The 258,782-nt window shown below is 45.4% G+C and overlaps 13 protein-coding genes across 30 annotated transcripts; 5 read left to right on the top strand and 8 right to left on the bottom strand.

Moving 5' to 3' along the window:
* Positions 1–17,976: 17,976 nt before the first annotated feature.
* Positions 17,977–57,915, bottom strand: CYP3A4 (cytochrome P450 family 3 subfamily A member 4). The gene is made up of 13 exons (XM_084881428.1): positions 57,684–57,915; positions 51,260–51,353; positions 49,652–49,704; positions 44,481–44,580; positions 37,766–37,879; positions 37,449–37,537; positions 36,006–36,154; positions 33,786–33,913; positions 31,429–31,495; positions 25,748–25,908; positions 22,569–22,795; positions 20,309–20,471; positions 17,977–18,177 (listed from the first exon to the last, which is right to left on the bottom strand). The coding sequence occupies exons 1-13, from the start codon at positions 57,752–57,754 to the stop codon at positions 18,082–18,084; spliced, it is 1,512 nt and encodes a 503-aa protein (XP_084737554.1). The 5' UTR covers positions 57,755–57,915; the 3' UTR covers positions 17,977–18,081.
* Positions 57,916–78,452: 20,537 nt separating this feature from the next.
* Positions 78,453–79,526, top strand: LOC311621415 (olfactory receptor 1f45-like). The gene has a single exon (XM_084881437.1). The coding sequence runs from the start codon at positions 78,498–78,500 to the stop codon at positions 79,488–79,490; it is 993 nt and encodes a 330-aa protein (XP_084737563.1). The 5' UTR covers positions 78,453–78,497; the 3' UTR covers positions 79,491–79,526.
* A 5,336-nt stretch (positions 79,527–84,862) lies between these two features.
* On the bottom strand, positions 84,863–99,414 carry ZSCAN25 (zinc finger and SCAN domain containing 25). Its single transcript, XM_084881419.1, has 7 exons — positions 99,312–99,414; positions 97,702–97,824; positions 95,845–96,261; positions 94,192–94,393; positions 93,539–93,630; positions 92,114–92,228; positions 84,863–87,420 (listed from the first exon to the last, which is right to left on the bottom strand). The coding sequence occupies exons 3-7, from the start codon at positions 96,229–96,231 to the stop codon at positions 86,588–86,590; spliced, it is 1,629 nt and encodes a 542-aa protein (XP_084737545.1). The 5' UTR covers positions 96,232–96,261; positions 97,702–97,824; positions 99,312–99,414; the 3' UTR covers positions 84,863–86,587.
* A 1,085-nt stretch (positions 99,415–100,499) lies between these two features.
* Positions 100,500–107,255, bottom strand: TMEM225B (transmembrane protein 225B). Its single transcript, XM_084881450.1, is given in 5 exon segments — positions 100,500–100,870; positions 100,873–100,902; positions 104,095–104,232; positions 105,046–105,192; positions 106,984–107,255. Coding segments are annotated over 5 exon segments (714 nt in total). The 5' UTR covers positions 107,249–107,255; the 3' UTR covers positions 100,500–100,736.
* A 7,265-nt stretch (positions 107,256–114,520) lies between these two features.
* ZNF655 (zinc finger protein 655) lies at positions 114,521–130,686 on the bottom strand. Of its 5 annotated transcripts, XM_084881426.1 has the most exons (7): positions 130,558–130,686; positions 129,460–129,622; positions 128,276–128,361; positions 127,764–127,890; positions 126,189–126,259; positions 121,152–121,256; positions 114,521–120,444 (listed from the first exon to the last, which is right to left on the bottom strand). In XM_084881426.1, the coding sequence occupies exons 2-6, from the start codon at positions 129,593–129,595 to the stop codon at positions 121,167–121,169; spliced, it is 510 nt and encodes a 169-aa protein (XP_084737552.1). In that variant the 5' UTR covers positions 129,596–129,622; positions 130,558–130,686; the 3' UTR covers positions 114,521–120,444; positions 121,152–121,166. The 5 variants fall into 5 exon arrangements, with proteins under 5 accessions (XP_084737552.1, XP_084737549.1, XP_084737550.1 ...); XM_084881425.1 differs by lacking the exons at positions 114,521–120,444; positions 121,152–121,256 and having other exon boundaries at positions 124,171–126,259; XM_084881423.1 differs by lacking the exons at positions 126,189–126,259; positions 127,764–127,890; positions 128,276–128,361.
* A 7,670-nt stretch (positions 130,687–138,356) lies between these two features.
* Positions 138,357–162,249, bottom strand: ZKSCAN5 (zinc finger with KRAB and SCAN domains 5). Of its 4 annotated transcripts, none has more exons than XM_084881404.1 (7): positions 161,739–162,249; positions 160,996–161,516; positions 154,253–154,388; positions 146,820–146,902; positions 146,406–146,541; positions 144,431–145,036; positions 138,357–140,960 (listed from the first exon to the last, which is right to left on the bottom strand). In XM_084881404.1, the coding sequence occupies exons 2-7, from the start codon at positions 161,407–161,409 to the stop codon at positions 139,849–139,851; spliced, it is 2,487 nt and encodes an 828-aa protein (XP_084737530.1). In that variant the 5' UTR covers positions 161,410–161,516; positions 161,739–162,249; the 3' UTR covers positions 138,357–139,848. The 4 variants fall into 4 exon arrangements, with proteins under 4 accessions (XP_084737530.1, XP_084737532.1, XP_084737531.1 ...); XM_084881406.1 differs by having other exon boundaries at positions 146,406–146,538; XM_084881405.1 differs by having other exon boundaries at positions 160,996–161,513; positions 161,739–162,218.
* A 4,918-nt stretch (positions 162,250–167,167) lies between these two features.
* On the top strand, positions 167,168–176,893 carry ZNF394 (zinc finger protein 394). The gene is made up of 3 exons (XM_084881422.1): positions 167,168–168,048; positions 170,611–170,731; positions 175,825–176,893. Exons 1-3 carry the CDS (start codon positions 167,596–167,598, stop codon positions 176,886–176,888), a joined length of 1,638 nt encoding a protein of 545 aa, XP_084737548.1. The 5' UTR covers positions 167,168–167,595; the 3' UTR covers positions 176,889–176,893.
* Positions 176,894–182,335: 5,442 nt separating this feature from the next.
* On the top strand, positions 182,336–189,578 carry ATP5MF (ATP synthase membrane subunit f). Of its 2 annotated transcripts, XM_084881455.1 has the most exons (5): positions 182,336–183,178; positions 184,399–184,649; positions 187,376–187,483; positions 188,643–188,759; positions 189,453–189,578. In XM_084881455.1, exons 2-5 carry the CDS (start codon positions 184,637–184,639, stop codon positions 189,479–189,481), a joined length of 267 nt encoding a protein of 88 aa, XP_084737581.1. In that variant the 5' UTR covers positions 182,336–183,178; positions 184,399–184,636; the 3' UTR covers positions 189,482–189,578. The 2 variants fall into 2 exon arrangements, with proteins under 2 accessions (XP_084737581.1, XP_084737580.1); XM_084881454.1 differs by having other exon boundaries at positions 182,336–184,649.
* Positions 189,579–190,734: 1,156 nt separating this feature from the next.
* Positions 190,735–204,320, bottom strand: CPSF4 (cleavage and polyadenylation specific factor 4). Of its 7 annotated transcripts, none has more exons than XR_014794828.1 (9): positions 204,055–204,320; positions 202,404–202,454; positions 200,440–200,592; positions 197,822–197,917; positions 197,369–197,462; positions 196,180–196,252; positions 194,489–194,584; positions 192,605–192,879; positions 190,735–191,687 (listed from the first exon to the last, which is right to left on the bottom strand). XR_014794828.1 is itself a non-coding variant. In XM_084881444.1 (8 exons), exons 1-8 carry the CDS (start codon positions 204,155–204,157, stop codon positions 192,856–192,858), a joined length of 765 nt encoding a protein of 254 aa, XP_084737570.1. In that variant the 5' UTR covers positions 204,158–204,320; the 3' UTR covers positions 190,735–192,855. The 7 variants fall into 7 exon arrangements, 5 of the variants coding, with proteins under 5 accessions (XP_084737570.1, XP_084737569.1, XP_084737571.1 ...); XR_014794829.1 differs by having other exon boundaries at positions 194,489–194,581; XM_084881444.1 differs by having other exon boundaries at positions 190,735–192,879; positions 194,489–194,659.
* A 71-nt stretch (positions 204,321–204,391) lies between these two features.
* LOC311621400 (pentatricopeptide repeat-containing protein 1, mitochondrial-like) lies at positions 204,392–217,596 on the top strand. Of its 4 annotated transcripts, none has more exons than XM_084881413.1 (9): positions 204,392–204,505; positions 206,123–206,621; positions 208,323–208,463; positions 209,482–209,700; positions 210,397–210,498; positions 212,463–213,170; positions 214,135–214,251; positions 214,996–215,178; positions 217,190–217,596. In XM_084881413.1, the coding sequence occupies exons 2-9, from the start codon at positions 206,145–206,147 to the stop codon at positions 217,370–217,372; spliced, it is 2,130 nt and encodes a 709-aa protein (XP_084737539.1). In that variant the 5' UTR covers positions 204,392–204,505; positions 206,123–206,144; the 3' UTR covers positions 217,373–217,596. The 4 variants fall into 4 exon arrangements, with proteins under 4 accessions (XP_084737539.1, XP_084737541.1, XP_084737538.1 ...); XM_084881415.1 differs by lacking the exon at positions 217,190–217,596 and adding an exon at positions 217,078–217,179 and having other exon boundaries at positions 204,451–204,717; XM_084881412.1 differs by having other exon boundaries at positions 204,452–204,717.
* Positions 217,597–217,751: 155 nt separating this feature from the next.
* BUD31 (BUD31 homolog) lies at positions 217,752–227,709 on the bottom strand. The gene is made up of 5 exons (XM_084881453.1): positions 227,450–227,709; positions 225,321–225,442; positions 219,803–219,925; positions 219,407–219,573; positions 217,752–217,999 (listed from the first exon to the last, which is right to left on the bottom strand). The coding sequence occupies exons 2-5, from the start codon at positions 225,412–225,414 to the stop codon at positions 217,949–217,951; spliced, it is 435 nt and encodes a 144-aa protein (XP_084737579.1). The 5' UTR covers positions 225,415–225,442; positions 227,450–227,709; the 3' UTR covers positions 217,752–217,948.
* A 147-nt stretch (positions 227,710–227,856) lies between these two features.
* Positions 227,857–241,143, top strand: PDAP1 (PDGFA associated protein 1). Its single transcript, XM_084881451.1, has 6 exons — positions 227,857–227,993; positions 234,575–234,666; positions 235,754–235,864; positions 237,984–238,105; positions 239,193–239,344; positions 240,440–241,143. Exons 1-6 carry the CDS (start codon positions 227,981–227,983, stop codon positions 240,496–240,498), a joined length of 549 nt encoding a protein of 182 aa, XP_084737577.1. The 5' UTR covers positions 227,857–227,980; the 3' UTR covers positions 240,499–241,143.
* A 762-nt stretch (positions 241,144–241,905) lies between these two features.
* On the bottom strand, positions 241,906–254,976 carry ARPC1B (actin related protein 2/3 complex subunit 1B). Its single transcript, XM_084881436.1, has 10 exons — positions 254,840–254,976; positions 249,555–249,631; positions 248,622–248,726; positions 248,001–248,223; positions 246,912–247,019; positions 245,715–245,921; positions 245,558–245,633; positions 244,088–244,293; positions 243,191–243,281; positions 241,906–242,851 (listed from the first exon to the last, which is right to left on the bottom strand). Exons 2-10 carry the CDS (start codon positions 249,616–249,618, stop codon positions 242,813–242,815), a joined length of 1,119 nt encoding a protein of 372 aa, XP_084737562.1. The 5' UTR covers positions 249,619–249,631; positions 254,840–254,976; the 3' UTR covers positions 241,906–242,812.
* Positions 254,977–258,782: the final 3,806 nt, after the last annotated feature.

The following is a 258,782-nucleotide window of genomic DNA, read 5'->3' as shown; positions in this document are numbered from 1 at the left end:
GTTCTTAAAACTCAATGAAGCAGGAGATATTTAAGCTGTGTTTGTGCACTTCCTTCTCTCTTTATCCTTTCTCACTTTCAGCCCTTTTGTAGAAAGCGATACTCATCTATCCCCAATTCTTTAGGTCCCTCTGGCCAGAAATTCTCCAGGGTTGCATAAGAAATTCTCCAGGGTTGGATTGAGTGGGTGTATGTCTCATTGGTAAAATGCAGAGAGTCCCAACTATCTCACCCACATCCCTTTATTTATGTGTTGGGTGCACAGAAGCTTGTTATGAAGTCTGAAATTTCTACCATCAGTTTGTCATCTCTGGGTTAAGGTTTTCTCCCAGAGGTACCTTTTAAATTCCATAGCTCCCACTGGAAAGTGCAATGCAGGAATACATTTACTCATCTATGCATTGATTTAAGGCTAAGTGCATGAATGTTATGTGGAGTTATCATGCCAGGTTATGGGCTACAAATCACACAGCCACCATCCTCAAGGGAAATGATCCTGAGTCTTATATTCAGTCTTGTTACATGGACTGAACACAACAGACATAGATCCTAATCATAATCGACTGAACCCAATCAACATGCCCACCTCCTCCACATTGTTTTTGCCACATCTCCACCAGCCACAGGCCCAGCCACCAAAACTTAGATTCCAACGTGTTGCTGGAAATGGGCAAGATCAGGTTTCACCTTACTGCGTATTGAGTTATAGACACATAATCTTGTTTTCATTTTTGGCACTCTCAAGATTGTATTCTGTGAGATTTGAATCTAATGCACAAATCATTTCAGAATAACTCTGCCTCCGCACGCTCTCAGCAATTCTCTCGGCCCCGCGGATGTCAGGACGGGCTTCCGAAGAGGTGCCACTTGAGCTTTAACGTTACAAAAGGACAGGAGTGTCAGGCTAATGGTGCTCCTCACATCCCTGAGTCCTTGACAACCTGTCTTCTTATACTGATACCTGAGCCCAGCGCTTCCTTGAATGCTATTTGAGATTCAACTTTGACCATTTGCCAAGGAGATCAAGAAAGCAGATAGGCCATTCTCTGCTGATGAGGACATTATGCTTCTCAGACTTGCATAATTACTTTAACTTTGTTGTACTAAAATTATCTGTTAATTTGTCTCTGTATCAACTTAAGTAATATCTGGGTCTTAGTCATATTTGTACTGTAAGCATTTAGAGCAAAGTTCTGATAGAAGGTGATGGAGCTCATAAGTACACGGATGAGTAGATGAGAGGCATGGGTTGTGTGGGGTGTGCTTCCAACACATAATGCATTTTTTCACCCTTTTACACAACTCTTAGTATGTGAGTCTTTTCTTGTGGGATGTTTCCCCTTGAGGAGCAAGACCATTCGCATTGTTTAGGGCACGGTGCTGGCTACATTTTAGTCCTAAGGAATGACTAGCCTACGAGTTTTGGGATTTATTCCAACCTGCTGGACCAGTCCCTACGGCCAATAGGGCCAGGGAGTGGTCGTGTTAGGCTTAGTTATGAAATCAAGGCAGTTAAGTTTGATTGTAGAGAAAGAATAAAGCATATTAGTTTCCACAGAAGTTTTGTTTCCAAAAAGAATAAGAAAGGCTTTGTGTTTGGGGGAGTGAATTAAGTAGTCAGTACTTATCAGTGAACCCTACCTTTTCCTTGTTTGGGCTCTTCCTGCAGGAGTGGCTGAAACCAAACAAATAGCCAAAGGCCAGGGTGGGCACATTAGTTACTAATGCGATCTAACATATTGTCCCAGAATGCGACTGCTTAAAACAGCAAAGAGCCGGACGGGTACGGCTCAGTTGAACGTCGGTCCATGAACCAGGAAGTCATGATTTGATTCCCCATCAGAGTACATGCCTAGGTTGCAGGCTCGATCCCCAGTAGGGAGCATGTGTGAGCACTGATGATTCCAACTCTCTTTCCCACACCCTTATGAGTTTATTTGAGCCAAACTGACAACATATGCTGGGGAGCAAGATCTCAAGTGCTTCAATGAATAATCATTTTGCAGTTTCTTTGTTGTGCATTTGAAATTAAGGAGGGAAATGTAAGGAAGATTACATGAAGGTGAGAGAAAGCAAGGCAGGGATTGGATTATAGGATAGTTAAAATTATTTGCTCTCTTGAAGGTGGGTAAATCTTAGAAGGGGGGGTCTGAAAGGATCGTCCATCCATTAAAAAGAGGGGTCTAAATAGAAGCATTTTAAACAATGGACATGGCTTGCCTAGGAAAAAGATAAACCTCTTACTAAAAAGTTACATGACATGAGTACTGAGCGTGACCTGCCTGGTTAGGAATTTATGGTCAGATCATCCTGTGAGGTTACTTCCCATCAGACCTCTTTTTAAATTCACAATTCCCCTTTTGGTCATACGTCAAACCAAAGGATGCGTTAAAGACCAACTTTTTTAGCCAAAGCCAAAGATTAGACTTTTTATAGCCTAATCTCAGAAGAGGCATACCATAGCTTTTGCCATATTCTGTCTTTTAGGACCAAGTCCTGTGATCCAGCCCATGCCAAGGAGATGGGATAACACAGGTGTGTAACTAACAGAGGCCATCTTAGAGGATACTCCCACAGATGTGAAACCAAGAGAATATGGTGTTACATAAAAGCAATCCAGAGAATTATAAAAGAATGTCTAGCTCATTCCAAATCTTAGTGTTGTAAATAATGCTGCTATGAACTAGGGGTGCATATATTTTTTCTGGTTAGTGGTGTGTTTTTTGTTTGTTTGTTTGTGGGTTTGTTTTTTGTGGGGTTTGTGTTTGTGTGTGTGTGTGTGTGTGTGATATATTCCCAGAAGTGGGATCACAGGGTCAAATAGAAATTCCGTTTTTAATTGTTTGAGGAAACTCCATACTATTTTCCATAGTAGCTGCACCAGTCTGCATTCCCACCAGCAGTGAACTAGGGTTCCCTTTTCTCCACACCCTCACCAGCACTTGTTTGTTGATTTTTTAATGACAGCTATTCTGACAGGCGTGAGGTGATATCCCATTGTAGTTTTTTAATTTGCATTTCTCTGATGGTTAGTGACTGAGCTTTTTTTTTTTTTTTTTTTTTTTTCCATATATCTCTTGGTCATTTGTATGTCCTCTTTGAAGAAATGTCTATTCAGGTCTTCTGCCCATTAAAATTTTATTTAATTTAATTTTTTCATCTTTATTGTTGAGAGTATTACAGATGTCCTCTTTTGCCCTCCACCCGGTTCCGCCCCATCCCAGGCCTTCATCACCCTATGACTCCATAGGTGAGATCTTTGATTAACCTCTTCCCACACACCCCCTTCCCCTCTGAGATTTATCTCTGTTCCATGCTGGTGCCACGTCTTGGGCCTTTTATTGATAGGTTTGGGCTCCCTGACCCAGCTGCAGTTCGACAGATTTTTAGCCTGAGAAAGTACAGACCATTCATATGCAAAAGTTGCTGTGCACAGCTTGGGTGGGGTTGTAAATTGCATGGGACAGGGTCTCAGGAAATCCGCAGGGTGGAGCAAACTGTGGGCTGCCACGATGGGAACTCAGATCTGGCTGCCAGTCAGTCCTGCAATAGGGGAGGTCCCAGTACAAGAACCATGACCCCTGGGAAAACCTCCATCTTTCATTTGGGGCATCTTTTTTTTCCTCTTCAGTTTAGCTGCCTCTCTCTGTTTCTTTGTATTAGGTAGACCTACTATGACTTGACATAGTGGCCTTACTTAGTAGGTGTCTTGGGCTCAGTGGTGCAACCTCCCTGATTGCTTGACTTAGGTGCTCCAGGAATTTCCCTCGTGTGGGTTACATGCGCCTTCCTGTCATAGTTGAGTCTTTACTGCTGTTGGCCCATCAATGGGTGGGGTTGCCCCTCTGACTGGCTATAAGGATTGACCCCAAGTGCAATGTATGATCCGCTATACAAGGGCTGACTCCACAAAGCTTAATTTGCCCCAACAAGGTCTTTTGTATGCCAAGCTCTCCCTTTTTGTGTGCTTCTTGTGGAGCTAATTGGGTTGTACTTTAATGTGGTCTGAACTGCTGGGTGTGTTAATTCTTGGGCCACATTGGAGGAGATCCAGTGCTTGTCAATGGCAGATGCTCCCTGTCACCACCTTGGGCTACCTGTTTGGAGCTACAAAGTGATCCACAGTTTGTGGTTGCCTCTCCTGGGCCTGGGTGTGTGTGGGAGGAGCACAGCTGCATACCAAGGCTGGTTTCTACCAGCTCTGAGCCTGGGGCAGGTCAGTAAAAGACGTAAGGATCCCCAAGGTCCACCGTCACCTGTTAGCTGCCTGGTAGGCTCATTCACTGAAAGAGCCTCTAGTCAGTGGTACTCAAGTTGCATGAGGGAGGATCTTGGTGAGTCACCAGGTAGATGTGAGTGGTGTTCTCCAGATTAACACAGATTCAAACCTGGTTTCAGTGCTGGATTTGAGGCCAATCAGCAATAGTTTTCAGGTATCGCAAGGTCAGCTGCTACCCCTCAGGTGCCTGTGAACCTTTGCAGTGGAGCGGGGTCTCAGGTTTTTCTGAGTGCTCATCAGGCCACACACAGAAATATTTGGCCGTGTGAAAGGAGAGCCCTGTACAGAAATGGGAGCACCAGTCTGGCATGTAAGAGAAAATGGCCCCACCCAAGAGTCCCACAAGTCAGTTTTTTCCTGAGTCTGCCCTAACCTCCTGGAGAGTCTTCTGCACCAGGGACCAGACTAGTCACAGCCCACTGACAACATTGCCATGTGCAATCTCAGCAAAATGAAGCTATCAGGATTTGGGAGGGTGGAGCTGACGGTTCTCCCCTGGTGGGGCTAGTGGATCTCCGGGAGGGTGCAGAGGTGCCCCTGCTTCAGTGCATGTGCAGCAGGTCTGGGCTGTGGTGTATGGCGTGCAGCTTCCCTGGCACTCTGGGTGCTTGTGGTGCAGCTACTCTGGCCCAGGAAGGGGGTGCTAAACTTGGTGTCACTGTTCTAGCATGGTATGGAGAAGAAGGAAAGAACTGTCCTCCACCCCAGGGCCACACAACTCCGTCTGATTCTCCCTGAGATCATCCTCAAGTCCCTTCAGGAACGTCTGTACCACAGCCTCCGGCAGCAGACTCATCTGTGGGGCATGAGGTCAGCTGGGCAAGGAGATGGGGGTGGGAAGGTTGGGCTTGTACAATCCCCCCCTGGTGAATGCAGTTTGGAGGGGAGTACTTGACTCAGGAAAGATGGCATTTGTGGGCAGCACAAGAGAAAGACTCAGCATAGGGACCCTCGTGGCTACCTCTTCAGCTCTCTCCTCAGAGCCATGCAACCCAGTCTCATCTACTTCTTTTGCTGGAGCGTAGGGTGGGTGTCTGCAAATGAGATTTTGTGCACTGGCCACTTAATAGGGCACCTGAGTTTCCAGCAGACCTCTCTCTCTCTCTCCCTGGCACACAAAATCCCTGCTGATTTTCACAGCCAGATTTTTTGTAGGCTTCTTTTTCTGGCTGTTGTTCTGGGCTGGGGCCCTGGTAAGGAGTTGAGTTCCCATATCCCTCAGTGTTCTCGCCCACGGCCATGGGGCCAGCTCTTTTCACATCTTGGCTCTTTCTACCAGCCTGGATGGGATTGCTTCTGAAAATTCTTGGCTATAAGGCTTCTGTTCATCTAGTCTTTAGATAGTTATTTGGGTTGATTGCTCTAGAATTTAGTTTCAATTCTAGTTTGGGCCTGCTGCCATCTTTTCCCTCAAAAATAGTAATTTCTTAAATAAAATCCCATCAATTAAAATCATTTTGCTTTTAGTGAGAACTTTACTTATGTTTTGTTGTTGTTGTTGTTGTTGTTGTTGTTGTTGTGTGTTTTGGGTTGTTTTGTGTGTTTTTTGTCAGAAATCCCGCTTGTGGAATCTAGGGTGAACAGTATGAAAATTGCTCAAAAATAAATAAATAAATAAATAAATAAATAAATAAATAAATTTCTCCTTATGAAGCTGTGTGAACTGACCAGATTTAGGGGCAGCAAGGGAAAGAAGCCAGGAGGTGGAAAGCCAGCAATTCACTCAGTGGACATCATCTAAGTTCACAAGTTGGAGTTTTGACCTTTAGTCAGAACACGGGCTCCTTTGATAATCAGATTAAAGTATTGACCAGTCTCCCTAGAAAGTAAACAACCACTCATCATTTCCACGAAGTTCCAAGCGGTTCCCAAGGAGACATGTCACCATGGTGCCTGCCAAGCTCTGTGACTGTCTCCAGGAGCCCTGCTCAGCCAAGTTCAGCCCGCTCCTGAACGCCAGCACAAGGGGCCCTGTTCCCATCAGTCACAGGGTTATCCACAGGGCCATGGGGCCCTGCCTATCAGCCTGAATTAGGTCTTTGTGTGTCTGGTGCTAGGATGTACATGGGGACATGGTGTGAACAAGAACATCACCCCTGCTTCCGGGGTGCTCCCTTGCAGGCAGACACCTCCAAAGGCAGGAGGAGCTTGGGAAAGGCAGAGGTAGGTGGGATATGGAGCTACCTGGGTGGGGGTTTCCCAGAGGAGGTGACACTTCGCTTGCACTACCACGGACAGAGGAGTGTTCAAACATAAGAAGAAGAGAGAGGGCATCCAAGGCTGTAAGAAGGGCTTAGCCTACGGTTATTTTCATTGTTGAGTGTATTTATTATTTCTTTTTTTTTTTTTTTTTTTTTTTTTTTTTTTACATTTTATTGATTTCAGAGAGAAAGGGAGAGGGAGAGAGAGAGATGGAAACATCAATGATGAGAGAAAATCATTAATTGGCGGCCTCCTGCACACTCCCAGCTGGAAACCGAGCTTTCAACCTGGGCATGTGCCCTTATTGGGAATTCAACCATAACCTCCTGATTTATAGGTCAACACTCAGCCACTGAACCATACCTGTTGGGCAGGTGTTTATCATTTTTTGGTTGCAAAGTAAATAGTATCTGAATTATGCCAACCTTTCTTACTGTTAATAAGGAAGAAATCAGTTTGCAGGCAAAACTGGGAATCTTTTGCTTCCATGGTCAAGGCTCAGCCATGGCCCAATCAGCAGGGGCTGAAGGCTGGGCAGGTCCTCTAGAAATAGCCACTGGGCTTGGCAGGCCCATGGTGATCTGTAGTGTACGTAGTAGAGTACATATTTGGTTGTGTGTGTTTTTTTTTAAATCGAGTGAGGTAAAATCCATATGACATAAAATTAGTCATTTTAGAATAAACGACTTAGGGTCTTTTAGTACATTCACAATGTTGCACAACCAGTACCTCTATCTAGTTTCAAATCATTTCCATTGCACCAAAAATAAAACTCTGTGTCCACTGAGCAATGCCCTCCTGCTTTTGGCTCTCCCAAACTTCTGGCTACGACCAGTATACATACCGGCTTTATGGATTTACCCCTTCTAGATATCCTACCTAATAAAATAGAAACATGCAAATTAACCGCACCTTCGCTACGCCCACAAGCCCCGCCCACAAAGCCAATAAAGGCGAGCATGCAAATTAACTCAACTAAGATGGCAGTTAAATTGCGTATCTAGTCCAGAGCGATGACTGAAGACAGTGTAGAAAGAAGACAAGCGCCGCAGAAGGGAGCGAAGCTGCGGAAAAGCTGGGCTCATGGCTGGTGAGCGCAGAGGCAGTGGCAGAGCCTCTCCCGCCTCCATGGCAGCAGTAAGGAGCAGTGAGCAGGTGGGCAATAAGGAGCGAGGGATTCCAGACTGCGAGGGAGTGCTGGCCAGGCTGAGGGGGAACCCCCTTCCAAGTGCACAAATTTTGTGCACTGGGCCTTTAGTATATTGATAAATATTATGTCTTTTTGATGAATTGTACCGTTAATCACTATAAAATGTCCATCTTTGTCTCATTACCATTTTGTCTTAAAATATATTTTGTCTGATAAAAGTACTAATACACCTACTTTTCTCTGGATCCCATTATCTTGGAGTATAATCTTTCACTCCTTCTTTTTTAAGCCTATTTTTATCTTTGTATCTCAGTTGAGTCTTCTGAAAGCAATATACTGTTGGGTCTTGTTTTTTAAAACCCATTAGTCTATGCCAATAAGAGCCATTTTAATACAATTAATGAAATGAAAAAAGGTAAACAGTTCACACTCAGCAAACTCCCAACATTTTAATTATTTTTTCAACAAAAGCTTGAACTTTTATATCCTCTTCTTGGCCAGAAAAGACCCTGACTTGTAAACTGCAGCAGCTGGAGGCCTAGATCTTTACGTCTAACCCAGGGTAGCTATGACCATGCAGAATATATGACAGTGTTCAGCCAGATATCTGACCCTCTGCAGGTTCATCCAGAAATGTTCACCCATGTGAACTCATAAACAGTTCAACTAGTCACTAGTTATTAGTGTCTGAGAAAGGATAAGAGTTATAGAGTAACCCTAAATTGAGTAATGTATTTTCTTTTAGCAAATGATTATCTTGTGCACCTGAATGTCATGCAGTGTTATTAATCAAGTTTGCCCCAATAAATTTAATTTAAAGAATAAATAGAGCAAATGGCTCTTCTTAATAATTGCTGTGTGAGGAGCCACTGGACTCATAAATGTTTAGAGCCTTAACTTCCTGGATTTCTCATTAAGGCTGGTAGAGTCTGCCCAGCTGTGACAGCATAGGAGCCGGAGCAGGCTCCCCACCCCCCACCACCACCTTTCCCAGCCCAGGCCGGATCTTAAAGCCCCCATCGGTTGAAATCCCTTTCACCCTGCTCCTCAGGTGCGGCAGAATTTGTTTCTAAACGGTTCCCCAAACCCATGTGAACCATAAAAAGGAGTAGGGAGAGCTCATTCTCTTCTCACCAACACTAGGAATTTATAAAGTTCAGTGGGACTTCCGGGCAGGCTCAGAAGGAGAGCGAGGAGAGGGAGATTCTACTTCAGTACAAATTTGTCAAATATCACAGTAATACTTAAATGCAATAGGTAAAAAATCAATAGTAATGCCCAAAAAGTGTGAGACAGAATATCGAATTTTAACATAAAGGCTGGCTCAGGAGGTTAGTTTTGTTTACACACCGAGATTCATAGGTCATCACACACTTGCTGCAGGGAGAAGTGTTCTCATTCTGCAACGTACGCTGAAAAGCACCAAAAAAATGAAATGAGTTGATGGGTGAATAGAGGGATGGATAAATAGATGATAAATCAAAGAAAGAAATTCTAATCATATGCGTGGCCAGTGTGCTCAGTGGTAGAGCAACAACCTATGAACCAGGAGATTATGGTTTGATTCCTGGTCAGGGCACATACATGGGTTGCAGGCTCAATCTCTAATAGGGGACTTGTAGGAGGCAGCCAACCAATGATTCTTTCTCATCATTAATGTTTCTCTCTCTCTCCCTCTCTGAAATCAATAAAAATATTAAATATATATGTTTTTAAATATTTTATAATTTTGTTCAAAATTTCCATATTGTTATTTGAAAATTATTATAAAACTAGAGGCCCAGTGCACAAAATTCATGCACTGAGGGAGAGGGGTCTCTCAGTCTGGCCTGCACCTTCTTGCAGTTCAGGACCCCTCAGGGGATGTCCACCTAAGTTGGCAGCTGAACATCCCTCTCACTGTCCAGGGTCCCTCGCTCCCTACTGCCTGCCTGCTCACTGCTCCTTACCACTCAGCTCACTGTCTTCCCCCTGGAGGTCAGTGTATGTCATAGCCAACAGTTGAGAGACCTTATCATATCATTAGCATATTATGCTTTGATTGGTTGAATGGACGACTGGATGACTGAACACGGAGCATATTAGGCTTTTGTTATATAGGATTGAGAAAGATATTATTAGCAGTCTTTTTTAAGAATTTAAAAATCATGCCCTAACCAGTTTGGCTCAATGGATAGAGAGTTGGCCTATAGACTGTAGGGTCCCAGGTTTGATTCTGGTCAAGGGCATATGCCTAGGTTGCAGGCTCGATCCCCAGTAGGGGGCGTGCAGGATGTAGCCAATCAACAATTCTCTCTCATCATTGATGTTTCTCTCTCCCTCTTCCTTCCTCTCTGAAATCAATAAAAATATATTTTTAAAAAGTTTAAACATCTTTCAAACTTCCCCTGTCTCACGTCTGATACCCTTACCCTAATTAATTGTCATAATCTCTGACCAAGATTTAAACCATCCTGGCTGATGTTCTTTCAGAGGGCAACCTTTGCACATCTAATCAGGCTGGGCCCAGGATTGACTCTCTCAAATCAGGCACTGGCAGTGCCTCATCCAGGTGAGAGGCCAGTTGTGTTCCCAGTGCCCCTCCCCAGACCTCACACTGCCTCACCCTGGAGTCTTTGCAAGTCCATGTGCAACCCCTACTACCTTACACCTTCCCCCTGGTTTTTTGTGCATGCCATTTTTCCTGTTTTATTCTCTCCCAATTGCCTCATCTTTAAGATTCCTCTCAGAAACTTGAACACATGCATTTACTTCTGAAGCCTCCAGAAGCCCCATAATATGCAAGAACGGGTCTTCTTAAAAGCCATAAATCCATGGAGACAAAGGAAACCAGAAGTCAATGTTTGAACCTAGAAGTAGAGGAGGAAAGAATCATCACAAGCTCCTCATGATAGACACCATTCTGAGCACTCCCCTTACTCCTCAAAATAGCTGCCTGCAGAAGCTACTCTTATTTACATCAACTCACGTTACAACGAGCAAAGGCACAGAAAGTTTAAATCACTTGTGCAAGATGCCATTGTTCCTGGAAAGGGACTGGCCCTGAGTGGGCTTGCCTCAGCCTGTAGTATGTGGGTTCTTTTTTATAGTTTCTTTGTGAGATTTTATGCTTAACTCTCTCATTTTTAAGTTCTCAGTGAGTTCATCTGCTCTTCCCCTAAGTTCCTTCAACATTCTTATAACGGTTGCTTTGGACTCTATTTGGTGGATTGCTTGCCTCAGTTTCATTTCGTTATTTTTCCTGGCAATTTCTCTTGTTCTTTCATTTGGGTCACGTGTCGTTTTTCTTCCCATTTTGGCTGCTTCTCTGTGTTTGTTTCTGTGTGTTAGATAGACCTGCTATGTTCCCCGTCTTGGCAGAGTGGCCTTATGCTGTAGGTGTGCAATGATGCTCAGTGGCACAGTCTCCACTATCCCCTGAGCTGGGTGCTCCAGGATTATTCCTTGTGTGGGTTATGTAAGCCCTTTTATTACAGTTAAGTTTTGATTGCTGTTGGCACACCTGTGGGTGGAGTTGACCCTCAGACTGGCTGACTGGGAGGATTGGCCCTGGTCACAAGCTGCTGTGTGGAGGCTGATCCCAGGAGGCAGAATTTGCCCCAGCTGGGTCTGATCCTCGAGGAGACCTCCCTTTGGGTTTAGTACTTTTGGAGCTAATCAGGCCATGCTCTGTTGTGGTCTGAAATCAGCCACCAAGTGTATTGCTTCTGACATTTTTTTAAATGGACTCTGGTGCTGCTTCATGTCAGACGGCCTGTGATCAGTCCTGGCTTCCTGTTAGGAGCTACCAAGCAATCCATGGTTGGTAGCTGCCTGTGCTGCACCTACTAGGTGAATGTGGGAGGGGCCATGCCACACTCCACAGCTGGCTGCCATAAACGCCAGGCCAGGGACAAGTCAGTAAAAGGCCCAAGTCTACCGGAGACCCACCACAACCTGCTGGCTGCCCATTAGGCTCAGCCACTGAAAGCGCCTCTGGTGGTATGAGAGTTGTATGAGGCAGTGAGTCCCTCGATAGGGGTGAGTGGAGTTCCACAGGTTAATATGGATTGAACTCAGCACCAGTCCTGGGCTTGAGGCTACATAGTAGAAGTCTCAGGGTACACCAAGGAGAGTCACCACCTTCATGGGGCCTGTGGGCTTCCGCAGTGGGGGCGGGATCTCAGGGAGTCATCAGGTGGAGCCAGTAGAATCGGCTAAAGCAGATTGAGATGTGACTGTGAGTAAAGAAGGCTCTGCCCAAGAACGCTGGCTCCTGTTGGGCGCATGGGAAAACGTCCCTCCCCTAAAGCCACACAACTCAGCCTCTTCCTGTATGACCCCAGCACTCTCCGGAGCTGCCACCGCTCTGCCGGAGCCCAAGGTGAGTGCCTTCGAGCGAGATTTTGTGTGTAGCCCTTTAAGAAGATGCCTGAGTTTTCTGCGACCTACTGTCTCACCCAGTTGGACCGAATCCTCGCTGATTTTCACAGTTAGATGTTTGGGGGGCTCCCTTTTCTAGCACTGGTACTGGAGGTTGGGAGCCTGGCATCTAGCTGGGGCCTCTTGCTCCTCATGAGGGACCTCTGCAGCTGAGATATCCCTCCAGATTCTCAACTGCTGCCTGTGGGTGTGAGGCCAGCCCAGTTCTGGCATCTCTGCCTTCCAACTGGTCTAGGCATGGATTCTTTGTATCTTTCAGCTAGTCCCCGGATGGTTATCCAGTTTATTGTTCTATAAGTTGGTTGTAATTTTGATGTGGTCATGGGAAGACATGAGTGTAACTTTCACCTCAGCTGCCATCTTGAATCTTCTACCCTTATTTCATCTTTGTTCATCAGTTGTTATGGTACCAACTGTAGAAATAAGAGGCATAGCACTTTTGAATGCACACAGATGCTCAAAGAAAATGTAGCTTTTGAGCTTTTCATAAATGTGATCGTCATCCCCATGGACCTGGGGTGGAAGAAATTTTTTGTTTCCATAAAACAATTTATTGGTTTCATTTGGGTAACAAACCTATCTAAGTTTGGCCTTGCTAACTCCCTCTTTCCCTGCTCCTCTCAGAATGAAATTGGGATATTTGGGGATATGAACTCTGGGAATGGGAAAGTGGGCCTCAGACCATCACCCCATGCACCCAACAGGGGCCAGGTTCTCGTGCCAGAGCCTCCTTAATCTTAATCTGCTTCAACCTGATGAACTCTACTGGCTCCACCTGATGGCTCCCTGAGACCCTCCCCCGCTGCAAAAGTCTTGCATGCAATGTATTTTCCTTGCCTGGCTGTGCAGAGGGTCTTCAAGGGTTTGCTGTTGCATTCATGGTTCTATCAGGCCTGAGAGTTTCCCTTGCTAACCTGGGGCCTTCTAACTGGCATCGTGGGCTCATCCCCACCCTCCACCCAACCTTGATGAAAGTGCATGTTCACCGCTCTGTGTATGAGGGTTCCCCTTACCCTCCTGTGCCATCCATGTGCAGGCCCAGAGGCTCCCCTCAGATCTGTTATAGGCTGCATTGTGTCCCACACCCCCAAAATTTATATGTGGAAATCCTAACCTCCAGCACTTCAAAACGTGCCTGTAGTTGGAGACCAGGCTTTTAACGTGCTAATTAACTTTAAATGAGAGCATATGGGTGAGTCCCAATTTAATATGACTGGTATCCTTATGAGAAGAGATTGAGTCGAAACCGTTTGGCTCAGTGGATAGAGCGTCAGCCTGCAGACTGAAGGGTCCTGGGTTCAATTCCGATCAAGGACATGTACCTTGGTTGCGGGCACATCCCCAGTAGGGGACATGCAAGAGGCAGCTGACCGATGACTCTCTCTCATCGATGTTTCTAACTCTCTATCTCTCCCGCTTCCTCTCTGTAAAAAAAAAAAAAAAAAATCAATAAAATATATTAAAAAGAAAGAAAAGGAGATTGACACAGACAGGTACAGAGGGAAGACCATGTGAAGACACAGGAAGAACATGGCCATCTGGAAGCCAAGGAGAGAGGCCTCGGTAGGAACCAACCCTGCTAACATTTTGATCTTGGACTTCCAGCCTCCATATCTGTGAGAAAATTAATTTCTGCTGTTTAAGCCAGCAGTCTACTGTACTTTGCTACAGCAGCCCTAGAAGACTAATACAGATCTAGTCTCCTCCTCCCGTAGACCAGAAAAGGGTGTCTGGAGGCTCAATGATTGCACAATAATTATGTTTCTGTCTCTACAACTATGAAATCATCTTGGGTAGAAACCATGGTTTATTCACTTCTATACTCCTGGGCCTACGAGTTTTATACCTAGCATAGAGGTTTTGAATGAGTATCTGAACCAAGAAATCCTCTCCGCTTTGTACAACCCCCTCAAATTTAATAAGATGAAGAGCACTGAGGTAATATCACTCTGTAAATAGTCCAGTATTAATTAATCAGTACCAGTTTATTATGGCATAACAGGAAGGTCATGTGCCCAATGATGTAAACCATCTGCAAGTCACTGAAATAGGAAAGGTCAAGCTTCCAGCAAATGTGGCCAGGGCCATGGGAACACTGAAACCCCGCACAGCTGGCTGTAAGCCCGGTGCCTGCTTTTGGCACTTTACCCAAAGTCAGTTCAACAAAACCAGAATAGATTAAGACCTAGAATGTTCTGTTACTGCCATAAGTCCATGAAAATAGAGAAAACAGTAAGATATGTCTAAGGGGTAGTCCACCAATACACCAATGTGTCCATAGAATGGGGACCACAGGGTGGGCCAAAGAAAGGGACAATGCAGGTCATAGGACAGATGTCAGAAAGGTCGTAAGTCCAGAAAAAAACAAACAGTAAAGTGTAGCTTACAGAAAATCCACCTCTTCACACCATAGTGCAGCATCCATGACCAAGGTGCAGAAGAAACGAAACTTCAGAAAGTATATCCTGGAATCCAGTGACTGAGTCATTCAACAAATCGGCTCTTCTGCAATTGATCTGTGGCAAATCAGGCTGCTTCCATGACCTCTGCAGCTCAGAGAGCGCTATTCTCAAAGTATGACTCTTAACAACATTGGCCAGAACAGTTGTTGGTTCATCATGTGCTTGGAATTATTCTCAGTTTCATCTGTATTAATTTCTATAATCCTCACAATTACCCCATGAAGTAGGTCAGGGGTGGGGAAGCTTTTTCCTACCAAGGGCCATTTGGATATTTATGACATCATTCATGGGCCATACCAAAGTATCAACTTAAAAATTAGCCTGCTATTGTCATAATGGCTATCATCAACAAATCAGTGAACAACAAGTGCTGGCAGGATGTGGAGGAAAAGGAACCCTCGTGCACTGCTGGTGAGAATGCAGACTGGCGCAGCCACTGTGGAAAACAGTATGGAGTTTCCTCAAAAAATTATAAATGGAGCTTCCATCTGACCCAGTAATTCCACTTCTAGGAATAAATCCCAAGAAATCAGAATACATGCTCCCCTATGTTCACAGCAGCACAATTTACAATTGCTAAGATTTGGAAACAGTCTAAGTGTCCATCAACAGATGAATGGATTTAAAAAACTGTGTGGTACATCTACACAATGGAATACTATGCTGCTGTAAAAAAAAAAAGAAAAAAAGAAGAAATCTTACCATTTGCAAAAGCATGGATGGACATGGAGAGCATTATGCTAGGAGAAATAAGCCATATGGAGAAAGACAAATATCACATGATCTCACTCATTTGTGAAATATAATGAACAATGTAAACTGATAAATAAAAAAATCGATCCAGAGACATAGAAGCATTGAATAGACTGTCAAACCTCAGAGGGAAGGCAGGGGAGGGGAAGGTGGGTAAGAGATCAACCAAAGGACTTGAATGCATGCTTATGAGCAGGACCAATGGACACAGACAGTAGTGAGGTAGGGGCATGTGCTGGGGGACAGGAGCGGGCAGGGAGAGGTCAATGGTGGGGGCAAAAGGAGACATGTGTAAAACTTTCAACAATAAAGATTTTTTTAAAAAATCAAAATGAACAGAATAGAGAACCCATAAATAAAATAGCCTGCTATATTTGGTCAGATGTTTAAGTAACTCTCCCCTAATGCTGTGGCAGGCCCAAACCAAATGATTTGCAGGCCTTATAGTGCCTGTGGGCCAGACATTCCCCATCCCGGAGGTAGGTGCTCTGATCATCCCTGCTTCACAGATGTGGATTCTGAGGTTCGTCAAGATTAAGTGACTGGGTCACCCCACTCGTAGGTGGCAGATCCGGTTAATGAATTCGGAAAGAGCCTTCCATCTCCACCATCACATACTACTGCCAGCGGTCAGCTTCACCCTCCCATCAGGACAGCTGCTGGGACCCTACCCCTCTACACGTGTGTGTACTCAGTCACGTACACACACAAACACCTGCCTACCTAGCTACCATCTATCTATATACAATAGAAAAGCATGAATTTGCCCAATACATTCCATTCCAATCTCTATGTCCACTGGTCTCTTTCTGGTTTTCTCTTTCAAAATCAGTGCCAATCCTTCGATAATGAGAAGCCCAATTTTCTCTTTTTTTTCTGTAAATATATTTTTACTAGAGGCCCGGTGCACAAAATTTGTGCATAGAGGGGGGTGTCCCTCAGCTCCGCCTCACCCTCTCCATTCTGGGACCCCTCGAGGGATGTCTGACTGCCCATTTAGGCCCGATCCAGGATTGGGCCTAAACGGGCAGTCAGACACCCCTCTCACAATCCATGGCTGCTGGTTCCCAACTGCTCACCTGCCTGCCTTCCTGATTGTCCCTAACTGCTTCTGCCTGCCAGCCTAATCACCCCCTAACCACTCCCATGTCAGCCTGATTGATGTCTAACTTCTCCCCTGCCAGCCTGTTTGCCCCCAACTTCCCTCCTCTGCCAGCCTGGTCACACCTAACTGCCCTCCCCTGCAGGGTTGATCGCCTCCACCTGCCCTCCCTTGCAAGCTTAATCCCTCTCAACTGCCCTCCCTTTGCAGGCTTAATCCCTCTCAATTGCCCTCCCTTGCAGGCCTGGTTCCTCCTAAGTGCCCTCCCTTGCTGGCCATATTGTGTCCACATGGGGGCAGGATCTTTGACCATATGGGGGCAGCCATCTTGTGTCTTGGAATGATGGTCAATCTGCATATTACTCTTTTATTAGATAGGATGGAGGCCTGGTGCACAGGTGGAAGCCAGCTGGTTTGCCCTGAATGTGTCCTGGATCAGGATGGGGTTCTCTTGAGGCATGGGACAGCCTGAGTGAGAGACCTGTAGTGGTTTGCAGGCCAGCCATGCCCCCTCCAGCAACCCTAGCAGAGGCCCTGGTATCTGGGATTTATTTACCTTCTACAGTTGAAACAGAGCCAGGTCTTCTACTGTCACCATTTCTGTTTGGATTTACCTTCTATAATTGAAACTTTGTAGCCTTGAGTGGAGGCTTAGGCCAGCAAGGGCAGGTGGGAAGCTTGGCTTCCTCTGTTGCCTGGGAAACCCAAGCCTCCCTCCTGCTCTCTGTGGCTGTAGCCATCTTGGTTGGATTTGCATACTTGCTCTGATTGGCTGGTGGGAGTGGCTTGTTGGTGTAGCGGAGTAATGGTTAATTTGCATATTACTCTTTTATTAGATAGGATTGATTCCAAAGAGGAAGGGAGAGGGAGAAATAGAAACATCAGTGATGAGAGAGAATCATTGATTGGCTGCCTCCTGCATGCCCCACACCACAGATCAAGCCCACAACTTGGGCATGTACCTTGACTGGCAATGGAATCATGAACCTCCTGCTTCATAGGTCAACACTCAACCACTGAACCATGCTGGCCACACAGCCTGGCTTTCATTATCCATAATACATTTACTTATTTGACCAATCTTCCTTTATGTAGCCAAACCCATGCCATCCCTCTCCACTCAATACATCAAATTGAAGTTTCATAAAAGGTCCCCTCCAACAAGTGATTATGATGGTTAAAAACATTTAGTAGCTGGCTCCCACTAATTTGGTTCTATAGATTCCTCTTACTGTGCATGAAAGTATTAATCTATTGTGAAAATGTTTATTGAGTTGCTCAATATAACATGAAATACAGACTATTCAAAATAAAGTGTGATATTAATATCTCTACTGCCATTACCAAAATAATTCTTGTTTTCATTAATGTTTGTTGAAAAAATTATAGAGAAATTTGTATTCTTGATTAGTATTAAGAAACAGCAGATAGTACCAAGTGAGAATGGATGGAGCCAGTATTATAAGAACCCAATAAACTGGGTCTACATATTTGGCCCTTTAGTCACCTCCCTCATGTTATACAATATATTATATAATACTCTGTATAGACACTGAGAAAGCTAAATGAATGTACAGAATTGCTAGTCATTTATCAAGTGCAATAGGTTAAGTTCATTTTTATTTTTGGGTTTTATTCACATAGTATATAGAGATCTCTGGGATAGGGGATACAACTTCCTTGAAGAACAATGTCTAAGTCCTTAAGGAATGTCAGGCTCCACTCATAGTCCCATCTCTCAATTCCACCATTAGAACAATGGGTTTTTCTGGTTGAGTAAGACTTTGAGACACTATTTTCAGAGGGATCTGCAAATGTTAAACAGCATATGAGAATCAGTTCATGAAACACTGTTAACAACAGAAGCAAAGTAGATGAGATACATTAAGGACAATAAAGCTTTACAAACATATAAAAATTACTTTTAGTATAATATATCTTTACTTCTTTGTACTTATTTAGTAAGTTGTCTCATCCTGGTCAGTTAAAGCATTCAATACATTCATTCAAGAAAAACAAAAAAAACAAAAACAAAACAAACAAAAATATATAGCACCTATTCTGTACCAGGCCAAAGACAAAACTATGTTTGTTTGATTTTGGTTTAAATTTTAAATAGAAAGGATGTGTTTTTAAAATTTAAACCAGATTCTTAGGCATTATGGGAAAATATTTGGAAAAGCCAGGTAGAGTTCATTTCATGCATGTTGAAACTTGCAAATTAATCCTGAGTATATATTGCATGTTTTAGTTATATGGACTATCCGCAACTTCTAAAGCCCAGCGACCTCTACCAGTGGAAACCTTCCAGTTTCATGATGGAAGAAGGTCTTTGTGAAGCATTGTGCCTGTTTTCTAATACCTCCTACGTCCCAAGTGTAGTGTAAATAGTGAACTTCTGAAGACCTATAAATTCCTTTGACTAATTTTTTAGCTCCATTTTTACCCAGGCACTTTTTCAGTATTAGGGGAGCCTCCAACACAGTAACCTTCTGATCTCAGTTCACTGAAGGGCAAGGGAATTGTCATGGAGGGTGAGAAGCACCAGCAATAGAAGACTGGAAGTTTTCGGGGAGTTTCTGCCCCACCCCAGGTGTGCCAGAGACCCATTTCCTCTCAGGGCTGAGTCCCTCATGTGTATGTACTTACAGGACTATTACACAGCTGCCTAAAGCCACAAGTAAGATGGAAACTATCTCTATCCTCCTCTTCCCTGAGAAAGCTTACTTAAGGAGCTGCATAATAAACACACGAGTCCTAGAAATAAGCCTTACTATAGGGCCTTGTTTGGTATGAATCAATGGCAACTATTCTGCATGTTCCTCAAAGAAGAGACTCCAGATCTACCTGTTAATGTAAAACCTTCCTATTTTGTAATTTCACTTCAAAGCATATGTATGTAAGGCACATTGTTAAATTTTTCAAATTAAGTTGATTAAAATTTGTATCCAAGAGCTGTAAATCACTCTTTAAGCATTTCCTGTATGACTACAAGGCACCATTGGGAATTTATGAAAAGATTAAAATAATATGCTAGAATTAAAGACATTCTTATGTACATAAAGAACCAAACTGAATAGTTTAATGAAAAAGTATTAGGTTAGATGGTACGAGTGATGATACCAGCTTGCAGTAACAATAACATGGCAGAGGAAAAATGGGCTTTGGACTAAATGGGGAAGACTTCTGGAGGGGTTTTGGGAATGAACTTAGACTTGAAAGATGAGAGGAGAATGAGAAAAACATCATAGAGTTCTTATTGTATGTAAAAGGAGCCCAGTTTGATCACAGCAGGGCTCCCAGAAAGAGGGGTGAAGTAGCCAGGATGGCCCTGGAAATCAGACAGAAATGCTTTCATCAGTGATTCTCAACCTTGACTGCACATGAGAGTCAAATGTGGAGCTTTTAGAGCCACAAAAGATTAATTATTTTAGTATCTGAGATGACTTAGGCATCAAGATTTTTCATAACTCTCCACTTATTTTGTTGTACAGTCAGTGGTTGAGAACCACAACTAACACAACAACTTCTGTAAGTTCTAGTGGAAAAGAAAAGGTGTTTGAAAGTCATGATTCAGTTATCACTATACTTCAGGACTGTGCACAGCACTTTCTCTTCCTTCCAGTGGATGTGAAACCAAATTTAAGCTTTTCTCAAAGGACTCTACATCATCATATCACGCTAACTATTGTACATTGACTCTAGATGGCCTTTATAGCTGGATATTTATAAAAACACAGGCTTAGCACTCCAGACTAATGGGATCTTAAAGGTCACAGATGACTCCAAATAGAGAATAAATTATTAAACAATAAGTGAACACATTCATACATACACATGCATATAGCATACACACACACACACACACACACATCGGTTTTTACAAATTTCCCAATAAAGCACTGTTTTGGCAGAGTGGTAACATGTTAAGTATCTTACCTGTGTTTCTTTGCAGGGTTTAAAGGAGAAGTTCTGTAAAACTCGGATGATAGCAAGTTTCATGTTTATGAGAGCGAACCTCATGCCAATGCAGTTTCGAGGTCCAGTTCCAAAGGGCATGTATGTGTAAGGATTTATACTGTCCTGGTTCTTCTTACTGAACCTGGTTCCACAACAATAGATTAAAACAATTAATAAAACATATACACCATAATAGCCACATGTTTGAGGTTCTAGTACACAGGATACTCCAGTGGGCTAGTCAGTGAGATTCTGCTCTGGTTATTTTGCTGTGAGAAATATAAGCTAGAGACCATTTCCATTCCCCTTACTCTTTAGAAGCTTTCAAGAAAAAATATGAATGCTGTTTAAAAGAAAATTTATTTTTAAACACTAAATTACATTCAGGATGTTGAAATATTCACACACTAAAGGTAAGAAGGAAATTAAGGATTCATCGAACTCATGCTTGTCACATGCTCATAAAGGAAGGAAGCAGGAATAATACTTCCTATTAGTAATTTTTTCCTTCCCTTCCCTTCTTTCTCCTCTCCTCCTCTGACCTCTCCCCTTCTGCCTCCCCCCCTCATTGAATAGCTTAAATCAGGTGGCTTACATTGGCATATGAGGCTCCTCTACTCTAGTATGATCACTGGTTTCCTTATGTATCTATTTCACTAGACTATAAATTTTCTGAAGGGTAGATCTATGATTTATTCAAATTTAACTCCTCAATATTTTATTATTTTAAGGAAAAATGTATTTGGGGAAAGTGATCATGGCATTGTGGTTATATATATTTTTAAGAGTTCTTATATTTGGGGGAACATTGAAAATATTTACAGATGCTTTGCCTTAAGATAATGTAGAAATCAGGAGGGGGTATCGATGGCATGTTTACAGAGGTTGTATTATAAAGTTGTACAACTGAAATTATTATAATATTAATCAGTGTTAATTCAATAAATAGAATTAAAAATGAAGTACAGAAAAGGTCTCCAATTTCATGTTCATGAAGCTACAAGGAGGGAAACTGCTGAACTTGGAGAGGTTTCTTTGCAAGGTTTGAATGAGAAGTTCTGTAAAACTCTGACAATAGCAAGTTGCTAGAATGAAATTGTATGCTCTGGTAGCTAGCATCCCATTGGGGCCCCGTTCCAGAAAACAGAGGACTTGGTTAACTAAATTTCTTCAAGTACTACCCATGTTTCCCCGAAAATAAGACATCCTCCGAAAATAAGACCTAGCGCAACTTTGGGAGAAAAAATTAATATAAGACACTGTCTTATTTTCGTATGTGTAGACGCATGCTAGAATAAGGACACCATGGCAAATGAGACAAGGTCCATGCCATTAGAGACCGTATAGTTGTGCTAATAAAAGTCTAGATCCCAGGTAGTGCCCTCAATAGTTCTTTCCAATTTTGCTCACCAATACAATAAATGGGAAGCGTCGGCTCTTTCCAGAGTCTAAGCTGTGTCCCAAGCCAAACTTGGCTCTGAATTTCCAGAACATGCTAACGACCCCAAAAGAGGGTCTAGAGAGCAGATAACTTCCCTTTGGAAGAGTCACCAAATACTGAGAGTAGGAGGAAGCTGGTCCAGGACTGCAGCCAAAGACAGACCAGGGAACCTTGAAAATATTTACAGATGAAAATATTCACCTCTACCCTTAAGTGCCTGCTTAAACCACCAGGGGTGAGGACCTCTCAGGCTGTCAGCTTACACTCTCCCAATAATGCTAAAGGAACAGCAGCCAATGTTTTTGAAAAATAGAATGTGGAAACATTGAAGGTAAATTCACAGATTAAAGAGAACAATACAGGAAAACTTAAAGAAAAAAAGCCTCTATTTCTAAAATCTTTAGTGATTAAATAAATTATGCCATATGTATACAATCACATATATACCTGTATAAGGTTGTGTTTTATACATAGGATGTAGTTTATGGTTTACTGTTAAATAAAGTAGTATAAAATTATTCTAATTTTTTAAAAATCTACATATGCATAGAAAATGTCAATAATGACATACATCACATTATTAATGAGGCCTATATTAAAGTTTTTGGACTATAGACAAATACAACTTTCTTTAATCTAGAGACTGTAAAATAATCACTCATGTAATAAGAAAAACTTCTAAAAATATAGGTATGCATATAAATGACTGTACAACCACATGTTCGTCATCTATACTAAAAGACGTCAGAATGTGCCCAACCAGCCTGGATGGGGTTCCCTTTCTCAGGGGCCCAGTACCTTTCAGGACGGAACTCCTCAGGCTCTGACCAGTACTTTGGGTCTCGTTGAAGAATAAAATTTGGCACCATCACCACCGTCCCTTTGGGAATGAACACCCCATTGACTTCCACATCCTTCTTACAGACCCTCTCAAGTCTACTAGCAATTGGGTATAATCTGAGGGATTCATGCACCACCATGTCAAGATACTCCATCTGTGTCAGGGCATCATAGGTGGGGGTTGCCTGGGAAGAAAGAAACAGATTTTGATAAACTGAGATTTGAGATCAACTTTCAACTCAGTCTATGTAGTTCTATAGAAATGTTAGGAGCTCCAAAGAATAAGTTATTTGGGTATAAAAACCTTAGGATTTATAGACATTTTAATATCTCTCATGTCCTTTGACCTGCTTAGTGGTCCACTGAGATGTGTGGAGTAGTTATGACTATGGGGGACGTTGGGGACAATACCCTAAAGGACCGGAAATCCCTCATCTTACCATGTAGTGATTTTTTTTAACCTCATGTGACTGATAGACTATGGCTCCTCCTCTTTGTCTTAATTTCTTAAATGAAATATGCTAAGGTCACTGTTTGTTTTCAAAAGAGAGGCCACCCTTCTGCACCAAGAAAAGAGAATGTGTAAAGGAGCAAAATCTCAACCTGACAAAGTTTTTTAGTTGAAAAATCCTATTTTTTTATATACATATTTTTTTATTGATTTCAAAAAGGAAGGAAGAGGGAGAGATAGAAATATCAATGATGAGAGAGAATTATTGATTGGCTGCCTCTTGCACACCCATACTGGGGATCAAGCCCGCAACCCAGGCATGTGCCCTTGACTGGAACTGAACTCGGGACCCTTCAGTCTGCAGGCTGATGCTCTATCCACTAAGCCAAACCAGCGTGGGCCAACCCTTTAGATTATATAATTTGGAGAGAAAAACTATATAATGTAGAATTTATAAATAACTTGATGAGAAACAGGTTTCTTTCTAAACCAAATAGGGTACATGAAGAGTATGATAGGACTCTAGCTACCAGGGCATACAATTTCATTCTAGCAAAAGTTATAAAGAGGTGGCACCCCACTCAGCCTCAGGCTGCCTTGCTGGAACAGTCAGCCTCAGGCTGCCTTGCTGGAACAGTCTCCTAGTTGTTGCTTCAGGGTTTGACTGTAGGCTGTGAAGATCGCATACAAGCCTCTCCAGCCCCAGAGGCCAGTCTCTTCACACCACAAAGAGTTCCAGTTTTGTGAGGATTCTGAAAACAGTGTGGCCATACAGTATGTGGTCACCACTTGGTGTTACAGTGAAGAGGCAATATTGTAGAGGGTTTGGCTAGTGGCTTCTTCACCACTAGCTATATGACTAGTGTATGGAAGTTATTTCACCTCTCGGTACCTTGGTTTTCTGATATGTTACCTGGAGATATTTAGAGTTAGCACTTCATAGGGTTGTATGGCAGAGACGTCACTGCTCACCCAATATCCCATATGGTCTCCACATCTCCCCGCCCACTTAAAGCTAGGGGAAACGAGCTATGAGAATGGGCTGTGAGCTGAGGTGACATATGTTAATTGGAAGCCAAAACACTTGAAAATCCAGTGAGCAACACTCTACTTCTTTATTCCCCAACTAAGATGAAGGCCTTGTATTCCAGAAAGTGCAGCTACAAAAAAGTGGAGCCTTGCCCTAGCTGGTTTGGCTCAGTGGATAGAGCATCAGCCTGCGGACTGAAAGATTTTGGGTTCGATTCCAGTCAAGGGCACATGCCTAGGTTGTGGGCTCGATCCCCAGTGGGGGGTGTGCAGGAGCCAGCCAATCAATGATTCTCTCTCATCATTGATGTTTCTCTCTCTCCCTCTCTCTTCCACCTGAGATCAATAAAAAAAATAATTTTTAAAAAGAGAAAGTGGGGCCTTTTTAGCTTATATTTCTGAGTAACTATGTGGAGCAGAGACTCCCATTCCTACCCTCCTCTAACAATCCATGTTGTATATATAAATATGAGAAGTAAACTTTTCCTATGTAAAGCCATATAGATTTCAGGACCAATCTGTTACCAAGGCATAAGCTAGCCCAGTGGTCGGCAAACTCATTAGTCAACAGAGCGGCAACATTGTGGCTGGCGAGCCGCAGTTTGCCGACCACTGAACTAGCCTATCCTGGTTAATACAGAACTTGTTAAGATTAAATTCATTTATAAATACAAGGTATTTAGAATAGACATATATAGTAAGGAGCAAATGTTTAGTTATAGTGTTGTAATTATTACAAAAAAAAAAAAAGCAAAACACAATAATTTAGCTAGTCTCTGTCTCTTAGTGACCTTTCCATATGATTGCTATCAAAAGAATGCCAATGTGAGTTTTCCCTGAGAAGAAAGATAATCTCGAATTAATAGGTTCTAAAATCTTTTCCTTATATCTGAAAGACCTATGACTCAGAAAGGTCATCTAACCTGTCCAAATCCATAGTCTACCCTCTGCTCTTTCCTGTATGTCAGGCTTCTTCTAGTCTGGCATGTTTACCCAGGGTGGTAGATTACACTGTTTGTGCCTGTTCTCCACCACTGTGTCCATGCCCTTAGTCATCTAACTTTGTGCCCTCCCTTTATGATGCTGGGCTTGGCCATGGTGCATGCTTTAAATCAATGGAATGTTGGCTAAGTGTGATGCAAGCAGAGTGCTGAAAGGCACCCATATGTTTGGGCTTATTGGTCTTTCCCTCTGACACGGCCTGATAAGAACAAGCCCAGGCTTCCTGTCTGGAGCAGGGGAGATGTGGGGATCATGTGTGAAGCTGATTCACCCAGCCGCTTAGCCAAGGCCAGCCTAGATCAGCCAAGAGTCAGACTAAAGCCATGTCCAGTCAGTATCAACACAGATAATTATCCAGACACTTGAGCAATCTTTATTTGTTTATTGCTACTGAGGGGTGTGTTTTTTCCATTGATATTATTGTGATAACAGTTAACTGCTGTGCCAACAAAAGCACTTGTCCAAGATCTTATAATCTGTGAAAAGTACACATTACCTATATTTCCTTGTTTTCATCACTTTACATCCTTCCTAAATAGCACAGATGAAGAACTGATGCTTATGCTCTTTGCAAAAATTATCCTATGAAATGGTGAGAGAGCATTCTTGCTTAGGTTTAACTTCCTCCCTCCCTCTGCAGGTATCGTCCACTCACCTTATTGGGAAATGTCGCCTCAATCTCCTCCTGCAGTTTCTGCTGCGCATCAGGGTGGATGGCCATCAGATACATAAAGAAGGTGAGAGCACTGCTAGTGGTCTCATAGCCGGCAAAAATAAAGATAACAGACTGGGCGACGAGCTCCAGATCGGACAAGGCTAAGAGGAAAAGAAAGGTCACTGTAAATCTTCAGTTTAGATTATGAGAAATCCATATGAAACTCCAAACTGCCAGGAGAAAAAAATGGGAATTCAGATCAAACTAAGGGGAGTTATACTCTGACGCGTATATTGCAGATCCAGAAAAAGGCAAAAAAAAAAAAAAAGTCTTAATCCAGCTTTTCCAAAGGTCTACACTATTCTTGGTCCTTCAGGCTGCAGGATACATCACTCTCATCACTATCTTAGCTGTGTAATTCCACAGCATGTTATTGGAGAATCTTAAAAGTAGTTTAGCTACAAGTAATATGGTATAGCATTCTCCCCCAGGAAAACTTTAAATTATTCTTTAAAATTTTGAGACAGTTTACAATACTAAAGTTTATGCAAAGAAAAATTAAAGTATCTTTCTTCTAAACATGTTTCTAATCAGGAACTTAAAAGAACAGTAATTGGCTACAGATAAACTCTTGTACTCAATGTATTTACTGTCTATGGATCCGCAGCAGCAGCAGTATCTGGGAGTTTATTAGAAATGCAGAATATTGCCGAGACCGGTTTGGCTCAGTGGATAGTGCGTCGGCCTGCGGACTGAAAGGTCCCAGGTTCAATTCTGGTCAGGGGCATGTACCTTGGTTGCGGGCACATCCCCGGTGGGAGATGTGCTGGAGGCGACTGATCGATGATCCCTCTCATCGATGTTTCTAACTCTCTATCCTTCTCTCTTCCTCTCTGTAAAAAAATCAATAAAAATATATTTTTTAAAAAATGCAGAATATCGAAGACAGCAGCAGCAGGAGCTTCCTTCAGCCAGGAGGAATGGAGAGCTGTGGCTCTTCACAGTTGGGCCGGATGGTGGTGTTTCAGAGAAAGAAATGGAACCACAGAGTCCTGCCGGTGCTCAGACTCCCAAAACTCTCATCCTGTTGCCTTGGAGTATGGCCAAGAAGCATATTATCTATAAACCAAGAGTGATTGCAGTAGAACCACGGTTTCCCTCTGTGACTGATCCCCAGCTTGGGTGCTTAGAGGGAACCCCATGGAGGTCAGGGGTCACCATTACAGTGAGGAAAAACAAACCCCACCTCCAAGCAGCAAGGCTTTACTGTCTTATAAAAACCCTGGAGGTCAAATCTGGATCACAGAGGTAAAAAAAAACAAAACTTTAGATTCAGTGCCATCTACTGGGAAACAGTAGAAAGACCTCTTCAGAAGAAGCTGTTATAGTCAGATATAAATGTGAAGGCAAAAGGAGAACAGCAAATACCATGAATAACTACAGAAATGAGGATGATTGAAAGAAAATGAAAAATCCCCAAAAGCAAGTTGGAACTCATGGGAATATGTGATATAAATGACAGATTTCATGATTGCAGTTCTGTAAATACTCAAGAAAATGCAGACAGGCAATTCAATACACTCAGAAAACAAATCAATGAACAAAATGAGTACTTTACCAAAGAGATTGAAAGTTTTAGAAAGCACCAATCAGAAATCCTGAAAATGAAACATGCAATTAAGGAGATTAAGAGTAAACTACTGAGCATAAAAAACAGAGCCAAGAAGATAGAGGAAAGAATTATGATGGGAGGAGGGGGGCAATGTTAAAATATGTACACAGATAATAATTTAATAAAAAAATAATAATTTTAAAAAATTAAAAAAATAATTTAAAAAATTATGGCATCAGAAAAAGCAATCCTATATAATAAGAGAGGAATATGCTAATTATCCATTATGCCATGAGGCGTAACAACTGACCACATAACTACCGGGTCTTGGATTTGCAGGGGGTGGGGCAGCAAACTACAAGTGGGTGGTGGAGAGCTACAGGAGAGGGCAGGGCTATGAGGGTGGGGGAGAAATACTGGGGGAGCTACAAGAGGGTGGGGCAGCAGGTAAAAAGCTATAGGAGGAGGCAGGGCAGCAAGCTACTGGCGCACAGATTCGTGCACAGGGCTACTAGTATTAGAATAATGAGCATTCCAGAAGAGGAAGAAAGGGAGAAGAGAAGGGAGAGTCTATTCAAACTAATAGTGGCCTCCTTTTTTATCTTCTCCTGAGAGAATAAACATGGTTAAGATCTAATCTATTTGTGTGAGAATGAATTAGGACCTTTTGATACTTAGAGCACTGAAGTAAACATGGTACTTCCCACAAAGTTGTAATTCACAACTAAAAACAATAAAGGTCTACCGAGTTCTGATTTTTCAAACATTATTTTTATGATGCTGTTGGGAGTAAATTCAACTATCAAAGTCCTTCCCCAGTTAGGAAATACCCCATGATATCTAAAATTTAGAGCTGTGCTGCCCAATAGGTAGCCACTAGCTATATTTAGTTAAGTATTTACATTTTAATTAATTAAAATTAAGATTCAGTTTTCAATTTCATTGTTTACATGTCAAGTGTGTAATAGCCACATGTGCCTAGTGGTAAATCTATTGATATAGAATATGTTCTCTTTCATCGCAGAAGGTTGTATTAGACTAGATACTAATAGATAGGGAGAGAGAAAGACATGTATACATAGATATGGATATATTTATAATGCTGTGCTGGAGTCATCTCATCCCTGTTCTTTAGAACCAATTATTAAATATTATGAAATTGTGTGAGACAGTTGTCAAGCCATTAGTAGTTTGAAATTAACTATGATGGAAGTATTTATATCATAGGAGTAAACAATAATACTTGGATTTTTCTCTTTTGAGAGAAAATGTTTACATCACTAATTATGGGTAGATATAGAAATATTTATGTTTATGAGACCTGTGTAAATACATTTGATGTTCTTAGCCTTGTCTACTGAGATAATCTAGAAGTAAGGAAACCCTAGGAGCAATGAGCACTCCTAGATATGATTTTGGTTTCTAAATACCATTTCTCACTAAAATAAACCAGAATTCCTTGGTGAAATGGCTGGTTCTAGGGTTGATCAGGGGAAATAGAGAGAAATTTGGAATGCCTTGCATCAGGAAGCAAGAAAGTACTCAGAAAATGATAGGTGAAAAGGACACAGAATACTCTCTATACTCTAATGGTGGACATATCTATATATGTAAAAGCCTTAGCAACTGAACAATCAAACGACCAATTGCTATGATGCGCACTGACCACCAAGCGCTCAATGCGGAACTGCCCCCTGGTGGTCAGTGCGCTTCCACAGCGAGAGTGCTGCTCAGCTGACCAAATCATCCCAGAGGCCAAAGAGCCCAGAGCAGCCACTCACTCCCTCAGTAGCCCTGCAGCTCCAATCTTTGGAGAACAGGCCAGGCACTGATGGTCTGGTGCCACCAACATGATCCCGACAGCACCACCAGCTTCCTGGAAGTCAGCCTTGGGCATGTCAGCAGGATGGATCCGGATTCCAGGCCATGGGCTGCCTACCACCCCCCTAGAGGGCTGATCGTGTCCTGCTCCCTTCATCCCCCTTGGGTCGGGCGCCAGACACAGGGCTCACAGCGCAAGCCTCTCCTAATTGGCACTGACTGGGCACAAGCCCTCAGTAGGCACAGTGGGGCCGGGATGAGCAGGAGCGGCAGGTGGTGTTAGACTGCGGGTGTCAGCCCGATCCCCACAGGCCACCCGAGGGACCCCACCCACACACAAATTCATGCACCGGGCCTCTAGTGTCATTATAAATTTACCAGGGGTCCAGTGCACAAATTCATGCACCTTGAAAGGAACTGTGGACCACGAGGCTGCAGTGGGCACAGGGACAGGTCTTGGCCCATCCGCTGTGGCCCTGGGTCCCCTGACTGCCAGCAGCCCCACTCCCACAACCGCCGTTCCCCCACACTGACTGCACCAGCCCCACATGTACCCGCATATAGCGTGGAGCAATTGGGGCCAGTGCCAGCAGCGGGTGCAAAGAGGGCCAGAGCTGTCAGCTGGTGCGAGTGGTGACTGCTGCCCCAATAGCCCCTCAGGAGCAGAGGGAGGTGGAGAAACTCTCAGGGGCAATCAGGGTCCACAGCTGCTGCTCACACCCGCCGACAATGTCGAGTGATTGGGACTGGAGCTGGGCACCGGCAGTGGGTACAAGCAGCGGCTCCAGTGCCGGCTGTGGGTGCAAGCAGGGCCGGCACTGGCAATGGGTGCAAGGGGCAGCTGCCAGCCCCTCAGGAGCAGGGGAAGGTGGAGAAGCCCTGAAGGGTGATTGGGCCAGCAGCCGCCCCTCGCACCCACTGACAGCACCGGCCCCACTCACACCTGCTGCTGGTGCTGGCCCTGGGCCCCAATTGCTCCATGCCAACAGCAGGTACGAGCGGGGCCAGCACCAGCAGCAGGTGTGAGCGCCCGGCAGGACTGCGGCACGTGGAGCAAAGTATTTCCACTAACCACCAGAGCCTTGCCCCAATGACAGCGACCAGCGCCCCATCTTGGTCTGGTGCCCCCACTCACCTCCACCATCCCACCACAGCCGACGCCCGCCATGTTCTGTGCATGCCCTCTGGTGGTCAGCGCACATCATAACAGTCTATTGCATATTAGGGTTTTATATATATATTTTTTTTCCGGCATATAAGACGACCCCCTAATTTTACAGTTAAAACATAGGTTTAGGCCTATATTCGCTGAATAAGACTACCCCCCACTTCAAAGAAAAGACTTACTTTGCCGTCAAGATCTGCAGGTAATTTTTGTGCAATTTTGGTCTTTTGCCCCCGATTTTCGGTTGACTTTTTTTCCGTTTCAAAAATCGTCTTATACGCCGGAAAATACGGTGTGTTTGTGTGTGTGTGTGTGTGTGTGTGTGTGTGTGTGTGTGTGTGTATCTATATATAGATAGATTAATACCCATAGAACATACAACACCAAGTGTGACTCCTAATTTAAACTATGCACTTTGGGTGATAATCGTATGATAATTCACCGACTGTAACAAATGGTACACTGATGTTAAGGATTCTGATAGTCAGGGAGGCTGAATATAGGTGAGGGGAGAAGGTTATGGGAAATCTCTATCCCTTTCACACAATTTTGCTGTGAACATAAAACTGCTCTAAAAAATAAAGTATATTGAAAAAATAAAAAGAAAGAAAATAGGACCCCAGAGCCTTCTGAAAGGGCTCCAGTGGACAAACCTGAGAGAATCTGACCATCAAACAAGAAACTAAAACACAAAACTTTACAATAGATTAAACTAGTGAACACAATTTAACAAAGGGTTCCAAATTAAGGTCACCAATACTGTGGCAATGTGCTTCCTAAAGTGATGAATTCTCGATGCAAATTTCCATGCAGCTGGATGAGGCCAGAGAATAGATATTGGAAACAAGCCCCCAGAGATTCTGATGTAGGTGATCCACAGAACACTGACTTCAGGGCATAAAATTCTTGTTTATGGTGCCCTTCGAGCTTTGAATAAAGCTGTGCCCACATGCGTGTAGAAAGTGCCTCTGAGCATGTGTCTTTTTCAATTTGATAGAAATTCACAGCTACATGAACATCTTCCTATACATTTTCAGAACCACCACTACCTCTGAGCCTCCCCATCAGTGACCCTCTGCTTACCTTTATGGGAGTCTGTTTCTTTGGAATTCTGAGAGTTAATCATCAGCTGAAGCAAATCCACTCGGTGCTGGAAGCAGAAGGAGAAATTTCAATGACAAAGAGTCAACTTGTAAAACCAGAAATAAATCAGGAATGCTGTACTAGATTTCTTTCCTATTAATATAACCACTTCATATCTTTTTTTAAAATTTTACTTTTCTATTACAGTTTACATTCAATATAATTTCATATTACTTTCAAGCATACACCATAGTGGTTAGACAATCATATACTTTGCAAGGTGTTCCGCCCAATATTTCCAGTACCCATCTGTCACCACAGAGAATTATTACAATACTAGAGGCCCAGTGCATGGGTGGGGTCCCTTGAGGTGGCCTGTGGAGATCTGGCTGAAACCCACAATCCAATGCCACCTGCCATTCCTGCTCATCCCAGCCCCACTTCACCTGCCCTGGGCTTGCACCCAGTCAGGCCCAAATGGGATAAGCTCGCACCACCGCAGCGGCACTCACCAGCCATAAGCACATGGCAGCCATCCTGAGGGGGGTGGAGGGCCCAGGACACAATAGGCCCTCCGGGCAGGTGGTGAAACACCCTTGCCAGGCCAGAATCTGGAGCCATCCCACTGACATTCACACCGGTTGTCGGGAGCCACCTGGTAGTCACTGCCCAAGGCTGACTTCCAGGAGGCCAGTAGCACTGTCAGAATCGTGCTGGCAGTGCCAGTCCGTCAGCACCTGGCCCATTCTCTGGAGATTGAACTTGTAGGACTACTGAGGGTGTGAGTGGCTGCCGCCGGGCTGGTGGGCCACTGGGGCAGGTAGGTCAGCTGAGCAGTGCTCCCACTGTGAGAGCACAATGACCATCTCGGGGCAGCTTCTGTGTTGAGCGTCTACCTCCTGGTGGTCAGTATATGTATATGTGTGTGTGTGTGTGTGTGTGTGTGTGTGTGTGTGTGTATATATATATATATATATATATATATATATATCCCAGTGCATGAAATTTGTGCATGGAGAGGAGGTGTCCCTCAGCCCAGCCTGCACCCTCTCCAACCTGGGACCCCTTGGGGGATGTCCGACTGTGTGATCAGGCCTAAACCAGCAGTCGGACATCCCTCTCACAATACAGTACCTCTAGCTCCTAACCACTCCTGCCTGCCTGCCTGATTGCCCCTAACCACTCTGCATACCAGCCTGATTGCCCCTAACTTCCTCCCCCTGCTGGCCCGATCACCCCCAACTGCATCCCCCTACTGCCGGCCTGATCGCCCCTAACTGCCTCTGCCTTGGCCCTGCTACCATGGCTTTGTCCAGAAGGTCTCCCAATCTAATTAGTATAGATTTTATTAGTATAGATTATTGGCTACATTCACTATGCTGTATAATATGGCCCCAGAAGTCTCACTAGTGTTACCTGAGTTTTCAGTGAACTCATCCAGCTACAAATCCTGGAGAGCAGGATGCTTCCCTGAGAAAGATCCAGCCATCATGTCCAACAGCTTTTTGGCCCTCATGTTCTCTGCTCTTTGGCTTCTCTCACTTTGAACACAGCTTCCTGGCCAAAGAGTTGCCTGCTCTCCTCTTGTCATAGTTTGCTAAGAAAAAAGTCCCTGACTTCAATACTTTTTTTCCCCAGCCTTAATCCTTAATGAAAGGCCACATAACTGAATCATCTGACATTTGCAGAGTTCATCAGATGCTTTCCTGGGAGCAGTTTCAAATACTCCACCATCCCAGGACTCTCCGCAATGTTCAGTGTAATTCTGGGGTGCCCAGCCCGATCCCCATGGCTGCAGATGTGCTTGTGCTGGCCTCCAGGCCCATGGCGGCAAAGCTGGGTTAGCCAGCTTGCAACCTCAATGCCCAGAGAAGACTACTGCCCTCTCCAGTCTCTGAGCAGGCTCCAGTTTAACACAGAGCACTCCCCCAGGGGCCTGATGGCAACTCCCCCTGCAGGGTGTGTACAATAAGAGGCTTGGAATTGATGAGTGTTTGCCAATTTAAAACCTGGGAAAATATGATACCCGGAAAAAACTTTTAAACAGTAATTTTTTATACTTAGATAATTTTTTGAAAGGAAGTGGAAACTTTTCATCTCAACAATATTCATGCAGTGATATACTGACCTTTGTGCCCATTACTATATTACATGTTAGACAGTGTCTCTCTGACTCATCTTTTCTTTCCTTTCCTAACCTCCACCTTCTTCATTCCCCATAAAATGTTAGAACTTTCCTCCTGTAAACCTACAGTCCTTTATCTATCTTAAAAAAAAAAAGTGCACAAATCATATGTATCCAGCTCAATAAATTATCAAAGTGTGAACACGCTCATGTAACCACCACCAGATCTTACCTTTTGTTTATCTTGGAGGCGGCTTTCTTTCATTCTTTTTACAGATTTTTTGAAATACTCAGTGACACTTCTTGGAAACAGAGTAATATTAAATGCTTCAAAAACTGGGCCAAGGAATGGAAAGAGTGCTGTAAGAAAAAAAGAAAGCACAATGAAAATACGAAATGTGCCGAAGCCGGTTTGGCTCAGTGGTAGAGCGTCAGTCTGCGGACTGAAAGGTCCCAGGTTCGATTCCGGTCAGGGGCAAGTACATTGGTTGCGGGCACATGCCCGGTAGAGGGTGTGCAGGAGGCAGCTGGTCGATGTTTCTCTCTCATCGATGTTTCTGGATCTCTATCTCTCTCCCTTCTTCTCTGTAAAAAAATCAATAAAATATATATATTTTTAAAAATATGAAATGTGCCGGGAGCAATTACAATTTTCTCTACCAATGAGACGAGTAAAAGACACCAGGCTTCTCGAACAGGAGCCAGTCCCTCTCTGCCCTTTGCTCAGACTTCCAAGCCCAAGTCTGAGCAAGGGCAAGTCCACACATAGGGGCCATCACTATAGCAGTGAGATCAGTGGCCCCTGCCCATCTTTTGGGTGACTAAAGAAACAGGATTACATCCCTCAACAGCTTTGCCTTTATCTAGTAACTAGACTGTCTTTAAGTACACCAGAGAAGAGCCTGACACTTTAGTTAATCACACTGTTCAAGAAATAGTAGTCAGATGCACGTGCATGGACAAAGTGGAACACTAGACATTAAAATGTAAACAATGATTGCATGTGAGAGTTTAATTATAGGTGAGTCTTAATTTTTCTTTGTCTTCTAAAAAAATTCTGAAAATTTTAGAAGAACTGTGCATTGTTGGAGAAAAAGGAACCCTCATGCACTGCTGGTGGGAATGTAGACTGGTGCAGCCACTGTGGAAAACAGTATGGAGTTTCCTCAAAAAATTAAAAATGGAACTCCCATTTGACCCAGTGATCCCACTTCTAGGAATATGTCCCAAGAAACCAGAAACACCAATCAGAAAGAATATATGCACCCCTATGTTCATAGCAGCACAATTTACAATAGGTAAGATTTGCAAACAGCCTAAGTGCCCACCAGCAGATAAATGGATTAAGAAAACCATGGTACATCTACACAATGAAATACTATGCCACCATAAAAAGATGAAATTTTCACCATTTGCAACAGCATGGATAGAACTGAACAGCATTATGCTAAGCGAAATAAGCCAGTCGGAGAAAGATAAAATATCACATGATCTCATTCATATGTGAGATATAATGATCAATATAAACTGATGAACAAAAATAGATCCAGAGACAAATGGCAGGGGAGGGGGTGGTTACAGACCAACCAAAGGCCTTGTATGCATGCATGTTAGCAAAACCAATGGACACAGACACTGGGGCGACAGGGGCTTGCCCTCGGGGGTGGGAGTGGCAGGGACAGGTCAATCGGGAAAAAGGAGACATGTAATACTTTAAACAATTTTAAAAAAGAACTGTGCATTGTATAATAATATTAATATATACCAAAATATATATTGTAAAAGAATTTGTAGACCAGATAAAAATAATACAGAATATGTCTTTCAACCATAGTGGAATGAAATTAGAAATCAATAACAAAGAAAATTGGGGAACTCACTACTATATGGAAATTAAAAAATAATCTCCTAAATAATCCATGGGTCCTACAAGAAATCAAAAGGGCAATTAGGAAATACTTGGAGATAAATGAAAATGAAGAGAGAGCATACCAAAATTTATGGATGTAGCAAAAGCTGCACTCAGAAAGAAATTATGACTGTAAATGTCTACATTTAAAAAGAACAAATATCTCAAATCAATAACCAAACTTTTCCCCTTAACACACCAAGAAGAGCAAACAAAATCAAAAGCAAAAAGGAGGAAGCATATACCACAGGATGGAGAGAGAGAGAGAGAGAGAGAGAGAGAGAGAGAGAGAGAGAGAGAGAGAGAGAAGAAGAAGAAGAAGAAGAAGAAGAAGAAGAAGAAGAAGAAGAAGAAGAAGAAGAAGAAGAAGCAGGAGGAGGAGGAGGAGGAGGAGGAGGAGGAGGAGGGGGAGAAGGAGGGGGAGAAGGAGAAGGAGAGAACAGAAGAGAACAGAAGAGAACAGAAGAGAACAGAAGAGAACAGAAGAGATGGGGAAAGGAGGGAGGAAATGAAAGATAAAATAAAAAATAGTAGTCCACTTACTTATGCAGAGAATGAATGGATCAAGGAAATTAAATTTTAAGAGCTTCTTGATATTTTCCACAAAGGGATCCTGTGGGTTGTTGAGGGAATCGATGTTCACTCCAAATGATGTGCCAGTGATCACATCCATGCTGTAGGCCCCAAAGATGCTGAGTAGTGAAAGAAATAGAAAATTAAAATCAGCACCTTTACTATCCTTATCCAACGCAGACAATAGGCAGGACATGTAAATTCATATACCCAGACAAAGACAGGGAAAGAGCCACACAACTGTCAAACCATCTGTTAGATCATCTAAAGAATCTATGTTCCTGTCACAGTCAATCATGAGGTGTTTATCAGATGCCAGTCATGGCACTGGCCCTGAGCTGGGTTATGGGGACACCAAGGCAAGTTAGACCCACCTGTGAGCAATAGGAGATCAGTCAGAGGGATGGGGACTTAAAGTCAGACAAATTACAGTAGTGTGTTTTGAGTCTGGACAATAGTAGATACTGTGCTTGAGCAGGACAAAGGGTAGGTAATGACTCCTCCTAGTGGAGTCAAGAAGGGTGACACTGATCTGGGTCTTGCCTCACCACAGTGTCTATACTCAGAGCTGATTCTGCTTCAGCACGTTACAGAACAGCAGCACCTGGTCTGAGTTGCCAGGAATGCCATCGCTCCTTCTCTGCACTCCTGCTGTAGCTCCTGAAAGACCCACTCTCCTCAAGTCCAGTGATCTCAAGTTGCCTTGAAGGCAGACTCATTTCTGTAAAATGTAAGAAATAAGAATGGTCCTAACTTAAGAAATAACAATAAAAATCATTCTAGAACTGATTTGGGGGAATCCCAAAGGTGTCTCCAGTTTTCCCAGATCAGTCCCACTTTACCTCCATTGTTCCTGCATAGGAACATAGTTAAAAGTATCTTAATTTAGACAATAAATGTCACGCTCACCCTACCCATAGTCTATACAGGACCACCTTTAATTTGAGAGTAAAGAAAGGAGAAGTGGCGGTAAGGTTAATATTTCATATTTTGCTGCTATCCTCACCAAAATCATAACGTTGTTCCAAGTTCCACACTGTAACTTCCCAGCCCCACCCACTGCTCACTAATACATACCAGTGCCCCCCCCTGCCATATTTCACATCCTCTGCACTGAAAACTTTGGTACAATCATGTTTCTACTTTCTGAACTATGTATTTTTTGTCTTCAAGAATATCCAAGGTGACAGCTAAGCAGACAGATTAATCCTGGTCCATGTGCACAGGAGGAGATCTTTCTCTCCTGGCTGCCCTGCCTTTTGGGAGGAGCCACATCCTCTTGGGTAGCCCACTGGGGTTCTAACACCACACACCACTGTCTGGTCATGATAGTACTTCAGCGGGAACTCGGCTCTGGCAGGCGGCGGGGGTCTTGGAGCAGAGCTGAGTCTCAGCAGCTGGCCTCCTACTCACTCTTTCAAGGTGATGGGCTTGCCTTTCTCTGCTTCCTTTTTCAGGTTGCTCACCAACCCATCTGCATACTGGCCAATGATGGGGAACATCTAGACACAAAATACAACACCACCCAAAGTTAAATATGAAGACTCAAGACCTAGCTTTCTCAAGCATGGAACAGTAAGTGATATAATGAACCTTATAATGTCACTTCTAGGACATAAAGATAAAAAACCATTATTAGGAAACTCAAATTCAGCAGGCTACCCCTACTTTCTATCTGTCCCCAGATGTATTATTTAAGTTTCAAATTAAGTATCCTCGTATATTCTTACCTCCTTAAGCTTTCCACTGGTGAAGGTTGGAGACAGCAATGTTCGAATTCTCTTCCAAGTTTCATCCTCAGCTATAGAGATGGCACTTTTCATAAATCCCACTGGGCCAACGGACTAGAGTTAAAAGCAAAGGACAGAAATGAAATTAATGATGGCAGCATAAACACCTAAACTGCTGCCTCACACAAGAATATCAAACCTACAACTAAAAGACAAAACGAACACCATCCAGAACCACAGGAAAGCTAGCTACGTGGAAATTCTACAAGAAAAAAAGAAGAAAACACATTGAGACTCAGAGGAATTGCAAAAAGCTGAGGTACAGCTGAAACCGGTTTGGCTCAGTGGATTGAGCTTCGGTCTGCGGACTGAAAGGTCCCAGGTTCGATTCCGGTCAAGGGCATGTACCTCAGTTGCGGGCATATCCCCAGTAGGGGGTGTGCAAGAGGCAGCTGATCGATGATTCTCTCTCATCGATGTTTCTAACTCTCTATTCCCCTCTCTTCCACTCTGTAAAAAAAATCAATAAAATATATTTAAAAAAAAAAAAAAAAAGCTGAGGTACAGAGACGTGCACACATGCACGTGTGCATGCACAGAGAGAACGGGTGGGAGGGAGACGGAAGCAGGAGGGTGACGGAAGCTCCCTTTCTAAAGAAGGAGGGAGACGGAAGCTCCCGACTGCTCTGAACTCCAGTTCTGGGCAAGTTTCTGGGAAAACAGACTCATTTGGGGAGAAACTGGACTGTTTAGCAGCAAACAAAACTGAAAGGCAGTTTTCTCTCAGAGATGCTTGCAGCAATTACCAAGGGATATTGAGACCCAGGGGCCTCATAGGGCAGGGCTGATTGGTAAGCTAAGGCTGTCTGCTCTGCCCTGAAACTCCGCCCCATCCAAGCTGAGCACAGAGGCTTTTGCAAATCTTCTCCCATAAGGGTATCTTCAGCACAGAAGTTCTCCTAGCGTAGACACAGCTGATCCTCACAGCCAATTGGCTTGGAGGTCAATTCCTGCTAGTAATACCAACAACAATCAAGGCTTAACTACAACAAGGCTGTGCACAGTCCACAAAGGGGTACAACTAAAGTGTCCACCTGAGGGAGGCTGAGCCACTGGGCCCTATAGGACACCACACAAAGCTACCCTACTAACAGAGGGAAGCAGCAAAAATGCAGAGACAAAGAAATAGGTCACAAATGAAAGAAATGGAGGAAAACAAAAGACTGGATATAGAGTTCAAAACCACAATTATAAGGTTTTTCAAGAATTTCCTAGAAAAGGCTGATAAATTTAGCCAGACCCTCGAGAATATGAAAAAGGACCAACTAGAAATTAAACATACACTAACTGAAATAAAAAATATTATACAGAGACCTAACAGCAGACTAGAGGACCGTAAGAATCAAGTCAAAGATTTGAAATACAAAGACGCAAAAAACACTCAACTGGAAAAGCAAAACCAAAAATTTGAAGAAAGTGTAAGGATCCTCCAGGACAACCTCAAGTGTACTAAAATCTGAATTCCAAAATAAGAGAGAAAGTGAGATACTAAAAACCTGTTTGAAGAAATAATGACAGAAACCTTTCCCTATCTGGTGAAAGAAATAGACTTACAAGTCCAGGAAGCGCACAGAACCCCAAACAAGAGAAATACAAAGAGGACCACACCAAGACACATCATAATTAAAATGCCAAGGGCAAAAGACAAAGAGAGAATATTAAAAGCAGCAAGAGAAAAACAGTTAATTACCTATAAGGGAGCACCCATATGAATGTCAGCTGATTTCTCAACAGAAACTATGCAGGCCAGAAGATAATGGCAAGAAATATTCAAAGTGATGAATAGCAAGAACCTACAACCAAGATTATTCTACCCAGCAAAGCTATCATTCAGAATTGACAGGTAGATAAAGGGCTTCACAGATAAGAAAAAGCTAAAGGAGTTCATCACCACCAAACCAATATTATATGAAATGCTGAAAGGTATTCTTTAAGAAGAGGAAGCTGAATAAAAAGGTAAAGATAAAAATTATGAACAACAAGTACATGTCTATCAACAAGTGAATCTAAAAATCAAGTGAATAAAAAAATCTAATGAACAGAAAAACTGGTGAATATAATAGAATCAGGGGCATAGAAAGGGAGTGGACTGACAATTCTCCGGTGAAAGGGGGGTGGGGGGTGTGGGAAGATACTGAACAAAAATTGTACACCTATGGATGAGGACAATGTGGGGGAGGTAAGGGCAGAGGGTGGGGTGGGAACCAGGTAGAGGGGAGCTATGGGGGGGAAAAAAGAGGAACAATTATAATAATCTGAACAATAAAGATTTATTAAATTTAAAAATTAATTAATCAAATGGGGGGGAAGCAAAGGACATTTTGCCCTGTGTAAGTTTTGGAGTTCTCAACAGTTGTTAAAAAGTCATTAATTATTCAAAAAATATTTAGTGACTGTCTACTTAGTAGCAAGACCCATGCTAGATACTTAATTCTTATCTCAATGCCTAGCATCTCATGAAGGTACAGGAGACATCCAGCCACCTGATATGGTTTCCAGACTTTATATTCCAATCTCTTTCTCAAGGCAAATTACCCATGTGTTGAAAAAACTGCTCTTCCAGGAGAATAGATAGGAATGAGACCTAGTATATCCTCCAGAACTGTACAGGATAGAAATGAATTCTTGACAGATAGACAGATAGCTTTAGCAAACTGTTTGCTGCCTCAGACTAGCTCTATCTTTACTTATATCTATAGCATGAGAAACTTGAAAAGGGGATATTTAATATGGTAGCTTTTATTTTATTAATTTTTTACAGAGAGGAAGGGAGAGAGATAGAGAGCTAGAAACGTCGATGAGAGAGAACCATCGACCAGCTGCCTCCTGCACAACCCCCACCGGGGATGTGCCCGCAACCAATGTACATGCCCTTGCCCGGAATCGAACCTGGGACCTTTCAGTCCGCAGACCGATGCTCTACCACTGAGCCAAACCAGCTTCCGCATAATATGGTAGCTTTTAAGTAAAATAGCTATTACTTAAAGGATAAGAAATCTATTTGGTATTCTTAAACATGGGAATCCCTTTCCCTTACATTTTTCTCACCAGTGATAGAAGAAAAAAGAAAATGTAATTATATTTCTCAGGTTGGCCTATTTGTTCTAAAATGTATATCTCTAATACACATTCATATTTTTTTTAAAACCAACAATATACCAACTAGAAAAGAAAGGAAACTTCCTCAACTTTATAAAGAGTATCTACAAAACCTACAGATAAGCCTGGAATAACATCACCTATTGGAATAGGAGACTCCTGCCTCCACTATCCCTTCACCCCCTCAAAAAAACAACAATTAGACAACTATCCACAGACAAAAATAGTTCTAAAAGAGCTCAGGAGTTCACTCAAGAAAATCAACAACAGAGTGGAGCAAAAAAAGTCCCTGAGAATAACTGTAAAAAGTGGATAGGGAAAATAGTCTTATTTTGTCTGCATCATCTCATCCCCCAGGCCAGTGCTGCTCAGTGCCAGCAGGGAAGTTCCCAGCCCGGGAGACTTCCCTTGATGAGAAAAGAGAAATAGAGTGAGTGATAATTTTCCCCAGCCTTTCAGGGCATTGTACAAATTACCTGTTTTGGAATAGATGAGAAGACTAGAGATAGTTAAGAACAAAAAAGAATAAAAACTACTGCTGCAACCGGTTTGGCTCAGTGGATAGAGCTTCGGCCTACGGACTGAAAAGTCCCAGGTTCAATTCTGGTCAAGGGCATGTACCTTGGTTGCGGGCACATCCCCAGTAGGGGGTGTGCAAGAGGGAGCTGATCGATGATTCTCTCTCATCGATGTTTCTAACTATCCCTCTCTCTTCCTCTTTGTAAAAAAATCAATAATAAAAAAATATATATTAAGAACTACCAGTATCGGCCATGTGGCATGAGTGACCATGATTTTTTGCATCCAGCTCTGAAGAAGACCCCAGTAGTCTTTGAGGCTGAGGAAACCAACTGGGCACAGATGCTGTGAAACTCCTGAAAATGTTACTGCTGACAATCCACAGGTTTTCACACTCACAAATTCCAGGAGCCTGAGTCCTGCCCAACCACACTCCACCCCCAGTGGTGCTGCCCCAACTCGTGCCACCACCGAGCAGGATCTGTGCTAGTAGACAGCCCTGGCCTCTGTGGCTGGGGATGTGTATAACACTAGCCAAGTCCCCTGCAGATTCTCAGGTGCCTAGAGCCAGCCCTGACTATTAGTGAGCTACACTGCCACATATGCCCACAGCTAATCCCTACAGCCACATCACCAGCTCCCACTGCCTGCATGTCTTGGTAGGTAGCTGCTATAACCACATGAGTATACACTGACAGCCCAGGTACTCTAATCTATTTGTGTGCCTATAGCTGGCCTCAACCCCTGCCACTGGAACCAGATCTCACCATTGGACTTGTGTGCCTGCAGTTAGCCCCAAGAACTTGCATACCACTAGATTTGGCTGCCATGGCTGCCTGTGCCAGTCCCTTACCACTGGACCTCTTGATGCTGTTGAAAACCCCACCACTCTTGCAGCCACAATGGAACAAACACAGCTCTTGCTGTCAAGGATCATATAGTTGGTTATGTTGTGAACCCCTGCTACCTGGCCAGTGTTGCCCACCAGACTTGGAGCCACTACACACCTGCACTAGACCAACGGTCACTCCAGATCTTTCCTTATTAAAGTTTCCTTTATAAAGTCTGCCAGAAGTGACTGCTTCTTCAAATGCACAAACACCATTGCAAAATTACAGAAACCACAAAGAATCAGAGAAACACAATTCCACCAAAAGAACCCAATAAACTTCTAGTAGCAGACCCCAAAGATCATTAATTATGAACAACAAAGTGACAACAAATACATATCTATCAACAAATGAACCTAAAAATTAAACGAATAAAAAATCTGATGAACAGAACAAACTGGTGAATGTAATAGAATCAGGGGCATGGAAAGGGAGCAGACTGACAATTCTCGGGGGGAATGGATTGTGGGGGGTGCGGGAAGAGATTGGACAAAGAGCTTATACCTATGGATGAGGTTAGTGGGGTGGGGAAGGGCTGGAGTGGGGTGGGAACTGGGTAAAGGGGAGCTATGGGGGGAAAGAAGAGGAGCATCTGTAATAATCTCAACAATAAAGATTTAAAATATATAAATGAACAATAAAGTGACAACAAATACATATCTATCAATAATTGAATCTAAAAATCAAATGAATAAAAAAAATCTTATGAATAGAATAAACTGGTGACTGGAATAGAACCAGGGGCATAGAAATGGAACAGACTGATGATTCTCAGAGGGAAGGAGGTGTGGGGGCTGTGGGAAGAGATTAGACAAAGATCTTATATGCATGTATGCATTACCTATGGATACAGACAATAGGATGGTGAGGGCCTAAGGTGGGGTGGGAATTGGGTGGAGAGGAGCTATGGGGGGAGAGGAGAGAAGAGGTACATCTGCAATAATCTTAACAATAAATATTTTTTAAAAGAATATAAAAAAAGATAAGCTACACACTATGACTATAAAGAATAGTAAGAGGGAGCCTTATGGAGATGGAATAGTTCTGTATATTCATTTATGGCAGTAGTTACACAAATTGTAAATTTTATAAGAAACACAAATTAGTGTACATAAAGATTGTAAAATCTGAATAACCTCTATAGATATATTACTGATGTCAATTTCCCGCTTTTATATTGTACTATAGTTATATGGGATACTAGAGGCCTTATGCACGAAAATTTGTACATGCAGGGGGAGTTCCCTCAGCCTGTGCCCTCTTGCAATCTGGGAGCCCTCAGGAGATGTCTGACCAGGCAGAACAATTAGGGGACAGTGCAGCTGGCGAGTGGCCAGCCCTGCCCCCTATTGCCCCACTGTTGCCATCACTAGTGGACTCCCTCTGTGGTAGGCGACCAGGCAGGCTGATCAGGAGATGGCACCAGCTGGCAAGCAACTGCCACCCCTCCAATCTCCCCACTGCTGTTGCTGGTTGCTTCCACCACCATCCCCACCATCCCCTCCTTCTGCTCACTGGCACACACCTTGGCTGGCCTGGTGCTGTCTGCTCGCCGGCCCCGCCCCCTGCTGACCAGTCATTCTGCTGTTCAGTCGGTTTGCATATTATGCTTTTATTATATAGGACTAGAGGCCCGGTGCACGAAATTCATGCACAGGGGGGTCCTTCAGCTCAGCCTGCGCCCTCTCCAATCTGGACCCCTCAGGGGATGTCAGACTGCCTGTGGGATGGGGCCTAAACCGGCAGTTGGACATCCCTCTCACAATCCAGGACCACTGGCTCCTAACCACTTCACCTGCCTGATTGCCCCTAAACCCTCTGCCTGCCTGCCTGATCACCCCAACTGCCCTCCCCTTCTGACCTGATCACCCTAACTGTTCTCCACTGCTGGCCTAATCGCCCCTAACAGCCTCTGCCTTGGCCCCCACCACCGTGGCTTTGTCTGGAAGGAAGGCAGGATGACGAGAAGATGTCTAGTTGACCCGTTCTAATTAGCATATTACCCTTTTATTAGTATAGGTTACTATTGAGGGAAACAGAGTGAAAAGAGGATATTCCTGCATTTTTTTATAACGTCCTGTAAATTTACTATTATTTCAACATTAAACATTATAAATAATTTAGTTTTTAAAAGAATGGATGCCTACCCGTCGATTTGTGAAGACAGAATAACATTCTTTCACTAGGACTGTTTTGATCACTTCTAGATCGGTGATTGCCAACACAGGCTGCCGACCATCATAGAACCTATGTCAGGAAAATAGAGCTGATTAAATTAAACAAGCCAGTTTCTGCAGCTGGTGCCACTTCCATACTGATGCTACATAATCCACATTCCTAGAGATCATTGTTAGAAATAATATTAGAACATTTAAATCCAGGTGGTGTGTTCATGGAAATTTCTTTAAAATTTTTGTGTATTTAAAATATTTCATTATCAAAAAGGAAGTTAAGTTAGTAAATAGATGAAGGCAAATAAATTACCTGACAACAGTAAAAAAAATACATACAGCCCACCTATTCAGTTACTTAAAAATATTCTTTGAAATTTGTTTGGATATAATGGAAACCAAAAACACAACTTATAAAGGTGGAAAGATTGAGACCTGAAAAAAAGAAAAAAAAAATACTTTGGAAGTTAAAGAAAAACTAGGGGCCCAGTGCACGAATTCATGCACCTTTAAAGGAATTTTGGGGCATGAGGCTGCAGTGGGCCCAGGGGCAGGGGCAGGTCTCAACCCATCCACCATGCCCCTGCCTGGCCCCCCTTTCTGTAGCCCCTGGTCCTCTGTCTGCCAGCAGCCCTGCACCCACCTGCTGACAGCGCAGAGTGATTAGGGCCAGTGTCAGCAGCAGGTGCAAGTAGGGCTGGTGCCGTCAGCCAGTGCAAGCAGCTGCTGCTGCCCCAATCACCTTTTAGGAGCAGGGGGGAGTGGAGAAGCCCTCAGGGGAGATCAGGGCCTGTAGCCACGACTCACACCCACTGACAGTGCCAAGCAATTGGGACCAGTGCCAGGCACTGGCAGCAGGTACGAGCAATGGCTCCAGCACCGGCTGAGGGTACAAGCAGGGCCATCACTGGCAGTGGGTGCACCTCAGGAGCAGGAGGAAGTGAAGCCCTGAGGGGCAATCATGGCTGGCAACTGCCGCTCGAACCTGTTAATAGTGCCAAGTGATTGGGGCTAGCTCTGATACCGGCAGCAGGTGCAAGTGCCGGGTGGGACTGTGGCGCATGGGAGCAAAGAATTTTCGGTAACCACCAGAGGCTCGCTCTGATGACAGCAACCAGCACCCCGCCTTGATCTGGCACCCCTGCTCACCTGCTCCACTCTCCATCATGGCCGATGCCCACCATGTTCCTCACATGGCCCCTGATGGTCAGCGTACATCAAAGCAATCAGTTGTTTGATTGTTCGGCCATTTGGTCTATTTGCATATTAGGGTTTTATATATATATATACTAGTGACTGAGTGCACAAAATTTGTGCATGGAGGAGAGGGGTTCCCTCAGTCCAGCCTGCATCCTCTCCAATCAGAGACTCCTTGGGGGATTGGGCCTAAACCGGCAGTCAGACATCCTTCTCACAATCTGGGACCGAAGGCTCCTAAACATTCACCTGCCTGCCTGCCTGATCACCCCTAACTGCCCTCCCCTGCCAACCTGGTCTCGCCTCCAACTGTCCTCCCCTGCTAACCTGATCTTGCCCCCAACAGCTCTCCCCTGCCAGTCTGGTTGCCCCCAACTGCCCTCCCCTGCCAACCTGGTGTTGTCCCCAACTTCCTCTGCCTCAGCCCCACCACCATGACTGTCCAGAAGGAAATTGTATGTCCATAAGATGGCCAGTTGACCTGGTCTAATCAGCATATTACCCTTTTATTAGTATAGATAGATTATATAGAATTACTTAAATGGAGGGAAAAGTCTTTCAGCAGGAGGAGATGCTCTTGGCGGACAAAAATACATAGCCAGCCATATGTACTATACTGCCTAGCCGGTCATTAAAAAATTGAACCGCTTTCTTACAACTTACACTAAACAGTTGTGGCCCTTAAAACCCCTCCTCAGCCCCCACCTTAGGTCCTGCCTTCACAGTTCACCCAGATTAGGTTCTGATTGGTCAGTTTCTATGCCAGTCAGCATCTCTGAGCCTATCTCCAGGCCTGATCAGAGAGGCAGGGCTGATTAGCAGACCCCCTGAGGCCCAGAGAGAAAGAGAGGCTCAACTGCTGGCAAAGCCCAGAGAAAAGGAGAGAGGCAATGGCTGATCAACAGCTGCCATGGAGGCTGAAAATTAGACCCTGCCTCACTCTCCAGGCCTCTCTCTGGGCCTTATCCACAGCCCCCTCAGCAGTCAGTTCTGGGTCACCATGCCCGCAGTGGTGGCAGTCAGTGCTGGGTCGCCACAGCAACCCAGCACTGACTGCAAGACTGACTTCCAGTGTTCAGTTGAGCCTTTGGTCGGTCATTACAGACCCTGGCTTTTTATATATTAGGATAATAGAGGCCCAGTGCACAAATTTGTGCACAGGTAGGGTCCCTCTTTCTTTCCCCTTTTCTCAATTGGCCAGCAATTGAGGCCAATCAGGGCCAGTTGGCCTTTGGGAGGGACTGTGGGAGGTTGGCTGTGGGAGCACACTGACCACCAGGACTAGCTCCTGGATTAAGCATTACTCCTTGGTGGTCAGTGTGCATCATAGTGATCAGACAATCAGTCGTTCAGTCGACCAGTGATAATGGTCTCTTAGGCTTTTAGATAGATAGATAGATAGATAGATAGATAGATAGATAGATAGATAGATAGATAGACAGACAGAAAGAAAGAAAAATGCATACGACATACTATTAGATGAAAAGTGTAGACATAGCCCTAGATGGTTTGGCTCAGTGGATAGAGTTTTGGCCCAGGAAATGAGCAGTTCTGAGTTTATTTTTGCCCAGTGGCACAAACCTAGGTTGCAGGCTCAATCCCTGGCCCTAGTCAGGGTGCATGTGGAAGGCAACGAATTGATGTGTCTGTCTCACATCAATGATTCCCCCTTTCTGTCTCTCTCCCTCCCTTTCAATCTCTAAAAATCAATAGAAAAATTCCTCAGAAAAAGGAAAGTGTAAACATACTGATAAAAATATGTAAAAATGTGTCCTCGAAGAATAATTACTTGGAATGCTCAAAAAGATATAGTAGGAATATGAATGATTTCTTTGCCCTATTTTCTAAAATTTGTTTACAACTGCTTTTAAGAAACTATTTTAACTATTAAAGAGAAGTCCTTGGTAGATTCAAGTTTAGAAATATTTAAAACAAAGGACAAAGAGAATAAAAATACAAAGGAGCATGTACAATTAAGTTAAAAGTATTTTCTTTCCATTACTTATATTTATTGTATATGTGGGTCCTAAGTGGGCCTTGGGCCCCATGTAGGAGTCATCAGCCAGCAGCAGGACAAGCCACTTTTAACATACATTCTACACAAAGCTGACTCTTTCTGTGCTACATCCCAACCTGGCCATCTACTGACTGGTTTACTGTAAGTCGAATTACATGAGGTTTACTATAAGTTTAGTTAACACTATCCTCTAGCATTTTATTTTTTACTATAAATAATTTTCATTAACTAGAATATAATGGGAGATTTTCCACAAGTCTTGCCTATTCTTTCTTTGACTCCTCAGAGGGCTTTCAAACAGTTTTGTGGTCCTATATAACAATGGATGAGGACCACTGCACTTAATGCTGCCCATTTCCAAAAAATCTTCCGAATCTCAGAAGGTGTAAGTGGGTGTCAAGTACATTTAGTGTTGAAGCACATTTAGTAAGTATTTGTGGTGGCACTTAGATTGGTCAGATTGATTGACTATATTTCTTGGATAATTCCCTTCTCCCCATCGTGTTTTTCAAAAACACCTGGGTGGAGAAACACAAGGGTTTGGGTAACCCTTTACATTTATAACCTCACACCAGCCTTAGAGTTTGTTAAATACTAGGCAACGTTCAGATTCTTGGGCCTCAGCCCCGACACTATGACTTGGTGTTGCTGGGCCCTGAGGGTGAATTTTAACTCTCTCTCCGAGGTGGTTCTTACACCCACCCAAGCATGAGCGCCACTTTCTTTCTTTGGAGGACTCTATGCAGAGCTCACAAGTAGTCAATGTTGGGAGGGGAGTTGGAATGGGCCAGGGTGACGCAGTGCGTTCTTTCTGCTCCTTCCCGTAGCCTTTCTGGACCATGCCAACTCAGTAGAACCTCATGGGTTCTGAGGATTTGAAAGGGGATAAAACAGTACTGAGAAGCAAAGCCTTCTTCCCCTTGCTTCTAGGACACAAACACCACGTTCCACCTCTCCTGCTGTTCTCACCACACCTCCAGCACCTCTGAGTGGGACAGCCGCTGCAGCTGGCTGAGACCACTTTGCAAAATCTTAAGTCCGTCACCCCACCAGGAAGCAGTATGGTTTGGAAATAGTCTATCTCCTCAAAGTCAGTAGAATAGGGTAGATAAAGCAATACTTGTATAAGTTAAACTTCTATTGAGAAGTCTTGGCTTAAACATTTTTTAAAACCCAAACTCCAAACTTGTGGAAGAAGCAAAAACAAAGCCACGCAGATATGGTTTCCCATTCTGTTTACCTAGTCCCACAGCCCTTTTTCAAAAGGATATAACAAATCCAAATTTAAAATTAAAGAGTTGGGCCAAGTAATTAATAGTCAATTATGGTCCAGCTGGTGTGGCTCAGTGGTTGAGCTTCAACCCGTGCACCAAGAGCTGGTTGGTTCAATTCCTGGTCAGGGCACATGCCCAGTTGTGGCCTGATCCCCAGTAAGAGGTGTGCAGAAGGCGGCCAATTGATGATTTTCTCTCATCAATGTTTCTATCTCTATATTCCTCTTCTTTCTTTTCTCTCTCTAAAATCAATAAAAACAAATTTTTTGAAGATAACATTATAAAACTATGGTTTATAATGTTTTTAAACTCAATTATGTAGGAAATGGGTTATGATGGGAATATATTAGAAGGGTCTGAAGGGTCATCCAATTAAAGGAGACCGAATGGAGGAAAAAGAGAGAAGATGAGAATAATGAGATACTGGACAGAAAGTGATGCCAGGAGTCCCTAGGCCATCAAAGTCAGGAGAGTAAAATAACCTTCAACTCCCCATCTTGACTCAGAATGCAGACCTGGACACCTGGTGACATCTGGGGCCCTGGTAGGACAAGCCTCCAAAAGCTTTCCAGTAGACTTTGAGCTGAGATTGTCCTCCTCACCAGAGGGCCCTCATCAAAACAGCAAGTCTATCCAATAGGAATTTCCCCAATACTCACCCCCACATGTTTCCATACTTCTTAAAACAGTCCATGTCAAACTCCCATAACCCCTGCAAGGAGAAACAAAATTAGGTTATTAATCTAAATGTACTGAACTCTACCTCTAAAAATCTCATAACCCTGGAATTAATACCTCTATAGACACTCCAGAGGTGAAGCTGAGGGAGGGTAAGAGTCACTTGCACACACTTTGACCTCCTGGTCAAGCATCCTTTTCATTTATCTCATGAGTCCTCTCTAGAATCCTAGCAGTTTAAGACACCAGGGACCTCTTTTAATCTAGCAGATTTAAACACATCTAAGGCATATTTGCTGAGTGAGAAGTAAGTGGCTGAATAAATGACAAAGTGACTCAATCTCCAATTTTCCAGCTCAAATGGGAAAAGATGAGGCGATGTCACCAAAGACAGAGCAAATTAAAATACCTTTTCTGTGTTTTCACTTCTATAATTAAAAAACACATCTTCTTGTGGCTAAGTTTCAGTTGTGGTATTTTATGTTTTAACTATGCAAAGGAAGTTCCAGAAATGTGGGTCTTGGGGTGCATCTTCAAGGAGTTGATCTGGGAAAGGTGGAAATTGCCTTTTCAGAGGCAAAAAGTATGGGATTTCCTAGACTAAATGAGGCCCCGAAGAACTCAGCTTGGAAAATTAGATTCTGAGAATCTTCTCTACGGGAAACAAAATCTGATGCAGAACGCAGTTTGCATGTAAAGCTCTGCCTACTGGCTTTATGGACATGAGTTTGTAACCTTCCATGTAGGGCTCAAGCCCTGGGCAAAGCATCAGGGCTAGATCAACCACAAACACTTTGCCAAAATTCACAATCCTTGTGTCACTGAGGTCATTCTATTCAGATAAAATAAATGTTCAATAATTTTGTCCAAACATCTCTTTTCTAGTGATTTTGTGTGAGCAAATATTTGAAGTCCATGGATAAACACCATCTTACCTCAGTTATATTCGCTCCCTCTCAGACTCAGCCACAGGGTGCCTTCTTTGAGGGCAGAGAAGTAGAGCAGACAGCTCTTGTTCCATCTCTCAAATCCCCCAAAGACATCAGGGGGAGCAAATAGTGACTTAGGGCCATGGGAATAACTGCAGGGATTAATCTGCTCTTTAGAGAATTCAAGTGTTTATGTGCAAATTGCCCAATGTGACTACTTGGGCTGCCTAATACACTGAAGTTTCAAAGCTACCCAAGAGGAATCTAGAGAAGGCTACCTAGAATGAATCCGATGAACAGGAAGTCTGACTCATCCGACTTCCTGGGCACGACCAGGCATCCCTTCATGCTTTTCTCCTAATCCTAAGTATGATTATGTCTTCCTGGGGATCTGCACCTCCCAGAAAGAAAATGCTCCTCACGATGCTCACAAGTTGGGACAAGGCGTGTGCTGAATCAGCTGAGAGCTCTGCTGCCCCACTGAGCCAACCACTGAGGCTCCTGACAGCTGACCCTGAGCCCGGGGTAAACCTGGCCCTGCGCAGGGCGGGGCCTTTGATGCCCTTTCTGGACACTTCCTCCTGAGCAAGGCCCTTTTACTAGGGAACTCAACTTCGATTTTGGAACCATAATAAAAGAGGAAGCCCAAACAGCACTCACCTTACGGTAGGCCAGAACAGTTCCCACAAAAGGTAAGGGTTTCGGCCCAGGAATTCCCAGCTTCTTAAAAACTCCATGTGTATAAGTTCCATATCTATAAAGTGAAAGAAAAAGCCAGGTTACAAGGATTATGGATTAGGTCCTGGGGCTGGAACAGTCAAACTAGGGAATGAACAGTCAAACTAGGTGATAAGTAGTAACAACTCCCACAGCGATAATTACACTCACTCATCACCTCTCTTCCCACTTCCGCTGTGAGATTCAGAGAAAGTGATAGTGATTAGATAAAATCAGTTGACCTTTTCATGGACCCAATCCCAGAATGAATACTTGATAAATGTTTCTCAGTGCTCCTAAGAGGCTGAGACTGGAATGTTTTTCAGGAGATTCACTCATGGCTATTTAGTAAGTTTGTTTGTTCATAATGTTGGAGATTCTAATTCTAGGTAGAAAAGGGGAAAATAATTTCTGCTCCAATGATGATATTTTGCTTAACTTTATCCCCTCAGTAACTGAGTGTTACTGCAAGCCTACCGAGACATTGTTCTTACTGTCTGCTCAGTCACATTTATGCTTTTTCTTCCCCCATGCCCTGACCCTGTTTTCAGTTCTGATTCTTCTTAAATATATTATCATAAAGAGACCTTAGAATAGCTGCAGTGTACTTATTTCTATAGAAAGAAAACTGTGTTCAGGGATTTCACTGGCATCACAGAAATATGAGTGCCTTTCAGCTACACCCAAGTCTCTGTTGTTAGGCAATTTGGTTGACGAGTTCTAGAGAGGGGTGATTGGCCCATATGGTTCCTGAACGAAATTGTATAAAGGAACCTATGAGTAAAGACTCAATTTCCAGGCCTTCTTCCCCTCACTGCACCTGTGGTGCTCACCTGCTAAGCTCAGTGCCAGGATCACTCATTTTATCAAGATGGCCAATCAGAAAGCAGTTAGTTTACTGATTCTGTGTCAACTACCTCAAAATCGCATTGAGGCCGGTGCTTACTATGGCAGGCCTGCCTGCATTGGATCTTTCATGTGTCATGTGTGGAGTTTCACAACTGAGAATTCTGAATCCTTGCAAGCCTTCCCACTCCAGTATTACTGAGAGATGCAAGAGTGGAGGATGAAGAGAAGCTGAGGAAAAAGGCTGCTGGCAACCATTTTAAGGATGAATTCGCTAGGCCTATAAGTCTCACCTTATAAAGGCAAATTAGAAAAGTATGGCTGAAAAGTAGGCTCTGTATAATGGTTCGACATGCCTTATAAGCACTTTCAGCTAAAAGGGGGCCTTCCAAACTTCAGTACCTTCCTGTTGACAGTAAAAGATGTGCTATACAACACAAAATAAGTATCCATAAAATGTTCCAGAAAGTCAAATTAAAACCTTGCTGCCTCTTCTTTGGAGGTTAACCTTTAAGAAAGTATAGGTTTCTAACATTGTGTATAATTTTAAGAATCTACTAGAGGCCCAGTGCATGAAAATTCATGCACTGGAGGGGGCATCCTTCAGCCTGGCCTGCCCCCTCTCACAGCCCGAAACCCTCAGGGATGGTAGGCGATCAGCAGCACAAGCCTCAGCCGGCCCTGGTTACCTGAGCCTAAGGTGGCCCTGGGAGGCTGGGCAGCTGCCATCCAAGGCTTGCCTGCACCTTGGACTGGCCCTGTAAGGCTGGGCGGCTGAGGGGACTGGGGGACTCCAGAGGCAGGCATGCAGAGTGACCGGACCCTCTTGAGGGCGGGGCTGACCGTGCTACACGCCCGCCCCGGCAGGGCTGAGGGGACTGGATGCCGCCATCCTGTGGCTGTGGGCGCCACCATCTTTGTGAGGATGTGATAGTCAATTAGCATATTCCCTCCTTATTGGATAGGATAACATTGGATGAAAAAAACTAAAAAACATTGCATTAAAGGACCTGTGATGAAGAACAGCAGTGGTACTTTAGTCAAATCCAAATAGGTATTTGGATTCCTTCCTCCAGAAAGTTGGGGCAATTATGTGCACTTACTTCAAAACCTGGGGTACCCTTGGTTAGGGACAGTCATGGAAAATCAATTAAAGCCATTTCTGCTTCTGAACTTTCAGCATGTTACATGAACTCTCAGGTGAGGCCAAGCAATTGAACGAATGTGTCAGCAACATTGATCCCACTGAGTGATCTGGTCTAGAGTCTAAACTCACATGGTTCCATAACAAGGCATTGGGTGGGCTGGGTGAATTTCTTGGTTTCTTTCCAACCTCCCTCTTTTTGGTAGAGAAATGCTGCTTTGGGTGCAAAGAGGCTAACAATAAAACCAATCATTTTTATTGCATTCACATTGTGTTGCCATAGAGGGCACTATCTACTCTATAGCTACAGACTCATGGCTGTACCAGTCTTTTGAGACTAGTGTTGCTTATCCAGTGGTGCCAGTATCTAATGACTGACCCATTGCCACACCGACCACACAGTGTGATTTTGATGGTGTCCTATCTCCAGATTTCAAACAGATGAGATGCCTACACTGTTGCCCTCTTAATGACCTCTTGCAGGACCAGGACCTGGAGTATCTGGGGAAAATATTCTCCCAACCCATCCAGAATGCCTCTCATCATCACTGGCTCAAAATCTCGCTTACTCACCTGAACTGTGAGATTAAAATAACTGGTTAAGCAAGTATATTTTTAAACACGTATATATTCCATGTTATAGAAGTATATATTTGTACAATGGATTCATATTCCTGATATTATTCTAGTAGGGTGAAGTTATTTACACACTTTTGTGGACATAAATCCTGAACCAACAGCCTCTTTTGTCCTACAGAAAGAACATACTGGAAAAGTCTTCTCTCAGTAAAAAACAAACCTAATATTAAATAGAATTATAATAAATTAAACATTAGCAATTAACTTTAAAATGTTATCAGAGAGAAAATGTGCTGCCACCATAAACTGTATTTATAATATTTCTTTCATAGAATTGAAACAAAGTATATATTTTCTATGTTCATGTCATCATGATTTCCTACTCTTTATGAAAGTGAAATTGAGATAGAGGTCAAATGGGACATAGAGTGGTCAGTTCTTCCCTACCACATGTCCAAATGACTCCTCCCCCAACCTGTTTCATGATGCCAGGAATCTCATGCTTGAAAGAAATTCCTCTGCTAGATGGTTTGGTTCATCCTCCTGCACTATAACTTAATGGGGGGGAGGGGGGAATTTAAACCCAAATTTGCTTTTGGGCTCATGCCTATGCAGGCAGTTAGCAGATTTCATATTGGGAAAAATAAATCTCTATAATGATGCCAAACCTCCCCAAAGACTAGAAGAAAAAGGTGAAAGAAAAAAACACAGTTTCAAGATTTCTGCTAAATTCCTTCTGCTCTAAAGTTTCCTCAGTTAGTGGTAATAGTTCTGCCAATTACAAGGTGTGGAAACTTATTAGGAGGGGCATTTTAGGGGAGAGACAGAACAGAGGAAAGAGCTAATCTGAAGAGAAGGGGGAAAGTCTCCAGCCCCCCTGATGTCTGGGGTGCACCGTCGTACATAAGGTAAATTATCCCAACTAATAGACAAAACGTCTATCACCCAGAATCACCGGAAAGCTGGCTGAGTGGAAGTTCTACAACTAGAAGGAAAGAGAAAAGAGCACAAGTGCTGAAAAGCTGAAGTACAGAGGTGTGCGAATCGGGCTGATGGCGGGTGATTGGATGTGCTGCTTTTTTTCAACCCGAAGGAAGGCAAGCTCCCGATTACTCTGAAATCCAGTTTCTGGGGAGACTCGGGGGACCTAAACTCCAAAGGGAGAATCTGAACTGTTAGGCATCGGGTCAGAAAGTGAGAGTGACTTTCTTGCAGAGGTGCGCCCAGCAATCATAGTTGATTGCACTGGGGTAAGGGACGCGGAAAGGCAGAGAAAGCTGACTGGCAGCCATTGCTGTTTGCCACGCCCTAGGCCTAGTGACTCCCTGAGACCCTACCCCACACAATCTACAAACCCATTCAAGCTCTGTGCAGTGGCTTTTGCATATAAATGACCTGTCCTGCCGCAGCTTCACCAAATAAACTACAGCTCCAGTCAGACAGCTCCAAAACCTCCAAACCCCAAGCAAAGAGGAGAAAACTGTAGTTCTTGCTGTAGCTCCTGCTGGGCGGCCTCAGATAGTAGCTGACCTGCACCCCATTGGAGATCCTAATGTATCTAGTGGTCTGTGTGAGACGACACCAGATTTCAACTACTCTCATAAGGGACACATTCAAGAGGCAGGCTCAGTGTGCACCAAAGCCCCACTGGAACAAGCCCTGATTTTACAGCCCCTTAAGTGTGTCTTCAGTACAGCAAATCTTCCTTATAGACACAGCGAGTCCTCACAGCCAATTGGCCTGGAAGTCAATTCCTACCAGTGACACCAACAACAATCAAAGCTTAACTACAGCCGAAACCGGTTTGGCTCAGTGGTAGAGCGTCGGTCTGCGGACTGCAAGGTCCCAGGTTTGATTCCAGTCAGGGGCATGTACCTTGGCGGGCACATCCCCGGTAGGGGGTGTGTGCAAGAGGCAGCTGGTCGATGTTTCTCTCTCATTGGCGTTTCTATTATAGCTCTCTATCTCTCTCCCTTCCTCTCTGTAAAAAATCAATAAAATATATTAAAAAAAAAAAAAAAAAAAAGACTTAACTACAACAAGAATGTACACACAGCCCACAAAGGGGTGTATAAAGAGTGTCCACCTCAGGTAACTGGGAGGCTGGCCCACTAAACCATATAGGACACCTAGCACACAAAGCCACCCCACCAACTCAGGGAAGCAGTGAAAATGAGGAGACAAGGAAACAGATCGTAAATGAAAGAAATGGAGAACAAATGACTGGATATAGAGTTCAAAACCACAGTTATAAGGTTTTTCAAGAATTTCCTAGAAAAGGCTGATAAATTTAGCCAGACCCTCGAGAATATGAAAAAGGACCAACTAGAAATTAAACATACACTGACTGAAATAAAAAATATTATACAGAGGCCCAACAGCAGACTAGAGGAACACAAGAATCAAGTCAAAGATTTGAAATACAAAAAAGCAAAGAAAAATCAACCGGAAAAGCAAAAAGAAAAAAGAATCCAAAAAGTTGAAGATAGTGTAAGAAGCCTCTGGGACAACTTCAAGTGTACCAATATCTGAAGTATGGGGGTTCCAGAAGAAAAGAGAAAGCAAGATACTAAAAACCTATTTGAAGAAATAAGGACAGAAATCTTTCCCTATCTGGTGAAAGAAATAGATTTAAAAGTCCAGGAAGTGCACAGAACCCCAAACAAGAGAAATACAAAGAGGACCACACCAAAACACATCATAATTAAAATGTCAAGAGCAAAAGACAAAGAAAGAATATTGAAGTAGCAAGAGAAAACCAATTAGTTACCTACAAGGGAACACCCATACGATTGTCAGCTTATTTCTCAACAAAAACTATGCAGCCCAGACGGGAATGGCAAAAAATATTCAAAGTGATGAATAGCAAGAACCTACAACCAAGATAACTCTACCCAGCAAAGTTATCATTCAGAATTGACAGGCAGATAAAGAGCTTCACAGATAAGAAAAAGCGAAAGGAGTTCATCACCACCAAACCAGTATTATATGAAATGCTGAAAGGTATTCTTTAAGAAAAGGAAGCAGAAGAAAAAATGTAAAAATAAAAATTATGAACAACAAATACATATCTATCAACAAGTGAACCTAAAAATCAAGTGGAAAAAAAAAATCTGAGGAACAGAATAAACTGGTGCATATAATAGAATTAGGGGCATAGAATGGGAGTGGATTGATAATTCTCAGGAGGAAAGGGGTGTGGGGGGTACAGAAAGAGACTGGACAAAAATAGTACACCTATGGATAAGGACAGTGACGGGGGAGGTTAGGGCAGAGAGTGGAGTGGGAACCGGGTGGAGGAGAGCTTTGTGGGGGGAGGGAGAGGAGAAACAATTGTAATAATATAAACAATAAAGATTAAATTAAAAACAAAACAAAAAAAAACATGCCATTCCCTCCTGCCTCCAGGATCCCCGAAGCTGGGAAAGGGGTAAGGACAGAAGCCAGTGGTTTTCAATCTGCCTCAGCTGAATTCTGGTTAATTAATCTAGGTTTACCCAAACTGCCAATCAATTAGAAAATCACCCCCAGGAGCAAGTAATGTCCCCAAACACTCAGAAATGGAGAGTTGGAGGCAAACGGGAATCTTGCCTGATACCACTACACCAGGGCGCTGATGGCAAACGGGACGTTACTCTCTCAACAGATCAGGGAAGAGCAATAACAATCCCTTTGGTGTTTGTAGCCCCCACCGTTTAAGCAACTTCCCCTGTTGGATCTTTAAAACAAATACGGCAGAAGGGCCTGATGCGCTCCCCACGGCCATGATTAGAGGCCATAAGCCTGACAGTAACTCACAGATAGAGAAGCACCAGGCTGGTCGCCAGAAGAATACAGGTTTCTGTGGAAAAGCTTGGGATCAGGTCCATGGCCACTTTTGTTGGAGTTTCTCTTCTCTTGAGTTTTCCTGTCAGCAAGCCTGTGTGTTAAGCTTTGCCTGCAGGCCAGCGGTGGTGCGTGTGGTGTGCGTGCGAAGCTTCCTTCCCCTCCCAGTTATGAATCAGCCTGACTGTTTACAGCTGAGAAAGTGGGCGAGGCTAGAGCAGCAAGCACTTAAAGGGCCCTCGCGCTCCAACTGCAGATGCCCACTCCACCTTGAAAGTTGGCAAAGCATCATGGAAACTCCCACTTTGACCACCCTTGAGTTCATATTCTGTGGGAAATCAATGAACAACTCACTCTGTCTTATCAGTAAGCCCAAATGTTACAGAAAACTCAAGTAAAGCCACCGGTCTTAAATCTTTAAACTCCCCCTTGACTCCATGGCTGCCTGCACGAAAAAATACTTGAAATCCTTCAAACAATCTAGGTCTACAGTTCTTTACCCATGCAGTTTTCTTCCCCGGTGCCCCCTTGATGACTCCTACTCATCCTTCAAAACCTAGCTCAGACTAATTCTGCTCTATTAACGTCTTTATAGCCAATATCCCTGAACAGATACAACCACTTTTTTCTTCTTGGTAACTTCTAGTCTCTATTATTGTCCTCTATCCTCTGGCACCATTATTGGTCTCCACACCAAGTTCCCTTATCAAATTGAGGTCATATGAAGGGCACAGTCTGATATTAATCACCATTATGTCACTAGTCCCTAGCAAAACACTACGCATAGTTTGTATTGAGAAATGTTGGCAGAGTTGAGTTGGTAAAGGTGGTATTGCTGGGTCTTCTGCATGTCCTTACCCTGTGGCTCTTCGGTGAACACTCCATCTTCCTGGATTGTTAATGCAACAATAGGGCCTGGCTATGCCTCGGTAATTATTATTGCACATTCAGGCTGATCCATCAGAATTTTGTTGATGAGGAGCTCCCAAAGGAGAGGCAGGACATGGATGAGATGGTAATGGTTACACCAAGCTTATCAATTCATCCTGCTTCCTGTCTACCCCCTCCTCCCAGTAGACAAGGTGTTAGACAAATTCATGACCAAAGAATGGCTCCCTGTGTCTGAAAAGACCACAAGTCCAAGACCAATGGACTTGTGAAGAGGAGAACAGCAGCCAGATGGCCGCCACTGACATGACAAATGTCATACCTTAGACAACAATGACATGACAACATGTCACACTATGGTCAGCACATATAGCATACAAGAAAGAGGGTCAGAGCAGATGGCTTCTTGCTTTGAGCAGTGGGGGGTTGTTGTCTTTATGGGTGCTGAGGAGTTGATAGGAGAAATTAAACTATGAATCCAGGGCATGGAGCCAGGTTTTGTGATTCCAAATTGGATAGTGGCATGCTGGCTCCAATTCCAGGGGCCTCCTGAAATAACTTAGCAGATTACATGGGATGACCTTTCCTTCCACCCCGCCCAGCACACTTTCACTGTAGTTGCAAAGATAGTACAGAGCTGGTTGTGACCCAAAAATGACATGCACTTCCTTGTATCCATTACTAAGTTGTGTTTTCACTGAACTGGTCTCAGCAGAAGAAAGATGTTGCAAACAATTCTGACATTTCACAATCAGAATTTTTTAGGTTTCCAGGAAAGCAGAAAGTAAAAGGTGACAAAACCAATGAATGAAAGGTAGGCAAATTTCAGAATACCACGTGGAAGGGAATTAATAAATAGGAAGTGTTAAAAGAAACAAAAGATAAGCATCTCAGAATATGTTGCAAAAGGGGATAAGCCTGTATGGTCTAACCTAATGGCTGATATAACCTCCTAAAGTGTTTTGTCTGACATTTGGTCTCATCCAGGAAATCCTCTACGAGGCCACCAGCGGAGCCTTATAAAACTTGGAGCTTGCAACACTTCTCTCTTGCTCAAATCCACCAACAGCTCCCATCATCCACAAGATAAAATTTAAATATCTCAAGAAATTAAAAATATAATAAAAAATATAGCATTCCATAGAAATGTAGGAAAGTGGAGTTAACTAATTCACTCCAAAAGAGCAATAAAGATATGGAAAATGAAAGACAAGAAAAATTTAAAAAAAAAACAAAAAAACACTAATCATTCTAGAAGTTTTATCATCTGTCCAGTAGGGGTATCAGAACAAAATAATAGAAAAAAATAAAACTAATAATTCAAGAAAATTTCTCAGAGTCAAAGGGTGGGAATCTCCAGATTACAAGGCCAATGTACAGCACTGCCCAAAATAGTAGCCCCTAGTCACATGGCTGGTCAAATTTAAATATAAATTAATTAAACTTAAATGAAATCAGAAACATAGTTCCTCAGTGTTCAATAGCCTCATGTGGCTGGTGGCTACCATACTGGACAATAGAGATAGAGAACATTTGCATCATTGCAGAAAGGTCCACTGAACAGCTCTGTCCTTGAATAACAGATGGATTCAGGGTACCAAGTCACATCATAATAAAATGTCAGAACAACAGGGACAAAAAGAAGATTCCCAAAAGCTTGCGGAAAGGGTAGGAGGAGCAGAAAATAGGTCCCATACAAGGGCTTAAAATTTAGAAAGGCATTAAACTTCTCAACAGCAAAACTAGAAATAAGATTCTGTCTCTAAACTCATAGAGAGAAATCTGGCCAGCCTAGAATCTATGCCCAAACTATCAACCTAGCATGAGGATAGATGTATTAGATGTAGTCAGACATGCTTATTTCTTTGTATCATTTCTCTGAAAGTTACGAGATAATTCTCTCTACTAAGATGGACTGAGAGAAACAAGAAAGATAGGCAAGGGATCCGGGAGCAGCTCATTCATCCCAGCTGAGAGGCATGAAATGTCTGGAACAAGGCTGTGCAGAAGCTATAAGAGCGAGCAACCTAGACCAAAAGCAAAGAGAGAGCCCCTGAAGGGTCTGAACATGTGGAGAGGAGAGGAGAGGAGAGTCATGCTTCTGGTGGATAACAAGGACAGAGAAAACTCATCAAATTACAAAAAGATACTATTCATTTCAAGGAAAATGAAAAGTTGTCAAGAACACAAATGGAAGCATAGAAATATACATGGCTCAATTGTTAATAGTAAGTACTTAAGTCATATTGGTGATGCAAACACCAAATAGAAATCAGATTCCTATTCCTGTTTTGAAAAGACAAGAAATGGGAATGAGGCAAGGAGGATATTAGGAACCTAAATTCCCATCTTCCAGAATAATCTAGAAGTCGGAGTCTATGAATGTCATTTAATGACATGGCAGTAAACATCAGAAGAAACTAATAAACAGTGAAGTTCAAAGTGAACTCTGGAGGGAAAAACTGAGTGGGGCCAAAACCGATTTGGCTCAATGGATAGAGCGTCAGCTTGGGGACTGAAAGGTCCCGGGTTCGATTCCGGTCAAGGGCATGTACCTTGGTTGCAGGCATATCCCCAGTAGGGGGTGTGCAAGAGGCAGCTGATCGATGACTCTCTCATCGATGTTTCTAACTCTCTATCTCTTTCCCTTCCTCTCTGTACAAAATCAATAAAATATAAAAAAAAAAAAAAAAAAAAACTGAGTGGGGATCAGGTAGGGCAACGTGCCACTACTTTTGTCATATATCTTATAGAACTGTTTTCAATTTAAAGCATGTATGTCTCTAAATCTGATTTTTTAAAAGAAAAATGTAAAAGCCTCAAAAAAAAAAAAAAGTCAGCTCCTTCCAGCTTCCTCTGGAGCAAAATGCTCCCTTCTCTTCACTCCCAAAGCATCAGGCTAACCTCCCATCATGTTGAATCAGTCTGTCCTGCCCACTAAAATGGGAATGTCTCATCCCTGACACAGAGTCAGGGGCAGAAAATGTTTGTGGGTCTAAACAGAAGCCTGGACAAGAGCCTCCCTGCTGACCTTGACTAGCCACGTGTTTGAGTTCCAAATGAACCTCCTAATAGCAGGTGTTAGAAAATACCCAAAATGTTTGGCGCTATGACCTATGGGAATGGAAAAGTTGGCTTAGGGTCTTCACCTCACCCTAGAACTTGCAGGCGACTGCTCCCTTCCCTGGCTCTACAGAGGGTCCTCAAGGGTCCGCTGCTGCATTTGTGGTTCTGTCAGGCCTAGGAGTCTTACTTGCTGACCTTGGCCTTTCTCACTGACACTCAGGCCCCAGCCCCACCCTCCACCCAGCCTTGATGAGAGTGCAATGTCACTGCTGTGGGGAGGTCCCCCTAGTCTTTCCTGTGACTGCCACATGCAGGTCTACAGGCTGTCTCTTCAGATCCTGTTACAGGCAGAATTGTGTCTCTTTCCCTGCCCCCTCCAAAGTCCTTATGTTGAGGTCCCAGCTCCTAGGACCTCAGAATATGACTGCAGTTGGAGAAAGAGCCTTTAAAGCAGGAATTAAGGTTAAGTGAGGTCGTATGGGTGGGAACTATAAGAAGAGGCAATTAGTACACAGATCATGTGAAGAAAGCCAATCAGAGATCTCAGAAGGAATCAACCTTGGTCATGATTTCAATCCTTTGAACTAACTTGAATAGCCTGCATGCATGCCTCCCACACCACACAGAGATAAAGATATGTAATTGGTTTCTTTCAAGGTAGTTAGTTTCTTTCGAATTGCAAAGAGCAGGTATATGCTTGGGTGACCTTAGATGACCTTAGGCAATAAAAGTTCATTTCAAGGATGCATGAAAATATGAAGAGGCAGAGATGATCAATTATATTGAAAATGATGTCTCTGGTTCAAGTAATAGGTAAATGATGAATTAATCAGCAACAAAGACATTTAATCATTTCCCAAAATAAGGATTCTGTAGGGAGTACCAGGATTGGTACAATGATGTCATAAAAAACAAAACTTTTACTCTTTCAACTCTGTTATCCTCAGAGTATCTCCCATATGGCTGCAAGATGACTGCTGCAGCTCTGAGCATCACATCTTCATAAGAAAATGGGAAAACACAGGAAGGGGAGGTGAGGATACAAGGAGTTCTCTCCCCACACACTTCTCATCGTGGTTTTCATAGAGCACTTCAAAAATTTTTCTTTATGTCCATTGGCTAGAACTGGGTCACGTGTCGACCCCTGGAAAATCACTGGCAAAAGGGACGATGGTAACACTTGGCTTTGACCCCTATTGACTTTATCACTCAAATGAAATTTCTGTTGTTTTAAGCCACCCAGCTTGTGTAAGTTGCTATGGCAGCCCTAGGACACTAACATATCTGATATTCAAACATGCTGTGGCAACAAAGGGGGGTGGCGCTCAAGCAAGAAGCACTTCTAGTGGGCATCTTCTGAAACTCCTCTAGAGTTCAGTCATCAGAGGGCCACGGCACTTAAGTGAGAGGCTTGCGTGTCATCTCAGAAAGTGCCAACTCATCGTTACAAAACAGCTCCAAACAATGGAGCAACTGCAGGTGAGGTAAGCAGCATGATTCACAAGTCATGTTAGCAAAGCAGGAAAAGAAGAAAGAAGGCAGGGAAAGTCCAGGGTGTCACCAGGGGAGTGGGAAGTACAAGAAGAAGCCATGCATTCAACAAGCATTTCTCAGACACCTGTTCTTGCCTAGCACAGCCTTGAGAACTTTCAAGTGAAATAATCAAAAACAGTCTTTCCTTGTAAGAACTCAAAATCTAGTTAAAAAGATACGAATTGATTAATTTGATTAATTGTAATTTAAAACTAGAAAAGATATTATAAGTCAGTACATTTTTATCCAGATTCCTTCATTCATTAAAATATATATATATATATATATATATATATATATATATATATATATATATATTAACTGCCTATTCTTTACCATTCTCTGCTTTTGGCATTTGAGGTACAACATGATCAACAAAGTTTATACTCTTAAAGAATTTGCATTCTGAAGCATAGTAATCCCTCCTTTGGAAAACTACTGTTTGAAACTGCTGTTTGAACTACTCTGTTTTTCTTAGTCTCTTATTCTATAAGTTAACTCTGTTATTTTTAGACTGTAAAATAACTTTGTTTTTTGCTTGAATAGAAAAGAAAAACTTAATTGGCTGACCTTGCAAGCTAGCCATCTAACTGATAGGCTGATATTGATGCCAGTGTCTATAGGTATGATACTCAAGGTTACAGGTGTTTGTTAGATATGATATGTACTCAAGGTTACAAATTGTCTGTAAAAATAACTTATACAAGGACCTAAAAAAGATGTAAAAAAGAGAATGCTTCCTCCTTTGGGTGTTCAGAATTTGATAGAGATAATCTGCTCTGAACCTGCTCACAATAAAGATGACTCCTAACTAACTGGCTCATGCAGGGGTCTTCAAACTACGGCCCGCGGGCCACATGCAGCCCGCAGAGGAGTCTGATCCTGCCCGCCAGGTTTTTTGGGCAGTGAGCGCAGCCGAGGTGTTACAGTAGGAATTAGTAGTTCATATAGTCCGGCCCTCCAGCTCTCTGAGGGACCGTGATCTGGCCCCCACTTTAAAAAGTTTGAAGACCCCTGCTAAGGCGTCATATCCAGCTCGCTGATTTGCGATATAACAATTCTAGAAGGAAGAGGTAGATCAAAAACAAACAAGAAAATATATGGCACAGCAAAATGATAGGAAGTGAGGGAAGGTAGCTCAGAATGGTTGACCAAGTCTCCTAAGGAGGTCACATTTGTGCTGAGTCTTGAACGAGAAGAAAGTGCTCTAAGAGTGTGCAGTAAAGGGGTTAACTCAACATGCCTGAAGTGTCCAAACGCTGCACGTTCCATAGAAAGGATTGATCCTGACCAGCACTAGGAAGACAACCTTTAAGTCTCTGGAATATGTTGCTTAATAAGAGTTTCTTTGAGTACCTGGGGGCAATGGGACAAACCCCGATAGTTTATGCCAACTCTGTGAACTATGGTGAGGTCTTGGGCTATGCTGTATCAATCTGACCTTTGGGGGCTAGAGACTGAATAACTAAGGTCAGTCACATGGGCACTCAATCAAAACCCCAGACAGCAAGGCTCCAGTGAGCTTCCCTGATTGGCAAAATATCACACATACTGTTTGTTACACATCACTGATGAGAGATTAGGGCTATCTGTACAACGCCATTGGGAGGGGAACACTGGAAGTTTGGGTCCTGGGTGCCTTTTACCTTTGCTGATTTTAATCTGTATCTTTTTGCTATGATAAATCAAAGACTTTACTGAATTCAGTGAGTCCTAGCAAATCACTAACCTGAGTGTGGTTTTCAGTACATCTGACACAGAGAGAAACTGGAGAGAGAACACCCCATGCAAAGAGAATAGCTTTTGCAAAACCTGAGGTGATCATGCAAGTGAGATTTAGACCAAGAATAACCAAGGCGTCTGCCCAGTCACACAATGATTCTAAATCTAGAACTTAAGTCTCCTGACCCACAGCCAGAGATTTTTCCCCTGAAACTGCTTAAAATTGTAGAAATGGAGCAGGCTTAGGAGTCATACAGACATAATTTCTAATCTATCACATGAGGATATATTTTTTATTAATCTTAGAAAGAGGAAGGGAAAGGGAAAGGGGGGAGAGAAACGAGGAGAGAGAGAAACATCAATGTGAGAGAGAAACATCAATTGGTTGCCTCCCTTAAGAGCCCCAAGCAGGAATCGAACCCACAACCTGGGTATGTGCCCTGACTGGGAATCAAACCCACAACCTTTTGGTGTATGGGACAACACTCCAACCAACTGAGCCACACTGATCAGGGCTGTTTTTTTTTATTTCTCCGTCAAGCACCATGCCTGACAAGAGCAAGAGAGGTTAGGAAGATATGCTTATCCAACTGAATGATGTGAGGGTCTTTTATGTTTAGTACTTGCCAACTGCTGATGCTGCCCTCACCTCCCATTCCAGAGCTTTCTTTGAGCTACTTCCAAAAGCCCAAAGCTCTCTCCATAGAATCCAGTGTAGCTCTGGAGGACAAAGTCCTTGCATGGAGATAACACAGAATTGCTAGTTTGGAACAGGTACGGCTAGAGGATGAAAGGCAAATAGTAATAAACAGGGCAGCAGGTGAGTCAGCACTCCAAGATATGCCAGAGGGTGAAGTCTGACCTCCTGGATCAGCTCTCTTCTAACAGCGGGAAAACAGATATCAGAATATTACAATGCCAAAGGACAAGGCCTCCCATCAGTTTCATGCAGAACAGCTTTATAAATTAAGGCTAAGCATTTCTTCTAAGAACGCAGTCAAGGGGCACAGAGAGTCTCAGAGTCACACAGTGACCTATGAGCCTCCTGTGCATTGAAGGCAGGGATTGGAGAGAAGGAAGTGGCAGTTCAGATAAGACGTAAGATTATAGAGGAAATAAAGGCACAATTGGAATTGTATTATATTGGGAGGAAGTAATCTTGGGATGTCAGACCCATGATCCCACTCCAATCTGCCATTTACTTATTTGACCATGGGCAAGACCCTTCCACTCTTAACTTCCTGTCTGTAACATCGGGATGTTCCAATGCCCAGGTACTGGGTTTCTCTGAGCTAAGTTCAGAATTTCCAAAGTAGCAGACCTAGAAAATAGAGATAGAAGGCAAGGGTAATGGCTAAAATCAGTAGTCGATGGGACATGTTAGAACTCAAATCAACTCACCAATGACAACACTGTTTGATATTTTGCAACAGCACTGCCTCCACTGGTATAATCCTTGTTGAATATTTAAAACAATGACCTTGACTTGGCATGTTAATAGAATAAAAAGAGGAGTCACAAACCAAAATTATAATAAATATAGGATTTTATATTTGTTAATATATTTGCATTTACTGGAGAACTTCATTTTTGTATGATTTTGAGTTACAGCGTGGAGGGGTGGAGAAGGAGAATCCATTTCTTCCCGCCTATTACAGTACTAAGGGAATGCTACACAGCCCCTGCCTTCTTCCTGAGAGGTATTTGAAAATTTCTGGCTTCTGTTATTGCTAAAGTAACTTCATAAGCATTAGGTTTTGTTGATTAAAGTCCTCAGATAATTTAAAGGGGATGAACTTATTATGCTTCATTCAACTATCACAGGCCTTTTACTTTGGTGAATATAATTTCGGGGCATGCAAATAAAAAACCTTTTTAAAAAATATATATTTTATTGATTTTTTACAAAGAGGAAGGGAGAGACAGATAGAAAGCTAGAAATGTCAATGAGAGAGAAACATTGACCAGCTGCCTCTTGCACACCCCCTACCGGGGATGTGCCCGCAACCAAGGTACATGCCCTTGACCGGAATCGAACTTGGGACTTTGCAGTCCACAGACCAACGCTCTACCACTGAGCCAAACTGGCTTCGGCACAATTAAAAAACCTTTCAAGATAAACTTCATTGTATATATTCTGAGAGAATTGAAACTGCCAAAGAAATCTTGACTTTTAGTGGCAATAACATATATATATATATATATGTGTGTGTGTGTGTGTGTGTGTGTGTGTATGTGTGTGTGTGTGTATGTATATGTATGTGTATATATGTGTGTGTATATATGTGTGTATGTGTATGTATGTATGTATCAAAGCCTAAGCGACCATTACCACCTAACGACTGGAAGGACTGGAACTACCTGTCCAACAGCCGCTGATGCTCACTGACCACGAAGAGGCAGCCCCTCGGTGCAGGAGCTGCATCCTGGTGATCAGTGCCCTCCCACAGCCAACCTCACTCAGCCGGCCAACAATCCGTGGTCCTCCCCCCTCTCCAACCCCCCATCCCCATCCCCTCCACTGGCCCCCATCAGCCCCTGGTGCTAAACCATTTGTAGACAGCCTGCTTCTGGGTGGGGGTTTTTATGTAGCAGAGCAGCTCCCTGGCTGCGATCTGTTGAAAGTCAGCCCTCAACACCAGGGTGTGTCTCCTTTCCCCTAGGGCCGCCTGCCCACTGCGGTGGTGGCGCTGCAGCGAGGGAAGGAGGAGGCGGGGAGGCAGGGAACCGCGCTGTGGCAGGACGCCCACAGCAGCGTCCAGCATCCATTCCTTCTGCGCCTGGCGACGGGCACCTTTGGGCCCCGGGCTCGGACAGGGGACTGGGGGTGGGTGGCGGCAGGCACGGCCTCTTTCCCAGGGCGGCTAAGGGCCAGCTCCCTCCTAAGAGCAGGGGCCAACCTCTTGAGGTCCCTCCCTCTCCCATATCTATCCCCTACCCTTCTTGCACAAATTCATGCCCCGGGTCTCTAGTCTCATAATAGTATGTTCCTTGGGTGAGCTAAGTTTATACTCTCACCCCGCCTGAACTCACCTGATTATAATAGGAACTTCCTAAGGTTCATGGGCAAAGTTCAGTTCATTGTTTAATGTTCAACAAGGAAAATGGCAGTGAGGTGTTGCTGTAGGAAAATATTAGCTAGTGTGGTCATTAGGAATTGATTTTTAGTTGCAACATGTTCCATCTGGCTGCTGATTTTAGCCAACACCCAGCCTTCTAATCTCTTTCTTTTAGGTCTATTATAGGGTTTAAAAGACAAAAGCATAGAGCTTAGCCTGAGGAGGTCACTCATTCAACAGCCACTCCTCCCATTATATTTTCCCCCTTATTGCAAAGCTGCTACATGTATACAATGACTGAAAGAACTCAATTTAATGCAACCAACACATAGGTTCGCTTACAACATTTACTTCTAAAGAAACTTATCGCCATCTGTCTTTTCTTTTTTTCTTTTTCTTTTTTTATTAAGGTATTATATGTGTACATATCTTACCATTGCCGCCGCCGCCCCTCACTTCCATACATGCCCTCCCTCCCCAGTTTTTCATCCATTGGTTATGCTTATATGCATGCATACATGTCCTTCGGTTGATCTCTTATCTCCCCCATATCTCCCTACCCTCCCCACTGTAATTTGACAGTCTGTTTGTTGCTTTATTGTCTCTGTATCTATCTTTTTGTTCATCCGTTTATAATATTCTTTATTATCCATAAATGAGTGAGATCATGTTGTGTTTTTCTTTCTTTGACTGGCTTATTTCACTCAGCATGATGTTCTCCAATTCCATCCGCGTTGCTGCAAATGATGAGAATTTCTCCTTTTTTATGGCAGCATAACATTCCATTGTATAGGGCTATTATTTTTCTCCACAGCAGGAATATAGTAATCAATTCAGGCAGTTACACCTCCAGATCTTCAGGTTTTAATAAAGCATCTCATCATCACGATAAGAATGATCAAAAACCCTTGAGAGGTGTACACCTGAAACTAATAAAATAACGCATGTCCACTATAAAAGAAAATATCTGAGAGGAGAAGGGTTTAAAATAATAGCATAGAAAGACCCTGAGCTTACCTCCTCCCAAGGACACAACAGATTTACAGCTTCATCGGGGGAAAAATTTATTTGGACTAAAAGAACAGTGCCTTCACAATAAAAGAAAAAATGAGATGCATTGAGAATTACAGGAGGGGCAGAGATATAGCCTTGCCTGGGACACCACCCCAGATGCAGTGGCCCACAGGTGGGAAAGACCCTTCCCTTCCAAAAAAGAAACTCTCCCTTGAGGAGTGAAGGCTCCACATCAGATACCTCAATTCTGGGGACTAACACTGAAGAAATTAGTCCCCAAAATGTCTGGTTTTGAGAAAGAAAAAAAAAAAGAGGGGGAGGGTTAAGGCTAGGAGAAAAAGAACTGTAGGGAATGGAAAAACTGCTCTTAAAGAACTTGCACACAAACCCACACCCCCTGAGATCCAGCACAAAAACATCAGTGTGACAAGTTCTTAGGCTATAAGAGAGTGAGTCCTATTTACTAACTTTAAAGAGGCTGCTGAAGAGCCAGTAACCTGCAAGGACTTTATCCAAAAACAAAAATGCCGGTAGACACCATTTTTGTGATTTTTATTTTAACCTGCTGATGAAAGAAATGACAGGCACCACTTCAATGGGAAAAATATCCTCTGGTGAGGATTAACCTAAATAAATAAATAAATAACTGATAGGCGGGGTGGAGCTGCGAAACTGGTTGTCCCACACTCACACACGGCAGTTGAGAATCGGGAGGGATATCTCAGCTGTGGGGGTCCCTGCTGAGGAACTAGGGGTCTTAGCCCCACATTGAGCCCCTCAGCCCAGAGCACCAGTGCTAGGAAGAGGAGTCCCCACAATATCTGGTTGTAAAAATCAGCAGGGATTCCATCTGGATGAAGGGAGGGCTGCTGAGAACCCCGAGTTCCTCTTACAAGGCCCATGCACAGACTCACTCACTCCTGTGAACAGACTTCAACCCACCCTAAGCTTCAGCAAAGGGACAGAGCTTGGAAATCACCAGGACCATACAGGGAGAAACTGAATAACTGAATTATGAGGTTTCAGTGAGAAGGCCGGAGGGGCAGCAGTCACTGTTCCTGTGCTGAGCCCACCCGCTCCCCCTTCCCCCCTCCCCCCCACACGCAGCCTACAGATTCAGATTAATGCAAAATCAGAATTTACATTAACCTGGCGAACACCCACTTGCTCACCCTGGTGACTCCCTGATACTCCGCTCCACCCAACTAGAGCACAGCCCAAGCCGCTTTCAATGGCTGTGCCTCAGAGGCAGTCAGCCTTGGCCCACACTGCAGACTTCTTTAAAAACTCTCAAAGGTCTGCAGACACAAGGGAGGCTGCAGCTGGCCTCGGCGTGCCCTGTGTGCCCCTTGCTGAGTGGGTCCAGGTCCAGCCAGCTTCAGTTCACAGTGTTGTCCAACACAGACAGCTGCCAACTGTCAATCATTTAGTGAATTCTCCCTGGTGGCCCCATGTCAGTCACAGGCAGCAGGTGACTGTGGCCTGCACCAGAGCCCCTCCGAGGAGGCCCCAGAACAAACATACCTCCGATGGGACTCAGACCACACCAGAGCACCACCCAGGAGCAAACGAAATGTCCATCAACAGATGAATAGATAAACAAAATTTATTATATCTTTACAATGGAATATTATTCAGCCTTAAAAAGGAAGGAAATCCTGGCACATGCTGAAACACTGATGGACCTTGAGAACATTATGCTCTCAGAATACAGAATGAATGTACTTGACTCTACCAAACTGTATACTTCAAAATGGTTAAGATAGTAAATTTGATGTTATGTGCATTTTATTACAATGTTTTTAAATGACCATCAACATGGACATTGAAGTTCTGATCAGATTGAAGAAACAAGATAAATTCCCTGGAATGCAAATTAAAAGTAAGAAAATATTAAGATTTTCCCTGTAGACAAAAGTAACAAATTAAACCACTGAAAGCAATAACTTTCCAGTAAAAAAAAAAAAAAAAAAACTTTAAGGAGATAATGTGTCTGGAGCTCAGGAGAATTGGGCCCAACCAGACCCAAGGCAATTACTGCGCATTTATTTTTAACAATGCCCGTTAGGTATTGCTCCCTAGAGGCCAAGCATAGCCCTGCAAATAATCTAAGTGTGAGGCCCACTCTCCTCTCCTTGACCCAACAATCAGGGAATGGGGCCTGGTTCCTTAGCCTCCTTGTTCACCCTGTCTTCCACCCCCAGGCTTGTTCCTCATCTTGCTTTCCACTGAGCCCAGGATTTTGTCTCTGGCTGTAGGCGGCTTGTGAGCCGCCTGCCCTTTCTTAGCCAGAAGAAGCAACTCAGGAGGAGGTAGTTTCCCTGGTCAGGACTGGCAGAAGTCAAACCAACTGGACAGGTCAGTGCCAATGTAGGTACAGGAGGAGACACTCCTCTCTCAACGCCCCCAAATATTTAAGCCTAATGACATCTCGTCCTCTCCCTCTTCTCAAAGCCAAGCAGAAATACAGACCAGTAGGGGACTTGGAAATCATGCAGTGATCCAACCCCTTCACTTTACAAACAAGAAGGCAGAGTACAGACTTACTAAATCACACAGGGTTATTCCTAGACAACTTTCTCTCAGCCCCTGCCCTCCTTCCTGACCACAGAGACTTTTCCAGCAATTCCAAGCTTATCTAATGCTTATCTTTGGCAGAGAAATCTAAATATGTTTGCTAGCATTAAGACAGGCTCAGAAGAACAGCAGCTGACTACCTACAGTGGCCTAATTTTTACATCATGTTGAATGTAAGCAATTTGCAAGGGGGGAAAAAACGAGCAAAATTAAACCTCAAACTGTTCCCATTACCTTCCAAATTAACATTTTACTTGGTGAATGTGAAACATTCTGGAATAGATGTCGTCTGAATTTACATGTTATCTTATGTTCTGCTTTTGAAGTCTGTGTCATAGACAAATATCCATAAATCAACATATTCTTTCAATTTTAGCATCTGTATAGTATTCCACAGCATTGATGCATCATAGTTGCAAAGATATTCCCCTCTTATTTTGAACCTTTGGTTGTTTAAGTCTTTTTTAAATTTAGGAACAATGATTCGACAAAATATCTTTGAATAAATTATCTTCTTTTTCCACCTGATTTGTTTCCTGCTCTAAGGTCCTCAATGTAAAATTCCTACATTTATATACATTTATGTATCCCTGTAAAGCTCTGTAAATTATATAATACTTCCTACCTATTGAGATTGGGGTAGAATTTTAAAGCTAATATTTAAATACTTAGTATATTGACTAAGTATACACTCTATATTTAAATACTTAGTATTTAAATATAGAGTGTATACTTATTAATTTATTCCTGATAATAACATATCTATACCCTTATTGGAAAACATAATCATCTGAGTACATTTAAATCTTTCTATTATAATCTATTTATATCTTATAATTCCTTTACTTATACTTTTTTGAACAAATATTTATGTTTTCCAAGTTTAATTAAAATCCAAATGTTCAATTTTATCATAAGGGCAATGAAACCACCCTTTTCAATTCCTTTTTTGAGGGGTGATTATTTATTTTTTTATATGCCAGTAAGCAATTTACTGATTTTTATGTGATATTATAGCCTGCAACTTTGCCCAGCTAACTTATTTTTAGTTAGAATATTTCACTTATTTTAATAGCTTAGTTATAAGACACTTTGCATAACAGCTATGTTTTTATTTCTTTTTTCTTTTCATGTAGCCATTAACAGCATTTCTAGTGAAATATAAAATAAGAAATGATAACAGAGAGCACCCATGTCGTGTTCTTCTTTTTAGGGAAAAAAGTTTGTCTTCACTAAGCATGCTGTTGACTCTTGTTTTTATACACACAGTTTATCATATTAAGAAAAACAAACCTAATGTTTTCAGAGTTTTAATCTATAAAGTGATGATAAATTTATCTGGATGCTTTATCTGGATCTAATTACATTATGTTGATATTTTGTTTGTGATTAACTAAGTTAATAGAGTCCTTTGAGTTTAATAGCTAATTATTTTAATGTGTTGGGTTTTTAGTTTGCAGGTATTTTATTTGGGGCATTTGCACCTATGTCTAAAATGAAATTGGTCTAAAATGTTCCCTCCATTATCTTTGTTTAGTTTTAATTTAAAATCATATTTGCCTCTAAAAACGAATTTTAAAAAACGATAGTAATAATGATAGGCACGTTACTAGGTGCTTACTATATATAATGCACATTCTATGCACATTATGGGTATTTTCTCATTTAGTCCTCACAACAACCCTGCTAAGCAGATATTATTACTCTATCCATTTTACAGATTATTGTTATCATTTTCTTTGTTTTTAAATTCATTACTAAGTTAACTATTGGTCCTTGAAAAGTCAGAAAATTTTCTTCATTGGAATCAAATGCCCTTTTAAAACTATTTTATACTTTTTCATATTATATTTACATTCTTTAATTCTTTCGCACCTTTGGCTACTTACAAATATATAAAATATCCCCAAAGGTTTCTCCCAATCTCAAAGACATAGGTCGAAAAGGGGACAGTTAAGAACAGTTATTCATTCATTCAACAACAGCAGCATAAAAACTATACAAGTTTCTCGTATAGTCCAGACATAGATCTAGAAACTATGGGAATAGAGTTATACATGGGAATAGAGTAATACATAAAAATAAAGTTCCTGTTCTAATGAGCTTATATTCTAGAGAAACAGAAGATAGATATAGATAGATAGATAGATAGATAGATAGATAGATAGATAGATAGACAGACATTAATAAATGACTAGAATCAAAACAAAGCAAAATAAAGAGGGAGATAGAGATAGGAGTATTATTTTAGTAGGTGGTAGGGGGAAACCCTTAACAGAGATGATATTTGAGCAGAAATCAGAATGAAATACAGGGAAGAGAATTCCAAGCAGATGGGTAACAAGTTAAAAGGCTCAGAGGTAGGAACATGCTTGATGTGTCCAGAAACAGTGAGGAGGCCATTGTGGTCAACATACAGAAAGTGAGAGGCAACAGGAGTGAGATCAGGGAGAGGGCAGAGGTGTGGGTCATGCATTGCCCTGTAAAATTTGGCAAGGACTTTGAGTTTTGGTCCGAGTGATATGAGAAGCAGTTAGAGGGTTTTTGAACAGAGAATTGACATGGTCTGACTTACATTTCTTAATGTTCACTCTGGTTGCTATGTAGAAACTGTTGGAGGTAGGACAAGGATATAAACAGGGAGCCCGGTTAAGAGACTATTGTACTAATCTGGAAGTAAATAATGATTTGGGGGACCATAACTATAGCAGTCAACAGAGAAAGTGGTCCCATTTTGCATATATTTCATAGGTAGAGATGACAAGATTTGCCAATATACTGGATGAGGACAGTTTTTTAAAAAAGAATTAAGAATAGTGCCAAGGTTTTGGTTTGAGCAATTAGAATAAGATGGGGATGGCTAAGGAAGCAGCAGGTTCGAGGACTGGAAGACCAGTGAGACCGTTTTGGACAAGTCTGAGATGCCTGCTAGACATCCACGTGGATAAGGAGAGTGGGCGGTTCGACATAAATAAGTTTGAGGTTCAAGGGGAAAATCCCAAACTAGAGATAGAAATTTGGATGGTATTTAAAGCTTTGGGGGTATTGAAACTACTTAAGGGAGGAGTGTAAATCGAGGAGTCGATGGGGTATCTCAACAGCTAGGGATTAGAAGAATGAGCATGAGCAAAAGACAAGGAGAGCAAGTAGCCAATAAGGTAGGAGAGATGCCAAGACAAAACCAAGTGAAGGCAGTGTCTGAAGATGGGGGACGTGCCACACTATGCCAACTCTGGCTCGGTGGTTTCTGTAAAATGGAGCCTGAGAACTAACCTCAGAGTGAGCAACGCAACCTTGACAAGGGATCTTCAGGAGAGAATGGAAAGAGGGAAACTGGAGAGTAAGTCCTAACAGTATCTGGAGGACTTTTGTGGAAAGGGGGCGTAGAGAAATGAACTAACAGCTAGAGGAAAATGTGGGTGAAGGGTAGATTTTTTTTTTATTTTTTTTTTAAACTGGGAGATGCTTGCATGCTGACAGGAATGATCCAGAAGCTAGGGGGAGGAGATCTTTTTGGTTTTAAGTTAGATTCTCTTGGCTTTATTTTTTTTTGAAATAAGAGTATTTGGGAAGAGTATTTTCCTAACAAGTGAGAAATGTTTTATTTTTCTCATATCTCTGGGGAAGTGGGAGGATTGCAAAGAAAAGAAAGATGGAATCACCCTGGTTTCAAAGGAATATAATCAATGAAGGGTCTGAGTTTTTGGACTGCACATACTGCGGCTTCCATTCACAAGCTTCGGTCAGTCTCAGAACCTAGGCCTAGGTGCAGCCACACAACGGAGTCCTCTCCTCAGTACAGATGGTCCTCTTCCACCACATCCCTGCTCTACATTCCCTTTCTCCTGTCCCAACATTGGACACTCTAGGAATCCCTGATCCATTTACCCAGATGCTCCAAGTTTAAGTTTACCTAATCGTACTTTTTTATATGTATAAATATTTTTATTGATTTCAGAGAAAGGGACAGGGGGAGATAAAAATATCAATGATGCGAGTGAATTGAGCCCCCAACCTGGGCATGTGCCCTGACCGGGAATCCAACCGTAACCTCTTGGTTCATAGGTCAATGCTTAACCACTGAGCCACACCAGTTAGGCCAGTCGTACTTCTTAAAGTGAAATTGAAGAAGCACTGCTTTGAAATCAGACTGGCCCGGAATCAAATACTGATGTCCTTGGGAAATTATTTAAACCCTCCCTGTCTTAGTTTATTTATCTATATAATAATAAGAAGAAATCCTATCTTACACAGGTTGTTATTAGGGTTAAATTAAATACATGCACTTGCTGAGCCCCATATTATGCCATTCAGTACATATTCAATAAATGTCACTTCCCTGGTCTAAGGACTGTTTCCTATGTGAAAGTTTTACATTTGACTAGAAGCTTCTTAGGAATAAGAAAAATGTTCTTTATTGTTTTCTTTTCTTTCACATAAACCAATAAAGAGCTCTTTTAGTTAGAATTGATCAAATGAAGATTTCAACCATATTAAATGTTTCCCTTCATTTTTACGTTTCACCAAATAGATTTCCCTCCTCTTAGGCTTCTACATTTCTATCTTACATTTTTCCTTTACTTAAAGATTTCTGCCTCTATATCACCAAACACTTGAATCCCTAAAAAAAAAAATAATAATAATAATAATAATAATAATAATAATAAAAATAAATAAATAAAGTTGACCCATCCGGGTGGCTCAGTTGGTTGGACATTGTTCCCTACACCAAGAAGATTGTGGGTTCAATTCCTGGTTAGTACATAGGCCTGGTTACAATTTGATCCCCTTGCTTCCCCCAAATGGTGTGCTTACAGGAACCAATCAATGTTTCTCTCACATTGATGTGTCTCTCTCTCTCTCTCTCTCTCTCTCTCTCTCTCTCTCTCTCTCTCTCAAATCAACAAAAGGGTATCCTTGGGTTAGGATTACAAAAGCAGGGGGAGGGAGGAGAGAAAAAGAAATCAAATTAGTAAGGCATTAATTCAAAATGAGTAATCTCTCTCCCATGCTAAGATATAGCTCTCAACACAGGCGAAGACCTCAATTGGGACCTGCTGCATAGCCGAAATCTCTATCTCCCCTCATACCCTCCCCAAGTGCACTGGTAAGTTCCTTTTCTCCAAGCAGGCTCCACTCAGCAGAAAGGCAGTGTGGGTAAAGTCAGCCCCCTAAGACAGTTTCCCCCTTATTGCTCCCTGCCCAGTTTCCAGATGGCCAACACCGTACTGCCATAGCTTTTCTGCCATCAGCGGGTCCCCATCACTAGTTGGCACGCTGACTCAAATTCTTTCTTCCCTCCCTCTTTCTGATTTATATTCTTATAGGACCCAAATTCTCACTCTATCTTGTGAAGCAGTGAAAAGTAATTTATATTATATCCTAATCAAACGTTATCTGAGCTTGCACTGAACTATGTTGAACTCCAATTTAGCAGGGTCCCCATGTTGCCCTGCTTCCAACTGTTACTTTGGCATTGTTATAGTTGTGATTTATCTTTGTTATCCACAGGGGCAACTCTCACCCTCCAGAGGCGAGTGCCTTCCTGGGTAAGCCCAGACAGAAGGGCTGGCTGAACTGTCCCAGTCAGCAGGCTCTTCTGTCCAGGTTTGCCCTGACCTACTCCATCTCCCAGCATCATCACCAGGATCAAGGTGACCCAGAGTCAGTGATGGGTGGCAGCCAGAGCACCCTGAGCCCTGGGCTCTCTGTGGGTGGGGAGACACAATATTCAAGAGGAAGGAGTTTATATACAAACTAGAGGCCTGTTGCATGAAATTCATGCACTGGGGGAGGGGGAGTTGTCCCTCAGCCCAACCTGCACCCTCTCCAATCTGGGATCCCTTGAGAGTACCTCTCACAATCCGGGACTGCTGGCTCCCAACCACTCACCTGCCTGCCTGATGGCCCTTAACTGCTTCTGCCTACCAGCCTAATCAACCCCTAACCCATTCCTCAACCAGCCTGATCATGCTTACCTGTCAGCCCAATTGCCCCCAACTGCCCTCCTCTGCCAGCCTGGTCACCCCTAATTGCCCTCCCCTGCTAGCCCAGTAACCCCCAACTGCCCTCTTCTGCTGACCCATTGCCCCCAACTGCCCTCCCTTGGCAGCCTGGTCGCCACCAACTGCCCTCCCCTGCTGGCCTAGTCACTCTTAACTGCCCTCCCCTGCCAGTCCAGTCACCCCTAACTGCCCTCCCCTGCAGGCCTGGTCACCCACAACTTCCTTCCCCTGCTGGTCTGGTCACCCCTAACTGCCCTCCCCTGCCGGACTGGTCCCCCCCAACTGCTTTCCCTTGCAGGCCTGGTCACCCACAACTGTCTTCCCCTGCTGGCCATCTTGTGGCAGCAATCTTTGACCACATGGGGGCAGCCATCTTGTGTGAGGGTGTGATGGCCAATTTGCATATTACCTCTTTATTATATAGGATAATACCCTCTGGTTCTACATATGCACCACTGTGGTTCAAAAATTCTGTACAGAAATGGCCTTCAGAGAGTAATCTTATCAGGATTAGAAAGAAACTATATTTCCATATCTTTTTTCTTAGTATTGAGACATTAGTTACTCATATCAAAGAAAGTATGATGGAAATTCAAGGGGCTAAAACACCCTCAGCAAACCCCTCATTGTTACCACCACTGAGTATCTGGCCATATGTCACAAGGATTCTCTTAAGAGGGATGGGGCCCAGGATGAGCAGCATTTTGTGGTGAAATGATTAAAACCCTGACTTTGGAGTCTGTTGTAGCCATAGGACTTTCCTTTGAAAGGTGAAGAGCCTTCTGGGGTTTGTATCAAATGAACACACAGATGTGGCCAGCTGTGAGTTGAGGGGCTATTTGAAGGAGGGGGAGAGGCATGGGCACTTCCACCCTCTTTATAGCCTGTGCCTGGTCTGGATCTCCCAGCAGGACTAGCTGACCATGGAGAAAGGAAACCACACGAGCGCCTCTGAGTTCATCCTCCTAGGGCTCTCCAGCCAGCCTGAGAGGCAGGAGCTGATCTTCGGGCTCTTCCTGGTCATGTACCTGATTGGGGCAGCAGGGAACTTGCTCATCATCCTGGCCATTGGCTCAGACTCTCAGCTCCACACGCCCATGTACTTCTTCCTCAGTAACCTCTCCCTGGTGGATTTCTGCTTCATCTCCGCCACAGTCCCCAAGATGCTTGTGAACATCCAGATGCAGACTCACTCCATTTCCTATGGTGGCTGCCTAACTCAGATCTACTTCTGCATTTTGCTTGCCAACATGGACAACTTCCTCCTGACAGCAATGGCTTATGACCGCTATGTGGCCATCTGCCACCCCCTGCACTACTCCACTAGGATGAGCCTGCAAGCCTGTGCCCTGATGCTGGGGAGCTCCTGGCTCGTCGCTAACTTCCACTCCCTGCTGCACACCGTCCTCATGGCTCGACTGGAGTTCTGTGCCAACAATGCCATCCCTTACTTCTTTTGTGACCTCGTCCCCCTGCTCCAGCTATCCTGTTCCAACACCCAACTCAACCAGCTCATGATTCTGCTGGTGGGGGGCTTGATCGTCCTCATCCCCTTCCTTGGCATTCTCATCTCTTATGTGCACATTGTGTCTGCTGTGCTCAAGATCCCATCTGCCAGAGGCAAACAAAAGGCCTTTTCTACCTGTGGTTCCCATCTCACTGTGGTCATCCTCTTCTATGGGACTATCACAGGGGTCTACCTGAACCCCTCATCTTCCCATTCAGCTGACAAGGACTCACTGGCTTCAATAATGTATATGGTGGTCACTCCCATGCTGAACCCCTTCATTTACTGCCTCAGAAACAAGGACATGAAGAGAGCTCTAAGGAAACTGTTCAGTGTGAAGGCTTTATCCTGTGGGCTGTGGACAGTAGAGTTCCCCCTCAGGGTCTTTGTGCTGGGAAGAGGAGAATGAACCCCAGGGACAGGCTGCACATACAGAGGGCAGGAGGAACACAGACTCCATCACCCTGGGTTGTCACCATGGCTATGGTTCCCTAAGTAATTTGCTAGTCCAAAATTTCTTAGGGCCCTGGCCCTGTAGTTCAGTTGATTAGAACGTCATCCCAATACATCAAGGTTGTGGATTTGATCCTCAGTCAGAGCACATACAAGGATTAACCAATGGTTGCATCAATAAAACAAGCCCTGGCCAGTATGGTTCAGTTGGTGGTGTGTCGTCCCATACACGGAAAGGTTGCTGGTTCAATCTCCAGTCAGGGCGCATGCCCACATTGCAGACTCAATCCGTGTTAGGGGATATTCAGAATTTCTCTCCTCTGGAATTCTCATCCATGTTTCTATCTCTCTCTCCCTCTCCTTTCCTCTCTTAAAAAAAAAAAAAATCAATCAATCAATCAATCAATTAAAAAAAATAACTGAAACAGCAAAAAAATTGATCACTCTCTTTCTCTCTCAAATCAAATTTTTTTTTTAAATATATTTTATTGATTTTTACACAGAGAGGAATTGAGAGGGATAGAGAGTTAGAAACGTCGATAAGAGAGAAACATCGACCAGCTGCCTCTTGCACACCCTGGGGATGTGCCCGCAACCAAGGTATGTGCCCTTGACCGGAATCGAACCCGGGACCTTTCAGTCCGCAGGCCGACGCTCTATCCACTGAGCCAAACCGGTTTCGGCTCAAATCAAATTTTTTAAAAAATTTAAATAACAAAACAAAATTTCTTGGCCCCTGCACAGACAACCCAAACTATCAAGAGGGAAATAAATTCTCCCCTAAAGACAGAACCATATAAACAGATGCAAATTCACTTTATCCAGAGATCTTCTGAAAAGGCCAACATAAAGTCAACTCATAGAAATCTGTGACCTGTGTTGATGCCTTTGCCAAAGGGGTACTCTCTGAAAACCCCCAGTCACCCCCACATTCCTCAAATACTTAACCCTTAAGAATTCCAATTTCCAGCCGAAACCGGTTTGGCTCAATGGATAGAGCGTCGGCTTGGGAACTGAAAGGTCCCAGGTTCGATTCCAGTCAAGGGCATGTACCTTGGTTGCGGGCATATCCCCAGTAGGAGGTGTGCAAGAGGCAGCTGATCAATGACTCTCTCTCATCGATGTTTCTAACTCTCAATCTCTCTCCCTTCCTCTCTGTAAAAAATCAATAAAATATATTTTTTATTTAAAAAAAAAAAAAAATTCCAATTTCCAAACTCCTCCACTCCACCTCCACTTCTTCAGCCAACATTTCTACATTCCGGGTTGAACCTAGTTCTGGGCACAGAATGATCATTCTCCCCGAAGGTGTCCCACTCTTGGCCTTGGACCCTGCTAGATGGGAGTTCCATGGCTGGAGATACTTAAATTAGCAATGTCTACAGTGACTGTTTTTATTTGAGCACCTAAGCAGACCTCATACTACTTTATTTCTGTGTTCTCTTAGGAACGAAAGGCCTGCCATCCACAGGGTGGTAACGAGAGAAAAGAGACTAGAGTTAGAGATAATTCTCTGTGAATGAAGAACATAAAGGGAATAAGCCACCATAAACTTTAGGAATATGTTTCTCCATAAGTTGACTTGGAGAATGAGACAAAGAGGAAAAGCCTCATAAAATGAGTCTATGATTGGAGAAGTTGTATTTGGTTTCCTGTAAAATATTCTATGTTCTATGAAGTGAGGCAGAGCTGGAAAAAACATTACACAGAAAGTCATAACAACTGGTTTCTAGTCCTGGCCCCTCCAATTACTAGCCATTTGACTTCAGGCCACTTGAAATTTACCAGTCTGGCAAATACACCATACTTTTTCAATTCCTACTCATGCTATTCAGCAGGCTCATCTTGCCCATTTCTATCAAAATTCCAGTTGGATTAGATAAAATCAGATGCCCTTCAAGAAGCCACCTCGAGTCTCCTAACCAAAAGAATTTCTCTCCTCTGGAATTCCATATAATTCAAATCCTATTACAACTCTTTTCATACTTTGCTTTGTATGATCCATGTTCACCCAACTCCATTTCAAACAGGATTGTGGGTCCTTTTTAAATTTTATAAAAGGTCCTGTTCATGGTAATAACTTCATTCTCAAAAGATTATCACAGTGCTTGATTTGAAATAATTACTCAATAAAAGTATGCTGCTATAGACTATGATGAAAATGACAATGACATTAATGACCAACACTGGAGAAAGAACACTTAAGGCCTTTCTCCCATGATTTCACCTTAGCCAATACGTTCTATATCTCCCATCCTCCTCTAAGGAAGAAGAGTTACCAATCTGGTTGGTCTGAGCCGGGGGAGTTCACTGGCTCATATCTTATGAAGGGCAGTGTGCCCTGAAAGGTCAGCATCCAGAAATGAAGCTCCCTCCTTCCAGCCTGGCTCTGATTAGTCCTCTTCTATCTGTGTCTGGCTGGAGTCCCCAGTTGGGGTCCAATCAACCACACACACAATGCCTGCACACACAGGTCCTCAATTCAGATCTGGAGCTGGAGAGGGAAGGAAGGTAGGCCTAGACTATTTTCCAGCCCACTTTTTACCACTGACCCTAATGATGGAGGTTATTGGGTACAACTCAGATACTAACAAAGTGGTACTTTGGCACAAAGTTTACTATTGTTCCTTAAATTGTCTCCTTGGAAGCCCCAGGAGTTGGGATGATTGCCAGGGCAGAATTTATACTTCCCTGGGTCTCTAATATAAAACCACAATAAAAGTAACAAAATCTCACCTCAAACATGTAAAAATGGTGTGTAAAAAAGTTGATGTAAACATGAAGAGGTCTTCCTTTAATAAACATCCTATATTAAAAAAAAGGCTAATATGCAAATTGTCCCCTCCACTGGGAGTTCAACCTGGGGGCGGGGCCAGCCAACCAACCTCCCGAGGCCCTCCCTGGCCCACCCCCAATCGGGCCCACTCCCACCCCAATCCAGGGTGAGGCCGGGCAGCCAACGGCCTGCAGCTCTTTCCCCCAGCCAGCCAACCTCCTGCATTCCCACCACTGCTCACCCCTCTCCTGCCCCCCCTCCACCAGCCCTATCTTGGCCTTGATCAGGGCAAGCCAGCCAGCCCCCACTGGTGCATGAATTCATGCACCAGGCCTCTAGTTTGCTATAATGGTGAATAGTACAATAGTTTGGCTTCAAGGTAAAAAAAAATTTTTTTGAATAAGAGAAAGAGCAGCAATAAATATGAAAGACCTTCAACTGAGCTTACTTACTGGTGGATTGTGAGAAGGCTTTCTGACTCTAAAGACTTTCTGACTCTTCTAAGGAAGGAAAATTCTCTTATGGCAAACACCTTTCAGACTGACTCTGATCCTAGCCCAGAGCTGCTTGCTGACAGGTAAATTGATAGGAATGTTCTCTTCCTCATCCTGCACATGGGTTGACTATAAAAAGTTCAGAAGCTCAGCCATCCTTTCAGACTTGGCAGCATAAACCCTTCCTTTTCCTCCAATAAATCAGGACATTCCTTTCTTTATCAAGCACAAAAGAATTATGACTTAAGGTATTTCACTAAGAAGGGATGGTAAAATAAAACATTCAAAAGAAAACAAAAGGGAAGTGGTTTTTCTTGAATAGAGCTTCCAAACTATCTAAAATCCAGTCCAGTCTTCTGTTGAACCTAGTTTCAGGACTGGAACTGATTCTGTTAGTCACAGAGGTTGTGCTCTTTCCCACCCTCTCCTCTATTATTACAGTGGTCTCCCCATCAATGTCCTCAACACTCTCTGAGTCCAGCATCTATATATTCTTGATAAAATGTTAAATGTCAATCTGGTTACACCCCTAGATCTGTAAGTTTTAAGTTGATACAGAGAGCAGATAACTATATTAAATGCTATGGGTATACAAACAACAAAATTCAGAATGTAAGAAACTCCACAGGATAAAGAACTCAATTGTCCCAGTGAATGAATTTCAAGAAGGAAAAAAAAGCTGAAACCTATTTGGCTCAGTGGATAGAGCATCGGTCTGTGGACTGAAAGGTCCCAGGTTTGATTCCGGTCAAGGGCATGTACCTTGGTTGTGGGCACATCCCCAGTAGGGGGTGTGCAAGAGGCAGCTGGTTGATGTTTCTCTCTCATCGATATTTCTAGCTCTCTATCCCTCTCTCCCTTCCTCTCTGTAAAAAATCAATAAAATATATTTTAAAAAATATAGGAGCTACTGATTATTAGACTTAGAAGACAAAACAACAAGTTATAATTATGGATCTTGAATCTTAACTCAAAGGTTCTAAAAAAAAAAAAAAAGCATGTGGGTTTTTTTTAAAAAAAAACATTAATTGGGAAATCAGGAATTATTAACTTTTTAGGTAATAGTATTGTGATTATTCTTTTAGAGTCCTTACCTTTTAGAGGTACACGCCAAAATATAAACAACATTTAGGATTTGCTTCAAAGTACTTCAATGGGGGAGGAAGAGGAGAGATTAGAAATAAAGCAAGATTGGCTATGAGTTTATAATGATTAAAGGAGAACGATGAATACATGAGGACTCACTTATATATATTTGAAATTTCCTATTATAACAAATCTCTAAATAGAAATATACAGAAAATAAAATATTTGACATTTAAAAATAAGGCTACTATAACCAGTGGTCATGGACAACAGGGGGGTGGGAGCTTATATGGAGAGGGGTTTGGGGTAAGTTTGGGAGAATGAGGACAATTATGTGATATCATAATCATTTAAAAAATAATAATAAAATAAAAATAAGGCTACTACATTTCCATGGGGAAAATTCGCTTTTGAGACATTTTTGAGGCATCATCCATAAGCTTTGGTCTCTAAACAGACAGAGGAGCCAAATGGGAAGATAGCAAGGCCTGACTTTATCCAAGCTTCTCTCAGGAGATTCCAACTAGCTAAAAACCCAGAGACGTCTCTGGCTAAGTGTATGATCAAAGAGAATCTACAACTTAATTCAAGTAAACTGAAAGACCACATGGTGGCCCCATGCTTCCACCCAGCTTTGGAATACGGACCTCCTAGAGAAAGCCAAACTCTAGGCCAGGTCAGCCCTCATGTCTAGACCAGAAGCAGGGGCTTCCATCAGGTTTGGCTGCCAAGTGGCTATAAGCTTTGCCTGGTTTGTCTGGAAAACAGGGAAAAACATGCCGATTTTGCATCTGGACCCCGATGCTGCTAAGTAGCAGCAGCCCAGAGTCTCATACTGTAGACGTCTCAGATACACCCTGGTAAGTGTAGCCTGGAGGGGACAGCTGAGGGGTCAGGTCATTTGCTAAATCAAAATTAAACACCATGACTATCAGTCAATAAACAGATTAAGTAATGTGTTTCAAAATGGACTGAATATTGCAATTCCTTGTATTGAAGTCATTACCATTTATCTTATTTACAACCAAAAATAAAAATAAAAAATCCCAATGAAAGAATATTAAGAGGCATCACAAGACAAATTACATCTTGCAATTATAATTCACAGTCAAAAGACTAATTTACTCAGCAGACAGCATTTAGAGGCACAGAATTACAACACTGCAGTGCAGTCCATGTGAATTACGCGGTCTTCAGAATTTCAAACAGAAAGAAAACCCTTTAGTGATGGCAAAATAATATAAAAAGCTTAAACACAGTTACAAATACTGCATTTTCTCATTTTTAAAGAAATGCATTTTTAAACGCCTACATATTTATTTTTCCTAAATTGGCACTCATGCAAAACAGATTTCTACCATCTCATCACTTCCAGTTGGCATTCAAGACCCCAAGCACCTCAGACGACAAGGATTTAGATGCACTGAGGACAGAGATTATTCAGTAACAAGACATAGATGGCAAATGCATTTCAGGGCAAGAAGCTGACAGAACCAAGGCTATGCTCAGATCCCAGGTCCAGAGGGTTCATGGGGGCATCCATGCATTCCACCTTCGGTGATTCTGAAGATCAAATACATTCACTAAAATGTAAGCTCCACGAAGTCAGTGATTTTCCGATTTTATTCACTGATATATGTCAAGCACCTGCAAGTGCTTCTGGCACACTGTTGGGCCTCAATAAATAAGTGTGGAATTAATCAAGTGAGAACACAGAAAAAAAAGCATTTTATATACTGCAAAATGCCATCAAATATAGAGTATTAATAGTAGTTCATCTTTCAGGCTTAATTAGATCTTTATACAGAACTGAATGCTTTTAAAAATACTCTCATGTTTATTTAGTGATCGATAACAAAATATTAATTTCCGAATAAATGTGTGGACAGTTGTTATAATACAAGGAATGGAATGGGGGAACTTTACAGATGAGGGTAGAATGTGTCAAAGGGAGCTACAAATAAAGTAAAATAAACGAGGCTGCCTGAGGGATCCGACAAGGGAGGGGAAGACCCAGCACCCAAGCAGGAAGGGCAGAATGAGTGAGCACAAGAGTATCTTCTTACACAGCACTCACCACATGTGACTTAGAACACGATAATGGTTTTGTGTGTGTTTCCAATGCTAAATCAAAGCTCCTGGAGAAAAAGGTTTCATCTGTCTCATTCACCATCTTCCCAGTGCCAGGTATATGGTAGGTGTTCAATAAATATTTAAGTGGAAAAGAGAGTGGGGGGAGGAAATAGACAGAGTCCATATCCTGGCAGGCAGGATACAGAACACAGAAAAATTAGTTCAAGCTGCCAACAATGGACAAAATTTTGCCTTCACTACCAGACTTGCTCAGGAGGTGGATATGAACATCCCACTGAAGGAGAAAAACTTCAACATGAACTAAAACTCAGGAAATCGTTTCCCAAAAGACGGTAAGAAAACTGTTAGCACTAGTTGGGTAAGAGACAGGAGAGGCTGTGCTCTCTGGGAACTCAAAATGAGCCTGGTCTTGCCCTTTCTCTTTTGAACAAATGGGTCAAGGTGTCTTTCTGCACCCTGTAACCCTCACCAACCCCTCCAAATCCTTCAGAGAGTAAAGGTGAATAACATCCTCCAGAACGGTCTCCCTCCATTCGGTGGTCCTGGAAGGTCCCGCCTTGTCCAGCACCTTGTATTACAAAAATGCATTTCCGCAGAGCACCCTTACTGCACGGGAATCTCCTGGCGATGCTGAGTTTTCTGGTGCCGGTTGAGAATGGACCTCTGGTTGAAGCTCCTCCCACAGGCAAGACAGTGGTAGGGCTTCTCCCCTGTGTGAATCCTCTGGTGTCTGACCAGCCGCTCCCCTTTACTGAACCGTTTACCACACACCTGACACCCATACGGCTTCTCCCCGGTGTGGGCTCGCCGGTGCACGGCCAGGTTAGCGTTCCTGCTGAAGCTCTTGCCGCACTCGCAGGTGTAGGGCTTCTCCCCAGTGTGAGTTCTCCGGTGCACCTGCAGATGCTGTCTCCGGCTGAAGCTCTTCCAGCAGTCCCCGCACTTGTAGGGCTTCTCCCCCGTGTGACTCCGCTGGTGGACCTCCAGGTGGTGCCTCTGACTGAAGGTTTTCCAGCACTCACTGCACACGTAGGGTCTCTTTCCCAGGTGGGTTCTCTGGTGCTTCATGAGGTACTCTCTCAGAGTAAACCCTTTCCCACACTCAACACAGCCATAGGATTTCTCTTCTTCGTGGGTTCGCTGGTGTCTCACGAGATTTGAGCTCCGGCTGAAGCCTTTTCCACACTCGGGGCACTGAAAAGGCTTCCAGAAGGAGCTGTGAGTCTTGAGGTCGTCAGGCACAGGTAGGATGCCATGCTGGGGAGGCGGCGGCCCTGGCATGTTTCCCATAGAATTACCAGGCTCCTGCTCACAGGTTCTTCCAAGCTCGGGGCTCTGGAGAGCAGCTTCCCCAAACCTCTCTGAGGTCCCCTGAGCAAGCGCCCCCTTGAGGTCAGCCTGCTGGATTTTGGCCTCTTTTTCCTTGCTCCCAATGCCTACAGGACAAAGGAGATACATACTGATTCTGTAACAGCAATGACAGTAAATTTATGTTAATGCAGAATGGTGCAGCCACTGGGGAAAATAGTATGGAGTTTCCTCAAAAAATTAAAAATGAAACTGCCTATTGACCCAGCGATCCCACTTCGGGGTATAGATCCTAAGAATCCCTAAACACCAAATCAGAAAAGACACATGCACCCCTATGTTCACAGAAATGTTATTTACAATAGTGAAGATCAGGAAACAGCACAAATGTCCATCAGTAGGAGAGTGGACAAAAAGGCTGTGATACATTTACACAACGGACTACTTCTTGGCTGTAGAAAAGGAACTCTCACCCTTTGTGACAACACGGATGGGCCTGAAGATTATTATGCTAAACAAAATAAGCCAATCAGAGAGAGACAAATACCATATAATTTCACTAGTATGTGGAATCTAATGAACAAAATAAACTGGTGAATAAAACAGAACCAGAGGCATGAATACATGGAACAGACTACAAATGTCAGAGTGAAGGGGGATGGTGGGGACTCGATAAAAGAAGATGAAGAGATTAGCCAAACAACTTAAGTGCACAGCCCATGACAACAGACAAGTGCGGTGCTGACACCTTGATCTTGGACTTTCCAGCCCCCAGAACTATGAGAAATAAATGTCCATTGTTGAAATCACCTAGTCTTTTTTTTTTTTTTTTTAGATTTATTTAGTTGTTTAGTTGCTTTTTTAAAATAATTATTTATTGTTGAAAGTATTTCATATGTCCCCATTTTTCCCATATTGACCCCCTCCAGCCCACGCCCCACCCCCACCCCAGGCCCTCACTGTCTGTGTCTATGGGCTTGCAAGGTCCTTGGTTGATTACCTTCCCCCTCCCCTCATCTCTCTTCCCCTCTACCCCCCTTCCATCCAAGATTCTGCACTCTGTTCCATGCTTCCATGTCTCTGGATCTACATTTGAGTGAGGTCATATGATACTTGTCTTTCTCTGACTGACTTATTTCAGTTATCATACTCTCCAGGTCCCTCCATGCTGTCTCAAAAGGTAAGAGAGTCTTCTTTCTCACAGCTGCATAGCATTCCGTGGTATAAATGTACCACAGCTTTTTTATCCACTTATCTCACCCAGTCTTTAGTATTCTGGTATAGCAGCCTGAACTAAGACAAGTTCCATGCCTTTTTACAGAGTAGTCGACCAAATTTTAATGTCTTCTCATTTAACTTTCTAATTCAGATTTATTTCCTTCAAAATCTAATTCAACAATTTCCTCTAAAAAAAACCACCCTGATTATTCTCTCACCGTGGATCTCTTCAGCACATAAGTATTCGATTAGCACTTTGTTTATTCTGCGCTTACTTATATATGACCTCACTGTAAATGCTACTTTATATTCATCCAAACATCTCAACGATTATAAACCTATTCCAGTAATTCCTGCTATTCCATTCACCTGCTCCACTCACCTCCCTACTCACACTGCTCCCTCTGCCTGGTCTTATTTTACTAGTCTGGGTATCCTGGAAGCCTGGCACAGAGACTAACTCAGGAAAGGTGCTTAATGACCACTGGATGAGCAAATGAACCCAGTTTGTCATTGACATTCTTATACCAGACCACCTCTACAATAACATCTTTAATAAGACTGAAATGCCTGTGAATGCTACTGAAATGCCTTGCCCAATCTAGAAGTCCTTCCTCTGATCCCTTTTACACTCTCTAAATTAACAAAACAATTGTTTGTAGAAGAACATAGGAAGGGGAAGAGGAAAAAGATGAGAAAAAGTAATAGGAAGCAAAGAAGCCAAGAGAGAAATGACAAGTGGTGCTTAAATGGGAAAAAGATCCTTTTAGGCACAATCATTAGAAGATTAAAAAAAAAAAAGAAAAAAGAAAAACAGAAATTGCCCAACGGATCTGGCTCAGTGGTTGAACGCCAACCTACAAACCAGAAGGTCACAGATCGATTCCGTCAGGGCACATGCCCCAACTGTGGGCTCAAGTCCCACTTAAGAGGCATGCAGGAGGCAGCCAATTGTCATCATTGATGTTTCTCTCTTACACCTCTCCCTTTCTCTCTGAAATCAATAAAAATATACTTTTTACAAAAAACAACACAGAAATTACATACTTCCTGATTTGATAAAATATGAAGAACACAGGTATCAACTTCTGATGTATTCTTCTGTTTCATAAACTTTTCAAGAAAGTTAAAGTATACAAAGCATAAATGTAGCACTCAAAGAATTTTCATAATGAACACAATCCTGAAAACAGCATCCAGTTCAACAAATATTACCAGCCCTCAGAAATTCCTTTTCCATCCCCTTCGGTGACTATATCCTGCCCGCAGGGTACATGCTATCCAGACTTTTATCACCATAAAGTGCATTTGCCTGTTCTTAAACACTACATAATTGATTTACATGTTGTTTCTGGCTTCTACTCAACAGTATTATGCTTGTGAGATTTACCCATATCATGGTTTATAGTTGTAGTTACACTACATTCTTTTTCACTGGAGTGTAGTATTACAGTGTAAGAATATATTCCAACCTATTTCTTAGTTTCACTGATGTTCATTTGGATAGTTTCCAATTTTGAGATTTTCTAAATAGTAAAATTAAAACTAAATGCAATACATGACCCAGAGAAAAATCAGATTTGTTGTACCACTTATCTATACATCGATAACAGGAATCAAATCCATAAGCTTAATGTATGGAAAGACACTCTAACCAACTCAGCTACCCAACCAGGGCCTTGTGTTTATTTTCTCAGGCCTGATCGTACAAAGCTATCAATGCAAGAGCTGCAACTACTTGGAATGAATCTCAGGAAGACCTGAAGGTTGCAATGGCTAGAAGATGGTATGCCTGGGAAACAGAACTTCATCTCACCCAGCCTCAACATAAATGCTTAGCGTTTGAAACAATGAGTGGATAAGAGGACAAACATACAGTCAGAAATGGCCAGTAAAAACCCTGTGGGAACACAAGGGCAGGATCCTTCCCACACACAGTCACATCACTTACAGAGGTACATTCCTGGCAGGAAGTGAGACACTAGAATGATGGTACCTCCATTTGAGACATGCTGCACAAGGCCTTGCACTGGGCAGTTATCTGAGGGTTTCCACATCCTTCCACTACTCCATAATGGGTATTATTACAGGTACTTGGGGTCTTCATAGGACTGCTAAGATCGTAGAGTCAAGCACCTTCATTTTTAACTCTTCATTGTGACTACTTGAGTGTTGGCCACAGAGTAAATGCCAAATAAAGATTTCTGGGTTAATAAATGAATGAATACTTACTGACTCATAAAGTAATTACTTAATAATACTTGTACAACTAATAAGAATATCTAACGTTACCATGCTTGCCAAATGTTTAGATTTATTATCTCATAATGCCAAGAAACAGTGTTCTAAAAGGGGGAAAAGATGCTGAGACCGGTTTGGCTCAGTGGATAAGAGCGTCGGCCTGTGGACTGAAGGGTCCCAGGTTCGATTCCGGTCAAGGGCATGTACCTTGGTTGCGGGCACATCCCCAGTAGGGGTGGTGCAAGAGGCAGCTGATCGATGATTCTCTCTCATCGATGTTTCTAACTCTCTATCCCTCTCCCTTCCTGTCTGTAAAAAATCAATAAAATATATTTAAAAAAAAAAAAAAAAAAAAAAGGGGGAAAAGAGAATCAGACAAAACAAAGGAAAGGCCAACCACATTTCTTTTCCTGTCCCCACTGTGCTCCCCACTCAGCCCAGAGATTTTCCACACTATTCTTCTTCACTTGCAAGTCCCCAAGCCCCTGAAGTTCCCTCCACTGGCTTTGCCAGCATGCCTTTGCCCTGCTAACTCTTCCCTCCTGCGACTCCGCCTCCTATGAGCTCTTTTCATGTTCATGCTGACCAAGTTCTCCCCGCTCTCACCTCAGGTAACACCCAGCCACCACACGAGAGGCCAAATGGAGGCTCTGCTTGCTCAGTGACACAGGTCCACTCCAACACCTCCTGTCGCTAAAATCCTACCATGCTTTCTCATGCTCCAAAGGTTTCAGGTATATTAGTTCTTTCCAACACAAAGCTACTAATGTGGGACCTACACAGGGGGTACTCAAAAAATACGTGCTGAATGAATGAGATCAGAGGACCCATCTTTTGCTGCTTTTCTCTTAATCTCAAGCCCTCAGCACCCTTCACTGATGGACACAGATTATTAGGGGTGTCGAACTCCATCAGAGAAGGGGCCAAAATCTAAAATCCAGCCTAAATCGTGGGCCGAATGGTTTACTGAACAGTCATAAACTGACAATGTCATAAACTGACAGCGGAGTGCAGTGATGACAGCGCGGTGCGGGCCACATTGCAAGGCCTGGCGGGCTGGATTTGGCCCGCGGGCCTTGTGTTTGACATATGTGGATTAGATGCTCAGAGGATCTAATGACCAACCTGCCTCATCACAAACAGAGTAATTACCTTGTGTTTTCTTCCCTTGCCTGCTCCTCTCCTGACACAGGAATGCGTCGAGCCAGTTCTCACGCCCTTGGCCCGTGTTCTTTCTCTGGTCCTGTGTACTTATCTGCATGAAACCCCCTTCCTTTGTCAGTAGCACCAGATTCTGAAGTCTGGGGCAAGGTTGTAGCTTCCAAAACGCCTGTTTCTTAGCTGTGGGATGGAAAGTCTTACCTGCACAGTCCTGTGGCTCCACGTATTCCCCAAAGCAGTCTATCTGGGCCGGGGCCACATGCCTCCACTCTTCCTCCGGGAAGGCCAGAGCCATATCTTTAAACGGTCCCAGCCCCTGAAACAACAGGACACACTGTGGGTAAAGAAATGATCCCGAAGAAGGAGCAAACCAAAAGCAGAGAGACCACAGGGGCCAAAACTCTAGGAAAGAACAGAGCCAGAAGATGGAAGGAACAGTGTTCCCAGCTGGCTTTAGGAGCAGAAGTACCTGCCATTAGACAGTTTAATGACAGAATGGACTTGTTTGAGCCATTTTATTTTTGAGTTTCTGCTGCAGATGCTTAGTTTGTACCCACTAAACATAGTATCCAACTTCTACTTTCCAATCTCCTCCACTCAATCATCAAACTTGATCAAGCCTGAGAGCTGTTATTTACCCCGTCAGCTCAAACTAATTTTCCCTCAGAAATAAGTAAACATTAGGCATTATTAAATTTACCTTCAGAAATAAGTAAACAAGGCATTATTAAAACATTGTCTTAATAATGCCTTGTTAAAATAAATGCAATGCCATTCATGATACCATAAAGAACTTTTATGGTAGACAAGGAGAGTCTGACCAAATTAAAACACATTGCTGTCATTCTGTATTTTCTCCAAACCCTGTCCAGAGAAAACATGAATAGGAAATGACACAGGCATCAAATCTTGCCTAATTCTGCTTTAGCTAGATCAGACTTGATTCACTTCTCTTTTTTCTTTTTCTTTTTTTTTGACAAATGGCATTTTCCCTTTTACTGTGAACTCCTCACTTTAAGACTCAGTGTCCCTTTTAGAAAGGTGCCATACTGGAAATCACACCTCCCTGGTAATCTCATGGAAGAGACTTACACTGTCCAAGAGTGCCCCACCTTTGCTCCAGCTACCCCAGACTAACAGCAGGCTAAGAAGTGCAAACAAGACCAAAACTCCTGATTCTGGTCTTAAGTAGGGGCCAGACAGACCACTCTCCTCAGCACTCCTGAGAGGCGCCAACCCTCAGTCAGCTACACTCCTTCTGAGTGGGGAGGTCCAAAGGAAGAACAACAGCAAAGTATCCACAAAAGGTTACTGATCTCCTGACCAACTACCACAGCCTAGGTCAGGCTTATGGGTTTCTATCAACAATGCCTTCCTCCTCACTATTAAAAGAGTGGTCAATTAAAACAACTCAGAGAGTAATCAAACAAGTGAATTGGGCCTTATGCCTGGACCATAAGGCACAGGCTGAGTTCACATTAACAACTGGGGGTGGTGAAGTGGAGAGAACAAAGCCGGTCAGGACAGAAGGTAGAATAATTCCACTTTGTGGCTGGAGAGAAATCCTGGGGAAAGTGAACCATTCAAAGCTCCATCATGATCACTGGAAAGGCAGACACAACTCACCTGGGGCCCAGCTGTGAGGAACCCAACTGCCATCTCTTGGTCTCTAGTGTTCACTGTGGGGAGGCCAGGACCAGCCTGAAGAATTGGAACAGCTGAGCAGATAGAAAAAACATGAGCAGGATTAGTGCTATCTTACAGTTAGCTCATTCAAAGGGTCCGCTGCTGATCACAGAACCCTAGGACCCAAAGACTCCAGACAGATAGGGGTCTGGGTGTATCCTATCCTGTTCTCAGCTGAGAAAATGGTCCCAACGCAATATATACCCTGTCCCTTCAGGACAATGGATGCTCCCTATGCTGGAAATAGTTCCCTTTGAGATTCAGTATTACAATAAAGTCACACATTACTTTTAGGGATGTAGCTGGTCTGCTAACTTAAAAGTATCTCTACCTATCAGCTGCTTATTTCCTGACGGTTTCTAGAAAAGATGAGAGGGAAAGGAGACAAATGCCAAGAGATACTGCCTGATAAAATCAAAGAGTGAAGGTATTTCACTTCATCTCTCTCCTGAAGTCAAGGAAGTAGCCAGAAAAACTCAGAATTACACCTTGCACGTACTGTATCAATTGTTGGGTTTGTAAAGGAAAGGGGGAGGGAGAGAGCACAAAGCACCATTTCCTGTGCCCTTACTTCCTTCCTGTTTGCATCTTACCCGGCTCCTGGAAGGCCTGTGTCCCAGCACCAGGGTCCTGATTGAGCTGCTCCTCGGCGCCTTGGTCGAGGCCTTGAGCACCTTCCCCATGGGGCATCCCCCACTCAGGCTTGACCTCCACTGGTCCCAGGTGGACACCTGCTTCCCAAGGGCCTCTGCAAAGTGCCATCTCCTCCTGCTCTCCCTGCACGTGGCATGGAACCTAAGAACAGGCCCCAAAACCTATTTAGAATGAGGCCTTGTTATGAAAGGAGTTGAATAAAATCTACAAAAAGAGCCAATAAAAAAATTATTCCAGCTGCAGGGGAAAGGGACAAGGTGGCTCAGCTCTTCACCAGGACATCAGTGAGAAGGTGAAAAGGAAGCTAAACTCCATTCTCAAGCTCTAAGCAACTTCTGTGTATCCATGACATTTTACAAGGGTCCCTTCTGTCTGCCTCAATATGGGTGTAATTTTACCACGCATAAACATCACAGAGAGCCAAAATATTGTCTCACTACTAGAAAAAAAATTCTCCAGTTGCAGATGATGAAAATAAAAAAAAAAATACCAAGCCTAAACTCTGCAATAAATGAGCTAGTGAGCCCGGCCGGCATGGCTGTGGTTGAGCGTCGACCTATGGACCAGGAGGTTACAGTTCGATTCCCGGTGGAGGCACATGCCTGGGTTGTGGGCTCAATTCCCATTGTGGCACATGCAGGAGGCAGCTGGTCAATGATTCTCATCATTGATGTTTCTCTCTCTCCCCTCTCCTTTCTCTCTGGAATCAATAAAAAATATTTTGTTTTAAATTAGCTAATGAGAAAAAGTCACTCTTTTTTCTCCCCAAAATCAGGTAGCTATATTAGAGTGACAGACATGACCAGAGTCTCAAGGAAGCAGCTGCAGTGCAGTTACTTGGTGTCACCAGAGCACCACCACAGAATCGCTGAGTCATCTGAGCCAACCTCCCAGGTGCGGAACAGCACAGTTACAGATGCTCTTCTCAGTAAGAACATTCACTTACTGAGCTGGTTTGGCTCAGTGGATGGAGCATCAGCCTGCAGACCAGAGGGTCCTGAGTTTGATTCCGGTTAGGGGCACAAACTCAGTTGCAGGCTCCTCCCCGGCCCACACCCTAGTCAGGGTTCATGCAGGAGGCAACCAATCGATGTTTCACATCGATGTTTCTATCTTTCCGTCTTACACTCTCTCTTGAAATGAATGGAAAAATATGCTCAGGTGTGGATGAAAACAAAACACACACACACAAATAAAAAACACAAGTAATGTATTTTTAAAAAACTAAATTAAAAAAAAGAATATTCACCAAGTGGACATCCCTGCATTCCCACATCAGCTCTGCCTAAAGAGGAATGGGTCTAGGAGGGACCTTGGAATCCACCACTACTGCCTTTTTTGAGTCTGAGGCTCACAAGGAACATCTGGTCAGCTTTCTGCCCTGATGACCAAAAAAGAATCCCTGGGAATGGCTTTTCTTGCTATAAAGTCCACTGCTACCCCTTCACCCCCAAAAAAAGTACATCGGGACTACAGGCACAGAGAAAGATTCTGCATCTCATCTACTCCCACGCTTCCACAAACCTTCCAAATCTTTAAATCTCCCCTCACCACACCAACAAAACCAGACCCAAGACACCCTTCTCACCCACCGCCTTGGCCTCCAGTGTTCTCTCTGTGAAGTCCTCCACCATGGCCACTAGGGCCTTGCCACTCTGTGGGCCATGCTCCCGAATCCAGGTATAGAACTCCCGGGGCAGGATGGTCAGGAACTGCTCCAGCACCAGCAGCTCCAGGATCTGCTCCTTGGTGTGCAGCTCGGGCCTCAGCCACTGGCGACAGAGCTCCTGGAGTTTCCTGAGGGCTTCCTGCGGACCGGCTGCCTCCTGGTAGCGGAACTGCCGAAACCTCAGCCGAAAAGTCTCAGGACCAGGATCCTCCCTTCCCCTGCCCCATGGCAACTCTTTCTCCAATTTTACCACAGGAACACCCATCTGCTGCTGAGGGACTTCTGCCATCCCTGGACGCTCTTTAAGCATCTTCACACTCTCATCAAGGAGGCTGCGGGTCTGTTGGGAAGACAGACAGACAATGACCACAAATGAGACATGGATCAGTCCATCCTAATTGTCTCCACGTCAATGAATATTCTACTGGAGAACATGGCAATGACCTTCCAGGACAGGGGTCGCCAACTGGTGGTCCGTGGACTACGGGTGGTCCATGAAGTCCGAAAGGCTGGCAACTGCTGTTTTAGGAGACATTTTTCCTTTTTTAAATTTTTATTGTGTTTTGTTTTTTTTACAGAGTGGAAGAGAAAAGGATAGAGAGTTAGAAACATCAATGAGAGAGAAACATTGATCAGCTGTCTTTTGCACACCCTCTACTGGGAATATGCCCGCAACCAAGGTACATGCCCTTGACCGGAATTGAACCTGGGGCCCTTCAGTCCGCAGGCAGATGCTCTATCCACTGAGCCAAACCAGTTAGGGCTGTTTTAGGAGACATTTTCAAGAGACTGAGCATATGTCTTGAAAATTATGTCAATTCAGTTCAGTTATTTGCTAACCACCTAGTATGAGCTGAGAATGTAAAATGTACAAGGGTTTAGCTTTTACCCTCAAGTACCTGTTAGGGAGCTAACACTCTAATCAGATAATAATATAAGATGGGTGATAATTAGGTCAGTCACCTGGACTCACTCTTCCAAAACTAAAGGACATAAACATTCAATACATATATATGCCAGACCCACAGAAACTAGAAATACAATAGAAAACAAGACAGACAAGATGCTTATCCTTGACAACGACCACAAATGAGACATAGACCAGTCCACCCAGCTGTCTATTGAGATAAGTTCTAGAAAGGAAATAAGTAGAATTTTCTGTTAGTGGGGAATAAATAATTTCAAGAAGACTTTTCTGAAGAGATGACACTAAGGCTGAAGGATGAGAATGAGCCAGTCATTCAAAGAGCATTCCAGGCAAAGCTCTGAGAATAAAAATTACTCTGCATGTCAGATAACAAGCCAAAGTGCCGTATGGCTTCAGCAGAGTAGGTCATGGTCAGAGCTACACAAGTAGAAGCAGAGGCATGCAGAAACCAAGGGCTTGCCTTAGCTGGTTTGGCTCAGTGGACAGAGCGTCAGCCTGTGGACTGAAGGGTCCTGGGTTCGATTCCGGTCAAGGGCACATGCCTGGGTTGTGGGCTAGATCCCCAGCAGGAGTGCAGGAGGCAGCCAATCGATGATTCTCTCTTGTCACTGATGTTTCTATATGTCTCTCCCTTGCCCTTCTTCTCTGAAATCAATAAAAATATTTTTTTTTAAAAGGATTAAAGGCTCTCCCTTGCCCTTCTTCTCTGAAATCAATAAAGATATTTTTTTTAAAAAGGATTAAAGGCTTTACTCCTATTTCTTGTTTTAGTAGGGAGCTACATGTTCTACAAAGGTCATTTTGCCTGCAATGTATTGAGAACAGAGAGGAAAGGAGGGCAGCAGCACTTACTGTGGTCCAAGCAGATGACAGGACTTGAATCAGGATGGCGGCAAAGAAGCAGACAAAGTCAAGACATATTTTGGAGGTAAACCCAATAGATTTACTGGTTGGTAGCTTGAGTGTTTGCTCAACCTAAAGACAACAGAGCAACATATATACAATTATCATAATTGAAAGAGTGCTAATTTGTGTAGGCGTTACCATTTAGAAAGCATGTGAACACATATCCTCATTTAATACTTACAACAATTGTGTACTACTTCCCCTACTTTTCAAGATGCAAAAACTGAAGATGTAAGAGATGAGATGGCTGGCCAAGGTCAGCTTCCCAAAATACATGGTTTAGATGAGAAACATGGGAAGCCAAAAAGATAAAGGTAAATGTAGGATCAAGTACTCATGAGAAAAAAAAGAGGCTTGTACTACATTGGAGAATGAGTACTGTTTATTTACTTATTTTTTAATATATTTTATTGATTTTTGTACAGAGAGGAAGGGAGAGAGATAGAGAGTTAGAAACATCGATGAGAGAGAGTCATCAATCAGCTGTCTCTTGCACACCCCCTACTGGGGATATGCCCGCAACCAAGGTACATGCCCTTGACCGGAATCGAACCCGGGACCTTTCAGTCCCCAAGCCAACGCTCTATCTATTGAGCCAAACCGGTTTCGGCAAGAATGAGTACTGTTTAATTCCACTGTGGGGCAAAGGCGGTGACTTACGCTGGGGAAATGGACCTAGAACTCCAAAGCAGGTAAGGGGCTCGGCTATTAGAGGGAGGGAACATCACTCTAAATGGAGCAAAGAATGAGCCACTGGTAGGAGGCAAATCCGAAGCTTCTGCTTAAATACCCCATCAGGGCCAAAACTGGCTTGGCTCAGTGAATAGAGCGTCGGTCTGCGGGCATGTACATTGGTTGCAGGCACATCCCCAGTAGGGGATGTGCAGGAGGCAGCTGATGGATGATTCTCTCTCATCGATGTTTCTAGCTCTCTATCCCTCTCCCCTTCTCTCTGTGGAAAATCAATAAAAATAAATAAATACCCCATTAGGTGTCTATGTATTTCCTGACTCTTCTTAAATCTATTTTACATTTTCAGTCTATTCATTTTCTCTCCTGCATCTATTGAGCTTGCTTTCATGACTTTCTATTATAGCTATGGCGTTCATCCCACGACAGCGCAAATTGTTTACCCACGTGTCTCTGTCGACCAGATTCCCAGAAGGCAAGCAAAGTCCTCCCTCACCTTTTCTTCCTGACACCTGACAAACAGAAGGCGCCCCGTAACTATTCGCTATCCTACGCGTTGCCCTACAATCGCTGCTCTCACGTCTCGGAGAGTTCTGCTCTGGTGCAGGGTCTCCAGGACGCGGACGACGACCCCGGCCGGGCGGGATCGGCATCCCTCCTCCTACCTGAGCCAACCGCAGGCGGCCCTCCACCCGCACCGCCCGGGGCCCGGCCCGCCAGGCCCGGGTGCGCGGTACGCAGCCCCGAGGAGACCCGCCCCCCGCAACGCCAGCCCCGCCGCCGCCGCCCCCGGCCCCGGCCCGCACCACAGCACCGCCCCGGCCCCCGATCTCCAACGTGCCTCGTGGCCCCAACCCGCCTCTCACCCAAAGCCCCGCAACCGCGCCAAGCTCCCCGGTGCCCTCCGAGGACCGGAAGTAAGCGAACGCTGTCAGACAGGTGCGTAAGGGGAGGGTCCCTTCCGTTTCCTCTCTAGGACGCTCGGAGGTCGGGGCGACTCGATGGTCGCTCATCCCCCGGGGACCGCTCTGGGTCGCCTTCCCGGGCTGGTTTCCTCTGGGCACTCGGTCGCCAGGCCCCTCTTCGCCTCCATGCCTTTTCACCTGTCCCCCTCTGCGGGGAGGGCTCTCCAGACACACACCGGGCACCGGGCACCGCGCCTCCCGCTCCGTCACAGCCCAGGGAATCAACGCGTGCTGGATCTAATTTTCCTCTGTTTTGTAATAACACTTTTTGATTAGTTTTCTTCATAGCCAGACTTTTGCTTCTCTCTCTGCTTTTTCCTATAATGCTTTTGTATCAATACTGCTGTTTTTACTCTTATTTGAATGGGTTTGATTTTTCTGGACCAGCTATTTGCAGGTGGACACTGAGGAGAGAGTCAGGTAGCAGCAGAACGCTCCCAGTTTCTCAGTATGAAGGTGTTTTTTTCTCCCATTGTTACCTTGAGGGGTACTTTCTTTAATATGTAGTTCCCATGTGGCCAGGACTCCTCTGGTTCTTACATCCTAACAGTTCAAAGGGGCGGCAGCGTGTACGACCATTTATTTTCTTCCTTCTGTTCTTCATCGGTCACTGCTATCAAAGGATGCCATCATTTGCCTTCCAAGGAGGTCTCCTCTCTGTGGCAAGTGGTGCTTCTTAAAACGTTCCCTTTATGGACTCCCATACACATTCCATGCCTTCTCTGTCTCCCTGACACACATGCCCCATGTTTCTACCCTGTCCTATTTGTAGCCATTCCCTCTCAGAGTGGGTATGAACAGAATTTTTAAAAAAGGAAGAAAAGGTTTTCTGTACCAAGTCACATTTTTGTATGGTGAAATCACTTTTTCTTTTTAATATAACTAACTCAAACACCTGTAGTGGTTACATTCTGTTCAGTTTTTGTCTTATGAAAGATCATTTCACTTAATCATTTTATAATATAACTCCCTCCCCTCATGCCATCCAGGCTGGGTTTTTGAAGTATGGGTTAATAGACAGTAGTCCTTCTTTAATTGGAAACACCTGCAAAAAAAAGACTGGGGCGGGGGGGGGGGGGGGGGGGGGAAGGAAGGGAGAGAAGGAGGGATGAAGGAAAGGAGAGAGATCACTCAGGAGACTCAGAAGAATTCAAAAATTTCAAATACAAAAAGAAGTCCAATATGAGCAAAATAGAATCACTGTAGAGGGAAGTGGAGCATTAATATACAAGAAGCTTATTAAAAGTAGCAGAGACAGACAGAGAAGGGAGTGCCACCCACACACGGGCACGCACACAACTTGATGAAGTGACAGGCTCTCCTGAACTAGATAACCGTCTCTTCCTTCAGCAGGATCTCCTGCAATGCGCTCAGTCCTCCTCCCAAACTCTCCAGAATCTCCAGGTGTGGGCTCTCTCGAGTCTCCATCATACTCTGGGAAATGCGTAATAAATGGCACCTAGGCAGGCTTCTTGAAAGAGACAGATGACACCTAGGGAACAGCAAAAGTTTGGCTCAGATTAGAGAGGGCATCATACTTCATCCCCTATAGGTCAGAGATTCGCTCCAGTAATGCAACTCCTTCTGTCCTCCCCAAAACTCCCCTCCAACGTAGAGCATTACAGAGACAGACGGAGAAACAGAATGCACCAGAAGACAAGGCATACAAACAGATGGACAAACTCACAGAACCATGGCCAGGGCTGGAAATAACAGTTGCCTAACCATTAGTAAACGAGAAAACAAGGTTTGAGAGAAGGTTTAAAATCCAGGCCTCTTGATGCCCAACTCAAGAACTTTAATAAAATAAAAGAAAGGAAAAAGAAAATCGATGTTCATACGAATAAGTGGAGATACCTTAAATGAAGGGTAAATACTGTATTAATGTTAACACAAAAACAAAGGACAACTATTCTCAACCTTATAGCAGACTAGATACACTCCCACTAAAAACAACAAAAGGTCTAAATAACATATCTCTTCAAAAATATCTTTGTATAGATCACCAACTCACACCATATACAAGGATGAACTCAAAATTGATTAAAAAAACTTAAATGTAAGACATGTGCTAGGGTTCTTGTTCCAGCATTAAGAAGAATCTGGAGAAAGATTGTGCATAGATTAAGTAGGAGTCCAGAGATGAAAGATAATTTTGAAAGGCACTGGGCGTCAGAGGAATTTCGTAGAGGGGAATTTAAATTGTGTGTGTGTGTGTTTTGGAATTAAAGTTTTAAGTGCCTACTTGGTTGGAGCTTCATTCATACACCAAAATTTTGTGGATTCAATTCCCGGTCAGGGCACATACCTAGGTTATGGGTTCAATACCCAGTTGGATTGCATAAGGGAGGCAGCCAACTGATGCTTCTCTCTGACATCGATGTTTCTCTCCCTTCCTCTTTCTTTCTCTAAAAATCAATAAAAACATATCCTCAGGTGAGGATTTAAAAAGGGAGAAAATGTCAAGTTCCAGCTCTAGTCAGTTCTTCTAAGTGGTGAGAGTGTCAGCCCACAGACTTAGGTTCCATTTCAGTCAAGGGCACAGACTCAGTTGCAAGCTTGATTCCCATCCTGTAGAGGCATGTGCTGGATGCAACCAATCTACATGTCTCACTCACAACAGGGTTTCTCCTTCTCCCTTCCACTCTCCCTAAAAAACAGTAAAAAAAATATCCTCTAGCCTGACTGGTGTGTCTTAGTGGTTAAGTGTCAACCTATGAACTATTAGGTCAGCGTTCAATTCTGGTCAGGGCATGTGCCCTGGTTGCAGGCTCCATCCCCAGTTGGGGGTGTGCAGGAGGCAGCCGATCAATGATTCTGTCTCATCACTGAAGTGTCCCTCTCCCTCTCTGAAATCAATGAAAATATTATATATATATATATATATATATATATATATATATATATATATAATGAGGATGTATTTTATAAGCTAAAGCATCTTAGAATTATACTTGGCATCAACTTTTCTTTCTCAGTGATACATAAAATAAGGGTATACATAAAAATGGAGTCACTGAAATATGGCTAGTTCTTAAACTATATAGTGTGCAGTTTATTTTTAATTACTTATATCTTACAGTTATATTATAAATATGCTTCATTATATATTCAATGTATAATAAAACTGAGTTAAAATAGATTATAATCATATTCAATGTATAATAAAACTGAGTTAAAATAGATTATAATCATGCCCTGGCCAGTGAGACTTAATAGGTTGAGCTTCATCCCATGCACCAAAATGTCACCAGTTCGATTCTCAGTCAGGGGGCGTGCAGGAGGCAGACGATCGATGTGTTTCTCTCTCATGGATACATGTGTTTCTCTCTTTCCTTCTTTCTCTCTCTGCCTCTCCCTCCATCCTCCATCCTCCATCCTTCCATTTCCCTTCTCTCTCTCTCTCTCTCTCTCTCTCTCTCTCTCTCTCTCTCTCTCTCTCTCTCTCTCTCATCAATAAAAACATATTTTTAAAAATAGATTATACTGCTGGTGGGAATGCAGACTGGTGCAACCACTGTGGAGAACAGTATGGAGTTTCCTCAAAAAACTGAAAATGGAACTCCCATTCGACCCAGTAATCCCACTCCTAGGAATATATCCCAAGAAGCTAGAAACACCAATCAGAAAGGATATATGCACCCCTATGTTCATAGCAGCACAATTTACAATAGCTAGAATTTGGAAACAGCCTAGATGCCCATCAGCAGATGATTGGATCAAAAACTATGGTACATCTACACAATGGAATACTATGCTTCCATAAAAAAGAAGGGATTCTTTTCATTTGCAGGAACCTGGATGGAATTGGAGAACATCATGCTGAGTGAAATAAGCCAGTCAATGAAAGAGAAACACCACATGACCTCACTCATTTATGGATAATAAAGAACATTATAAACTGATAAACCAAAAGATAGATACAGAGACAGTAAAGCAACAAAGATACTGTCAAATTACAGCGGGGAAGATAGGGAGATCTGGGGGAGATAAGAGATCAACTGAAGGACTTGTATGCATGCATATAAGCATAAACAATGGACGAAAAACTCGGGGGGGGGAGGGCATGAATGGGCAAGGGAGGGCAGTGGAATGATATGTACACATATAATACCTTAATTAAAAAAATAGATTATAATCATGGGTCAGGTTAACATAGCAGGCAGAGATAATAGAGACAAAATTAGAACTATAAACCTAGATGGCGATGGTATGTAAAGATAAAGGGGGTATGGTGAGGAATAGGATCTTAGATTTCAGGATAAAGATAGATTGGACTAAAACCTTAGGAACCAGGATATATGTATAAGGGAGAGTATGAAAATTTGGAAGAGTCTGGTTCTCAAGATGAGTAGGATAAGAATGGGAAAAGACAAGAATGGAAAGTAGGGTTGAAGCTCTAGAGCAGTGCTATCCAGTAGAACTTTCTACAACAATGGAAATATCTGTATCTTTACCATCCAATAAAGTAGCTACTGGACACCGAATAATGTGGCTATTGAATATTTGGAATGTGTCTAGTATGACTGAGGCACTGAATTTTTAACTTTACTTCATTTTAACTAATTAAAGTTAAATAGCACATGTAGTTAGTGACTGCAGTTTTGAACAGCGCAGCTCTAGAGCAAGGCTGCTGAATCCAGACAGAGGGCAGGGAGAGGGGCACCAGTCCCAGGACACTCACCAGCCGCTATGAACAGAAGGATACCAAAGCCCAGGACATAGTAAGGCCACTGCACGGAGACCTGGGGAGGGTCGGGCTGCATCCTCAGACTGTGGATCTCCAGGGCATGCAGCAACAAGGCCAGGAAAGCACAAGCCCCTGCAGGGTCACAGGGAAGTACCCTTAACCTCCTTCTGTGGTTCTCTGCCTTCCTTCCAGCCTTTCCTCTGACTTAATCAGACAGAGCCACGTAGCTCCTGCATGGAGGATCCTTTCTCCTGCTGGCACACCTGGCCCTCTCAGAGCCAGTAACTTCCACCCCCACATGCCTGTCTTGCCCTCTTTCCCAACTAATCTCAAAGCCCATGTGCCTCACCTTCCAGGGGTTCCCCTCATCAAAAATCCTTTTCCTGAGAATTCTCCCTGCTCCTGACTCAGCTGACTCAGCCTGGGCCCTCTGCGTGTGATGCTTTGGATGAAACTCAACCTCATTCTCCCACCATGAGCCTTCCAGCCCCCTCCATCTCATGGCAGGGGAAGGCCTTGGTCAACCTTTTAACATCAGAGGTCCCAAAGGTCAGGGATAGTCCCTTCCATTCCTTCATCTAAGAAACGTTTATAGTTTATTTATATCATATACTTCAATTATATTAGAATTATATTCTAGACTCTGGGACAGTCACTGGGATAGAGATTATGGTAAAAGGCCACCACACAAATGACCTCCAATCGATGTGGTAATGACTATGCTAGTTGGAAGTAGGAAGAACTGAAAAGCCCCAAAGAAAAGGGGTCATAAGTACAGAGGGGGCAGGTCTGAGGGTGGGCTACTTCATAGAAAAGCCAACCAAAGAGAGGGGCCTTCAAATCCTTTCCTAGCATCACAGAGACCACTGCGCTCCCCCTTAACTCCCCCATCTGCCCTTGGACCCCTCCCCAAACCCTCCCCAGGGCCGCATGCCTGCTCCACACCTGTGAAGAAGCTGCAGGAGACTGATATGAAAATTTGCCTCCAGGTCCTTGGAAAGAGCTGAGATGCAAAAGACGCCATGGTGAGGGTGGTGAGGAAAGACAAGCCAACTGCAGACAGCAGGAAAACTCGGCCGAGGATGATGTAAACTGCAGGGGAGGGAGAGTGGGTGAGTGCTGGGCACCCTGACCCCAAAGGGCAGACCCCACAAAGCCCACAGATCCTTGGCAGGGATGGTCCCTGGAGCTCCCCAATATGTGGTCTGGGACCAAGGTTCTGACCCTGCCACTTTGGCCCCAAAAATGCTCTGGCCCCATTTTGTTCCCCATGACATGGGAGTAAACAAACAAAAAATTTTAGATGGACAAACATAAAATAGCCTGACCAGGGTGGCACAGTGGTTGAGCATCAACCCATGAACCAAGAAGTTACTGGTTCAATTCCCAGTCATGGCACATGCCCAGGTTGCTAGCTCAATCCCCTGAAGGGGCATGCAGAAGGCAGCTGATCCATGTTTCTCTCTCATTGATGTTTCTATCTCTCTATCCTACTCCCTTCCTAAAATCAATTTTAAAAAAACATATTAAAATAAAACCCTGGTGACAAAATTTGTTACACAAGGAAACGTGAGGAATCACATCTCTATTGGTCACATTGTATAAGTCACTGGTGGAAAGTCAAGATGTTCTGGGCCTGGCCAGTTTTGCTCAGTGGATAGAGCATCGGCCTGCAGACTCAAGTATCCCAGGTTCGATTCCAGTCAAGGGCATGTACCTTGATTGTGGGCACATAGCCAGTGGGGAGTGTGCAGGAGGCAGCTGAACGATGTTTCTCTCTCATTGATATCCCTCTCCCTTCCTCTCTGTAAAAAAATCAATAAAATATATATTTTAAAAAAATGTTCTGAACTCTGCAGGAAATCCCTATAATCATCCCAGTTAATACAATAGAAGTAATGAAACAGACCCGAAATAGCAGAACCAGAGTCTTAAGGACAGGGTGTCTTATTCTCCTACTGTTGGCATGACTCAGACCCATGTTAAAATGAGTTTGTTTATATTCCTGAGCATGCAGAAATGGATGGCTGTGGGTAGAACAAAGAGACAAAGGTCTTGTTGAAGACCCAGAATTAAAACAGTGCTTCTAAACCAGAGACAATCCACCACCACCCCCACTCCCCCCCTCGTGGGAGATAAGTGTCACAACTAATGCTGGGAGGGTTCTACTGGTGTTAGTGGGTAGAAGAGGGCAGAGGTGTTATTAACCCGTAAGAAACAGGGGAGCCCTCCACATCAAAGACTACCCAACCAAAAATGTCAGTAGTGCCAAGGTGGAGGAACCCTGGACCAAAGAGCTCACACAGTCTGCCCCTTCTTCCCCAAAGTGGCTCTTCTTTCCTATCATCAGAAGATAATTCCTAAGTCTCCCAGAGTCACCTCTTTTCCAAGACAGACACCATCATGAACTTTCCAAGTTCCTTATAAAAACATGGTCTCAAGTGCCTCTTGGATAATGTGGTGCCCGGGCCTGAGCACAGTATCTACAGAGCTGCCACCCAGAGATGGACAGGTGTGTGGCCAAGGGGACAAGTGGAGGCTCTGCTCACCAGGCTGCTCCTGGTGGCTGCAGGGTGCTGTCTGGCTGGGCTAATGGCAGCCCTGAGAGGTGGGGAGCCTCAGGGAGTAGGGCAGGATTCCCCCCCATCACATGGGCCACTCTTTTCCCCAGAAATAAACTCGGTTGCTAACACATTGGCTCCTGACTCTGGTGTCAGCCTGGCACTATGAACCCCCTCCCAACCACCTACTTTCCTTTAACCCCAAAGGAGTGGAGACTCAAGAGAAAAATCCCCTCTTGGCTTATGAAAGCCTGTCCTCTGCCACCCCCAGTTCCTGCAACGGCCCCATCTCTCCCCAGTCCCCGCCTCGGTCCCTCCTTACTGGGTAAGGGTCGAGGCTTCAAGCACTTGGTGTGGAAGCAGTTCTCAAACAGGCCACTGTAAAACACTTCGAGGGACTCTTCGTTCACAAGGCGCACCCAGAAGGGGAAGATGGTGACCAACAGGATGAGCAGGTAGCCCAGGACAGTCAAGGTGCAGGTTATGGCCCATGTTAAGCCCCTTATGTCCCTGTTCTCTGAAGTCAGTATCATCTGTGTAAGGGAAAAGCGAGGGCAAGAGCTGGGGCATATACTCCCAACACTCATGTGGTACAAGGAGATAGCATCTAAGGAAATGCTAGCACACAGGTGAGGCTCAGTAAAGGCTGACTCCTCTGCCTCAATAAGCGTAACAGTCTCACAGACCTCTTCAGTGGACCTAAAATAACAGACATTTTCTGCTCCTGACTCATTGGATGATCTTAGGCATGAAGGGTGCCCTTTCCCACCTCTGTAAAATGAGAAGGTTGGACCACGCTGTCCCAAACTCTCCTGGCTCTAACGTTCTAACCATTCAATTGTTATTACCCACAGAAGAACTTCTCATTGCCCTCTCCAGTCAGCTATTTGCCTTCTGAGATTTCAGGATGAGGACCAGGGGGAAGTAAGAGCGGGTCTGAAGTGCCCTTACTCAGTGACTGGCCCTTTTGCTGCAGGACCCTGGGTTTCGATGGTCCACCTGGCCAGGAGGGGCCGTCTGCTGGAAAAATGAGCAGATCATATGCACAGAGCAAGCTTGCCAATAGTTTTAAAGTCTCAGAGACCTTCCTGAAGCCCCAGGTATCCTGTAGGCCTGGAGGTTAGGCCCTTAGTTAAGACCCTCAAATCTTCTCCTTAACCACCACCTGTCATTAAAGATGCCTTCTTTTGCCCTGCTGGTGTTGCTCAGTGGTTGAGTGTCGCCCTATGAACCAGGAAGTTGTGGTTAGATGCCCAGTCAGGGTACATGCCAGGATTTCAGGCTCGATCCCCAGGGTGGGATGTGCAGGAGGCAGATGATCAATGATTCTCTCTCATCATTAATGTTTCTATCTCTCCCTGTTTCTCTGAAATCAATTTTAAAAAAAATAGAATTTTTTAAAAAGATGCCTTCTTTTGAATGAGCACCTGAGATGTAGAAGATAAGAACTGGCTGGGCCCTAACCGGTTTGGCTCAGTGGATAGAGCATCAGCCTGTGGACTGAAAGGTTCCAGGTTCGATTCCGGTCGAGGTCCTGTACCTTGGTTGTGGGCACATCCCCATTAGGGGTTGTGCAGGAGGCAGCGGATTGATGTTTCTAACTCTCTATACTTCTCCCTTCCTCTCTGTAAAAAAATCAATAAAAATATATTTTAAAAAAGAAGAAGAACTGGCTGGACTTGGCTTTAGAAGCCCTCGACTGTCATCCCTGCTTTATTACACAGTTATAGCTGTGTAACTTCATGACGCTTGCTAAAACTCTCAGGAGTTTGGGTTTCCCATTGGGAAGAGGAAGGACATAATGCCCAGTGGGTCATTGGGAGGGCTAAATGAATACCGCAAACTGAAGGCTCAAGCACAGTGCTGGGACCTAAGTGCTTGGTTAAAGGGGGAGGGGGGGTTGGGGAAGGGGATGAACTTCTCCTAAAACTCAAACATTCCTGTTGAAAAGGGGGCTAGTGGCCATTCACAGTCTAAGCCGGGAAATGTATTCAACTAGTCTGCTTTCTTCTCTGCCTTTGCCAAGCCCGGCAGCCCGAGGAACGAGTTTTCCCCGAGGTGGAGAGGAACAAGTGGAGGAAGGAGAGGAGAGGAGTAGGAGCTTGTGGTGCTGCAGGAAGGGCAGGCCTGGCCAGAATGTACCCAGATAGCGTGTGATGACCCTGCCCACGTGGTGGTGCAGAAGAGAGGCGTCAGGAGGTGAGAGAGACACTTGACAAGGGAGATGAGGGGCACCCTGAGACAACAGAACAGCTCTTCTTTCCAAGTCATGCCCACGGCCAGGCCTAGAGCCTCCTGTATAAGCCAGGTGGTGCTTGGCAGCCCCAAGGATTCAAGCTGTGCATGATGACTACTGAAGACTGGGTCCTCGGAGGGCAGGCTCCACTGGTCCAGGATCCCAGTTAGTCAGTGAGGACCAGGGACCAGAAAACCACGGAGCTGTCTCTCCCCCCTCACCAGCCTACTGGCCAGCAGCTCAGCTCAGTGATTTACAAATGTGAAATTCAATGGAACCCGAGATTTTTCTCTAATAGCTATGTTCATGTGTATGTGTGAGAAAGAGAGAGACTAGCGGAAGGTAGGGTTGCCATTTTTTATTTTGTCAGGGCATACAAAAAAACCTGTCATCTACTATCATTGACTGTTGTTTGTTTGTTTGTTTTAATTTCTTTATTGATTATGGTGTCACATAATTGTCCTCACTTCCCTATTCCATCCTAAACCATTCCCCATGTATGCCCACCCCCCCTGTTGTCCATGACCTCTGGTTAGGCTTATATGCATGCACACAGTCCTTTGGTTGTCATTGACTGTTTTAATTATTTTAAAAGGACCTCAGGTCCTAGCCTGATTGGTTCAGTGGATAGAGCATCAGCCTGCAGACTGAAGGGTCCCAGGTTCCATTGCAGTCAAGAGCGCATGCCCTGGTTATGGGTTCAATGCCCGGTAGGGGGCATGCAGGAGGCAGCCAATCAATGATTCTCATCATTGATGTTTCTATTTCTCTCTCCCTCTCCCTTCTTCTTAGAAATCAATAAAAATATTTTTAAAAAATAAATACAAGGACCTCAGACACTGGAAGCAGAAGAACCGCATACTCTTATGTGAGGCCAGGAACAGCATCTGAGAACCACCGGCCTGAAGACAGGATCCTCAATCCGGGCTCCCTCTGGGAGGCTCCCTGAGGCACCCTGAAACAGCCCGAGTGCAGCCCCAGAGACACCTGGAAACTGTGCTGAGAGTACAGAGGTGGGCGCATAAAGGAAACCCCAGCTGGAACAGGGAAGAGACCAGGCGGGAACCGTCTGGACCTTGGGGAGGAAGGCCATTCCTCCTACTGTCAACCTTCCTCTGCCCAGACCTTCCGTGACCCCAAAGTCCCCAAAATGGGTCCCAACCAGGCCATCCACCCCCAGACACCACGCCGTGGGTCTCAATAGCTCAACGGGTTATGTTTAGGCCTGGGGAGCAGAGGGTGTCTTCTCCGTGTCTGCCCCTTCCCACCCGTGAAGCTACCTCCGCTCACCCTCCACCGGTTTCTCTTCCTCTCTGGGCCACCATGGGGTCTCCCGGTCTCCCAGTCTCGGGGCTGGGCTTCCCTCCAGGCCGCCCCAGGGCAGTGGGACCAGCCCCGCCCCGCCCTCGCTCCCGCTCCTCTGCCCCTTCAGCTCGAGGTCCAGGCTTCCGTTGGCCCAGGCCCGCGCAGGTAAGCTTGGTCTCCGGGCAGACTTATTCCTCTCAGATACCCAGAATAGACCGAATACCCTACTACCTCAGTAGAGGTACTTTTGGAACTTCTTTTAATGATTAAAATATTCATGGTAAGTAAGGTGCGACTTAGAGGTGGAAGAAGATGGTGCTTAGGGATTTCCAATGCAGCATTTCCATCAGCAGTGAAAGCCTAAAACTTATGCAGCCCTGACTTTATTAGGTAATGGTCACTGATTTTAAGGAATTTAACAATGATTTGTGATACCATCACAGAACCACATTTACATTTATTCTCCACCTCCAGATTCCCCCTCTTCCTCTCTGCATGCAATCTGGATACTGGAAGGGGAAGAGCTACAAATTTTTTTCTTGTGATGAGAACTTCTAAGATCTACTCTCAGCAATTTTCAAATATACATTATGGTATTGTTAACTGTAATCACCATGTTGCACACTAAATCCCCAGGATTTATTTACCTTACACCTGGAAGTTTGTACCTTTATGTCAATTCCCACAACCACCACCCTTACCTCTGGCAACCACCAATCTGTTCTTGTATCTGTGAGTTTGGATTTTTTAGATTCCATATATAAGTGAGATCATACATTATTTGTCTTTCTCTGTCTGACTTATTTCACTTAGCCCTCAAGTAGCAGGATTTTTTTTTTATAGCTGAGTGATAATTTATTGTATATGTATACCACGTTTTAAATTTTTTTGTTTTTTAAATATTTTTATTGATTTCCAAGAGGAAGGGAGAGGCAGAGAGAGATAGAAACATCAATGACAAAAGAGAACAATTGATTGGTGGCCTCCTGCAAATCCCACACTAGGGATTGAGTCTGCAACCGGGGCATGTGCCCTGACCAGGAATTGAACACATGTAGTTCATAGGTCAACACCCAACCACTGAGCTGGGCAAAATTTATCTTTATTGTTCAAAGTATTACAGACGTCCCCACATTTTATTTACCTTAAGTCGTTTCCATGTCTTGGCTATTGTAAATAATGCTGCAATGAATATGGGGGTGCAGATATCTTTTTAAGATAATGATTTTGTTTCCTTCAGATAAATACCCCAAAGTGGAATTGCAGGATTGTATGGTACTTTTCTTTCTAATTTTCTGAGGAACCTTCATACCATTTTTCATAATGACCATACCAACTTACCACCAACAGTGCCTCACACATTTACCCCAACCAGGGCCAGGGATCGAACCTATAAAGCAGGTATGTGACCTTGATCTGTGTGCAGGCCAATGCTCTAACCACTGGTCAACACCGGCCAGTGCTAGATATAACCAGTGTTGATTAAACAGAAACAGTGTGTAGTGTTGAGACATGAATGGCAATTACAAAGATATTAGCAACTGGTGAAGTTGTGTTTTGGTTTTTTTTTGTAAGAGGTATAACAGTGAAGGGAACAAAGGCAATTGTAGCCAACATCCCTCTACTGCTCAACTAGCCACCAAGTCTGGCAAGTTTCCATGTAAATGTCTCTTGCATTTGACTGTTTCCTTCATAGCCCAGGTCTTTTCAGAAGCTTCATGAAAGAGGCTGTCCTGCACTGAGTCTTCACACATGGGATCTTGAAACATGTAGGGTGTGATAGGCAGAGAATGTAGGGAACAGTAATGTGTGTGAGTAAAAGGACACAAATACATACAGTGGGTAGTGCAGGGACTCCTGTGTTACCTAGAGCAGACACGCCCTTCTTGCTGGGTTTGCCTTGGGGGAAGACTGAGGTGAGACTTTTAAGTTGGGTTGAGGCCACTGTGGAGGATTCATTGTCAGCTTATGAAGTATGGACTCAAAATATGAATAAATTATTTTAGGGAGGTGAATATGGGTACTTAACCTCTTATAAAGACTAGCAGCAAGGAACCTATGTTAAGGGTCTATTCCATCCTCTCTCATCTAAAACCTGACTCCTTCCTTATTCTAAATTCTTCCAAGGACACTCAAGACTTTCTAAGGCTTCCTGGGCTCACACTAGTTCACAGGGATCTCTTCTTGTAAACTTCTACATTATTTACTGTTCTATGACCTCTCACAGTTATATTTTCCAACTCAACTCTAAGCTCAAGGGTGGGTAAGGGTTAGGTGTTTTGGTGTGTTTTTTTCAACTGAGTTTCAACATCTCATAAATAATAATTCAATAAATACTTGCTGAATGAAACATTAGCCTAAAAACACCATTCAAGACTGTATGCGTGAAAGAAAATCTTCCCAAACATAAGCCATCTCGAAGTCCATGATGTGCAATATCTAAGCCTTTGTCCTCCAATTAATCAAATCCACCTTTTTAAATAGCCATATATACCAGATAACAGTAAGATGGAAGATCGAAATTAAAATATGGATATTAGAGTTTACCCTCATTTTCCATCAGCAGGTGGCTAGCTTGTCAGTTGTATTCCATAGGCAGGCACCCTCTTGCAGTTTATGCCTTGAGTGGAAAATGTACCTTCCCTAATGGTGAAGGAGAGCTCTCTTCCTGGTACTTGGGGTACGGGACATACTTTGCTGGGTTCATTCACTTATTTATCCACACAACATTCACTGAGCTTCTCCAAAGACAAAGCAAGTTAGCAGGTGCTGGAATGATAGCTCTTCAAGACTTAGTGCTATGACAGTGCTTCTGCAGGTTTGCTCCACATGGAGAGAAAACATTAGGTATAGGCTTTGTTTACAAGCCATAGAGCTTTAGGTAATAAATAAATATCAGTAGTCTTGATAAATAAATATCAGAACAATTCTAAGTGTAAGGTTAATCGTGTCCATTTAATCCGAGGCCATGGTTAGGACAAAGTTTAGACAAAGAAAGCCAGTTAGGTTAGCTCCTCACTCTTGCTCTTTTTAGACAATTGCTCATGGGCTGGAAACAGCAACTCAGGGGACATCTGCTCAGGAAGCTTCTCCAAGGGCTCCTGAGGGCTCTGTCCAGTCCCTGGTGCTCTCCAAGGCCAAGATCTTCTCTGAAAATTCTTCAGAACAGGACACAAGGGATGAGCAGTCACTTCAGGAAAGGGTAGAAGGGATCAGATATAGGGGAAATGGTAGGTGAACCTTTCCAGGATAAGGTCCAAGAAGCTTTATTTTTCTCTCCAGGTCTTCTGGGTCCTGCCCTGAGATGGCCACCAGACTGCCAGCACCAACCCAATCCCACGGGAGTCCCCCGCATCGCGCCCCTCCCGCACAGCCCTAGTCCACCACCGCAGTCCAAGCTTGTCACAGGCTGCCACTCGCTCCTTCCTGGGTCTCTGATCCCCTACACTCACTCAGAAGGCAGGAAACACGGGCATGCACTCCAGGTTCCATCTAGGCAATTCAGAGTCTAATCTGCTCTAATCTTGATTGTGGGTTCTCTAGAGGCCACTGGGGATCTGGGTCCAGAACCACGTGGAGGCAGAGACCTTAAATTGGTGTTTGTCCTTCCCCCAGAAAGAATGGTAGGAGGTTGGAACCGATTTCTTTATTTGTCCACTATATTACTAAGTGGGCCAAGGATCTAAATTTCTTTCTTCATCCCCTCTGACCCTATATACACTCTATTTGCCTCCTCCCCTTGACTCCTGAAGTTTTACCAGCCATCTCACCTCCTCCTTCAAAATTACAGATCAGGTGACCCACTGAGCCCAAATTCAGGTTATGAAGGCCCTTAGTCCATCTTTCACTTTGTCCCTTCAACCCAGTCCCTACCAGTTTTGCACGGAGTATATAAATAAAGAGGAGGAACATGCTGATACCAATACCAATATAAGAAAGAAAAACCTTAGAGAGGTCCAAAGACCCTACTGCGGCTGCAGTACAGATCTGCCCAGGGCACATTTTATGTTAAAGCAGGAAAAGGAATTAAGGCAATGAGTTATTATAAGGGTAGATTCCTGCTAAACTCAGAAATAACAGCTACCAACTGTGGATATTATACCAACTGATATTATCTCATTAATCCTCACAACAATCCAATGAAGTAATTTTTACCATCTTATATGCCAGTAAGCAAGGAGGCAGCATTTGAACCCTGGTCTGCTCAAACCAGAGCCTGGTGTCTAACTGCATCTAGAAAGGACAATGAAGAAATACTGGGTGAAGATTTGTAATATGAGCAACTGCAGAAAAGGAAAAAAAGACAAGACACATGTAATTATGTCCAAGTTGTAAATTTATAAACATGAATGAAATATAAACACAAGAGGTTAACCATTTTCTGTAAGTGGAGTGAATAGGATGCATCAACAAAATAAAAAAATTCCAGCATTATTTTCGTGATGACTTATACAGGGCACCATCTGATTTCTGACTGAAATCATTCGTATAGTCTTGTATTAAACAATAGTTCCTTTATGCACTTGTATTTTGAAAATGTGAACTCATATGATATAAATTTTAGATGAGACATATGTCAGTTTGCGACTCCCAACAGGGAATGCCTGTCAAGAGGCAGTTCCTACCACAGACAAGGATGCCTGACGTTTTCTCTAGTCATATTTAAGTTCTCCAAGCCCGGGGTATCCCATTCTGGACAATGCCAGTCCTACACTGTTAAATGCTTGCTCATTAATTCCCTCTATCTTCTATGTAAACATCTGTCTTCTATTTTTAATGGTTTTTATATTAGTAACTATTTGGCATTTACTATATGACCAGTACCTTTTACATTATCTCTTTAATTTCCATGCTATTAACCACAGTGTATAGACAAGAAAACTAGAGAGACTAAGTAAAATTTCCTAAGTCACACAGTTAGTAAACAGCAAAATTCAAACACAGGTATGTCTAATTCCAAAGCTATTGCTTAGACAACTAATCTTTCTTTTTACTCAATAGATAGTTTCATTCGTTTTATTAGGTTAACTGAACACTGAATATCAATGTCTGGCAAATGTATTATTGAATGGACAGGTAGTTACATTTCTAGTTGTGATAATCCCATTATGCTTTGCTGAGATGACACCCTATGAGTTTTTGTTCTTCAACTTCATCAGTTACCCTCATACCATTTCCTAGCATGAGGAATTCCTCCAGAAAGCTCATATTACCCTGAAAATGCCATACTCTCATTTGTAGGCCTTCTGACATCATCTCTCTTGCCTGAAATACTCTCCCTGCACTTCTTCCAGTGTACCACATATCTCTCTAGTCTACCTCTATTTGGATACTCTTTTGCTCAAGCTAGAACCTAGTAATCAAACTTGATTTTTCCAATAACTGCTTTGTTCCACATAACATAACCAGAGGTGACAGTAAATCTTGGTAAGAATAAATGTCCATTCAGCAAGTTCTAATTAGCAACAAAAATTAAGAGCACATTTGGGCATTGAAAATGGAAATGTAAATCTAGTGATGGGAATGGAGGGGACTGAGCAGGAGACAGGACTGGGGAGCTTTGATCTGTGACCCGTCACTGCCAAAATTGTCTAAGCCTATTCATGGAAGGGTCTTTGATTAGCAACCTAAAAGATATTGGGATATTTTCTCCTAGTATCCCAGAGAGCTTTGAGAGCATTTAGGATGAGTTGCAAACTAATAATAGTGAATCACTAGGGTACAACAGGGAATGAAAAGCAATCAAAGGCCGGGACCGGTTTGGCTCAGTGGATAGAGCGTCGGCCTGCGGACTGAAAGGTCCCGGGTTTGATTCCGGGCAAGGGCATGTACCTTGGTTGCGGGCACATCCCCAGTAGGGGGTGTGCAAGAGGCAGCTGATTGATGATTCTCTATCCCTCTCTGTGAAAAATCAATAAAATATATTAAAAAAAAAAAAAAAAGAAAGAAAAGCAATCAAAGAAAATGTCCCTGGTTGGTGTCTAATGCAAACTGCATGATGATAACAAGTTTTGGAGTCAAACATACCTCAATTTGAACTTGCTATGTGATCCTAACAAGTTCTTTAACCTCCCTGTACCTCGGTTCTGTAAAATGAAGCTTGTTCCATTGCAGATTTGTGAGGATTAAGTTTGAATATGCACATGTAGGTGGGTGGGCAGATAGTAGATAAAATTAGGTGTCCCTCAACTAATAGGTTTCTTCTCTTACCTCTCCAGCATCAAGACTAAAACAATTAAGAACACAAACTCATATTCTATTGGTAGCTTAAACTGGCAAGTTCCTTTATTCTAATTTTTTTAAATGTGTTTTATTTAAACACACACACACACACACACACACACACTCACACACTCACTCTGCCTATTTTAACTGAAACCTCAAATGATTTACTCATACTTTATGTACTGATACCATCACAATCGAATAATCCTTTAATTCCTAAACATTCAGACTTTATTCCTCAAGAGTTCTGTAGAAGAGTTAAGTATCAGTACACAGGAGAACGATCTATTCTTGTTATGAAGCAAGTATCTGTAAGGAACTGAGTTGCAGCCAGAAAGGTGATTCCAAAATTTCCCAAGGCTTCCAGCTAAGGCCTTCAGATTTTATTTGAAAGAGATTTGCAGAATATCAAATACACTTTTATTCAAGTGGAAGTAAAAAAGCACATTCCTAAACCAAATGCATACATGGCATGTTTATACATTCTGGTATTTAAGGATTACCTCATCCTCTGTTTCTTAATCCCCAGAAGTGACTATTAGTTTCTATACATGAGTATACACATTCCTTGACAGGAAAAAAACATGCATTTTCATTTGATTTTACATTTAGATTCCTACCTTGCCCTGATTAGATCATATGCTTGCTGATGGCTAAGAGGTAAAATATACTGGTAGAACTATCCTAGAGGTTAGCCATAAAATGCTTATAGGACAAGCAATACATTTTTATATATTTGTTGAGGATCCCTCATGAATATTATAACGTCTGAACTATGAAGGCCTCAACTGCTGGAATGACAACTAGAATTTTAAATAACACTTGTCTTATTTATAAAATATTATGAAACTTAAGATGGAAAAATATAATAAAATGCTTTGACATCATCTAAAGAATCATAAACTGTTCCTAGGTGTTAAGATGGTGACCCTGAACTCTGGACCCAACACCTGTGATCACTTTTATCAATCAAGAAAATCATGTTCTTTTATATGACCTAGTAAAATAAAAAAATGTGATAATGAATAAGTATACACAAAGCCCTCACACTTCAAATATTGTGCTAGAATGATGAGGGGATATTGAGGGTAGAAATCCAAATAGATAAGAAAACAATCTAATTGGTTAAAATTTTACCAGGAACAAAATTACCAACTCTCTTGAAATATTCTCCCTAGAGATATTACATAAGAACAGCAATATCTTTGTTGGAAGGCTGAGCTCTCTACATTACAAAGCTCTCTGATCTTTTAGAATATGTTCTTTATGTTTTGCCCTATCAAAAGCAGGCCCAAGCATTTTGCTGGCCTTCAATGGAAGTATATAAAATATTTCTAAACTTAAACATGCAGAGTAGATGCTGAATGAATGTAGCTTTAACACCACTGAGTTCTTATCTCTGTTAGTAGGCTGTGGATGCAAAACAAGGCAACTAAGAACTTGGGCATCACTTGAAAATGTTTAGCTGTCTGTCATAAATTCAAGGGAGACAGAATCATTCATACTCATGGGTAAACCGGATGTAGAAATCCAATTTTTTTAAAGGTGGATGCTTTACTTTGGGAAAAAAAGACACCAGAACAGTGTCTAGTTTAAAACTAGGAAATCATCATTTGAAGGCGCTTAAGAGAGTGGAGAAATCAACAGGAATCCAATTGTTGTGGCTAGAAACAAATAGCAATTAGGGTCCCCAGAAAAAAAGCAGGCCTAATAGTCTGTTTTGCAGAGAACTTGGGTGGAGAACAGCAGAAAAAAACTAAATGAGCTACTTTCCAAATGCTGATACGTTTTAACATTGGTGTAATTACAGTATCTTAGGGAAGCTGAGAACAATACATACCAGTTTCAAGAAAAATGTTTATAGGCCATATTAAAATAAAAATAGCTTAAATGAATTCCATAAATAAAGTATACATAGTTAACTTTACAACACCTATTATATTAAAGAATGCCATGAGAAAACAGCACTGCATTTACCATGTCACTCCTCAGGCTAGACTCTTCTGCAATCAAAAAGATCGGGACTATATATTAATGATTTCATATACAAATAATCAACAATTGTCCCTCTAATATTTTGATGTTGAGTAAAGCCTGAAATAAGGCAGTAACTTTTTTCCACTTGAGTTATATCAGATTCTGATCTGGTGTAGATATTCTGATGATGAAAAAAGACTTGAACTCCTATACTCAATGGCTTCTCTTGGGTATGGATTCTTTGATGTTGAATGAAGACTGAAATATGACTGAATCTTCACACACACATACATTTATTACATTCATAGGCTTTCTGCATGGAATGAATTTGATGCTGAAAAGGTTTATTTTCTTTGACTGAGGCTTTTTCACATTCTTTACAGTGATGGGCTTTTATTCCTGTATGAATTCTCCAATGATGACTAAGTTATGAACATAACATGAAGCATTTACCACATTCAATATATTTGTAGGTTTTCTCTGGTATGGGTTTGCAGGCATCAATTAAAAGTTTAAAACTAATAGCTTTCCTGCATTCATCACATTCAGAGGATTTCTCTCTGGGGTGGATTCTCCAATGATGAAAAGGTTGAGCTGATTGAAGATTTTATCACATTCAGTACTCACAATTTTTTCCTGGTGTGAACTCTCAGATATTGAATGAGGCCTGAACTTGACTAAATGTCTTCCCATGTTCATTACATTCATAAGGTTTCTCTTTGGTATGAATTCTTTGATGTTGAACAAGTTGTGCTCTTTGAATGAGGTTATTTTCCCATGCATCACAATCAAAGGCTTCTTCTCTGGTGAGGACTTCTTGCTGCAGTCCTGCAAGATCTGAGCTATGATTAAAACTTTCCTCATAATCATTATACTCAGAGGATTTCTCTTTCCTGTGAATTTTGTGATGCTGAATAAGGCATGAGGTTTGACTGAAAGCTTTCCCACATTCATTACATTCATGTGGTTTCTCTCCTGTGTGAATTCTTTGATGCTGAATAAGATGGGAATTCAATCTGAAGTCTTTTCCACATTCAGTGCATGTATAGGGCTTTTCTCTGAGACTAGCTCCTTGATGTTTAGTAAAGGGCATCCCACATTCATATTCATAGGCTTTCTCTTCACAGTGAACCTTCTGATGTTCGACTAGGAATGAGGCATGGTAGAAGTCACTGCCACATACATTACACTTACAGGGCATCTCTCTGTGAATTCTCTGATGCTGAGTAAGGTGTACACTACGACTGAATACTCTTTCACAATTGCTACATTTATAAGATTTTGCTTTAGTGTGAATCCTCTTATGCTTCATTATGCCTGAGCTCTGAGTAGAGGATTTATCAGGTAATTCACAGGACTTCTCAGACACTTCACATTTATAGGATTTTTCTCTAGTATGTATTCTTTTATGTCGACTAAGACTTGAGCTCTGACTGAAAGATTTTTCACATTCTTTACATTTGTAGGGTTTCTCTTTAGTATGAATTCTCTGATGTCTAGAAAGAGCTGAGCTCTGATGGAAGATTTTCTCACATGCATCACATTTATAGGATTTCTCAGTGGTGAAAATGCTCTCACATTTATTAAGGTGGGAAAGATCCATTAAGCTTTCTTTATATTCATTACTTTGAAAATCCTGTGTTAGATTTACTTGTTCACGTTTCTCAGCAGCTGAATTCTGGTTGAAGCTAATGTCATACCTATCAATATCATCAATGTTCTGTATTCTAAGATCTCTCTGGTCTGTATCAAGAGTAGATTCCAGACTGAAGTTTTTTTCAGGTTCATTACATTCATTGTTCTCACTGGTGAAAGTTTTCTTGCTGATTGTTATTTGCCTAAACTCTCTCTCCAGGAATAAAAATTTCCTTAGTATTTCCTGAAGCCTTTCTAATCTGTCCTCAGATTTATACACTTCTCTAGTGTCAGGAACTTGGCCGGCATCCTTTTTGAGTCTTCCTACTCTCATTTTGCATGAATGTACTTCTGAAATTTTCTGCTTAGGAATCAACAGCTTGTTCTCTTCTCTGGTTCCTCCATCTGATGCAATATATAAATAGAAAATGCAAATGTAATCTGTACCCTATACTTAGAAAAAGAAAACTCAGAGAGGAAAAAGCTAATATAGTATCTATCTGGATTAGAGAAGTTTATTTACTCTGAAACATATGCACAAAATTTCAACAGCAGATATAAGGGCATGAATAGAAGTATGGTAGGTTCTAAATGGTTCAGAATGTGGTAGAAACAGAAGGTACTTTCAGCAGAGTAAGAAAATCAATTAAGGTATTTCAAAGGAGAAAATAGAGAAATAGTTCAAACAAATTATAGACAAGCAACTTGAATAGGGACCTACTACAACTTATGGATGATAAGGGACAAAATAAATGCAAAGAGTTCATCAAAACTAAAGGGAAGCCCTGGCCAGTGTGGCTAAGTTGGTTTGGCATCCCATGCACCAAAAAGTTGCCAGTTCCATTCACCAGTCAGGGTACATGCCCAAGTTGCCGGCTTGATCCCCAGTAGGGGGTGTGCATGAGGCAGCTGATCAATGTTTTGCTCTGACATGGATATTTTGCTGTCTCCTTTTTCTCTAAAAATTAATTAAAAAAAAAAAAAAAAACTGAGAAAAGGAAAGAATTATCCATTCTGGGATACAGAGGAGCTCTCCATTCTGACTGCCAAAGCAGCTACAACTTGGCTCAACAACAGGACTAATTCCATCTGATTGATTCTGCCTTACTCACCTGAGTAGTCATCTCTTAAGACTCCTCTATTCTTAGTTTCCAAATCAAAGACCTGTAGATCTTGTTCCAGCTGAGATATCCCATCAGGCTTGAAAATTGGAAATCCTGCTCATAGAGAAGGAAATGGGATGTGGCAATTTGTCCCCAGATACCATACCAGCCACTTTTTCTCTTAACTTATGGTTAATAGAAAAAGTAAATTCGTAGAAACACTAGGAAGGCCTGGAGTTTGAAAGTGGCAAAGATCCTCTATATGGAACTCCTATTGGTGCTCTATAAAGAAGTATGTCAAGGAACAAGTTTATGACTTTTGGGAGCAAAGGTATTCACTTAAACATTACTCAAACAACGGAATTTGTGCATGGGATAATTTCACAGAAATTATCATTAGCACTCCTCACCAGTTACCTCTAGATCAATCTTGTATTAAACCTGATCAAAATTGAGGTAACTAAAGTATAATAACCTAAAGGAAAGTGGATATTTAAGCATCTGTTGTATGTGACATGAACCACAGCAATAGAATCAGTAAAGACTGAGTAAATATTCTTATGATAACCCTTAAGAAACAATTCATTTCAATTCAAACAAAGTAACAAAGAATAATATGACACATTCTCTCCCATTAGGAGCTTACACTCATATTTATTAAACAAACATTTATGGGATGCCCTCTCTATCCAAAGTATGTCAGGGATAAAGGGCTCAGGCCAATAAGGCCCATTCTCTCAAGGACCTTATACTTTTAACTGCAGAGACAAGTATAAACAAATAATTATAAAATATAATGAGGAAAGTGCAATAAAAGTGCATCTTCACATAAAATGGTCTTTCCCTGGCTTGCATAATGGACTGCTAGGATCTAAACTCTTTTAAAGTGAAAGTAAGAGGCAGTCTGCTTCTGAAGGGCTAGTATCAAAGGGGCATTTTTTTTTTTTTTTCATGTTTTCAACCCAGAAAGCTTCTAGTAGCACACATACAAGGTCTTAGCTCAAGCCTCTCATCTCCAAAAGCCTTTCTCTTCACTTACTGAATGTCTACAAAATTTATTTGTTCCTCTTATCCTGATATGTCACTATATAATGAAATTTATAGAATATTTACTTGGTTTCAGGTATCATCATCCCTACCTGACTGCAGGGATCATGTAGCTTGTGTCTTGCAGGGACCATGTAGCTTGTATCTTGTATTTCTTTTGATTCATTTACTTAAAAGCTACTCATTGAGTGCCAATTTTGTGTCCAAGTATCAACATATAACAAATAGCCAATGTTTTTAAAAGGGCATTGGGCTTGGAAAATATAAACTAACAGCTGCCCTCTTGGGATTCTGTGTGAGAGATTAAAGAGCAGAGTGATCAGAGAAAAAAAAAGAAAAAAAAAAAAGATATGTCTTTTATTTACTGTGTTTCTGAGTTCCTGCTGGGCATTAATAGAGTTCTTTTGGACATCTATTTAGTAAGGTCCCCCATGTCAAATGAAATAGTTTTGCAAGTTAAAAAAAGTTACTGTGGCATTGTGGCATGAAGCAGCAACTCTTCTGTTTAGAATTCTCATAACATAATTTGCAACTTCTACTTTTGAGATATTTATTAAGATATTTCTAAGTATTTGCCGAAACCGGTTTGGCTCAATGGATAGAGCGTCGGCCTGAGGACTGAAAGGTCCCGGGTTCGATTCCGGTCAAGGGCATGTACCTTGGTTGTGGGCACATCCCCAGTAGGGGGTGTGCAGGAGGCAGCTGGTCGATGACTCTCTCTCATCAATGTTTCTAAGTCTCTATCTCTCTCCCTTCCTCTCTGTACAAAATCAATAAAATATATTTAAAAAAAGATATTTGACAACTGAAATTTTGGTTCTTTATATCTACACTTAAGTCACAAATGTACAACAAAAAAAGATCATCTCAATGTGGAATGAGAGGTTTGATGTTGGACTTGTGTTTAAGGTAATGTAGAAAGATACAAAATGCTTAACAGGCAATTAGATATACAAGACTGAAGTTCAGAAGAAAACAGAGTTCATGATATGGACTTAAAGTCACCTGTATCATCAAAATATTAAGCTATGGTTTACTAAGCAGGTGGTAGGTACAAAGTACCATACCATGAGCTGTACAAACTTGCATTCACTTAATTCTGACCATACCTTTATGAGATAGTCACTATTATTATAACCATTTAAAAATAGGAAAACTAAAATTCAAAGAGGTTAATTAACTTGTCCATAAGTGGTTAAGCTAGGACATAACCCTAGTCTTATTTTAGAACCTGGCTTTTAAATAATCTACTAGTAAAAAAAATTGTGAATGAAATCCATTCCTTCCTCCAAAATATGTATAGAAAGAGAACAGAATACCAATATGTTGATAATGGAATAAATAGTAAACATAATAAAAAAAAATAGAAATAGTGATTGGAGAACCAGGATTCAAAAGATTTAGAATCATGAATGTTTTCATTAAAAGGGATCTAAGAGATCTTTAGTGCCAAAAAAATAAAAAATAAAAACTATAATAAAAATCCAAACTCTAGGCACAGTCAGAGTAATATTCAATTTGAGGAAATTGCACTTGTAAAGAAATAATTTGAACATTCTCATATCACTTGTCCTTTTCAAACAAGCATTTGAGTAACTACCATGAGCCAGGTAATTATAAACGTAATCTAACTTAATCCTTGGCACAACCCAAAAGGAAGACACTATTTTTCATGTTTTATAGGTGAAGAAAATGAGTGTGAGTTTAAATATTTTCTCGGTGTATCACAGCTGGTAACTGGAACCCAAGTTTAATTCCAGAGTTTATATTCTTTCTACTCTACCACACTAAGGGTCTTAGAAAGCATTAAGACAGGTTTTCTTGCCATTGGTCTGTCTTTTCCTGCCCTGGATGAAGATGCCCTGAGTGTGTTCCAGATATTCCAAGCTTGCAAATTCAATCTCCAGTCAGGGTACATAGAAGATGTAAGCAATGAATGCATAAATCAGTGGAACAACAAATCAATGTTTCTCTTGCGCTCTCTCTCTCTCCCCCCTTTCATTCTCTAAAATCAATAAAAATAAATGTCTTTTCCTAAATTTAGGTCGAATTCTGTGCTCTTAAAAATAGCATTTGCTTAGATTTCTTTTGTAGCTCAAGCCTCTAATCTAAATTTTTTAAATTTTGCCTGGCTGGTGTGGCTCTCTATCCCTCTCCCTTCCTCTCTGTAAAAAATTAATAAAATATATATTTTTTTAAGTTAGGGGATATGTGCCAAACATTCCTGATAAACTCACTTATCATGAACCAGCATTCTGATAAACATGTTTCTAATGCTGTCATCTAATCAAGCACCCAGCACTCTGTCCCACTTGCAATGCAATCCAGGCCTCTTTCCCAGTCTTAATGTCCAGTATTTAATTTTAAACACTAAGTCACATATAACTTTCCTTTGGGTATGACCCTCAGGCCAGTAATTCATACACTGTTAATAGAGTATGCTTCTTTTTAGATTTGGTAATAAAAATTATGATTTTATAAACTTTTTCACTCTTTTACTCAGCTGTTCATACTCTATACTTATTATTTTTTTTTTGTTTTGTTTTTGTTAATCCTTCCATTGATCGTTTAAAGAGAATGAAAAAGGGAGGGAAAGACGGAGAGAAACAATAATGTGAGAGAAACATTGGTTGTCTCCCATATGCACCCCGACCAGGGTTTGGGCCAGGGAGGAGCCTGCAACCAAGGTACATGCCCTTGATGGGAATCAAACCCGGGACCTTTAATCTGCAAGCCAATGTTCTACCCATTGAGCCAAACCAGAGAGGGCATATTCTTTTATTTACTACAATATAGTCAAAGCACTTAACCAAAGGACCAAAGTTCTGATGTCTGTGACAAATACATCTAAGAGCTACTGCCATGGGAAAATAGATGTGTGGCTGCTAAGTCAGGGACTGAATTATAAAAGTCCTTATTTTATAATATCAACATTAAGCTAAGTTAAGTAAGTGTATAACTTTAAAATTCACATGGAATTTGCTGAACCCACAAATATGAAAGGTCTTCCCAAGGACAATAGAAAATAATTACTAAGGAGATGCTCCTATCACAAGAGCAAATTGAATATGAGGATTTCTTGTGTGCATGTGTGCCCAGATGTGTATAAATGTGCATGAGTGTCCTGTGTATATGAAGAGATGTGAGAAAATTGAATGAAATTCAGTTAACTAGCATGCTGTCCTTTTAGGCTGATTAAGCTGCTAAGAAGTTGCTTAACTCCAAAAAGTAGACAGGGGAACTGTTGGAAATTATGTTATTATTAGATAAAATTTATAGTATCTTGTAATTACATATCACTTTACAGTATACAGAATTGTTAAATATACATTCAATTTGATGCCCTGAAATAAAGAAATTGAACTCTCTTGCCTTCCCATTTCCCCTCCAGCAAGGACAGAGCTAAGGAACACTTAATCAGAAAAGGTCATGTAAATGTATCAATCTTGTTTAGCAACAAATAATAAAGGGGGAAAAGTCAGGACCTTGGAGGCGGCCACAGGGACTCAAAAGAAGACGAGAATGTTAAATATAAAGAAAGCTCGGGGTCACGAGAGTTAAGCATCAGAAGGAGCAGGTCCTGTTCACTACAGAAAAGGAGGGGGCGCACAACAAACATTCCACATTCTAAAATAAAATGAAAACATCAGAACTGAAGAGCTGGAGTTGAACTTGGTGGTTTCTCAGAACACAAGTAGATGACCACCAACCACGGCTTCTGAATGAACTCAAAATTCAGGATACAAAATGCATCTGGTGGCAACGGAGTTTCCTTGGCCCTTTAGAAACTTAACAAAGGTCTTTTGAGGAGCTGCAATTTTACATAGTGGTGGCATCCTGGGAGCATCTATTCCATCAATCAAGTGTAATATCTTATAATTGTGGAAAAGTAGTTTCCGAGCGGGGATGAGCAATATCGATGGGAAGCCGATACTTGGGCCATCTCTTGGAGATTCCTGCTGAAAGGACTGCAAGTGTTTCTCCAGAGAAAGCACTTGCCTGGGTATGACTCAGGGCCGGGCAGGAATTCACACTATGAATCCGGGTGGTGGGAAGACGGAGAAGTATGCCTACAAAGATCAAAGAGCCACGAATGGAAAACACGCTAAAACCTTCCCAGTGGGCAGGCTGCCTCCCCAGAGAAGAAGACCTCTTTAATCCTGAGTGTAGTCAAGGAGACAAAGCAACAACCCTAGATGCCATCAGCATAGGCAAAGCAAAATGAGAGGAAAAGAAAAACCTTCATTAAACTCACACATAAATAAAAAAGAACAAAAGCAGAGACAGGTAAAAACAACAACAAAAAAAGCCCACACCAGTGTGGCTCAGTGGATAGAGTGTCGGCCTGCAGACTGAAGGGTCCCAGGTTCGATTCTGGCCAAGGGCACATGCCTGGGTTGTGGGCTCAATCCCCAGTGGGGGGCGTGCAGGAGGCAGCCAATCAATGATATTCTCTCATCATTGATGTTTCCATCTCTCTCTCCGTCTTCCTCTCTGCAATCAATAAACACTTTTTTTAAAAAATAAAATAATAAAAATTAAAAAATAGAATAAAATAAAAAATAAATTTAAAAAAGGGAGAGAGAGAAGGAGAGGAAAGGAGCAATGCTTACATCAAGGGGGCTATCAACAACCCCCCACTGATAAAAATGTTTCTCCACAGCACCACAGGTTACCTAATCTGGGCAGCCTACTATATACCACCAAATGACAAAGCAGAGACTTGGTTTAAATCTGAGACTTCTGCTGCTAGGAATGAGGTTATTTAGGATTACCATCTGGGTGATTCACTGAAATGTATGCACAGTGAGTCATGCCTTTAAGTGAAGTCTCTCAAATTCTGCCTGCTTGAAGATGAATTTAGTAATCTCTCTTGTAAAAGATTACTCAACAAGAAGGATTTAAGCTTATCTTTAAAGAAGGCATTCTTCGCCAAAACCGGTTTGGTTCAGTGGATAGAGCTTCGGCCTGCGGACTGAAAGATCTCAGGTTCGATTCCGGTCAAGGGCATGTACCTTGGCTGAAGGCACAACACCAGTAGGGGGTGGTGTGCAAGAGGCAGCTGATTGATGATTCTCTCTCATCGATGTTTCTAACTCTCTATCCCTCTCTTCCTCTCCGTAAGAAATCAATAAAAATATATTTTTTTTAAAAAGGCATTCTTCTTCCAAAGAAAATGGGAAACTCAGATACAAAGGAACTGAATTACCAGGAAAGAAAGTGTCTCATTGTAGGTTGGGAGGCCCTACAGTCTCTCTCATATAAAATAAAAATTAAATTAAAATAAAATAACAAAGGTGAAAACTTAGGCAAAGCACAAGCAAGCTTCCCTTTTCTAACAGGGAACAGATACCCCATAAAAGCAGGAACCATTAACTCAGAATAAGGAGTAGAACGTCTCATCTAGAAATCCCCAAAGGAAAACCACTCCCAGAGGAGATGACCTTAAAAATAAAGGATTCAGAGGTTCTTAGATCTGGAATCTGAACCAAACTCTATTTTCTCAGAGACCTCACACCTACTCAGTAAAGAAATCCCAATAGGTCAACTGAATGAATAAAAAGAAGTCCTTACCCAGTGAGACCACGTTCCCATAATTCTCTAACATCACTTCTCTGTAGAGATCCCTCTGAACAGGGTCCAGGCATCCCCATTCCTCTCGAGTAAGGTGCACAGCCACATCATCGAATGTCACAAACTCCTGAAATAACACAGCCTGGCTGCTCTTGGGAATAAGGCCACTATAGCATCATGGCTAGAGACTGAAGGAGATGATACAGAGACTCCAGTGTGTATTTGTAAGGGAGGAGTGAGAACGGATTAGAATCTAGGGAATAAATCCCATAACCCTTTAACAATAAGCCCCCATCAAAACCCTAGGGAGAAAGAAGAAACAGTGTTTTCTGGTGGTGTTGAGAAGCTGGGAAGATGGTTTGTGTGGCGTCCAGGTCTCTGAAGAGGATCAGTTCTGAAACCAGAGTCTGTTACTAAAAAAGTTCTAGGCAAGGTTTATGGATGGGGTGAGGGAAGGGCCACACTCAATAAGCAGCAACAATCCCTGAGGAAAAGAAGGTTCCTCAGCTCACCTGGTACCTGGCTGTCAGGAGTGCAGTTGCCTGGTCTCCTGGGCTTCCCTCGTGGGGAAGAGCAGGCACCTGGGGAACAGGTGGAGCTAAGGGAGGAGAAAGGAGCCAAGAGTGAGAGCAGCCCTGGCCAAGGGCTCCCTTACAGAAGAGAGCCAGCAGGACCCTTCTTCACATCAACGTTCTAGTAAAACCAATGGACATTTGTCAGGTATTGAGTGTGTCTACTCTGCTCCTTCTCAGCACTTGGATGTCCTACTACAAAAGTTTAGACCCATGATTCAGGATATTAAGCAATATACCCGTTTTGCAAATGGGCAAAGCAAAGCATAAGAACTTACAGCTACTTGTCAAGAGCCACAGTTACCTAATAGATTTCTGACCCTTTCCCAGACACTGTTCTATAATCACTAAGCCTTTATCTTGTGAATGGGCACTATCTCAGCAACTAGTGTGTAAAGCAGCTAAGAATAAGAAATGGCCATTTGTTTCCTCACAATCCTATCCACACTCCCACAATGCCCCACAGCACCCTGCATTCCTAGTGTTGCTGACACACAGTAGTTCACTGCAGTTAGCTACAAGTTTTCTGAGATAAGATCACAGGACAAAGGAAGTACAGGACAGATCAACCTACCTATGTAATACATAAAAACGTTATTGGATAATCAATATAAGACACGTAGACATTCATACGGGCTCAACCACGGAATTAAACGGGTTCTTTCTTGACCACAATTAAGTTAGTCACAAACACTGCAGTTGCAACAGAATGGCCTGAGGCAAAGCAGGGAAAGGTCATCCAGGAGGGAAGATACTAAGTGAAGGGAAGAGGGGGAGGGATAGCCCTAAGCCTAAGAGGAAATGAAAGCCAAGCAAGGGTTGTGAGATGTGGCAAAAAACCCGCACATCTTAGAAATGATTGTGGATGTGGCGAATGGGATGATTGTATCATCAAAAAGCAGCTGGAGCAGAGTGACTACCATTCTGCCTATTAAGGAAAGACAGGCTGTCCTTAACAGAGGGGCCCAAGACCAGGACTGAACTGAGGCACATGAGCCCCTCCCTTCCAGACCTCCCTCTAAGGGACCATCTCCTTACCAGAGTCCCTGGCCTCTCTCATACCAGGCCCAGAAGCCCCGCTACACTCCCCATTCTCCTGGACGTAGGAGCTCTCTCTGCCTTACCCCCAGTGAGTCCCTGTTCCATGTCGGTGTCCTGCAGGAACTGAGGCTCTGGGGACAGACCCTCAGACGGGGTCTCCAAAGACTGAAATCGGACCCTTGGTGATCCTGCTGCTTCCTGGACAGATATTTCCTCCATCCCTGTTCTGGAGGGCAATGACCATCACTGTGGGGTGAGATTAGGAGAAATTATTTCAATAAGTCAAAACAGCCCGTGATTTCATATCCTGAGCACTTAGCAAAAGTACCTTAGACACTATCAATCCTCCATTAAAAATAGTTGATAATGATTAAGCACCTAAATTAAACAACGAATGTGTGGCATTTCCAAAAAAGAAAAAAAAAAACAAAACAAGAAAGTACCATTTAATACAGTAAAGATTTGTGAGAAAAAGTTTAAAATAGCTGAGATTTTACAAATTTCTTTCAAGGAGTCTGTACCCAGAGATATAGGCTACTTAGGATTACTCATTTTTTTTTTTTTTTTTTTTTTAAGAGTAGGCCCCTTAGGATTTCTTGGTAAACACTCCGTCAGCCCATTTTCAATTACCCTATAGTCTTGGCTAATAACAAAAACCCCACTTTGGGGATGAGACCCTTCGCCGACTCGGCCTAGGTAGGTGGGCAGGCCTCTTCCCTCAATCCCGACAGGGACCCAGGGGAGAGCCGCGGCCCAGGCGGACTGGCCTGGTGCCCTCCAGACCCAAGGACGCGGCAGGGTCCGGTCCCCCTCCCGGGAAAGGGCGGTCCCCCCGCCGCAGCCCTCGGCAAGGCCCTCGCGGCGGTGGCCAGGCCTCTCCCGGCGCTGCCCTCCTCCCACGGCCCCGCGGGGTGAAAACATGGCCCCCGAAAGGCGGGGCAGGCCACGGTCACCCGGCTGGCACCGGGGCACGGCCCCCGGGCCCTGACAGCGGGGCCCTCCGGCCGCGGGGCGAAGCCGGGCTGAGGGGAAGCAGGCCCTCGCACCCCCGGGGGGCCGCGCGCTCCCGGGGACGGAAACCGCCGTCAGCCGGACCCGCCGCCGCCGCCGCCTGCTCCCCGGCAGGCTGAAACCTGGGGCCGCCCCTTACCGCGACCCCACGATGGCTCCCGCGGACTCACCCGAGCGCCTCAGCGGGCCAGGCAGCCGTCCTGTCGCAGACACCTTTGCTCGCGGCCCCTCGGACCTTGGGGGAGTCGCTCTACGCCGCTGGGAGGGCGGTGCTTCTCGCTGGCACTTCCGGGCGCAGAGGGCGGGGCCCCGGATGTGGGCCCGGAGGAGGCCCGCAGGTGAGGCGTGGGAACCTCCGGGCTGGCTGTGGGGCCTGCCGCCCTCCTCCCCCGCCAAGCCCGCTGGCTGCCTTTGTAGCCCGAACCCCAGTCATGACTGGGGCTGCCCACAGGCTTGGGAAGCGCCCCGCAGGCCCTCCCCTGCTCCAGCCAACCCTTGAGGCTACCTGGAGAGGAGGACCTGCTTGAATCAGCCAGTCGGGAGCCTGCACCAGGGTACAGAATACTGGTTAAAGAGAGGGTTGAAGACCCTGATTATAGGAGGTGCACAGGAAACCGAGGATTTGAATCTACTAAGGTTCTTGGCTGGAGTTGGGGCATGGAGCAAATAGGAGTGGAAAGAGAGAAACTGAGACTGGGAGAGAGCCACACTCCTGGGGGAAAGACTGGCCTCTGCAGGGAAAGCAGGGAGAACTAGGACAGGCAGGGTGGCCTGCTGAACAGAATCCCCTACCCTAAGGTATTGTGATTTCATGGATTCTCAGAGAATGTGATGTCTTGTGAAACTAGACCTGCTAGAGACTGGCAAGTGTCTTAATATATATATATATATATATATATATATATATATATATATATATATATATATATATCGTGTTTCCCCGAAAATAAGACCTAGCGCATGGAAAGATAAGACATCCCCTGAAAATAAGACCTAGTGCAACTTTGGGAGAAAAGATTAATATAAGACACTGTCTTATTTTCGGGGAAATGGTGTATATATATATATATATATATATATATATATATTTTTTTTTTTTTAAAGTGATTTGGAAGGGATTTAGGTAGTACTGCTTTAAGCTCACAAGTCAAACGTTATCCTTTAACGCTATGTCACATCAAATTAAATAAGAACAAAACTATGGCATTGTATATCTTTTTTTTAAAGAACATCAGCCTCAGAGATTCTGATACACCTTTACTTTATTTCCTCCTTGAGTATCAATGGTATCAATCCCTAAAAAGAGTGATAAGAAAAATAGCTACTACTTGGCTTCTGAGCAAAATTTTCTTTCGATGATTTCCTCACATGATGCAGATGGAAACAACCAACTCACAAATTTTGTGATTTTTAGGGTAAACTATATAGCTTTAAAGAAAATGTATGAGCACCTTACTAATTTTTCCTTTATGCCCACCATTGCACTAGGCATGGATCAATACAAAAGAAGTAAAATATCACACTAAAATTGATACATGCTCTAAAAGTCTGACTACTCTGTCAACGCTAGCACCATTTGTGAGCTTACAGGATGCCTTATCCATTAGACATACCTTAAACTAAGGAACCTATTTTATAGTCAAGGAGGTGTGACAATAAGTGTGTAACCACAGAATTAATGGTTCTAACTCATTATTCACAGGTAAGGGGGGGGTCTGGCTGGCCTGCCCTGATCAGGGACAATCAGGCCAGGCCATCCAGGGGAGGGGTCATGGGAGGTTGGCCAGCCTGCCCCACCCCTGATGGGGAGCGATTCCAGGGGTGGGAACAGCCAGGGAGAAGGACCACAGGCAGTTGGAGGGCTGGCTCTGCCCGCTGGTCGAACTTTGGTCGAACTCCTGGTAGAGGGGACAATTTGCATATCATCCTTTTATTATATAGGATAGCTAGCCTGAGAGAACTGTGGAAAGGCACGTATTGAAGATGAAGCTAAGTTGCTCATATCAGATGTAGCACCTTGCATAGTTGGGTATACGGTACATGCATTGATATGCACTGAACCAATTACCTACATATATGGTATTATGTCTATAATAGGAAGACTACATGAGTACACGAACCAACGGGTCAAAACAGTGGTGGCACCAGGTAATCCATTTGTGGAATTTGGGTTTCCTATCTCCAAACCTAGAGTCTACTGAGTTCTGGTCCAGTTTCTCTAAAGAACATTTATTTTAGGAGATACCTTGCATCCCACTGAACTGGAAACAGAGCACCACCTGGCCACTTTGGGTTCTTGGTGCCAGTAGGTCATTAGGCAAAGAATGGAGTTATTATAAATGTCCCCAAAGTCCTTGCCGCACACACTACATAAATGGAAAAAACACCGAGTCAGCTGCCTTGAATAACCTAGCTGCAATCCCTTTAATGTAAAAATAGGGGTGATGGTAGAGGGAAAAGGGCAGGTTTATACAAAGAAAAACAATGCATAATAATGTAATGGCTCTTAGAGATGACTTGAAACACTGGACAGAAATATGAGTAAGTATCTGGAGGAAAAAGTTCTGGGAATACAGTGTTTTCAAGAGCATTATAGGTTAGGGAACCAGCCAGTTATAAGGAGCAAAGACCTACTCAAGTGGATTATTGAAGAGTCCTGGGGAAGTAGAAAGCAAAAATAATGGCAAACACAGCAATGTCAAACCTCCTATCAACTTCATAAGGAATGGGACATTTCAGGGCGTGGAAGGTTGTTCAGAATATCACATCATTGGTAGCCTCCGCAGCAGGTGGCTGTTCCTTTTGTGGGCTTTCCATTGCTGTGCTCAAACTTGTCTTGTTCTTTTTAAAAAAAAAAAAAAATATATATATATATATATATATATATATTATTGATTTTTTTACAGAGAGGGATAGAGAGTTAGAAACATCGATCAGCTGCCTCTTGCACATCCCCTCTACTGGGGATGTGCCCTCAACCAAGGAACATGCCCTTGACTGGAATCGAACCTGGGACCCTTCAGTTCGCAGGCCAACGCTCTATCCACTGAGCCAAACCAGTTTCGACATCAAACATGTCTTGGAATTTAGAGTGGTGTAACAGTCATTCAAGGTGTCAGTTACTGTTTTATAAAAGATGATGTTTCTTGAACTACTCACGAAGTAATAGTAAAAGTCATCATTATTCTGATAACATTTTGACAGCAAAAATGCCTCACATTTGATGTGAGACATTTTTGCTGTCAAAATGTTATCAGAATAATGATGACATTATTGTTATTATGAAAACTCCTTGGAAACATTAGCCAAGCTCAGAATCTTATAACTTCTGGGATTGGAAAGAATGTCTGTTTGAAATTACTGCCCATTCAAGTGGCAATGCATAATCAAGGTACCCAGAGAAGCAATGACTTTGGTTTTTTGAAACCATTCATTGTTTTTAATAATTATTTTTATTAAAACCATTTTTGAGCCCTAGCTGGTTTGGCTTAGTGGATAGAGTGTTGGCCTGCTGACTGAAAGATCCCTGGTTCTATTCAGTTCAAGGGCACATGCCCAGATTGTAGCTCAGTCCCCAGTAGGGGCCATGCAGGAGGCAGCCGATCAATGATTCTCTCTCATCAATATTTCTTTCTTTCTTTTTTTCATTAATATTTCTATCTCTCTCTTCCCTCTCCCTTCCTCTCTGAAATCAATAAAAATATATTTTAAAAATAAAACCATTTTTGAAGTATAATTCAAATGCCCAACCATTCATGCAAAGTATGAAAGTCAATGATATTTAGTATGTTCGCTGATGGTGCAACCATCATCACAATTAGTTGTAGAACATTCTCAATAATAGTTATACTTAATAGCAGTCTCTTCCTATACCTCCCCCAGTCCTGGGCAACCATTAATTTATTGTCTATTGACTGGTCTATTCTAGACATTTCATGTGAATGACATCACACAATAACTTATTTTTTTTTGTGACTGGTTTCTTTCACTTAGCATATTTTCAAGATTCATTCATGCTGATGCATGTATCAGTACTTCATTCCTTTGTGTGACCCAATAATATTTCATCTTGTGGACATATTACATTTTATTAATTTGATGTATATTTGGGTTGTTTCTGCCTTTTTACTATTATGGATTATACAGCTATAAACATTCATGTATAAGTTTTCATTTCTCTTGGATATATATCTAAGGATGGAATTACTGGGACATATGTTAACTCTAAGTTTAACAATTTAAATGCCAGGCTATTTTCCAAAGTGGCTGCACTCGTCTGCATGTTTGCCGCTACAGTGTATTGAGGATTCCAACTTCACATCCTTGCCAACACCTATTATTTGACTTTTTTATTATCGGCATCCTAGTGGGTATAAAGCGATATGTCAGGGAAACCATGATTGACTTGACTTTGATTTTCCTCTGTTGCAGTTCCTCTGCCACAGACACACAACCACTAAGTACTAGTCTTGTTTGGTAAGAACTATTGTAGATTACAATTACTGCCATCAATAAGGAAAAGTAGGAGAAACGTATACCTATCAGAACAGAGTGGTACCCAGGGAAACGTAACCCCCCTTTTCCTGAGGGTTAAAGCTGAGCTGAGGGGACAGCTTCCCTCCCCAAAGCCTAACCCTGCGGTTGGGGAACACAAATGCAAAGTCCTCCCGCATTCCTAAAGAGAACCCGAAGCAAAGGCGCAGCCCAGTCCCGGAAGGCGGATGTTGATGCGCTTCCGGCTTCTGTGACTACACAAACAAACGCACAAGGCTGGGTTTGGGGGGCAGAGTGGTTCGGGGCAATTTTGCGCTGCCTTTCGATTTCCCCAGTCATCTCCCTTTTGTATCCCAGCAACCCCAGAGTGTTCCGGGGTTCACGGGGAGACGTGGGTCCGACGGGGGAGGACAGGCGGGACCGAAGTGGATGTGTACGGGTCTTGCGTGATCCGACCCCACGACCGCCCTGTGGAGGAGGGTCCACGTCCCTATCCCGTATCCCAGCCTCGGTGGTGGGAAGCGCCGCCATCTCCACGGCCCTGGATCTAAGCAGAAATGTTCGTTTCCGGTCTGGGATGAGCTGTTTTGGGACCGGGAAGAGGCAGTCTCATCCTGGGTGTTCACCCCAAGATGGGGTGCAAAAATAACCCTAGTTTTTGTGCTTCCCATGGAACCATTCCACGTGCATGTCCTTCTGATGAGAACTTTTTTCCTAGATTTCTCGGGACCCCAAGGTATAAAATGGGGAAGACCCTTGAGGCTACCGAGCTCCCTAGGTTTTTTGTTGTTGTTGTTGTTTTAATGGTGGACAAGTTTAAGCCGCCTAAGTGTTTGCAGATCATCTGCTCACCCCGAAACCCATTACCATTAATGGTGGTGATTAAAGAGTGTTGGAAGCCTAGTGAAAAAAGTGATTTGGATGCAGTAGGAAAAGATATACATTTCACCATTTCCTTTAAGTTTCTGAACTTTCTGAATTAAAAAAAAAAATCATTTTAGACATTAGTTTGGCTTTTCAGTTGTGGTAGCTGAGCTTGACTTGGTGCAGTGAGTACTGAAAGGAGTTTGTGGCAGGGTAGTGGAAAGTGGATTAAGAAGCAGCTCCTCACCACTGAGAAAGAAGTAAGGAGCTGATGGGCAATCTTAGCCTCCTGGGGGAAAGGTGCAAGTCACAGATTTTGAGAACTAGCACCTGATATCTGTTTCTAATTGTTCCTTCTGCAAAGAAAGGACCCCAAGCTAATGATCTTACTTAGTTGGCTGTTACTTTTTCCCCCCTTATTTTTTGAATTAAATTATTATCTGTGTACATATCTTACCATTGCCCGCCCCCTCCCCATACATACCCTTCCTCCCCAGGCTGTTACTTTTGTAAAATCAACACAAATTTTTTATAGAATCAGTCCCAGGCTTCTTCTTTGCGCCAGTACCTTAGCAAACATTTCTGAAAAATTCAACCAATATGCTTGGAGCACCTATTCACTGAGGTGATTGCAATGCATATTATACTGTTCAGTTCCTTTTTGCCTTCGGTACTTTCTAAGGATCAGGAAATAGCATCTTGAACAAACAAATCCTGCTCTAACTTGTCCAAACTTGAGCAAACAAAATATGTGACCTTAATGTTTTTCCCTCTCCTTTTGGAAATTTGAAAGGAATGTGATAAATGTGATGACTGCATGGAAGCAAAATATTTTTTCAATCAAAAGTTCAAATCTTAAAACTCTTACCTTTCCCTCCCTGCAACAAGGAACAAGAAAAGATAGAAGACTACAGATCAACATAGTTTCCACCTCAGAAACAAGTTTCTGGAAATCAGCTGTTTAAAATGGAAGAGGCTGCCTTAGAAGGCAAAGAACTCCCCATCATTGAAAGGATTTCATGCAAAAACTGGATAGTCAGTTGCCAGGAAATGCTTTCTCCAGTTCAACAGTTACAAGCCTTGTTACATGCACATGCTTACAAATTGAATGGGGATTCTTCCACTGGGTTTGATGCTCCCATGAGACCCATTACAATTCTAAGATTCTATAATTGTATGATTTTATCATATATTTGATCAAAAATGTTTTTCACACAGATGAGAACAACAGTTTCACCACTCTGTAATATTTGATGTTTATAAGACAGAGGACAGTGTAGTGCTTAAGATCTTAGCTTTTGGAGGAAAAGTGATCTAGGTGCTTGCTTCGGCAGCACATATACTAAAATTGGAACAATACAGAGAACATTAGCATGGCCCCTGCGCAAGGATGACATGCAAATTTGTGAAGCATTCCATATTTTAAAAAAAAGAAAAAGAAAAAAAAGAAAAGTGATCTGGGTTCAAATGCTATTTTGCCATGGAGGGCCGTGTGATTTTTGGGCGAATGAATGAACTATTCTGAACCTCAGTTTTTCCCAACTGTAAAATGAATGCTAATAAGTGAAACCACCTCATAACGTTGTGAAGACTGAGATGATCCACAAAAAGCATTTAGCATGTTTAAACTATGCTAAATGCTCAATAAATATTAACACCAAGCTTTACTGGTTATTATTCTCAAGTCTCATATGTGATCTTTAGCTTTGTGACTATTTGCAGGAGACAAGAATCTCCTTACTGCTCCTGAGAAGGACTTTTGACATAGTTTGCATTAAGTTAGTGGTTATTTGTCCCAAGTGTGTCATTTTCTCTTTCCAAGCAATTAGTGACTTTCAGCAAGAATTCCATAATTCTTTTATTATTTTTTCACCAAAGTTTACCCAAGTCAGTACATCCTTTTCCACCTGTATGCCATCCCAGTTCACCATAGTTAACGTCTCACAATTGAACCACCACCACATGCCAGGGACTACCAATACTTCACTCACCATCAGTGAGGTAGTCTTCATTGCCCCATGGACACCCTCCACTGTGGCCAACCTCCTAGGACAGCTCACAGCACCAAATGTCTTAAATCAGTTTCCCTAAAACAGAGCCTAAAACAGGGATTCAGAACCTCATGATTGGTTAAGGGATTCAGAACCTCATGATGCTCTTCAGGAAAAATTTTTGCCAGAGGGAATGAAACTGACCAAGAGGGCAAGAATCAAGCATGGACACAGTCTCAAGGCCTAGCCTTAGCCCGATCCACAAAGAGTGGCTTGGGAAACAAACTACATTATAGTTTTCCCCTGCTTTAGGCAAGTGAACCAACCTTTTGTACCTCCATGTCAGTCAGGCACTGGCTGGAGCGGGGACGGCAGATTAACTCCTAGCTCCCACCATCTGAGGACAAGAATCTAGAATCTTTGGAGAAGGGAAGAGCTTTGAGCACTTGGCAGCCTAAACTCTGGGCAGTTTAGTGGGTAGGTGTGAAGTTTGGCTAGAGGAATCTGGACAGGACACCAGTGTACAACACAATCAACAACCTAAACTCTGGGCAGTTTAGTGGGTAGGTGTGAAGTTTGGCTAGAGGAATCTGGACAGGACACCAGTGTACAACACAATCAACAAGTTTAATTTGGACTTTATTGTACGCTAGGCAGTCAGTAGAAGCAGGACTTCAGCAGTGCCCAAAAGCTCTTTTCCTTTCTCTAGCAAACAGACTCAAGTTAAACAGTTTTTCCATGCCATCTTCTTTTGCCCACAACTCCTACCCAGACCATGACCTTCCTGCTCCTAATTACTGTTTACTTTCAAATCCAGCTGCAATGCAAATTGAGACTCATTCTACATGTCATTATCCTGTGGGGAACATCTATCTCCAGAGCAACTGGGAATTAGTATACATATTGCTTGGATGACAATTCTTTTTTCTTTTCTTGATCAATATATTTTTATTGATTTCAGAGAGGAAGGGAGAGGGAGATAGAAACATCAATGAGAGAGAATCACCGATTGGCTGCTTTCTGCCTGCCCCACACTGGGGACCGAGCCCACAGCCTCGGCATGTGCCTTTGATCAAAATCGAACCTGGGACCCTTCAGTTCACAGACCCATGCTCCATCCACTGAGCAAAACTGGCCAGGGTGGGACCACAGTTCTATGGGCATAGCTACCCTGATTCTTGTGGATAATAGAAAAGAAAAGAAAAAAAAGAAGTCCACCATTTGGCCTCTGTTCTTTATTCCCCTAAGGTCCCACTCCCCTTCCCTCAAGATGTGACTAGCCAACAGTTTCTACTGAATTGAAAAACTTAATTCCTCTTTCTAATAGCTAATCTGACGGTAAGAGAATCAAAACAAAACCAAAACAGTCGAGTGTGTTTCCTGGAGAGGTTGTGGATTGAATAAGATAATAAGGAACACATACCATTCAGCCTCTGAATCCAATTTTTCCAAAATATAAATCTTTTAAGTCAATTTTTTTTCAAAGGGTCTAATACTTGTGATGGGAACAATGATTGGAGCCTTCCACTGGCCAGGACAATCATTTCTAGGGGAGGTTCATTGCTGAGGTACCAAAACGAGTATCATGCTGGAGTTCTCTTTCTTTACCTGTGCTCTTTCCTGAATAGATAAGCCGTCAAGGCAGAAATTACAAACAAAGCTGTATCCATGAGGCTTTCCCGGTGTCAATGTTCTGACATTCAAATGAAGAATAAGTGCTACTTGAAGGTTTTCCTTCACCCATAAAATCCATGGGTTCTCTCTCTCTCTCTTTTTTTTTTTTTTTACTGCCCTGACTGGGAATTGAACCATGACTTCTTGGTTCATAGACTGACACTCAACCACTGAGCAATGCCATCCGGGCACCATGGGTTCTCTTTTGTCTACATTCTCAAGCATGAAGATGCTAATAAAAGCATTTCTCCTTGGGAGAGCAAACAAATTATCTATTTCTTGTTCTCCAGTGTTCCTAAATTCTAACTGAATAATTTCAGTTACGTATCTGGAGGTTTTATGGTTGAGCTGAAGTTGCTACTACATTCATCATGAGTAGGATTTCTCTTCAGGAAAGCCTGTCTAAATTGAGTAAGAGCGGTGCTACAACAGAAACATCTATACACTTAAGGTATTTATGGAATCTGTCCTCTCATGACTTCTCAGATGTTTGAAGAGGCTACAACTCCAAGTGAAACTCACTCCACATTCTTTACATTGAAAGGGTTTCTCACCAGAATGGATTCTCTGATGTTGATTAAAATGTGACTTTAGAGTGAAGCCTCTGCCACATTCATTACATTGATAGGATTTCACGTTGGAATAGGTTTTTTGACGTTGTTTTATGTGAGAACACTGGCCACCATTTTCTCTACATAGATCAGATTTACAGGTTTTCTCTGCAGTATGAGTTCTGTAATGCTGAATAAGGTCAGGACTATAATTAAAGGCTTTGCTACATATGTCACATTTATAAGGCTGCTCTTGTAACTCAATCTTCTTATCTTCCATCACTGTTAAGTTCCAACTATATGCTTCCTCATAAATGCCATTTTTTTCTTTTTTCTGACCCATGTGGAGCACCTGATGTTCAATGAGGCTAACATACTGGAAAAAGATTTCTCCACATTCATGACACTGATGGGTTTTCTTTCTAGAATGAAGTCTTAGGTGCCCGGCAAGGTGTGAACGCCTCCCAAAACCTTTCCCACACTCGTTACATTTAAAGGGCCTCTCCCCACTGTGCACACTCTGATGCTGAACAAGATGGGACCTTACTCTAAATGCTTTCCCACATAAGTGACAGGTATAGGGTTTTTCACCAGTGTGGACTCTTTGATGCTGAGTTAGGTGCACACGTTGATTATAGCTTTTCCCACACTCATCACACCTAAATGGTTTCTCTCCAGTGTGTATTCGCTGATGTTGGATAAGATGGGCACTCTGAATAAAGCTTTTTCCACATTCGTTACATTTATGTGGTCTCTCTTCTATGGAGGATTTTTTGTGGACATATGTGACTTCATTGAAATTTATCCTCTTTGAAGAGGGTTGTCCCACTATCTCTTTCATGGGAATTCCCTGCTTTCTATCCAACTTGCCTTCTCCAAAATCTTGAACTTGAGAAACATTTTTTTGGATTCTTCCGGATAGTTCCATGTCTGCTTCTGAAAATTCTAAAATTTTCTTCTTAACATTCAATTTTGTATTCTTACTTCTTTTGTCATTGCCTGAAAAAATAAAGAGGAAATGCAAATGTCATCAGTTCCTTTGTAGAAGAAAAATAAGCTGTCAGAAAAAGGAAATAACCAAATGAATATATGATGTAATAGAAGTAAAAAAGGGTATGCATAGATGTACTTGATGCAATTTAGCTCTGGCCAGTGTGGCTCAGTTTGTTGGAGCCTCATCCCATGAATTGAAGGGTCACGGTTTGATTCTGGTCAGGGCACATCCCTAGGCTGCAAGTTTGAACTGAATGATGTTTCTTTCTCTCTCTCTCTCAAATCAAAAATAAATAATATAAAAATCAATTTAGTAATTTGCATTGACAGCCATAAAAATGTTTTTGGCCCTTCAGCCACTAATAGCACTTCTGGGCATCTATTATGAGAAAACAGTCCTAAATACTGAAGAAGGCATAAACAGAGTTATCAAAAGTGAAATTTTGTAAGTCCAACCAGGGAATAGTTGAATAAATTATGATGTCTCCACACAATAGCAGATTATCAAAAATAACAAATAGTAAAAAAAATAAATAAATAAATAAAATAACAAATAGGACAGTCAAGCAACACTAGAAAATGTATATGTCTAATATTTGTGTCCTATGAGTATAACTATATAAAAATAAGCTATAAGCCAAGCTGGTGTGGCTCAGTGGTTGACTGTTGACCTATGAACCAGGAGGTCATGGTTTGATTCCCAGTCAGGACACATGACCAGTTTGCGGGCTCAATCCCCAGTGTGGAGCATGCAAGAGGCAGCCAATCAATGATTCTCTCTCATCAATGATATTTCTATCTTTCTCTTCCTTACCCTTCCTCTCTGAAATTGATTTTAAAAATAAATTTAAAAGTAAAAATAGGCTTATGAAAAAGGATAGAAGGAAATCCACTACACAGTAATAATTCTGTTAGTTAGGATGGTGAGATTATGTGTGATTCTCCCCACCCCCCCCAATTTTTTTCCTTTAAACTTCCTATTATTTTAAAGTAAAATAACTAAATTGGAAAAAGTTGGAAAATGGGAAGAAGCAAGTGAGTCCAACTCCTCATTAACTAGACTAGAAAGTAAATAGATAATGTCTAAAATTGGTGAATAAAGCAATAGCAGGATTATTTAAAACTAGAAGCCAGGTGCACGAAATTCGTGCATGGGTGCAGTCCCTAGGCCTGGCTGGCTATCGAAGCATGGCAATCTGGCGTGGAAGGGCAGGTCCCAGCTGACCTCTGGGCCCTGGGAAGCACTGGGGCCATTGGGCCCCTTGCACCCTTGTCTATGTGAGTCACAGCACCCGAGTCCCCATGTGGAGATGTGGAGAGCACAGCTGGATGCCATGGGCTGGGGTGCAGAGTGGGTCTCTGGGCTGCCCAGCAGCACCACACAGAAGCCAGGCAAACAGCACACTCTCTCCTGGCACAAACCCACGGGGAGCCCAACCATCCTCTGCAGTCCCAGCAGCTGTGGCCTGGCTCACCCAGAAGCAGCCATGCAGGTGCAGAGCAGGCTCCTTGCGGGCGCCCAGCACCTGAGCATGGGGGGCTTCCACAACGTGTGAGCCCTGGTATCCCGGGGGGAGTGAAAGCGAACTCAGAAGACACCCTACATTCTCACTGCACCTCCATCTCCGCCACCCCCACCCCTAGGAAGCTGGCAAGAGGTCGCAGCGTCACCAACGCCTGCCATGTTCTGCGCCACTCTCTGGTGGTCAGTGCATGCCATAGCAAGTGGTTGAACTCCTGGTCAAACGACTGCCCGAGGGGATAATTTGCATATTATGCTTTTATTATATAGGACTAATGAGCTGGTGGGGTGGGACTGGGTGAGACAGGCCGGACACACTGTGGAGCCAACCTCCCGTGGTCCCTCTTAGCCGTCCACACCTGGGATAGCGCCATGGCTCGAAGGGTGTTTGCAGAGTGAGCAGGATCCCTCTGGCAGGTGGCCTGTGGGGATCTGGCTGAAACTGGCTCTCTGACATCTCCCGAAGGGTTCCAGATTGCAGGAGGGAGGTTCTCAGGTGACAAACCCCAGAATCAGGCTCCCTACTGTCTGGTTCCGTGGTGCGTCACTGAAGAACCACTGCTGCTAAGTCACTGCAGCTTGGCACTCCTGTGTTAAGCATCTGCTCCCTGGTGGTCAGTGTGCATCATAGCTACCGGTCATACGGTCAGTTAGCCTTTTATAGAGAGATATGGAATTACTGGAAGAAAATAATAAAAGCAAGTAACTCTGGAGAAAGGAAAGTTGGGACAGGGGAGAGGGCATAGGGTTTTGCCTACTGATTTGACAATAAAAATATCCTATATAAAAAAGGCTAATATGCAAACAGATCCAATGGCGGAACAACGTTGCTATCATGTGCGCTGACCACCAGAGGGCTCATTCGGAACATGGCAAGCATCAGCACCAGACAGCAAAGTGCAGAACATGGTGGATGTCAGCCACAGAGGGATGGTGGAGCAGGTGAGGAGGGGCGCCAGACCAAGGGGAGGTGCGGTGGCTGTCATCAGGGTGAACCTCTGGTGGTTACTGAAAACTCCTTGCTCCCAGGTACTGCAGTCCCACCCAGAGCTCATACCCGCTGCTGGAGCCACAGCTTGAACCCTCTGCCAGCACTTGGCTCCAGTCCTGATCACTCGGCACTATCAGCAGGTGCAAATGGTGGCTGCTGGCCCTGATTGCCACTGAGGGCTTCTCCACCTCCCACTGCCCCTGAGGGGTGATCGGGGCAGCACTGATGACACTGGCCCTGCTCACACCTGCTGCTGGCGCCCACCCCAATCACTCTGCACTGTCAGCAGGTGCAAGCAGGACTGGCACCATCAGTACATGGGAGCGGTGGTGGCAGGAGTGGGGCTGCTGGCAGACAGGGGACCGGGGCCACAGCGGGAGGGGCCGGAAGGGAGCGCAGAGGATGGGCTGAGACCCGCCCCTGTGCCCACCACAGCCTTGCAGCCCACAGTTCCTTTCAAGGTGCATGAATTCATGCACTGGGCCGGTAGTCTATATAATAAAAGCCCAGCGACCATTACAGCGGAACCAGAACGACTGGTCGCCATGACACACCCTGACCACCAGGGGGAAGATGCTCAACACAGAAGCTGCCCCCTGGTGGTCAGTGCGTTCCCACAGCTGGAGTGCTGCTCAGCCAGAAGCCAGGCTCACAGCTGGTGAACGCAGTGGCAGTGGTGGAGGGAGCCTCTCCTGCTTCCACGACAGTCCTCAGGAGCAGTGAGCCAAGCAGTAAGGAGCAAGCAGGTGGGTGGCTAGGAGCGAGGGGTCCCAGGTCGTGAGAGGGTGCAGCCCAGGCTGAGAGCCCCACCCTCCTGCATGAATTTCATGCATCAGGCCTCTAGTAAACACTAGACTGTAATCTTTGCCCCTTCCTACTGTTCCCTTATCACAACTCATCTGTTCTAAGCTAATAAAAACATTTTGCCTCCATTTATTCTCCAATACAACTCTTCACACATACATCTTTGGGACTTCTCTCTGAAGTGGCGCTTCAGGTGCTCAATCAGATGAGAGTGCCGACCAAAGTTTTTCCCACATTGGGTACATCCGTAGGGCTTCTCTCCGCTGTGCACACTGTGATGCTGGACAAGGTGGGAACTCACGCGAAAGGCTTTTCCGCACACCTGACATTTATAGGGCTTCTCGCCAGTGTGGACTCGCTGATGCTGAGTAAGGTGCACCCGCTGATTATAGCTTTTCCCACATTCTCCACACTTAAATGGCTTTTCTCCAGTGTGGATTCGCCGATGTTGAATGAAGTTTGAGGCTTGAAGGAAAAATTTACCACAGTCGTTACACTTGTGACCTCTCTCAGCATTTGTGTTTTGTTTACAGTTAACGTCTGTGATGGCACCAAGATCTCTCTTCTGAGAAGGGTTCTGCCTTGACTTCCCCACACCGGGGTTTACCTGCCACCCTTCTACCATGCTGCGAAGGTCATTAACGTCTCCAAATTCTTGATTTTGGGCAACACTTTCAGTGTTTCCTGATGTCACCCAGTGCGATTTGGCTTCATCAGAAATCTGCTTTACTATGAGTTCCATATTGTCATTCTTTGACTTGCAATCTGAAATAATAAAAGAAAAATGGAAAATTTAACTACTTCCTATAGTAGAAGAAATAAAATGACTAAGGGATATAGAATAATTATATAAACCCAACAGGAGCACATGACCATGTATACTGGTATAACATTTTTCAAAAGGAATCTGGAATTATCTATGTATTTCATCTAAAGTCTACCAGTGTGCTTGTTATATAGTGGCTCTTCTAAAAGAATCCACTCAAGCCGAAGCCAGTTTGGCTCAGTGGTAGAGCGGGTCTGCGGACTCAAGGGTCCCAGGTTCGATTTCGGTCAAAGGCATGTACCTTGGTTGCGGGCACATCCCCGTTGGGGGGTGTGCAAAAGGCAGCTGGTCGATGTTTCTCTCTCATCGACGTTTCTAGCTTTCTATCTCTCTCCCTTCCTCTCTGTAAATAATCAATAAAATATATTTTAAAACAAGGAAAGAAAAGAAATACTAGCAAAATCTTATTTAGGATGCAAAATTCAAGAAGGGTATGACAAAGAAACAATAAAAAAGAAGAAAAACAACTAAAAATTTTTTTTTAAGTAAACAGAAAGTAAAACAAATATGATTTTTTTTTTTTTTTAAAGGGATATAACATGTAAAATGTAGCCAAAAACGGTTTGGCTCAGTGGATAGAGCGTCGGCCTGCGGACTCAAGGGTCCCAGGTTCGATTTCGGTCAAAGGCATGTACCTTGGTTGCGGGCACATTCCCAGTAGGGGGTGTGCAGGAGGCAGCTGGTCGAAGTTTCTCTCTCATCGATGTTTCTAACTCTCTGTCCCTCTCCCTTCCTCTCTGTAAAAAATCAATTAAAAAAATATTTAAAAAAAACATGTAAAATGTAGATGCTAACAGGGAAAACATCATAAAATAGGTACCAGTGATTTGAAAATGGTAACAGGGTGAACAACTAGCCACTTATGAGCTAGAAAGAAAAGAATGAATGACACTGAAATATTGTAAAAATAATTACTACAATACACTTATTTGGCAAAGTCTGAGATGCTTTCACAAATGATAATTATTCAGCTAAGAATTAGTCAATCTGTCAAGGAATAGACTACAATAATTACTGCAAATCTGTTAAAATCCAAACCTGTTAGTTTTAAGCTCTTTCATTTTAAAGAGGTAACAGATAGTATTTGCAAATATTTTCCAAGCACTTCAGTCATACCCTTATTATGAAGGAAATAATGAAAATAAGCTAAGGGGGGAGAAAGTTGATTTATTATCTCACAGGGGGGGGAAAAAAGTGGCACATTATAGCAATTAAAACACACATGCTTTTATAAGATGTACTAGAAATATTCTTTGTAAGATAACAAAATTAATATCTCCTCATCCATGCAGACAAAGAAAGTCTTACCCATGGAGGTAATACTCTCATAATTCTCCTTCCTGTCACCCCTACAGAGAGACTTCTGGGCTTGGTCCAAATGTCCCCATTCCTCCAGGATAAAGGAAACAGCCACATCAGCCACATCTTCCATTTTCACCACCTTCTGAAACATGAGATTTCCACTAAATTCCCATTCTCTATGTTCCAATTTGGATGAGGCAAAGAACTGCAAGTGTTAAGGAAAGAAATAGGAAGAGGGACTATGCTTCAAAGAGGATGGGGAATACTGGGTAGAATGGAAAAAGGATTGAAGTATTATATAAACCCAAGGTGTGCCTGGTCTCTAAAGAGACAGAACTCCTGATAAAGATTCAGGATTAAGGCAGCTCCGTCCCCAAGAACAGACATGGGTCCTTACTGCAGGCACAGGGACCAGCTCACCTGGGACCCAGCTGAGAGAAGTGAGGCTGTCAGCTCCTGGCTGTCCTTCAGGGGGAGGGAAGAAACTTGGAGAGCAGGAAGGGCTGAGGGGGAGAGAGAAAGAGGCATTAGTGATATCTTTGCCCAGCTCTGATTGCCACCATATTCCACTTTTGGTCAAGAATCTACAATGGTGCCCTGCCACGTCAAAACCAGATTCTTTTGCTTGGCTCTCAAGACCCTCGACATTCCGGCCTCTCCCACGCCTACCCTATATTCACCCTTCCACCCAAAAAACTAGACTCCCTGCTTTGGTCAGGCTAATCCCTGCTGCTCTCTTCAAATCGTGCCATTCTGCTCTGCCAAGACTGAACCTAATCATTTCAAAGGATAACCAAAGACTCGCAGCTTCAGATCTTAAGCACTTCCTAGAGCCCAGGGCTTCTGAAGCTTTAATGAGCAGACAGACCACCCGAGGTCTAAGCACAGAGCGGATTCTGGCTTAGCAGGTGTGGGCTCCACGTTGTGCATTTCTAACAAGCTTCCAAGTGATGGTGGTGGTGCTGCTCCTCGGACTACACTTTATGATTAGCAAATCCACATGCTCTCTCTCCAAGAAACTACCATGGTTGGTTTATAGTAACCAGTTAGTATATAGTAGTAAGCCTACTCTGTGTTTTATCTGTATAATAGGCAGATAAAACAGTCCTTGCCTTCTAAAACTTCAGTAATAGGGATTGTAGACATGGAAGCCTTACTTTTTTTCCAGAATAGGGTAAATTACTAACCCTACACCTGAAGTTCACCATCTAGGAACGCCCAGTAGAGAGTGGAAGGTGAAAGCTGCAGGAAAGCCTTTCCACAGGAAATAGGGATGGAGCGAGGTGAGGATAAGGGAGCGTTGAAGGTGGAGCGAATAACATGTGTAATGCCTGCAGGGTCTGATATCTAGATGCTGGTGACTATTTGAATCTCTGCTGTCACCTCTGCTTGTTTTTGTCAAGATTCATGGTGCATCCAGATCTCAATCTATGTGAGCCCCAATTTAAACAAATAACTGACAGTTTAGACCTTGCTATGGTTTCCCTCAGTCCTGGGGATGTCTATGTATATGTAGTTTGCTGGTGTCTGAGGACTAAAAAGTAATGAGCAATGACACAAAAAGGAGATAATGATTATTGATGAAAGACAAAAACAGAGTCTGAAACCAGGAGTGTGGTTAAATAGTCAAAAGAGGAGACTTGAAATAAGGGGATGAAATGCAGTCTATACTTGAACAGTAATTGTGAATATAGACTAAATTCCAATTATAATTAGAATTATTATAGTAATTTCATTCTAAGTAATTCCACTTACTATTTGAAGTTCTTGTGAAACTCATTGCTTCTTTAACTTTTAAGTAAATGATTTTGCCTCTTTCAAGCTCAGATTAGTCCCAGGGGCAGAAAACCAGCCTTCAGTGCTATCAAAGGAATGCAGCCTCCCCCAGTGTATAAAAAATAGTAATTCACACAGTAATTTTGTTGGAATAAAGAAACTGGCTACCAGGACAGAGAAGAGAAGCAACACCAAGGAAGAGAAGAAAAGAGTAGCATGATCTGATAAGATTCTGCAAGTAAAGGGAAGATGACATGATTTAAGGAGGACAGGATTCTGTATTTGGGAGGGCCTGGTGGTCACAGCAAAGGCAGGATAGCTCAGAATGGGGTAAAAGTGTAGAATCAGAGGGTTAAAATATGAGCTCTGTCACTTAGTAGCTTTGTGACCTTGAACAAATTTATCTTTTTAGGACTTAGTTTCTTAAATTCTTTTTTTTTTTTTTTTTTAGATATATTTTTTTGATTTTTTACAGAGAGAGGAAGAGAGAATAGAGAGTTAGAAACGTCGATGAGAGGAAATCATTGATCAGCTGCCTCTTGCACACCCCCTACTGGGGATGTGCCCGCAACCAACATACATGGCCTTGACCGGAATCGAACCTGGGACCTTTCAGTCCACAGGCCGATGCTCTATCCACTGAGCCAAACCGGTTTCAGCAGTTTCTTAATTTCTAACATGAGGATAACAGCAATACCTACTCATTCCACTGAGAACTAGGCCTATTACACGATTTTGGGTTTCCATGTTGAACAGTTTTAACTATTTTTAAAGACTGGAATTATATGACTTTTATTCCTTTAGAGATCTTCTGAAGAACAGAAAGAAAATGCATTTTATATTTTAAAAAATAGAATAAAACTCATTCTATATTATAATTTCTATATGGATCCACTGGACACTTTTATAAATTTAGAAAACATTTTGGGATCTGACTGATCTTATTTTTCCTGTATCATGAAACATTTTTCTATTTCATCATCCCAAGAATGATTTCATTCTTACTAATCATTATTCATTAATTATTTCCAATGAGAGCAAAGAAGACTAAAATAATAAGAAATGAGAGAATAAAAAAAATATTTAGGATTATGTAACAGTAAAAAACATCATCATTATTCCTTCTTCCCAAAGTATTAAATACATTGCACAGTTTTGCATCATCTTCCAGAAAATATAAGACTGTTGACACCTGTTTTTAACTTTCTTTGAGCATAGTTGAGAATTCAGAAATTCTAAGGGCTCCCGGACTGTGAGAGGGGGCATACTGGGCTGAGGGACCACCCCCAGTGCACAAATTTTGAGGTAATGATAAAACTGAAAATACAAGGGAAATCTCAGAATGAGTCTACAAATGATAATATCCTAGTGACCTTTCTCAAATTCAAGATTCTTTTTTAATTTCATAAAAGAAATATGACCCATCTTATCCAGTGAGTCATTCAACGGGAAGGATTTCATCATGCAAATATTTTGCAACAAGATTTTGGACTACCTATTTTCTAAAAAGACAGTTTTTGATTTTGCTAAAGAGACAGTACTTTGTGACAGTACTTTTTAGTTTTTTATAATGTTTTAATTATAAAAATGCACTTGATACAAAGAAGTTTAATTCTTATTAAAACTTCTTTAAAAATTTTTCTCATCGCTCAGCCGGTGTGGCTCAGTGCTTGAGCACTGACCTATGAACCAGGAAGTCACAGTTTGATTTCCGGTCAGGACACTTGTCTGGGTTCTGGGCTCCATCCCCAGTGAGGGCAAGCAAGAGATTGATGATTTTCTCTTATTATTGATGTTTCTATCTTTCTCTCCCTCTCCCTTTCTCTCTGAAACCAATAAAAAAGTATTTTTTTAAAAATTGTTTTTATCCTTTGATTCTTCTGTTATTATGCATAAAATGCTTAAATTTAAAAAAGAAAAGGATGCCGAAACCGGTGGATAGAGTGTTGGCCTGCGGACTGAAAGGTCCCAGGTTCAATTTCAGTTAAGGCCATGTACCTTGGTTGCGGGCACATCCCCAGTAGGGGGTGTGTAGGAGGCAGCTGATCAATGTTTCTCTCTCATCAATGTTTCTAACTCTCTATTCTTCTCCCTTCCTCTCTGTAAAAAATAAATATATATATATATATATATATATATATATATATATATATATATATATTTATTTATTTTTTTATTTTTTTTTTAAAGAAAGAAAATCAAAAGGACCCATTGGCCCCAGATGGTAAGTGAAGATTATTATTTTTTTTTTATAACTTTTTTTTTTTTAAATATATTTTTTTTTTTATTTTTTTTTTTTTTATTTATTTTTTTTTTTTTATTTAATAAGTTTTTATTTTTCATATTATTACAAATGTTCCTTCCCCCACCACCACCATTGCTCTCCTCCACCAGGTTCCCACCCCACCCTCTGCCCTTTCCCCTCTCCCCATTGTACTCATCCATAGGTGCACAGTTTATGTTCAGTCTCTTCCCACTCCCCCCTCTCCCCTTTTCCCCCAAGAATCGTCAGTTCACTCCCCTTCCATACCTCTGATTCTATTATATTCAACAGTTAATATTGTTCATCAGATTTTTTTAATTTCCTTGGTTTTTAGATTCACTTGTTGATAATTACGTATTTGTTGTTCATAATTTTTATCTTTGTTTACTTTCTCTTCTGAAAGAACCCCCTTCAGCAATTCATATAATTCTAGTTTGGTGGTGATGAACTCCTTTAGCTTTTTTTTATTAGTGAAGCTCTTTATCTGGCCTTCGATTCTGAGTGATAGCTTTGCTGGGTAGCTTATTTTTGGCTGTAGGTTCTTGCTATTCATCACCTTGAATATTTCTTGCCATTCCCTTCTGGCCTGCATGGTTTCTGTTGAGAAGTCAGCTGACAATCGTATAGGTGCTCCTTTATAAGTTACTACCTTCTTTGCTCTTGCTTCTTTTAGTATTCTCTCTTTATCTTTTGCTCTTGGAATTTTAATAATGATGTGTCTCGGTGTGGTCCTCTTTGGATTCCTTTTGTTTGGAGTTCTGTGCGCTTCCTGGACTTGTAAGTCAAATTCTTTCACCAGGTGGGGGAAGTTTTCTGTCACTATTTCTTTCAGTATGTTTTCGATATCTTGCTCTCTCTCATCTTCTGGGACCCCCATGATTCTGATGTTGGTTCGCTTGAAGTTGTCCCAGAGGTTTCTTACATTATCTTCAATTTTCTGGATTCTCTTGCCTTCTAGCTTCTGTGGAGGAGTGTCTTCTGGCTCTTTATGTTCCAAATCTTTGACTTGATTCTTGCGATCTTCCCTTCTGTTTTTAGGACTCTGTAGAATATTTTTTATTTCAGACAATGTATTCTTTATTTCTTGTTGATCCCTGATCATTTCTTGTTGATCTCTTTTCATATCCTCATAGGCCTTATCCATCTTTTCTAGGAAATTCTTGAAAAACCTTATAAGCGTAGATTTGAACTCTATATCCAGACGCTTTTTGTCCTCCATTTCTTTCGTTTGTGATCTATTTTGTTGTCGCATTTCGCCGTTACAGATGGGACGGGGTTTCAGGGTGGAGCCTGCAGCTTTGGCTTCCGTCAGCCCCGCCCTATGCGGGTCCTTCAGTGCTCGCTGCCGGCGCCTCTGAGAGAAAGGTGCCCTCGATTTTCGCCTGCTGCCAAACAGTCTATGCTCTCCCACAATGAGCCCGGTATTGGGGTTCAGTTCAGTTGGAAGTGGAGTTGGAGGTGGCGTTCAGAGCAGTCTGGAGCCCCAGTCTCCTTCCCGTCAGGGCAATCCCGCGGCACAGCCGACCGTCCCTTCTCTGGGGGCAGTGTGCGCGCCTCCGGGACCTCCTTTCTCCGCTACCCCAGGGTTCCGACTTACAGCCCGGCTCCCTATGGCTGAGCCTGGTTCCTCGGGGTCTGGGGAACTGGGGTTCAGAGCAGTCGGAGGCCCAGCACAGTCGGAGTTTTATCTCCTTTCCGCTAGGGAACGCCCGCCAGGCACTCGGCCTCCCTCCTCTCCGGCTCCGTCCTCTCCGTGCGCCGCGTGTCTCCGTACCTTAGGCTTTTACAGCTCCTCCGCGCTTCCTTCTGGTTTTCTCCTTGCTTCTTGTTGTAGGATTTCCAGTCAGTCGACTTTCCTGTAGTTCTGGGTAATGTCCATTTTATATTTTAGTTGTATTTTATTAAAATTGTTGTGTGCGGCTGCGGCTAGTTGCCTACCCGAGCAGCCATCTTGGATTCTCCTTTTTTAAATATATTTTATTGAATTTTCACAGAGAGGAAGAGAGAGGGATAGAGAGTTAGAAACATCGATGAGAGAGAATCATCGATCAGCTGCCTCCTGCACACCCCCCACTGGGGATGCGCCCGCAACCAAGGTACATGCCCTTGACCGGAATCGAACCCAGGACCCTTCAGTCCCCAGGCCGACGCTCTATCCACTGAGCCAAACTGGTCCCGGCTGAAGATTATTTTTCCTGGTACATTGAAGGTTAAATGAATTCCTACAAGTAAAGCTTAGAACAGGTCCTGACACATAGTAAACACCATAGACATAATAGCTGCTGCTGCTGTGCTTTTATTATTATTACCACAGTGAAAGGAAAGTTGGAAAAGATTAGAGACACAGGACATATCACGTGAAAGGCCTTGACTGCTAAGGGGAACCTAGAAAAAGGCCTGGGGCCAAACAGGAAATACAAGTTCACAATTTCTAAACCATAATTCTGAAATCCCAAAGCTCTACATACCAAAGATCTTTTTTTTTTTTCATGAAGTTAAACACTGAACTAATTTGACAACAAAACCTAACTAGAACATATATGAAGCTAATCAAAGATTTTATTTAATCCACTGCTGTATATATACATACATTTCAATGCTGAAATATGAATGTGTGTGAGTATGGGGTGCCATGTCAAATCCTGTTGGTAGTGTAATATATGGTATATAAATCACATTATCTTACTAAATCTGAAAAATTCTGAATTCTAAAATATATCTGATAGCAAGAGTTTCTGGTTAGAGATTACAGACTTGTGGACATATATCATCATAAATAAGATAAGCTGTTCAGCCGAAATTGGTTTGGCTCAGTGGATAGAGCGTCGGCTTGGGGACTGAAAGGTCCCGGGTTCGGTTCCGGTCAAGGGTATGTGCCTTGGTTGTGGGCATGTCCCCAGTGGGGGGTGTGCAGGAGGCGGCTGATCGATGACTCTCTCCCATCGATGTTTCTAACTCTCTATCTCTCTCCCTTTCTCTCTGCACAAAATCAATAAAATATATTTTTTTAAAAAAAGATAAGCTGTTCACTTTTCTTCTCTGTATATATAATTCAGGTTAATAAAATAAGAGGGAAGAAAAGAAAGAGAAAACAAATGCTCTAAAGGTCATGGTGAAGCACTGCTTGAAATAAGAATGAAAGCAAAATTCAATAAAGAATTAAAAAAAAAAATGAAAGCAGAGTGGGTATGTATGGGAGGGGGAGCAATGGTAAAATATGTACACAGATAATAATTTAATAAAAAAAAGAAAAGAAAAAGAAAGCAATTAGGAACTGGAAACTTCTTTTTTTTTTTTTTTACTTAAGCATTAAAATAAAATCTATGAAGTTGTAAATCTTTTAACAGTACCTATGAAGTTCTCATAATCTGAATTACAGCTTTTGAATAGAACTGTGCTATAGTTCCTAGCCATCCTGTAAGCTGACCTGTCTTTTTTTAAAATATATTTTTATTGATTTCTGAGAGGAAGGCAGAGGAAGAGATAGAAACATAAATGATGAAAGAGAATCATGAATCGGCTGTCTCCTGTAGGCCCCATATTAGGGATCAAGCCCATGACCTGGCATGTGCCCCGACCGGGAATCAAACCATGACCTCCTGGTTCGTAAGTCAATGCTCAACCAGCTAGTCCACCTGACTTCTCTTAATACCAGAGACTCAATTCCAGATCCCCATACCCTGCCAACCTCCAAATCTTACTGATTACAGAAGCTCCCTAGCCTGAAGTCTCTCTCTTATACATACAGTTTACCCACATGGCCAGGGTGCCCACTCTCTGGCCACATCTATTCCACCAAATCATAGATCCTCACCATTTTCCTCCAGATGAGGCTTCTGTGGCTCTTGTTCAGGCTGGGGGTCCAGAGACAGAAGCTGGTGACAGAAGGACTCCTGCATGGCTCCTGATGACACCGCCTTCTGAGAAAGGACTTCCGGACATGCCACAATCTAACAACCACACCAATCAGTACATTTATGAGAAGGCTATTAAAGAATCCAGTAAATTCACGTTATTTTTGTATTTGTTCCTATACTAAATAATGTGCTAGGTCTATAAGGAGTCAGGCACTGATGATACAAAGTTTATATCTAGTTAAAGAAGACCTCCATTAAACATTTCAACACATAAATAAATATTAGGACATAATTACAGACTCTGTTATATGTTAGAAAGGAGAAGGAAGTACAATGAGACAGATTAGATGAGATCTACTTCATTTTTTTTTTTTTTTTTTTTTTTTAATAAGTTTTTATTTTTCATATTATTACAAATGTTCCTTCCCGCCCCCCCCCACCATTGCTCTCCTCCACCAGGTTCCCACCCCACCCTCTGCCCTTTCCCCTCTCCCCATTGTCCTCGTCCATAGGTGCACAGTTTATGTTCAGTCTCTTCCCACGCCCCCCTCTCCCCTTTTCCCCAAGAATCGTCAGTTCAGTCCCCTTCCATACCTCTGATTCTATTATATTCAACAGTTAATATTATTCAACAGATTTTTTTTAATTTCCTTGGTTTTTAGATTCACTTGTTGATAATTACGTATTTGTTGTTCATAATTTTTATCTTTGTTTACTTTCTCTTCTGAAAGAACCCCCTTCAGCAATTCATATAATTCTGGTTTGGTGGTGATGAACTCCTTTAGCTTTTTTTTATTAGTGAAGCTCTTTATCTGGCCTTCGATTCTGAATGATAGCTTTGCTGGGTAGCTTATTTTTGGCTGTAGGTTCTTGCTATTCATCACCTTGAATATTTCTTGCCATTCCCTTCTGGCCTGCATGGTTTCTGTTGAGAAGTCAGCTGACAATCGTATAGGTGCTCCTTTATAAGTTACTACCTTCTTTGCTCTTGCTTCTTTTAATATTCTCTCTTTATCTTTTGCTCTTGGAATTTTAATAATGATGTGTCTCGGTGTGGTCCTCTTTGGATTCCTTTTGTTTGGAGTTCTGTGCGCTTCCTGGACTTGTAAGTCAAATTCTTTCACCAGGTGGGGGAAGTTTTCTGTCACTATTTCTTTCAGTATGTTTTCGATATCTTGCTCTCTCTCATCTTCTGGAACCCCCATAATTCTGATGTTGGTTCGCTTGAAGTTGTCCCAGAGGTTTCTTACATTATCTTCAATTTTCTGGATTTTCTTGCCTTCTAGCTTCTGTGGAGGAGTGTCTTCTGGCTCTTTATGTTCCAAATCTTTGACTTGATTCTTGCGATCTTCCCTTCTGTTTTTAGGACTCTGTAGAATATTTTTTATTTCAGACAATGTATTCTTTATTTCTTGTTGATCCCTTATCATTTCTTGTTGACTCCTTATTAATTCTAGTTGATCTCTTTTCATATCCTCATAGGCCTTATCCATCTTTTCTAGGAAATTCTTGAAAAACCTTATAAGCGTAGATTTGAACTCTATATCCAGACGCTTTTTGTCCTCCATTTCTTTCGTTTGTGATGTATTTTGTTGTCGCATTTCGCAGTTACAGATGGGACGGGGTTTCAGGGTGGAGCCTGCAGCTTTGGCTTCCGTCAGCCCCGCCCTATGTGGGTCCTTCAGTGCTTGCTGCCGGCGCCTCTGAGAGAAAGGTGCCCTCGATTTTCGCCTGCTGCCAAACAGTCTATGCTCTCCCACAATGAGCCCGGTATTGGGGTTCAGTTCAGTTGGAAGTGGAGTTGGAGGTGGCGTTCACAGCAGTCTGGAGCCCCAGTCTCCTTCCCGTCAGGGCAATCCCGCGGCACAGCCGGCCGTCCCTTCTCTGGGGGCAGTGTGCGCTCCTCCGGGACCTCCTTTCTCCGCTACCCCGGGGTTCCGACCTACAGCCCAGCTCCCTATGGCTGAGCCTGAGTCCCCGGGGTCTGGCCTAGAACGGGGGTTCAGAGCAGTGAGGGCCCAGCACAGTCGGAGTTTTCTCTCCTTCCCGCTAGGGAACGCCCGCCAGGCACTCGGCCTCCCTCCTCTCCGGCTCCGTCCTCTTCGCGTGCGCCGCGTGTCTCCGTACCTTAGGCTTTTACAGCTCCTCCGTGCTTCCTTCTGGTTTTCTCCTTGCTTCTTGTTGTAGGATTTCCAGTCAGTCGACTTTCCTGTAGTTCTGGGTAATGTCCATTTTATATTTTAGTTGTATTTTATTAAAATTGTTGTGTGCGGCTGCGGCTAGTTGCCTACCCGAGCAGCCATCTTGGATTCTCCTTCTCTACTTCATTTTTTAAGATATGTTTTTATTGATTTGAGAGAGGAAAGGAGAGGGAGAAGAGATAGAAACATTGATGAATCGGCTGCCTCCTGCAGGATCCCTACTGGGGATTAAGCCCACAACCAGGGCATGTGCCCTGACAGGGAATCAAACCGGTGACCTCTTGGTTCAGGGCTTGACCAGTGAGCCACACCAGCTGGGCATGAGATATACTTTAGATTGGGTAGCCTCAAAGGCTCTTCTGAGGAAGTGTCACTTAAGTAAACACCTAAAGGATGAAAGAAGCCAGCCAGGAGAAAGGTAAGAAGTGTTGCAGGCAGAGAGAACAATATAAGCAAAGGCTGTCAGGCAGAAAGAGGGTATCTTAGGAAGGCCAATGAGGGTCAAGTTTAGTAAAGAGGGAGAGAGGTTAGAAAGGAGTTTGGAAAGGTCAATTATAGGACTCAGGAAGTCACACGTGGTTCTCCAGAAGACCAACACCAAGACTGAAGCTGGTTCATGTCCAGTGTGCAACAGGCCTCAATCTTTCTGTTCTTGGCTCTTGCTCAACCTTAGGGTACCTACAATTACTCCACCACAGCCATTCTCCAGAATCTGTCTATTCTGGAAGATACTAGCTCAGCAGCAACCTAGCAGGTAATAGATCCTGCACTGAGATAGAATCATCATCCTTTTTCCCCATCCCTTATGGTTTCAAAACACTTTTCATTTTAACCCTCTTACTACTGGCAAAATGTGGCACAAGAGTTACATTAAGAGGCAGTTGCAAAACAGTTGTAGCAAATATTCTGTGTGAAAGTTTGTGTCCTCGCTGACCCACTTAGAACAGAGTTAAGATGATGCCAAGTATGCCAAAGGGCACTGTGGGCAACAAAGAACCAAAACAGCCCTTGATGTCAGGAAACTCTACAGAGAGACTGAGAAAGGAGAAAGGTAAAGCCTGGGGAAAGGTTTGCAGAGACAAGAACTGCCTGGAGATAAAGTTGAGGAAAAATGTTAGGATACAGGAGACAGACAGAGAAAGGCAAACAAACTTGACCCTCATTGGCCTTCCTAAGATACCCTATGGAGGCCGTGGGAAAAACCCTATCTGGGCCTCAAATCGCAACTACCACTAAGAAATTATTTTTCTCTGTATCCCTTCCAAAAATGGGCTGCATATCACACCGAAAGAGGCAAATGTGTAATATATGCTGTCAATCCTGTATTAAAAAATGCTTTTTGTTTTAAATTATGCTTTTGAATATTACTAAAAAGATAGAAAATAGTTTGTCCATTTATGTCCTAAATTACTTTTAAAAAAATATATATTTTATTGATTTTTTACAAAGAGGAAGGGAGAGAGATAGAGAGTTAGAAACATCGATGAGAGAGAGTCATCGATCAGCTGCCTCTTGCACACCCCCTACTGGTGATGTGCCTGCAACCAAGGCACAAACCCGGGACCCTTCAGTCCGCAGGCTGATGCTCTATCCAGTCAGCCAAACATCAATGATGAGAGAGAGTCAGATTGGCTGCCTCCTGCATGCCCCACACTGGGGGTCATGCCCACAACCTTGGCATGTGCCCTGACCAGGGATAAACCACTGAGCAACACCAGCTGGACCCAAATTAGGTTTTAAAAAGTATTAACTAAAAAAAAAAAAAAAAAAAAAGTATTAACTAGATGTCAACATGAACCTGTATGCCCTGAAAGAAGCAATAGAAAGGTTCAAACATTCCCATCTGTACAACAATCATTCAGGAGAGCTACAGGGTCTGGCTTCAGGTCAATAGTAACTCTCTCTGCTGCCCACTTGCCTCGTGGGTGAGTTGAGCCAGCTGAAGAGCCTGAGGATATTCTGGAATGTTGAAGTACCCCTTACCCAGAGGTAAAGAAAAAGGAGCTGGTACTTTACAATGAAGTGCAATGGCTATGGAAAACGAGGGAAATTCTCTAACTGGTTTCAACCTCTTGTAGACCTATAATCCTTTGTTTCTTTGCTATAAAAAGAGAAAGTTTAAGAGAGTGTGAGTCTAGCAACAAGAGAAAGGTAGAAGTTCAGATTATAAGTGAGTAAGAAAGTACAAGATGTTAACAACATAAAGATATTCGCCGGGACCGGTTTGGCTCAATGGATAGAGCGTCGGCTTGGGGACTGAAGGGTCCTGGGTTCGATTCCAGTCAAGGGCATGTACCTTGGTTGCGGGCACATCCCCAGTAGGGGGTGTGCAAGAGGCAGCTGATCGATGACTCTCTCTCATCGATGTTTCTAACTCTCTATCTCTCCCTTCCTCTCTGTACAAAATCAATAAAATATATTTTAAAAAAAGAAAAAGATATTGATTCTCCCTAGATTAATATATTATTTCATGCAATACCAACAGGATTTTGGGGGTACTAAAAACTAAATAAATATCATAAGGAAAATGAGAAAATATTAAAACACTAGAGGCCCATTGCACAGATTCGTGCACTGGTGGTGTCCCTTGGTCTGGCCTGCACCCTCTCTTAATCCGGGACCCCCTCAGGGAATGTTGGATAGCCAGTTTCGGCCCAGTCCCCACAGGCCCAATCCAGACAGGAGGGAGCCCAATCCTGTGCGTTGAGCATTTGTCCCCTGGTGGCCAGTGCGCGTCATAGCAACCAGTCAACGGTTGTTTGGTGATTTGATCACTTGAGCTTTTATATACATGGATAGTTTGGAAGAAGGAAGGGTAGCTCTATCATATACCAAAGCATTTCATAGAGCTCAAATAATTAAAATACTAACACATGAACACATAGTGACATCAATAAAATAGAATAAAAAGATCACAAAAGGACCCAAATACATGCAGAAATTTGGTCTGTAAATATAGAGGCATTCTAATAAGAGAAAAGGTGGATTATAAGTTGCTAGGGCAACATGGTAAATATCTGTGAAAAAATAAAGTTTTAACCATATCAAACACCCTAAACCAAAATGAATTCCAGTGTAAAGTATAAAAAATGTAAAAGTGTAAAAAAAATTTAAGACAAAACTATGAGCCGAAACCGGTTTGGCTCAGTGGTAGAGCGTTGGTCTGTGGACTGAAAGGTCCCAGGTTCGATTCCGGTCAGGGGCATGTACGTTGGTTGCGGGCACATCCCCGGTGGGGGTGTGCAAGAGGCAGCTGGTCGATGTTTCTCTCTCATTGATGTTTCTAGCTCTCTATCTCTCTCCCTTCCTCTCTGTAAAAAAATCAATAAAATATATTTTTTTAAAAAAAGACAAAACTATGAGAAAAATTTCTCATAATATTGTAGTTGAGAAGCCCTTTCTAAGTATGGCACAAAACCCTAAAAACAATGTAAAAAGTGTAAGCTGATTGCATAAAAATTAAAACACCCTGCAAAGCAAAAATCTCCATAAGCAAAGACAAGCAACAATGTGGAAAAATAACAATTACAATTCAATTACAGACACAGTCCTTACTTTTCCTAATAGGTAAATAATATAAACAGATAATTTGCAATAAAAGAACATATGCATAGCCCTTTAAAATATGTATTATGGTCAAACTAACCCATTCTTTCATATTGACAATAATCAAAAGTTGGGTAAGATAATATTGTGTTATCAGACTCAAGAAAAAAAAATTCTCTCATACATTGCTGTTGGGAATAACCTCTATGTAGGGCAATCTATCAATAGCTGTCAAAATTACAAACGCATATGACTTCTGCGCCAACAAATGGACTTAGCATTCATTCCGTAATTAATGGTGTATGTAAAGATATTCATGCAGCAAAGTTGTTTGTAGTAAAAATTCAGAAACAATCTAAAGGAACAACTTAAATGGCCCTCAATAGTTCAATTTATGGTATACCCATACAATGGAATATAGCACAGTTTCAGAGTGAGGTCACTCCTTTGCACTGACATGAAACAAACCAAGCTATAAGAAAAAAGCAAGAGGCAGAAATACACAGTGATTTTAAAACACCTGTGTTTTAAATATGTCATATACATATATGTTCATATGTACAGAATACAGTATATCTCCGTACGGATATGCATGTCTCATGTAAACGGTTGCCTCTGGTGAGGAGAATTAGGCATCTGAGGAACTAGGGGTGGGAGGGAAACTTACTTTTATTACTACCTAAGTGCCTTTTGAATTTTGTATCATGTCACTCAAAAAATAAATATAGTAATTTAAAAACTAAATTAAATCGCAGATTGTCTTCTCCAGGTTAGCACACTGGATACTGCTCCTCTTTGCTGGAGTGGCAGGAAATCTCCACAGTGTACCTAATCCCAGGAGAACAAAAGAATATAAATGAAGCACCAACAGTGCTAAGGATCTCACCCCTGCTCAGCAGCTCAACTCTCTTCCTGTCCTTCCTCATTGCTCTAACGTCTCCTCTTCCACTCACCTGCTGTCTGCGTTCCTCTAGTTCCCTCTGTAAATTTTCTACCACAGCCACAGCCTCTTCTCCATTGTCCGGGTGATGGTCTCTCACCCAGGGCTGGAACTCTTCAGGAAGGATGGTCAGGAACTGCTCCAGCACCAGCAACTCCAGGATCTGCTCCTTGGTGTGCAGCTCGGGCCGCAGCCACTCACAGCAGAGCACCCGGAGCTGGCTGAGGGCCTCCCGCGGGCCTGATGCCTCATGGTACTGGAAGTGCTTGAAGCGCTGGTAAAACGTCTCAAACACGGGCGGACTGTACTCCCGCATCCAGGTGCAGTCTTCTTCTTCCACCTTCACTATCAGAAGGTCTTCTTGCTCTTGTGAAGTCTCAGCTGGGGGGTCCAAGTCTACGACTTCCCCAGATTCTGTCATTATCATTCCAAACCCGGAAGGATGTCTCTCCACTTCGGCTGTTTTACACTGATCAAATACGTTCTCTGCTCTTTAGGGTCTTCTGGAGGGCACGTTCATTATTGTGCAACCTACTGATATATTGGAAATTATTATTAGTAAAGAGGTGACACAAAGACGACCATTCAACAGAGTAATTCATTTAAAATATGAACAAGTCAGCTGTAACTCCACCCATGAAATATTAACATCTTTCCAACATTCAAAAAAATGTAAAGCCATAAAAAAAAAAATCTGACATCAGGCCCAACCCACACAATGTAACTGGCGAAGAATATTAATAGGACAAGACTTACTAACTAGTCCAGACGCAGTCGCTCCTTCTATCTTTAAGTCAAACTTAAGTCAGAACAGGGGTCAAAAACATTGCAATGATCAAAACTGGTCTTGTCTTCCAAGCCAGAAGGGCCTGGCAGACCAACGGGAGGCTTCATGGGTCCCGAAGGGAAGCAGGGTAATAAGGGCAGATTTGGACCTGAATTTCTCGGAATCGACCCTGACCCCGTACACCCGGGAGACCGGCCCGGTCAAGGTTAGGATGGGCCCCCGTCTGGATGCAACGCCCATTCCCTCTCCTCCAGACTCCAGCCTCGGGGAGCTCTCCTGGACGACCGAGCTCCTGCAATCCAGGCTGGAGAGATGGGTTTCTTTCCACAGACGGTGAGAAAACCAAAGGCGACACTTCTCCACACTTCCTCGCCGGAAGTAAGCAAGTCCAAGCTTTCCCTGTCCAACGGGCTGGAGCCACAAAACCAGCCCCCGAGAGCACTTCCGAGTCCTCTCTAGGAAACCCGGAGGTCCTCGCGCGCAGCGGGCGGGAAGGGCCCGCCCCACGCCCCACCCACAGGGGCTGCGGGCCAATCGGTGGGGGAATGGGGCGGGGGCCCGGCAGCAGGTCACGCCCACGGAACCTCAGGAGGCGAGAAGAAAACAGAGCCACACTCTTTCCCCACCCAACCCCAAGGCCATTTATTTATTTTTTTTAAATATATATATATATTTTTTATAAATGACTCCATAATTTGACTTCTTTTTAAAAAAATATATTTTATTGATTTTTTTTTACAGAGAGGAAGAGAGAGGAATAGAGAGTTAGAAACATCGATGAGAGAGAAACATCAATCAGCTGCCTCTTGCACACCCCCCACCGGGGATGCGCCTGCAACCAAGGTACATGCCCCTGACCGGAATCGATCCCCGGACCCTTCAGTCCGCAGGCCGATGCTCTATCCACTGAGCCAAACCGGTCTCGGCTAAAATATTTTTTATTGATTTCAGAGAATAAGGGAGAGGGGGAGGGGAGAGAGACAGAAACATCAATGATGAGAGTATCACTGATCGGCTGCCTCCTGCACACCCCCATGGGGATGGAACCCGCAACCATGTGCCCCCGACTGGAATTGAACGCGGGACCTTCCAATCTGCAGTGCAATGCTCTATCCACTGACCAAACCAGCCAGGGCAAACCCAAAGCAATTTACTTATTTTTATTTTTTAAATATAGTTTATTGATTTTTTACAGAGAGAAAGGGAGAGGGATAGAGAGCCAGAAACATCAATGAGAGAGAAACATCGACCAGCTGCCTCCTGCACACCCTTGCTGGGGATGTGCCCACAACCAAGATACATGCCCTTGCCCGGAATCGAACCCGGGACCTTTCAGTCCACAGGCCGGCGCTCTATCCACTGAGTCAAACCGGTTTCCGCTCCCCCAAAGCAATTTAAACAGCTCGGTCTCCTCCTGGTCTCCTCCTTTTTCCTAGGCGGGCAGGCAGGGGGCGGGGTCGGAGGTGTCCGGAGCTGTTGCTGAGGCGACAGTTGCTAGCATCCGATTTGCTGTAGAACTTGCGCTCCCCAACTCTCAACGCCCTACGCCCCCCATTCCGAGTAGGGTCCGTACCTTTCTGCAAGCCCACGGCTGTCACTTCCCTTTAATTTTGAACCCTTCGGTTTCTTCACACGAATCTCAGCACTCCCCGCACCCCGTTTCCAGACACGCCCGCCTCTTTTACCATCTCAGCTCTCTGTGCTAAAATCTCCAACATCAAACTCGCGAGTCCCGGGAGCCAGCGGCTACCAGGACTACATCTCCCAGGAAGCGCCGCGCGGAACGTGCCCGCTAACCAATCGGGCCGCGGCTCTCGTTTCGCGGGCCTATCAGAGTGCGGGAGAGCAGGGAGGCGTTTCCTCCAACGCCCGGAGCTGGAAGGCCGTTTGGTGAAGTACGTTACCTTCTACCTGGGAGAGAATGGATGCCGAAACCTCGCTTCGTTGCAAAGTAGGGAAATCATCTATGCTGGGCTTCTTCAGCCAGGAGGATCCCATCCTTAATAATTTCCCATGTTTGCATACGTTGCTGTTTGACAGGTGAGACAAGAGGCTTGTCACCACTCTTTTACATATCGCTCAAATGAGGCTTACCTACTCCATTCTGAATCAGAAAGCACACATCCTTGGGTCTACTGAAGAGTTGTTTTTTAGTGTTTGGGATGAATTTTTCACCAATCAGGGATGAGGTTTGGAGACTGACTTGCTAGCGCTGTGGTCTACCTTATGGGAATGAAGAAATTCAGAAAAATCCCCTACTATCTCCAGAGAGACCTTTAGCTGGAGAGGCTCAAATTGATGGGGGGGATGGGGGGGGGGAAGCGCTGTATTTTTTATAAATATATATTCTTATATATATATATGTGTGTGTGTGTATATATATATATATATATATATATATATATATTTACAAAGAGGAAGGGAGAGGGATAGAGAGTTAGAAACACTGATGAGAGAGAAACAATAAGCTGCCTCCTGCACACCCGGCATTGGGGATGTGCCCCAAAACTAAGGTATGTGCCTTTGACTGGAATCGAATCTGGGACCCTTCAGTCCACAGTCCAACGCTCTATCCACTGAGCCAAACTGGTTAGGGCTATAAATATATTTTTATTGGTTTCAGAGAGGAAGGGAGAGGTAGAGAGAGAGAGAAATGATAAAGGTTCCACATTGGGGATCTAGCCTGCAACCCAGGCATGTGTCCCAAACAGGAATCCAAACTGCAACCTCTGGCTCATAGGTCCATGCTCAACCACTGAGCCATGCCAGCCTGACAGAACATGAATTTCTGAAAGATTTCTTTTTTATGAATCACTGATTAAATAGTAGTTGCCCATATTTTCTTCCATTCCCTCAAATTCCTATATTAAATCTAATGAACAAGTATTTATTAAATACTTTGTTGCCAATCACTAGACACAGCGAACATTACAGTCATGCTCCCCCTTCATGGGAAGGACATACAGTAAACAAGAATTAGCAACACTGCCCTGGCCGGTCTAGCTCAGTTTGTTGTAGCATCATTCCATGCACTGGAAAGTCACAGGTTCATTGCCCAGTCAAGGCAATTGCGTAGGTTGCAGGGTTTGATCCCAGGTTGGGGTTCTAATCAATCGATGTCCCTCTCTCTCCCTTCCTCTCTAAAAAACGAAAATCAATAAAACATACCTTTGGGTGAAAATTTTTAGAAAAGAATCAGTTACACTGTGGTCAGTGGTATGAAAATTCAAAACGTGATACACTGGGTGAGGTGGGTAGGAATGGATGATCAGGGAAGTCCTCTCTAAGCAGGTGATATTAGAACTGAGACGTGGAGCATGAACTTAAGTCAGACTTTTTTTTTTTTTTTTCATCTTATAGATTTTCATTTCTAAAAATAAAGATTAAATAAATATTAATCTTTAATATCAGACATAAACAAAAAGCTCTTTGGGGGTCCTGGAACTAAAAAGTGAGAAAAGGGTCATGAGGCTAAAAAGTGAGAAAACCACTGTGGTTTATCCCCAGCCATGATTGATCCATAAGGCGCCACTGTGATGGAATTGCAAATCACTCCTGTATAAGGTCCTGGCTGGGCTAAGGTTTTAGTCTGTTAGATCCCAGGAATCTGATTGGTAATTACCAGTGGACATGGACTAGTTGGCTTATTTTCTCTCTTTTTTTTTTTCTCTTCCTCTTCCTCCTCTTTCTCTCCCTCCTCCCAGAAATCCACTTCAGTGGGATCAGATATCAGAATATTTTTTATTTTTTTAAGTCACCCAAGTGTGATGATTTTGCTCCATCTCTGCCAACGAGGAGTGCCATATTGGCAACTACCTCATACTCAATATCATGGACAAAGAATCCTTTGCAAGGTTAGGCTGGCGAGGCACATTGTCACCAGCACAGAGGTGGCTGTGAAAGTTGTCAACTGGCAGAGTTTCTATGATGTTCCCCAAGAGATTGATTCTCTTAAAGAACTAGATCATCTTAATATCACCAAGTTGTTTGAAGTCATTACCACCGAGGATCTCTTGATGGAACATGCCAATGAAGGAACATTATTTGACTACTTAGAGAACTGTAGCCCTGGGATGGAAAAAGAATCCCAAGCTCTGTTCCGATAATGACTATGAGGGGTCCATTACTGTCACCAGAGACACATCGTACATTGGGACCTAAAGCTGGAAAACATACTTCTAGATGGTGAGATGAATGTTAAATTAGCAGACTTTGGCCCTCAGTAGGGTATTTATGGAAGAGAAACTGACTACCTTCTGTAGCACTGCCCCCTATATGGCCCCAGAATTCTGGTTCAAACTCTATGAGGGCCAGAGGTGGATGTCTGAAACAAGGGGGTAGTGCTCTACAGGACAGTGACAGGAAAACTTCCATTTTGGTAAAAAAAATATTGGAGAATTTACGGAGTACATCTTGAAAGGGTGCTTCTTTATACCATACTTCCTGTCTCTACAATGCCAAAAACTGTTATGAAAATTAATAACCCTCAACCCCAAAGACCAACCCTGGAAGGTATGAAAGACCGCTGGATCAACATTGGGCAGGTAGAGGAACTGAGACCAGATATAGAGCCATCCTGGGGTGACATAGACCCCCAGGTAGCCCCAAAAAATGAAGACCTTGGGATATGAGCAGCATGAATATGGGAATTACAAGAAAAACATATAACAACATCATGGGCACTTACCTCACCTTAGGTAGTATGAAAACCAAGATTTGTGGCCTCAAGATCAGGGTAAGGCCCTGCCCCTCCTCTGACCCTAACATCAGTCTTTCCCCAACCCAGGGAGTTTCAGGCATCAGTGCAGAAGGGCAGAGATCCTGGGACGCCCCACCCTGCCTAGATCAACTATGCCCACTCCCCCAGGCAACCTGGAAGGGCCCCCCCCCCCATCCTTTCTCGCTGCCTGCGAGAAAGGATGACCATTCACACAGCCAGCTTGGAAGCAAGCACCACAACTTCCTTCGCAGCCTAGAATAAAGGACTGCCATCCGGAGCCCAGGCCTCCAGCCTGATCCCAGGACATTGTGAGCAATTTGAGGTCATTTATGGTGTCAAGCACGATGTTCTGTCATGTAGAAGATACTCTACAAACCTTTCTTGTGTAAACAAATAAATACCACATGGGTGAATGTTTTTTACAACTCATTGTACAGTTGCATTTTTAACTTTTCCCAAAACAAAGCTTTAAAACTTTATTCACAGACAATGTGTTAAAGCACATGTGTCAAACACAAGGCCCGTGGGCCAAATCCAGCCCGCTAGGCCTTGCAATGTGGCCCGCACCGCGCTGTCATCACTGCACTCTGCTGTCAGTTTATGACATTGTCAGTTTATGACTGTTCAGTAAACCATCCGGCCCGCGATTTAGGCTGGATTTTAGATTTTGGCCCCTTCTCTGATTGAGTTCGACACCCCTACGTTAAAGAATGGCATTCAAGTTTTAAAAGAAAAAAGAGAACCGGTTAGTTCTGTAACCTGAAGGACTACAATCTCCACAAAAAGAAGGGGCGGGCGGCCAACCACCAAGATTCATCCCAGTCCTCCAGGGCGCCTAGAGAGACCCCGGAAATGCCCGGGAGGGTGTGTACCGCAGGGAGTCGGTGACGCACTTCCGGCCAGAGTTACTAGTTTTTGTTGATTTTTTTGTCACGGGACGGGCGGTCCTAAGTGGCAAAGCTGGAGTTAGGAGGGCTCCTGCTGGGGGCCGGGTAGATTGCGCCGCCACCTGAGGAAGGACGATGAGTTGTGTGGGTTTTTGCAGGGTTTGCTCCCTTCTCACCTGACGGCAAAACTCCGGAGAAGTCAGCGCGCGCTGAAGGAAGATGAGCTCGAGCTTGGCCGCGGGAGAAAGCAGTGAGGCTGAGGCGGGGGCGTGGACGGCGGCTGCGGGGCCCAGGGTCGCCGCGCCGCCCCTGAGCGATGGGCTTCTGATAGTGAAAGTGGAGGAAGACTCCCCGGAATCCCGGGAGCCCGGCCCGCCTGTGGATTCCCTGGATCCCGAAACTTGTCGGCAGTGTTTTAGGCGGTTCCGTTACCAGGAGGTGGCCGGACCCGAGGAGGCGCTGCACCGGCTCAGGGAACTCTGTCGCCGGTGGCTGAGGCCCGAGGTGCACTCGAAGGAGCAGATCCTGGAGCTGCTGGTGCTGGAGCAGTTCCTGACCGCGCTGCCCGCCGAGCTGCAGGACCGCGTGCGGAAGCACCGCCCCGCGGGCGGCGCCCAGGCTGCGGCCGTCGTGCGGGCCCTTCAGGGAACGCTCGGTGCAACCTCCCTCCAGGTGCGTAGTGCGCCGGTGGACGGAGTGTGGGGAATGGAGGTGTATGAGTTTCAGAAGGTCTTTTTTCTTCCTTATTAAATTTTGTGTGAACTTTAGAATGTGCATAAGACGTTTCCTTTCCGAAGGGAAACAGGGACGAGTCCATTCAGGAAATGATCCTTGAGCTAGAGACCGCTCAGCACAAAACCAGTTACTCGAGAGTGTTGTTTACTCATTCTGAGACACCCCTTTGTATAACTCGATGATTGGGGTAAGAAGGATGTCAGAATGCTGTAACAGCAATGCTCCACCACTTTGAATGTGAGGTTCCCTTTTTATTTTTTAACGGTTTGGCGACTCCCTCCTCCAACAGTTGATAATAGTACTCCAGAGAGGAGAGAGAGGCTGGAAGTGGAGTTAATTATTGATCACTTACGTGATGAAGCTTTCATAAAAGTTCCAATTGCATGGGATTCAGGGAGATTCCAGACTGTAAGTGCATCCACTTAGTGGGAGAGCAATACACCCCAGCTCCATGGGGACAAGCTCCCGAGCATGAGATCTTCCCAGACCTTGCCCTATGCATCTCCTCTATCTTGTTGTTTCTGAGTTATAACCTTTTATAATTAACTGGTAATCTAGTCAGTAAATTGTTTTTTGTGGGTTTTAAAAATATATTTTATTGATTTTTTTTTTACAGAGAGTAAGGGAGAGGGAGAGAGAGAGAGAAACATGGATAAGAGAGAAACATTGCCAAAACCGGTTTGGCTCAGTGGATAGAGTGTCGGTCTGTGGACTGAAAGGTCCCAGGTTCGATTCCGGTCAAGGGCATGTACCTGGGTTGAGGGCACATCTGGGGGGCGGGGGGTGCAGGAGGCAGCTGATCAATGTTTCTCTCTCATCAGTGTTTCTGACTCTCTATCCCTCTCTTTCCTCTCTGTAAGAAATCAACAAAATATATATAAAGAGAGAGAGAGAGAGAAACATTGATCAGCTGCCTCCTGCACACTCCCTACAAGGGATATGCCCGCAACCAAGATACATGCCCTTGACCAGAATGGAACCTGGGACCCTTCAGTCCGCAGGCCGACTAAGGCTAGTAAGTAAATTGTTTTCCTGAGTTCTGAAGCTGCTCCGGGAAATTAATTTTGAACTCAAAGACAGGGTCCAGGGAACCTCTGATCTAAAGCTGTTGGTCAGAAACAGGTGGTGGGTTTACAGTTAGCATCTGAAGTTGGGAAGGGGGCAGTCTTGTAGGACTGATTCCTCAACCTGTGGGATCTGAACCCATCTCCAGGTACGTAGTATCAGAATTGAGTTAAACTGTAGGATACAGCTAACTGGCCTTGGAGAATTGCTTGACGTGGGGAAACACACACATCTGGTGTTAGAAGTGAACTAGTTTGTAATGAAGTATTAAGTGGAGAGAAAACACACAAGGGTGTGGTTTTCCTTTACACAGAGATGGAGGAGAGGCTGGGCAAGGGGGGAGGGTGTGAAATGTACTATACTCGGGTCCTGGAGACAGGAGGCACTGCATGCTACACAGAACCTCCTGGGAAAGACACCAGGTCATAGTCAGGGGGCAGATAACGGGAGCTAGGGAAACGTTAGGCCAGAGTCTAAATGGGGGTTTCAGAGGGAAAGGAAGAGCATGGCAGGGTAAACAATAGGGTTGCTTAGTTTAAATCTTGTAGTCAGCTGTAAATTATGCAGGGGTTCCTAGTCGCCTGGTACCTGACCGGGGGATGATTAAGGCAGAGGAATCTTGCCTCCTTGGGTGTGCAGGCCCCATAGAGAAGATAGGGCTCTAGATTAACCAGTCTCAGCTGAACCTTTGGCTCTCTAAGAATTGGCTTACACCCAGAGGGGACATCTCCCAGCCGAAAGTCAAAACATAGTAGAAAATTAAAAAAAAAAAAAAATCCTTCTCTGACATTGAGTGTGAGATCTTTGGAGTCAGTTTGTGAGACATCACTGGAACCTCTCTCTGCACCAGTTTTAGAAGCTTCCCTCTCTAAGAACTGTGGCTTTACCTTCTGTAAATAGTCAACTTACGTTAAGCCTTTTCAAAAGATCATCTTGTTGGGTAATCATCTTATTTTGCAGTGGTCAAAGAAGGGAAAGGAAATTTTATTGAGTACCTGTGCTGATGAGGTACCTTCATCTTCTTAAGACATATTTATATCCATTTCACACATGAGGAAGCTGTTTTAGAGCCAGCTTCCTCATGTGGACTCTCTGATCTGGTTATCTATACATTTTTAATCTACATCATATTTCCATTTTGATAAATCACAGTGATGTAACTCAAATTATTATTTTGCTTTTACCCCAAGTTAGTGTAGACAGTCCACAGAATGGCTTTTGGGGATTGCAAGAGAACGGCAGCTTCTGTTTTTGGTCATTTTGAAACTACCCAGTCAGTACATGATTCACTGGTAAAGGCTCAACAGAAGTCTTTGTTTCTTCATTCTCAGTGCTTCCTCTTCAGTCCTGCCGGCTCTGGCTAGCCTTATCCTGGGACTAGTGGTAAGGTATCCTGGGACAGCAGGTGCTGAGGGAGGTCTCTCTTTGTTTCAGGGATTGATGAAAGACAAGGATGTACCTGTAACCTGGGAGGAGTGGGAGCATGTGGACCCAGTTCAGAGGGACTTCTACAGGGAGGACATGCTAAAGGATTATGGGAGCACAGACCTACCAAGTAAGTGCTATGACTTTGCTTGTTTCTAGCTCTGTGTCATTTGTGAAGGGTTTGCTTCAGTTTGATCCCTGAGCCAGTCTGCCACTCACAGAAATAGGTTGAGAGTCCAAGGTTCTCTTTTGTAACCTTAAGTAAGACTTTTTAATTCTGTATTGTTAGGCTTCTTGTTTTAATTCAGTTTCAATAAAATGCATACAGAAAAGTATAAAAAATACAATGGACACCTGTGTATCTACCACTTGGTTGATCAGATTTTAATATCTGCCATATTGGCTTCTCTCTCTCTTTTTTTTTTTCTTTTTTTTTTTTTAACAAAAATATGTTACAGCTATATGCATATCTTCCTTGAAAGCTTCTGGCATCCCTTCTTTTTCAGAGGTAACCAATATCTTGTGGGTATTTATCATTTCCATGTATATTTTATATTCTTTCTACATATTTATGTAGCCACACTCATATACACACTCTTTCCCTCTATATGTGTGTGTAAACATGTACATAAACATGTAAATATATAAATGTGATTATATAAACATTTATATACTACTTTAACATGTTTTTATGGTATATATACACTGAGTGGCCAGATTATTATGACCACCTGACGTTTGTAGGCAAATTAGCCATACACTGCATCTTATGGGATATGGAAGCCGAAGGCCTGTTCGAACACCTTTGCTGTCTGCAGTTACCAAGGTAAAATATCCCCAATTCGCACAGGAACACAAGGATTGGACAGTCGAGCATTGGAAAAAAGCCATGTAGTCCAATGAATCACGTTTGCAGTTGCATCATGCAGATGGCAGAGTGAGAATTTCACGGAAATAGCATAAAAGCATGCACCCCTCATGCATGAGTACAATCCTTCAAGCTGGTGGGAGCAGTGTTATGGTTTGGGGTATGTTTTCCTGGCATGATTTGGGCCCTTTAATTCATGTGGAACAACATCTGAATAGCACAACATACCTAAGTATCATTGGTGATCAAGTTCATCCTATCATGTTGATGGCGTATCCCAATGGAGATGGCTTCTTCTGACAAGACAGTGCGCCATGCCACGGTGCTGTATTGTGCAGGAATGGTTTCAAGAACATGAGGGAGACTTTACCTTGCTTAGGTGGCCCCCACAATCACCAGATCGCAATCCAATTGAGCATTTGTGGGACGAAGTTAACTGGTTCCACAACCATCAAATCTCACAGAACTGGGCAGTGCTGTTCATCAGGCATGGTGTCAGGTTCCTCACATCACTTTCAACATCTCGTGGAGTCAGTGCCAAGAAGAATCACTGCAGAATTGAAGGCAGAGTTGACTCAAAGAAGTACTGATGGGGTGATCATCATAATCTGGCCACTCAGTGTATATTATTGTATGATTTCATTGCACCTTGCCTTTTCCCAACACTACATTTTGAGATTTATCCACGTTGATATCACTCTAGTTAATTCATTTTAACATCCATATATACATTGTAGAATGTTCCCAAGTTCATTTATCCATTCTCCTGCCAATGGAGATTAAGGCTTCCAGTTTTTCACCATTACCAACAGTACACTGAACATTCTTGTGTCTTTCTCGCTGTAGGAGTTTCTGAGAAGAATATACTTAGGGATATTTGCCTGTCTTACTGCCCAGAAGAATACAAGCAGTATACAATAATTCTTTCTCTATCCTTATCAACATTTGCTGTTCAGCTGACGGCATGATGTCTTAACATAGTCGTCTAAGTATTCCCTTTAAAAATTGAAGAGCCCAGCAGGCGTGGCTCATGGTTGAGCATTGACCTATGAACCAAGAGGTCACAGTTTGATTCCCAGTCAGGGCACATGCTGGGTTGTGGGGTTGATCCCCAGTGTCAGTGTGTAGAAGATAGCCAATCAATGATTCTCTCTCATCATTGTTTCTTTTTTTTTTTTAAATATATTTTTTGATTTTTTTACAGAGAGGAAGGGAGAGAGGGATAGAGTCAGAAACATCGATGAGAGAGAAACATCGATCAGCTGCCTTCTGCACACACCCCCCTCCCCCCCACTGGGAATGTACCTGCAACCAAGGCACGTACCCTTGACTGGAATCGAACCTGGGACCCTTCAGTACACAGGCTGACACTCTATCCACTGAGCCAAACCAGTTAGAGCTGTCTCTTTTTTAAAAAAATATATATTTTATTATATTCTATATAATAAAAACCTAATATGCTAAGTGTCTGTTTGACCTGTCGGCCATTCAAACAATCAAAGCATAATATGCTAATGATATGCTAAGGCCACTCAACCGCTCGCTATGACGTGCACTGACCACCAGGGGGCAGATGCTATGACCTGTAGGTTAGCTTGCTGCTGGGGTCTGGCAGATCGGGACTGAACAAGACTGGCTAGACATGCCCTGGAGCACTCCCCAAGTCCTTCCCCGGCCCCCATCATGCATTGGTGGGGTCCCTTGGCCTGGCCTGCGCCCTCTTGCAATCTAGGACCCCTTGGAGGATGTTGGAGAGCTGGTTTTGGCCTGATCCAGCAGGCCAGGCCGAGGGACCCACTGGCGCATGAATTCGTGCATGGGGCCTTTAATATTTTTAATGTATATATTAAAAATAAGTAAAAAGAGCTGGGACCGGTTTGGCTCAATGGATAGAGTGTCAGCTTGGGGACTGAAGGGTCCCGGGTTCGATTCCGGTCAAGGGCATGTACCTTGGTTGCGGGCATATCCCCGGTAGGGGGTGTGTAAGAGGCAGCTGATTGATGACTCTCTCATCGATGTTTCTAACTCTCTATCTCTCTCCCTTCCTCTCTGTATAAAATCAATAAAATATATTTAAAAAAAAAATAATAAAATAAAAAATTAAAAAATAAAAAAAAAATAAAAATTAGTAAAAAGAGAAGGAAAAAAAGATTAAAAATATGAACAACAAAATGGCAATAAAAACATATCAACAATTGAATCTAAAAAAACAAAATACTATCTACATTCACCCACATATTGAATAAAACTTTTATAGCTTTTACACTTTCCTTTTATGGTTTTCCTGGAATTAAAAATGCCTCATTTTGCATGTGCTTACTTTTCTAACTACTGAACACTAGTTCACTCACAAGCTTTCTGTTAGAAATGTAAAACTCCTTTCAGCATATACATCAGATATGCCATCATTTTCATATCCCCTGAGGGGAATCTGCTCCAGTGTGAATAGGCTTCTTCTCCAGATCTGTTGACTTCTTCAGTATCACCCTGGAAATTCTTCCCCCCCACCCCCCTCCCAGATCCCATACAATTTCTTCCTTCATTTTAACCCCTTGATTTGGTGGAGAACTCTTCTAGTGTGTTCCAGAGAACATATACTTGGGAGCTAAATTTTTTGAAACTTTGTCAATGTCAGGAAGTATATTTAGTCCTCTCTTACATTCGTATTATAGTGTGGCTGGATATAGCATTCAGTATTAGAAATAATATGTTTGAATTTTGAAGACTGAATTTTCTGGCCAGTATGCCATGTTGCTATTGAGAAATCTTTTGTCACTGTGATATTTTATCCTTGGCATATAATCAGTTTGTTCTGTGTAGAAGCCTTTAGAAGCTTTTCTTTATTCCTGCTACTATGAAATTTCACAATGGATATGGCTTAATGTGAGGTATGTGTTTTCCGCCCCCATTCATTGCCCTGAGTAGTTGCAGAAACCCGTATCTTTGAGTTTTGAGAAATTTTCTATAGTATTTTTTTAATCTATCTGTACACTTATTTTTATCTCATTTTTACTATGTTGTTACTGGGATTTCTTTCATTTGGATGTTGGAACTCATGAATTGATTCTGTCAAGTCCCCAATCCGTTTTCTATTTCTTTATCTTTTATTTCACTTTCTAGGAGATCTCCTTAGCTTTCTTTTCCAACAAATATTTCAACAAGAGATTATTCAGCAGATATTTTATTGAGTAGCTGCAGTAAACCAGGTGCTATTTTAGATGGGAATACAATAAGGCAGTGGTTGGCAAACTGTGGCTCGTGAGCCACATGCAGCTCTTTGGCCCCTTGAGTTTTTAGCAAAGGCCAGGTTAGGAGCACCCTAATTAAGTTAATAACAGTGTACCTACCTATATAGTTTAAGTTTAAAAAATGTGGCTCTCAAAAGAAATTTCAATCGTTGTACTGTTGATATTTGGCTCTGTTGACTAACGAGTTTGCTGACCACTGCAATAGGGAATAAGCCTATGAAATTCCTGCCATAAAATTTTCTGCCCTTGCCCCAGCCATGTGGCTCAGTTGGTTGGAGCATCATCCTGTACACCAAAGAAGTTGCAGTTTTGATCCCTGATAGGGGCACATATTGGGAGGCAACTGATCAATGTTTCTCCCCCTTCCTCTCTAAAAATCAATAAACATATTCTCAGGTGAGGATTTGAAAAAAAATTTTCCTGCCCTTTCTGTCTGGAGAACATAAGCTTTGGAGCCAGTAGTTTGAGCTTGAGGAGAGGACAGTACATTGGGTTTTTACAAATTTGTGTATTAGTTTTCACTTGATTGTCCTGATATGCTAATGGTACTTGTCACCTGTTCTTTAACTGCACCTGATTCCCCTGATCCGGAACTTACCTGGTCTGGCCTTCTTGGAGAGTAAACTGTAAGAATTCTGGATTGGGGGATAGACTCTGGTGTCTTGACTGTTCCATTATAGACTTTCAATCAGTACTAGATATATCTCCCATACAGACTCTGTCTTCAGACATTGGAGGTGCCTGGTATGTCTAATACAGTAACTCATCATGAATAGAATTTCTCTTTGTCAAACCATCCTTCAGCCATAGGATAAAAGCTATACCACCTCTCTTGACACCCTGTCATAATGTGGTAACTCATAGAGTAGTGGAGTGGGGCAGGGGGATAAGAGATGGGTTGGTGGGTGCAGGCACAAGTATAAAAGCGAAGAAATGGGGTTTGTACAGGAAAGTGTGAACACATCTGACAGGTTAACTAAATTCAACTTCAGGAGTAGTTTCATCGACATTAAAAAGGTTATTGTTAGGGCTATTTTTCTGCTAGCACTTGTTTATTTCACTCTTACACAGGATGAAATGTCATCAATTTGTATTTTAATGTTTCAGGTTTGGAAACCAGAACAGAGAACAAAGAGTGGATTCCAAAGCAAGAAATTCTAGAAGTAGAGCCACAGATGCAGCTACAAGAAAGGTCCCAGGGGAATGCTCCCCTGTTGTCCGAATGCGGTGACACCCATGAGCAGACGGTAGAAAAGCACTCGAGAAACCCTTTATTCCTGAAACTTGAAAATTCTCCTGAGGAGCAAAGACTCACCAGCATCTCAGATCTCAAGAATGTTCCCTCAGAAGAGGGAGATTCCAAAAATAATGAAATTGGGAATAGTGCCAGAAGTTCAAACTTGGTTCTTTGTAGGCATGGTCTGACAGCAGAGAGGTCTGTTAATGGTGCTGAACGTGGCAAGTGCAAGCAGAGTTTAGATATAGTGATGAAACCGCACAAATCTATTGACAATGTGGAAAATTTCCATACTTCAGGCCTTTTTCAGACCCAAAGGCAGCTCCGTGAAGAAAGACCTTATAAATGTGATAACTGTGGAAAGGGTTTCAAACAGCGTTCTGACCTCTTAAAACACCTGAGAATCCACACTGGGGAGAAACCCTACGAATGCAAAGAATGTGGGAAGAGCTTCAGTCAGAGTGCTGCCTTGATTAAACACCAGAGGACACATACAGGGGAAAAGCCATACACATGTCCCAAATGTGGGGACAGCTTCAGGCAGAGCTCACATCTCAATCGGCATCAACGAATCCACATAGGAGAGAAACACTACAAATGTACTGAATGTGGGGAGACCTGCCGTATTTCCAACCGCTTTAGACATCAGAGAATCCATAAAGGGGAAAGACCCTATACATGTGAAGAATGTGAGAAAAGCTTCAAACGGTGCTCTGACCTCTCTAAACACCAGAGAACCCACACCGGGGAGAAGCCTTATGAATGTTCTGTCTGTGGGAAACGCTTCAGTCAGAGTGCGACCCTCATTATACACCAGAGAACTCACACTGGAGAAAGACCTTATAAATGTCTTGAATGTGGGGAAAGCTTTAGACAGAGTCCACACCTTATTCGACACCAAAGGATCCACAGAAATAAAACCCCATCCTTTTGACATGATTCTGCATGAGCTGTTTTCTTTCATTTTATTATTGCCCTGAAACTACATTCTCTGGCGTTTGGTGTATTTCAGTCAATCGTGGGTCATATTTCCTTGGGCATCACAACCAAGATAGATTCAGTCTGACTTAAATTTCAAGGCGTAATGTTCATAGAGTATTGCTAGGAAGGAGAAGCACGTAAGTTGGGAGCCCCTCCACCAGGTGGACCTGTGGAGGAGACTTCTGAGAAGGGTACAACAGTCTGTCCTTGTCTCTCCACCCTTCTTACCTCTGCTGCTCTTCGTTCAAATCTTCTGCACTCCCATTACTTCCCCAAGAATTCATTTTAGTAACTTACCATTATCTTCTACTTAGACGGTAGAGAGAATTTCAAGTACTTTCTCATACAAAACACCTCATACATTCAGTTCAGTGAATACAAGAGCCACTCTATGTTTTTGACTTTTAAAATACTCAGTTTTGCTGAGTCCCTCTTTCCCTATTGTGTTAAACTGTAGGCACAAATAAAAACTTGGATTAGAGCCTAAATCCATCTTTTTCCAGTTCTGTACACTGGTAACATGCATTGCATCTAAATTCTTTCTGAACTTTTTTTTTTTTTTTTTAAAAACTAAAGGGATATAAGCACATTACTGGATATTTGGGAAAACAACAAGGGAGAAAATGACCCAAACTCTCACACTTGATCTGTTACTGGCATTTACAGTTAACCATTGAACTACGTGAGGGTTAGGGGTGCCTACACCCTGCACAGTGAAAAAATCCATGTATAATTAGACTCCCCCAATATTTAAGTCATCCCTAGATATCTGTGGGGATTGGCTTCAATCCCCTGCAGATAAAAATCTGCATATGCTCAAGTCCCTTATATTAAATGATGATATAGGAAAATGCATATAATCAGCATTCTATGTATGCAAATTTCCAACCACAGATTGAAAATACTGTCTTCCATCAGCAATTGGTTGTATCCACAGATGTGAAACCTTTAAGTACAGCATGCTGCCTGTATATTTATTGAAAAAGTTTGTGTATAAGTGGACCTTTGCAGTTCACCTGTGTTGTTTAAGAGTCGACTGTATTTCCTTCTGATTTTTCCTGATATTTTTGTATAATAAAAATTAGTTTTTACATTTTATGTATTTAACATTAGGTCTTAAGGATTTTATATAGTTTTTATAACCTTTATGCAATGGCTGCATCATATTCCAACAAATGGATGTAACAATGGAGGCAAGGCAGTATGTAGTGAATGTTAATGTAATTTTGGCATCATTTGGATTGTTCTCTAAAATCTAAGGCTGTCTCCCAGGTAGAAATCTGATCAGTGTGTGAGCTATTTTTGGCTTTCAATACAACTTCCCAATTTGCCCTGAAGCAAACACCAATTATGTTCTGAGAGTTCTACTCTAGCATTGTCACTTTACCTCATATTTTTCCCCTAAATGTACAAAAACTGAAACCAAAGTAATTGCCTTTCAGATCTCATCTCCATCTTGGATGTGGTAGAATAGTAGTATGTGCTTTCTCCTTTGATCTTCCTTGTAACCAACAGGAGGGACTATGAAAGGGCTGGCCTAGGTATCTTTAACTTTTTATTTAAATGAGATTCAGTATTAAAATAACTGAGAATGAGGGAATGATAAAAGTTTAAGCAAGCCATGAGCTGTATCACAGTGGTATTTTCTCTAAGCTTATCAAGGGTATTTTCCCAAAGTCAAATAGTGATATATAGTATATAACCTGGTACAGGTACTGATCCTATTGTTTTTACTATAGTAACTCTGCAAACTTAGAATGAACTGTCCTCTCTCCAATTTTAGTTTTTATCCACCTTCTAGAGACATGTACTGCTACCTATATACTACCGTATTTTTCGGACCATAAGACGCACCGGACCATAAGACGCACCAGTTTTTAGAGAAGGGAAATGAAGAAAAAAAGATTCTGAAACAAATAGTGTCCTAAAATATTTTATGTGCATTAAAACCCAACATCACAGTCATAAACACATGTAATCAACCCTGTAAAGTAAACAGCAGCATTTAGAACCATTTTAGAGCCGGGCAAGCACACAGAGACCACACAGAGCCGGGCAAGTAAAAAAACTTTTTTTTTACAGTATATGTGTAGGCTATATTTGGACCATAAGACGCAGGGACTTTTTCCCCCCACTTCTGGGGGAAAAAAGTGCGTCTTATGGTCCGAAAAATACGGTACTTGAATTTCCCCCAGATATGCCTTTGATCAAGATGTTTCCTCTGCTTTTAATTCCATCTTCCTTTCCTTGGTCCCTAAATCACAAATAACAAAGGAAAAATTCCACTCTCATAAAACAATTTAAAATTTTTGCTTCTCAAGTATCCTATCCCAAAATGTTTTCTTTACTAACACTATCGGTAGGTTTTATTTATTGTTTACCATACCAACTACTATATACAGTAAATTAATGTGTTTATGTAATCTCTCATCCCTATATTATGAAGGGTGTCTTAGTCTGCTTTGATGTCATAAAAAAAAAAAAAGACTGGGATGATAAATATAATTTTTCTCACACCCCAACTAGGGCTAGGGACTCCAAGATCAGCATGTTGGCAGGGTTGGTTCCTTCTGAGGCCTCTTTCCTTGGCTTATACATGGCTGTCTTTTCCCTGTGTCTTCAAGTGGTCTTCCAAATTTCCATTTCATAAGGACACCAGTCAGATAAGATTTCAGCCCACCCTAGTGACTTCATTTTAACTTAATCACCTCCTAAAAGGCCCTGTCTCCAAACACAATCACATTTTGAGGCACTATGATTTAGGGCTTCATCATATACATTTTGGGATAAAACACAACTATATCCATACCAGAAACTGCTAAAAGACCAAGCTTAGTTATTTGTTTAATCATTCAACTTTTTTTTTTATTTTTATTGAAACACTTCAATTCTTTTGGAAAAAAATATAGGTGGTCTTTTTCTGATCTTAGATTAGTGAAGAATGTCTTAAACATGAATTCAGTTAACTTGTGATAACAGGTCTAAAAAACACCCCAAAAGCTATAGTTGTTCTCGCTCCTGTAAGTTTAAGGCACATACACATGACTGGCAGGATGGCTCTCCAAGCCATCAGTTTGATGGCAGCCCTATCACATGGCTGCCAAAATGCCCTGGGTTTTGTAAGCTAGTCAACTGGAAAGAAGAAAAGAGCACGGAGGTGTCAGAGCTTTCATGGGCCTCGCCAAGAAGTGGCACACATCACCTGTACTCATTCTCTTGGTCAGGACTCAGTCACCTAGACATGTTGAACAATACAATCTGTGAAATGTGATCTAGCTGTGTGCCTAGGAAGAAAAATACATTTCTGATAAATTGGTTGCAATCTGAAACAAGATTCAAAAAGCACTATAAAAGACTGATAAATTCTACTACATTAAAATCAGGAAAAGACAAAATAGAAATCACAGCCCATGATAATGAAAAGCTGCTCAATTATATTAGTAGTAATAGATATGCAAATTAAGCCACAATTAGATACTACTATTTCACAGCTTACAGATTATCAAATCTTTAAAAATCTGTCAGGCCCTAGCCTGTTTAGTTTAGTGCAAAGAGTGTTGGCCTATGGTCTGAACAGTCCTAGGTTCCATTCCAGTCAAGGGCATGGTTGACATGTTTTGTAATAGCCCTAAAGTGGAAATACCCTAAAAGCCCATCAATAAAAGAAGAGATTTATAAGTGGATAGAGTGTCGACCTGTGGACTGAAGGGTCGCAGGTTCTCCAGTCAAGGGCATGTACCTTGGTTGCAGCCACATCCCCAGGGGGTGCAGGAGGCAGCTGATCAATGTACTCTCTCATAGATGTTTCTAACTCTATCCCTCTCCCTTCCTCTCTGTAAAAATCAATAAAAATATATTCTAAAAAATAAAATATAAAAGTAGGGGACCTATGACAAAATGAAACAATTGTCCATGGTCACACTGCAATTTAAAATTTGGGAATAGGCACAAAAGAATGGATGAAGATTGGGTGCCCCCCATCTATTACAAATCCAGAGACATAATCTTTCTTACTCTTCTTTCACAAAAAGCAGGCACATTATTTGGTGGCTTCCTTGTGCTACCCTAAGGAAAATGCTAGGAGCTGCAGACCTTGTGTGTCTGAGGGTCTGGCAGCTATAATCAAATTCTAGGTCATCTGTTTAGCGTCTAGGAAAATCAATCAACCAACCAACCGAGAAGCAAAGGTTTTTTCTGTGCCTATAGCACCATCTGGTGGCTAATTGGATAATAACCTATGTTCTCTAATACCCTGTTTCCCCGAAAATAAGTGTCTTATATATTTTTTTAATTTATTTTTTTTAAAAATATATATTTTATTGATTTTGTTCAGAGAGGAAGGGAGAGAGATAGAGAGTTAGAAACATCGATGGGAGAGAGTCATCGATCAGCCGCCTCTTGCACACCCCCTACTGGGGATATGCCCGCAACCAAGGTACATGCCCTTGACTGGAATCGAACCCAGGACCCTTCAGTCCCCAAACCGACGCTCTATCCATTGAGCCAAACCAGTTTTGGCAAGAGTGTCTTATATTAATTTTTGCTCCCAAAGATGTGCTAGGTCTTATTTTCAGGGGATGTCTTATTTTTCTATGAAGAAGTATACGGTACACATTTATTGTTAAATGAAAATAAAGGAAATTTATTACTTGTATACGGTACGGTAGTACGATAGTTGTCAACACAAACCAGACAAACTGGGAATCCTACAGTATCAAGAATTTACTCATTTATTCAATGACAATCATGTCATCATCTTCTGGAACATCATCATAACAATCCAATTCCTGAATTTCCTGGTGAATTTCTTGTGACTCCATTTCTTTCAGAATCAGTGGACCAAATCTCTCATGTTTAGCCTAGGGGGGGCCTTATTTTTGGGGGATGCCTTATATTTCACTCAGAAGGAAACCTGTAAGTAGATCTTATTTTTGGGGAAACATGGTATTTGTAAGATGTGATTTAGGGTCTAGGCCAGGTACCTCTTGGGAAAACTTCTATTCAATTAGAGCACACCTGGGAATTCCCCAAGTGCAAACATTAGGAAAACTAAAATACAACTTCAATATAAGCTCCCTGCGATTGAATTTGTCTCTTTTGTTCAGGTTGTGGTTCCAGTGACCATACATGTGAGCATACCAATATGCCTATAAGAGGTGATCACTAAATACTATCTATTCTCTACCCAGCAGCTTGGGTCATTGTTCAAGTATGTTCATTTGATCATGTCTTAACCGTCACTGGCTCCCCATTTCCCTTAATTTATAACCTGTACTCTTCACCCAATATTCAAAACATTTTGTGTTTTGATCTTGCTTGCCTCTCCAGATTCATCTGTAATCTTCATAATATTTTATTCTTTTTTTATTACAAAATTTACAGAACACAAAATTTAACATTTTGACAATTTAAAAAGCATTTTTATTGATTTTTAGAGAGAGAGAGGGAAAGAAAAAAAATTGATGTAAGAGCATAACATCGACTGACTACCTCGAGCCAAAACCCAGGCATGTGCTCTGACCGACAATGGAACCGGCAACCTTTTGGTGCACAGAGTGATGCCCAAGCCACTGAGTCACACCGGCCAGGGCCATTTTAACCATTTTTAAATGTACAGTTCAGTGGCATTAAGTCCATTCACAATGTTGTGCAACCATCACCACTATCCATTTCCAAAACATTGTCACCATCCCAAACGTTAACTGTAGCCATTAAACGTTAACTTCCCAAACTTACCACATGGCTCTAGACCTTTATGCCTTTGCCGTTCCTGGTGCCTGGTGTGCCCTTGGACACTTTGTTCACTGTCTACACACTTACCTCCTGTTACAATACCACAGATCCTAGAGCTCGGAGACCATGTCTGACTGATTTCTATGTCCTAGTGGCCAGTACCCATCAGTATGTGTTTGGCTAAGAGTTTCATAACTGCCCATGCCACTTTCCTGGCGAAGTTATCAGTTTACTGGTCCAATTCCTACACAGTTCTTAATCCTTTATTTGTGTTGTAAGCGGCAGGAACAGTACCCGGTGTCTGACGGGTGAGGGTAGACCAAATCTGGGTTCAGCAACCTCAGTACTTGGGTTCTGGGTAGGAAAGAATTCAGAGACAAGACCCAAACAAACTGTAAGAGGACAACTACTTGGTAAATCGAGAGGTAGAAAAAGTAATTCCTAGAATAGACTTAGGGAGACAAGTGGAGGCAAAAGGGTCCTCGAAGCCTGGAAGTGAGGAAGCTAATGGTAATGTGCCTGGGGTGGGAGGCGGAGGGGAGAAGGAAAGGGAAAGGCAGGGTGTGCTCTGGGGCGGAGAGAGCACTGGGTCCTCCCTAAGAATTTTAAGGTGGGTATTTTAGGGGAAGTCCCAGGACAAGGTCTCAATAGGATAAGCAGCAGTTTTCCAGGTGTGTCTTTTCAGGGTCCTGGTCGCTACTGATTGATTGGCCGGCACCAGGGCAGGGAGTCATTATTCAAAGCAGCTAGTCCTGACAGTCAGCTGTCAGCAGGGGCTGGTTTTGTTATCTGGGCCTGGAGCTAAAATGCAACTGAGCCGAAACTGGTTTGGTTTGGCTTAATGGATAGAGCATCGGCCTGTGGACCGAGGGGTCCGGGGTTCGATTCCAGTCAAGGGCATGTACCTGGGTTGCGGGCACATCCCCAGTGGGCGGGGGTGGGGGGTTAGGGGGGTGGGGGTGGTGGTGGTGATGCAGGAGGCAGCTGATAGATGTTTCTCTCTCATCGATGTTTCTAACTCTCTATCCATTTCTCTTCCTCTCTGTAAAAAATCAATAAAATATATCTAAAAAAATAAATAAAATGCAACTGAGGCACAGACGTTATCTCTAGGGAGGAAAGGTTAGGAAGTCTAAACTGAATAATGAGCCGTGGGAAGGAAAAGTCACCGTGGGGGCGAGGTCCCACCCTGCAATAGATTGTCACCTGGGGCATTTCTAACCTGGTGACCTTCTGTACCTGGCCCATGGTCCTTTCTCTACTCACGGCTAACTGCCTACCATGTTTTCACACACACCGTTTCATTTAATTCCTAGCACAAGGATGCCAAGTAAGCAGGAATTACATCACTGTTTTACAGAGAAGGAAACCGAGATTCAGAGTATGGAATCACACCCACGTCAAAATTGCTTAACCAGCAATGGTGAACGTAGCCTTTACACACACACACACACACACACACACACACACACACACACACGGTCATGTGAACCCTAAGGTCTTGCATCCCCAGCCCAGAGCTGGAACACACAGGGGTACTCTGGAATCAAACCTACTTGTAATTTCAACCTGGATGAACACTTTTCCTGGTGACTGGGAATTCCTTAAGAATCGGAGCTCATCTCCCATCCAGTCCAGGTGGGAGGAAGGGTCCTGATATGCTCACGGTGACAGTCAGAAAGCCAGGATTCTCTTTTCCTTCCACTTCCCGTTTTCTGACTCCCTCCCAGGATGGAGAGCTCGGCTGGGCCCTTCTCTCCCCGCCTCCGCCCCCAAAGGAGGGGGACTGGGGGCTTTGCTCTCCAGAGTCTTTGCCCTTCATTCCGGAGCACCCGCAGCCCCGGCAGAGCCTCAGGCACTTCCGGGTTCCCGTGAGCCTCTGCTCTCCACGCCCCCACGCCGGGGGCTCGTGCGCCGTACCCAGCAGTCCTTGCGCGGCCCCGCAGAGCGGACACCCCGGACTCCAAGATGGCGTCAGTGGGTAAGCACCGGGAGCCGGTTGGGGCCTGGCAGGTTGGGAGCTGGAGCCGGCCCGGGGCTCACAGACGCACGGGGCAGGGAGGGAGCCGCGGGGCGCCTGTCTTCGCGGAGGGCCTTCGCCGCGACCGCACCCGCCGCGCTCCGGACCCTTTGCCAGGGTCCCGCGCTGCCCGACCTTTCTCTGCTCTCCGGCCGCCCCTCCGGGCTGCGCGGGGAGGGCAAAGGCGGGAGCGAGGCGAGCGCAGCCGGGCCACGCGCCTCTGGGCTTGGGAATGCGCCGCCCCAGGACTCCCTCTCTCCTCTCCTCTCCTCGCCGAGGAGCTGCTGCTCTCGTCCCCGCCGCCACCCAGGGGCTTTGCACTTGGACCTTACGTGCAGATGCTTGTTTCCAAAGTTGAAACTCAAATTGAGCCCCAGGAGAAGCTGAGTGCCTAGGACAGTACCTAACACAAGGAAAGGTTAGACGCATGTACGTATGTTGACTGTGCGCTCAGTAGGCTCTCAAAGGTGAAGTGACCGACGACTCAAGGTCACAACTAGTGAAGAGGACCGAGCTGGGATTCAAACCTAGGAGTTTGGGGCCTCGTGATAAACTGAGCTTGAACCACAAGGACGATCTTGCCCTAACCGGTTTGGCTCAGTGGATAGAGCGTCGGCCTGCGGACTCAAGGGTCCCAGGTTCGATTCCAGTCAAGGGCATGCACCTTGGTTGCGGGCACATCCACAGGAACGGGTGTGCAGGAGGCAGCTGACTGATGTTCCTCTCATCCATGTTTCCAACTCTCTCTCCCTCTCCCTTCCTCTCCGTAAAAAAAATAAATTATATATATAAAGAATGATCTTAGGACTGACTGATAGGCTTTTCGATGGCATATATGAATGAATCTCTACACACATTGGACTGTGCACACTTTTTTTAATAGTAGGGCAATCATGTATAAGCCCTAGATCCTCACATTACCCTTTTCAAGAAGTCACTGCCAGGAATGTTGATCCCTTGTGGTGTGGCCTGCCCGAGATCACAGCATGACATAGAGTTTTGATTAACCTATGTGTGGCTTACCTACCCCAGTATCTGTATCCTTAATCTCAGCCTGGAGAAATGAAGAGGGGATCAGAAAAGATGAATGATGCTGTTTTTGCCATCTGTGAAAACGGGCACTAGAATATTTATCCATAGGTGGTTTTGTTGTTTAAGTAAGACAACGTGAAAAGGAAGCATTGAGACTTGGCATCTTAGTTAAGCAGAGGGTTGACCTGAATAGCACCGTGGACTAAGGATTTAACAACTTAGTGCATGGAATACTGCCTGGTGCACAGGTGAGTGATGCTCATCCCGGCTAAAACTCCGACCTTTGGTCATGGTCCTGTCACATCTGGCCCATTCAGCATCACTGTAGGGAAAAGAATTGGAGTCCAAGCCTCTTAAATAATGATAATATTGTAGAAACATACATTTACCTGCAATCAAGGTACATGTCCTCGACCAGAATCCAATCTGGGACCCTCTGTCCACTGAGCCAAACCAGCTAGGGCTAAAAAAAAAAAAATTCTGGGAATAAGTGTAGATTTATCTCTAATGAATCTGATTGCCTCTTGTGATAGTGTTGTAATTGTTCTTAAAACTAATTTAATTTTGCCCTAGCTCCATGGTCGGCAAACTGCAGCTCTCGAGCCACATGCGGCTCTTTGGCTCTTTGAGTGTGGCTCTTCCACAAAATACTACGGCCTGGGCGAGTCTATTTTGAAGTAGTGGCATTAGAAGAAGTTGAAGTTTAAAAAATTTGGATCTCAAAAGAAATTTCAATTGTACTGTTGATATTTGGGTCTGTTGACTAAAGAGTTTGCCGACCACTGCCCTAGCTGGTTTGGCTCAGTGGATAGAGCAACAGCCTGTGGACTAAAGGGTCCCAGGTTCGATTCCGGTCAAGGGCATGTACCTTTGTTGCGGGCACATCCCCCGTAGGGAATGTGCACGAGGCAGCTGATTGATGTTACTCTCATCGATGTTTCTAACTCTCTATCCTTCTCCCTTCCTCTCTGTAAAAAATCAATAAAAATATATTTTAAAAAAAGATTGTACACATTAAAAAAAAAAAAAGAATGTAGTTTTCTCCCTTTGCTTATACATTTCTTAATTTTGGTTAAGGAAATGCTCTTCATAGTATAATCTGTGGTCTCAGGTAGGATACTTGTAGTAGAAATCAAACTGGTTTCAGGAGTAGGGGGACCAGAACTGAGGTTGAGTCCTGCCTCCACTGCCTGCATGCTGTGTGACTTTGGCCAACGTTTCTGAGTTACACCCCCCATCTCCACCCCCACCCCCAACCTTATAAATTAAGGCATCAACTACTTGTTTCAAAGATTAAATGAGCTAAAATATGTAAATATTAGTTTTGCAGTAATCTTTCTATCTGTCCACTACTACTTTATCCTCGTGGCCCTTAGTTCTCTTTTTACATAGTTATTCCCAGCAAGCTGTTATTCAAAATCCTGTTTATTAATAAATCTGTCACTACACAATTCTGCCATTATATGGACTCTGGCTTAAAATAGTGAATTTGGTGTAACATATTTATTCATAGTATTACTTATGTCCAGTCTAACCTCTATGTAGTAATTTTATAAAGTATCTCTTTATTGAATGGTTGAAATGAGTGACATAAAAGGATGCTATTTGTATTATTTGGAGGTTTTTCAGTATGTATTTTTGCTTTTCCTAATCAGTGCCATTGAAGGACAAGAGACTGATGGACGTCAAATTAGGGGAGCTGCCAACCTGGATACGGATGCGGGATTTCTCCCCTAAAGGCATTGCTGGAGCATTTCAAAGAGGTCAGAGCCTTTTGGATATGTGTAAACAAAAGCAAATCTCTGGTTCTTCAGATTTCTTTTTCCTGAATTAATTTGGGTGGTAAAGGCCTTGTCTCAGACCAGTAAGTTATGTAGATGACAGGGAGAAGTTGTTAGCTTTTGAAGTTCATGTTTGGTCATGTCAAAGACTGGCTCTGAGATATTTCAGCCAAGAAAACATTTTCTATTGCTTGGGATCAGTACCATTGCCTTCATCTTAGAGAAATGTCTATGAGCATTTTCACATGATTAGACTTCTTTAAGAAAAAAATGAGTGAAGCATAGTGGACATCAGTCTAAAGTATGATGCTCATCTTCCTGCCAAGCGAAACTTCCATGATGAATATTTGAAATGGTCTGTCCTTCATGTTTGTGCATTTTAAAGTGCACAGCTAGTCAGATTAGTCCTGTGGAACCCGTGTCATGTTCCAAGACTAAAGACCCACATTATGCATGGGCTCCAGCTTTTCAGGGGCTTCCCTCTGTATTTTTTCAATACTGACTTCCCTATGGCTGTCTTTTATGTGCCATCTTTCCTCAATTTTGCCCTCAGATTAGAATAGTCTACCTTTTCCCTACAGTTACAGTAGTCCCCGACCCCATGGAGGTGACTGTCCTGTTCATGCTCACAGCTCTCTGCAGTGCTCCTTCAGTGTCCCTCGCTGTTTAAACTGTGGCCTTCTATGATCATTTCAGTCTTTTTCTATCTAGTAGGCCATGAGCCCCACGAAGGCAGATATGGTTTGTCCCCTTACTGATGGAGTACCTAATAAAGAGAAACGCACGAAGCCTTATTCCCTGAGTGGCCCTTTCTGGGGATTGGATTCTCAGTCAGAATTAGGGTAAGGTGTTCCAGGCTGGCGGTGAGGGCGAGATAGGATCAAAGGCTGACAGGCTGAACCAAATCTATAAGATCAGGGCCACAGGGTAGGGGCAGAATTAAGGTGGGCCTACCTGGAGTTTCTCCTGGGCTCATGGGGTGGGAGTGGGGCATTTCAGTTTTTCCCTTTATCAACCCAAGAATGTAGGGTCACTGGCTTAAAGAGCCAGAGCAGGACTGGATCCCGGAATTAAGCCAGACTCGATTTTGCACTGCATGAAGCAGTCATAGCAAAGCAATGATCTTCTCTTCTGTTTGCAGGTTACTACAGGTATTACAACAAGTACATCGATGTGAAGAAAGGGGGCGTTGCTGGGGTTTCTATGGTGCTGGCAGCATATGTGCTTTTCAACTACATCCGTTCTTATCATGAGCTAAGTAAGTGTCTTTGGTTACGTTGCCTACAGTGGGTTTCCATGAGGGTAGCATTGGCTCACTGTCAGATCTGGAAGTCCATTATTCTATTGACAGCTGAAGAATTGAAGGGACTTGTCAGAATATAGTTTTTAGGATATTAAGTGAGAAAATTGGACAAAGAAAATACACTGAAAAATAAGATGAAACTGGGGTTCAGGTAATATTTAGGAAGCATTCTATAAGATACTGCAGGCTCTGCCAAAGGTTGATAGAAAATTTGGCTTAATTTTCCTAGCCTAAGCCCATAGAGGGAAGTTGAGTGGTACAATCTGTTTGGGCAGTGCTCTGGAGAAGTGTAGCTATTCCTGGTTCTGAGACCCAAGAGGAGCTTTTCCAATGGGAGATGCCAGAAAGTGTCATTGGTGACTGGGTTTCGTGGCTGTTTCTGATTGTGTGGCATCTAGGGTGATGCTAGCTCCAAAGGACTGGACAGGCCCTTGGGGCTATTTATCTGAGTGGGTGTTCTGGGCAGAGGCTGGCCAGGGAGATGAGCTCCTGAGTTGCCTTCATGTCCTCAGGTCAGCAATTCCACTGCGACCCTAACAGGCAGGTTCTAGGTTATTTTCTGAAAGGAATTCTCAGGATGGCTTTGATTTTGGCCCAATGCTTTCCCTATACCCTTTAAGAAATTTACTTTTGTCTTTCTAACTTCAGAACATGAGCGACGACGCAAGTACCACTGAAGAGGGCCCAGTGTGGACTCCACATTCCTGACCGTGACCTTCGCCCAGCACCTCTGAGTCCTTTCATATTGTAACACCTAATAAAAGGTGGCTGGTACTGGGCTGCTTCACTGGTTTGGCCCTTTCTCCTCACTTTGGGTCCCTTGCATAAGGTAGGACAAGATTGCCTTCCCACTCCTAAAGGGGCTGTCAGTCCAGGGCATCAAATCATGAAGATGGACCATTTCAGTCACACCACTTAAAGCACATATGTCAAACACAAGGTCTGCGGGCCAAATCCAGCCCGCCAGGCCTTGCAATGTGGCCCGCACCGCGCTGTCATCACTGCACTCCGCTGTCAGTTTATGACATTGTCAGTTTATGACTGTTCAGTAAACCATTCGGCCCGCGATTTAGGCTGGATTTTAGATTTTGGCCCCTTCTCTGATTGAGTTCGACACCCCTAACTTAAAGGGTACTGCTAGGGGGGGTCATTTAGCAGTACCCTTTCAAGTGTTTCCCTGCTCTGTCTTGTGTGTCCTGTGCACTTTTGGCTTTTTAAAAAAATTTATTTTTACAGAGAGGAAGGGAGAGGAATAGAGAGCCAGAAACATCGAAGAGAGAGAAACATCGATCAGCTGCCTCCTGCACACCCCCTACTGGGGATGTGCCCGCAACCAATGTACATGCCCTTGACAGGAATTGAACCTGGGACCTTTATGCAGACCGACACTCTGTCCACCGAGCCAAACCAGTTTCAGCACTTTTGGCTTTTTTGTCACCCAACTGCTATAGTATAAAGCAAGGTCCCATATTCTGAAGAATGCCTTCCCCACCATCATTCTGTATCACTCCTGGGTGTGTGCCTGATGGAAGCTTAGTGGGATGATCTAACAGAGGGAAAGCACAGGCCTTGAGAGCACATATACAGCACCTTCCCTTGCCTTCATCAAAGGCCTCAGTAACACAATGTGGAGGCCAGAATGGCTTCTTGCTAAGTGGTGTATGTGGACCTATATACTGCATGGAGTATAAGGGATGAGATGCTGTGGCTCATTTTTCTCCTCGACCTGAATTTGAATAAATGTCATCCAACATTTGAGATGGAGACCTACCAGTAAAAAGACCTTTCACAGGCAGTATCACTTCACTTTTGAAGTCATTTGTTGAAAGGGGATAAGCAGGCAACAATGTCAAGCGTTGTACCAGACAGCTAGTGCAGCCAATAGCAAGATCCCCTCCTTGGCATGGAGTCTGAAGCAATGAGACACAACTTAAAAAACAAGCTTTAATCAACCTCATAAAAATTGTTCTTATAATTGAACTTGGATAGGTCCCCTTGCCCAGCAAGTTCCAGGTGATGGTTTCACATTTCCAGGCTTAAGGTGGTCTCCATAGGCCAAAAGGTGTCTGAGTGACAGTACAGATGCTTGATGGGGCAGGAGGTAGGTGCACAGGTGGATCACGTCATCTTTTTACAGGGCGGCCTGTAGCTCAGCTTCAGGTATACCTTAAACACTGTTAAGGTTAAGCATGTGCCCCAAGAAAATAAGCCTAGAGGAAAAGACCCTCACACGTGAGAGCCCTGCACCCCTCCTCGATCACTACCACTTGGAACAGGACCAGGCTGAGGCAACAAGCCCACTTGAGTTTGCCCTGAAGGGCTGCCTCGTTCAAATCACATTGATAGGCACAGTTTCTGAATTCAGCAGGACATGGAGGAAGCAGGCATGACCTAGCCTGTTTTAAGGACCCACCAGTCCCTGGGATCACCAAGAACTGGTGTTTAATGAGGCCCAAGGGGAAGGGCCGTCTTTCATACAGAACTGCTTGCATAAGCTCTTACCCAAAACTTCCTCCTCTCTCCAGAGGGCAGTGTTCGGGAAGTCCCAGACAGATGTTGATGCCTAGACACATGATGCTGATTTGAGGGACAGAACTGGAGCACATGTTCCCTTTTTAAGAGAGACTACAGCAAAATGGTAGGGAAACTGACAGATGTCCCTCAGACTGATAAATGCCAGTGTGCTTGCCTACCAGCTCCAGCCAGAGTTGCACTAACACTGGCATTGAACAGTTAAATGCACAATCCCAAGGATGGCCCAGAGTGGCCCGAAATGGGGCCCTTTGGGCTGTCCTGAGCTGTCTCCAGCTGTTGTCACTGTCCACTGAGAAAGGCCAAGTGCCCTTTGGTGCATCTGTTGGCATAGTGTCCTTTTTCACCACACTGGGAACAGCAGGAAGGAAAGAAGAAGACAAAAAAAACAAAGACACATAATTTTCAAATGCAGTTTTCAACTAAGGTGGCACTCATCAAATACCAAGTTGGGAAAAGGGACTCTGAAATTCTCAGTGGTACAGTTTCACTGAAATATAAGGGGAAAGCTACAGAAAATAAGGTGGTATAGAAACTGCAGCCAAAAACTTGTCAAATGGGAGAGACCCCTCAGCCAAAGGATGACCTGCGAGCACACAGCAGTGAGCTCCTTCGGCCAGCTGGGCACGTGGGACCTGCCCACAAAGGGCTCTTAAGGTGGGAGGAAGAAGCCCACAGCACCAGAGCTCCAGCCGCCCAGGAATGAAGCCTCTGTATGGCTGACCACCTACCTGCGAGGCACCATTCTGGGGCTGCCTGGCAACGGGATGGAACAAGGAGAGAGAAGCTACAGGCTCCTCCCCCAATGCAGGGGGGACTCATTGCTATGGACATTGTGTGGGCCACACCCAGATTTCCCCTTCTGCTTCTCGCACACCTGCCTAAGCTATCCCTGAGGACAGGTTTCGGTCACTGGAGCAGAGATGGGACAAAATGGTTAGACTTGGTTGAATAAACCCGGTAAAATCACCTAAAAAATCTAGCATGGACCCTGATTTGCCCTACTCATTATCCAGTTCCTGCCTTAGTTTTACTTCATTCAACCTTGTTGCTCCTCAAAAAGAAAGGAAGCAAATGGTATCCTCAAGCACCAAACAAGGGTCTGGAGGTGGTAGGGGCACCCACTCTGCACTAACCCATTCAGTGCCCTCCCAATCCCTGCTTCCTTGGCACTTCCTGGAGTGGGGGGCCCTAATTGGTCACCACTGCCTAGAACTCTTGGCTGCTCTACTCCCAAGCCTGCTGTCTTCATGTTTTCAAGTCTTTACCTGTACATGTGACCTGTGTGGACAAGTGGCCTGTGGAGCTGCCAGTTAGTCCTTTGGTTGATGTGATGACCAGAGGGAGGGACTGTGTGGGCCCATTCATGGCACTTGGCATGTCCTTCAGCCTCCACAGCTGAGGAGTCCAGGATTCCCACAAGGCATCTTTAATATTAACTGTAAAGTGCCCCTGGTAAGAAGAGGTGGCAGATCCTCACCCCAGCTTTCTGAGGTTCCAGGACTTAGGAGAGTTTGCTTCACAGAAGCCCTGCTGAAGAGTCCTACAGGGAGGCAAGATGTACTTGAGGACTGGTTGGAAGCTGTTCTGCACAAGAAAGATATCACCTCCTCATTCCTCTACTTTCCTCACCTGTTATGGCTCAGGCTTAGAAATCTGAGGCTTTCCCTGAATCGATGTACACTTTTAACTTTAGTGTCTTTGACCTTCCCGAGAACAAAAACCCCTCCCAAGATAGAGTAGCAGCAACAGTCTATTCCTCAGCACAGCTGGCACAGAAGTGCTCAGTGAGTGATGGCTATGGGAAGTGTCCAGTGGATTGGCTATTCTATGAACATGTTAAATATATGCCTTTTGACTCAGCCCCTCTAATTGCAGGTACGGATGCTACTGACATCAGACAAGAGCTCACAAATGTCTAAGTATTACATTTAGCACTATTTTTAGCAGTAAAAATTATGACTTTAACTGTCTACTAACAGAGAACTGGTAAAATAAAATGTGATTATATTGTCACTGAAAAAGATTAGATTTACATACATTGATAGATCTACAGTATATTGCAAAGAAAAAAGTATAGAATTCTATACATACTAGAGGCCCATTTATATTAAAATACATACCATCCTTGTGTTTCTGTGAATAAAAGTTTAGAAGGGCAGTTCTCCAAGTTGGGGTCCCCCTTAGAGATTTTGGAATCCAAAAAGCATGAGAACAGAATACAATGAATAAAGTGGCTGTTTTAGAAAAGGTGGGAATAAGGGACAAAACTCACTTTGTATCTTAAATACTTCTATATCATCAATAAATTTTTTATTTTTAAAAGCATGGACTAACTTTGTATTTCTTCTAACAGTTCCCAATCTGAAGTCTCTGTAAGTCTAGTTCTATTATTCATTGTTTCTGATTCACTTGGTGGTGCTTGTTTCCTTCTATGTTTTGTGATTTTTTAATTGTGAACTCATTCTTCGGAACTCTAGCTATGGGAATTCTGTGTGATCTGGGTTGAGAATAAATTCATCGAAGAGCCAGGCTCCAGGAGCCCATCTGGGCTGATTTGATGAGAAAATGAGCTTTTTAGCCCTCACCAAGGGCAAAAATACAGGCCCAAACTCATGGAAGGATTTGCCAGTGACTATAAACTCAAGGGACTCCCCTCATCCCTTTCCATCAAGAGCCAAGAATAACACACATTTCCTAGTGGAGCTGTAAAAAGTTTACTCTTCCCTGAGTGCCTTACTGTGTGTGTGTGTGTGTGTGTGTGTGTGTGTGTGTGTGTGTGTGTGTGTAAGGGGTGAGAAGGGCCTAAAGCTTTGAACCTTTCCCTTCAGTGTGCCCACGAAGGGTCTGAGGATAACCAGAGGCTTCAGGGCTCACTGGTCCCTGGATTCATGCTTCCACTTTATCCCTAGCCTGACAGGTTTCCCTCCCTTTTTTTAATGTACACTCCACTCATTGTGTGTTTAATCATTCACCTGGCCTTGGTGTGTTGTAGAAGAAAGTGGGATGGCCTTTAGCCCACCATAATGGCTCACTTTTTACTGTTACAATTAGCAAACACAAAGTCTTCATTTTTCAAAATTAACTTTGGAGAGTGAGGGAACAGGCACTGACTGTGAAGACCCCTCCCCACCCCCCAACCCAAGACTCACCTTGTAACAGGTGACCTGCTCCAACGGGCGGGGTCCCCGGCTGCCTGCACTGCTGTTTTGACTCTGCATGACCCCGATGACCTGCGGGGCTCTCTGCTGATTGGGAGAAGAGTTCTGACTCGTTAACTGGATCAAGGAGGACGACCTTTGTAATGGCGGATTGTTACTTTGCTGGAAAGAGTTACACAACACGGTTTTACTGCAGAAAACACGTGCACGCAAACTACCAATGGGGACAGAAAAAAGAGGGCGGGACTACTCCCGCATGACCAACAGGAAGGAGGGCTTCTGATGTGGCCCCTCTCAGGAGAGCAGGCAGAATAGAAACATCTGGTGATGATGGCAGGAGCGGCTGCCCGAAAAATACCATGCAGACACACATAAACGAAAAATAAAAGTAGAAAACAAAACACCAAAGAGACAAGGAGGTCTCTGGGGCGGTGGGGCGAGGGCATGAGCAGGCCTTACTTTTGTTTCTGAGGTTCTAGCTTCAGGTCAGGATGAACGCTTGGTTCAGCCAGATGTTTAGCAGCCTACACGGCGAGCAACAGTCACAGAAAAACAGTTGGAGGCTGACGTGCTGAACTGCAGTCTAGGGGCTGAGAGGGCCCTCCACTAGGGAGTCACGTGAACAAGGGGGCTGGGGACTCCTGGGGTGGGACTGGATAGCAAGGCTACCTCCCAACCAGGTGGTTTCTGGCTCCAGCCTCCAAAAACACAGGGACCCAGGCTGTCACGGCTGCACCAGCACTCAGTAATTCCCGACTTCGCTAACAAGGAATTCTATGATGCCCCGTAACCTCCGGAGGATGGGAGCAGTCAGTATAGCAAGTGCGGACATTTCTCTGGCTACCCAGATCTAGCAGTGAGGAAGGCCTGGTGGGGCTTTGGCAACAGGTTCAAAGTCCAGCCAGGTAAGAGGTAAGGCTCAAGGTCCATGGGTGGGTTTATTCAGCATGTTGAGACCCTGCCTAGTGCAGTAGCCAGCCCTTCCTCTGGGTTTCCAATCCTCCACTCCAGTAACCAAACCCAGGATGCCCTTGCTGGGGAGTTAGAGGGGGCTGCTGCTGATCCCCATTTGTCCATGGCATTTCCCCTTTCCTCCTGCTTGAGGGGAACTGGCCAACTGCTGGGTTGTAGGACTCCTTGTCTAGAAAATGGGTGCCAGCTGGTCCTTCAGCTCTCTGTTCCCAGCATTCCCCGAGGTTGGGGAAATCCACACGGCACTGGCCGGAGAACTAGCCAGCCTTGGTTTTGTTCCCAGATCTGCTCCTGCCCAGCAGTGGCACCTCAGGCAAGCCCCTCCCTCTGGGAGTGTCAGTTTCTCCGTTTGTAAAGGAAAGGGTGTGAACCAGAAGGAAGAGCGGTAGAGACGTGGAGCTCCTGCTACCTTCCACTCTGGCTCCAAGGTGGGCTCTAAGCACTCGCCAGGCCAGGGAAGAGAAACCAAGTGGGCATTCAGCTCCAGCAGACAGCCCTCCATATCTAGAGGCAGATAACAAACTGCTCAGCGCCCTGAATTTTCTGCTGGAACTCAGGATGACGGTCTTGCCTCCTCCTGGGCCCTCTCCCAGGACTCCAGCTGGGGCTATGACAGACCAGGCATTGATGCAGGCACTGAGTTCTCTATTGCAAGGGCACTGCCAGGGCCAGCAGTGCCATAAGGCCGAGGAAGGGCCAGAACACGGTACCTTTGTCGGAGGCTGCGTCTGCTGGGGCAGTGGAGGCTGCTCGGTGGTTCCCATTGGCAGTTCAAATCGAGGGCTGGTGACAACAACCAGAGGAGACGAGAACAAGAGAAGAAGAGATGAAAGAGGAGCTAGGCTAGGCGGTGTTCTCAAATTCTGGCCCAGGGAATTTCATGGCCAGGCTCTACCCACGTACAGAAAACGAACCAACTGGACTTAGGGTGGATGTTGGCTCTCAGCTCTGCCTCTGAAGCCACAGGACAGCGGGAAGAACAGAACTAACATGCCTGGGCTCACACCCAGCTCTGCTTATCACTGGCTGAGACCTGGGGAAAGTGCTGCTCAGAGGAATGAAGGAACAGCTGTTGGTGACATCAGAAGGCATGAGCCTGCTCCATGAGGGGCTTTGAGCATGGGAGCTCCTTCCAATGCACACCCTTCCCTGCAGGATCCAACCCAAGTGCCCAGGAGGACACATCTGCCTGCCCCACAAACAGGAACCTCTGGGCCACCTGTGGGCTCCTGGGCTTTCATCTAGGGAGCAGGACCACTTACTCACCGTGTGACGGCAACCAGGACGGGAAGACTACCCTGTGGTTCCAGTGCCATCCTATTCCCTCAACCACCCAAGTGACGGTGCACTGAGGCCTAGGAGTGCTGAGCCCTGCTGGGCAAGAACCTGGCTTTGGAGGCCTGCAGACCTGCCTCTGAGCAGGCGCCACCTCCTACCATGTGACCCTGGCCAGTGGCTGAGCTGCCTGTGTCCTCATGTGTGAAAAAGGACGTTCTCTTTCGTACTTGTGAGAGTTACATGAACTCGTGTAAGTGAAACCCCGGCTCAGTAATTCATATAGGAGGCCCTCACATTATAGTACCCTTCCTTTACGGCACAAGTTTTTAACCTGAGGGCGCTAAAAATATGTGTGCGTGAGTTTCTCTGGAACTCAGGGCCCATAGTTTTCATCAGATTCCCTGATGGCTGTGTCCAAAAAAGGTTAAGTGCTGGTGTAGTCGCCACCTCTGAGCTCAGGGAGCAGCTGGGGTCCCTCCCCAACCTCCTATCCCTGCCCAGGCACTGTGCTACCACCACCCAGTGACTAACGCCCAACTGACCCCAGGAAAGATGTAGAGGGCAGCAGGGCCTGAGGCAAGAGTAGTGTGGGGACTGGGGGGATAGGAGCTGGCTACTCACTGCATGAATTTACACGAGGGCCCCTCCGGGCAGAATCCCACGAGGTAATTCACACAGATGACTCTCCGCGTGTGCCGGTGCCTACACAGGGGACCTGTGGAGCCAGCATCGAGTACTCAGATCACCCCCTTTAGGGGATGCTCTCGTGCCCACTGCCAGTCGGAGCCCTGCCCAGACCACTGTCAGATAGTACTGGCTTTGCCGCTTATTCACAGGGACAGTGGGCAGGACACACAACCCTTCAAATACTAGTTTCCTTATTGAAAATGCAGAAGAGCATGCAGCCCACACAGGAGCCTTGAGAGGCTCAAGTGAATGGAGAGTGTGAAAAAGCCTCACTAGCCCCCAAATGTCTAACACCATGCTTTGCTGGAGTAGGCAGGACAGGTAGAAGGTCATGTGGGCAGAGAAGACTGGCCTCTTAGCAGGGGGCCCAGCCACCCTGACACCTACCGTGCTTGCAGAAGCCACGATCGTACCAAGGGCAGTCCTTGATCTTGGACTCGGGGTCGATGTGCAGGAAGGGACACTCCTTGTTGCTGCACTCCCCTGCAGGGAAACACACATGAGTCCACCCGGGCCAGCCCTGGGAGAGCTGGACCCAGACCCACCCTGGTTTCTCCCCAGGCCAGGGCCCAGTGTGTGGCAGAGTGCCAGGTAGTTCTGGTGTCTAGTCCTGGCCCGGCGAACCCTGAGACTCGATGGAGTGCCTCAGGGCCTCAGTTTTCTGACCTGTATGTGTGCTGTGAAGATTCTCCCCGCACACGTGTCCATGCTGTCACCAGGGTCAATGACAGGGACAGAGCTGGGTACAAGGTATACACACTCTCATTAGATAACTCGTGGCTCCATCCCTTACCAAAGACGGTGTCCTGGGACTGTGGTGTGCCCAGGTATGCAAACATACCAGTTGAGGCCAGAAAATTACTGTTCTACTTGGATCAGCTTTTCACATGTACTAGCTGGGACAAGGGAAAGGTCTAAGGAGTCTACTATTTAGGACAAAGCAGGGAAGATTTTGGAATTCAGGTTGGGTCCCTGTGCTAGAAGGCAATGAAGCCTTTATGAGAGGAGCTATCTCAGGAGCAACCAGCCCAGCTGCCACTGGCATCTTTCATGCAGCTACAGTCCAGCCACCTCCGTGCTTGCCCTTCCTTTCCAACCTGTTACACATAAAATGCCCATCTGAAAACACAAACTCCTTCCCAGACCCACCAATTTCCTACATGGTCTAGCTATCCCTGTTTCCTCCTCCCTTCCAGCCACAACGGCCCCAGCTGTTCCGAGACACTTTTCTGCCAGGATTGGCCCCTGCTTAGTGTTCAGATCCCAGCTCAGGTCTCACCTCCTATGGTCAGGCCTTCCTGACCTTTCTACCTAAAGGAGATTCCTCATGTGATTCCATCAGTTTATTTCCTTCAGAGCACTTATTGTGCACAATTCTCTGTGACACTGACATATCAGCTGCCTCTTTCCCATGGGGCAGGGAAGGGCCTGTCTTCTTCATCACTGTCTCTTCAGGGCCTAGCAGGGGACCCTCACCTGTGTTACAGGTAACGGGAGCTGCAGACAGTATGCTTATATCATACCAGGTCAGGATCTGCAGGGGAATAGCAGGCAGGGATTTTTCCCAGAGGCGAGGTGGGAGGGGGGGCGCTATGCCCATGGCCATCAGCAGAGAAGTAGGGGACTCAGGTGAGCCTGCAGAGGCACCCTTGGGAGTCTGCCCTGAGGGCTGGCTCCTGCCTTTGGGGTCAGATGAAAGAAGGTTCCCATTGAGAAGCCACTGCTTTCTTTCAGTGATGGCTCCAGGGGAGGGTGGGAAGCTTGGAAGACAAGAGTCCATTTCTGTTTGTCTGTGCTATGACTTTTTAGTTTGTGTTGCCTCTCAAAAAAAAAAAAGAAAAAAAAGAAAAGAAATAAAGAGAAGCAATAACTCTAATTAATAAGCCAGCAAGCCAAGCCTGTTGGGCTGCTGTAATAATTAGCGTCTCCCCTGACAACAGTGCTTTGAAAGCGTGCAGCAGGTATAGCAGACTTCCAGTCTCCCACCAGGCCTCCGCACAGGGCTGGGGTCGCCAGTCCTGAGGCCAGAGCTAGCCCTTGTCCTGCCCAACAAGTATTTTTCCTAGTCAACCTCACCAGAGACCGCAACAGCTTGGCCAAGCCTGTGCCAGCCCCACTGCCCTCAGGCTGTCCCCACTTCTCCATGCAGTTCACTCAGGACAACCTAGGCCACATGTTCTCCAAGCAGGGATCAAGTCAATCTCTGTTTCAAGCTGAAGAGTAGGGCTCTTTGCTACCAGAATACAGCTCCACAAACTTGCTATTCTTCACGGGCATTTAGGACCGACAAGTTTCTCCTGGGATCACATGCTCAGAGAGAAGGAAACCAACTCGGGGGTAATCAGTTGCCACACAATAAGAAACTGATTTAAGGGAGAAGGCAGACTTGAACAGAAACAAGGCCTCTGGCCAGCTGCACTCTCACCCACCCAATGGGAGGCTCTCATTAGTCTCAAATTCCCAAATTACCTGGAAGTGCTCAAAAAAACAGAAGCCCTGCCTGGGCTGGTGTGCTCACTGGTTAGAGCACCAGCCCACGCACCAAAGGGTCTCAGGTTTGATTCCTGGTCAAGGGCATGTACCTGGGTTGCAGGTTTGATCCCTAGCCATGGAGGCAACCAACTGATAGGTCTCTCTCACATCAATATTTCTCTCTCCTTCCCTCTCTTCTTCCTTTCCACTCTAGACAAAAGAAGAAGAAGAAGAAGGAAAAAAAAACAATGGAAAAAAATATCCTCTGGTGAGAATTAACAAAAAATAAGCAAACAAAAAAACACAGATGTAAGGATTATTAGAGAATAACTATAACTTCTAACAGGCCAGCTGAGGGTTGGAGAGCAATGCCTAAGGTTCTCATCTGAAGCTGGACAGATTGGGGATGGCAGAGATTCCCGGAGTGCCTGAGCAGCTGCTTAACTCCTCTGGGGCTTGGCTGGTGGAGCCCCCCGTCGGTTACTGATGCTGGGGGGTTTCTGGATGGAGGAAGCGGCCTGGCCACATCTTACCGAACTTTGAGTAGAAGTAGCACTCAGGCATCTTGGTCATGTCATACTCATGGAGGAACTCGCACTGGTCCCCCTTCTTGCACAGCCCCCGTAGCCAGTGTTTGCACACCACCGTCTTCTCACCACTAATGTGGCGAAATGGGCACATGCCCCCTGCGGAGGAAGGTAGAAAGATGTGCCTGAGCCCGGGCACTGCACCTGGGGGAGCCAAGACGCCTCCTCCCCACTTCCCTGAACCACCCAAAACTAGAATGTCCCAGAAGGCGGTGGCTGCCCCTAGCAGAAGGCCATGTGATTTTAGGCAGTACATGGGCACACATTTTAAGTTTAAGTAGTTATGTCTTTCATTTTAATGTGTTTTAATAAAATCTTACTAAAACATCATGATTTCACAGGTTGTATTGTAAGATGGAGTCTTGACAAGATCAACAGTGGTGTGGGGGAGGGGTGGGTTTATTTCTTTATTTAATTGAAGAATAGTTCCAGTGATACATGGACATGGCAAAAATTGTACGGCTAGTTTAAGAAAGCCTGGGTTTTGGGGAAACCCAATTTTAAACTATCTTCTAGCCTAAAAGATAGAAGGTAAAGAGGATCCCCAGTAGAAGCCTGGACTCCAGGTGGGCTCCATCTTTAGTTAAAAGTACCTACTTAGCCTCCAATAACTCAGAAAATCAGCTACAGAACTGAAGGAATACATTGCATACAAACTGGGGGAGGTCTGCCGTCTGCAGTGATCATTCTTATAGACGGATCATTCTTATAGTCCTGTCCAACAGAACTTTCTGCAATGATGGAAATTCTATATTTATGCTCTCCAATATGGCAGTCAGTAGCCACATGTGGCTATTCAACACTTGAAATATGACTAGTATGATTAAGGAACTGCATTCTTAATTTAATTTTAATTGATTTAAATTTGAATAGCCACATGTGGCTAGTGGCTATGGTATCAGTTAACAATGAAACAGTCATAATGCCCATGTTAAAGACAACAACTTGCTAACAGATGGTGGCAGGTCAGAAAGGCAGAATTACTGAGCAAGGACATGGGAATGAACCCCGGAGCCCAGGGATGATGATTCCAACCAGAAAGCTGGAGGTCAAACTGGTTGACCTACCAATAGGTCTATTGTTTCAATGATAAATGACTGAGTTATAGAACCAGAATTTGCCAAAATCAGTCATTAAAACCAATCTTGCTCTAATTCTGTGTTCCCTTTCAAGCTGTGATCAAATTTAGTTTCCAAATAAATTTGCCTAGAAAAACAAAAATGGCCAGACCTATGATAGTATATCCAGCCAATACTTCTCCTTATGAACAATCTGGCTCATGGAGCCTCTGTGGGGGCCTGGTTAGTCCGAACAGGACTCCACGAGACAGACTATTGTCGGGTGTGGGTTTTTTTTTGTTTGTTTGTTTGTTTTTGTTTTGATGAGAGGGTATGGAGAACAGTGAGCTTGTACAGACTGTAGAATCACAAAGGCCTGGGCTCAGATACTGGGCTCAGCCACTCAGTAACTGTGTTTGGGAAACACAGCCCTAAAAGATAGACGGTAAAGAGGACTACCAGCAGAAGCCTAGACTCCACACTGGTTGCATCTTTAGCCCCAATACCTAAGAAAGATCAACTACAGAACTGAAGAAATGCATTTCATACAAACTTGAGAAAGTTTCTAAACATCTCAGTGCTAGGAGCCTATTCATGTCATAGGTCAGCTTGTGGCCACAGGGAAAGTGAGGTGAGAAAGCTGATTCAGAGTCAGGTTCAGTGCCATATTTTAGGTTTAAGGCAGAATACCCCATCATGTTCCTAGCCTATCCAAACCACAATTTCATCTGGGGCACTGTTATTCTTGAGAAAGCAATGAAAGCTAGAGACCTGATGGCCTGCAAGTCTGCTCGGGGATAGAAAGGTAGAGGGCACCTGAGGAGGAACATCAAGGAACCAGGGGTCTCTTACCTTTGCCACAGGCAGCTTTCAAAAAGAATTCACAGACAGCAGCCCCGGACTCTGTAAAAAGGAGAGGGAAGGAGAAGGGTCAACAAAGCAAGGTGCAATTGCTACTGATGACATCTGAAGACAGGGAGAGGAAAACCTTCTGGCCTTTGACCTATGAAATGTTCATGATCCAGGAAATAGGCTGGCAAAAAAAAAAAAAAAAAAAAAAAAAAGGCAAAGCCCAAACAGGCAAGAAAAATGCTGCTTATTTCAGTCATGCAAAATGAGATACATATGTTAAGACCAGTCATTATACAGGCTGAGAGTCTCCTATAATAAAAATGCTTTCGAGGGTTTGGGAGTGAGTGGGTGAAGGAAGGATGGAGCACAAGATCACAGAAATTACCCGGTGCTTAGACCTTCCAGAGGGCTAATTTCCGAGCGCTTTAATGTGAACTCACAGGAAACATACATGAATGGGGACTCCGAGGCGGAACAGCAGTGAGAGAGAGAGAGGCTATTAGGGAGGGAAAAGCATACAACTGAAGACAAAAAGAAGCAGGACTACTCTTAATTTGCAATGCCAACGCAATTATGAAAGGAGCAGGTGAGGGAGCAAGTGAACACAGGTGGAGTGCACGTGGTGCAAGTCAGTGGGATCAGGGTTAGCTGTTCCAAGGGGCCCAGTAATTCACCCGCCATGGCTACCAGAATAAACCTGGTTTCACAAAGTTTTGTGTATCAGCAGACATTTCAGAATTGCTGAAAACCCACAGAGAACATCTCCGAGGGCCACTTTTGCGCCTCTACTTATTAGTAACTTGCAAGGGATTCCCTGGCTTCTGGGCTGCAGGCAGATTTTGCTAGGACGGACTGAAGGCGGTGGCGCTGGGGATCTTGGAGGTGTCACTTGTTTGCTTTTCAAAAAGTCTGAAAAGGGAGCTCAGGCACCTGCCAGGTGTGATGAAAGACCCAGAGTTGGAGTCCAGAAAAGAACTGAAGGATAGGCTCCCAGGAGTGAGTCCTAGGAGAAGAATGGAGCTTGAGAGTCTGTGGTCTCCCAGACTCCCCCAACGGCCCAGTTTTGATGAAAGCATAAGGGAGATGGGGGGGGGGGGGGGGGCTGGAGGTGGGGGAAGGAGATTGTATGTACTTTCCAGTAGTTGGGGAGTTTGTGGGGGAAGGATTTTCAAACAAGGATACCCGCCTTGCCCTAGCTGGTTTGGCTCAGTGGATAGAGCCTCGGCCTGCAGACTGAAGGGTCCCAGGTTCGACTCTGGTCAAGGGCACACGTCCCGGTAGTGGGCTCAATACCTCTCAATCCCCAGTAGGAGGCTTGCAGAAGGCAGTCAATGTTGAAGTTTCTCTCTCTCTCTCTCTCTCTCTCTCTCTCTCTCTCTCTCTCTCTCTCTCCCCCCCCCCCTTTCCCTTCCTCTCTGAAATCAATAAGAATATATTAAGAAGAAAGAAAAAGGATACCCGCCTTCATTGAACAATTATTTGAAAAGCCGGATACGATCTAGCCCTCCTGAAGATTATCTTAAACTACCCCCAGGGGATCAAAGATCTGAGGAGGGTGGGCTCCGGCGTCCGAGTCCCAGGACCGAGGGGAACGGGTCCCAGTTCCGAGTCGGTTGCGCCCCTCGCCCGCCGGCCCCGGCCCCACGCTCACTGTCCATGCCGGGGAAGGGCAGCGGCTGCGCCCCGAGCTGCTGCTCCACCGCGATCTCCAAGTCGAACTTGATGTGGTCCACGCTGGCGATGATTTCCTGCATGGCGGCGGCGGTGGCCCCACCGGCCCGGCTGCCTCCAGTACCGCGCCGCACTCACACTTCTACCCGCCGCCGGCCGGCGCGCACGGGCCGCCTCCGCTCCGCCGCGCCTAACCTGGCCGCCGCCGCCACCACCGCCACCACCGCCACCGCCACCGCCACCGCCGCCGCCGGCGCCCGAGGCATGCCGGGAGCGCTCGAAGCCCGCGCCGGCCCTGCGCCTGCTCAGACCCGAGCAATCGAGCGCGGAGTACGGGCCGCCCTGCTAGGCACGACTAGCTGCCAGCCGAACTCCCGTCTAACTTGTATGCACGCGTCAGGAGCTCGCGACACCGACTGTGCGGGCCGGAGGTGGGCCGGGGCGCGGGAGGCGGCGGGTGGGTGTAGGTAGTGGGTGTGCGACGCTGAGAGAGAGAGACCAGGCGGGAAGCGGATCCCCGCGGGGTCGACGCGGAAGCCTGGCCCGCGTTCCTTGGGCCGGACTCGGAGCGAGTTCCTATTTGACCCTCACCTGGAGCCCGGGATCCGGGCGGGAACAGGCCGGGTTGAGCCGGGGGCGTCCGGTGAGGAACCCGGGGGTCTGAGGGCCTGTGTGGAGGGGTCGGGGTGGCCTGAGGCCCCAGGGGAGGGTCGGGTCCAAGGAGGGAGGTGAGCGGCAGGCAGTGTATCTCTAACTCAGGAGTGAGTAGCCTGGCAGGCTAATGAACTTGGGCAGGAAGAAAATTACACTTTTATGGTCTCTGCGAGAAGCAGCCTTTCTCTCCCCCCCCTACCCCCCCCTCCTAGCTGACGGGTAGTGTTAGCGGTGCCCAAAACTAAGTAGTGATTCCAAGTGGGGACGAGTGTCAGTGATACTGAGAGAATCTGCAACTGCTACCTACATGCTGTTATTTCCATCGTCGCTCTTTGACGTGACAGGATCTTGTTATTTAGTATTGTTGGAAAGAAGCATATATACTACTATAAATAAGCTTGTTTTTAAAAACGTTTGATACCTATTTCAATATATATATATTTTTTGTAAAATATATCTCATTTTGTAAAATATATCTCATTCCGTGCAGGTAAACACTTTCTTTAATGTGGCTACTTGAAAAATGTAAAATCACATATGGGTTTACATTTGTTTTTATTGGGTTTCAGGCCTCACCAGACACGGAATGATAAAGGTCCTAGTGTCACTAGGGTGCTGGTCAAGAGAGGTTGTCCTATTTGACCCTCCAGGAGCCGGGATCCCAGCCGGGACAGGCCAGAGGGGCAGTGAGTGTGGCAGCCAGGGTTGAGCCGGGGGCTCACAGCCAGCCCCATTGGGAAGCTGACCAGCCTGGCCCACAGCCCTGCTGCAGGCCCCCAGCAAGCCACTCCCCTTCCGGGCCCTCAGTTATTAATCTGTTCAGTCTGCCGCCACCTCCGAAGTCTTTCTAGTGGTCATCTGATATAACAAGACCTTAACATTTTTTCATGCTGGTTATTTTTATTTTTATTTTTTAAATATCTTTATTTATTTAAAAAAATATTTTATTGAGGAAGGGAGAGGGATAAAGAGCTAGAAACATCGATGAGAGAAGAAACATCGATCAGCCGCCTCCTGCACACTCCCCACTGGGGATGTGCCTACAACCAAGGATCACATGCCTTTGACCTGGGACCCTTGAGTCCGCAGGCCGTTGCTCCATCCACTGAGCTAAACCAGCTAGGGCTTTGATATTTTTTATGAAAGAGTTTCAACTATGCAAAGCAGGACCTCTAGCCTAGCACTGTCCAATAACAATATAGTGTGAGCGCATATGTAATTTTAAATGTTCAAGTAACCACATTAAAGAAAATAAAAAGAAACTGTGAAATTAATGTTAAAATTTCTTTAGCCCAGTGTATCTAAAATGTTAATATTTTATCAACCACTTCTCTGTCTTCTTTCTGCCTTTTTGGGACCTGAGTTGATTTCATTATTTTTCTGATCTATGCCAGGCCCTGGAGGTAAAAGCCAGAGATGGACCTGGTGAGACTTGTCCGGCTCTTCTCCAGCCCCCGGCCCCCGGGACTGTCCCTCCTGCAGCACCTTGGCCCTCTCAGAGGCCGGTGGGCAGGAGGCAGGGAAGGGCCTGCATGGCTGAAGTCCGTGAGGCTGACTGGGCCGGTCCCAGCAGCCTTCAGCAGCTCCCTCTCTCCGCTGCCCCTCAGCCCGGGGGGCCAGAAGAACATACGCAGCCTTAGCTCTGACCCCAGCCAGCCCAGCCCCAGGGCCACCCAGGAGGAAGAGGAGGAAGAGAGTTTTGGGACTCTCTCGGATAAATATTCCTCCCGGAGAATGTTCCGCAAATCGACGCCCCAGTTGTATAATCTGCGGCTCAGGGAGCAAGACGAAGAAGATGATGAAAGGGAACCGGAGCCAAAACCGTGGCAGGGCCGAAGAAACACCCCTTACTGGTACTTCCTTCAGTGCAAACACCTGATCAAGGAAGGGAAGGTGAGGGACCCTCTGGATTCTGCTGCTCCTGGCTCTTTCCTCCCTGGTAACTGTTTTCTTGTGTGAGGGCCTGCCCTCCCTTTTCAGTCCCTAAAGGTTTGGGTGCTCAGGGCTCTCTTCTCCTCGGTCTTCACTCACCCTGGGTGCTGTACCAGGGGACCCACCAGCCTCCTGGCTTCCAGTGCCCCCTCCTCACCGCAGCCCCGCCTTCTCGGGGGCTCCCGATCCGTGTATCCAGCTGCCTCCTCAGCATCTCCCTTACACTTACCCACACTGACCTGAAATTTTCATTCCCAACCTTGTTTTCCCTACACTTCCTTCCTCTCACTAAATGGCAGCCCCATTATCCCATCTGCCCAGGCAAAGTGACTTTAGGTCATTTCTTACGCTTCCCTTTCTCTCCCAGCTCTAACTTCTAAAGGTTGCTAATCCTAACACTTCTCTCACAACATTGCTGCCGAACGCAGAAGCCTAGCCTTCTCTGTGCCCCTGACACCTGCCCCAGGTCTCCCCCCCACTCCTCCCGTCTCCTGCCTGGATGCCAGCTCTGTCCTGTTGAAGCAGAAAGCAGTTATGTTACTCCTCCCTCCAAAACTCCTAATATATTCCCCGACACTGAGGATGTTTCCTTCCTTAGGTATCGATAATGACATTCTGTTTATGTGTAAAGTTCTCTTACAGGTATGTATGGAAGATTTTATGAATGGAATGATAGGATGTCTAGACTTTGCTTTTAAAAATTCTGTTTATAGTGGGAGTGCAGAGTATAGATGAAATAAGATTGGCCAAACGTTAATCATCGTAGTTAACACTGTTCTCCATTTTGTGTACTTTTGAAAGTTTTTGTCATGAAAAGTTGAGAAATAAAGAGAAGCAGAGTCCTTACAACGGCTTATGAAGCCTGCAAGATCTGCCGCCACCACCCCTCTATCTCTCCACTTACCTGCTGAGTCCTCCAACTCCCAGGCTCTGGCTGTTCCCTCAGATAGACCTGGGCTTCTTCCCTCGCCTTCTTCAGATCTTTGCTTACCCATCACCTGCTGAGGCCCTGCTTGGCTATCACATCTAAACTGAACCTCCCACACCCTCTGGCACTCACTGCTTCATTTTTGCCCATAGCACCTGTCACCACTCGACCTACTGTATACTTTTCTCATTTGGTTCTCTCATTTGGTGTCTGTCTTTTCAAACTAGAAGATGAACAGGAGGGAGCTCCCTCTGGTTCTCAGCTGTATCCCCAGCAAATAGATCTTGCCTGGCATAGAGGACTCAGTAACTACTGGTTGAAATAATGGATGGAAAGAAATAAGGAGTAAAGGAGTGAGCCAGGGACTTAAAGGGGAATGGCTTAGGGGTGGGGTTGGGCCAAAGACAGCTGTGGGCCAAGGGAGTGTGCGATTGGAGGAAGCTGGTCACTCGCGGCTGTCGCCCTACACCATCTCAGGAGGCTGTCGGAGCGGGGTGCAGAGTTTCCATAGGTGGTAGGAGCCCAGGGGGCTTTCCTCCTGGCTGCACAGAGCTCCCGTGCTGCAGAGCACAGGGACCAAGAGGCTGGTGCAGAGGCCCATGGCGGGTGTTTAGCTCCTGGACGGGCCTGGTCTTGGGCTCAGGGAGGTTCCCACAATTTCAAGCTCCCTTCCTCTGCTGAGGGTCTCTGAGGCCACCCTGAACCCCCTTCATTGTTCCTTCTTCCTCCCCCAGCTGGTGGAGGCCCTGGACCTGTTTGAGAGGCAGATGCTGAAGGAGGAGCGACTCCAGCCCCTTGAGTGCAACTACACGGTGCTGATTGGGGGCTGTGGGCGGGTTGGCTACCTGAAGAAGGCTTTCCGGCTCTACAATGATGTGAGTGCGGGTATACGGGTGGCAGGGGCAGGACTCTAAAGAGCATGGGTTTAGGGACCAAAAAGCTGGGTGCTGATTCTGAATGTGTCGCCTGCTAGCACACGACTCTGGGCAGATGATTTGACCTTGGCCTCAGGTTCATCATCTGTAAATGGAGGTGATCTTGGATAATTCCATGAGATCACGTGGGAAGGCCTCCAGCATCGGCCTCTTCTTGTTCCATTGCCCAGTTTGTTTGTGTTCCTTTTCTCTCACCACCACCATCACCACCACCACCACCACCAAACACATGCACCTTTCTTCCAAAATCGGTCCCTTTTTTATTTTTTCAAAGTTGGTCCTTTGAAAAGGGCTTTTATTCTCTTGGAACATTGTTTTACTTTACATTCACACTGATGACCTTCTTTCTGTTCCTGATCCAACCCAGGTTCCCATACTGGCTCCTTCAATCTGTGACATTTTCTGAGGGTCCTTGTTTTTCACGGTCTTGACAGTTCTGAGTAGTGGGGGTGGGACCCCTGAGATGTGCTGTAGTACCTGCTCCTGGCCGCTGCTGGTCTGGGGGTCTCTCCTACCCACCCTTTTCAGGGTGACAGCAGCATTCCTCCCTGCCCACCACTGTTCAGTTAGGAAGCATTGCAGTGGGGCTTTGATTGCTACCTCCCACCCTTTCCCAGAGCAGAGCCATCCCAGGCCCTTTAACAGCACAGGGGGACCTGGTTGGCCGGAGGGTGAGAGCGTCAGGAAGACCCTGCTTAAAGCACCTCAGGCCGCGGGTGAGCTGATGAGCACCCTGAGGAGGGTCGTTGGTGTAACGGATGCAGGATCAGTTCTCAGAGTCCCTCTGGCTGAGTCGGGTTTGGAAAGCCGATGTGTCACTCAGCTCTGCCTTCGCGCAGGCCCGCTCCCAGGCCTGTTTAATGCAGTAACGGAGTCCCCTCTAGTGTCCTTTGGTGCCTGTCGCCGGTGTGTCCAGCTGATCCTAGAGCTACCTCTGAGTTTCTCCCCTTCTCCACAGATGAAAAAGCGGGGCCTGGAGCCCTGCGATGCCACCTATACAGCCCTGTTCAATGTCTGCGCCGAGTCCCCCTGGAAGGACTCCGCTCTGCAGAGCGCCCTAAAGCTACGGCAGCAGCTCCAGGCCCAAAACTTCCAGCTCAACTTGAAAACATACCACGCCTTGCTGAAGGTGACTGCCAAGTGTGCAGACCTCAGGATGTGTCTCGATGTGTTCAAGGTGGGGATGTCCTTCCTCCCTGCGGGTGATAGGTGTGCTTGCTCAGCTTGCAAGGAAGTGGGACAGAAGTGAGTTCATGCTGAAACAGCCTTATGGGAAGCAGGGAAGGCTCTAGGTCACCAGCACCAAACCTCGGGAGAACCAGGGCAGTGTCAGGGCTCAGCCTGCCCTTGGCAGCCTAGTCCTCACACTCTTCCCTCAGGCATTTCTCACTCTGTTCTTACCTTCTACCCAGAGTGACTTGACTGCTTTTCTCCCCACACATAACAAGGTCCCACCTGCCCATTCAGGTTAGGGGACCTGAAGGACTGTCCAGGCACCGTGTGGTACCGCGCAGCCTTTGGTCAGTCCTGGTCGGTTACCTTGAGTAAGTCTGCCCTGCTGGAGAGGCAGAATTATGGGGTTTGCAATTCAATTTCCAGGACAGGGGCTAAAAGTGACCACTGGGGTGTTCTTTGCAGAGGGGTGCACAGAAGTGAGAGGAGCAGCTGGGAGAGGGAGGAGGAGGAAGTGCAGGCAGCAGTTGGACAGCTCAGCTCAGGAGCTGGTTCTGAGTCAGCCAGCTGGATTCAGGCTCCACCTCTTCACAGTGTGCAGCCTTGGGCCTGCCCCAGGAATGTCTGTCCTGAGCCAGACCCAGAGGGCGGGTCTGGGCTCGCCACAGGTTCCCAACAGGACCTCCTCTTCCCTCCCTAGGAAATTGTTCAAAAAGGACATGCGGTCACAGAGGAGACCTTCAGTTACTTGCTCGTGAGCTGCATCCAGGACAAGAAGACAGGCTTCCGATATGCCCTGCAGGTCTGTCCTTCCTGGCTCTGCCTTCCTGCCTCTCTTGTGTCGTGTGTCCCCCCCCCCCCCCGACTCCATGCCTCTGTGCCCTGTGCAAACACTGATCCTTTGTGCATTTCTTGAGCTCCTGCTACTGCCCTGGGCTGGGTGTTTTTATATTTGCCATATTTTGGTCTTCCCAGAGCACAGTGCTCCCCTGCCCCACCTCATTGTACAGATGGCAGGGAGAGGAGGCCCTAGGAGGCGGTGGTGGCATGGCTGCTGAGAGTGAGGGCACAGCCAGCTCATGGTCTCCTACTCTGCTCGGCTGCCTTCTGTGCAGCTGGCCTGCATCCACCAAGCATATGGTCCCTGCAGCACATCAACTTGGGGTACTTGCTCAACCAAATCCCACAGCCACCCCCTCAGCCTCTCTGCAGGGGAACCCCAGGAGTTGCATGTAGTTCTGGGAGAATCTCACAGACAACATGGAGACATGCTGCTCTAATCTCACCTTGGATTCCCAGGAGGAACTCACTCCTCACCTGGGTAGGCAGTATTAGCAGTGGAACCATAGCTGTTCTAGCTCCTCCAAGAGGAGAAGGACTGGCAGCTCACCTAGAGCCCTCCTACTTCAAGGGTAGCCCTCAGACCAGCAGCATCAACCTTATCTGGGACTTGCCAGGGTCACAGACCCCCGCTTTCACTCCCCCCTCGCCCCCCCCATAGCACACACACACTGCATCCAGATCAGCATTTCATCAGGACCTTCAGGCAGTTGGTGCACACAGAGTTCAGGCCCTAGTGATCTGAGACTGCCTTGGACCAAATGCTTGCCCGCCCGCCTGCCCCCTCCCAATGCAGACTCGCTGGAAGGAGTGTCCACCGGCCATCCTCTGGCCATCAGCAAGCTTCATAGTGAAAACGAACCAAGGCCTGGCTCTTCCCTCTCCTTGGCCTAGATCTGTCCCGGTTAGAAACAGTCTGGAACGCTAACAGCTATGCACAGCGTCTTGCGCTTATTAAACTGCTTGAGGTAGGCACCAGGAGCCTCGTTTTACAGATGAGGAAACTGAGGCTCCTTATGTAAATTGTCTTAGGTCCCTCAACCACTAAGCAGTGGAGCTGGGACTGGAACTGAGGTTTGTCTGACTCTAGAGTCAGAATTCTGCCACCATGGGATAGGGTCTGTGTCCCTGCTGCAGCTCAGTCTGTCATCCGTTCCCTGAGGAGGTGCCTGCCAAGATCCTTGCCCTCCTTAAGACCCTTGCCCTCCTGCCTGGTGGATAGCAACTTTCTTGCTAGATGTGCCCATCTGGGCCTGCCCAGCTCCTGCTGTTGGGGGCTGCACAGTGGTCCCCGTTGAGGGCAGAAGTCAGCTTCCGCCTGAGTGTGTGTGGCTTTCTCCTGAGCACAAGTGATGCCTGGAGCCCATGTGGTGGCCTCTTGGTGTCAGTCACCCAGACATCACAGCATACTAGACACTGTGCTGGGGGGATGAAAACGATCTCATTTCAGGAGGAAATGTGGCTGCCTAGGCCCACAGCCTCGCTAAGTCCTCCACCACCCACACCTGCCTATGCTCTCAAGTGTGAGAAAGCTGCCTGGGGCAAGGCACACAGCAGGCACTCAGGGAGTGCAGCTGAATCCAATCCTTAAGTCAGCCTAGACTCTTCCATAACCTAGCCTCTCTAGCCGTCCACCCCCAAGGGAGTACAGAGGTGGGCAGAGGCCGAGGGAGAAGCCTGTTCCCTGGTACGGGGGCCCCGAGAGAGGGCAAAAGGATGGAACAGAACAGTTTTGTGGTGAGCTGGAGGGAAGGAGTGACACTCCCCTGAAGTTTCCCATAGAGTTCGCAGGTTCTTGCCCAGAGCCTGGAGTGGAGTCATACTCGGTCCTTCCTGCACCCTTTGTGTTTGCCAGCTGGTTGCTGGCTCAGTGCCTTCTCCTCCCTGAGAGGGAGCCTGGAGCTGAGGCTTGTTTCTCCCTGGCAGGTGTGGAGGCAAATGCTGAGTCTGGGGCTCCGGCCAAGCCGGCATGGCTACAACCTGCTGTTGGGGGCAGCTCGGGACTGCGGCCTGGGGGACCCAGCAGTAGCCTCCGCGCTGCTCCTGAGACCCGGGGAAGAGGTGGTGCTGCTCCAGCCCCGGGCAGGAGGGCGGCAGGCACGGAGGAAAGCCCAGGCTGGGATGGCTGACAGCATGCCAGCCAAGCTGCACGTGGAGACCCTGGAGAGACAGCTGTTCCTGGAACCTTCTCAGGCACTTGAAAGGCCTCCAGAGCCTCAGGAGGCCAGAGTCCCCAGCAAAGCCCAGCCTGAGATGGAAACCAAAGTGGATCCTGACCACACCGTGGCCCTTGCCTCTGTGGTCTCAGAGCCGCCTCCCCGGGAGCTGGACACTAACCTCCTGACCCTGGGGCCGGTCCCCCCGGCTGTGGTCTCCTTTGGGACCGTGACCACATCGGCAGACAGGCTGGCTTTGATGGGGGGCCTGGAGGGCTTCCTGGGCAAGATGGCAGAGCACGGACTCCGGCCTGACATCAAGACCCTCACGCTTCTGGCCGAGGTGGTAGATCCTGGGAGCCCCGCAGAATCCTCACTGCTGACTGTCCTGGACACATACCAGGTGGAGGCCGATGTGACATTCTTCAACACTCTGATGAGGAAGAAGAGCAAGCTGGGTGATCTGGAGGGGGCAAAGGTGAGTGCGGAGGCAGGCACGGGGCTCTGCTCTGGAGCCCTCCTTCCCCTCCCTCCTCGGACCTTCCAGCTGGGGGACTGTGCTCCCTGCCAGGTGTGTCACCCATTTCCAGTCAGTGCGCAGACTGTCCAGAGCCCTTGTTCTGGGCATGGGCTCAGGTGAAAAGCTGGGAATCGAGCGAGCTACCTTCTCAGCCCTCTTCCAGGAGCTCACAGATTGGGGGCTGGTGGCTCCTGAGTATCCCTGTTCTTCAGCCGCCCCACCTCGCTGACTCACTCTTACTCTGTGCCAGACGCTGTTCTAAGACTCCACGTCCATTTGTTCTTCACTGACCACACCCACTCCACTGATGACACTGGGCCCCCCGTTCATAGGGCATGTTTCTATGTGATGCCTTTTTTTGCAGAGGACTATCTGTGCACCTGTGAGCATCAAAGATGACAAAGACACAGCCTCTGTATTGGGCTCACAGCGCAGAGTGCACCTTTCTCTAGAGAAGCTACATGTGATAGAGCCCCTCTGCAGAACCTTCTCTGGGTCAGCCAGCACTTACCACACTGTTGTTGGCATCTCCCTCCCTGGACCACGGGACCATGCGCCCCTAAGGCCTCTGGCACTCCATGGACACTGGAAGCCCAAGTGCAGGGATGGATGGCCAAGAGCAGAGAGAGACAGGAATATGAAGGGCATTCAGGGAGAAGGACAGCATATTGGAGACAGGCAAGCTAGAATGCGAGGTGGACTTGAAAAACAGCTGAATTCTTGGGAGGTGGCTACACAGGACCCTGGGCCCTTGAATAATGGGCAGAGGCCAGTGCCCAACGTGGCCAGCAGAGGGAGCCTGAGGCCTTGGAGCGAAGCTCTACCTCTCCTGTCTCCAGCGTCCAGCCAAGGGCTTTGACAGACAGCTTTTGCTGGGGTTGGTGGGGTACAGCTTACGGTGACGCCATGTCTATTCCCACAGGCACTGCTGCCAGTCCTGGCAAAGAGGAGAATTGTCCCTAACATCCAGACATTCTGCAATTTGGCCATTGGGTGCCGTAAACCACAGGATGGTCTGCAGCTGCTGGCAGACATGAAGGTGAGTGAGCCCAGGCCTGGGCAGGACCCATGGTGCTGAGGAGCACTGGAGGTACTCAGGAGGAAATCCGGGTCGGGGGGGAAGACGGGGTCCTCCCAAACCTCTGCAAGGTGTCCTTGTAGAAAGCTGAATTATGGGGACTGGTTGGATAGAATAAATTGTGGGGATGGGGGCAGGGAGACTGGGGTCATTCTAGCTTCAAGTGTAGAATGATCACTGGCCCAGTATGGGAGCGAGTAGACTTTGGTGAGCTGCTGCAGGAATGGGCATTGAGAGCAGGGATGTTACAGTCTTGGAAGCGGTGGCAGCGGGGTGAGATTGAGGAGGGGATAGGGCTTGGCCCGAACACTTTGGAGGACAGAGAGCAGGGATGTAGAATTCTTGGGTGGGGGCTCGGGATCTAGTAAACCCACAGCCAAGAACCGAGGAGGTGGCCTCCTGCCCATGGTTTACTGCCTGAGTCCGCTGATCTCTGAGAGCAATATTCTCTCTCCACGTTCTTCAGGACTGAGAGGGTAAGGTACTTAGCCATAGGGATGGAGCCACAGAGTGGGGCATCCGTGCTTTCCTTTTGGAGGGGGCAGTGCAGCCCATTGTTGCTACGAGGTTCTGCCCTTCTTGTCCCTGGTCACTGGTCTGCAGAGCAGGCTTGACTGGCAGGGTAACTCACCAAGCTGAACATGCAACAGGCTTTCCCCCGACAATCACCATCTTCTCGCTGATTGTATGTCTGTGATGTCCCAGAAGTCCCAGATGACTCCCAACACCCACATCTACAGCACACTCATCAATGCGGCCCTCAAGAAGCTGGACTACACTTATCTCATCAACATCCTGAAGGACATGAGGCAGAACAGAGTCCCAGTGAATGAAGTCATCATCCGCCAACTGGAGTTTGCAGCCCAGTACCCACCCACCTTTGACCGGGTATGTGCCCCAAGCTCTAATGTGCCCGTGGTCACCTTAGCCAGGGCCACTCCCCACCCCTGGTTCTGGCCTTCTGGGATTGGTATTTCCTTGCTTTGTCAGTGGCTACCCTTAGGAAAAATCCCTAACTCCTTAGGCCAGTGGTCGGCAAATTGTGGTTCGCGAGCCACATGTAGCTCTTTGGCCCCTTGAGTTTTTAGCAAAGGCCAAGCTTAGGAGTACCCTAATTAAGTTAATAACAATGTACCTACCTATCGTGTTTCCCCGAAAATAAGACATCCTCCGAAAATAAGACCTAGCGCATGGAAAGATAAGACATCCCCTGAAAATAACACCTAGCACAACTTTGGGAGAAAAAATATGACACTGTCTTATTTTCGGGGAAACAGGGTATAAGTTTAAGTTTTAAAAATTTGGCTCTCAAAAGAAATTTCAATCATTGTACTGTTAATATTTGGCTGTTGACTAATGAGTTTGCTGACCACTGCCTTAGGCCACAGCTTGCCACTCTTCCCTTTGTTCACTGTCAGTCCAATTGTACTTGTCTTTTCTAGGTAGCACCAGCCTTTTTCCTGCCTCAGGCTTTTACATTCTCTCTGCCTTAAATGTACTCCCTCTGCTTTTCCACATACCTGGCTCCATCTCATTATGTATAAGAGGCTCTTTCTCAGAGGGTACTCAGCTGCCTCCCTTCCCATTACATAAAGCACTATTTCTTTTCACCACGTTTCACAGCTTATACTTAGATGTGTGACTCTCACCTTCATGAAATTATAAGCCCCTAGAGGTGGAGACTGTCTCTGCCTTGCTCACCAGGATCCCTAGTGCCTGCCCTCTGCCTGTACCCAGTGGGACTATTGTCAAGTGAAAGGGGACGGCAGTAGGACAGTGATAGACTCTGTTCTGTAACGGCCATTTCTGTCTGCCGTTCTGAGGATATCAGAATCTGAGGGTTCAGATTTTAGGCCTACTGAGGCAGACTGCGTGCCAGATTTAGCCTGGAGAAGCACCATCCCAATGGGCAGGGAGAAAAGTTGGCAAGGACACACCAAGCTCCACCATGGAGGCATGGGGTCAAGGACAGCTGTGCAGGTGCAGTGCTTGAGTGCCATTGAAGGTTCAGGAAGAATTAGTGATAGCAGTGAAGAGTATGCCAGGAAGAGGACAAAGCTGTATGCTTTTGAACAGTTGGTTTAGTCTTTTGTTGTTGTTGTTGTTTAGTTTTATCGATTTCTGAGTTCTTTATATATTCTGGTTACTAGTTTTGTTGGTTGCATGTTGCCCATATCTAGTTAGTAGGTTGTTTCTTCACCCTGTGGTGTGGGGCCCACTAAAGTTGTCAGCAGTCCCCAGACCTAAGTACTTAAAGCTTAATTGTATTGAAATCATACATTCATACTGCCTTATGAGAGTGGACTTATTTCTGTTTGTGATCGAAAAGGTTTTACTTTATGTACTTTCAGGCTACATTAGATACATACAAGTTTAGAATAGTTAAATCTTTTCAATCAACCTTTTATCATCATGTGCTAAGTATCTCTCTGGCACTTTTGTTTTTTGTCTATTCCTCCACCAGCCTTCTTTTGGTATCTGCCTGGTACACCTCGTTTCTGCCCACCTCTCTGTAGAGGCCACTGCAGCAGTGCTGATGACAGCCACCAGGGGGCAGTGGCTGTGCAGAGGTAGCAGCACTCCACAGACTGTGGAGGTAGAGTTGGTGGGACCTAGCGATTCTAGCTAGGGGCTGGAGTAACATCCTTGAGTACAGGAGAACAACACATATTTAGGAAGGGCTGTTAGCAGATGGGGATTTGAGTCAGCCTTATGGTATAGCAACTTTGCTTTTCTACATTATACTCGGGTATTATCAACAGCTTTTGTGCCCTCTCCTTTCCACAGCTTCCCTGAGGCCTGAGCCAGCTGCTGTGGTTTGAGATTAGCTGTAGGTAGCATGCAGTGATTCTAATTGTGGCTCCTCTGAATCCTTGAATTCCATGCTTTTCAATTACAGTACAAAGGGAAAAACACCTATTTGGAGAAGATTGATGGCTTTCGAGCTTATTATAAGCAGTGGCTGAAAATGATGCCCGCAGAGGAAGCCCCCCACCCATGGCAGAAGTTCCGGACCAAGCCCAGCGGGGACCAAGCCCCTGTCTGTGAGGCTGATGTGGACAGAGGCCATGGGGGCAGGTGATGAGGCCCAGGGGATCTCTATCCAGCAGAACTGGCACAAAGTGCATAGCCTCACAGTGCTTTGTGGGAACTTCAGGAGTCCCTTTCGTAGTAAAGACACATGAACATGCTGGTGCAGCCTCAAGCATGAGGACAAGGACTGGCCAGAGTAAGAAGTGCAGCATTTTGTATACAGATAAATGCTGGGCCCAGGGTGCCTGACAGGATCCCAGCAGATCCCAGCACGGGTTGGGCCACTTTGGCCCATCATCTCAGGCCATCCTCACCTGAGGCTGTCTTCCCCAGTGAACTTGATCATGGTCACATGAGGTGGTCAGGATTGAGTCCCAGTGGCCCTGGTCCCCCCCCCTCTGGGGTCTATAAAGAACTATTGCAGGGCCTAAAGGTTTAAAAGTTTTATTTCTACAAATCACAGCTGATGAACATCAAAGCCTTCACACATAGAGACCATGTTCCAACTCGGTCCTGTGGCACTGCTCTGCCAGAAGAGCTGCTATCAGAAAAAGGGGGTGTCACGACAGGCAGAAACCTGAGAAGTCCAAAGTCCTGGGTGGAAAGGGGTCAGGGCCCAAGGGCCTCAGCCAGAGCAGCCCCGGCAGCCACAGTGTGTGCACTCAATGATCCGGCCCTGCAACAGAAGACAGTTGAGACAATGCACCCAACCATATGCCGCACCCCAGCCCCCCACCACCCACACATGTAGTCACTCGCTATAGGGCACTCCTCAGAAATTCCTCTATGACAGTTCTGGATGACAAAAATTCAGTTCCCGTGTGAAAATGGAAACAGCTGCTGTTGACACTGAAGTTACAACTCATTGAACTTTTTAATTTAAGCTAATTAAACACATTTGGGAAAAAATCTGTGTGACTCTTGTTAATCTGCAAAGTGAGCATGACGTACCCTATGAGCTGGGGGGGGGGTAGGATTCCTACTGTTCAGGGGTCTCGGGTGCTCTGGGCCGGGGAACCTTCCAGTAGGCCATGGGGAGAGAATGGTATGCACTTGATTCTCTACAGCAGAAGTCTTTTCTCCCAGGCCAGGGGCCTGTCCAGTAGACAGAAGACCTCAAAGCAGTGGTTATATTTATTTTCTTCTTTTTTGGAGTAAAATCCTTACCTAAGCAAATACAATCTGATGGTGAAACCAAACTAAATCCAAAGCAGGCTCTGTTCTGGCCATAAGGCTGGGGCAGACACTGACATGGAATCTGGTGGATAGGGACTCCTGCCGCTCTACCCCCAGAAAACTAACACCCAGAACCTTCCCTTGGGGAGGCAGCCCTCGTTCACTTTCCACTGCTCAGAATGCTGTTCCTTTGACTTTCCAGATGATTCAGGGAGACAGCTGCCTACTAATCTAAAGCCCTGGCCCAGAGCCGAAACTACAAACTGTAACTGGTCTGCAGAGTAAAGGTCCCTGTAGTGACTGTGGAAGACCAACCCAGAAGGCGAAAAATCTGGATTCAGTTCCCAACTGGACCCACAACTGTCAGCTAAGGGGCTGCATTCAAAGGCCATAATGGCCAACATCCCAGTAACTTCTCTGTCTCCTGTAGCCCCATTTCAGAGGGGCTTGTGCTCTCAGCTCAGTTACTGCATACCAGCACTATTTCTGAGGTTTGGAACTCAAAAGCTCTGACAGAAGAAATAGTGTAATTGAAGTGCCGAGGCCTGGAAAAATAACAGCTGAAGATTGAGTACTACTGACTGGCTCACCCTTCCCTGACTCGATCCTCCCAGCCTCCACAAAGCAGGTGTATTACTCCCATTCTGTAAGCGAGGAATTCAATAACTTGCTCAAAGATGGAGTTAAGACTGCCCCCAGACAAAGCAAATACAATTACTGCCAAACTGCCTAGATGGCTTCCTGAATAGAGGATGGGGGTGGGAGGGAATGGCCAGCAGGACATCCAGCAACCAAATTATTTCCAGCCCCTCAAAAGTATAAGCTCTCTTGGTGTCAACCAGGACAGAATTCTGAAATGGAAGTGACATCAAATACAATAGTCACTCATTATAGGGATAGACATTACCACTTCCAGCTTGCTTTTGGGAACCCGGCAAATGCAATTCGTCCCAAAATTGGTGTCTCGTGTCTGGATGCACCGCAGGCAGCATAAGTTTTCATAACCCTGCTTTTTCCACTTTGCAATCAGGTTTTTGTCTGCATAGCCTTCTCTAATACAATATTCATATAGTTCTGTCAAAAAGATCAGAAAAGGGCATCAAATCATGGTATACAAAGCTTGCCCCACCCCTGGCCCATCTCTACTCTTCATTAAATAGACTATCCAACATGGCCCCCACCCCTTTTTTTAGTGGTAAGAAAAATCACGGAACTTGCTGAGGTTGCTATAATAGAGCCATTACTTAAATAAATCTCAAAGCTACTCAAGTTAGAAAGGCTAAGAGAGAATCTAGTCAATTACCTCTGCTTATGGCTTTCCGCTTATAGAAGAGGTCAAAAATATAGCGGGTTTTCTGGTGGTGGATCCTGAAGATAGGCCACAGAGATTCCACTTTCCTCTTTCCCTCATGAGGTTCTGTTTCAGCTGGGGAGAAAAAGGTGTTTGATTTATTTTGACAAGCAGGGTTACTCTGCACAGGATATAGTGGTGTGTGTGTTTTTTTTTTAATAAGCAGGTATAAAGAAGAAATCCTACTTTATACCCACTAGAGTAGCGACAATAAAAAATGAGGAACAATTAAAAAAAGACAAAAAGTAGTGAGGATGTGGAGAAATCGGGATCCTCACATGCTGCTGCTGGGAATGTAAACTAGTGCAGCCTGGTTGGAAAACAATCTGGCAGTTCCTTAGGAAGATAAACAGAGTTACCATATAACTTAGCAATTCTCCTGAGTGTATACCGAAGAGAATCAAACACACATGCACACAAAAACTTTTATGTGAATGTTCACAGAAGCATTATTCACAATAGCCACAAAGTAGGAACAATTCCAGTGTCCATCAACTAATAAACAGATAAAATGTAAACCATCAATGGAATATAACCTATACTGTATATATAAAAGACTAAGTGACCGACCATCCGACCAGTACATATGATGCACACTGGCAACTTAAAAGTAAACGTTGACTCGCGCACGTGCGATACATATAAAGATCTCACTGGCCCCGATCTAGACAGAGCAGGAATATTCCTACTGAACCCGTTTTGGGACGTGGTCAGTTATCTGCTGCTTTTTCTCGAGTTCAAAGAACATGTGACGATAAAGTTAAAGTTGTGAATATTTCATCACAAGGGAAATTAAGCACTCGTAAAGTGTTTTTACTCTTAATGTGGTACACAGGGAGATATTAGAATAATTTATTTTATTTAATTAATTTATCAGTCATTGTTTTTATATCCCGTTTGTTTTTATATCATGTCTTTGTTATATCATGTTGTTATTTATTAATCAATTTATATATTTTCAAATACATTTTTACCAATTTTCTTTCATCTCTGACACTTCTATTATAATGGGCAAATAGCAATATTAAATATTTCTTCTAATTAATTTCTTTTCAATGAGCACTAATTTTGTGCACTAGGTCAGTTATAAAAAGGAATGAAGTACTGATACATGCTACATAGATGAACCTTTAAAATATTACACTAGAAAGAAAACTAGTCCCCAAAGCCAGCCTACCATTTGGTTCTATATCTTTAGAGACAAAAGTGGATTACTGATTGCCTAAAACTGGGAGATGTGTGGAGAAGGGGGGAGATGACTACTGAAGTGTATTCATTGTTTTTGGGGTAATGAATGTAAAACTGATGGTGGTGATGGGTTGCCCAACTCTGTGACTATACTAAAAACACCCTTTAATTTATATACTCTGAAAGGGCAAATTTTATATTATATGATTTCTATTTTAATATAGCTATTTTCTAAAAAAAAAAAAAAATAAAGTAAAAAGAATAAGCCACATGATTTAAACAATTATTTTTTAAATGCATTTTTATTGATTTCAGAGTGGAAAGGAGAGGGAGAGAGAGAGATAGAAACACCAATGGTGAGAATCATTGATTGGCTGCTTCCTGCACACCCCACACTGGGGATCGAGACTGCAGCACAGGCATGTGCCCTGACCAGGAATTGAACCGTGTGATCTTCTAGTTCATAGGATGATGCTCAACTTCTGGGCTATGCCAGCCAGACATAATTATTTTAAACTTAAAATGCCTTTTTAATTACATAAATTAGAAAACAAAAGATTTTGAAAAATAATTCAAACATAACCTCTATGAAAACCCTGGTCTTTATCCTTCCAAACCTCTTTCTACAGTTTAATAATTTCTCAACATAGTTCTGGGCCCACAGAAGGGCATCCTAATAATCTTTAAAGTACCTCTAATTTCATTGCCAATCAAAACCCGTTAGGGATAAAAGAAAATAAAATTGGACTAATCTGAAAGTTCATAGTATGGCAGGCCTATAGGAAATAACTACTCCATCTATATATATAGGGTCAGGTAGCAGCTCACACCTGCCACCAGCAATTCTCTTTTTTACAAGTTGATCTTTATCTACCACCTCCTCTTGGTTTTTAGAGCAGAGGAGAAAGGTGAGGAATGGTATAAAAATAAAACACAAAACAACAAAACCATACCTCCATTTCTCCACTTTGAGGCCATTTTTAAAATGTAGGATTTATAATTCAGCTCAACAAATGGTTTCTGTGACTGAATGAAGATGTAGGTGCTGAGGACACAGCAAAAGCGTACCGAGTGCCTCATGTGGGGAAAGCCCTGCTCTGGGTGCCCAGGACACAGCAATAGGGGAGACAGGGAAGCCATGGAGCTGTGTTCCAGGGGAGACCAATCAACACCTACCCTGTTTCCCCGGAAATAAGACAGTGCCTTATATTAATTTTTTCTCCCAAAGTTGCTCTAGGTCTTATTTTTGGAGGATGTCTTATTTTCGGGGAATCACGGTAGTAGTTAAGTTGTAACAGATGGCAAGTGGGGAAAGGAGGGAATGCCATTTTTTATAGATGATCAAAGAAAGCACAAAGGAGGTATCTAAACAGAGACTTAAGAAACAAGGGGTCCGGCTGGCATGGCTCAGTGGTTGAGTGTTGACCTTTGAACCCAGAAGTCATGGCGGCCGAAACCGGTCTGGCTCAGTGGTAGAGCGTCGGTCTGCAGACTGAAAGTTCCCAGGTTCGATTCCGGTCAAGGGCATGTACCTTGGTTGGCCGCACATCCCCAGTAGGGGGTGTGCAGGAGGCAGCTGATCGATGTTTCTCTCTCATTGATGTTTCTAACTCTCTAACCATCTCCCTTCCTCTCTGTAAAAAAATCAATAAAATATATTATAAAAAAAAAAAAAAAAAAGCTGTGGTACATTTATATTAAAAAAAGAAAGAAAAACACTGATTGGTTGCCTCCCGTATAAACCCTGACCAGTGATCATGAACCTGTAACTCATGTGTGTGCCCAGACTGGGAATCAAACCCACACCTTTTGGTGTACTGGACGACACTCCAGTAGACTGAGCCACTGGCCAGGACAAGATCAAATGATCATTCTTGGCTATCGTTTTGTACAGGTTCACACACAAAGGAGAAGGCAGTTTTTAGTGGGCGATGTGAAGTCTCATCACTATGAGAACATAAGGAGCCAGAGGTAGGGGACATCATGCCATAGTCTAGACTTACATGTCTACCTCTTTGCTAATGTCAAAAACTGCCCATTAACTTCAAAATCTGGCAACACTTCTTTTACAGTACTCTTATTTAAAAGTCTAATTAAATGTTTATTACGCAAGTGTTGATTATGCTCAATTTTCAACTAGTTTAAAGTCCTTATAAAAACAGTTATTTACTACATCCACACAATGGAATACTATGCTGCCATAAGAAAGAAGAAATTCTAATCATTTGGAGATCATTATGCTGAGTGAAATAAGCCAGTCAATGAAAGAAAAACACCTCATGATCTCACTCATTTATGAATAATAAGGAACATTATAAACTGATGAACAAAAAGATAGATACAGAGACAGTAAAGAAACAAACAGACTGTCAAATTACAGTGGGGAGGGTAGGGAGATATGGTGGAGATAAGAGATCAACCGAAGGACATGTATGCATGCATATAAGCATAAACAATGGAAGAAAAACTATGGGGAGGGAGGGCATGTTTGGGAGTGAGGGTGGAAGGGATTGGTAAGGTATGCACACATATATCTTAACAAAAATAAATAAATTAAAAATAAATAAAAACAAACGAACACACACACACACACACACACACACTTATTTACAAGTCTCAGTTATAGTCCATAGAGAGAATATCTTTGTCAAATCCCCATATAACCCTCTGCCACAAGTAATTTCCGCCATCTCTGCCCGTAGTCCCTTTTTTGTGGGGGACTTACAGAGCAACAGTGGCTATACACAAACTTGAGTAATGAGCTAAGGGACATAGGAAGAGCTGAGAAGTTGTACTGAGCTAGGAAATACTGGGGACAAGCAGAGAGAAAACAGAAATTTCCTTCCTAAGGAACAGTGCCAACTGCTCCAGTAAGTGTGGTGGTTCTGTTATGGCCCTCAGACCAAGAGAACAGGGCTGGTAATGCCACTGGCTTTGTGCCTCTTTGCCAAAGGCCACACATGGCCCAGAAACACTGCCACAGACTCAGGCAAAACTTGTACTGGAGGCTACAGAATGGAAGCTGCAGGCTTTGTTTGGCTCCTCCCAAAAATACTTTTTTAAGTTTGAATTTTAAATTAGGAGAGTTCACACAAAACAGCTGCCTTTCTGGCTTGTCTTGAAGGGGAAAAAATTGAACACATGTGGAAATGCTCAGCCTGTATTCGATATAGTAAAACGGGCTCCAGGTAAGTAGCAGCCTCTGCCCCTCTCCAGTCTGCCACATCCCCAGAGCTCCCTCCCTCCCTATGGTGCCCAACACTGAAGCCAAGTCTGGTACCACCTGGCACCCACTCTGCTTTCTTCATAGTGGAAGTAAGAGTAAAATGGGAAAGCAAAGACATGCTGAAGGGCAACATGTGAAATAAAAATGGGAGAAAGAATACTTCTTTTAGAGGTGAAGAAAATCATATTCTTTTAACTAGTCTCCCCTTCCAAAAGTCATCCCTTAAAAGTGGAAGATTGTTTTCAAGGATTCTCATAGCACTTTCCAAAGTTCCTTCATTTTGAATGAAGATCTGTTTGGGGAAGAAATCGCTCAACCCAAAATGATCTTGATTACTTCTGGGTATTTAATAGAGGTTTTGAAAAGAAAGAAGCAAAATAATTTAACACTGATTTAGTAATTACTGTTGTAGGCATGACTTCACAATAAAAAGGTTAGATTAGTTACCTCAAAACTTAAAAAAAAAAAAAAAAAAAAGACCACTTTAAAAAGCAATTTAGTAAGTTGTTACCCTGTGATCATATAAAGCCAACAGATGCTTGTGACTTATGATAAAATTTCCAAAACAGCACACTACACTTCACAAAGTACAGAATCATACAGCATTTAGAGGGAAGCGAAGATGGTGCATTCTGGAAAACTGGTTGATGATGCAGAAACAAAGATGAGAAAAATAGTGTCAGAAACCCATAAGAAAAATCTGAATAAATATGTTTCAGAAAAAAGTGAAAAGAACAGGATTTTCCAAGTAAATATATTTTGTATCATTTAATATATATATATCCAATCAAAATAGTAATTATAGGTAAACTATTTGATCTATATTCCCTAAAACTTTTATATTAAAATTGGCCCCAAAATTTCTTGAGGCCCCTTTCATTAGTGTTATCTTACTTTCTGACACTTATTTCACTCTTATGACTTAGTAAGCAAACAAATCAAATCACTGTCTGGAGGCCACAGTAGTACCCTCTCCCTTTGATTTAAGCCTGGCCCACAGAGACATCTAAGCCTCTCTTGGATGCAGCTGATCCAGACAGGAACTCCCCAACTCACCTTCTCTCATCTTTTGATCTAATTCATCCAGTGTTGGTTCAATCAACTCCCAGCCGTCTGGGGGAGCCTTCCGGCTTCTCTTGACTTTAGGCATTTTTCCCCACAAGATAATTTGCAAAGATCTAGGAGGGAAAATTAAATGAATTAGTTTCTGAGCCTCAGATCACCAAAGTCCTTCACCAGCCTCCACTGTGTACGTTGGCTTCACTAACTCTGTTATCTAATCTGTAAAATGGGGAAAACAAAACTTATGGGGTCATTGTGAAGACTTAACTATAACTGCATGTAACTTGCCTGGCTTTTAATGTTTTTTTTCTTTTCTTTCTGTTATCATTAACTGACACCAACTATTAGCCTGTCCCTGTACTGTATATTGGGAACATAGAACAAAGAATAAGACACAATCTCGGTCCCTGAGAAGGTGACATTCTAGCAAGGAGATAGAAAGTAAAAAGGCAATTACAAACAGTATGACAACTGATTGAGGGAGCTGAGAGGATGAGTGTTTAAAAAGGAAAAAGAGCCCTGGCCTCTGTGGCTAAGTTGGTTGGAGCCACATCCTGCATACCAGGTCTCGGGTTTGATTCCCGGCCAGGGCACATATCTATGTTGTGAGTTCAATCCCTGGTCTAGGCACATACAATGTAAGTCTCTCATATCAATGTCTCTCTCGCTCTCTCTCTAAAAAAACAATAATAATTAATTTTATTTTTTTTTTTTAAAGGGATAAAGGCCATGTAAAATAAAAGTACCTCAAGGCTATTTCCAAAGACTGTAACTGAAAGATCTCTTTTCTAGCTCTATCAATTACTCTGCGACTTTGGGGAGGTCACATTCCCACTCTGGTATTCAGTCTCATCTGTAAAATGAGGGCAGTGGGTTAGCTGGTTTGTCAACATCTCTTTTTAAACTCAACAAACATACTACATGGAGGCAAATCATGCAAAGGTCATATAATAGTCCAGCCCAAATGTAAATAAATAGTAAAGAAATATTTTCAAATCTCATAGCATATACTAGATAGCAAAGAGAACTCAAGTTACCTCTTATCTTTTTTAAAAAAATATTTTTTTTATTGATTTTTTTTTTTTTTTTTTTTTTTTTTTTTTTTTTTTTACAGAGTGAAAGGGAGAAGGTTAGAGAGTTAGAAACATCAATGAGAGAGAAATATCCATCAGCTGCCTCCTGCACATCCCCTACTGGGGATGTGCCTGCAACCAAGGTACATGCCCTTGAGCGGAATGGAACCTGGGACCCTTCAATACGCAGGCCAATGCTCTGTCCACTGAGCCAAACCGGTTACTTCTTACCTTTTAAGCAAAGCAGATTCTCCTCTCCCAAATTCATTCAGTCCCTCCCTTCTGTCCAGTCCTTGACAGCTTACAAAGCCCCCTCCCCACCCCACAGCTTCCTTTCTGGAATTTCCCCTAACAACCACACAGGAATTAAACTCCACAAGGTTTACTAAAGTCAAGGTCGCACAGCCTGGAACTGGCAGCGTATGACTCTGATTGGAAGCTCGGGACTCCCAAACCCGCGATCTTTGCACTTGTTTCCCCTACACTTGAAACTAAAGAAGGGTGGCATCTGGTTCCTGCCCCGGCGCCCAACGGCCGGGAGAACAAAGACACGGGAACAACCGCTCTGCAGTCACCCGGGAAATCAAGGGCCCTGGCGCAGCCTGGGAGTCAAGAGGAGGCCTCTCAAGGCAGGTAACGGGTAGGAGACAAACTAAACCATGAAGAGTGCCGGGAGGTATAAGAGAAGTAGCAGCGCTCGGCAGAGGCGGGAGGTGGAAGGACTTTCGGAAGAAAGGAGGGAAGACGATACAACTAGAGTTGGAGGAAAGGTTCACAAAGACAGCATCTGAACCGGGCTTACACGAACAAGCAGATTTTTACAAAAACAAAACAAAACAACACGTTCTTGGCAGAGAAAAAAAGCTTGTGTATGGGGGGTGGGGGGGAGGATGGAAACAAGAGAACTCCCAAATCTCCCATCCTCTCCGTAACTCCAGAGGCCCGAACCCGTCCCAGTCCAGCCGCCCAGAACGCCCTCTAGGCCAGCGCAGACCTCCAATCCCCGGCCCGCCTTTACCAAGACACTCGAGAACAGAGAAAAACACCCACCTCTAGTGCTGTCAGGTAGCCGAGCCTCTCTCCCAGAGATGCAGAAGACAGAGGGAAACAACAGGAGCCCGCAGCGCAGTAGCCGTCGCTTCTGTTCCTGTCCACTTCCGCTTCCAGATTATCCTTTCAGGATGAGGTCCTCGCGGAGCCCCGCCCCACCTCGCGCAAATATTGCGTCATCTTAGGTGTCCAAAGCCCTGCCTGTAAAGAAACCCAGACGTGCCGCTGCTTTTTTGCTCTCACTTTCCTAGGGTTGGACAGCCGACTCACGCGTCTCTCCGGGCGGAGAGCGTGGGGGCGCTGTTGCCCGGCAGCACGCGGACGAGCCTGAACGCAGGCGGCGCACGGGACAGCCCAGCTCCCCGCAGCTGCTTCCCTGAGATGCCCAGTTCTCTTGGAGACGGCGGCGGCGGCGGCGGCGCGCTGAGGGGACAGTGCTGGGCGGAAGAAGTCGAGCCCCAGACATTTCCGGTTCCGGTGTCAGTGTAAGGCGCCGCCGCCGCCGCCGCCGCCGCAGCTGCCAGAGCCGCGATGCCTAAAGGAGGTGAGGAGCGGGCGCGTGAGCCCCGTGGGCCTCGAGGGGGCGATCCCAGTCTGGCTCCCGCTGTCCCAGCCCTCGGGCGTCTCGGAGAGCGGCGCGGAGGGAGGATGTCCGTGCCGGCTGAGGGCCAGGCCTAGGCCTCGACGCCGAATTGTCCCGATGGGAGACTGAGGACCATAGTGGCTTCATACACTCCCTCCCTCTTGGGTCTGCGGAGAGTCGGAGGCTCCGGGTCCTCGCCGACGCAGAAGGCCAGACCTAGAGCGCGCTTCTCCCCGGCGAGGCGGGGAGGTGGGGGGGTCTGGAGCTTTCTCTATTCTAGGCTCGCCGGAGACTGAGTCACCGTGTCCAGCGCCTGTGCAGGGCCCGCCTGCCTCGTGTGTAAAACGTGGGCCCTCTTGGGCTCCGGGCGAAAGAGGCCTGCCTAATGAGACATAAGGTGATGCTCTGGAGCCGGGCAGGCTCAGCTTTGATCGCCCTATTCAGCAGCTGCTAGATGTGTATCTTTGAGTCAGCCACTTAACCTCCCTGTGTCTTGGTTTCCTCATTTGCAAATAAGGGTGGTAATTGTACCTACCTCATAGTGTTGATGCGAGGCTTAAACTAGGTAATCCCACGGTGTGCGCACATGTGCCTAGTAAGCTTTAACTCTTGTTATTTGTAAACTCTGTCGGTTCCTTGGCCAAGAAGGTAAAGAATCCGTGGCTTCCCAGCACATTGTTCATCCTCCTCCATCCTTTTTTCCCTAAGAGCCAGTAGTTCTTGATTGGAAGCCCATCCAGTAGCTTTGGACAGGATATCTGCCATTTCCCAGACTGTTCTCATCTGGAACACCTGGCTGATAACCCCTAAGTTAGAAAGTTGGGATTAGGGGTAGTAAAATGATAGAGCACTTGAAGTGTCTAGCAGCTGCTGGCACAGAACAGATAGTCAGTTAATGCTGGCAGCTCATGTGTCATGTTGATAGAGATGTATCAGCCCACAGGAAAATCTACTCGGAACTTTTTCAAACCTAAATGACTTCCTGACTCTACTTCCAGAGATAATTGGGCTTTACAAAGTTTAATCCATTTAAGCCTAGGTATCTGCTGGTTTAGTCTGTGCTAGGAAGAGCCACCTCTCCTCTGTATTTATTTTTCTTTTTCTTTTTTTTTCTTCCCTTCTGTATTCCTTAGTTTCTTGTTATGCACAAGGAGGATGCCAAGTGAGCCCTCTGACTCCAGAATGCTGGCTCTAGGAGTTCTACTTAATAAATACTTTGAGGCAAGGTTGGAGGGTACAATTAGAAAGTCCTAAACGTGAATTCTTGGTTAAATGACATGGCCTTTTGACTTGTGAAAAAACTTTACGTATAAACAAGATTTACATTAATTGCTTTACATTAATTTGCTTCAAAAGCAAAAACATGAAAATGTTAAAGTATCAAATTCCTCATGAACAAAGAACCAATATTGTTTCTGTTTAAAAACGGAAGCATTTTTAAAGGCATGAAGAGCTGATAAAAGTTACTGTAGAGCAAACTAAGGTCAGCATCCATAGCCAAGTGTGCAGGATGGAAGCCTCTAGAAGCCAATTTTGAGTTGTTACTATTGCCTGCAATTTTCAGAGGACAAGAAAGGGTGTTGGTTTCTTATAATGGCAAGCTTGATCTTTCACAATAGGACTTTCATGAGCATAGACTGAGACGCTCCTGGGAACCCAGGTAGTCATTAAAAATGGGTGGTGTACTTTGTAGCAGCCCAATTATGGCTATGCAGCTGCTGTCTAGGAAATTAGGGAGGCCAGTGTCTCTGTGCTGTCTCTGGAGTCCAGAGCAGCTCCAGCTGTCTAATACAGATTCTCTGCTCTCACGGAGAGACTCCCTGGGAATTAGGCGGACTACAGCTTTCAGAAAAGTTGGGAATGGGTGAAAGCCACAGCTAATCCAGTATCCTCTGGGACCAGTAGAAGGGCTATAAAACTGGCTGATGGCCTTAGCAGGGGTCAGTCTATAAAACTGATACTCTTAGATGAACTTTAATTGCTAATCATGTATATATTTTAAATTTCAAATTTGTATTATTGAGAGTATTATAGATGTTCCTCTTTCCCCCCTTGGCTCCCCTCCACCCAGTTTCTGTTCCATCCCAGGCCTTCACCACCCTATTTTCTGTGCCCCATAGGTAATGCATATATGCATGTAAGATTTTTGGTTAATTTTTCCCACTCCTCCTTCCCTCTGAGATTCGTCAGTCTCTTCCATGTTTCTATGTCTCTGATTCTATTTTATTCATCAGTTTATTTTGTTCATTAGATTTCTTGTTCATTTATTTTATTTTTAGATGCAATTGCTGATATATGTGTATTGCCATTTTATTGTTCATAGTTTTTAATAGTTTTTTCTTCTTCCTCCTTTTTATGTATTTTTATTGATTTCAGAGAGGAAGAGAGAGAGAAAAACATCAGTGATGGAGAATCATTGATTGGATGCCTCCTGCACACCCCCTAGTGAGGATCCAGCCTACAACCCAGGCATGTGCCCTTGATCAGAATCGAACCCGGGACCCTTTAGTCTGCAGGCTGATGCTCTATCCATTGAGCCAGACAAGCTATGGTGTCTTCTTCCTCTTTAAAGAATACCCTTCAGCCTGGCTGGTGTGGCTCAGTGGTTGAGCATCAGCCTATGAATCAGGAGGTCACAGTTTGATTCCCCATCAGGGCACATGCCCGGGTTGTGGGCTTGATCCTTTGTGTGGGGCGTGCAGGAGGCAGCCAATCAGTGATTCTCATCATTGATCTTTCTATCTTTTTCTCCCTCTTCCTTCTCTCTGAAATCAATCCTATATAATAAAACCCTAATATGCAAATCAATTGAACGGCAGAACAACCAGTCACTATAATGCACAGTGAGCACCAGGAGGCAGCTACTGCTTTGAGCATCTACCCCCTGGTGGTCAGTGTGCTCCCACGGGGGGAGTGCAATTCAGCCAGAAGCAAGACTCATGACTGGTGAGCGCAGTGGTGATGGCGGGACCCTCTCCTGCCTCTGCTGTAGGCAGCCAATAAGAAGTGAGGGGTCCTGGACTGTGAGAAGGTGCAGGTGCAGACTGAGCTGAGGGACACTGCCTCCCCCCCCTCTCCCCCCCCCATGATTTTCATGCACTGGGTCTCTAGTAAATATATATTAGAAAACAAACAAAAAATGAATATCCTTCAACATTTCATGTAGTATTGGTTTGGTGATGAACTCCTTTTGCTTTTTCTTGTCTGTGAAGCTGTTTATCTGACCTTCAGTTCTAAAAGATAGCTTTGTTGGGTAGAGTAATCTTGGTTATAGGTCCTTGCTATTTATCACTTGAATATTTCTTGCCACTCCTTTTTGGCCTGCGAAGTTTCTGTTGAGAAATCAGCTGACAGTCGTATGGCTACTCCCTTGTAGGTAACTAACTGCTTTTCTCTTTCTGCTTTTAAGATTATTTATCTTTACCTCTTGGCATTTTAATTATTATTTTTTGAAGGAATGAGTATTTTACTTTTTATTTTTTTGTTAATCCTCACCCAAGGATATTTTTCCATTGATTTTTAGAGAAAGCCGAAGAGAGAGGGAAAGACAGAAATTTTAATGTGAGAAACACTTTGATTGGTTACCTCCTGCACAAGCCCTGACTAGGGCCCAGGCCAGGAATGAGCCTGCAACCAAGAAATGTGTCCTTGACCTGAATCGAACTCGGGACCCTTCAGTCTACAGTCTGATGCTCTTCACTGAGCCAAACTGGCTAGGGCTTTGCATTTTTTCCTTCCTTTTATGGGGACAGGGAAGGGGAGCATGGAGCAAGGCTGCTCTGGAGGCGGCGGACCTGTTGTGAGTCAGTGGTGGTGGTGGCAGGACAGTGTGGGTCCGCACAGCCCTCCCCGCAGCTGGGGTACCTCGGAGCCCAGGCCCAACCCTGCCAGGCTCTGGACACGGCTTTGTCTCCTCTTCCATGCTCTCGGCTGCAGGCTGCCTCCTCCTCTCTGAAACCAACTAACCCAGACTAGAGCTTGGCATTTTAACTATGATGTGTCTTGGTGTGGCCCTTTTTGGGCTCCTCTTGTTTGGGACTCTGTGCTTCCTGAACTTGTAAGTGTATACATGATTTTCAAAAAGTAATCTGAATTAATTCTACTGTGTGTGTGTGTGTGTGTGTGTGTGTGTGTGTGTGTATTAAAGCCTAAGCACTGTTATGACCGGCTGATTGGTCACTATGATGTGCACTGGTCAACATAGGAGCTTCCCACAGAAACCGGTTTGGCTCAGTGGATAGAGCGTCGGCCTGCAGACTGAGAGGTCTCGGGTTCGATTCTGGTCAAGGGCATGTGCCTTGGTTGCGGGCACATCCCCAGTAGGGGGTGTGCAGGAGGCAGCTGGTTGATGTTTCTCTCTCATTGACGTTTCTAGCTCTCTATCCCTCTCAATTTCTCTCTATGTAAAATCAATAAAAATATATTTAAAACAAAAACATAGGAGCTTCCCCCTGGTGGTCAGTGCACTCCCACAGCCATCCGGCCTGGGTGAGGGACCCCGCCCGTGTACGAATTCATGCACCTGGCCTCTAGTAGGCTAATAATTAGCCTAACATGTCTACCCCTAATAAACCAGGCTAATTATAATAGCCTAAACCTATCAATAGTATTCTTCTCTGATTCTCTACCCCACTACTTAAACTATCCCCTCGACTATTACCACTTACGATTGTTGCTAGTCCATTTCACCTGGCCAAAGAACCTTAAACGGGAAAAATTATTAATATACTAGAGGCCCAGTGTGCACGAAATTGTGTGTGGTTAGGGTCTGTAGTCCTGTCCTGGCCTCCTTCGCTGGCCTCTGCCACCCTGCTACGCTACATGAAGCTCCCTTCCCCGAGAGGCTCTGCGATGCTCACTGCTCCTCTGCTGCTCCACAATGCTCCCCCCGCCCACCACTGCTCCGAGAGGCTCCTCCGACCCGCCATGCTCCGTGAAATTCCCCCCACCCTGCGACTGACTGCTCGGCCAAACTTGCTGCTGCCCATGACTGCTCCGCTAAGCTTGCTGCTGCCGCTCAACAGTCCCCAATCCCACCCACCACCACCACCCCCTTCATGCTGAGCAGCTTGTGGGGGTGGGGCACGAGAGGTGCTCCATGCACTTCATGGTGACTGGTTGTCTGTTTGGTTGTGGCAGCACCTGGCTCTGTATATATTAGGATTATTATATTCTCCAAATGTTCTTGATCATAACATTTTCAGCTATAGAATTTTATATCTTATTGAAGCCACTCTAGTCCCCATTCGTATTACACACTAAGGGTGGCAGACTGAGTGACTTAATGCATGAATCTATTTCTTATTTTATACTCCATTAGAGTCACTACCTTTACTAATCACATTAACTTACATTCAAAATACTGTAGGCTCACTAAATTTTATATTGACCCAATATTGAATTAAACCATTAGTATGTTCTTGAGGTAATACATTATTGTGACTAGCGTACATGATAGCTTTTATGGTAAAGATGCCTTTATATGGTCTCGATCTCCAAAAGCACATGTTGAAGCTTCTGTTTCGTGTTCTATAGTATTAGCTATAATGCTAAAGTTAGGATGATACGGTATACTGTGAATTACTATATTATTAAATCCTGTTACTAATTTCATAGCATACCCTTTCTTAATATTTTTACCAGAGGCCTGGTGCATGAAATTCATGCATTTGGGGGGTAGTAGCCCCCTCCCCCAGCCTGGCCTGTGTCCTTCCACAGTGGGGGAGCCCCGTGATCAATTACCCCAAAGAGGTAGACCCCACCCACCCATCCAGGGCTCCTTGATGGATTGCTCCAAAGAGGTAGGCTGGAGCTGTGGGACCTGCCCCCGTGCCAGGCGGATCTGCAGGAACCCCGGCCTCATGCTGCACGTAGCGTCAAGCCCCCGCCCATCTACATGTGCATGCAGTTGCGGGGGGGGGGGGGACGGACGGACGACGACCCAGGCCTACAAGGGAGGGCAGTTAGGTATCAATCAGGCTGGCAGGGGAGTGGTTAGGGGGTGATCAGGCTGGCAGGCAGAAGTGGTTAGGGGCAATCAGGAAGGCAGGCAGGTGAGCAGTTGGGAGCCAGCAGTCCTGGATTGTGAGAGAGATGTCCGACTCCCCGTGCAGTCACACATCCCTTGAGGGGTCCCAGATTGGAGAGGGTGCAGACTGCGCTGAGGAATCCCCCCCACCCCCCCGAATTTCTTGCACTGGGCCTCTAGTGTTCTCATAATTGCATCTATGTTTGGATTCTAAGGGACCAGGTGACTTAGCCAGTTACTACATGCAATATGCTCTCCCCCATATCCTCCCCTCAGGTCTTGTTGTGGGAGCCTGCATCCAGCACATAGTTTAGTGCTGCATCAGGTGGTCATATGTTGCCTATTTTTTTCTTTGAGTATATGAGGATGGGGAAGTAAAGGTTTGGGTTGTGTTTAGTGAGGGACAGGTGAGGTCTGCAATCTCTGATGAGAGTGCCTCAAGCAGGACACAGCTCTCCGGCAATCAAGGAAGCTGCTTCCCTCCCGTCTTCCTAAATTGCCAATCCTCTTGCAGGGAGAAAGGGAGGCCACAAAGGCCGGGCACGGCAATACACGAGCCCTGAGGAGATTGACGCCCAGCTCCAAGCTGAAAAGCAGAAGGCCAGGGTGAGTACATTGTGTCCCAGGGTGGTGCCTGAGATAGTCCTGGCAAGGACCCCCTGTTCTCAGGAAGAAGCCTACACCTGGAATCTGGGGAGCCGCAAGGAGCAGGCATGAGTCTCAGAACGACCAATGCTGGCCATCCTCTGATTGGATCAATTAGAACTTTGTTCAGTCAGCAACGGTTGCCTTAGTGAGTCTGTTCTTATTCCTGTGTTCCCACCTTCCAGGGAATCTCCCTTTGCCAGGCTCTAGGTTGAGCTCCCAGCACCACCCCTTGTCTGTTCCAGCCGTACAGGACTGCTTGCCAAACCCAGCACAATATGATGCCCTGCCTTCCCATACGCCTACCAGGCAAAGTAACATTTGTTCCCCAGACCTTGCTCAATGTCACCTCTTCTGTGACTCTCACTGGTGCTACCCACTCTTCCCTCTCCAGTGCAGGCTTAGTAGTTAGCTCTACTTGGCTTTTTTCCAGACAACTTACAGGAAACAGAATACTATGTTTCTGTCGTTGTTGTTCGTGTCCCCTGCCAGACCTTTAGATTCTCCCCTGCATAAGGGCTGCTGGAAGCACAGTCAGGTTAGGGTAGAGGGGCTGGGGTACAGGGAAGGAGGGCCTGCCATGTGAGGGAGTTGGCAGCTGAGCAGGACCGTGGAGAATATGTACAGGTTTCCTCCACTTCTCTTGCCTTTGGTGGGGAGGCAAGAGAAGTGGAGGGAGTGGTGTGCCAGGGCATTGTCTTGGGAAGTGGTGTGCCAGGGCATCACTGCACTGATTGTGGGAGTGGAAAGCAGGGGAGGACTTGCCCAGTAAAAGTGAGTATGATTTGACAGCTGCACATGGCAGCTGGGGAAGCAGAAGAGAAGATGAACAGCAGAGTCTAGTGGATAGGCTGCTTCTGACGCAGCTCACCCCCCACCCCCAGGGGGTGTGGAGGGACCAGGATCTTGGAGTAGGAACCTTGTCATCCTTGATCTCGGCCTTCTCAAAGTTCACAGTCTAGATGTAGTTGGGATGGGAGACGGGGGTGATAGTCTTGTGGTTTTGTTTTGCATTTTTAATTCTGTAGGTTGTCCATTTCTGGAATAGGAAGAAGAGGAACAAGGAGAAGAAGATGGAGATGGGGCTGCAGGTGACCCCAAAAAGGAGAAGAAATCACTAGACTCAGATGAGAGTGAGGATGAAGATGATGATTACCAGGTACTGAGCTTGGTGGGGCCCTGAGACCTGAACTCATTCATTCAACAAACATTTATTAAATACCTGTTGATCACCAGTCCCAGTGGCAGTTGCAGACAGAGTCCTTGCTCGTAAGAGTTTACATAACAATGTTTTTGTCTAAGGTGGACCACATATATGATGGTGGTCCCATAAGATTATAATGGAGCTGAAAATTTCCTGTCATCTAGTGACATCATAGCCATTGTAACATTGTGGTATAACGCATTACTCATGAAATGTATGGTGATGCTGTGTAAACAAACCTACCAGTCATGTAAATGCAGAGCACGGACACTTACTTAGGCTATACCAGTGGTTGGCAAACTCATTAGTCAACAGAGCCAAATATCAATAGTACAACGATTGAAATTTCTTTTGAGAGCCAAATTTTTAAAACTTAAACTTTTCTAATGCCACTTCTTCAAAATAGACTTGGCCAGGCCATGGTATTTTGTGGAAGAGCCACACTCAAGGGGCCAAAGAGCCACATTTGGCTTGTGAGCCGCATTTTGCTGACCACTGGGCTATACCATCTAGGTTTGTGAAAGTGTACTCTAATGTTCAAACAATGGCAAAATCGCTTACTGATGTATTTTTTTTTGTATGTATCACTGTTAAGGGGCACATGATTGTATGGACAATAGAGAAGTAAATGAATGATGTAATTTCAAGTAGTATAGATAAAATGGACTGTGATCAAGGATACTTGGGAGTAGTGTGTGTTAAGGAGGTTACTTTTAAACTGAGATTTCAAACAAGATGGAACCGGCCATGCAGAGCAGTTGAGGCAGCCAGATTAGTAACTGTAAAGTTCCTGGGGTGGAACCACCTGATCATGTTTCAAACATTGGAGGAGGTTGGTGGGCTGTGACTTGGTGGATAAGGAGGAGCGTGGTTAGGGATGAAGGAGGAACGGTTGACAAGGGCAGCTCTGGTGTGGCTGTTGAAGGGGTTTGGGTTTCACTGTAGGTGGACAGTGGGCAGCTGGTGGAGGTCTCGAAGCTGGAGAGAGAGGAGACCAGACTTAAAAGATTGTTTTGGCTGCTCTGCAAAGAGTGAATTGTGGGGTGTTGAGTTTGGGAAGCAGTGAAATGCTGGTAGGTATCCAGCCAAGAATTTGTGGTTTACATTAGGGTGGTGGCAATGGCAGTGCAGAAAAGTGGGCATATTTTAGAGATAGACTTAGTGAGGTTTGTTGAGGGTTGGGTGAGGGGGCTGAGGTAAGAAGGAATAAGGCCATGCTTAGGGTTCTGGAGAGGAGCAGGGTGGGTTGGGGGTGAATCTTAAGTTCTGTTTTAGACACATTAAGTTTGTGAGATCAGTTATCCAAATTGAGGTGCATAGATGTAGCCAGATTGGATATAGGTATCTGCAGCTCTGTATATTGGTCAGATTGACTGGTGTTTAGAAGCTGTCTTTCCGGTCACTTTATTAAAGAGAAAGATGGGATTGGCAGGGTCTGATTTGTTGACCAAATCTATTACATCAAGAACTTGTGTTCTCATTTCTTTCTGAATTTCTCTGGGATGTGGGAGGTTCAGGCTCCAGGTTCTTGGGCCAGCATTCAAAACTCCTAGGCTGTGATCTGATGGCTAAAGTAGTATTTCCCTCCTGTCAGCTTAGATGGCTAGGAATTAGAATTGGTCCTGAGACCATCATTGGCCCACTGTACTCTGGGGATCCAGCATTGCATGTTGTGGTCAGGCGTGAGATTCCGTGGAAAACAGCTTTTGGAGTCTGAACTTGAAGTGGAGGAGCAGTGAGTGCTCTGTGCTGGGCAATTTTGACTTGGGTTCACATCTATTGTCTACTTATTGGTTGGCTTTAGGCAAGTTGTTTAATCCTGTGCCTCCATTTTGTCACCTTTGAACGTGGGATAATAATCCCTGGCTGCTGGGACTTAGCATAGGCTGGGCTCTAAGTCATATACACCAGTTCTCTGTATCTCCCATGCTGGTACTGATAAAGACAATCCTGGGAGGTTTTGGGCCAAGCATCGGGGCTGGACTGGGGTGGAACAGGAGTTTATCCCCATCCAGATGTTGGGGGCTCTGCAGGACCTAAACTTCTCCAACTCCAGCTTCTTGTCCTATCTTAGCAAAAGCGCAAAGGTGTGGAAGGCCTTATTGACATCGAGAACCCCAACCGAGTGGCACAGACAACCAAAAAAGTCACACAACTCGATTTGGATGGACCCAAGGAGCTTTCAAGGAGAGAACGGTAACCTCTGCTGCTGGGCCTGGTGACCTGAGCAACCTTGCTTCTCATCCAGATGCCTCCTGACCCCCTCCTCCCTCCTAGTGTAGCTGACAGGTATTCCTGTCTCATCTTTTTAGTGAGTGTTTTGTCCAGAGTCTTTTGGGTGAGATATCTGCACACCCAACTTTGATTGCTGAGAGGTTTTCCCTCCCCTCTGGCCATGCCCCATGCCTTGTTTTTTCATTACTCCCCAGCCCTGTGTGCTGTGAGGCCCAGTTTCTCCCTCCCCCAACCTCCTGCCAGGTGAACTTCTCTGCCACCTCCAAAATCAGCTCTTCCAAGAACCTGGTGTAAATGAAACATTCTAATCTCACACCCTCACAGGTGCCCATTCCAGTTCAGAATCTCAGGCTTGGGAAGAAGATCCTCAAAGGGAAATTAATGACCCTCCCCTCTCTCTGCTTATGGTGTTGGTGGCTGTCACCTTTGTCCCATGGGAGTCAAGCTCTTATTCACACCCCTTTGGAGGCAGCCTCATGCACATCTGAGCTGCACTGATTGAGAATGTGTAGTGTCATGTCTACTTGGATTGGGTGTGCCTAGCTCCCATCCATGGCCATTTGGTTCACTCCTTTCTCCACCCCTTATAGAATGTGGTTTCTATTGCCTTCCTCCTCTGGTCATCTTCTGTGGACACAGTTCACTTGGTTTTGGTTCTCCTTTCTCACTGTGGACACCAGATCCTAGTCAGCCATACCCTGCCCACTCCTCACCAACCCAGCCAGACATGGACAATATTGTGTTAAGGCTTTCCCACAGTCACAGACCCTGAGCCTACCCACTTACCCTGTGTTTTCCATCTGAGGAGGCTGAGTACATAACTCTGCTTCCCCCAGCCCCTTGAGTCTGCCATGCAGAGGTCCAGACTGGTCCCTCTGCGTGTTTTGTTTGGTGAGTGTCCCTCAGGGAGGGGCGCACGGAGCCAGGGCCCCTCCCTTAGCCAGGGGGCCCTCCACCACTTGGGCCTAGGCCTGAATACTTGACCACATCCACCTCAGCTGATAATGGTGGGGAAGATGTCTCCTGTGACACTATTTTATCCAAACAGAGAAGAAATCGAGAAGCAGAAAGCAAAAGAGCGTTACATGAAAATGCATTTAGCTGGGAAAACAGAGCAAGCCAAAGCTGACCTTGCCCGGCTGGCAATTATCCGAAAACAGCGGGAAGAAGCTGCCAAGAAGAAAGAAGAAGAAAGGAAAGGTAAGTCCTGAGTCACTGTAGCACTGCCTGGCTGGTTCTGGGCATAAACCTGCACTTCATTGTCCCCGTTGTGAAATGGGTGTCCGATTGTTTGGTAGAGGCCCACCCTGTGTGTAAGCACCCTCCTCACAGTTAGGTGGAAGTGGGAGTTCCTAACCCCTCCCCAAAGGGTGCTCGGAGGGACCCACAGCAGCATAGGGTTCAATATGGGTTTGAACTTCAGCAGAGCACTGTTGTGGCATCTGAGAGAGGCCTCAGGGATAGATCAGTGCAGATCTTCGAGTTGGAAGGTCCCACCGAGGTCTGGTGCCTTGTGTGGCTGGCGGAGCTGTCTGGGATAACAACTGTCTGTGTGAGGGGCTTGGGAGGTGGGGCAGGGTGGGCTGGGTGTCATGGCAGACTCGGATGAAATCTGACCCAAGTGTCCTTTCTCCATGTCCTCCCTCCAGTGGGCAAAGGTGGAAGAGGGTGCCTGTGGGCCAGGTTGGCTGTGGGAGTTGGTTTATAGGAACTCTTGACTCGTGTTCATATGTCTTTATCTCGTGCATTCTACATGTGGGACCATGAGGGCCCTTAGGGATCCTGCTCCCCTGCCTCCTCACCACATAGCAAGGAAACAGGCCTAGAAATGGGAAACCAGTTATCCAGGGGCATGTTACCACACTGGAGACAACCTGGTTATCCCGGCTCCCGCTAGCGGCTCTTGCTTCACAAATCCCAAGCAGGAAAGGACTTCCTGTGTAACTCTGAACATTGTTGCTGATTTTAGAGAATTCAGCATCTACTGGGAGAGATTGGAATTACTGGGTTCTGCCAGGGGTAGTGTAAAAAGACTTTCTATTTTAGTCCTGGATTGGGCATTGGTGAGTCTTTATGGAGTGGGCCCCAAACTCAGTGAGAATGCCTGCACACCAGGGTTCAGTGGCTTCAGCAGGAATCCTTTTCCCGCCGGAGGGTATCAGGCAGGCCTCTCGGTCTCTGCCTGGTGATCCAGTTGCACAAATGTTTTCTGAGGCCTATCAGACTTACAGTTCTGATTCTGGGAGTGGGGTTGGATATGTTTTAACTACCCTTTTCTTCCCTTTCTACTCTTAGCAAAAGATGACGCAACTTTGTCAGGAAAACGAATGCAGTCGCTCTCCCTGAATAAGTAACAAGGCCTGAGGAGGAGATACCAGGGAACTGGGCCATGCGGCCAGGACTGCTGCTGTGTCTCGCCCACCCTGTGCCCTGTCACCAAGGCAGCAGCCCCTCAAGACAAGGAGTTCCCCCCAGCCTGGGGTCTCCTCTTCATCTTGGCACGGAAATTGTTTGGGGGAAGGCGGGTGGGGGGCTGGGGGGAGGGGGCAGCTGCTATCTTTGAGACAGAAAGATGCAGGACGGCATTTCATATGTAACCATTCGGATGTTTTTGCTGTTTTTAGAATTCAGAACTTTCGTTGGGGGTGCCTGGGAGGTGGGGTAAGAAGAGCGTCCATTTGTCCAGTAGATCGCACAGTAGGGGGTGGTTGTGCTGGGGGCTGCTGCTGGTGAGTTTGCAACAACCAGCCCATCTGTGTTGCCTGGGTGCTCACTTGGGGGCTGTCATCGGGGAGCCCGGGTCTCTAGGGTCATGGCTCTTCTCATGGCCTCCCCTGTGCCCTTCTCCGTCCCCTTCCCACCTTCCTGACCAGGGCCCCTCCTTAACCCTACCCACGGATCATTTCAGGAAACCGCTGTCTACTGTGCAGCACCCAGGCAAAACATGCTCTACAAATCCAACTTGTATATTTGGCAGATTAAACTTGACATTATCGTAACCCTCGTTCCATGATCCATCTTTGGGCCCTTATGCCTGGGCCATTTTCACCCAGCAGATATGCCCCACGGGTTCAGTGGGCACTGAGCAGGGTTTGGGGACTGGACCCTGGGCATCCAAGCTGGAGACCTCACGATACAGGAGTTGGCCTTCTCCCTTTAACCAAGTAGGAGTCTTAGGCCAGAGTGGCCAGGGCCCTGTCCATGTCCACAGCAGGCTGGCAGCAGCAGGCGCCCCCTGGTGGTAACAGCCTCAGGATTTCAGTGCAGAGAGGAAGCATCCTAATAGCTGATATCCAGCTTGACTGCCAAGCATTATCTCATTCAATCCTTACCATCCTTTATGGTGGGATGGCAGCAGGGATGCTGGGGCTTAGCACAATCACGGCTGCCTGCACGTCCTGCCATAGTGCCTGTCCTGTCCCCTTGGGCCCCCCTGAGAGGCACTCTGTTTGCCTCATGAATAGCATCATCCTTTCTTTGCACATGGTCCTCGGAAGTCAGTGACGGTGCCAAGCAGGGAGTTGGACCTGAAGCCAGACGGGTTTAGTGGTTGAGCCCAACTCCCAGTGACCTCTACTACAGCCCTGGGCTTGGCCATGCTGGAGGGCACAGCCTTGGGCCCCTGAGGAGGGAAACCACCACTGCCAGCATATGCAGCTCATCCTGGCCTACAGAGACTCCCTCATTACCTAGACCGGTGGTCAGCAAACTCATTAGTCAACAGAGCCAAATATCAACAATACAATTGAAATTTCTTTTGAGAGCCAAAACTTAGACTATATAGGTAGGTGCATTGTTATTAATTAGGGTACTCTGACCTTTGCTAAAAACTCAAGCGGCCGCCGAAACCGGTTTGGCTCAGTGGATAGAGCGTCGGTCTGCGGACTGAAAGATCCCAGGTTTGATTCTGGTCCAGGGCATGTACATTGGTCTCTCTCTCATCTGATGTTTCTAGCTCTCTCCCTTCCTCTGTAAAAAAATCAATAAAATATATTTTTAAAAAAACCCAAAAAACCCTCAAGGAGCCAAAGAGCCAAATGTGGCTTGCAAGCCGCTGTTTGCCTACTACTGACCTAGATTTTTAAAACCCCATAACTATAAAGTATAGTTTCATTAAAAAACAAACAACCCTCTGAATAAAATGAAAATGGGGCGGGGAGAGAATCTTAAAAAATTATGAGCATTTACCAGAAACCAACTGCAAAACATCAAACAGTAATTAAATTTACATTAAACCCCAGAATCAGCCTGGCATAAGCAATCCCTCGTCTAGGAATCTGACTGCTGAATGGTGGAAGACACCTTCCCCCTGGGCTGGACTCCCGTGGGGAAGGAGCCGTGTGGGGGAAGGCTCTTGGGTTTAAGGTACCGATGTCTGCAAAAACGAACCTCTTCCAAACACAGGCGAGCATGTCTGCAATTGTATTTTTATTACCTCCACGTTTTAAAGCAGTTCATGACCAGCAGAGTGCTTTGGGGACATTTTTTACAATAAATGAAAGTTTGTTTAAGAAAAAGGCACATGTTCCTTCAAATAGGTAGAAAAGCTGCCAGCCCCCTCCCCTCCCTTTCCCCTTTGGGCACTGTGGAAATACTCAGCAAAGCGAGCCTTAGCCTCCTGACCCCTCCCCGCAGCAGCTGGGGTGAGGCCAACGTTCTCCTCACAAGTCATTTGATCTTGAGGTCCTTCAAGGCTGATTCCAAGCTCTGGAAGGAGATGAGCAGAACAGGCTGGTTCTTAGCTGTCCTGTAGACATTCTACCCACCCCAGCCCCAGGCAGAGGACAGAAAACTCGGGTCTTTGGGGCCCAACAGACCTGGCTTGAATCCCAGCCCTGAAAGGGAGGTGCCTCAGCATGCGGAGGCCCAAGTGTCAAGGGGCTGCCCCTCCCCCCCCCTCCTCCCCCCCCCCCCCCCCCCCCCGCTTACAGCACTCCAAGTGCCTTTCTCCCACTTGAAAGACGGCATCCAGGGAGGCTGCCCAGGCAAAATGGGATGCAGGGCCCCTGGGAGTGCGGTGGGAAGCTGGGATTGGGTAAGACTCACCTTCACATCCCAGATGCTCATGCCACCATCCATGCCAGTAGTGCAGAACTGGGAGCACTTGGCCTTACCCCCGCTGAGCACCGAGATCTGGCTGCAAAGATGACGAGGGTCTTATGGATCCCAGCCTGTGCTGAACTCAAGTCCAACCTGCCCTCCAGGAGCTCTTGGGGGCACTGACTTCAGTGAGAGCCCTGGGGTTTGCTCGCAGGGACAGCCTGGGGTGCAGGCTGTGCAGGATCACAGAACGGGGCTCACGGGTGTAGGAACAGCAGTAGTGTGCAAGGCACAAAGTGTGCAGCCCAGGCGACTGGCACACGATAAAGGCCTGGGCAGGGCAGGGAGGACGTCTGGGAATGTGTGTAGGGACAATAGGGTGGCAGAATAAAGTAAAAGATGGGGCTGGGAGGGAGAGGAACTAGTTATGAAGAGCTTTGAAAGTAGGACAAAGGTATTGGGTCAGAAGACACCACTGTACCCAGCAGCCACAGGAGGGCTTCTCTGGCTCGGTCAGAAAGTTGCCAAAGTTCTTTATTTGCCACAGGGCGCACACCCGTGGCTGCCGGATTTGGAAGTTTTGGGGGGCCTTCCCATCACACCCTCGTTCCTCAGAGGCTGCTGCGGGGACCTTTGGTTCTGCCACCAGTTCACCAGTTCCTAGCACTGGACCAGCTGCAGCTGTGGCCCCGCCCATAGCTAGTCGCTGCCTGGCCAGCGGAGAAGCAGGCCCCACCCCTACGATGATGGTCCTCACAACCGCGTCCTGCAAACGCCGAGAGGCTGCCTGCCCGCCCCACCAGAGATCTACCTGGCTCCCCAAACCTGGGGTCACGCCTCCAGGCTGCTGGAGTCCAGATCCATGCTCCCAGGACCACCCGCCGGGCCGCGGGCCGCCCTCACCTGACGCTGTTCTTGTGCAGCGAGTCCAGGCCCGTGCCGCCGGCCGCGCCGCCCTCGGAGCTCGCCTTCTTGTCCAGGTTCTGGAAGCGCTCGCGGGCGGTCAGGCCGCGCTGGGAGTTCTGCTTGGGCACGTCCAGCCGCCCCCCGAAGCTCAGCGTCCCCGCGGCGCCGTCGTAGGTAAAGAGCACCGGGAAGCAGTCGTGGCCCTGCGGTGGGGGCGGTGCTATTTGAGCCCAGGCCCAGGGCAGGCGCAGCGCCCCCATTTTCCACCCGGGGAAGCAGGCTGGAGGCAGGGCGTGCCAGCAAGGGGAAACTGGTCCATGAGTCTGGCGGCCGCACAGGCGGGATGGACTTGGATGGAGCAGCTCCCGGGAAGCTGATGCAAGCTTGCGGACACTGCCAGACAAGCCCAAGGATATAGCGGTGGCTCCTACCCCAGTAAAACCAGTGTCTAGATGAGAAAGCTTGTCTGGGACTCCTCTGAGAGCCCAGGGACCTTCTGTCCTAACAGGCCAAGGGGGCTTGACCCCCTTCGAGGACCCCCACTGTGTGCTGAGGGTGAAAAGGGACTTGACCAAGGCGGGCAGAAGGAGGGGAGAACAGCAGTGCCCTCTGGACACATGGTAGAACCAAACCCCACACACCCCCCACTCTGAGTGAGGTGTGACTCTGTCATTTCTTTTTAAAAAAAATATATTTTATTGATTTTTTTACAGAGAGGAAGGGAGAGGGATAGAGAGCCAGAAACATCGACGAGAGAGAGAGACATCGATCAGCTGCCTCCTGCACACCCTTCACTGGGGACGTGCCCACAACCAATGTACATGCCCTTGACCGGAATCGAACCTGGGACCTTCAGTCCGCAGACCGACACTCTATCCACTGAGCCAAACCGGTTTCGGCTGACCCTGTCATTTCTACTTGCCAATAAAACAGGCAGAGATGTAAAGACCCATCCAGGATCTCCGCTCCCCCTCCTCCCTCCATGGCCGTTGGAGGAGCATTTTGGTGACAAAGCCTCCATCTGCACTGAGGAAAGCCCCCTCACAGCACCCTAGTCAATACAGACATATGGACGAAAGGATGGATGGATGAAAGGAAGGGAGGGGCCGGGACCGGTTTGGCTCAATGGATAGAGCGTCGGCTTGGGGACTGAAGGGTCCCGGGTTCGATTCCGGTCAAGGGCATGTACCTTGGTTGCGGGCACATCCCCAGTAGGGGGTGTGCAAGAGGCAGCTGATCGATGACTCTCTCTCATTGATTATTCTAACTCTCTATCTCTCTCCCTTCCTCTCTGTATAAAATCAATAAAATATATTAAAAAAAAAAAAAAAAGAAAAAAAGAAAGGAGGGAGGGAGGAAGCAGGGAGGGAGGGAGGGAAGGAGGGAACGAGGGGATATAACTGGGCACCTCTGGGCTCGCTACGGGGAGACGTATCCTAATTGGCTACCGCTTCCCTCCCTCCTTACCGCAGCCACCAGGCTGTTTTCTGTGATGAAGGTCACGGCCAGCAGCGGCAGCGTTTCAGAGGCCAGGGTTGTGACCCTGAGTGAGAGAGAGAGGTCAGCCTCCAGCCCCGTCCTGCTCCGTGCCTCTGCTGTCCCCCCTTGGGTGACCGGTACTCACGCCATCTTCTTGTCAGCGTCAGCCAGGCACACGGTGCTGTCGTGGCTGACCCAGGCCACGCGGCTGCCGCTGGCTGAGAAGCAGACGCCGTGCACCCAGCCACAGCTGCTGCTGGACTCAAACATCAGCTCCCCGAAGGGCATCTTGGAGCCCCACGGGGTGGGTGCTGGCCGCTCCTCCACTTCCTTTATGTAGGCCGAGAATATCCTGCCCACAGAGGGAAAATGAGGGGGAAAAAGGTGACTGGGTGTCTAAAGAGGCTCCCTTTCTCACACCAGCCTGGTACGGTCAGAGCAATTGGCTAGGAGCTCATGACACCAGAGCCAGCTTTTCATGGCCCGCATCTGCACAGGTGGTGGAGTCTGGGCCTCAGGGCCATCTCTGAGCATGGAGAAGGGCCAGCAGGTCTCCCAGCTCAGCGTCCTGTGAACTCCCGGGACCATCCGTTGGTGACACACCACTAGGAGGCGCCTGGTCCTCCTCATGCTGGCCACAACTCCACAGCCAGCCCACGACGCCCCTTCTCCCTCCCACTCTGCGCCGGGAATTGTTCCTGCCCCTTGTCTTGCACATGTAAATCCCCCTCTAAACCTCTGGACCAGTAAGGGGTCACCCGACAGATTAGGGTGCTAACAAAACAGCTCTCAACCCACCAACAGAGCCTCTCGGCACACCCCCCTCCCCAGGCCCAGGCCCTCCAAGGGGACCTCAGCCTGCTGGAGCCGTTTCCCATTGGAGAGTCAGAGACCCAGGCCCTGCCTGGAGCTGGGAGCTGGAGGCCTGGGAGACTTCGGGCTGCTAAACCCAGAAGGAAAGAACCGCCTGTGGCTACTGGGGACTCTACAGTCCAGGCCTTAAGATAATGAGGCAGCGTATCGGTCATTTACGCCTTCCTGTGAAAAAGCACACCGCTGGTCTTCCTTCAGACAGAAGCCAGGAAACTGAAGGAGCGGCAGGTTCTAAGGAAGCAGGAGAGGAAGGGCTAGGGAAGAAACCTTGTTGACATTAAGAGGCAGGAAGAGGCCAGACTCTCCCCAGGCTGGAGACCGAGCCAATGATGACCCTTGAAAGAGCAAAACCTCCCAGAGCCCAGGTCACCCTCCGGCAGCAGAGCTGGCCCACAGCGGGTCTGGAAGGCAGGGTATGGGGCTCCCCTCAAACTCCTGTCCCACGGACGTCAGGGGCCCCCCCTCTCACCGGCACTTGAAGTCGCAGGAGCCCGCGGCCAGGAGCACGTTGTTGGGGTGCCAGTCCAGGCTGAGGACGGTGGAGCGAATGGGCTTCTTGATGTGCTTGCACACCCACCTGGACACGGCGGTCAGACAGGGAGGGGGGGGAGAGAAGCAGAGCCACTTACCCCCGTGTCAGGGGCCTCCGTGCCCCGGGGCTCCAGGCTCCCCGGACTGTGCCCTGCAGACAGGGCAGCCCCGGAGAGCGATCCGGGCACTGTGAGCCGAGGGTCCTTTCAGGGCCAGGTTCAGGCCAGCAATGGTGGGAACCTTCTACCCTGTCGCCTTTAACACTCAGGACAACCGTGGGCAGGCTCAGTGAAGCTACTCATGGGCTAGGGTGGGATTCGGCTAGAGTAGGATTTTTTTTTTTTTTAAATATATTTTATTGATTTTGTACAGAGAGGAAGGGAGAGAGATAGAGAGTTAGAAACATCGATGAGAGAGTGTCATCGATCAGCTGCCTCTTGCACACCCCCTACTGGGGATGTGCCCGCAACCAAGGTACATGCCCTTGGCTGGAATTGAACCCGGGACCTTTCAGTCCCCAAGCCGACGCTCTATCCATTGAGCTAAACCGGTTTCGGCTAGAGTAGGATTTGAACTGGGTCTCCCAGGCTCCAGCCTGAGCTCATTCATGCCTGGCCCTGGCCTCAGGGATCCAGGGAGATGATTATGTGGCTGGGAACCTTGGGCAGGTGACTTTGCCTCAGAACCTGACTTTGCTTCACCTGTAAAGCACGAGCAGAGGCCCAGTCCAGGGGGCCGTGAGGGAATCGGTGCCAATACACGTGCGGGGCTTAACGCGAGGACCACAGAGGTGGCCTGGGGTGGTCTGTCCCCTTGTGACCAAGACAGGGCTGTGGGAGCCCCCAGCGGTGTGCAGAGCCCCCCCCCCCACCTCACCTAGGAGGTCCAGAGAGGTCACCCTCCCCCAGGGCGGTGTGAACAGAGACACCGACACCCCACGTGGTGTTTCCTGGGACACTGATCCCTCCGCCTGTTCGCCTGCAGCCCCGGCGCCTCCCAGCCCGTCAGGCTCCGCCCCAACGCCCACCAGTCGTTTTCCTGCTCGAAGTAGCAGATGGAGATGACCCGGGAGCCGCTGCCCACGGCGAACTTGTTCTCGTTGGGGGCCCAGCGCACGCAGCGGGCCGCCCGGTTGATGCGCAGGATGACCAGGGTGGGCTTCCACGCGCGGCCCTTCAGCGTCCACACGTACGCGTTGCGGTCGGTGCCGCAGGTCACGATGCGGTTGCTCTCCGGGGCCCAGTCAATGCCTGTGGGGGAGGGGAGGGAGGGAGGGACTGAGCGGGAGTGGGTGCCTCTGAGGGTCCACGTAGGCGGGGCGCAGAGGACACAATCGGAAGGAAAGCGGCTCCAGGGGGTGCTCCTGAAGCTGCCTGGGGGCGCTACCGTTCCAACAACGACCACACGCTGGAAGGCCAGGCCAACAGGCGGGAGAGGAATGGGTTGTTGGCCAGGCGGGGCTGCTGGACCAGACCTTCCCTGGAGCCCACAAACTCTGAGTTTTACAGTCACACGAACCAGCATAAGCCCTTTATCACCTCAGCCACTCTGAACCAGGGCTGTGTTACGGCCCAAACCGTCCCGCCGACACAGGGAGCGCGCGGCCGGCCCTGGTCAGCCACGCCCGCCCCTGCAGGAGGGGACCCACCTGTCACCTGCCCGTTGTGCTCCTTGAGCTCATGCACCTTCGCCCACTTGCCGCCACTCTTCTCGTAGATGTGCACTTCGTGGTTGTTGGGGCAGATGGCAATCTCTGCAGGGGAGAGCCGGGGTGGGGAGTCAGAAGACGCACGCATGCCCAGGTTCCCCAGTGCCCTTCACACACCACCTGGGCAGCACTCTGCCTGAGGCTCTGCCTCAGGGGGCCCCCTGAAGTCCCTCAGGCCCTGCGGGGCTCTTCTTAGGACACCTCCCCAGGGACCGGCCCCGCTCATGAGGACCACCCAGACCTGCCCCAACAGTCCCATGGCCTCGGGGAGCTTTGCCCAGTCCTCTGCACCTGTCCCTTCCTCCCTTCCTTTAGGTCCTGCACAAATGTCACCTCCTTTGGAAGGCCTTCCCAGGCCGGCCACCTTTTCTAGCTCAGCACCTCTGCCTCCACTGCTTTCCCTCACCCCGGGTTTGTCTGTTTTTTTGTGTGTGTTTTTTAATTGATTTTTCACAGAGAGAGAGATAGAGAGCTAGAAACATCGATGAGAGAGAAACATCGATCAGCTTCCCCACCGGGGATGTGCCTGCAACCAAGGTACATGCCCTCGACCGGAATCGAACCCGGGACCCCTCAGTCCGGAGGCCGACGCTCTATCCACCGAGCCAAACCGGTTTCGGCACCCCGTGTGTTCTTCATCGCTCATCTCACTACCTGCCTCGGCAGGCTATGTCTTCAGTCCTTATCCCCGCCCCTCCCCCTGCGGGGAGCCCCTGCACCTACAGCCCGCCTGCTCTCGCCCCACTCACCCGGCTGCCCCTGCTTGTCCCAGAGCGGCTCATCCCTTCCCCCCAAACACCGGGACCAGACGTGAAGGAGGGGGGCCTGGCCGCTGCACTGCCCGCGTGTGCTCCGGGGACGGAGGGCACTCACGTGTGCGGTCCTTGTTCCAGGCGTGGCAGCTGATGGGCTCCATCAGGAAGCTGTGGTAGGCCATGGCTTCTCAGCTCCTGTGCCCAGGAAGGTGAGAACCCAGTCAGCCCTGCCCCTGCCCCAGACCAGGCCCCACCCGACCTCACAGGCGGGCGGTGGGACCACCCTGCCTCCTGACTCTGGCCTGAGGCCTTGCCTCACCCCTGGGACCTCAGTTTCCTTGTAAAATGACGGCTCTCGTGGGATGTCTTTGAGGCTCCAGGGACCAGAACAAGGCCGGGGTGGGAAGTACCGGGGTGCGGAAGCCGCTGTGAGTGGGGCGCGCAGGGACCCACCATCTGTGCCTCTGTGCTCTCACAGACAGAGCTCCCCCAGAAGAATGGGGTGAGGATGAAATGAAACCATCTCAAAAACGGAGAGCAGTGCCCCCATACCCAGAGCCCTGCCTGGTCCTCCCCCCTCTCCTCGGGGTGGTAAAGAGGGGGAGCTTCTGCAGGCACCTGTGGGGAAGGGCCCAGGCGGACAGACAGACAGATCCGATTTCCATCAAGAAAACCCATCTGCTGCTCCTGTGGCTGGGAGGACGGGTGCCCTGGGCCTGGCGTGGGTGGGGGGTCTTCGGGGTCCCAGGATGGCATGCATGTGAGATGAAGGAGGGTCCAGAGGGCAGCGAGGTGCCAAGAGGAGGGGGGGCTGGGCCCCGCTCTGCAGGCTCGGGCCTGGCAGCAGCAGCAGCTACTGGACCTCCCGCCTGGAGAGGGGCCCCAGCTCGCCCCCAGCTCAGCCCCTGCACCTCTCAAGCCTCCTCCCACCTGCTGGCCGAGCCCATCGGGCCTGAGGAGAGGTGGGGCCACACCGAGAAGGGTCACCCACCGCCTTCCTTCACCCTCACCCCCTCACACAGCTCTGCTCATTTCTGCTCTGGGCTGGCTGCCTCCTCCCAACGACTGCCCTCTCAGGCCACTCCCTCCCTCCCGCTGTGAGGAGGGGCGGACTCACACCCTCCTACACACACACACACACCCGGCTGAGCTTGCTGCCCTCAGCCATCCCTGTGCCTGGAGCAGGCGGAACTCCTGGCCGGCACACGTGCTCCTCCCCCTGCAGGGAAGGCTGCTTTCTGGGGACACGCCTGATGTGCCTTCAAGGCCAGTCCTGTCCACACTGCACACCCGCGTGCCATTCTCTGCAGCCACTCAGTGCCCACCTCTGTTCCATGAGGCAGAATCCTAAGGGAGCATCACTTCTTCAGCAGCCCAGGCTCAGGCCACACATGCTCATGCATGTTCAGCCTTGCACACACACACTAGCACACTGCTCCCACACGTGTGTTTTCAGCCTAGCACACTGCTCCCACACGTGTTTTCGGCCTTGCACACACACACTAGCACACTGCTCCCACAATAGCTGCCTCCCGGGCCTGTCTCCTTATAAGGCCTCGCTGTGTATGGCGAGGCCACGGAAGTGGCTGTGGTGGCGGAGCTGTCAGCCCAGGTCAGCATGCCTGCGGGGGCCTTCCCCCAAGCTTCCGGTGCATCTGGACTGGGCCAGTCCTGGCATCCAGTTTTGCCGGGAAAGGGTGTCCTCACTGTCTACACTGTAGATGACTCAGGAATGGGAGCATCAGGCTTGTCTGACTGCTAAACTGTGCTAATCTGCCCCCCGTTCCAAGGTCACTCACAGGGCAAGGGCAGGGCTAAGGCCAGAGCCCGCTTCCAAACCCCTGGTCCAGCTGCGGCCAACCCTCCTGTCCCAGGGGCCCGGAAGGGAGGGGCCCCACAGCTGCCTGCTGGGTGAGGGTGGGCGTCCCCGGATCCCAGGCTCCGAGTTGGTCAGCAGAACCCAACTTCCCAGCTCCAGCCGTGTGGCCGAGCACTGCTGCCCCTTTGCCAGGCCTCGGTAAGAGCGTCCAAGGACCTGTGAAAAGCCTGTCTGGCCTGATGGTCCGGAGTCCCAGGCTGTGAAGACGGGGAGGCTGGGTCAGCTGAGGACCGTGGCTCCCATACTAGCAAGCCACGTACCCGAGAGGACGTGGGGAGCTCTGACCATTTTTCCTGGGGCCCCAAGGTTCATCAGGCGGGCACAGAGGCCCCGTGCGCAGGGGGACGGGCAGGGAGGGAGGGTCAGACTACAGCCAGCAGCGGTCACACTGTGGCCTGAATTCAGAGAGAAGCACTTCCTAGTCCACCGAACCAACACCTTAAAGGGGCAGGGCGTTCGGACGAAGGGGGTGGGAAAGGGGAAGAGGCACTTCCTTTAACTTGTTCCTAACTTCTGCAAAGCACCTGAAACCAGCCGGAGCCCCAGCCATGACTCCCCGCCCCCCAGGCACAGAAGAGGAAATGAGAGCCCAGAGGGGGAAGGACTTCTCAGCCACGCTCATGCAGGATGCTTAGGCATCAGTAGACCCCAGGAAGCAGCCTCGGAACTCTGACTTCAGCCCAGGAAAACCTCCACCTTACAAAAGCAGGGAGCTGGACCCCCTGCCAGCCAGTCTCCTGCTGCGGAAAATGCTGTCAGGGCCGCGTGGCTCAAGCAGGGTGTCTGAGGGATGATTTCTGTGGAGACAGAGGCAGGCGGAGGCTGTGGCCTCCGGGACACCCGCCCACTTGTCCTCGGGGCTCGGTGACCAGCACTCCTGTGGGCCATTCGACTGCTACAGACACGGCGAGGGGAGGGGACCTGGGCCTGGCATTGGGACTTGCCCCCCTCTGCCCTCAATCACCCCTGAATCTGAGTGAGGCTGGGGGAACACGGACCAAATCCTGAGGCTCCGGAGCCAGGATCTCTCTGTGGTCCCCACATCCGCACACGGAGAATGCTCTGCTCTGTGTGAACGGACCCAGGAGCAGCCGTGGCTGGTGGGGTGAGGGCCAAGGAGAGTGACATGGGGGCTAGGAGGGGGTATGTGTCCCCGGGGGGGGGGGGGTCCACCCAGGGGGTGCCAAAGACCAGGCACTGGGGCATAAGCCCCACGGGGTCGGATATTTGTTCACAGATGTAGTAGCCCCAGAACCAATCAGAATACCTGCCCAGCAGTAGATGCTGAATAAATATTTCCTGAGTGTGGGTGAATGAATGAATCCTATCCTTTCCTGTCGGAGGGGATGGTCTGTAAGGGAGAGGCCATAGTACTCCAGTGGAACATGACTGCAATTTGTACACATTTACTGGTTTTCTGGAGAGCATGTACTCAAATTTTTTTCCCCCCTGATTGGGTCAATGGTCAGAAAAGCTTGGAAACTGCCATCTAGAGGGTCCTTTGAGGATACAGGGTGACTATAGCTCCTTCTAAAGCAAAGCAAGTCAGGTGAAGGGGCCCGGGCCTTGGGGCCCCTTCCTTACGGCGCTGGGTTCCAATTCTGGCTCTGTCCACACTGGCGGGGTGCCCCGGGCCAGTGCTCCCCTCACATCTCCGGCCAGAAAAGGCTGGGGCTGGACAGGCAGCCACTGTAGGTTTTTTCTTATTTGAAGAGAAGCTCTGCCAGCCTTTCCTGAGCCCAGACATTTGGCTGTATTTTTGGCTAATCCAGGCGGGAGTGCCTGCAGCAAGCATCTCTGCTTTACAGGCGCTGAGGGAAGTCCCCACCCAGCGCCGAGGCTGCTGCAGAGCGCTGCCAGCGAGCCGTTTCGCAGCCGCCTGGGCCATTACTCCATTTCCTGTTGTGTGTGGAGCAGCCCTGCCACCCCAGACAGACCAGCCAGTCCGTCTCCCTGACTCCCTCCTGAAGTCTGACAAACCACAGCAAGAAACACACATGAAAACCATCACAAAGCCCCGTAAAGCCCCCGTTAAAGGAACTCAAACAAAACAAAAACATAAAATGGAATGCTGGCAGGGCTGCAGAGAAATTCTAATTTGTTGCTAATTTACTCAGTCTTTCTGAAGAGCGATGTGATAGCGCTCAACTCAGCAGCTGGGTAGGAACAAACAGAACAGAATAACATGAACAGGAAATTAAGATCATTAACACTCTTGGGTAACATACATTCTTTTTTTTTTTTGCTAAGAAAATATCCACTGAGTTATTTCCCCCCCCCTCAAAGCAAACATGTTCATACTAACCCTCTTTGTAATGGGGACAGGGTAGAAAAATGGAGAGAGTACATGTGATATTAACACGATATTCTGTGTAACTATTGCAAGCACCTATGTAATGAACTAACTTTACTTGGCATCTCTAATGCCCAGGGTTCCCCAGGATCTGGACATACATCCTATTCTCTCTTCTAAACCAGGCCTAATACATTTTTTTGTTTTGTGTTGTTTTTAACCTTCACTCTGAGACTCAAAAGCCAAGATTTGCTCAATGGTCACACCGCTCTGAAAAGGCACAGCAAGCTCTGACCCCAAACTCAGAGACTGGGTTCTCCTGGCAGACACGGGTACCTGGGGCCGGCCATGCACTCTGTGTGCCCCGCACATCAGCCAGCGCCGCACACGGTTACCAGGCAGGGCGCCCGTTTTCCAGATGGGCAAGTTGAGGCCCAGCGAGGTGGTGGCCCGCTCGGCCATCAGCCGGGGAAGGAAGACTTGGCCCTTTTCCTGGGTCCCGGTGACCTCACAGGCAACGGGGAGCCCCGAGGGGATGGGGGGGGGGGCGCCAGTCCTTCCTTCTCTCCTGTCTCCGCCCGGGGCCGCCCCGCCCTCCGGGCCGCCGGGCTGTGCCCCCCGCAGCCGCGGGCTGAGGCGCCGGTCAGATCCGCTGGCGCCTGGACCCCGGCCCCCGGGGCTCCGCCGGGAGGGACCCCAGACCTGGCCGGGGACCCGGGGGGTGGGGGTGGTGGTAGTGGAGGGGACCCGGGCGGGGGGAGGGAGGGGACGGGCGGGGACGCCAGCTCATTTCCCGCTGGAGCAACCCGGAAGGCGGAGGGTGGAGGGAAGTGGCGGGGCGTGGGCCCCTCGCCGGCCGAATAACGGGGGGCGCGGAGCCGGGGGCCCAGCCGGGAGGGGAACGCGGGGCCGGGGGGCGGAGCGGAGCGCGGGCCGGGGCTCCGCCGCCTGGGGGACGCCGGGCGGGAGTCCTCGCTGCCCGCCCAGGGCCCGGCCGCCGCCTCACCCCGCCCAGCCCCTCCCCACCTGGCGCCCCTGCACCTCCGGGGCCCCCATCTCTGGGCAGGCGCCCCCTCCCCGCGCCCCCCTCTCCCCTTCTTTCCTCTCCCCTCATCTCCAGGCGCCCCCCTTGGCCCCCGACCCCGCCTCGGCCCCCCCCCCCCCGACCCCGACCCCGACCCCGCCTCGGCCCCCCCCCCCCCGACCCCGACCCCGACCCCGCACCCCTCACCTCGGGGCTCCGGGCCGCGGACTCTGGGCAGTCGACGCGCCGCACCGGCTCCGGGACCCGCAGCCACTTCCTGGTGGGCGGCGGCGGGCGGGGCCTGGGCTCCGCGGGGCCGGGGCGGGGGCGGCGGCCGCAGGGCAAACCCCGCCCACCTCGGGGTTCGGGGCGGCGCGGATCCGGGGCGCCCCGACCGTCCCCCCCTCCCACCCCCCGCGGTCTCAGCGGAGCAACCGAGCCCAGAGCGGGGCGCAGCCTGAGCGGCCGGCCCGCAGCGCGCACCTCCGCCTGCACCCCCCGCCCCAGCGCGGCGGCTCGGGGTTCACCGCGGCTCCGGGACCGCCCCTTCCTGCACCAGCTGGTGCCCCTGGGCAGCCACAGCGCACCGGGCGGCGCCCAGCGGGGAGGGAGCGGGCCGGGCGGGAGCGCACCCTGCGCCCCGCGCTCCCCCTCCGGCGGCCCAGCGCCCCCCGCGCCGCCCCTGGCCCCGGCCACCCAGGCGGCTTCACTTGGCCGCCGGAGGTGAGGGTCCAGGACACGGGCTGACGGGCTCAGAGCCCGCAGGACCACGCCAGAGGCGATGGCAGCCTCATTTCTGGGCATGCCCACCGCTCTGGGAGGGGAGGAACGGAAGCCAGAGATGCAACAGGTATGCACCCCATAGGGCCCCCTCACAACTGCACGTGTCCCCCCACGGGAAGGGGGCTGCCTTGCAGACCGTCGGAAAAGCCCCGGACGAAGCAGCTGCATGAACCCGAACACGGAAGTAAGTGGAACGGCCACAAAGGAAGCCCGCCGACCTGGTTTGGGCTCCGGTGGGAGAGCATCCCGGAGAGCTGGCCGGAGCCCTGGGCAGCCACCTCTGGCTGCTCCGCCCGAGGCTTCAGACACGCGAGGCCAGGAGCCGCTTTGTTTCTGAGCTGGCTTGAGCTGTGTTTTTCTGTTCTTCATCCCTGAAAGCATCCTGACAGAGACGAATTCCTGGAGCCCTGCTCTTCCTTGAAGAGTGAACTGAGGCAGCCCGGTTTGATGAAAAGACCACTCATCCGCTTAGGGCGATCAGAAACCTTGTCTGGGTTGCTCACTCTGCTCTCCCTGCCTCCTGGGACAGCGCCTGGCGTGGAGGGGGCCCTCCATGCACTTCCGTTGAATGAGCCAACTGCGTGGTGCTAGGAAATGGAACCCAATGGGGCTCTGCCATGCCAGCGGTAGTGCGACTTCTCCTTCAGCGCCTTGGCTTCTGCATCTGTAAAGGGAGGCTGAGGAGGAACCAGCTGGGCTGCCTCCCAGGCCTGCGGTCTCCCTGACAGACAGGGAGGACCCAGTGCGGGGAAGGCACAGCTCGCACAGGGAAGGGGCAGGGGTGTTGTTTGAAATGGCTCCCTGGTGGGGGACAGTTTTCTAAGCCTAAGGAGTGAGGCCACTTGTTGGGTGAGGGGAGCCTGGGGGTGGAAGAGTTCCTTTGGAGTTCTGAGAACAACGCAAGCGCTCTCTGTTCCTTCCGGATCCTGCCTCCCGCCGTGCTGCCCTGGGAAGATGCTGTACTCCCGGTCTTTCCCGCTTCGCAGGCGGCCGAGGAATGCAGCCGCACACCCAGGCTTCGGGGCAGGCTGACGGGGGAGGGCAGTCGGTCGGGGCTTGGTGCAGCGTGTTAGGGCCATCAGGGTTCTTTGACTTCCTGCTCCGTCCTCCTCACCGAACTGGCCTTATGCTGCAGGCATCTGGCTCCGTGTCGGTGGGCTGGCCAAGGCTCTCACCCGTAAGAGCCCAGCATGCTTTCCTTTCCTCTCACCCCTGAGTGCAGACCATGGGTTTCTCTCCCCGAGGCCAAGGGATTGCCCCTGATCCCTGTGAACAGGAGGGGAGAGGGGCGACACTGTACCTCCCTCCCCAGGCCACACACACACACACACACACACACACACACACACACGTGAGGTGGCTGAAGCCCGGGAGGGCAGATGTCCTGCACGCTGAGGCTCAGAACTCAGTCAGCTTCCCACATCCCGGTCCTGCTCTAGGGGGCAGGCCTTCTGATAGGGCTGGCCATCTCTTGTGCACCCCCTTCCAAGCCGCACAGCTGTATGGGGCAGTTCAGTTGAGAAACTCAGGTCTACAACGAAACCCCACAGGGTATCATCAGAGGGTCCCCTCCTGTCCGTTTCAGTGACATTGCCTGCGCCTGAGCGTGGGTGAACGGAACTGGCCTTGGTCACCACTGTCCCTCCACTTCCTGCTCTCGCCCAGGAGGGAGCATGCTTCTCAGTATGGCTGGGGCTCTGGAGATTGTCATGGTTTCAACAGAGGGGTCACTCCCCCGCTGGGCTTGCATTTTGTCATCTTTAAAATGTGGCCACAGCCCTATCTGGTTTGGTTCAGGCAGAGGGCACAGGCCTGGGTGGCGGGCTCGATCTCCAGGAGCGACGTGAGGATTTGCTTAGGGTCACAATCTGGTTTCTGCCCCCACCTTGCAAGTCCTGAACAGGTGTTTTATTTTTATAAAATGCCAGTCATGACCTAGTAAATGGATCTTTACAATCACTGCTGGGCTCTGGCCCTTCTCTGAACTGAACTAGTGTATTAGTTTCCCACTGCTGCTGTGGTAATTGCTAAACACGTAGCTGTAAACAACACAGATTCTCTTACAGTTGTGGCCAGGGGTCCACAACCAGTCTCCAGGTTGGGAACTCGTTTCCTGGTCTTTCCCAGCTTATAGAGGCTTCCTGCCTTCCTTGGATCTGTGGTCTCCTGACATTCCAACCTACCGTTACATCATCACTCACTCTCCTTCCTCCCTATTAAGATCCGTGTGATAATGTTGGTTCCTCCTGGATCACCCAATATCTTCTCCCCATCACATCTTTAAGCTAATCCCATCAGAAAAGTTCACAGGTTTTGGGAATTAGGACATGGACATCTTTGGGGGCATTAGTCTATCGACCACACTTTGATAAATTACACACAATAACTGAAATAACATAGCTTATAATTCCAATTTTGATCTGTGCTGACTATTCCACATTGGGGTAGCTTTATTGCCTTAGCTACACTGCACGCACCTGGGGGACCCTGGGCCTTCGCATCATTGCCTCCAGAGTTGGACACACAGGGAAAGTAAACTACTATTGATGACTTGGGCCAGACTCAAGCGTTATGCTTCAGTAATTCGTCTGCATTCTGAGGCTGACTCTGATTTTCTAATTCTATTCTGGAAAGAAATACTGAAAAAAAAATTTTTTTTTTTGGTTAGCAAAAGCCTTCATACATTGTTTCCTACCCTGTGCTACTATAGGGCCAGAGCTAAGCCTGAAAGCAAACCCCACCTTTACTGTCTAATAGAATTACTAATACTGCATTACCATCTTACCGGTAGGGAGACTGAGGTTCAGGTATGTTAACTATTGCTCAAGGTTACACAGCATGGCAGAACTTTGACACCAAAGCCCAAAGCTTCAAAGGGCTTTGGTGACCACCTAGCTCCCCTCCAGATGGGCAGGCATGTGGCCCCAAGCCTGGCTTGTTCTCGAAGGCAGGGTGAGAGGAGGAGCTTCAGCACAGGGGGTTTCTGTTGCCTTGCTTGGGATGGGTGGTCTTCCAGGGTAAGAAATGGCCAAAGTTACAAAAAAGAAAAAAATTACTCTGTGGCTATTAAGTTCTTGGTGGCAAAGTTCACAAATTTTGTTTTTTGTTGCTGTTGTGTCTTTCATGCAACCCATTGTTTCTCTAAAAACCTCTGGGCTCACTAGCCAAGTCATGTGCTTTAATGAGCTAATTCGTAAGTTTTGGCTGCTTTTGTCTTTTCTCTGTCTGTGACAACAACCTTGCTGGTACGCTGGCGCAAACACACATACGCAAGGGAGCCCTGCCAGCAGGTCGGGAGAGAACCCGGCAGCCAACAGGGAAGGGGCAGGTACCCGACCTGGCACCGGGTGCGCGTGGTCCTCCTGAG

The sequence above is a fragment of the Pipistrellus hanaki genome (genome assembly GCF_964339955.1).
Source record: "Pipistrellus hanaki genome assembly, chromosome: 4".
NCBI lineage: Eukaryota > Metazoa > Chordata > Mammalia > Chiroptera > Vespertilionidae > Pipistrellus > Pipistrellus hanaki.
The sequence above is the reverse complement of the archived record's forward strand: the minus strand, read 5'-3'. Positions and strand labels throughout refer to the sequence as shown.

Excerpts from the sequence above, each read along its gene's own strand:
- BUD31 (XM_084881453.1), bottom strand. The coding sequence starts at position 225,414 with ATGCCTAAAGTCAAGAGAAGCCGGAAGGCTCCCCCAGACGGCTGGGAG. Across the intron at positions 219,926-225,320 it reads AGATCAAAAGATGAGAGAAG|CTGAAACAGAACCTCATGAG; the intron begins GTGAGTTGGGGA and ends TTTTCTCCCCAG. Across the intron at positions 219,574-219,802 it reads GCGGAAAGCCATAAGCAGAG|AACTATATGAATATTGTATT; the intron begins GTAATTGACTAG and ends TCTTTTTGACAG.
- ATP5MF (XM_084881455.1), top strand. Across the intron at positions 187,484-188,642 it reads TGCTGGAGCATTTCAAAGAG|GTTACTACAGGTATTACAAC; the intron begins GTCAGAGCCTTT and ends TTCTGTTTGCAG. Across the intron at positions 188,760-189,452 it reads CCGTTCTTATCATGAGCTAA|AACATGAGCGACGACGCAAG; the intron begins GTAAGTGTCTTT and ends TTCTAACTTCAG.
- ZKSCAN5 (XM_084881404.1), bottom strand. The coding sequence starts at position 161,409 with ATGATAATGACAGAATCTGGGGAAGTCGTAGACTTGGACCCCCCAGCT. Across the intron at positions 154,389-160,995 it reads TAGAGGAACGCAGACAGCAG|ATTGTGGCATGTCCGGAAGT; the intron begins GTGAGTGGAAGA and ends TGTGGTTGTTAG. Across the intron at positions 145,037-146,405 it reads TGAGAGTATTACCTCCATGG|ATTGCAAGTCAAAGAATGAC; the intron begins GTAAGACTTTCT and ends TTATTATTTCAG.
- CYP3A4 (XM_084881428.1), bottom strand. The coding sequence starts at position 57,754 with ATGGACCTGATCCCAAGCTTTTCCACAGAAACCTGTATTCTTCTGGCG. Across the intron at positions 51,354-57,683 it reads AGCCTGGTGCTTCTCTATCT|ATATGGAACTTATACACATG; the intron begins GTGAGTTACTGT and ends TTCACTTTATAG. Across the intron at positions 37,538-37,765 it reads CCAGTGGAAAGCTTAAGGAG|ATGTTCCCCATCATTGGCCA; the intron begins GTAAGAATATAC and ends TTTTGTGTCTAG.
- LOC311621400 (XM_084881413.1), top strand. The coding sequence starts at position 206,145 with ATGGACCTGGTGAGACTTGTCCGGCTCTTCTCCAGCCCCCGGCCCCCG. Across the intron at positions 208,464-209,481 it reads CTTTCCGGCTCTACAATGAT|ATGAAAAAGCGGGGCCTGGA; the intron begins GTGAGTGCGGGT and ends CCTTCTCCACAG. Across the intron at positions 213,171-214,134 it reads GTGATCTGGAGGGGGCAAAG|GCACTGCTGCCAGTCCTGGC; the intron begins GTGAGTGCGGAG and ends CTATTCCCACAG.
- ZNF394 (XM_084881422.1), top strand. The coding sequence starts at position 167,596 with ATGAGCTCGAGCTTGGCCGCGGGAGAAAGCAGTGAGGCTGAGGCGGGG. Across the intron at positions 168,049-170,610 it reads TCGGTGCAACCTCCCTCCAG|GGATTGATGAAAGACAAGGA; the intron begins GTGCGTAGTGCG and ends TCTTTGTTTCAG. Across the intron at positions 170,732-175,824 it reads TGGGAGCACAGACCTACCAA|GTTTGGAAACCAGAACAGAG; the intron begins GTAAGTGCTATG and ends TTAATGTTTCAG.
- ZNF655 (XM_084881423.1), bottom strand. The coding sequence starts at position 129,595 with ATGGAGGAAATATCTGTCCAGGAAGCAGCAGGATCACCAAGGGTCCGA. Across the intron at positions 121,257-129,459 it reads GGAACAGGGACTCACTGGGG|GATTTCCAATTTTCAAGCCT; the intron begins GTAAGGCAGAGA and ends CTCTATGAGCAG. Across the intron at positions 120,445-121,151 it reads CTTAAGAGATGACTACTCAG|ATGGAGGAACCAGAGAAGAG; the intron begins GTGAGTAAGGCA and ends ATATTGCATCAG.
- LOC311621415 (XM_084881437.1), top strand. The coding sequence starts at position 78,498 with ATGGAGAAAGGAAACCACACGAGCGCCTCTGAGTTCATCCTCCTAGGG.
- ARPC1B (XM_084881436.1), bottom strand. The coding sequence starts at position 249,618 with ATGGCCTACCACAGCTTCCTGATGGAGCCCATCAGCTGCCACGCCTGG. Across the intron at positions 245,634-245,714 it reads GACGCTGACAAGAAGATGGC|GGTCACAACCCTGGCCTCTG; the intron begins GTGAGTACCGGT and ends TCTCTCACTCAG. Across the intron at positions 244,294-245,557 it reads AAAACAGCCTGGTGGCTGCG|GGCCACGACTGCTTCCCGGT; the intron begins GTAAGGAGGGAG and ends CCCCCACCGCAG.
- ZSCAN25 (XM_084881419.1), bottom strand. The coding sequence starts at position 96,231 with ATGCTTAAAGAGCGTCCAGGGATGGCAGAAGTCCCTCAGCAGCAGATG. Across the intron at positions 92,229-93,538 it reads TCCTCACAGCTGGGCCCCAG|GGGCTGGGACCGTTTAAAGA; the intron begins GTGAGTTGTGTC and ends CTGTTGTTTCAG. Across the intron at positions 87,421-92,113 it reads GGAGCCACAGGACTGTGCAG|GCATTGGGAGCAAGGAAAAA; the intron begins GTAAGACTTTCC and ends TTTGTCCTGTAG.
- CPSF4 (XM_084881443.1), bottom strand. The coding sequence starts at position 204,157 with ATGCAGGAAATCATCGCCAGCGTGGACCACATCAAGTTCGACTTGGAG. Across the intron at positions 194,660-196,179 it reads AGACGCAGCCTCCGACAAAG|CAAAGTAACAATCCGCCATT; the intron begins GTACCGTGTTCT and ends AACTCTTTCCAG. Across the intron at positions 191,688-194,488 it reads AGCAGGTCACCTGTTACAAG|TGTGGTGAAAAAGGACACTA; the intron begins GTGAGTCTTGGG and ends TGCTGTTCCCAG.
- PDAP1 (XM_084881451.1), top strand. Across the intron at positions 234,667-235,753 it reads CTGAAAAGCAGAAGGCCAGG|GAAGAAGAGGAACAAGGAGA; the intron begins GTGAGTACATTG and ends TTTCTGGAATAG. Across the intron at positions 235,865-237,983 it reads ATGAAGATGATGATTACCAG|CAAAAGCGCAAAGGTGTGGA; the intron begins GTACTGAGCTTG and ends GTCCTATCTTAG.